This window comes from Andrographis paniculata, unplaced genomic scaffold (genome assembly GCF_009805555.1).
Source record: "Andrographis paniculata isolate CXL003 unplaced genomic scaffold, ASM980555v1 Contig18END, whole genome shotgun sequence".
In the NCBI taxonomy this organism is placed as follows: Eukaryota; Viridiplantae; Streptophyta; class Magnoliopsida; order Lamiales; family Acanthaceae; genus Andrographis; species Andrographis paniculata.
The window spans coordinates 35,907-302,420 of NW_026137468.1; the positions used below are offsets into that span (position 1 = coordinate 35,907).

Genomic DNA, 266,514 nt, shown 5'->3' on the forward strand with positions numbered 1-266,514 from the left:
CCATTGAACCAATCTGCAAAAACAGTGCAGTAAATGTACAGGATACTCATGATTGAGAATAATGTAGTGCTGAAAGGTTGAAACAAGATCCATACATAAGGTACAAAGCTCCATAAAACCATGCATTTTTTTTTATAGACCATAATATCCTGTTAGCCAACTTCAATTTAACATACTTATGCAATCATAAATTCATATTTTATTTTAGTACTCAACTACTAGTACAAGAGTTGCCATCTCCTAGGCAAGGTGTTAAGATTTGAATTTCAAGTTAGCCAACTTCAATTTAACATACTTATGCAATCATAAATTCATATTTTATGCAATCATTACAAATTCAAATTTTCAGCTGTAATACTTTTCCTTTTCACCCTCACCGAAGAGACAGTAGCAGAAATAAGCTTAAGCAGAAAAATTTCCTCAACATGCAGATAAAAGCTTAAAGACAATAGTCAAAATTTACATCACGGATGAACTCATGTCCTTCACCTTCCATGAAGATAGTGTGTTTGTTTGGGGGTTTATATTTTTGGTTGGAATTTGAATAATACAAATTTTGAATTAGAATAGGTATATGGTGTGATGTTTTGAATATTAAATTGTTTTTAGTATAATAAAAAAAATAAAAAATAAATGTTTGAACACAAAATGCCTTAAAAATTAATCTACAGATTAGTTAGAGGATTCTCAGTCCGCTAATCCACACTCATGAAGTATGTCAGAAAAATTGAAGACAATATTTCAAGCAGTTACTGTAATATTGGGGTTACTTATCACTGTGCAGAAAAGCTATTCATATTTGTTAGAGAATAGAGTACAACAACAGTCAAAGGTCAAAGATAAATTGAATTACCTCATAAGCAGATCCAGTGCCTGGATAAAACTTTCCACCCTCATGTCTGTGCAAAGATATATACAAAACCTAAAAATGTGTTGAAAATCAAACTTAACATTTAGTACAAGATATCAACTGAAAAAGCAACAAAAAGAAAGCAGGTAAAAACATTTGAAATGACATTGTTGGCGATATGATTCTTGTCAATGTCCTAGAGTCAGATGTTTGTCAAGCATCAACATATGAGATTTTGAGTTCAATGCCTCAAGGCTTCAGATACTGATATAATCAATAAATTTAGAATTTCAATAAGAAATCTTGAAAATCCATAGTCAGTTATGACATATTGCTCACTGATTTATTTTTCTCGAATATCTCCTGCGTGCCATTTCCGTGATGTACATCCTGTAGTAAAATGGAAACTTGAGGAAAGCTCAATTGCGAGGAAATATTGCGAAGGCAGAGTTAACATAATTACCCAGTCAATGATTAGAACCTTCTTAGCACCAGCAATCTGCGCTGCAGATGCAGCAAGGGCTGCATTGTTATGAAGGCAAAAACCCATGGCATGTTTTACACCAGCATGGTGACCAGGAGGACGAACCTGATTCAATGGAAATGAAGACAATTATAAGTTCAAAAATATTACTCATCCAATTATCATAAGTTTGTCTTCTCAACAATCCACAGAAGGGGATCCTTCACAGTTTCAGGATTTCCTTACCAAAGCAAAACCATTTTTGGCACTTCCAGAATATATAGCCGCAGCAAGATCAAAACATAAACCAGCGGCAAGCCTCGCAGAGTGTGCTGAATACTGGTTTGCGTAGGTATCAGGGGTGAAATAGCTGCATAAGAAAAGGGACAAGAGAACTAAACAAAATAAATTTCATTGTCAATCAACAAACTTAGAAATAGTGCTGCTGATTTTTGTTATTTATATTAGCAAAATCAAATTCACCCGATGGGACTCAAAAAGTTTAATGTTCCAGCTAATAAGAGATAATTTTAGCAAAGTGTAAATTAAGTTTTCGGTGCTACTTGGTATACATTAATTGAGACTCTAGAACATAATTGGATATTGAAATAAGTTTAGCAAAGTGTAAACTAAGTTTTGAGGATAGTTGATGGTGATGAAAAGCCAGCCATGCCTGTGCTTTCTTCGGCTATGAATCATGCAAAGAAGAAAATAACTTAATCTTTTATGAGCAATAGCAAAGCAAAGTTTTTGGCCAAGTTGATGGAAATAATTGAGGATCGATGGAGCGATCAAATGGAGGTGATGTTATATGGGGCTGCACTATTCCTAAATCCTTCAAAATATTTTGAATTGAAGATGAGCGATCTCGTATTTGCTCGTAAGCAACGTCAGCTGTTTAATGATGTTTTAGAAAAGATGGTTAAAGATGAAAAGTTGATGGATAAAATTAATGGTCAAGCCGATGATTACGATAAAATGCGATAAAGCTTTGGCCGTCAATTGTCAATCAAGCATCAAATGCAAAAGAGTCCTCGTAATTTTTTTTAATATATATATATATATTTTATTTTCTATGAAACTTAATTTCAAATATTGAATATATTCTTTTTTATATATATCTTTTTTAGTTGATTGGTGAAATGCATACAGTGGTGACAACGAAGAACTTCATTCACTTGCTGTACAGACTATTAGTCTATGTTGTTCTTCTGCCGGTTGTGAGCGCAATTGGAGCATATTTGAATTTGTAAGTAAATTTATTCGAAATTTATTTATATTAATATTTTAATAATAATTTTCAAATTTTTATATAAAGTTTTATTTCTAAATTCATACCAAGAAAAGAAATAGACTAGAGCACCAAAAGCTAAATAATTTGGTGTATGTTCAATATAATCGGAGGATTGCACAACGCTTTCAAAAGCGGCAGAAGAAGGAAGCAATTTTAATCCTTTAATTCTTGAAGAATTTCAATGGGACAATGAACGGGGTGATGATTCTAGAGATTTGGTTTATGAAGATGGAGATCTTAAGTGGCATCATGCTGATAAAGCAATTTTAATCCTCTATCCCAAGCCGTTGCCGGTCCACCACCAAATAGGTTTTCAAAATTGTACTCCCTCCGTCGCAAACAAGGTGCAACATTTGCTTTTGGCACAGGTTTTTAGGTGGATAGTATTAAGTACGATAATTTAGAAATTATGTGATGTGATGAAGAGAGAAATATATATATATTTTTTTTTTATTTGGATGATGTGAGGGGATAAAGTGTGGTGTGGGGTAGAGATTAAATATAATTAATTATTTTATATTTTGGAAATGTTGTAGGGTGTTTGGGACATACCAAAAAGAAAATGTTGCAGGATGTTTGAGACGGAGGGAGTACTTGTTTACTTATTCTCGCCCATAAATGGAAAGAAAAATACTTAGAAGACTAATTGGGAATAGAAATGGCCAGAAGGACTACAAACGAAGAACTCTAGTAAATTAAGTAAAATAACTTATAGGCATAGACATCATTAAGCCTAAGTAATCCCCCGCCCCACTTCTTGAATAGGCCAAAAACAGACCGCTGGATCACAACAAGCTTCACAAAACCAGACTTGGAAGTCCTCCATGAGGTCTTTCATCAGAATTTTGTTCTTTTTACGATCCTAATATCGATAAATCCGCGAGTCTATGGTAAATGCCCAATATGTGATTTGTCCGAGGCAAGATCTTGTGTTTCTTGTCAGACAACCACTATCTCTATAGCATTTCCACTGCCATTGGGGAGACAGCATCAGCTAGTCAACAAGAGTAACGTATGCTACTCATAAAACATCTTTTCATGAAAAGATGGAAGTCTATGCACACTAGCTATTTCTTGTCCCATTTTATGAGGTATCAAGTGATGAATCCAAACTTCAGATTACAGCAATCCCATACATACGAATTTGGATGAAAGGGCTTGATTTGTTCAATCACATCACAAGGGTTTCATGTGTTAAATAAAGTCAAGTACTGCCATATTATTGAGAAACTGTCTACAAGAGTGCCAAAATACTTATGCCAATAATATGCAGAACTAGAATCTCAAATATCATAATTGACCCATGCAAAGTGCACACAAACCGGATTATTGACCTGCTTAGAAGATGACGTAAGAGATTGGTTGCTAAGCTGACAGGACTCGCAATCACAGAACAAAAAACAAGACAAACTTCAATCCGCACATCTAATTTTTGACAGACTGACTGACTAAAATGTTGGTGAAGTAGATCTGGAGGCAGTGGAAACACAAATAGTAAAAGTGGTAGGAGTAATATAGTAAAGCAAATGAGACTCACGTCCTATGCCAATCATCTGTTTCATACTGCATCCTGAAAAAAGAAGGAATCCGCAATATATATATGATAGAGCAAATTCAAAGACTTAAATCAACTTACTAATAGAAACACTAGTACATAGGCACTCAAGAATAAAGTACAAAATAAAGCAAAGCGTGAGGAATAACGTAGGTAGTACCAATAGCTATGCTCTGCATTCATTAGATAGTGTAATAGAACACAAAGATTCAGGTTTCTGAGGAAAAACATAAGAAGGCTCACAAATACATGATCAAACTCGTGTGAGTTTTGAGGAGCGAGAACTACCAGGTGTCGTCTGGTAGACAAGAAACAAAATTACCAGAGTGAAAAAGGGTATGAGTGGATCAAGCTACTTGGGAGCCTGGTATTAGTGAAGCTGTATATTCAATGTCATTGATAGTCACTGAAAACAGCAAATTTTTTTTTTCCATGAAGGTTAATATGAGCTACACTTGCACAGGGAGGGAATCCAGTTCATGATATTTTTTTGTTGGTTTGACGCACAAGTTAACAAAAGTTACACTTCGGATAACTACCACCGCCCAGAGTAGCCTGATAGGTGTTCAGAACAGCATGGAAAATTAAGGAAATATCAAGGTAGGCTGTTCACCATCCATAGTGGTACCCAAGACAAAACATGTAGTAGAAGAGCACAAACATCATAGAACAATGAAAAAAGTCAGAACTAGATAATATTTAATCAGAAATGTGTAATTTGAGAATTGAGAGTAATACTAACACAAATCATAAAACAAATTTCTTAGCCTTCATAGATGACATTTTACCCACAAAAGGTTTGGCATAGAGCACTCATCTTGAAAAGGAGGCAATAAATTAGAGGCCATGGTGTAGAGACATCAACTATCATTGCATATAGCAGAGAAGCTTGTGTTCATAATGAATGGCAGTTTGTGAATGGTGAAAATAGGACGTAAAGATGTATCGACCGCATGATAAAGAAAATTACTCAATAAAGCATCCATCTGCAACCAAGCTTCTCTAGAAGTCTGTCAATTGCATGTTGGTAAACGTGGTCCAAGAGAAATTGTCTATACACCATATTTAGATTGCCTTTGCACAAGAAGAATAATTTGAGCCACAGTTGATATGGAAAGTGTCAAAGTGTGAAAACAAGTGTCAGGGAATGACAAAGTAAACAAGAAGGTTGGCACATTTGGCGTGAAGGGAGCTCAAAAATAAATCAAAATTGTAAGAGAAGACACATTACAGAGCAGTTGCTTATGTTGACAGAAGGTGACACAAGAGAGCAGTGTCAGTGGACAAGCAGAATGTAGAAATTTGAGAAGTTTTTATGGTAGGGCCAAGAAGAGCAATGCTGGAAACAAGCCAATGGCGGCCAAAACCAAGGTCTGTAGCAGTGCCACGCTTAGCAAAGAGCTCCATGTAAACTTAGCAAATAGTATTTCTTATCACAAATTGTATCATAATATTAATACTAGAATATGTGTTTAGAAGAAATCCCATAATCACAGGGATCCCTAGAATTAGCTGTCCATATGTGACAGCCTCATGTATATCTATAGGTCAAATGACCTCATGATGAGATAAGATATAATTTTCATTCTAAATTTGAGATAGATGAACAAAACCATATATACATATTATCAAAATTGGGCTAAGAGCTAATTGTTATAACAGGTAATCGAGATCAACCCTTCTACAAATTCACACATCAAAATCAACGAATAGTTTGACATACCTAGATAGCATTTGACTTGTCAGCTCAACAGCTTCAATATTCTCAAGGGAGTGGACCTAAACTTGTTAGAAAAATTATATTACTTGAAGGGCCATGTACAAACAAAGACACGGTCACTTTTAATTTCAATTCCAAAATAAACATGAAAAGAGTAATCCTAGAGCAGTTCCAATATCAAAATAGCTTGATGAATTTTATTCTACAATTGTAGAAAATTGGGATCAAGATTTTTAGAAGCATGGTATCCATAATCTGGAAAAATAAAATAATGCAGAATATATCAAGTTCGCTGATGTGGTTTCAGCACTTTATCTTACCATGAGGAGTTCTTCTCGCGTAATTTCTCTTGCAGGGATAGGAGCGCATCTTCCAGGAAATATACCTACCAGATTTTATGAAGAAGAGCCAGTTCGTTGATATTAGACAAAAGAAACTACTAGAGATGCATGACATTACAGGAACTGTAATGCTTTCTTGTGTTAAAGTAGGTGATTGTGTATATATAAATAGGAGAAACTGTCACCCAAACCTGCAGCTGAAAAGCTGGCAGCAATGGCTCGAAGACGATCGGGTCTTTCTGGATGGGGATGTGATTTCATTATAACCTTTTTTGGTCAGCAAAAAATAAATATATAAAAATAAATTAGCAAATGATAAAGGTAGCCAAAGAACTTCAACACTATCTGATTAACTGTGCCACATGGCATCTGAATACTAAATAAAATGAAACCATCTTCTATCCTTGGGATTAGATCTCACATTTAATTGAAAGACACAAAAAATTGGAAAAACTTCACTTCACTGATTGATCAGTATGAAGAAATAACAGTACAGAAAACTGGGATGATATGGAAAAAAAAAAAATAAATAAAACAATGCGAAGGCTGGTCAACCAACCATACCTCTTCATGAAGCAGCATCCTTTCATCAAATCCTATGGCAGTAGGGTTATGTGATGCAATACTTTGTAAATGGGGATCTACACACGTCAACAAAGACAGAAAAAACACTACTCAGCCACTTCAGATCATAATTTAAAACAATAAGGCATGGTGTCTAATTTGGGATTTGGGAAAACTTTTACTCAAAACAATGGAATGCACAAACTTATGGAAATTCAACTAAGTGATCCTGATAGATTATAACAAACTAATGTTAACTAAACAACAACACAGGAGTGCGTGTAGGAGATTGGGTAGAGGTGTAAAAACTGAAGATTTAGGAGCATTTTGATCAGATAGGGCTTTACTTTTGTCGCTTTATGTTTCAATTAGATTTTTTAACAAGGATGCTGGCAAATTCATGAGCATTTAAGAGCTTTTTTGTTTCTTTTATGACGTCATTTAGGATCAGATAGGGTTTTACTTTTGTATCTTTAGGTTTCTAATAAATATTGAAGAAGGATTCTGGAAAATTCGGGAGCATTTAGAAGCATTTTGATCAGGTATGTAATTCATTAAATTTCATTTCTTCCGACAACAGAATATCTTTGGTAAATGACTTGAATGATATACATTTGGTAGCAAATAAGGAAAATTATTGGTCTAGATATTGGGAGTTTCGAATGTGAAATAAGGCTAGATTATGTTTTCAAACTTGCTTCTTTATACTATAATATATTTTTTTCTTACTAAGAAACAATACATCCAACACCTATTTTTGTTCAAAACATCACATCCCAAACCGATTTTCCGTTCAAGACATCACATGCTCAACTATTGTCAATTTAAAACATTACATCCAAAACATATTTCCATTAAAAAAATTTCAAGTCCAAAACACAAACAAACCAAACCCTAGATGCCTTTGCCTGAATTCCATGCAGTATCAAATTCTCAAGCATAAATCTCAAACTCTCATTCCATTAAAGAATGTTCAAGCATAAATTTATGTTCTTATTTGTGCTCTTTTTTCATCCTCCTCCTACCCGCCCCTCTTTCCCCTTCAAAGGACTCATTCTCTAACCTGAGTGGGTGAAATAACACTGTGACAATAGCAACTTCATTACGTTAGTTTCACAACAATCAAACCTCGGAGTTCGTTAGCTGCAACAGAATCATTGTCAGCGAGACTTTCTGCTTTACAAAATGGAGAAGCCAAAAACCCACGCTTTAGGATTCCTGATTCTCTATGCTCGCCACATACCTGGGACGGATAAATTTCAGGGTATAGTTGCGGAAACTTAATGTGAAGTTTTTTAGACAAGAAGTAACTATTTAGAAGTAAAGTTAAACCCTACATCACAGTGAAAAGCACCCCCAGTATTGACCATGGTACAGTTGAGACAAAACCACTTGGAAATTTCGACGACATTATGGTTGGAAAGAGCGGAAGGCTCCCAATCGCTGTCATCGTCTTCGGAATCATACTGGCTGTTGTACAATTCTTCGAGTGTCAAGTCCATGGTTTTGTCGGACCACAAATAGAGAGCGCGGCGGCGACGAAACTATCAAGAGAATTTTGAATTTTCCCTGTAACAGCCAGCTCATCAACTGCGGCCGAAGCGACTGTCGGGGGGTGAGGGCAAGGAGAAGACGGAAATAACTGGAGAAACTAGGTCCGGTTTTGTTTTTTTGAGTTTTGTCGCGTTGGATCCGACGTTTTGAAAAAAAACGTGGTTGGACAATTCGTCGTGTCTTTAAAAAAAAATAGTATATCCGATAAAAACTAAAAATAAAAATAAAATAAAAATAAAAATAAAAATTAATAGTAATATATTATATGTATTTATTGTTTTTACACTATTATTTACCAAGATTTTTATATTTTAAGTAGAAAAAATTAAAATTAAAATACAAAATAATAATATAATAATAATAATTTCTTTTATATAATAAATGAATATTTAATTAAATCTTGGTATTTAAAATGATAATATTTAATTAATTAATAATAGTAAATTATGTTGCTTTTTAGGTAAAAAGTATTATTACTTTTTTTTTATGTTATACTGCATGTTACATTTAAAACATCACATCAATTTTTATTTATATCACATCAAATAACTATTCAAATTTAATTTTTAACGATTCAAAAATTCGAAATCAAAAACTAAAATCCTGAACAAACACACCTTTACTCTCTTTCTCCCTTTTTATTTGGACTATTGCGGAAGAAATATGTAAGTTTCTCTGACTTCTCCACATTATCATCTCTTTCTTCCGCTTCAATAAAAAATACATATATATTTATATTTATATTAAAATTATTATTTTTAAAACAAAATTAAAAATATATATTAATATATATTATTGTGTAAAAAATAAAATTTAATATAATATAAAAATATAATAATAAATAAATAATATACTATATTATAAAAATATATAAAATAAATATAACACCGGATTATTGTAGTTGTTGTAAAAAGCACCTACAAAACTTTTTTGTATTTTGTTTTTAAATAAAATAATGACATGGCGTGTGTACGGTTTCTCTAGAAAAGAGAAACGGCAGATGCTTATGGTCTAAAAGATTTTGATATTATTACTGTTTAATTTTACGTAAAAAGTAAGTGTATGTATAATTGTATATTTGTTATTTAAATAAAAATTAAAAGTATTTTAGTATTAGTATATGATTATTTTTACTTGAAATAAAATAGAGACTTTGAAATTGAACGGACAAAAATTATAAAAATGATACAAGGGAATATTTTTTTCAACTTTTATAATTATGAAAAACACTTAAATATCCATATCATGTTAAATTATTTATATGTTCTTAGAATTTAAAATTAAAACAAACATAAAAAACAAATTGTTCCACCAATCTCACTAATAATAATTGCACGCGTTTGGTCGCCGGTTCGCATAAAATTTTTGCTAGAAATATGTAGTTCAATTTTCCTCTCATCAAGCGAATACTCTTTACACTTAGATTGTAAATTATTAGTAAATTTTATTTTATCTATTTGTGTTTATAACATTTTCAAAGTTAGCGTATTTTAATATATTGTTGATATTTTTTTCCTATAATATAATAATATACAAAGAATGATAATAAGAAAACCATTTTAATTCCAATAAAAGAATGAAAAAAATGTGTAATTCAAAACTATTATTTTCCACGCCAAAAAAATCTTCTTCTCACCGAAAATCAGGTTATTTTCGCGAATACGCAGAAACATCCTTAATTTCCGTTGAAAAAATACGTATTTTTTTTTACTTGAGATGAACTATTCTCGCGGAAACGTCGCTGAAATACATTTTATTTCTGCTAGAAATAGTTAATTTTGAAAACAGTTGTACCTACAATAAAATTATACCTATATAAGCTTAAATTGTATTTACATAAAAATCAGGTTGCACTTGGCCCTTGCCAGGCTTGTATCTGTACTAGAAGGAACTTATATGTCGATATCAGAGTTGAGGTTTTCGAATTTTGTTATTGTATTCAAATGCAACCGTGCGTATACTTTAAGAAATAATATATATCCTATAAATTACAAGAAAACTTTTCAATAATACAATGTTATTTTTCATGTCAAATGTAAATATATATGTAAATGTTGTAATTGTATATATAAATGTACATGTAATTGTTGTTTATAAATGTTAGTCAAATATAAATTAGAAAATGAAATGTCTAATATTTTTCACCCAGAGAAATAATTGGATTGTTGTGAGTGGATATAAATATATATTTAGATATATATCTATTCATAATTTTTATATAAGTGTTGTATATATTATTATATATATTAATGTATATGTATGTTGTAACCGCCTCGAAAAATAGTACGTTGAAGTATTTATACCTACACAAACTCAAAGTTATAAATTTGTATGAATCAGATTGTACTTGACCCTCCTTAAGCTTGTACTTGTACTTTGAAATCAAAATCTATATTTTTGTGTTTTTCCACCGTATTCAAATGAAACCGTATATATTTCAGTAAGGAGCACATATCCTATATATTATAAGACAAATTCCCGACATAACAACGTCATTTTTCATGCAACGTGTAAATCTATATGTAAATATAAAATTTGTAATTTAATATATAAGTGTATATATAATTATTGTTTATAAATATTAGTTAATTATAGATATATGTATATGTAATTGTAAAAGTTGTTTATAAGTATTGTATATACAATTATATATGTTAATGTATACGTAAATATACATACATGTTGTAACCACCTTAAAAAAATGGTATACGGAATATTGAGCCTACAATAGAATAAGTTGTACTTACAAAAATTCAAAATTATACCTACATATGTATCAGGTTACACTTAACCTTAGTTAGGTTTGTACCTAGAAGAAACTTGTACTTCGATATCAAAGTCGATATTTTTAAATTTTTCCACCATATTTGAATGCAATCGTACATCTACTTCAACAATGAACACTTTTATCCTACAAATTATGAGAATAATTCTTGACAATACAATGTCACTTTTTCATTCCAAATGTAAATGTATATGTAACTATAAAGTTGTAATTGTATATATAGATGTATATAGAAGTGTTTTTTATTTATATTAGTCAAGTATAAATGTAAATGTAAATGTAAATAAATATCTATTCGTAAAAGTTATTTATAAGTATTGTATATACAATTATATATTAATATATACATAAATGTATATATATTGTAACCACTTCGAATAAATGATACGTTGAAAATTGTACCTACAATATAAGACAGTTGTATCTACACAAGCTCAAAATTGTAACTTCATAAGAATCATATTGCACTTGGCCCTTACTAAGTCTGTACCTGTAATAGGAGAAACTTGTACTTCGAGATTAAAGTCGATATATTTGGATTGTTCCATCATATTTGGATGCAATCATACGTATACTTTAACAATGAGCATATATCTCATAAATTACAGAAAAAAATCCCCGGCAATACGTCCTTTCTTTCATGAAAAATAGATCTTCACAATCCAAAAACTCACTTTCATCATAATCTTTCATGTGGGATGCAAGAAGAAACTATATTCAACATGTACTATTGGTCAGGCGCAATAAGACAGTGTAACCATCTGGATGAAATAATACGTGGAAGGCTATACCTATAATAAAAAAATTGTACTTACACAAGATCAAAGTTGTATCTATATAGAAATCACGTTGCACTTGGCTCATGCTAATCATGTGTCTATACCGGAAGAAACGTGTCAAGATCAAAATAGATATTTTTTTTTATTTTATCACTATATTTCGATGCAACCGTAAATATATTTCAATAAAGAACATGTACTCTTGAAATTATAAGAAAATTGATAATACAACATCCTTTTTATGTCAAGTGTGCCTTAACAATCTCAAAACTCACTTCTATCGCCACCGTTTATGTGGGACATGAGGAAAAATTATTTTGAATATGTAGTATTAGTCGAACACGATAAGACAACGAATATGCCTTGAAAAATGATATCCATAAGGTTTTACCTACATACACGCAAAATTGTAGCTATATAGGAATCTAAGTTGTACTAGGTTGTTTCTAATATTGTATTTGCACTACAAAAAAAATATCAATTTTGTAATAAGATTTTTCCGTTGTTAAATCTACTTTTTCCGTTACTAATGATATTAGAGACGAAATTTGAGATGGAATTACGTTAACTACGTGAACTTTAGTAACGGAATTCCGTTACAAATATACTATTTTTTTTTGTAGTGTTGTACTTGAAAGATACCTGTTTTGGTGGAAGTACAACATATTTTCGTGAGTTATACATGTCACTGCCGATACATTGAATTGGAACGGAATAATATATTTTTATCGGATACCGTACATATTAATACTATTAATTTGTGTTTGAAATCCAAACTAAACACATCCCTTGTTTTGGGAAAGAATAAAATGTATATATATATAAAAGCGTTGTATTATAAAAAATAAAATAAAAAAAATCTGAAATCAAATCACAAAAACATAACTAAAATTAAGTATACGGTCGTTTGTCAAAAGAGAATCAACTTGCAATTGTATTTCATTGCAGCGTCCAACTCAAACCTTCTCATCGTCCGGCCGATGACTGTCACAGTCTCGGATGATCCTCCGTCTTCGTACCAAAATCAGGAGCGTTAGAGCCGAACCTTTGACTAGCCTAATCATTCCAATAGAGGCCGTCAGATAATACAACCACCACCCCATAAAGTCCGCCGCGCATATTGGCATCTCAAGCTCACGCTTCAGCTCTGGCACCATTACCAGGGACTCCACCTCATCCCTCAGCCGCCGCCACCAGAACCCGCCGTAGCTCAGCCCCACAGCCACCTTACCTGCCATCCCAGCCTCTTTCCTCGACCTCGAGTAGCCAAAGATTGTGTCATCCACCACCGGCTTCAACACTGACTCCCCCCAAAACATCATAGTCTCGTGCAGGCCGAAAAAGAATGTAATCCGGCCAAGGAAACTATTCTGTTGTCCAAAACCCGAGCCATCAATCCCGGAGGCTATGCTTCCTTCGACTCCCAAGCCGACGCAAAGTTGAAATAGGCAGAGAAGAACCCAGGCACCGCATAAGCGCGATCGTGTTACGGGCGGCTGGTGATGCGAATTATGGCCGATGAATATTGTGGTTTTACCTGTCAAGGCGTGGATTAAAGACGATACAGTAACTAGAGAAACTAGTATGTGGAGAATTGTGGGAGTCTTAGTGTATAAGAAGAGCGAGCACAAGAGATTAGGGGCGGCGGCCTGCGCTGTAGGGTGACTGTCGGAGACGGAAAGAAGGTAATGAGACGTGGAGAGGCGGGCGAGGAGGAGGAACGAGAGAGGGAGGAGGAGGCTGAGGAGAGTGGTGGTGAGAAGTTGGAATGAGTTGCGAACAGCAGCGGCACAGCTGTATTTGCAGCTTGTTATGGGACCGGCCGGAACCAAATTCAACTCCATGCATGAATTGAACGGCCGGATCGAAATTAATGTGCAGAGTGATAGTTATAGATAGAGAGATAGATGTGGAACAATTCAAGCTCAGGCTCAGGTATAAATAAACAAATAAGATGTAACAGCGTATACACGTCGTCGCGAGAAAATGAGCATGGAAGGAATCAAAAATATAGTTGTGGCCACGACCAGCACCGCTGCTGCGCTGGGTTGACATCGATTAATTATTAATTAGGAAGCGTACGTATTTTAATGTCTAAACAATGATTGATGTTTTATCTTAGTGCTTGGGTGGAGCTTTTTTTTTTAACGCAAAGTTATACCAAGGGAATCATATCTAAGTAGTTGATAATATTTGGAAGCTTGCGCTTCCTTTTATTGTATCGAACTACTTGGCTGTCATTATTTTTAATATTAAAAATATTTTTATATTTATATATATTTTTTATAAATATTATTATGTTAGTATTATAAAATATTAATATAAATATTTTTTATTATTTTTTTAATTTATATTATATTTTAATATAATTATTATTATTTAAATATTTATAAAAAGATAAATAATTTTTTTTTTTTTTTTCAATTCTAATATCTCCACAAGTGAAGCAAGAGCAATCGTTTTTTTAATGCCTTATAGTGTAATCCATTAGGGGACAAAAAAAAATTTCATTTAGAGGGTATTTGGCAAATAGTTTTTTTTTAAGAGTGTTGCTTATTGAACAGTTTTAGCTGTTTCACTGATAAAAAAGTTAATTTAGGTGTTTATAAATTAACTTTTTGGAACAGACCCAAAAAGTTAATTTTTGAAAAGCTAACTTACCAGTTTTTTTAAATAACTTTTTCTGTAAAATATTTTTTATTCTTATATGCCCTTAAAAATTTATTATGCATTTAACACAAATAAATATATTTTGATTATTTATTAATTATATTAGAATATTTTATTATATTATAGTTTTACTTTTATTTATTTAAAATAATTAATTTTTATATAAAAAATATTTTAATTGTAAAATATATAAATTTATTGAAATCAACATAAAATAAAAAATATAAATATTAATAACTTATTTTTATTAAAATTACATTATATAAATTTTATACTAAAGATAAATTAAGTAAATTAAATTTATTAAAAATTATAAATATAATAAATTAATCGATAACTAACATAATAAATATATACACAAAAAATTTATTATTTTATATTTTAAAAACTATTTATATATTTCAATAAAAATATATTATTTTTAAAATTTAACTATAATAAAATAAATACTTTTATAACACTTTTACAATTTTCAATAACTAATAACGAAAAATTTCAAACATTCTAAACTCAAAAGAACATAATTGAAATGTTTTGAAAAAAATAAAATAGAAATGTCCTTAATTGTCATTTTACGTATAAATAGCTAATATCAAACATTTGTTTTACCAAATATTTTAATACAAACAACTAATTGAATCAGCTAGTCAAATCAGTTAATTGAATCAGCTAATCAGCTAATAGCTACCAGCTAATTGTCAAAGACGCCATTAGTCTTTTCTCTTCGGCAATGAGCATCTTGGGTGGATGGGTTTAATTTGAATTTGTGTAGAGTAATAATGATATTATATTTTATTAAAAAAAAAAGTATTTTTACGAGTATTTTTTTAATTAAAAATGATAAAAATCTAAATCAAACGGTGTGTTTCTTTATTTAAAAAAATTTCAATTTTTTTTATTTAAATTTTGTATTTTTCGAATAAAATATCACAAAATATTTATCAAATACTCTCTCCGTTCAGAAAAAATATCTGATTTGGTGGAGATACATAAGTGGATATAAAGTAGAATGTAAAATACTAAAATACCTTTATTTTTTGAATGATTTTTAAAAAGTACTCCCTCCGTCCTATCGGAGTTGAACCCTTTGATTAGGGACACTGTATTTAAGGCGAGGATGTTTAATTAGTTAATAATAATTAGTTATGATATTATTATATTATTTTTTTTAATAATTAATAATATTTATATTTTAAAGTAAATTTAATATATATGATTAAAAATAATTAAAATATATGTTTAAATATTTAAAAATTATATAGCAATTAAAAAATATATGGATATTATTTTGTAGAGAATAAAATTTTCTATAATACAAGTAAATAAAAAAAAATTTGTTTATTTATAATTAACATAAATCAATTTTATAAAAATTTGTAGTTTTAAATATAGATAAAAATAATTATTTTTTTTAGGAGAGATGTAGAAATAAATGGGTTTTAAGTGGGTCCTACGATCATTTATGATGTTGTATGTTATGTAGTTAATTAAGTTGATTTATATTTGTTAAATATGTTTTGATTTAATAATTTTACTAAAAATAGAAATGTGTCAATTGTTATGTGACAGACAAAAATGGAAATAGTGTCAAAGTGTGGTGGGACGGAGGGAGTATGTTAGAGTAATAATTAGAGGTAGTTAAAAAAAAATAAATAATTTTGTTATAAAGTGAGAACGCAATTACTAAATAAAAGAAATAAAACAATTATTTTAGGACGAACAAAAATGAAAAAAATTAAAACAACTCTTGTGCGTGCGTCTGTCTCTATATATTTATGCATAAACCACATGTTATAGGCATATGAAATGAACTTAAAATGCAAAAGAATATCCATCGAAACAACTTTGGAGGGGTTTTTTCCCAGGTGCAGGTAATCTAATTACTGGTTCGTGCATGTCTACTAAATAAATATATTGAAAATAGTACGTCTGTTTTTATTAGCAATCTCTAAGATTTACCCCAACATCAACCATCATCAACCGTGGTACACATACACGGATCACGCGGCACATGCATGTACGACCACTGAGCTCAAACTCTTTATTCATCTACCACCTGGGCAATACATATTATTATATGTTATGGGCATGGTTTTCACCCACGCTGTGATCCGCTCCCCCTACAGCTTCTAATTTCGGGATTACTGCTACTACTATTACTCTCTCTCTCTCTCTCTCTCTCTCGGTACCACTCCTTAATTGGGTAATTAGGTATAATAGTCCTCGCATCCTGCAGCTAAATTAATTATTGCGTTGAGTCTGAGTCTGCATCTGCATCCAAGCTACTCACGTTCTTTTCTATATTCTTGTTTGGCTCCAGCTCGAGGTTCGTCTCAGCACCTTCCTTTGCATTTTTGTAAACGAAGTACAAGATCATTTGAGCAATTCCGAATAGGAACCCCAACACATTGGGCAACTGGATCATCCATCAACCACGCTTGAGTTTAATAATTAGTTAACAAATGAATCCAAAGAGAAGACAGACAGGCAGGCAGGATGAAAAAAAATTATTTCTTTGGATATTAATGAATCATTTTGGTACTTACTGCAATGTAGTAATCCCGGACGAAAAATCCATAGAAGAACCACGCTGTCGCACAAAGGGTGAGAAACAATGATAGAGTGAATGGCATGAACTCCACGCTTTTAGTCCTTATGACCCGTCTCTGTTCCAAGTCAACAATTTTAATGGTGGAGGAAAAAAAAAAAGTTCAAGTCAAGAAACATTACATATGGGAGTTCTAACGACAAGGAACCATTAATCGGCTTCGGCAGGACATAACAGAACTGAACAAAACCGATGTATTTCAATTGTTATTGAGGTCCAAATTTGAGGACAATCCTAATCAAGTCGAAACTCATTATCTTGAAATTATAGAATATACCTTATACTTTCTAAAAAGGTTTTAAATTGAATATCTTATTAGGAGTGGCAATCAAAGAATGGATAGGTCTTGCACTCTCGTTTGTGCTATAAGATTAATTACCACAATATATATATATATACACATATATGTATACGTATTAACATTATTCTCAATTATCTAACTCCATCCTATTATATATCCACGGGGCACGGTGTAGAAATTTGGAACGTTGTGACAAAGTCATTACTAATTCCAACAATAGTAGTAGTAACTAATTAATTCTGTCAAAGTATATATAATAATGAAAAATTAAAAATAATACTCTTTCCGTCTCATAGGTTTGGGCACGGGAAGATATATTGATATTATATTGGTAGTCAGTAAAAAGTATGGATAAAAATTTTTTTTGCCCATGTGAGTATATTAGTGTAAAAAATAGTGGCAATTGTGTAATAAAAATGAAAAATTAGATAGTTTTATGGTGATATGATTATTTATGAAAATAAAACTATTGTTTTGGGAATGATAAAAATGGTAAACAACATTATTGTAATAATAATGTAAAAAAGATTTTACCATGATGCTCAGAGGAGAAGCAAATACAGCTAGGTTGACAATAGCACACGCCCATCCCACCACAGAGACCCTTCTGGCACCTCTGCAAACTAGTAAGGAAACTACCATAATCATCCCTAAGCCTCCAACGTTGAATAAGAGAAACAATTTCACCGTGAAAATCTGCAGCCAAGCAAGGCAAGGCAGCTGATGAGAGAGAATGTGTGTGTGCAGTGCGTGAGGTGAGTATGTATGTGTGTATGAGAGAGAACTTGATCATTAATAATTACTTGGATCGGAGCAAATTAATTAAATTATTAATTAATACACGAGATACTTTACCCTAGCCTTCCTGGGGGCATATATCGTGTAGATCAAGATGTAAGTTACTTCTATGACGCATCCAATAGCGTTGATGATGACGATCATATAGGCATTCGTCTTAAGCACAGCATAGTATAATAATAAAGAAGCGCTGAAGAAGGCCACTGAATAAGGTATGGACTGAAACCCTTCGGACGTTCGCTTCTTGCAAATTGTGTAAAAAGTTGGCCTGCAGTTGCAGTATATGCGTGCATAAGTGAATTGATACATAATCAATCACTAGTAGGTACATACATACATACATGCCGGGAACCGCCATAAAACTCTGGGGGGGGCAAAATATTTCATTTTTATCCAACAAAACCATGTAAAATTTAAAGATTTTTACACTAAAAAATAAAAAATTAGAATGAAAAAATTAATAATAATAATAATAAAAATATTCCTCCTTCCCTCTTGAATCGAAACGTTTCATTAGTGATATGGTAAATTATGATACTTCCTCCGTCCTCTACATGATGACTCCTTAAGTAAATAAAATAATTTATTTATTTATTTATAATTAACATAAACTAATTTTATAAGACATATGGAAGTTTTAAATATATATAAAAATATTTATTTATTGAGAAAATAAATAGAAATAAATAAATTTTGAGTGAATTGTTAAATTAATTTAGATTTATTAAATATATTTTATATAGTAAGTATTAACCAAAATAAAAATTGTAAATTATTATAAAATAGAAAAAAAATGTCGATTAAAATGTGACAGAAAAAATGCACTATAATATTATTAGTTTTACACTAAAATATATTCATATATTGGGGTAGAGGATCAGCTGCCCCTAGCAACCATATAGTTCCATTCGTGCATACATACATATATAGACATTTATTCCGGTATGTTTTATGCATACAGCTGCATACTATATACATACATAAATATATATATATATATAGTTTTCTTGATTGATTGTGTGTCTTACATTGGCGCCAAAAATACCAGGAATGATATGACGTTACCTGAGCACATGCATAACAAATGTGCAAGTTAATAATAGAAATAATTAAAACTTGATCACATTGAATTAATATTATCATTGCAACTAGGTAGCTAGCTAGGTAGTAAGCCTAGCCAATGTAAAAACGGCTTATCATGCATGGTCAGGTGAGTTAAGCTTTAAAGATTACTCATGAGCGCTAGCTATATTAATTAGAACTTACCCAAAAGGCCGAAGATGAATGCCAAGTAATTTTGAACACCTGATAATGCCATTGCTGGTGAAGTTCTTTGAATACCTGACTTGAAGCAAATATTTCAAAGAAACTTGGAATGGGACACAGAGATGGCAATCTTTATTTATAGATAAAACAATAAAAGTTGGGTAGAAGCAATTGCATGTAATGGAATAATGTTTGGTAGGAAGTATACCTGTAAAATATTGCCATGTTTGTGTGTAGGAATGTGATGGATGGATGTTACATGGTCTCGTGTCATCAAATCAAATTATATATTATATATATATATATTTATATATCTGATTGACTTATCAGTTTTCTACAGTAGGTCTGGTCGGGTCAACTGATGGAACAGACGTACGTGTGTTACACTTTTTTCACCTTCTCGTCTTAATCTTGTTGGGTTCATGAACTAAAGCTAGAGTCTTTTAGCCGAATTCAATATTAGCCAGTCGAGATTCAACTTACAACGATTTTTGAATGTTTTGAATTTTCTGAGGTAATGGTGATTTTGTTAATTATACATGACTAATTAGTATTTGTATTATAATATTAGTCCCAGGGAAAAGGACATTAGCGTGGATTCATGAATCCTCTTTGAACTTTGGGTCTTGTCCTCATTTTGTATTTTATTTTTTTGGTTTGCAGTGTCAACTTGTACTTGATATATAAGAGATCAGGGGTAACCCACACTGCACAGATTATTATATAAATGTTTTTTGTAAACATAATTCCTGGCTGGCTGTACTGTACTCTTCCGAATGTGGAAAATTGGCACACATGTAATTAGAAATGAAGTTGAACAGAAAGATCACCTACTTGGATTCTCATCAGGGCTTATATCAAGATAGTTCGTCGAGTACTTACGGAATGGACATAACCTGGAAAATATCCATGTACCGTACGCATTGGAATTATTTGATGATGTAATTGATTATTGAGTATAGGCATATCATAAATCGACGATTCACAACCAAGTCTGACACACAACTAATAGATACTACACAAACCTGAAGCATATATGCGTGTCCGTGCTCTAAGAGATGATAAGTTTTGACAAATTTAAAAATATATTTTTTGAGATAAAATAGTAATAATAATAATGGTATAAAATGAAAATAATATAATTGTGTGTTCGTATAGTAACTTCGAAAATTTTATCCAAAAAAATAAATAAAATAACTGGTGAGTGTTCAAGTCAAACACACAAACTATTATCGTATGTTTAATTCTAAAAAAAGTGTAATATATTGATGCAATAAAAATAGAAAAGTAACCTGACAAATTTTAATATAATTAAATGACCATAAAATATATATATAACGAGGAGGATGAAAAGATGTGTTTGTGTATAATTTTTTACTTTTCTAAATGGCTAGATCACCTTCAAAGAAATGAGCGAAATGATAATAGTATTTTAGAGAATAATATATGTATAATTGTGGGGTGATTTTGATGAATGAGTGTGATCACACTAGTTTGCTTAAGTTTGAATTTTTACATTAGATGATGTACAACCAGACTTCAGTGACACCCAGCTAAAAATATTATTTAAAAGAAAAGTTACTGTCATTGGACATTTTCGCAACCCAACAGACAAACATCTATGTCTAATGAACTATTACATAAACTGTTTCGCTAGTGACTCCATTTTTTTAATACTACTCTTTAATTGGTATTAGATTAAACTCACGATTAAACAGGTTGACAAGGTTTTAAACGTACTTAAATGTTACCAACTAACTAATATTCATTGGTTACGCAATCTTAGATTTGGGTAGTTAACCCTTCACTTCCGCAACCTTATTAAAAATCTAATTTAAACAATTCAAATGCATTTCACTAATAACTATCTATCTCTAAAATGTTATAAAATAAAAAAACTACCTAAAACAATCAAAATTTGACTAAGTGCATGAGTAATAAATACAACACAGGGAGAATAACGGCGGTTACCGTGCTGAATTTAACTATGCTGAACAATACATTGTGTATTATTTGACAGCACATAATATTATTACATACAATACACTGTATACGCTAATATAATACAAATACAACACATTAACAAAAACACATGATATAGTTTCAACAACACATCATGTGTTGTCTGGCAGTACACAATATTATTACAGACGACACACAATATTACTACAAACAACACATTGTATATGTTAATATAATACAAATATAACACATGAACTAACAGCACAGACTATAGTCTCATACATCACACAGAACAGTTAATTTGAACACATAACGTATTTTTATACAACACACTTGTTATTATTAAAAAATAGCACAAACATTTATTATACACAACATATGTTGTGTGTAATACTAATGTGTGTGGTTTGTATATATAACACATGCTAATGTGAAACGGAAAATGAGGGCGGATTTAATGTTGCAGTAGGAAGTTTCTGTGCAAAATTAATGCAGTCATTTCCCTCGTTAATATTTTCGCTTATAAATGCTCCACGTTCACTTCTATACCCACTCACTTCGGTGCATAATTGATGATCACTCTATTTAATTTTTTTTCATTACGTTGACCGTTGACTTTTGTTTATTGATTGTTGACTTTCGTTAACTTTTCGTTGCGGTCACATTTTTGCTTAAAAGACCAATTTTTTTGCTTCACAAGTCAATTTTTCACTACAATTTTGACTTTTTTTTTATAACAATTGATTAATTTTGAACCGGCAATTTGACATTCGTAACAATAAGCATCCAACAAATAATTATTTAAATAAAAATATTCATTTGTAAATATTAACTAACCAACTTAACTAAAATTAAAATTAAATACTTAAATAACACATAATTTAAAATAAAAATATTCATTTTTTTTTAATTCTTAGTAAGCAAAATATATGAAAAATTGAAATATATATAATTTTAAAAATTAATGTCTATCAATTTTATTATTTTTATTTATTTATTTTATTTATTATTTTTTTTTTTATGATGATAGTTGAAAACTTTATAAAGTTAAAAAAACAAAAATATTAGTATATATATATATTTAAAAAATAGAATTGAACAACAATATATTTATTCATCGAAATTACAAAGAATGATATGATACCCCTCTATTACATAATAATTGTTTTTTTTTCTTTTTATGTAAATTATTTAATTTGTACATATTAAAATTTGTTAAAATAAAGGAAAAATAAAAATAAAAATATTATTAAACTTATATATATTTAAAAGAATAATTTATTAATCTAATAAAAAATATATATTTACAAATAATTTATTTTTTTACATTTTATACTATTTTTAATGAAAAAAATATTTATATTTTTTTAAATTTAACTTTGATACGAGAATTTAAATGAATAATATTAATTAACATAATTTGGGAATCAAGTGATATAATGAAATAAAAATATATATATTATTTAAATTATATGATAGATAAAATTTGAAATATAAATTAAATATATTTAATTATTTTCTTTATTTTAGAAATATTACCGATATTTGGAACAAACAAAAAGAATCTAAAGAAAACACTTGGAACAAAGTATTAGTTTTCTTTTAATTTTTTTTTTTAATTTTAGTAAATTTTTCATAATTTTCAATAAATAATAATAAAATTTTGAAAAATTTCTAAACATCCAAAAAAATATAATTAAATATTTTTTATAAATATTTAAAATATACTTAATTATCATTTGAAGTATAATCACCTAATATCAAACAATTATTTTACTAAAAATTTTAGCTAAATAGTTAATATATTGCGTTAATGAAATCAATTAATAGAATTAACTAACAATTAATTGTATTAGTTATCAATTAATTGTCAAATATACTACTACCTCCGTCCGGCTCTATGGTTTCGTTTACTTTTTTGTATTGATTTTTAAATATTAATTATTATATCACGTAGTACAAATCAGAAAAAATGACAAAATTATAATACTATTATAATAAAATTTATGTAAAAAATTATACAAATATAAAAATATTTTTATTGTTAAATATAATAACTAAATGAGACCCTTCGAGTAGAAAAGAAAAAAAAAAATATAACTTCAATTTTTGAATTTAATATTAAAATAATACTTCCTCCGTCCCAGAATAATAGTCCGATTTGTGTTTGACACGAGATTTAAAAAAATATTGATATTATATTGGTAGTGAGTAAAAAGTACGAGTAAAAGACTTTTTTATCCTTGTGAGTGTATTAGCTTAAAAAGTAGTGGCAATTATGTAATAATATGAAAAAATAACGATAATTTTACAGTGATATAGTTATTTATGAAAATGAGAGATTATTGTATAGGGACGGAAAGTATATAATAAAATATTTTGTGAATGAAATATATATATTTTTTTTTAGAAAAAAATAGAATCCAAATAATAAAAACTTTTCAGATTGGGATTAAAAAAACAAACTCTAAGTAAAGTTGTGATAATTTTATCAGCACCCAATAGGGTGTGTTTTTTTTTTTTTTTTTTAATAAAAAAAGAGCAAATGATAAAATTTTGAAAAAATTGACTAAAGAAACATAAAAATCTCTATTTTTCAAATGCAGACTGCTGTAGCAAGGATCGATCCCAATCCCCATTTCCGAGCGAAACCCCACATTTTACTCTCCTCGTAATTGGAAAACAGAACTACCAAAGGAGGATATTCTTGCTTTAAAGCAAAAATGGCGGATGCGAAATCCATCTCTCAATCCATCGCCGCTCCTTCCCCTACCACAAGAGCCGATGGATTTGGCGGATTCCTCCAAATTCGTCGGCCAAAGCTTCGAGTGACTTCAGAGTTCGACAGCGTGACGTCCGTTTTCCTTCACAAGGTGTCGTGCAAATTATTGGATAAGTTACCTAAATTGAAGTTGACGTTTCACAACGACAGCAAAGGGCAAGTGTCCGTGCCCCAAGTATCTTTTGTTTCCAAGTTCTTTTCGATGCACTACGATGTCGAAGAGAGCGATGCTCTGCTCAAGACGTCCTTTGAAGTCGCGTCTGGATTTCAAGTCAGAGCTGCCCATCAAGTCAAGGTATTCTTTAACCGGTGGTTCAATATCATATTCGGTGCTGACCCTTTCTATCCATATGCTCTGATATAGACTTTTACTAATGCCGATGAAACTGCTAACATTTTCTTGTGACTATCTCATTTCTGGATTTTCTTTCCATGGACTCGATATTTGCACTTTGTATGGGTCTAAAAAACCTTCTTAAGTAGCTAAACAGATAATAATAGTTTTTAATGGTATCATATATAGTGTAAAATTCGTATGTTGAGCCTAAGATTCATTGTGGCTGTCATCAAGAACAAACATAAAATTACCTGAATCCGTGGCCAGCTTTAAATAAATTGTTAATTCTCACCGCCAATTGACTGTTGAAAGCTCGGAAATTTTCCTCTTTCCTTCGATGTTCTGTCCCTAGAATTATTATTATTATTATTATTTTGATCGGAAAACTAGAATTATTATTTTTTAATTACATATATAATGGAAAGAGAAAGGGATTCAATTTCACAGCCCCAAGGCTATAAATCTTCTGTGGTCTAACAATTATTGTGGGGGTCCCTTTTTCATGTTACTTCAGTCTGATAAGTAGCACGATTAACAGCTTGTAAAAAATGGCTTATGCAATCCTCCATATGAATTGAAGCTAATTGGATCTTGGATGTCACAGGATCTGACATGATTAAAAAATCTTCAATCTTAATTTAATGATAAACTGTTATTATCACTGGAATTTGCTGTTTTGTTTACCCAAAACACTGAATACAGCATTAGAGTAGTAAGAAGCAAATAAGCAAACCATGTCTCCATGTTATCCATCCTATTAGAACTCATAGATTGTACACACACACACATATATATATATATATATATAGGTTACAGTATTATGCTAACAAGGATTCATTCATAATTCTTTCAGCATGGTCAATTACAGTTTAGGGCATTAGTACCAAAATGATTGATAGATGCTTTGAGTTTTGACATTTGAATCTATGAGCATGCTTTGTATATTTGTCATTTATACAGAAGAAAATGGCTAAACCTAACATGATGTCACGCAACCGCAACCAATGAACTATGGTTTCAAGCATGCCACAAATTCTACCTTTAGAGTGGAAGTTGAAAAGATGGACTATTTTTGTAATACCTCGTAAAAATACTCGCCGGAAGTTCGCCGGAGTCGGACAATATTATTTTGGGGCTAATTTATTTTGGGATTTTGGTATAAGAAATTAAGGAATTGACTTTAAATTAAGAGTAACATTGAATTTAGGGTAAAATAAATAATAAATTAGATTTAGTTTATCAGTATCTCTTAATTTAGGTATCTTTATCATAATTTGTTAAGATATATCATATCCGAGTGTGGATTTGATAAGATATAACGTATCCATAGTTGGTTAAGATATAGCATATCCAGGTTAGAGTGCCTCTGTAATAAAGCATAAAATAAAATAAAAGAAAAAAAGAAAATAATTAATTATGATAATTCTTTTGGTCTATTCTCTTAAGGTAAATGGGATTAATTATGATACGTTCTAATCCCTATGCTTCTTCTATTGATATTATTTTTCAAAATTATTGTCAAATGGGTTTGCCCTAAAAGGATTAGGTTTTGCCAATTTCTTCTAAAAGGTTGATTATAATGTCACCTAAAGCTTATGTGAAGGTTATTATTGGATTTTAAATTAAAAATCGTAGAATTTATGGGATGTGTTTGAAACCCTAGCTTTGCCCTAACGTAATTATAGTTTTTGGAAAGAGATTTACGATTATATTTAAATATTATGATTTTTGAAATTAGACCATGCCTATTGTGGTTGACATATTTTTCGAGTGTTTATTTGGCGAAATAAAGTGAGATTATAACGAACTTGTTGGGTCTAATATCCTACTTTTGATTGATTAAATGTTGCCAATTAGAATATTTTGAGTTTAGAATACTCTTTTTTAAATTTGCCTAAGAGCATGTTGAGTATTTGGTCAATGAAAGCATGTTGAGTATTTGGTCAAATTGGTAATTGAAACTACCCATCGAATCCGATCAACTCGTCGATTGTTTGGATGATAAGGTATAGCCTTCCACCTATGTGCCTTGCAAACACGTGAGGGTATACCGGTATTTTAGGATAACTAGCTAACCTTGAACTAGATCCCGAATGGGCTAGGTCGAGGGATCGAGATGACGGGTTCCCTTTTGGGTGATTCCGAGGTGTCCGTCATTCATGATAAAAAGGTTTTTAGACCGTCATCCGTGATGGAAGGATGGATTGCGTACAACCCCCTCTTGGTATGTTATATTGGAGACTAGAGGGTTGTGGGCCGCTTGGCGCCCCTCGCAAACTAATAATAAATTGATTTACGTGTACTTTGGGTTTCGAACCCTTATGTACACATTGTGGGAGTTTCCTTTGAGGGTTGTGACCCTATGCTTGTTATGTGAAACTATGTGACGTGTCATACGAAGTAATAAGGTTGGAAAATCGGGTCGAGCCGGTCCTGATTAAGGCCTAGTGGAGTTTTCTTCGTGATGTGCTTATCACTGTTATTTGAGAATGAAAAGGAGATATAAGGGAGGCGCTAAAAAAGTCGTGTGTGTGAGTTATCCTTATTTGTTATCTTATTCAAATTATGTTCTTCAAATGATTTTGTGGCATTATACCGTATTAATTTATCTCTGATTAATTGCGACCGTTGTGTTGACCCTCTTCTTGTAACCTTTTTGTAGGTGATCATGTTTCTGTTATACCTAAATGATACATCCACGTCATATGATCCATCGTGGAGAACTATAATTACTTTGTCTTCTAAAATATTTTTGAAATCCATTATTAATGTTTAAGAACTATTTACAACTTATGCTTTTGACTCGAACTTTATTTATTTAAATGATAAGCCGGTGCGCTGTAAATTTTAAATCCTTATCTAGTTGTTCGTATTTATTGTTTTAGCCTTAGCGCCACAACGTAGGGCTTGTTGATTGATGAACGAGCCTTCCGGTGTGGCGTGGCGGTGACGCTCCGGTTTGAGCCGGCCGGGGTGTTACAATTTTCCATTTCCCCATGAAAATGCTCTTTCAATTAATAAGTCTATGTGAAGACTCTCACTTTTATCTTGTTGATAGAAACTTCTTAATAGGACTCATCTTCAACAAAAATCCTTTTGTTGATTGATTCCCAAATGTGATGTGGCCCTGTACATGTTTGAGCGTATGTTAAGTGCCCAACTACTATAGCATAGGGAATGGATTCCATTGCCTTTTACTTTGAAGTTAGTAAAAAGGAATTTCTCTATTTTATGTATGGGGGCAAGATTGCAAGAAAGATATCATTCTACAGGACTAATAAATTTACCCCCATTGATCTATCACTTGCTCATCGGTGTATTGTTCAATGGTAATTAGTTCATTGTCAATATTTTCACATTGTGAGACACGGCCATGAACATTTTTTATATGAGTTATACTAAGTTGTTCAAATAGATTGGTTTGCATGTTTTTCCATAATGTGTTTTTAATCTAGCTGTTACGTCAGGTCTTTATCATTTAATGGAGTGTTTTATACTACCAACGCACTCAGCCCTAATGAATTATTAAGTTGAGCTATTTTTCACCATCAAATCATTAAGTCACTAGTTGTGCTACGAATCAAAGTCCAAGTTAGTGAGGGCAAAGAACTGTTTAACTGCTGCTTTACATACATGGGTGTTCCATACTTAATAGTCAACCGCTTAATCTACCTCAACTAACTTTTAGGCTCAACAAGGAGAGGTTTCCATGGTGGCAGATCTTGCTGGCCCTGCATACACAGTTGAACTGTCGTCTGCTGTTCCATCAGTTGGTTTGGTGAGTGTTGCTTGGCTTGGAATTTCTTAAATTTTCATTTTATGAAATGTGGCTAACTGAAGGTAACTTCAAACTGTGATTTGTAGTAATATGAAGTTAGACGCAATTCAGCTTTCACCATAAAACCGTAAACTGTTTTAATTTGAAATCTAATGCAGAAAACCTTAAATGGTTATATGGAATATTTAATTTTTTCTCTGCAGCCAAGAGCAACTTTTAAAGTTCCTATAGGTGAAATTTCATTGGAGGAGAAAGATGATGATGAAGCTGAGGAACAGAAGAAAACTTTAGGAGTGAGTGGAATCCTTAAAGGTCACATTCTGAATGGAGTGTGCACTGCCCAATACAATGAGGATACTATGAATTTAAGATATGCATACAAGGTAGTTTCTGTTTGGCATCTTTGAGTGAATGGTATTTTTGTTTTTGGTAATGCCTTTAGCTGAAAGTTCGTTACAATGTTTTAGAAACTACTAAAGATTGTAGCCTTTCTTTTAACTATATTACGTCATGACGATTCTCTTTAAAAACGTACTACCCCCTTTTAAAATCTGTATTCAAATTTTTGGGCACAGGTTTTAATGTGTTACTTTTGTTACCTTTTTGTTTTTTTATAATTAAAAATGACAAAAAATAATTTTCATTTTTTACTAAAAAAAAGTAATAACATTTTTTAGGACAGTCCAAACAAAAAAGTAAACATAAATTTGAATGATGAAATAAGTACCAAATTTCCGTAGAAAACATCACAAAAACAACTATTTCACCCAAACGTGCGGTGCTGCATTATTCATAAAATTTTACTTGCAGGATGAGCAAATGACATTCATTCCAAGTCTTTCTCTGCCTTCAAATGCATTATCGTGCGTATTTAAGCGAAGATTCAGCTCTTCAGACAAATTGAGGTGCTCCACTCCTTTCCTCTTGCCAAGCAAAATAAATATGAATTGGCTAGATATTAAGCCTAGGCTTTATCACTCTGAAATTAGTTTGTATAGTCCAGTATATATTTAAATATCTCTGTGTAGAATCTGACTTGCTTAGTTTCTGTTCTCAGCTATTCATACTACTTTGACACGGACAATTGGAATGCTGTCTACAAACATACTGTTGGGAAGGATTATAAGTTCAAAGCTGGTTATGATTCTGAAGTTCGACTGGGTTGGGCATCCATCTGGGTTAGTCTTATTATGTTTCCTCTTCCATTTGATTACAAGACAATTTGATTACAAGACAATAATAGTGATCTCACCACGATAATTTGCTGTGCTGGGCTTGTTCTGCTAATAGTTCAAAAGGCTTGATGTGCAGGAGAAAGCTACGATCTTTTGGTCTCAAACTGTTGAACTTCTCTGAATCCCTGTTATTCTTTGATAATTGCTTTCTGACTTGGCCTATGAAATTGCTTACGAAAAAAATGTTATAAGGAAGGAAGGATGCAATTAATAAAGAAAAGATAAAAAAGGATCAGTAAGTTTGCTAAGCTGACTCCCCCATTTGGTATGGTAGGTTTGGTGGGATGAGTGATCTATATGTGCTTGTAGAAGTGAAGTTTTATGTCAGGTTGGTTGACAACTATATAAATAAATAAATAATGTGAATCCATTAAAGCTCATGCTTTTAGGTGAGAAGGTAATTAATATATCATAATCCAAAAGTTGTTTTTATCACGTACTTTTACACTCCTGACTTCTGTTGACAATTGTGTAAGGCTGATGCCTCTTGATTATATTTCTGTGATGAATCTTGTTGCATGATATTGAGCAGAGTTTCGCCTGAAATAATGAATTCAGTCAGACATTGGAAACTAATGTGCAACAACATATGATTCAGGTTGGAGATGAAGAAGGCAAGGCGAAAACAGCTCCCATGAAGATGAAGGTGCAGTTGATGCTCCAAGTTCCCCAAGATAACATCAAATCGTCAGCTTTGATGTTCCGCGTGAAGAAGAGGTGGGATATATAAGGGCCCATTTGATTGTCGGCTGTTGTTGTGGTGATGAAGCTTGCGTCTTCCTGATAAGGCTCTTTCTTCAAGATACACATTTCTTCTCCTATAGTAAAATATTATTGTGCTTGAACGACTGCCTGTCTGTTGGGAAGGATCTACGAAATGTACGTAGCAACTGTAGCCAAGCAAAACAAATTAGCCCAACATCCATCATCATATTGGCAGGTTTACTACCTCATTCGCCCATGGGAAGGTTTGTACTGTTTATCTAGGTTTAGGGTCAGTTACTCTCTCTCTCACGCACACACAGCCCTTCTTAACTCAAGGGCATCAGTTACTTACTATCTATGTTTCCCTCTCTCTGAAGTTTGGTGTTAGAGCAATCCAACGGCCCGATTGTGGAGGCCCTTGTTTTTTTATTTTTTCATTTTAAGAGGCTTTTTAGTTGGCCTCTGAAAAACAATATACATTGATGGGTGTATAGAGGCCAAAATTTTGACGCCAACTTGATGGTGCTTCGTGCATGAGGCAATGTTGATTTATACAATTTAATGTAGTTTTTTTTTTAATAAAAATATTAATTATGACTATTAAATACTTTAATCCAAAAAGCTATAAATTCACTTAATTTTTTTAATCACTTTATCTTATTATTAAAAAATAAATTAGTATTTAACTATTATTATTTTAACTTTTAAGTAAGTTATTAAAATTAATTTTGTGTATTTCTTTTGATTAGTTGGTAAAAGAATTTGATTTAAGTTTAAAATTAAAATAATATTATATTTTTATAAATATATATGTATATATATTATTAAAAAATATAAAGAATAAATAATAAAAAATAAACATTTTGAATAAAATATATTTATTATTATTATTATTATTTTTTAATATTTATAACTAGGGCGAAATGTGTGTGCCCCACCCTTTGTTTTTTCGGCAGACGATATACTGCGGTTTCACCTTTTTCCGCCTGGCTTCTAATTTTCTTCCTCCTTTCTCGCTAGCGGCCTGCTCCTGTTTCTCTGTCATCCCTTCTACCAAAATGACTACACCGGCTTCCAATTCCGTCGCAGATTCTTCAGACATCAAACGCCCGAGTGAATTCTATGATTCCGATTCCTTATTTAAGAAAAGAATCAAGACTGGGGAGGAATCGGAGAACCAGGTCAATACCGCCAAAGCTTCGAATGCAAACAGCTCTGCTCGCGAGGGCTTCTTTGAGATAGAGGCCGATGCCGCCGAAGATAAAGGGTCGAGGCATACTATGGAGGATGCTTGGGTCGTGCTTCATGACGCTGCCTTTAATTTCCCTGGAATTTTGAGGTCCCTTTATCATTACCTAATCTAGTTCTCTTTTGCTGCGTTGTACTTTTATCCTTTTAAGCTAAATGTAAAAATTAAAATACCAGTCATGGAGGCTCTGCTCCTGTTTTGGCCATTATATATAAACCACAAGAGTTTATCCAATTTTCATCATGTTTTATCATTGCTTAATCTCAAGATTAATTATTATCTTATATTTTGAAACAGTTTGTTTATCTCTAAGGTATGGGTTTCGTTGAATTTAATTCCATAGGAATGCCCCATTTCTTATTGCCTTATTCTTTATAGATGTGCACATTTTGCTATTTACGATGGGCATGGAGGTCGGTTGGCTGCGGATTATGCACAGAAGCACTTAAATGAAAATGTGCTTTCAGCTGGGTTACCACGTGAGTTGGTCTGTTTGTCTAGACATTTAGTGGATTTTTTTTTTTTTTTTTAATGTGATTGCTTTAAAACTGCGAAAATGTTCTATCTCATTCTTACCAATTGAAACTTTGCATCCTGATGAAACTTTCAGTTGGATGTCAAGTCTGCAAAGAAGGCCATACTTAATGGTATGCCTGTGGTCTCACTTTGTCCGTAAAATATTTTAAAAGCCTATCATAGTTATCATTTCCTCTTCATGATTTAGTTATCATTTGGCTCTTTATTTTTTCTTTTCTTTTCTTTATTTTTTATTTTATTTTTTATTTTTCTTGAATAGGATTTCGGAAAACAGATGAGGCTCTTCTTCTGGAAAGTGCTGCAGGTTGTTCATAGTGTGCTCTAAGATATAGAGATAATATGATGAAAATATTTGCTACTCAAATCCAAAATTTTATTATGGGTGTTTTTTACTTGTGAGATTTGTTTTTCCGTTATACTATTCCAACTTCTTTTTTCCCCCAAAAACATCAAATCAAACATCTATCTTTTATTTATTATATTATACTAAAATTAAATTTTACATTCAAAACATCACATCAATACGTATTTATATCACGTCAAACAACTATTTCAATTCAAAATTTTACTATTCAAAACCAAAACCAAAAACCAAAATCTCACAAGTAAACACACCCTATCTTTCTAAACATCTCACTGTATACAACATTTTCTCACCCTCAATGGTTCAGCTCTCTCTCTCTCTCTCTATATATATATATATATATATATTTGTGTGGTTGTATTCATTTTTGGTTTAACAATTAATGCATTGGAATTCGGAAACTCTTGCGAAACCCAAAAGGGCTTACTTGACTGTGGTAGTCTCCTGTTGCTTTCTGAACTATTTTCATGTATCAAATTACTTTACTTTCAAAAGAAAACATTTGAGAAATGACCTGTTTATCTGATTGGTCCATGGTTAATAACCTCAAAGTGCTAAATTACAAGCTGAATTGTTGAATCATTTTGCACCAGATTGAATGTCCATTGTTTTTCATGTATCCTATATAGGCTACAAGAACACAACTTTTGGCCTAGTCTCTCCTTTACCCTTCATTTGCATCTGTATTTTATAAAGTGTTTGGTGCAATCCTAATTCTGCATTGTTCTTTAATTTATCATTTGAACATATGAACATGCTGATATTTGTTTCATCTCCACAGTTTCTTCGAAGTATTATATTGCATGTCTAGATATTATGTATATATAGTAGTGTCCTTTTTAACTTTGGTTTCTTGGTAGGAGGATGGCAGGATGGTGCTACAGCTGTATGTGTGTGGATATTGGATCAAACGGTAAGTTTAATGTAATTCAAATATTCAATATGCTCCCCTATGGTTTGTGGGTACGAATAATTGTGTTGATTAATGACTTATGCTGGGAAAGATGGTAGTGGCATTGGGTTGTTCTTGGTTGCAAAAATAATAAGTATGAATGCTTTGAATTGCATATGCATTTAAAGGCAGCAAAGCAATATAGTTAGAGCCATTTCGATAAGATTCCATAGTTAGTTCTTCATGCATAAATACACTTGAAGTTGATCATTTGTTTATTATTGAATTTTATTGCGTGCATAAAATTTTCGGCATCACTATTCAAATGAAAATTGAAACAAAGGCAGTTTCTTGGGACCTATATTTAGCAGTATCATGAAAGGTCTGATGAAGACAGTGAGTGACACTACTCATGGATTGCTAGTAATTATTCCGGGTCTCTATTATATTATTGAAATGCATTGTTGTAAAGTTATCTTCAGGTATTTAGGACCACAGCAAGATCTGTAGACAATTAGACATAGAAAAGCATATCCAGTGAGAATTTACAATTGCTCCACTTTTACCTGCTACTCAGGTGTTTGTAGCTAATATTGGTGATGCAAAAGCTGTTGTAGCAAGATCATCTGCAGCAGATGGGTCCAATCCACTTAAGGCCATTGTTTTAACAAGAGAACACAAAGCCATTTATCCACAAGAACGTGCACGAATTCAGAAGGTGAATTTATTCAAACATCAAAAACAAATGCTCAGTGATGCCTTAGTCCTCATCCATCGAGTGATGTTAGGAGTTGATGAAGAAAGTTATACTAGTATCTTTTCACACCTGCTTTTATTTTTTCAACTGCCCATGTTGCAAACTGAAAACATTATGAATATTAGAGAAGCAAAAGAAACTTTAGTTGGTGCAACTCGCATGGCTTGTCAAAAGATGGGTATTTTTATTTGATTGGTTGTAATTTCTATGTATGTTCAGTTTGAATGTGGAGTTAAGTAAGTGCAGTTGACACTTATCTTATTTTCAGGCTGGTGGTTCTGTAAGTACAAATGGGCGGTTGCAGGGACGACTTGAAGTTTCCAGAGCATTCGGAGACCGACAATTCAAGAAGGTTATATATTTCTTATTGTGAATGCCATGTGTCCTTTCAATTATGTTATAGCATCTTCATATGCATGTTCACTAGCATAATTTAATTTTTCCAATCTTTTTTTTCCTTATTAAGAAATGGAGAGGATACTCAAGCGACCTTATATATTTCACATTCTGATGCTAGGGTCTCTATATATTCTTATATATATATATATATATGTATACCTTCTTGTCTATTGGTGGGGGTATGTGTGCTCTAAATCTGGCAGGTGTGCTGGAGAATAACACACACACACACACACTCCTTTGTACATCACATGCTATTCTTTTCTATGATTCTTCAGGTGGGCGTGGTTGCAATTCCTGATGTCAGTTCCTTTGATTTGACTGGCAGAGATCATTTCATAATCCTTGGTTGTGATGGCTTGTGGGGCGTAAATCTCTCTCTGAAAACTATTTCTCAACTTGTTATGACTTGAAAGGGATCTCTACATCCTTGCCTTTAGTTTTTCAATCTTTGCCTATATTAACAAAAGACAACTCTAATGTTTAGGTGTTTGGACCAAGTGATGCTGTTGCTTTTGTTCACAGACTACTACAGGTTTGTAAAAGTTTTCATGCTTTATGATTTCTCTGTTTTTCTGCTCAGCATTCGGATACCTGAAGCCTAGAGGGGAGAAAGTAGAAGTGTATGTGGTGGCCCAGTTGCTCTCATGATATTTTGATGTCTATGGCAGGAGGGCCAGCCAGTCACGACAATCAGTCGACGCCTTGTGCGCGAAGCTATACGGGAAAGGCAATGCAAGGATAATTGCACTGCAATTGTCATTGTTTTCAGGCAACAGTAACAGAAAGGGTCCAGATTCTACTGATGAGTGGATTTATGGTCTGGGGGTGGCACGGTGCTAGGCTTACATGCGAGGTCTGAGGGTTTATTTAGGACTCCATTGTAGCTCCAGAAGAGATTATGTGGAACCAAAGATTGAGATGTTATTTTGATGTGATGAGGTTGGAATTCGACATAAAAGAGCGGGTAGTACAGGTTTCCCAAGCAGCTGGGAGGGGGATAAAACAATTTAAACCTCCATGAAAAACTGATCCGATCTTAATTTGATTTGATTGATAACATGACAGACACCTGAATTTTGTGGGCCGGTGCATTGGATTCTCTCATGTGCGCACTCGATGGCTCATTGCTCGACGCTAGAGAGGTTCCTAGTAGTATTCAGCAGCAGCAGCAGCTAGTCAGCTTGGCTGGCTGGCTTTATTGTGTGTGTGTTGTGTGTCTCTAACTACATGCATTGTCGGATCTTCTAAAATGAAAAGATGCCCAAGTCATTATGGCCACATGCTCTCCAATCATTGCAGTGATCTTCTTCTTCTTCTTCTTCTTCAGTTGTCTGTTACACATACAATTTGGTTCTTATGTGCAAAAAGCAGTGATGTCCTAACCTCTGTATGATTGACGATCATTACTCAATGTTTTTAGTTACCGTGTGCTGACTAGTAAATCAATATCAATATCAATTTTAAGACATGTTTATAAATGAAGTAGTATATCTCCGACACTCCACATCTTAACTGCGGTCCATTAATATTAATCAACATAGTAGGATCACTACTACTTGCTATAATGGAATAGTGAAGTTGAGTAGGACTTGGAAATGGCCGAAAGATTGACGCACCAGCTTCTCTGCTATGACTTAGCAGCAGCAGCATTAAACAACAACATGAAAATAAAATACCAACAAATCTGACAAGGCGTTGAATTGCTAGCAAATGATTGATCGACCAATTGGTTATTGAAAATGATCATTGCAGACCCTAAAGAAAATGGTTAAAATAAGAGACGGACAGCAATGAATTGAGAGTGGATCGGAGAAGGTTGCTGCTGCATCTGCATGCATGTTTGCACTACCTGCCCCAACATGCACAACTGATGCTTTGTCTCCCCGCCCCAACAATGTTCAACTACAAGTCAACATACATACATGACAACGATATGAGATGTAGCATAATGAGAGAGAGTGGTGGGACTGAATGATTGTGCTTGATACGCACCGTTATAATTAAATCAATTGCTCTACTCGCAGCCAGTAAATATATATAGTCACACACACACACACACGAGACATGCATATAAATATATACACATATGTATATGCATTGCTCGGCGATTATCTGAAGTACCGCCCTGCATTCAATCTGAAGAAAGACTCATTCACATCACATGGCCCGCGTCATTTCTGAGAAAGTGAAGCTTCTGATTTCCTTGATCCTACTGCAGTTCTGCTTCGCAGGTTTTCACATCGTCTCCAGAGTCGCCCTGAACATTGGCGTTAGCAAAGTGGTCTATCCTGTTTACAGAAACGTCATCGCATTGCTACTGTTGGGTCCCTTTGCCTACTTCATCGAAAAGTGAGAGATTCAGTTAGATCCATCTTCTCCTCCCCTCCTCCTCTTCTTGCATAAATAAATAATAAAGTGACAAGATACCTATCCATCTTTGAACATTGTCGTGCATTTATTATTTTCCATGTTATGTGTTAGATCTGAACTGACTAACTCATCACGATGAGTCCTTCTCGTGGTCTGATCACTTGCTTACTCACAGGAAGGAGAGACCACCACTCACGTTCTCTTTATTGGCTCAGTTCTTTCTTTTAGCACTCGTGGGGTAAGTAGAAGTAGTAGTAGTAGACGACTAGTCTAAGCAGAGCAGCCTCAAATTCAATTGTCCATTTCGATTCCCCCTCGTTAGACTGCAGCTGGCTATCTGTTGTCTCTGTCTTCCCAGGATCACAGCAAACCAGGGCTTCTACATCCTCGGCCTATATTATGCATCTCCGACCTTTGCATCTGCAATGCAGAACTCAGTTCCTGCGATCACTTTCATCATGGCATCTGCTCTGAGGTATCTATTATATCTATCTATCAGAATAACTACCTCCTTCCTTGCACTTGTACGTACGTCCCCCCGACTGCTCTGGTCATATCCTTCCTTAATTGTCGTTCTTTCTCCCATTCAATTAATTCCCCCCTAGGCTGGAGCAAGTTCAGATCACAAGGATAGATGGAGTAGCAAAGGTTGTAGGGACTTTAGCAAGTTTGGGAGGTGCAACAATTATCACCTTGTACAAGGGCCCTGCTATTTTGAACCAGCAGCAGGAGTCAAAACCACATGGAGCGACGACGACTACTGATTCGCTTCCTCCGCTCACCTCAACAAATTACGTGCAGAGCTGGACATGGGGATGCATATTTCTAGTTGGGCACTGCTTATCCTGGGCCAGCTGGATGGTCCTTCAGGTAATTAATTACCCCGCTTGTTTAGTGATTTAATTACTCAATCAATCAATTACTGCAGTCAGTCAGAACAGAATTGAACTCCCTCCCTCCATCTGTATTCTGTAATGTAACTGTAACTCCGCTGATCGATCATCCATCTCTATTTATTTATTACTCGTGCGATGCAGGCCCCCGTCGTGAAGAAGTACCCGGCCAAACTCTCCCTCACGTCATTCACATTTTTCTTTGGATTAATTCAGTTCTTATTCATAGCAGCTTTTGTGGAAAGGGACCCAACGCATTGGCAAATTCAGTCCGGAGAAGAGATCTTTACAATCTTATATGCTGTAAAAAAAAATCAACCCAACTTGGTCCCGTTTTTTGTTTTGTTTTGTTTTGTTTTGTTTTTAGAATGATTCTCATGCGGGGCCTGCAGGTAGCTTAACTTGACTTGACTTGAAACTGGGTGCAGGGAGTAATATCTTCAGGTATAGTGATCTCTCTGCAGACCTGGTGCATCCAGAAAGGAGGTCCAGTGTTTGTGGCGAGCTTCCAGCCCCTCCAAACAGTATTAGTTGCTGGAATGGCGTTCGTCATCCTGGGCGATCAGTTATACTCTGGAGGGTGGGTACCACCTATTCGTGTATGCATGCCTACATATGACATTAAAACATGACATCCACAACTGCATCTGATAGAGTACATAATACATTGGTTGTCTCCAATGCTAAAAAAAAATGCGTTGCTCTTTATTTTATTTAATTTTTTAATTTATTTTTAATTTTTTTAAATTTTTAAAAAAATTATTTTAAATTATATGTTTAAAATAATTAAAAAAATTAAATATTTGAAGAATAATAGTGAAAAATAAAGTTATAATTAAAATAAAATTTTGTAGCAAATGCATATTTAAAATTAAAACTAGATAAATGGAATTTTTCTAAGTGGCACGTCACACATATATGTTCTGAATAGCTGCTCTCCTTCTTTTGCAGTGTCATTGGTGCTGTTCTAATTATGATTGGCCTCTATCTAATCCTATGGGGTAAAACAGCCGAGACAAGAAGAAACCTAAGCCAAGATTCCACTGCCAAAGAAGAGTCGTTGACAAAACATTTACTACACCGAGATCAAGATGATGATGATGAGCACCATGGAAATGATATTCCGTAATAACTAATCTATCTATCTATCTCCAGAGAAGCTCACCTCACCTCACCTCAGCACAGCAACCAACATCTTAACATATATATGTATCTACACATCACATCACATCACTGAATCTCTACTTTGAATTTCTGTTCATCTTTTTCTTTTTATTCAGCTCGCTGGCATCTAGGATTGAGATTGGGAATGGGAATGGGTTTCGTGGCAGCGCGGACGAGGGTAAAATCATAGTTATTTGTGGTGCAGCTGAGCAAATCCTAGCACCTAAATCAATAATAAACGTACTACATGTTGGGGGCTAAAGAATAGAATTGAGAAAATAGGGAGAAAAATGGAAATTTTCAAAAGGTACTAATCATCTTGAATATATTTTGTATCGCATAAGATCGTTTTTATTATACAATATTTGAATTCGGGTTACTTGAAAGCAACACTCAAATTCGAGCAAGTAAAACGTAATTGTGCATGTAGCGAAAGCTAAACCTACCTATTCTCATATTGTTCAATATGTGACCTAGTGTTAAAAGCTTATTTTACTTTCTATAAAATTTGTAAAGACAAAAATCATATTATGAATTAAAAAATATCTTTTAAAAAGAAAATAATAATAAAATTATCATAATATTTTAAAAAATACATGAGAATTGTATTACAGTAATATTTGGAAAGTGAAAGAAAAAAAATTATAGTATATTTTCCTATAATTAGTTGGTTATACAATTTCATATATTATCTTTTTAGCTTTTATTTTTCTCAAGCGTAAACCCAATGCGACTTTGTTGGTAATTTCAGAATTTATTCGAGATCAATAAATGTTCATATTAAGTGAACTTCAGAATGTGATGCGTGGAGTACATACTCGAATAAGCTAATTTCGACAAATAACACAAATTTTATAAAATCTGCGAACCAATCTTGTCACACAAATCTCCTACCAAGTAAAGTTGAAAGTAAGGACCAAAAGATTTATGTTTTATAGTCCTTTTGTTTCTAGGAATTCAATGGATCGAGTGTTATATTCACTAACTTAATTCTTCTATAAATATTCTTCTAATGCGATATCTTCAAACTATAGGCGGAAATTTGAGCAAGTAAAAATTAGGAAAATATTTGTGTATAAAGATATTTTTCAGAATTCTGGATAAAAGATATTTTTAAAGTATTTTTAAGTATTTCATATAGAATTTGTGGCATTCTATCAATATATGTATTTCACTATTTAATTTCTATTTATGTGAGGACAGATATATTTATATAATTTGGAAGTGTCTTTTATGAAAATATGTGATTTAAAATTTGAATTCAAAAAGCAATTTTCATTGAAAAGATGCAACTCAAATTTTCAAAGAAAGAAGTAAAATTTCTTCATGTCAACTCAAATTTAAATAAATTTGAATTTAGAATATTTATATTGGGATTAATTCAATTCCTAACTTTGACAATTGAAAATAATAATTAAGACATCAAAATATTTTTGGGCAAATACATAATGTTTATAGAATCGTTTATTTAGTCATAATCACGATTAAAGAAGTATAATATTCTTAGAATTCTAAAAAATCGGGAGATATTTACAGTATATTCCCCTCCGATTGATTGATCATGACAAAGCTATTGTCCCATTTAAAATTCAACTATGGCCTCTTTCCCCATTTCATTTGTTATTTTACATTTCATTTAATTTCATATAGACATCTTCGAGCGTGCACCCTAGGTAGAGCTGTTAATGATCCAAGTCGAGCCGAGTCAAGTCAAATTTTAAGTGTTCGTTAATGTTTGCGAACAAGACTCGTGTTTGTTCGTTAAACTTTCGAGCTCGTTCGTAGTGTTCGAAAGGGATCAAAGCTTACATGGATCGGATCGGATCGGATCGCAGGAGACTTAACTATTTAATCATCATATATATTTTGCATCGTATATAAATTAACACTTGAAGATTAATAATTATTAGTTCTCCATAGTTCTTCCTATACATACACCAAACGCAAGCATATATGCACGACTCAAATTAACTAAAATCCAAACAATTAATGTGAGATATGCTAGGGCAGCTAGTTACTAGTGACTAACCGCCGCCGCCACAAACATGCTCCAAGGCCCTGGATAGTACTGTTTCCCTAAACCTGGCCGCGTCAAGGCGTATGTCTTGGGCATCCAGGTAAATGGCACGAAAGCCGTGCCATCCACCAGCACCAGCACCAGCACCGGCAGCACCATCGCCGCCATCCAATTTGCTGCGGCTTTGCTCAGATGATGGCGCTGGCAGCGAGCTCTCGCTGGGCCGCACCCGGTACTCCATATACCTCAACCCCATGTCCTCGGCAGGGCCCCGGAAGTAATGCCTGGCCAGGATCTCCACCCGGATGGGCACGATCTGAATCACGACCGCGTTCGCGGGGAGGAAGAGCATGTTGGTGAGGCCGGCTCCGTGCACCCCCACCATCACATCGAACGCGTTCACCAGCCGCGCAACCCCCGACACCCGCCCCTCCATTTCGCTCACCACCGCCTCAAACCCCAACCTCCGCGCCTGCTCCGCGACTTCGCCCGCGTTCATCAGGCGCCGGGTCTTCTTCCTGGACACGATCAGCAAGCGCGGTCTCCTCGTGCACCCTCCGGGCCCCGGAGGCACCACCAGCTCCTGCCTGTGCAGGGAGTAGGTGCTCCGCAGGAAATCCGTTAGGTCTCTGGCCGAATAATGCGGGGGTTCGGAGGGATCGAGGCTCAGCTCCTTGTGCGCTCTGAGGCCAACGATCATTCGTGGGAAACACATCACTTCTTCTGCTGCTGCTGCTGCTGCCATGTCTACCACGTCGTATGCGGAGAGCTTCTCCAGGATGAGTTTGTACTTGTTAGTCCACCACGGACGCCTATCAGCCACCAGAAAGACCACCTCCCGATTGAATTGTTGAGCAGTCAAGAAGAGTGGGATGAGGACGTCGGAGAAATCATGAAAGGGGTTGCCCGCGTAGCCGCCGGAGGAGAAGACTATGGCAGGGAGGCTGAAATTGCGGGAGCAGCGAAGCTCTGCGGCATCAGGACCGGATTGAGCATGGATTATTAGTTTGAGCCCAGTGACTTTTCGCATCGCGATCGGATCAGGATTGCGTGCGTAAGGCTTAGTAGTGATCCACCCGGCGGTGGCAGTAGTCGCCATGTCGCCCGAAAATAGGAAAATGGTGGATGGACGGCGGCCATGGATTCTGACGTCACCGTTTAATTCGTATACTTGTGATCTCCTGCTGCTCAAATTCCGAATGATTGCCGGCTGCAGCTTGTCATTCAAGCCACCAGCTGCTGCACATTAATTAATCAATCCATATTATTATTATTATTATCAGTATAGACACACAACAACCACCACCACGAGGCCACAACAACCCCACAAAAGTCAATGATGTATTAACCTCACCACCTCAGTCATATATATATACTTATATATGACTTGGGTTAAGTATGAGATCTCTAATAATGTAATGCAAATTCATAACTTGATTATTGTTTTGAAGGAAATTGGTATAATTACAATAATTGACAAGTTAAAATGACTGAAGATATAATTATAAACCTGCCCTTGATCGCCTTATATACTATCAGAAAAACTAAAATTAATAGTATTATATATATATATATATCTGTGTGTGCGAATAGTCCAGTTATCAGTATCTCTCTCGCTCAAGTAAGCAAGCTAGCTTAATTACGTACGCCAGATATTTGGTTGGCTTATTTCTTCCCTGCTCTGCAAAATTTTGAGATCTGCTGCCGGGATTGATTGCACCAATTTCACTGCACAGAAATGCAAGATATGTTAAGCTAGGTTGGCTCAAGTGTAGGGAGCTAGGGATCCATCTAAGACAATTTATCAATTAACTTAATGCAGCTACATGCATCTTTAATTAAATTATATATATTATGTATCTATATTCCAGGGCGGAGTTGGGCGTGGGCGTACCTGCAGCAGGAGAAGCAGCAGGTAAGGGGCCGTAGACGAGCGTGCAAAGGGTGAATGCAATGACGCAGCAGCAGGCGACCAGTGCTCCGCGTCCCATCCTTTTCTGATCATTCCCACTGAAACTCCTCGCAAATATTATCGCTGTCTTCATGATCAATGATCGATGATATATCGTCAATGATCTATGATCGATGATCCTCTCTCTCTCTCTCTCTCTCTCTCTCTCTCAGGACCGAGACAGAGGCAACAACACCAGCACAACAATATTGATTCTTGCAATGTAGTAATATGAATAGGCTATGCTGCGGGCACTAATAGAACTTATAATTGGATTATTGGGTGTGTACTAATTACTAATATGTGTAGGTGCTCCTCACGATACGCAGGCAGATTGTTATTCTTATATTCTAATTAATTAATTTGTCGTCGGTTGAGATGAAAAGGACGTTGACTCTCCCTCCTTCCACACACACACACACACACACACACTCGCACAGGCAGGCGGCAGGGACATTGACATTACATTGGTTGAATAAATATGTTAAAATAATTTCCATGAATTTAATTTACGAAAAATTAAAAAAAATTCTCAAAACTAATCTTTGGGTGATGACTAGAACGAATTTGGGCCAAATATATAAAAAAAATTTGAGATTTTCTCAATAATTTTGGATTTGAAATTAATTGAGTTTTGGGCTAATTAAGATAGTCCAAGCTTGTGAGTGCCGGTGAACCACATGATCATGTCATGGGTTGAGGATCGTAGGTTTTGGGTCTTGAGCCTTGGCAGTTGTAACAACTTGACTTGGCAAGATTAAATATTGCCCGGAAGTTCAATATCTATACCAAAATTATTTATTTAAATAGTCGGGACACGAATACAAGTTGAAGTACAAAATATAATCCAAGTTTATCCAAAAACGAATTTATTGGGGTAAAAGTATATTTGTTGGCATAATTAATGGTAATTAAAATTATTATTAATAGCAATAATTATACCTATAAAAGAGATCATTCCCTTTCATTTGATACAATCCAAAACTGAAACCCAAAAAAGATACACCGTCATTGAGAAAGACTTTTTCTTTATTGTTTATACTGGTGAAAAATTGAGACCTTATTTAATTAGGTCAAAAACAATTATTTTCACTTACCATACTATTGTGAGGTATTTGTTCTCAAAGAAGATGCAAAAGCATGTTTAATTCGTTGGACTTATTATTACAATAGTTCAACTTGGAAGTAACATACGTACCATCTCTCAAGATGGACAGCAACCGATGATAATGAATTAGAAATTTCAAATTATTTTATGAATGAAATGTTATATTCTATAGATTATTTAAAACAAGATCCATAGTATGCTTATTTAGTTAATTACTTAAAACGTGCATAATGCCTACACATTTGAAATAAAATTAGCAAAAGAAAAAATTTAAACATGATGCTAAATATATTATATTTGGGGTGCATAATTTTTTTTAAGAATATACACAAGCCAGGCTAGGTAAATAGATGGTATATCTTGGATCATAAGGTTTTGAAGGTATTAGAAACATGTCATGAAAACTTAGAGAGGCCATGGAACCGAACCGCTCATAAAGTACTTGAATGGGGATTTAGTGGACTTTGGTTTATAAAGATGCTCATAACTTTTAGCAAAAGTGTAATGTTTGCCAACGTACGAGTAATATTTCTCGTAGAAATAAGATTCTCCTAAAAGGCATACTTGAGGTTGAATTATTCGATCTATGGGGCATCGATTTTATAGAACATTTTCCACCATCAAGTGACAAGCAATATATGTTGGTTGCCATTGAATATGTATCAAATAAGTTGAGGCGGATGCTTGTTATTCCAATGACTCATAAAATTCTTATAAAAAAATATTTTTACTCATTCCCGAACCATTACTACTAATGCTGGTTCATAATTCTATAACCAATCATGTAACCAGTTGCTTGCAAGATTTAATGTAGAACACAGGATCACGACACCTTATCACCCCCAAGTGAACGGTCAAGTTGAGGTGGCAAATAGAGAGTTAAAAAAAATTCTTGAAGCCATTTTTCGTAAGCTTAGGAAAGAGGGTTGTAAAAGTTTTGTAGACTTATTGAACATACTTTAAAATTTCTATCGTTATGTCTTATTTGAAATTAGTTTTATGGTAAGACATGTCATTTACCTTTCGAGCTTAAGCATTGGTCCGAGCCATTTAATGTATCACATATACTTGATTTAGGAATATTTTTTCTCCAAGCAGACGATGGCATGGAGTTTACAATATATGGACAACGGTTTAAGCACTATTTTGGTTTTGAAGTTCGAAGGATCAACTTGATATCGATGAGACAGCCTCTAGATTGAGTTTGATCAATCAAAACACTAAATATTTCATTTCAAGTTGTTTTTTTTGTAAATATTGTGTATATGTAAATTTATATTTGATATTCTTCTTTGTAGGTTTTATCGGTGTTGGCAAGTGCAAGCAGAATAGAAGTTTCCATACACCTTTGGTGACGGTCAGATTGAAAATATACAGTCGGATTCACTATGGACTTATAAGAAACCCTAAACCCCAAAATGATCTTCCACCGGCAATAAGAAACTGCATACACCCTGAGGACATATGCATCTTGCCGAACCTTGTAAATCTTGTCTTGTTCGTTCTCTTTCTTGTTTGATTGATCATCGTGTGATGTCTAGCAATCGATTCTTCAATTGGTGCAGCAGCAGACTTTACAGAATCTTCCCTGAAGCCATTTTCTTCAACATCAACAAAATATCACAATTAGGAAATACTCCAGACATAAAATATTACCAATAATGTAATGAAGACCTTAGTATAAGCATTCCATAGCCAGTCATCCGTACTGTTCTTGTAAAATCATGCTGCTCACCGAAAATTGTCTGTAAAAGAACTTAATTGAGATGATATACCCAAAGAAAAAAAAAAAAAAAAACATATTATAAAGAGGGGGATTTTGTAGTTTTTCAATATTTCACCACTAATAGCAAATTAAATGGCTGAAAAAACAGGTACATGAGAGGACATATAAGCCGCAGAGTAAATTAGAATATTTATTATATATTAAGTTTATATATAGCTTGGCGGAGTTGAGATTCTGAATTTTTATGATTCAATTTCAATTTTAACATATTTTAATTCGCAAGTCGGATGACTTTTCTGTTTAAACGGATGATTCGAAATTTTAATTTTGTTATAAAATTTTATAAAAATATGTCCATTGAGTTTTTTTTATGTACCACTTCAATTCTATTTATTTCGATTTTTCTTGATGATATGAGATGATGAAAATAAAAAATTAAAAGATAATGCAATGAGACACTTGTAATAATATTTAATGTAAAAAAATTTATATTTTTATTTAAATAAAATATATTAAAATTATTATATTAATATAAATTAAAATAAAAAATAATAATAAAATATATAATAAATTTAAATTTTAAGAGGCAAAATGATAAATTTTACTCCATCCGTCTTGTTTATCATTTTTTTCCGTTCCAAAATAATAGTTTTATTTTCATAAATACTAATCTCACCATCAAATTATTCATACATTTTCATTATTATTACACAAATGCTACTACTTTTTACACTAATATAAAAAAATCTTTTACTTCGTACTTTTACCGACTATCAATATAATATCAATATTTAAGACAATAGTTTTGAGGATGAAGGGAGTAAATTTTAAGGGGTAATAATATGTTTATATAAATTTTATTTATTTAAACTAAAAAATATATTTTGGGGGGAAGGCTTGGGTGCGTCCGTCTATGTGTATAATATAATTTCGAAAATTCTGAACCATTTACGTGGACTCAAAAATACCAAAATTATTTTGATATTCAGTTTAAAATTATTTTTTCAAAAAAAAAAGGAAAAATTTTGATTTCTTATTTACTTAAATAAAAAATCTATTAGTAGACATATAATATATATATATAACATGGCTTCAAAAATTCCGAAGCCATTTGAAAGGCTCGAAATGTTTTAACCTTCTCAAAACAACAAAATATAATTGTTGATGTAATTTTTCAACAAAAATAAAGTAAAATTCAAAGATATAGAAAATATCCTTAAACTTGATTAATTAGTGCCTGAGATTAGGAATCTCTAAACACTATACGGTACAGAAAATAAACTGGAAAATAAAAGACTGAAATTTAAAGTGGTGATCCCCAAATCTGACTTTGCTTTGTTGAAGTTGATTGAAGATATCTTGCCAAATGATGATTCAAACCTTTAAATATTCTCAGGGGAACCGTACTGAAAACCGTCACCCGAACGGTTACAACGTCTCCTTCCCAACCGTCTTCCAACCCTTTTCATGCTGACACGTGTCCTCAGCAGATCAAAATTATCCTTATATTTCACTCTTTGAGCCGACCACAGACCTTCCGCTCTTTTGGCCCGACTTCTCATCCTTCACCCGACCTGCTTCTTCGCCCGACCTCACTTGGGCCGACCTCCGCATCAGCCGCCCTCCGTCTTTGACCGAAGACCTCCGCATCTGTCCGTACCTCTTCCTTGCCCGACCTTCCTCTTAACAGACCTCTGCGTCTGCCCGACTTCGGTCTGGATTTGGATCAATTCTTGAGATCTTACCTTTCTTCCTTTTCCCGACCTGAAAGCCTCCCGACCTGCGGATTTCCCGTCCTAATGACTTTCCGTCTTGAGGCCTTACCGACCTGATGACTTTCCGTCTTGAGGACCTCCCGACCTGAAGACCTTCCGACTTGAGGTCTTTCCATCTTGAGGACCTCCCGACCTGAAGACCTTCCGACTTGAGGTCTTTCCGTCTTGAGGACCTACCGACCTGAAATCCTTCCGACCTGATGACCGTCCGACCTGAGGTCTTTCCGCCCTGAGGACCTTCCGCCTTGTATTTTCCTTAGAAATAAATCTATTTTCCTTGATTTCCTCACGGTGTCCTTCAGCCAGTTCAATCAACCCCATTGTTAGGCCCATTCTTCTTTTTACCTTGGGCTTTTAACCTAATTCTAAATTTCGTACGTAACAACTTGCCCGCCGCCAAGGGACTTTCAAACGCCATTTAACAATCAATGTTTGGAAGTTCATAAATCACCACCCTCGTGAAAAACTCCTTTAGCAACTGCACCAGTTACTGCAACACTCCTGATTAACTTCCTTCTCCGCACTACAAGCTTTTGCGAATCACAATCCCAAAACACTCTAACCATGTCGAATCAATACATTCCTGCCCTTCCCTTCGACGGAACCCTCCCGGAGGGCCCATTTTCAGCCTCGAAAGTACTGACTCCGACGATCCGTCCATATTGCACTACTCCTGAAGATTCAAATCGGATGAGGGAAATCTTGGAATCCCGAAATTCCTTGGCTATCAACAGCCCTAACTACCAAGCAGTTCGCATCCGAGACAACATCAAAACCCATCTCACAGACCCAAAAGATCCTTACCGCGCTTGGTATCGACGGGTAGCAGAACACTTCCAGACCCAATGGCGTTCCCAAAAGATCGACCAAGCAATATTATTGTCCACCATGCCTATCAACCTGCATGAGAAGGTGTTGTTGGCCATGTCTGCCTTCTGGAATGCGGAAAATGGGACTTTCCTCTTCCCATCAGGCCCCTTTGGCCCAACTCTTATGGACGTTGCAATGATTGCGCATTTCCCAGTCGTGGGTGAAGACCCTGTAATGGGAACCCTAGATGGGCAGGAGCCATCAGAAGACCATCCAGGGTGGTCTTTACAAGGTGTGAAGGAATAGGGTTGGACAAAGTTCGCAACCGACCAGCAAGGGGCTCCAGGGACCCCTGTAACCGACCGGGAGCATACTGCCTTTATCCTTTTTTGGCTTTGTAGGTACGTCATTGTTTCCCCTTCCAAATGTGTTCTTCCTTCTCATCTTGACCTAGCCATTCATATCGCGTCAGGTCGTTTTTTCTCTCTTGGCACCCTGTTTTTAGCCAATCTGTTTGAAGGACTCACTAGAGTTAGCCTTCGCTTAACAGATAATGATAATAGGAAATTAGACACTGCCGCGTCGGGTCCTTTTTGGTTTTTAGAACTTTGGTTCCGACTCTACTTCTCCAACGCGTTTAACTTAGGATCTCCACCCACTATGCCAACAGCTGAAAAACATTTGGGACTAGCCCTTAACCGACTCTGCTCAGGACGCAATAACCTCCAATCTTCCGATCCAATAATAATTGCAGTTTTAACAGATACCCGCAGTAACTCTCGCTTTTCTATGTATAAAAAATATGCGGGCTATGCTCCCGACCATTTTTGGCCTTTTCCAGTACCAAATCCGCTTCCGACTCCTGAGCCTTGTCCTCATTCCACTTATCCTTTTGCCTGGGACGTTGCCCTCAAACCCAGGTCTCTTTTCAGTAGCAAAAAACTTGATAAAAAAGGGCAGAAAACTTTTTACACCTTTAATTATGAACCTCAATTCCTGGCGCGCCAGTTCGGCTGTTGCCAAGGTATCCCTGGACCCGTCGCGTGTCCGCAAATAATTTTTCAAAGCCCTGACCGACGAGTCCTACCTAATTCAATCCCTTCTTATATATCCCAGCTCACCATGTACATAATTTCCAATTCTTATATTCCTTTCCGCTCCAACCCTGAGACTGTAGATACTTTCAATGAATGGTGGTCGGTTGTATGGCCCCTGATTTCCCCTGATGAGGGTCGGTTGCTGAACATACTCCTTCCACCCCAAGGATTGGTTCTAGGGGCGGCTAGACATACTAGCACCCAGCCACAAACAGCCGCCCCGGGGACCGGATCTAGTGTTCCAAAACGAAAAAGGAAAGCTTCCCAGCTGCAAACACCCCCGACCTCTGGGGCCGACCAGCAAGCTCAAGCGGACCTAGGAACTACTAGGACGTCAGCAAGGACCCGACCCCGACTAGGTAATTTTTCTTAAAACCGTGAACCAATTCACTATATCTTAACCTTGATTTCACTTATCATTCACCAGAACCGACCTTGGCAGCACCGACCACACAACCGACGCCAGCCCCAGCTGACCAACCTTTGGTCCCGACTGAGGCAGTTCCTCTTCAAACCCCTACTCCACTTCTCACTTTGCCAATGAGCAGTCGGGCAGAGGACCCGACGAGGAGGCAAATTCTTCCTCCTGCACCGAGGAGCGGTCGGGCCAGGCACCCGACCAGGAGGCAATCTCTACCAGCAGTGCCTACAGAACCAGTAAGTTCTCTCATCAGCACTCCTTAGTATTCTAATGATCAACCTTGATATAGTTAACAACAAACATTTTCATGATTTTCCACAGACACCTTCACCCATCGGATCAGCAGCAGGGGTCTCTTCTGACAGCGAAGGAACTACTTCCCAGATGGGTCGACCGCCATACATGGCATCAAACTCATCCATTTTGAAGGAAGGACCAACTGCCCTCGCCGAAGCTGACCCTCAAAACGACATCCTTGATGTTGCTGATCCCGAAATCGGAGGTGCTGCAGAGATCCCGGCTGCAGTGGCTCTAGATGCAGCCGCCCAACCTGCAGCCGCCCAACCAGCAGCGGCGCTCCCTCTAGCCATCGAGTGGCAGGCAGAAGAACCACCTGCGGCAATCCAACCTCCAGAAATGGAAGAAATGTCTTCGTCCGAATCGGAGACTTCTGTAAATTTGGTAAGATTCCACCAATCCATGCCATAATGTTTCCCTCGGAAAACACTAACTGTTTTATATGCCACGTTCCAAAGGGACCCAGGTCGGCACCTCAGCGACCATTCGCAGCAGCCGACGAGTCGGCTGCTATTATACCAGCTGTCTGCCCTACTCGACCGACCTCATTGCTGCCCCCCTCATTGACAGCAGTCCGCCCAGAGGTAACACATATCTTATATGAATAAATTTGCACCTCCTTTGGAATACTTATTGACATTGTAGGACTTGCAGGGGCCTTCGGACTTAGCTGTCCTATCGACTGTTCCGGTTCCGGCGGAGGCCCGAACCATATTCACCGAGGCCATTAACCATCCCCTGTCAGAATTGAGATCCGACTTATTGGACAAACTCATCCAGACGGTTGGTGGCCTTCTCTTTTACACTCCGACGGAATCGCCAGCTGTCCCCATTCTGCATCGGCTGATGGAGAGACTTACAGAGCTCAAGACTGAAGTGGTAGTCATTGGCCTTCTGTCAGCCGAAACCCCCCAGCCCGACTTCGATCAAACAACGCTGGAGAATTCTTTGGCTAAGACTCGAGAATCCCTTCAGCAGACTACTGGAAGACTGGGTGGTCTCCTTAGTACGAAAGCTCTGGTTGATGATGCCATTCAGAAAAAGGAGGCAGAATTACGGGAGCTGAGGAAAGAACAGTCTACCCTGGATACGCAAATTACCAATGAACAGCATCTGCTGGAGAAGTATACCAAAAATGAGGCTGAATTGGATCAAGAGCTGAAAACCCAAGCCCGATCCCAATTCATCAGAAGATATCAGACGGCTGCCAATACCAGAAGGCTATCCAGGGATGAAAACAAATGGACACAGATAAAAACTGCCCTAGGGGCACTGTTGTAATATTTCCCTCTTTGTAACAATACTTGACTTAGTAATCCATTTTTTTCCTTTTGTCTCTCAAAACAAGGATCACCTTTCAATTTCCAACTTTGTAGGAATAGAAACAAACTCCTTCTTTAAAAGAACATTGTTTCTCACATTTTAAGAAACACATTCCAAGGCATATTTTGAAAATCACAACACTTGAAGTGTTAACAAACATGGCGAATGACCGACCTTATGTTCCATCAGACAACTGGCAGGGTGTTCTTCAACCCTTCTTTGTGGGTAATCACCCTATTGGAGGCCATGCAGAAGACTTGTTACATATACTCAAGCAACTAGACTTCAAATTCCGATTCTCCCAACGAGGAAGAAGAACCATTCATCGCGTCATCCGCCTAATGGAAAAAGTCATTGAAGGGTATGAACCACTTCGTGACATCCTTAGTCGCATTCCTGATCTCCATCACCACATGGAAATGATAGAAAATCACGCAGCAACTATACTTCCAGATCTTGGTTGGGATAACATCTTTTCCAATCAACGAAAAGTCTTCTCAAGATTACGGACCATTGTTGATCGTGAACATCAAGCCCTAACAGACATGCAAGCGCGTACCCATCAAGATCTTGACGACATGCAAAGCCAATGGGAAAGGTACCGACCAGATTTGGAAGATCTTATTGAAGAAGAACCAGAATTAATATCCACTCACTGGGATGAAAAGTCTGATTCAGAGGCAGAAAATTTCTCACAAATACATGATGACTAACAGAAATGAACCTTTAAATAGGTTCGAATCCGAACCCCATAAATGGGTTCTGAATAACATTTTGCTTCAGGCAGTTTTGTTATCTGAAAAGGCAGGATAATACCTCTTCAGATATTTAGCATTAATACAATCATGTACTCTTCTACCTTCATGATTTACAATAATGAAAGCACCATTCCCAATATCTTTTTGAACAATGTATGGTCCTTCCCAATTCGGTGACCACTTTCCCAATTGATCAGTTTTCTTATATGTAGGAAGAATGGTCTTCCAGACTAGGTCTCCTTTTTGGAATGTCCTGTGAAGAACTTTCTTTCCATAACTCCTTGCTCTGATTTCACTCTGTTTCAAACTTCGACTTATCGCATGAAGTCGGTTAACATCCAAATCTTCTAACTGTTGCATCATAAGTTGTTGGTATTCTTCTGTAAGACCACCATCAGTAAATTCTGTCCGACCAGATGATACTCGGATTTCTGCTGGTAAAACAGCATCTTGGCCAAACGTGAGTTGATAAGGTGAGAACCCTGTGGCCGTATTTCTGGTATTCCTATGTGCCCATAAAGCCTGAGACAATAACAAATGCCACTTTCTTGGGTTCCCTTCCACCATCTTCTTTACGATCCCAATAATAATCTTATTTGCTGCTTCCGCCTGTCCATTGGCTTGGGGATAATAAGGTGACGAATGATGTAAACGAACACCGAATTCGGCCAAGAAACTAGAGAACTTTTCCCCTGTGAAGACCAAACCTTGGTCGGTTGTTATAGACTGAGGAATACCATATCTGTAAATAATTTGATTCAAAACGAAGTCTATCACTTCTTTCTGATCCACATTTTTTAAAGCAACTGCTTCTACCCATTTGGTGAAGTAATCAGTCGCGACCAATATGAAACAATGATGTTTCGATGAAGCAGGATGTATCTTACCAATAATATCCATAGCCCATGATTTAAAAGGCCATGGTTTTGCCAAGAATTGCAATTCGGTTACTGGCAAATGGTTTAAATTTCCATATCTCTGACATTCCTGGCAGCCTTTGGCAAATTGTATGCAATCTTCAAAAATCTTTGGCCAGAAAAAACCCAAACGATGAATGGCCCATCTCATATTGAGACCTGCCCGATGAGCTCCGCATATCCCCCCATGTACTTCTGTCATTACCTCTAGAGCTTCTGTAGACCCCAAACATTTCAAAAGCAGACCTTCAAATGATCTCTTATACAAAATTCCATTAATCAATTGAAAACGTAAAGCTTTCAATCGTGTCGCAATTGAAACACTTGCACCTGGATTCTGTAAATACGTGATAAGCTCTGTTCTCCAATCGGGCACTATTTCGCCATCGGACTCCTGCCTGACATCTACTTCGCAGTCGGGCTCCTGTCCGACCGTCTCCTGCCCGACCATGACTTCACAGCCGGGCTCCTGACCAACAACTTCGTAGTCGGGGTCCTGTCCGACAGTCTCTTGCCCGACCATTCGGTCACCTATTGGGTCTGTCTTTCCTTCTATGCCCGACTTGACCTCCGACCACATATCCTCCAGAATTCCTTTACATGCCCTTTGAGCCAATTCATCAGCACGTTGGTTTTCTTTCCTCGGAATGAACTCAATTATTACTTCTGAAATTTTTGTCAGTAACCGACCCACAATGTCCCTGTATCTGCGAAGATGAGGGTAATTGCAAACATATTGATTGTTTACCTGGTTGACTACCAATTGAGAATCCCCCCTTATGATTACAGACTGGACCTTCCTGGCTATTAAAGCCTCCAAACCCAAAATTAAAGCTTCATATTCTGCCGAATTATGGGTCATGGCTTCCAATCGTAGTTGCAAATTGATCTTTTGACCATCAGGTCCTTGCAAAAAGACCCCTGCCCCTGATTTGCTTCCAGAGGTAGAGCCATCAAAGAACATCAACCATGTTCTGGTACTTATATAAGGTACACATCCGACCTGTAGACTATTCAAATATGATGAACAAACAAGTGGTCGGACGCTATCACAATGAGAGTACCCGACTTGTGAAAATTCTGCTAAGAAGTCGGCTACTGCTTGTCCCTTGACTGCCCTCAAAGGGGAATGTTGAAGATCAAAATGAGCCAATTTAATGGCCCACTTCATGAGTCTGCCCTTCATAGTAGGTCTCTGTAAAATCAATCTGATGAGATCCACCTTTGATATGACCTCAATTTTTCTGGGTAGCAAATAATGCTCGAGTTTAGTACAAGCGAAGACCAATGAATAACACATTTTCTCTGGCATAGTGTAATTCAGTTCTGGTCCTGTAAGGGTTTTACTGAGATAATAGATTGCCCTTTCCTTCCCGTCATCACCATCCTGTGCCAATAAACAGCTAACCACTTCACATGTATTTGCCAAATAAAGTTTGAGTGGCCGACCTTGTTTAGGAGGCAGCAAGACTGGAGGGTGAACCAATGCCTGCTTGATAGCATCTAAAGCCGTCTGTTGGTCGGGACCCCATTCAAAGGCATTTTTCCCAGCTTGCAATAATTTAGTAATGGGTCTGACCTTGCCAGCAGCATTAGAAATGAAACGCCTCAAATAGTTCACCTTACCCAAAAGACTTTGGATTTCTTTAACCGTCTTGGGTGGCCGACTGTTAAGAATGGCTTTAGCTTTATTGGCATCGATTTCAATTCCCCTCTCATGAACTAAAAATCCTAAAAAGCTCCCGGCTGATATTCCGAAAGCACATTTGGTTGGATTCATCTTCAGCTTGTACTTCTTCATTCTTTCAAATGCCTCTTCAAGATCTCTTAAATGTTCAACAAAACTGGCAGACTTAACAATAACATCATCAATGTAAACTTCCATAGATTTGCCAATTAAATCATGAAAAATTGAATTCATGGCTCTTTGGTAAGTTGCCCCTGCATTCTTTAACCCGAATGGCATGACTGTCCATTCATAAATACCTAAAGCCCCTGGGCATCTAAATGCTGTCTTAGGAATGTCTTCTTCTGCCAAGAATATTTGGTTATAACCTGCATAACCATCCATCAGACTAAGGATTTTATGCCCTGCTGCTGCATCTATCAACATGTCGGCCATAGGCATCACATATTCGTCCTTAGGGGTAGCTAGATTCAAATCCCTGAAGTCGATGCATATCCTTATCTTACCATTTTTCTTGACCACTGGCACAATGTTAGCTAGCCACTCCGCATAACGGCAAGGTTGAATAAAACCCACTTTGAGGAGTTTTTGGATTTCTTCCTTGATTTGAGGCATCAGATCCGGGCTCATTCGCCTTGGAGGTTGTTTGTAAGGTTTACAACCTTCTTTGATAGGCAATCGATGCTCTATTAGACCTCTTGTCAAACCAGGCATCTCTGAATAATCCCATGCTAAACAATCAATGTTGTTTCTAATAACTTCGAGCATCATTGTTTGTTGCTCTTTAGACAAATAACCACTTAACCTGATCACTTTTGGAACCAATTCGGTTCCTAAATTAAACTCCAACAACGGGTCTTGTGATGAAGCTGTTGGTTCTGTTTTTTCTAATAAGTCGGGCCAACGAAATTGTTCATCTTCTTGGAGGTGAACATCCAGAATCTCTTTACTATTTTCTGCTTTATGTAATAATTGCTTTAAATAGAACTTATTAATAAGAGAACTACATACTTCTAAGCTTGTATCTTCCATTACAAACAAATTATACGGGAATGGGTGTGGCTTTATCATGAGCCATACAATAAAGGTGTTCTTTTAATAGAACATCGAGTTCTGGCCAGTGACTTTATAACCCTTGATTGGGTATTCCCTGGCCATGTATAACTGAGACATCGGAGCCACCTGACTGGAATAAAACACTGACTCTTCAACTTGTTCTGTTACATCGAATGGATTATCATTCGCTTCCATTTTGAAGACCTGATTTCCTTCCCAGAACATTAATTGTTGGTGCAAGGTTGATGGCACACATTGAGAGGCATGAATCCAGTCTCTTCCCAGCAAAAGAGAATATGTAGTATCTGCGTCCACAATAAAGAAAACAGTGGAGATCTTTTTTGGTCCGACTTCAATTGTGGCAACCATCATGCCTTCAGGCTTGGTCGGCTGCCCTGTAAAACTTGTCATTTCGAATTCCACAGGAGATAAATCATGTATTCCTTTTCCTAACTTCTTGAGAGTCTTCAATGGCATAACATTAAAAACTGCTCCATTATCCACGAAAACCTTTGTGATTGGTTTCCCACAAATATGAGCATTAACATACAGAGGCTTCAAATGGGAGATCGCACCCTCTGGAATAGGAGGAAACACAATCGAGGGTGGCTCTGGTTGAGGCTCAGAGTCTGAAGTCTTTGCCCACTCTGTTTCCTCTAATTCATCATCTGCCAAGAATGCCCATAAAGGTTCGTCCATAGTATCATCTACCAGACTCGCCCATATCGGTTCATCTCTCATCTGATTAATCTCTGTCATTCGACAAGGGATTCGTGACCCCAGACGAGATTTAACAGATCTTGAATTCTCCTCTGTAGTTACAACTTCTTCCTTCGTTTTGTTCTGAGATTGAACCGTCAAAGATTCTATACGGAATTCTTCAAAAGATGGATTGATGTTGATCCGTTCACAATATTGACATCTAAAACCTTTAATTATTTCATCTGCCACTCCTTTACCTTTCCCCTGTCCCGACGAACTTCTTTTGGTATGGTCGGAAGCGCCTAATCCGTCATTCGGTTGCTTTCCTGACCAGACCCGACTGGACCGACCAACTGGAGACTGAATGGCTACTTTCTGCTGGTTGGTCGTTTGTTCTGTAAAGACCCGAATGGACTGATCTCCTGCCAAGTGGTCGGCTGCTTTTTGTTCGTCGGTTAGTTGTTTTACTGAAGGACCTCGTTTCCCATACTTTGCAGCATACCTGCGTTTGGCATTGCGAATCTGTGTACGATTCATGCCCGGGAAACGAGGATCTATATCAACTGGTAAAGGTTTTTTATTCCGAGCCCAATCGTTCCCAACTGAACCTGTTTTTCTGGTCGGGTGGTCTCGCACTAAAACCTTTTCCTTCACCTCCACATTAAAAGAACCGTCTGGACGGTCCCATTTTTCAGCGACTGGCCTTTCAACAACTTTGAGTCGTTCTTCCGGTCGGCTGCTGTTTGACTGATTCCCTTTCTTTGTTCCGGGACTTGCCTGAGTTCGCTCTCCTGTTTCTCCACTATTGGCCGAACTTTTCCCTGTTTCCGAACTTGGTTGGATGTCAACCATTTCTGTTGTTACTTTCGGAAACGGTTGCTGGTCTACACCTAGAGTGATGTATTTGAGCCGACCTGTCTTGATGGCCTTTTGAATTTCCTTCCTGAAATGAGTACACTGACTTGTATTGTGTGTGAAAGAATTATGCCACTTACAATATGGTCTCCCCTTGATTTCTTCTTTAGTGGCCAATCTTTGCCCCTTTGGAATACGGATCTGCCCATCAGTTAGTAGGATATCAAAGATTTCATCAGCTTTCGAACTATCAAAGGTCGGTTGCTCCTTTCCTTCAGATCCTGGAACTGGCTTCAATTTAGGGCATACATAAGGTTTTCCAGAAAGGATTTCGGCTGCCATCTCTTCTGATTGATTAAAATCAAAGTCACATGTTTCCGTTCCCATACTCGCCATATGTTGGCCTCTATTACGCCTGTTATGTTGATCTTCCTCTCTGAACAAAGACTCTAAACGTCCTGCCTTGGATGCAAGACTTGCCAAATCCTCAACATCCAGGGCAGTGAGTGCCTTTCTTAAACGAGTATGCATATTACGGACCACTAAATTGGTCATCTCTTTCTCACTGATTACCGTAGGACATCGTCCCTTCATCAGTCGCACCCTTTCTATAAACTGTGAAGCAGATTCTTCTGGATACTGCCTCAATTCCAGTAAATCTGTTAAAGAAACAGTTGGTAAAGGATTGAAGAATCTAGCATGAAATGCCGTCTCCAGTCCTTCCCACGTCTGAATTTGTCCAGGAGGCAGACTTGCAAACCACGAGAATGCTGTTCTAGTAAGAGATAAACCAAACAGCTGCAACTTATAAAAAGGGTTATTACCAACTTCTCCCAATTGTGCTGTGAACCGACCAACATGTTCTATGGTGGAAGATCCGTCCTCCCCTGAGAATGCATGAAAATCGGGTGGTCGATAATTCCTTGGGAGAGGGTGTTCATTAATGATTCTTTCTGGGAACGGTCTCTGATACGCAGGGCGGTTAGCCATCTGAGGAGTTAATCCATACTGATCCCTTAATATATGTGCAATCTCATCAGGATCTACACGCAAGCGTTGATGATCAGGAACATGGAACGGATCCTGCACAGGAATATGAATAGGATCATGTATATATCCTTCAGGCCTGTCCTCCCTTATATTATTCGGCTGCGGATTGGTAACCCTTGGTCCCAATGGAACAGTGTTGGGAAAAGTCAGAGGAGACTTTCCCCTATCCATTCGGTTGGGATTTGTGGCACTTGGAAACGTACTGTCCACGAATGATGGCCCTGCGAAATTTGCCTGTGGTCTGGATGGTGATATTCCTGGTGGAGTTTGAGTGGGTTGAAGACTAACCCTTGACAGTGCTTGATCTATCATGTTCTGCATCAGATTCTGTTGCTCACGCAACATGTTCGTTTGTTGCTCACGCAACATTTGTTGAACAAAAGACCACCATTCGGCTGGTGGTTGTGGGATTTCCCCGGCAGTTGGCACAATAGGTGGTGGAACGGATTCTCCCACCGGTGCCGAAGATGATTGAGGTTGTGAACCTGCCATATGGACCCTTCCGATGATACGGCCGGATCTAAGACGTATGAAATTGTCGCCGGAATTGGAATGAGCAATTTTGTCTTGCTCCCACTGTGGTCGCCAATTTGTTGATGTAATTTTTCAACAAAAATAAAGTAAAATTCAAAGATATAGAAAATATCCTTAAACTTGATTAATTAGTGCCTGAGATTAGGAATCTCTAAACACTGTACGGTACAGAAAATAAACTGGAAAATAAAAGACTGAAATTTAAAGTGGTGATCCCCAAATCTGACTTTGCTTTGTTGAAGTTGATTGAAGATATCTTGCCAAATGATGATTCAAACCTTTAAATATTCTCAGGGGAACCGTACTGAAAACCGTCACCCGAACGGTTACAACGTCTCCTTCCCAACCGTCTTCCAACCCTTTTCATGCTGACACGTGTCCTCAGCAGACCAAAATTATCCTTATATTTCACTCTTTGAGCCGACCACAGACCTTCCGCTCTTTTGGCCCGACTTCTCATCCTTCACCCGACCTGCTTCTTCGCCCGACCTCACTTGGGCCGACCTCCGCATCAGCCGCCCTCCGTCTTTGACCGAAGACCTCCGCATCTGTCCGTACCTCTTCCTTGCCCGACCTTCCTCTTAACAGACCTCTGCGTCTGCCCGACTTCGGTCTGGATTTGGATCAATTCTTGAGATCTTACCTTTCTTCCTTTTCCCGACCTGAAAGCCTCCCGACCTGCGGATTTCCCGTCCTAATGACTTTCCGTCTTGAGGCCTTACCGACCTGATGACTTTCCGTCTTGAGGACCTCCCGACCTGAAGACCTTCCGACTTGAGGTCTTTCCATCTTGAGGACCTCCCGACCTGAAGACCTTCCGACTTGAGGTCTTTCCGTCTTGAGGACCTACCGACCTGAAATCCTTCCGACCTGATGACCGTCCGACCTGAGGTCTTTCCGCCCTGAGGACCTTCCGCCTTGTATTTTCCTTAGAAATAAATCTATTTTCCTTGATTTCCTCACGGTGTCCTTCAGCCAGTTCAATCAACCCCATTGTTAGGCTCATTCTTCTTTTTACCTTGGGCTTTTAACCTAATTCTAAATTTCGTACGTAACAATAATATATATATAATATAGCTTCGAAAAATTTGAGATAATTGAAATAGGTTCAAAAAAATCCAATCTTCTCTGTACAATAAAATAATATTCCCTCAATCCTATTATCAAGTCCATGTTGCTGTTTCTATTCGTCTCATATCTCATCTTCCTGGCGTCACTTTCTTCTTTTTTTAAATGATTACATACTTTTATTTCTAATTTATAATTTTTTAAATTATCTTATCATTCAATCAATAATTATTTATATTATACGATAATTAGTTTACTTATATATTTTTAATTATTTATTAATTATATTTATTTAAAATTTTAATGTGGGAATGAAGTGGAATTAAAAGAGTATATAATATAGATTTGAACATTTCGAAGTCATTCAATTAATAAAATTTATAGGTGTGTTTACTCGTAAGATTATGATTGTTTATTTTGGTTTTGAATAATAAAATTTTGAATTTTAATAGTTGTTTGATGTGATATAAATATGTTTTGATGTGATGTTTTGAATGTAAAATTAAATTTTAGTTAAATGAAATAAATAAAAATGTCTGTTTGATCTGATATTTTAAAAGAAAAAAAAAAATCGAAATAGTAAGTCAAAGATAAAAAATCACACAAGTATGCAAAAGGCTTCCTTCAAAAATTGTAGATAAATTCTGAATTTTTTAAGCAAAAAAAATATATATATATATATATATATATAATCTCATTTTTATCTACAACATAAGGCATGTATTATGTTGTATAGTCTGGTGTGTTGAAATTCCTATTTAATTAACAAGGAGCAACATATTGCCATTGGGCCCCGGAGATTTCTTTTCCTCTCCTCTCATCGCCTCGCTGAAGATGAAGATATCTGCAGTGGAAAATGATGGATCCTCTCTCGGCCTCGTCAGACCACTGCTTCAAAATCCGGAGGACAACCTCAGAAGTACCTCGTCTGCTTGTGATGGAAACAACCAAGTATTCCTTGAGGAGTTGAAGAAGCAATTGTGGCTGGGGGGCCCCTTGATTTTGGTGTCTCTTTTGCAGTTCGCTTTGCAGCTGATTTCGGTAATGTTTGTGGGCCATTTGGGGGAATTAGCCCTCTCTGCTGCTTCAGTGGCAACATCCTTTGGGTCCGTCACTGGTTTGAGCCTGTTGGTGAGCACTTCAATTTCAATTTGATTCAACCACCACGTTACCCCCACCCCGCTGATTAATTTATTTTTAACTGCTTGTTTGTTTGTTCTCTCTATACGGAGGCTGATCCTCCCACTTCATGGCATGCTTGTATCCTCGTCTCGTCTCTGTGCATCTTTCTTAATTATCTTGTGGAGGAATAATGGTATAAATAGTCACATAGATGATAATTTTAGCCCTTGGGGATCTTTTTACACGGGAAAGTGAGAGCCGCCCTTAATTTGTTTCTTTTTACACGGGGATTAGTGTAGTGAGGGGCCTTAATTAATTGTTGTTTGCCTTGTTGTATCCAACTATATATGCAAATGGGTATCCACAGCTGCAATGTGTGGAGTCTTGAAACTTATTGCTTGATATATTATTGTTATTGTTATTATTCATTAGCATCCATCCCGATCATCCAGTTTCTTGGTCGTTATCATGCCCATCTTATTGATTCACTTTCAGTTTTGCCTTTTTAGGAAGTAGGGTAAGCCCCGCCCCCTGCCCCCACCCAAAAATACATAAATTGCCTGGGATTGCATGGTTCTATTATCTTGTTATATGGTCACAACATGAAGTAATACTATCTATCACTTGGTTTAGTTAAAGCGAGAATTTGATATCCTCAAACTTGGTATTAAAGTGGAGGAGATGTAGTAGTACATACTATGTGTTATTTTGAATGGAATAGTATTGAGCTGTAAACTGATAGAAGGGATATTATCCTGCAATTGAATCTGATCTTAATTTTGAGATGTCCCACCGAGTGGTGAACCTAGATGGGCATGGCAAGCGCATTAGACACATTGTGCGGCCAATCCTATGGAGCTAAGCAGTATGGTATGCTCGGCGTGCACATGCAGAGAGCAATGTTTGTTCTTCTTTGTTTTTCCATACCTCTTGCCATTGTATGGGCAAACACAAGTCCCATCCTAGCGGCATTCGGCCAAGATCCTGACATCTCCAAAGAGGCTGGACACTATGCTCGCTTTATGATTCCCAGCATTTTTGGTTACGCCATACTGCAATGCCAAGTTAGGTTCCTGCAAGCACAAAATATTGTCATCCCAATGATGATGATTTCTGGGATCACCACTTTCTTGCACTTCATCTTCTGCTGGACTCTTGTTTTCAAGTCTGGCCTCGGTGGCAGAGGAGCTGCAGTGGCAAATTCGCTCTCTTACTGGATAAATGCCTTGTTGTTATCTCTTTACATCAAGTTTTCTTCATCCTGTTTGAAAACTTGGGCTGGGTTTTCTAAAGAAGCACTGCACGATATTTTTAATTTTATTAGACTTGCTATCCCTTCAGCAGTTATGGTCTGGTGAGTCTGCCTGCCTCCCTGCTCCTAGTAGAAAAGAATGAACGGCTTTGTTTACGTGTTTTTAATTTGTGAAGTTGTAAACAGTTTGGAGGCGTGGTCCTTTGAAATGATGGTTCTACTCTCTGGGCTTCTTCCCAACCCTGAGTTAGAAACCTCTGTACTGTCTATCTGGTAAGCTATTATATTTCTATTAGATTATATTATATTATATTTCATGCTGTACTAATGGCCACCAACTGGATGCTGTACCTCCAGCCTTAACACAGGTGCAACAGTTTGGACGATCCCATTTGGGCTAAGTGGTGCTGTGAGGTTGGTCTGTCATCTACCGGTTTACTTACTTACTTGATTCTGCAGCAGTGCAGTGCAATCCAATGCAATGCCATGCTGTTTGTTATCTTGCTTGCTTTCACTATGTGCCAGACAGATGATATGATGATACACCTTGTGCAATTATTAATTAGGTAACTCTCTCCATGCCATGCAGCACAAGAGTATCAAATGAGGTGGGAGCCGGGCATCCCCGAGCGGCAGAGTTAGCTGTGGGTGTAGTCCTAGTGATGGCCATCAGCGAGGGCCTCTTGGTGGGACTGCTGCTGTGCTTAATCCGAAACATATGGGGATATGCCTATAGTAATGAGAAACAAGTCGTGGACTACGTGGCAGCAATGATGCCTATCCTGGCCATCTCGAACTTCATGGACGGGCTTCAGTGTGTTCTTTCAGGTACGCCAAACCATCTAAATGCAGTGTGTGAATCATTCACTATTTATTTCATCTGGTGACTGACAAATGACATTAGTTGTGTAGGAATCATCAGAGGGTGTGGGTGGCAGAAGATTGGAGCATTTATCAACCTTGGATCGTATTATCTTGTGGGCATGCCAATGGCTGCACTGTTAGCTTTTGTGTTGGGCATAGGAGGAAAGGTAAATATATTTTGTTTCCATTAAATGTTTATCATCGAGCTTTGAACCTCACGTCGAGTTTGAACCCATGACCTCACGGTCACGAGGCCATCTCCACACCATCAGGCCATATCCTTACGGGACTAAAATTGCATATATTTTGTTTCCATTAAATGTTGTGTAAGCTTTGGTTTAAAAATCAAGGAGGAAAAATGTTTCTTCCAATATCCTTGTCTCTCAGTTTTTCTTTCCAGTTTTTTAGTTTTATTCTCCTAACATTTGATGTCTTCAAATTTGCCAATAATGAATGAGTTAGAAGCGTGCAATGCAGGGTCTCTGGTTGGGAATTGTGAGTGCTTTGCTGGTGCAAGTGGTGAGCCTTTTTGCCATGATATCACGCACCAACTGGGAACACGAGGTTAGTGTTGCTGCTGCTGCTACACAACACTGCACTACAGCAGAGCATTAAATTTTTTCATCCTCCCTCCCTCCTGTATTTTGCTTCTCTGTATATGGGCTATGGCTACATCAAATTTCAACTGCTGCCCATTTTTTCCAGGCGCAGAGGGCCAGAGAAAGATCCAACGAGATACCATCGTAAAGTGAGTGATTCATCATTCATATAATAGTGTCCATCTGACTCCAAGACCACAACAAAGTATCAGCTTCCTTTCTTTACAATACTTGCGACGCCAAAGAGTAATCAATTTAAATATGCAGTTTCTGTTAGAGAGTTAGGAGAAAAGTGAATGGTTGAAATCGAACAAACAATCTTGGATATACTTTAAGCTTTTTATATCATATTTGACCCTAATGTGTTGGGTTTCACAAAATTTCTACTAAAATAAAACAAAACAACACTAAAATGTTAGACAAAAAATATTTGTATATGATGAATATGTTTTCTAGAATTATTGAAAAATATTCTCTTGTATCTATCCTACTTATTACTTTTTAAGGAATTTTTCTTCCCGTGTGTATTACAGTGTATTTCATATTGTGCTTGTGACTACAGTAGCGGTAAATGAAGATAAGTAATATTTTATAGGATATGGATTATTTTTTCTTTAAAAGATGCAATTAAATTTGAAATATAAGTACCATCTTTTCATTGAAAACGTGTGCAATTCCTTAATTGTAGTTGCCACATTAAATAAATTTGAATTAAAAAAAAAAAAATTGCGCAAAAATTATTTAAATTTGCTTTCTGGATTTAAAAATTACTATAATTTTTAAATTAAACTCAAGCGGTAACAATATATGATCTAATAAAGAGCTATTACCTTAAGCATGACTAAGACTAAAATTTATATTAGTTCAGTAACGGCTATGTTATTTTTTCATGTATTATTACTATTTTGTTTCATTTTTCATCTTTGTTATTTCATCATATTTCATATAATGTAGTATAGTCATAGCTATGTTTGAGCGTGTGATCTTTCCTAAAGATAGCTTAATACACTAGTCTTCAATCTTTCCTGAAGATAGCTTAATACAATATTCTTTATTTTCGAATAAATTCAGTAACACCAAAGTAACTAAATAAATTGCAGTTTGTTACCAAGAATTCTCTGCGGAATCCATGACTTAAAAAGAAATCAATTACATACATATAAAACTAGGAAAGAAAAGAAAGAGCTTGTTTGTTATAGATACTCCTCCCAATATTGGAGGCTGCCCTCATATCATTTACTGATCCAAGGTGCATTTATCAACTAATCAAAGGAAATGACATCCATTACAGTCTATCTGTTCTATACGAACACCACGAATCCGTCCACTTGTGCGTACAAAGAATCTATTGTGTGCAAGAAAGACTGCACTGAAGTGAACATTAAAAAAGCTGGAGGCTAACGTAACAATGGACACAGAATGAGAGGACCAGACCTAAGAAGAGGAGGCAACTCGGTGACAGCGGACCCAGAATGCAGTCCCCCCGCTTCTACCACGTGCTACAGCAATTTCCTCGTCAACATAGAACCATGTGAAGAATGGATCCCTGTTGCCTGGCTCCCTTTCGTCGTCTTTCCCTTTGAAACAATACTCAAATGGGCCAAGGGGCCCTGCCTTCACCCGGATCCGCTCAAATATGAAAGCAAGGATTCTTTTATTCCATGAAAACCTGCCTTCAAAGGTCAAGCTCCCAAGAGGCCCAAGATAAACCCCATTCTCGATCCTCTTACCCTAAAATATCAGTTCAGAGTGCATTTAGACACAGACGCGCGTGTGGGGAAAGGACAGCAGAAGACAAATTGCATTCTCTCACTAGGCAAACGCAAGTGAAGGAAACAAGCTTAGCTTATGAGGAGCCCATGAGGAAACAAGATTAGAAGATACGATACACACACACAATGATGCCGCCAAATGTGAAAAACATTCACATGCTTGATACTTCTCATGACACAACCGGTGTAAAACTAGCAATAATCCAAGTAGACCCTCACCCAATACCCACCCGACTCTTTCAGTTATTCAACAGTCGGATTGGTCAGGTTCTCAGTTTGAAAAACCAGGGCAGGGCTGGGTTGAATTAGTTCAAATGCCGCTACACAATGCCAGCCAAATGATTTCGGTTGATCAAATTCAAACACATATCCCAAACGCATCAGACAATCTCCTCCCCTCCTTACGTGTTCAGAGGATTAAAGAGCACAACAATGACCCTGGCCTTGGCCTAGGTTTAGGTAGGGCAAGCCAGCATGTTTTAGTAGAGAGTAAGTAAGTAGTAAGCTTACAGCTGCGTCAAACCTCTGAACGGCTGTAACTGGGAAATAGTTGCCATCATCCAATTTTTTCTGCCAAATTAACTCGTCAACTGAAAGAAAGAAAGAAAAGGAAAAAGAAGCTGGAAACGCAGCATAACGACGATCGGGAAACACTAACCTTTGCAGTGAAAATAAGCATCCAAGTTCTGCCAGGTGATTTGGTTCCTCCAAGAGTCCGAAGAAATCCAGAGGGGTCCGCCTTGGCCTTCTCAATCACGGAAAATGCTCGCAGAATATCACCTGGGGGAACCTTTCTTGTCTTCGCGGCGTCCTTGAGAAGCCTCACACACTCGTCAACTCCCTAAATAATAATAATATACATAAGAAGAATTCGGGTAGCCCAGTATATTAATTATTATGAGTAGCGCGCCTTAAATCTTGATTTGTAGCCTGCCAGATAGTAAAAACTGTCCTGTCGTCCCCAACCCACGTTTGTTTGATTTTTCGAAGAAAGGCAGGCAATGAAGCATTAAAGCAAGACCAAAACTATAATACAGGAGTAGTAGTACTTTATTATTCTGAAATTTGGACAGGTTCGTGACCCACTTACTTGCTTGCTTACTTAAATGGGATGGATAGATAGATATGAACGAACGCAAAGCGGCAATACCTGGTTGGGTCCTCGATTAGGTCCCTGAACAAGAAGAGAAGGGCCGGCGGCGGGGATCGGATCAAGAGTGGCTCGGGTTCTACTTGTTATTGTCGAAATCGGATAAGTCTCGAAGACAAGGAGGGGTTTAGGAGGAAGAAATAAAGGTTGGAAGAGAGGGGCAGAAGAAGGTGGGCAGGGGAAAGGGACGCAAGGCGGAGCGGCGCGGGCGTGGGCGTGGGCGTGGGGGAGGCAGCCAGATGAAACCATTGCAACCTAGTATAGTATTATTAGTTTTGTTTAGAATGGGAAGGGAATGGAATGGATAGGGTGATAGACCCTGGCTGCTATGGTTGGTGGGGTTGTGTTTGGGTGGTTGGGCAGGCAGACAGGCATCTCGACTAATGGGTGGTGATGATAATGACGATGACGATGATGATGGTGATGGTGAAGAAAAGAAAAAGGAGAGAGAATGGAGTAAGTACAGCTTAAAATGCCATCGAATTGAAGTCTGTCTGTCTGTCCATTCCAATGCGAGGCGGGCTCCCAAGTTATAACATTGACTTGACACCACGCACCTTCTTGCTGGCTTCAGCACGAAAAGAGAGAAGAGATCAACACATACAAATATAAATACAAATACAAATAGAGACAGTCAAGTGAGTAGCAACTAGCAAAGCAGCCTGAGCCTGAGCCTGCCTGTTTATTGGCTGATGAATGGGGGGTGGCTCATCATCATCATCATTATCATTATCATTCATATATATATATATATATTTCTTCCTCGTGATCTTATCTTCTCTCCTGGAACTTCTTGAACCAGTATGCGGCCATCTTGGGGTACCTGCGGAGGGTCTTGAAATCCACGTAGACGATGCCGAACCTGGACGTGTAGCCCAGCCTCCACTCGAAGTTGTCCACGAATGTCCACTGGAAGTAGCCGACCACATTGGCCCCCTCGTCTATGCCCTTCTTCAGCCAACCCAAGTAGCTCCGGTAGTACTTGATCCTTGTATCGTCGTGCAGCGACTCATGTAGTGAGAGATTGCCTGCCTGGTCCATTCCTGCACTCCCCATCACCATCACCGTCACTCACTTCAATTTAATGACCAAGGGAGGGAAGGACCATACACACACAGTAACAGTAACAGTAGTACCATTCTCCGCCAAAATCACTGTAGGATTCCCGTAGCGTTCTTTTATGTAGTTCACGGATTTGTATATCCCCCATGGCACAATGTAAAGCCAGTATGAGTTGGCCTGCATTGCATTAATTACACGCAACTAATTGTGTATCCAACTGGAGAATTCATTTTCAATATTTTGTACAAAAGCTAAAAGTGAGAACTGAAGATAAAATTTGGAATATTTCTTATTTTTTCATTAGGTAATATTCAGGGTTTAAATACTAAAACCCTGTGTACTTAACATGCCAAGCAGCTGGGCCAATCAAGCAAAATAAATCAAATTAAGTACTAAGGGGGTAAGCCCTTTACAATATGAAATGAAATTAGTACTAATGGGTGTAGGCCCATTACCTTATAATAAAGATATAGAATTTAGGCATCAATTAGATGCTTAATACAATTCTCTTATACCCAATTGTGTGCAACTCCACAAGTCTAGATCCTCCCTTCTCCATCCAACTAATCCACCAACACAGCTTCACTCTCTTCTCCCTGTTCTCCCATATCTACCACAACCTTAAACACCTCATCTCCCCCGTATGAGAGACTCGACCCCATGATCATAACATTTCCCCCTCCTCGACAAGATCCTTGTCCCCGAGCATCAAACCCCTTATAGACTCGCCGCATATACTTACTATCTTCCCAAGAACACAACCCAGAATTTTCATCGCCCCACTGAACCAGAACCTGATCCACCTCTAAATTCCCTATTTTTATGGTTATATTTTGTAGAACCCCCACTGGTCGCAGCACAAAAATTCCATCTTCGTCTACTTCAGGTAAAGTATCCATCGGTATAGGATGCCCTTCTACTGCCTTTTTCAAAAGGAAAACGTGGAAAGTAGGGTGAATCTGAGAACCAAACGGTAAATCAAGTTTGTAGGCCACCGCACCTATTCTCTCTAAAATCTGATACGGTCCATAGTATTTAGAGCTTAGCTTTAGGTGTTGCCTCAAAGCCACTGAATTTGGGAGAAATGGTTGAAGCTTGAGGTAAACCCAGTCACCCACTTGAAACTCTCTTTCAGATCTGGAACGATCTACCTGAATCTTTATACGATTCTGGGCCCTCTGCAGGTTGTCTTTAAAGGTCCTCATTATTGTGTGTCTGTCAAGTAAATAATCTTTCACATCCCCTTCTGTAGTGTCCAAATAGGCGGTGACCGACAGATAAGGTGGTTTGTTACCATACAAAGCCTGAAAAGGTATCATCTTGGAGGAACAATGGTAGTTAGTATTGTACCAGTGTTCCGCATAAGCCAACCAATGATGCCACCTCTTGGGAGTATCTGAGACCATACACTGAAGGTAGGTTTTGATACATTAGTTAACCCGTTCTGTCTGCCCGTAACTCTGGGGATGATAGGTAGTCGAAAATTCAAAACCACCCCTAATAGCCGGAATAGTTCCTTCCAAAATCCACTGGTAAAAATCTTATCTCTGTCGGTCACCATACTAGCGGGTAGCCCGTGTAGTTTATACACCTGACCAATGAATACCCTCGCCACATCTTGAGAGCCGAAAGGATGAGTGAGCCCAATAAAGTGGCCATATTTGGTGAGCCTATCCACCACTACCAAGATCACATTTTTACCCTGGGATTTTGGTAGACCTTCAATGAAATCCATAGTAATATGGGTCCATGGCTGGTCAGGAATGGGTAAGGGTTGTAGCAAACCCGGAGACGCCGCCAAATCAGCTTTGTTTCGAGCGCACACATCACATTGCCATACTAGTTTTTCAACCTCTGTTTTCATTCTAGGCCAGAAGAAAACAAATTTCAATCGCATATAAGTACCCTGTATGCCTGAGTGCCCACCATAGGAAGAACAATGCATTTCTTTCAATAGTTTGCCCCTATAGCCGTGCAAACTCCCAACATAAACTCTTCCCTTGTATCTTACCAATCCCTCGTCCAGTTGATACTTTGAGTAAGATTGATTAAGTGTCTCATTGGCCTTGATGATAGCATTAGTCAATTCATCCCCTTGATAGCTTGCAATAACATCTTTAATCCAGTCTGGTATTAAGATGGAAATTGCCAGAACATCTGAACTGTTAACCCGAGATAAAGCATCAACTGCTTTATTCTCAACCCCCTTTTTATAATGGATTTCAAAATTAAAACCCATCAACTTGTTTATCCATTTTTGTTGCAATGGTGAAACCGGCCGTTGCTCAAACAAATATTTAAGTGATTATTGATTTGTTTTAATGATAAACTTGCTTCCTCCTAAGTAGTGTTTCCACCTTTGGATAGCCATAAGGACTGCCATAAATTCTTTTTCATATATAAATAGATTCTGGTTGCGCAAACTAAGTGCTTTACTCATGAAAGCAATAGGTTTACCATTCTGCATCAATACAATCCCTAACCCGCTATTGCTTGCATCAGTTTACACCACAAATGGTTGAGAGAAGTCGGGTAATGCTAGAACTGGTGCTGTAGCCATGGCTGTCTTCAGTTGCATAAATATCATCTCTGCACTTTCACTCCAAAGAAACTGATTTTTCCTTAGCAGATTAGTAAGTGGTTTAGCTAACTTACCGTAATCTCGCACAAACTTCCTGTAATAGCCTGTTAGGCCCAGAAACCCCCTCAATTCTTTGATAGTTTTAGGGCTCAGCCAATCCACCATAGCAGAAATCTTATGAGGATCAGTGGCTATTCATTGGCCTCACATTACGTGTCCTAGATATTCTACGCTTGACTGTCCAAATTGGCACTTGCTTTTCTTAGCAAATAGGTTATTAGCGCGCAATAACCCAAAGACTACTCTTAAATGTTGTAGATGTTCCTTCCATGACTTACTATATATGAGTATATCATCAAAGAAAACCAAAACATATTTCCTGAATTGTTCTTGAAATACTCGATTCATTAAGAACTGGAATGTGTCTGGGGCATTGCATAGCCCAAACGGCATAACATTGAACTCGTAATGCCCTTGATGTGTATTGAATGCAGTGAGGTAGGTGTGATTGGGATTCACCAAAATCTGAAAATATCCCACCCTTAGGTCGATTTTCGAGAAAATTTGGTATCCGTACAGCTCATCCAACAACTCATCTATAACCGGTATAGGATAATCATGCTTAATGGTAAGACTATTCAAATACCGATAGTCCACACATAACCTCCACGAGCCGTCCTTCTTCTTAACCAGCAAAACAGGGGATGCAAAAGGACTTTTGTTGTGCCTGATAACCCCAACCTCCAACAGTTCTTTAATTATTTTTTCAACTTCGGTTTTCTGGTTATGTGAAATCCTGTAGGGATGTTGCCTCCGTGGTTCGCTTCCAGTCTTCAATTGAATATGGTGTTCAACACCACGGCTTGGGGGTAAGCCTATGGGTTCTTCAAAGATATCTTTATATTCTTCTAACAACTGATCTAACTCTGGATGAGCAGGTACGACAACTTCAGGTGGAGTTATCAGATACACCTCTTCTACTTCAGAATCCCGAGGGTAGCTTAAGAGCTTGTATAGGGATTGTTGTGTGATCATGTGACACCTTGAATGATTACCCTGAGCATGCAATCTAACCTTCTTACCTTGTATATTGGCAGTTACAATCATTTTCCAGTAGTCGATCTTGATTGGGGAGTGAGCTTCCACCCAATCGCAGCCTAAAATCATGTCGAAGCCCTCCATATGCAAAAGACTCAAAGGGTGAGTGAACTTTTTCCCTTGAATTTCCCATTTAAAGTCAGAAGTGGCTTTATCACTTCTAACTTCTGTCCATTTGCAACCACCACAATGGTAGTTGGAATCTTCTCTGTCTTGGGCTGAAGAACCTCCGCGGTGGATTCCTTAATAAAGCTCAAAGAACTTCCCGTGTCAATTAGTATCTGAAGTGAATGACCAAGGTAATTTCCCATGAATTTCATTGTTCCCTTACCGGCCCTTCCATTTAGAGTATTCAGTGAAATCTGAACCTCTTCCATTTCTTCTTCTTCAAACTGTTGTATTGGTGTTGTTAGGACTATTGTCTGATACACCTTATCTTCTTCGACATTCATCATAATATATATCCTATGTTTGCACTTGTGGCCGGGGGTAAACCTCTCATCACAATTGAAGCATAGGCTCTTCTTTCTCCTTGCTGCTATCTCAACTGCAGATAATAACTTGATGTTCGGTCTGCGATTATTTATCTTTGCAGGAGCAGTTGTAGCTTGAGGTTTTCCAACAGGGGATGAGTGAAAACCAGCCTGGTAAGGCTTCTGCATCCCCTTTAACCTCTTGGTGATTGCTTATATTGTCTCATGTTGATTTCGGCCTAATTCAATCGCGTGCTCCAGGTTAACAGGATTCATCATTCTCACGGAAGCTTTGAGCTCGGGAGTTAGCCCACCAATGAAACATGCAATGAAGTATTCCTCTGAAATAGGTGGACCACTCAAGGTATTCATATAGTCTCGTAGCTCTTCGAATTTATCCACATAGTCTGTGTAATCCCCTGTGAACCTCAAGTGTTTGAAATCCTCGATCACCTGATTCATCTTTAGTTCTTCAAATCTGAAGCTAAGAGCCTGTATGAATTGCTACCATGTTGCATGCGGCCTATGTTTAATGAATGATTGGTACCAAATTGCAGCTCTCCCATAAAAAAACATAGATGCATACATGATTTTCTAGTCTTCCGGCATCTCTTGAGTCATCCGGAAATAGTTGTTGCACCATAGCATCCATGATCTAGCGTTAGTTCCATCGAACCGGGGAAATTCCATTCTAGGAGTTGCTTGTATAGATAAATGACTGCCCATACTAGATCTAGTTCTTCCAAAATAATTACCACGCATCGGGTCAGTTTCAGATCTATATGTATTATGGAATTCCACTGGGCTTGTATCATCTATAATATCTTTCCCTCTGTTTGTGTGTTGTGCTGATTTCTGTGGTGCGGTTGAAGAACTGCAAAGCTTTTTGAACATACCTTGTACGTATTCTCTGAATTCATCCTCGGATTTGATTAGATCTGTGTGCAATCTCGCTATTTCTGCTTGCGATTTGTTTATTCCTGCTTGCATTTGGTCCAATTGCTCCTGTATTCTGATTTCCCTCTCTGCCCTCTTTTCACTTTCTAATTCCAGCTTTTTGTGTGCATCTACCAAGTCCTTGAATCTGGTGCCTTATGCCATTACAGAAACAACCAGGCTCTAATTACCCAGTGTAACCAACTGGAGAATTGATTTTCGATATTTTGTGCATCTATTCAGGGTTTAAATACTAAAAACCTACATACTTAAGCATGCCAAGCCGCTGGGCAAATCAAGCAAAATAAATCAAATTAGTACTAAGGGTGTAAGCCTTTGCAATATAAAATGAAATTGGTACTAATGGGTGTAGCCCACTACCTTATAATAAAAACATAGAATCTAAGCCTCAATTAGATGCTTAAAACAATTCTCTTATACCCAATTGTGTGCAACTTCACAAGTCTAGATCCTCCATTCTCATCCAACTGATCCACCAACGCAGCTTCACTCTCTTCTCTTTGTTCTCCCATATCTACCACAACTTTAAACATCTCATCTCCCCCGTATGAGAGACTCGACCCCATGATCATAACAAATTGATAATATCAAGTCATGCCAATATGCGATCCGATCATCCACCTATATACGATTATATATATATATATATATTTGCCAATTGGCTGGCTGGCTGGCCCTCGTTAACTCTCCAGTGGACTGGCAGCGGTACTCTACTCTACTCTACTCATCATATATAAATCCCCCAGGCACACACACACACATAATACATTATGCATCATACATACCCTTGGCCCAATTGGCACTCCACGCCGTTCATCTGCACGCCAAAAAGAATATATTTAATTAATGATAGTTGTTATTTAACCAAGCCATACATAGTGATACAGGTCAAGCAGATAAAGAGATAGATGGATATCAATACGGATCGATGACAAATTAATATATATAGTGATGGAGTTGCAGCACGGACCGGAGCACACGTACGTAAGTGATGAATTAATAAGACAATAGAAACTATTTACTCACACGCAATTCCAACATTCGAATCCTTCTGGTAGCTTAACGAGTGGGCAGCAGCAGCAGCAGCAGCAGTATTTGCTTGTCTTGGATCATATATGTAGAATGAGGTGTATTGATTTAAGCCCACAAAGTCAGCAGATCCCTTAACCATCCCGACCTCTTCCTTTGTGAACTTGGGCAGCCTTTCCCCAACAATGTTCTGCATTGTTTTCGGATACTCTCCATACACCAAAGGATGCAGAAACCTACACAGGCAGGCAGGCAGTTCGAAGATGTACGGGAATGAGTGAAAACAAGGGCTGAATTTCAGTCTGCATATATTACAAAGCATTCTTACGTACATAAAAACCAACTCGATATTAGTACTACTCCATTATTTACCAGCCAAGATGGAAATCTCTTGCCCTTTGAGCGGCGTAGTTGTCGGCTTTGGATCTTGTGAGAGGCTCGTACCAAGTAAAATCCAACAGAATCCCAATCCTCCCCTTTTGTGTTTGCTGCAAGAGCAGGAGCAGGAGCAGGAGCAGGGACACAGGTTCAACAGCATCATACAAATTAAGATTAAAGCAACGCAAATCAAACATATCAATTAGAAGCAAATTAATTATAGCAACATGCGTGTGTGTGTGTGTGTGACTGTGATGTGAATCGAATTGGTACGGTGCTGGGGCGTGCCTGGTATTTCTGACGGTATCTCTGAGCAGCGGACGCGTGGCAGAGAATGAGATTATGAGCAACGATGTAGGGCTCGGTGCCGGAATTGCCCTCCTCCGTACAATTCCCAAATGCTTTGGAGCATCTTCCCGGTGCAAAAAGCCCATTATCGTAACCAAGGGCGGCTACCACTCTAGGCTCATTAAATGTTTGCCAGTTCTTCACTCTGTCTCCAAAAGTCTTGAAGCAGAAGTCGGCATAATCCGCAAAATCCTTGCTGATCCATCCATCAGTCGAACAGGCGAGATCATATTTATATATGTGATAATATATAATAGCGCATGAATTATATATATATATATATATGTATGATATGGTATGCAGTGGACTCACACAACATGACGGTTGAGCCAGCCACCGTACCTATCCTGAAGCGCTTGAGGAAGATCGTAGTGATTGAGATTTGGATACGGGGTGATGCCTGCACGCACCAACCAACCAACCGAAGCAGGCATTATTAATGATCTATACATGTAGTATGTATGTCGATGTCAATGTACGTGTGTTTATTATGATGCGTTACGTCGTACCCTTTTCAAGCATGTAGTTGATCAGCCTGTTATAGTAGTCAACTCCCTTCCAATTTACCTCTCCCGTCCCATCTACAACATTCATTCAGGAATGATTACCGTAATACTTCCTCGCTCATTCAAATTTATATTCATTTTTTTTTTTGAATTATCATCGAAAAATATTTTTATTTTTTTTAAATAAAAAATTATTCTATTTTTATATTATTTTTTATTATAAAAAAATTAATAACTATTATTCATTTTTATTAAAATTCATACCTAGTCAAATAAGCACACGTTTGTGTCACCAGCAGAGGAAGTAACGTACGAGTAAGTAGTACTTGATCATATGAAAAGCTAGCTAGCTATCTGCTACCAATATTCAATCTAATTAATTAAGCCAGAGCCCACTGGAAAGAATATATATGTTAGGTTAAATATTAGTAATTACTTGGAAATATTCTGGACCATGAAATTGAGAATCTGTAGGCATCAAAATTGAAGTCCGCCATCAGATCAAGGTCTTCCTGCACAAGTACCAGTCAGCTAGCTAGGCAGTGAAGTTAACTCAATCAAGTGTGAAGTGTTTATAATAAGATATATATATATATATAGTACTTTATATCTGTGGTACTGGTCCGCCGTCACATCCGCCGTCCCATTGTTTGGCTGAAGTCCTGAAGATAAGATCAGATCAGCGGGAGGAGGCAGGAGCAGATTAAATTCAAGATTGAACGTAACTGGGGTGGGGGTGGCTCCTCGATCGGGCGAATGAATGAGGTAGCTCGATCGCCTAGGCGTGCGTACCTGGTTGGCGGAGGAAAGTATCCCAAATACTGGGGCCCCGGCCGTCCTGGTTGGCGGCGCCCTCGACCTGGTAGGCCGAGGAGGCTGTTCCGAATATGAAGCTCTTGGGGAAGCTGCTCCTCTTGAGCTGCTCATCTCCTTCTGCTTCTGCTTCTGTACTAGTAATAGTAGTAGTAGAAGGAGCTGCTTCTGCTGCTGCATAGGAGGGGCAGCTGCTGCAGTCAGACAACGGCAATGCCAGAAGAGAAAGGGGAAGAATCACCATCGTGATAGCGAAGAAGAAGAAGACCAAGACCAAGACCAAGAGGCTGGATGGTGCGGAGGGAGCCATCGGCCGGAGTGACTGTAACAGCTGCTCAGGTTCGATCGGTCCGTCAAAAGGTGGCGTCGGCGAGCGGCCGAGCGGAGGGGCGCTATCCCTCCCTCTATTTAACGACAAATTTCTTCGCACCATAATACGACATGACTGACTGACATGTGAGCCACCCCTGTTTGTTTATTTATTTATTTATTTTTATTCATTAAATCTTTTTTACATTATAGCAATATCTTCTCACCATACAACAATTATACGTACATACATACTGCAGCATCTTCGTAGATTTAAGGGACCAATTGACTTGGTCTACGTATGGTATTCATTAGTGTATTTTTTAATTTTGAAAAAGTATCCTGCCCCACGGTAAAAAAATAAATAAATAATTCTAATCAGTTGCAGTTCAAAAATACTAGTACCAATGTGCCCAAAAATCACCATAAGATTTTTCCTTTAGACTTTTTTATATTTTATTAATTATCTTATTTTTAAATATTGAATTTTTATTTATATTATAATATCAATATTTATATATATTAAATTCAATCACAACCTTCGAGATCTCCCGGATTCAACGCATATCACAATATGACCATCTCTGCACCTATACTGCTATACTTCTACGCTTTTAAATTAGACATGTCTGAGACCAAATATTTTACTATATGTCTAAGGGTGTGTTTGTTTGGGGGTTTGGATTTTGGATTGGGATTTGAATAGTAAAAATTTTGAATTTGAATAGTTGTATGATGTGATATAAATAGGGTTTGATGTGATGTTTTGAATGTAAAATTGATTTTTAGTATAATATAAAAAATGAAAAATAGGTGTTTGATTTGATGTTTTTGGGGGGAAAAAAATTGGATGAATAGTGGAAATCCTCCAAAATCCTTCAAACAAACACACCCTAAATTTCACGTTCCCGATTCGACAACAAATCCTTTATTCCAAGATTCTTTGTTTTTTTTAATAATTTTAAATTAAATTATTTATTTTATAAGTTTTTTAATAAAGACATATTACTTTATGTTAAAAAATATCACATGGAATTATTAACTAAGCAGAAATTCAAACTAATACTATTTTATGACAAGTAACAATTAACAATTCTTCTTTTGATTCCAAAATCTCCTGTTTTATTCTATTCTCGCTATTTTTGTGGGCACCCTGTGTTGATAAGAATGAGGGATCATAAATATAAAATTTAGGGTATATCTTTTAGATGAATTCGAAAAAATTTTGATTTTAGTATGATATTAAAATAATGTACGATGGATGAGATGTTTTGTATTTTTTTTGAGTCCAAATAATATAAATTTGAGATTTTGAACAAAAGAAAAATACCTTAATCAAATTAAATTAGTTTTCTAACTCTTATCTTTAATTATTCAATTAGTTTACTATTTAAGAAAAATAAAAATAAAATTGTACAGTATTAAACTTAATTTTTATTTATTTTTAAATTATTGTACAATTTCTATTAAAATATAACTTTTTTTTTTTTTGTAAAATATTATATCTAAAATTAAATAGAATAGTATAAAATCTACTTGTGCACGTTGATATTTGCGCGGACACGGGTTTGGAGCCGTTTAATAGAACACAAGCGGAGAAAATGTAATCTTCTGATCTAGGTGATTTTCGTGCTAAGTTGGAAAACTTTAGGCAAATCTATACTATTTTGCCTTTAAAAATTTTACAATTGAATTGCACTTACAATCTCAAAACCCATCCTTTTATGTTATTTTCCAGTCGGTTGCATTTTATGGAAACAAAACTTGCTTGCGTTTCTGAACTGAAGTGAACAGAACAGAACGGATGCGATCCCCGTTGCGTCTGCTACACAGCACCACTGTCACCGGCATCCTCTCGTCCCCCACCACCAGAATAAGAACCTACGCTCCACCGCCTCCCCGCCCCCCGACTACCCATCGCAATGGCCCCCCTCCCACACCCACCCACAACCATTTGTTTACCGACTCGGACATTGTCAAATGCAATATTGCCATCACCAATCACATGCGCAATGCCCGGTGCGACTCCGCGCTGCGCTTGTTTAACTCCATGCCTCGCAGGACTTCCATCTCCTACAATGCTATGATCTCCGGCTATCTAGCCAATGGCAGATTTCAGCTGGCCCACCAGCTGTTTGATGAAATGCCTCAAAAGGACTTGGTCAGTTGGAATGTCATGATCAGCGGCCACATCAAGAACAAGGACCTTGGAGCCGCCAGGCGCTTGTTCGATGAAATGCCTGTCAGGGACGTTGTTTCTTGGAACGCCATGTTGTCCGGGTATGCACAGAATGGATTCGTGGATGAGGCCCGGATACTGTTTGATGAGATGCCGCACAAGAACGAGATATCTTGGAATGGTATTCTGGCCGCCTACGTGCAGAATGGGAAGCTTGAGCAGGCAAGAAGGTTGTTTGAGAGCAAGCAGCAATGGACGGTGGTGTCTTGGAACTGTTTGATGGGTGGGTACCTGAAGAAGAAGAGGCTGGTGGAGGCCAGGCAGATTTTTGACCACATGCCCGTGAAGGATGAGGTATCTTGGAACACTTTGATCTCCTGCTATGCTCAAAATGGAAGGATGGAAGAAGCAAGAAAGCTGTTTGAGGATTCCCCTAGTCGGGATGTGTTTACCTGGACTGCAATGGTGTCTGGTTACATACAAAATGGGCAGCTGGATGAGGCTAGGAGGGCTTTTGATGAGATGCCGGAGAAGAACGTTATCTCTTGGAATGCAATGATTTCAGGATATGTGCAGAGCAAGAACATAGGATTAGCTGGAGAGCTGTTTGAAGCAATGCCTCGTAGAAATACTAGTTCTTGGAACACAATGATTACTGGTTATGCGCAAAATGGAGATATTGTCCGTGCTAGAAATTTATTTGATCAGATGCCTCACCGAGATTGTATCTCATGGGCGGCAATCATATCTGGCTATTCTCAGAGCGGTGATAGCCTGGGGGCATTTCAAATGTTCATTGAAATGAAGAGGGATGGGGAGAGATTAAACAGATCGGCCTTCACTTGCATTTTGAGTACTTGCGCCGATGTTGCTGCTTTTGAACTTGGCAAGCAGATACATGGATGTGTTATCAAAGCAGGATATGAGTTCGGCTGCTATGTGGGCAATGCACTTCTTGCCATGTATTGCAGGTGTGGAAGCATCGATGAGGCATACCAAGTGTTTGATGGAGTAGATGATAAGGATGTGGTATCATGGAACACAATCATTATCGGTTATGCAAGACATGGTTTTGGCAAAGAAGCTCTCCGAATTTTTGAGTCCATGAAGCGGACCTGTATTCAGCCTGATGATGTTACCATGGTAAGTTTTGATTTCTTAATGAGCTTCTTTCTTGCTTGAGAATGCCAGTGTGCAGTCGTTCTCTATGGAGCTTTTCATAGAATACATACCCATCTCTTGTTCGTACTCACTCCTTGTTTTCTTGTTTCCACCTCATAGGTTGGTGTCCTCTCTGCGTGCAGTCACACCGGCTTGGTAGGAAGAGGCCAACATTACTTTGAGTCCATGAGCCAAGACTACGGAATAGTGCCAAATTCGAAGCACTACACTTGCATGATCGATCTCCTGGGTCGAGCTGGGCGTCTGGATGATGCTGAGAAGCTGATGAGACGCATGCCTTTTGAAGCGGATGCAGCCACTTGGGGGGCGCTTCTTGGTGCCAGCAGGATCCACGGAGACACCGCACTGGGAGAAAAGGCAGCAGAGAGAATCTTTGCAATGGAGCCTTGGAACTCGGGGATGTATGTTCTCCTGTCAAACCTGTATGCGGCGTCGGGGAGATGGGGGGATGTCAACAAGATGCGCCTCAAGATGAGGAACACGGGGGTTGACAAGGCGCGTGGCTACAGCTGGGTCGAAGTTGAAAACAAGATCCACACATTCTCGGTGGGGGACTCCAACCACGCAGAGGTTGGGAGAATACATGCGTTCCTGGAAGGACTAGACCTGCGGATGAGACGGGATGGATATGTGGCGGCCACCAAGCTGGTGCTGCATGACGTGGAGGAGGAGGAGAAGCAGCACATGCTGAAGCATCACAGCGAGAAGCTGGCTGTGGCGTACGGGATGATGAAGACGCCGGCAGGGAGGCCTGTGCGTGTCTTCAAGAACCTCCGGGTGTGCGAGGACTGCCACACCGCAATCAAGCACATGGCCAGGATGGAGGGGAGGCTCATAATCCTGCGGGATCCCAATCGTTTCCACCACTTCCAGGGGGGCGCCTGTAACTGCGGGGACTACTGGTGAAGTGGGTGATGATGCCATGCCACCCATATTGCCATTTGCCATTTGTCATTTGCCATGCCAGCCAACACCAATGCTTGCACTTGCTCTTGCTCTTGCCATTGCCGGTGATGTATGCAATGCAATCTATTGGGCAGCTAGCTGCCTGCCTGCCTGCAAGAGACACGACATTCTCTCATACAGTCGTCTCTCCCCCTTGCTTTCCCTTCCCTTGCCTCAGTCGCCTCTTCCCCATCTCATATAAATAGCTGAACATGTGTGTTGTGCAATGAAACGACCAAATTATTTATGACGGGCATGGCGATCAAACAAGTCCAAAGCAAGAGTGTGAATTCCGATGATTGACCACGATCAAATTGGCCCGTTCCAGTTCCGCCGTACACCATAACAACAAACACCATTACCTTAAATTAAATTTATGATACAACTACTTTGTTCGGCGAGAGCGTGCATCGATATAGGTTAGATAGATACTCAGGCATGCAGAGCAGCAACTTTCTCTGACAGCCCCCCATCGGCATCAGCCTCCTCCGTAACTGCTTCTTCCTGTCAAATCAAAATCAAGCAATATTATTAGTTGAGAAGGAGATAAGCTTATAACTACTGACTGTCCTGTCCTCCCTCCCTTCTTTTGATTGCCCCGGACGTACAGACAGACAGACAGACGCACAGATAGCTACCCATTGCATGGTTGACTATATTCATTCAATCATCTCATCCCATGCTCTACGCAACAAGGAAAACTATTGCCCCCATCTACACTTTAATCTTATTGCTTTACGCTTGAAGACTAAATTTACCCCTGGCAAAGGAGGAAAGCAAGGATGAGAAATAGAAAGCAGCAAAATTACTTCTGTATCGTCCTTCGCTTCGACGCCTACACATCTAGAACCACTGATGCTAGCACTTTTTAGCAAGCTACGTGCACTGTTTGCCTCATTCTGCCCATCCTGTGCTTTCCTGTTTGCATTTTCTGATCCTTCAGGAGGAATATCGAGAGTTGAAGCAACAGAAGCTGTGGTTGGCTTTTCAAAATCATTATCTTTGGTGCCGTCATCTTTAGGTGCAGGGACCCGTTGCCTGAAGCATTAACAAGTGTTAAATAAAATTTAATGTGTACTGCAGGCAAAATGTAGAAACACTAATTCAACGCTCAAACTCATCTGTACACAGCCGGCAAGACAGGCTATTTGAGCATCAGAATAAGGTAACACAAATTACAACTACAAGGTTGAGCAACCAACCATTCCTGCTCCCATATTTCATAACAGAACATAGAAAGCCATTTGTTGTGCAGCTGAGCACACGGACGCTAAGAAACTCACATCAATTTCATAGAAGAAAATGGCAACCAAAAGTTTAATGACAATTCTAACAAGCAACAAAAAATTCGACAACCATACAAAAAAGAAGAATATGGGTGATCCACTTCAGACCAATTATGACAGGATTCAGGAATCATAAACATAGATTATTAATTTATTTAAGAAACAGAATGCTGGATTCACTATTTCATCTATAAAACAGTTACATAAAACATGGCTCATGCAGGTATTTTAAAACATGCCATTTCTCACAAAATAAAATAAAATAATTTGAAAATCCCAGAGGAATGATGAATGCAGGCTTGTTAATGATTTCTGAACAAGCATCTCACAGTAAGTTTTCAGTCATTTGACAACTAATAATGCCTGCAGCTCGACTTTTTATAAAAGAGCAAAAACAAAGGGGACTAATCAAGGTAGTTTTACATAAAGAGCAATGACTAACTACAATTAAATATCTCTGACCGTTCATGCAAAGTCTTTTGATAGAAAGTATATTTTAAACAATGAAATACCATGTTGAAATTAACAAGCTAGGGGGTATTTATCCACTTATGAACAGACTCACAAGCAGACATGGTCAAAAAGAGCAAGAATTAGTTTATGATTTTCCTATTAAATAAATAATTCCACTTCATGTGATCGATATTAGGAACTATACTGTTAGACATGCTACAGTAAGTTAAAAATTGACAATAATATCTGTAAAACCCACATACCTAGGCAATGAAACATGTTGCCTCTGTAGAGGAGTGCTTCTTTCACCTCTACCGTAGTGCTCTTCAAGATGGGCAAACTGTCTTTTAAACCGATCGACACCACTACATTGTATAAATAGCACTATCATACCTCAATGTATTGAATAGAACAAGTACAAATCCAAGTTATGGCAACTCAACAAAGCAATTTGTTATAATATACATTTTAAACAATCAAAATAACACAAGAAGAACGCCAACTATATCTAGGTGGCAACAAGCATTCATTTTGACAAAATAGAAGAAAAGGACAAAACTGAACGAGCAAGACACAACATGATATTTCCCACATATTTTTACTTTTGAATGAACTGCATTCAATATTGTGTCCTCTTGGAAAACTAATACAGGGGATTTGATTCGTAAAAAAATTGGATATCATTGTTAGGAATTCATAGCAGGGGCTAAAAGAGATTGTTATATATATTAATGAGATTCTCAAGTAACAGAAAGCTGAACATGTAATAACCGGAAAATGAAAAACACAGTGCTGGAACAAATGACAAGATCAAATATCATGGAATTACAGATATATGCAAGCAATAAAAGTTATAGATCTAAATAGCTTTGGGTTCATAGCAAGCAAAATAGATTAGTTACGTTCCAGGTTGGCCTAACCTTGGATACATAAAGCTGCTAGCCTGATCTCCACTGCGGAGATATTCCTGAAGCATCTGAGGGTGATACTCTAGAATCTGTTTGCTTGGAGAAAATTAGTGTTTAGAGTAAGGGTACACAACTAAAACTAAGCAAATATCGTGCCCTACCTCTCTATAAATTAACTCTCTAACATCATCTTTAGCCAGCTTTTTCCTCTCAAACTCAAACTCAAGCTTTGATATGGGTTGAGTTGATGGTTCATGCTCCACATTTGCTAAACCATGAAAGTAGGGATCAGCTAATGCCTGCAAACATCACAATTCCAAAAACATTCTTGCTAGATAACATAATTAGAAATGAACAATCCAAAGCCTTTAATAAATTACTTCTTCAGCAGTTGGCCTATCCTTGGGATCAAAGGCAAGGAGTCGCTCCAGCAAGCGAAGAGCCAGAGGATCTGCATTGCGAAATCTCTGTGCAAATGGAACAGGTGGTTTCCTCCGCATATTGAGGAGATATCTCCTCGCCTTTTCATTTCTAATCTGCCATTATAATGACAATAAAGCTCAAAAACTGTTCTTTCTTAGTCTTCAAAATGAAGGAAGCATTTAAAATCTCTTTATCAGCCTCTGATATACTAATCTATTTTGTTATAATATGTTAATAATTACAAACAAATGAAACCAATGGGATTATTTAACCAACCCTCGTAATTGCTTCAGGAGGAGGAGTCCCAAGCAAATCAGTAATTAAATCTAATTGGTGCACCACATTTTTCCCAGGAAACAATGGTTTTCCAGAAAGCAACTCCGCAAATATGCAGCCAATGCTCCAAATATCGATGGCAGGGGTGTACTGCAAAATCATAATTTGATTGAAACTTCAGATATCATAGAGAAATATTCTTAAGTATTGTTATAAGCACAGATATGCATCAAATAGCCTATATCATAAGTTCCAGACAGTAATGACTGTCAATTAAAAATAGACAGCACGCATGCATGAGCCAGTAGGATTCTATGCTCCTGAATTTTTAGGAAAACTGAAAAGAATACTCTTACCAGATGGCCTAAAACTAATGTTAGATTAGATTTTTATTCAAGCCCTTTAAGAACAAAAATCCAAGGCAGGCTGATGAAGACATTCTATAAATATCTACAATATCAGCAAAAGGTCACAAAATCCTAACAAGGAGGGTGTACAATTAGCAGATGAAATATAAACTTACTTTAGAGAAAAAGGAACCACACAGCTCAGGGGCACGATACCACCTGGTTGCAACATAATCCTTCAAAAAAAGTAGATCAAACCATAAAGCTTAGGAAATAAACACCACATGGAGTTGGAAAAAAAAAAGGAAAAAAAGAAATCAAAGAGAAATCTCCTTTACAGTCCAAAATATTGCTGATGGGGCATCATTAAACGAGACACGGGCCAGACCAAAGTCGCAAATCTTCAACTTGCAGTCAGCATTAGCTAGTATATTCTTGGGCTTTAAATCACGGTGAAAAACATTTGCTGAAGAGAACAAATTACACATATCAGTAAGAGGGGGGTTGGGGGGAGAAACTGAAATAATTAAGAATGTTGACGCCAAAAGAACATGACAACCTGTGTGGATATATTTTAAGCCACGAAGAAGTTGGTATAGAAAAAACTGAAAATGCTCAGGTGTAAGGTCATCATTTGCCTTAATCACTTGATGAAGGTCGGACTCCATCAATTCAAAGACAACATATATATCCCTAAATTCTCTTCGAGAAGGAGGAAGCATTATGTGCTTTATTTCAACAACATCTGGATGGTGGAGCAGCCGAAGAAGCTTGATTTCTCTGAGGATGCGGGTGGCATCAGAGACATGTTCGAACACATCATTGATCTTCTTAATTGCAACTCTCTCTCCGGTATATGCATCGATTGCAGAACAGACAACACCATAACTTCCTTTGCCAACCACTTCTTGAACGTGATACCGGCTGGACTCCCCATACTCCGTGAAGAATTCAGCCTCCACATCTTTCTGCTAAAAGGGCAATCCAATTAGAAACATTGAGTCTACAAACAACTGCAAGAATTTGTTGATATTAGTGAACTTCCCAACCCAACCCTATATTCACTTGCATAGACTGAGAGTGGGAAATGAGCAGCTAAAAGAAAATTATAATGTAGCTCCAAGCAGATACTGTCTTAAAGGCACAAAAGCCACAATTGACGAAAATGTATCTCAGAAGCACGAAAGTAAAAGTCAGCAAGCGTCAAGCCACTTGAACAGTCATCTGCACATAATGTCATATTTCCCAATAACTCTCTACTTATCCTGATTCTATTCAAGGAGAACGTCAAAAAAATGCGAATAGTAAATTATTGTTTGAACTCCGCAACCAGAAGAGCTACAATATTCTAATACGCTATAAATCAAATGAACTACCTAGAAAAAAACGGCTTCCACGAAAATAACTTAAATCAGAAATTTTAGAACATGTGAATATACCATGCCGACCGTAAAAAGCTTTTTTGAAGACAGGGAACAACGAATAAGAAATGGAACTTGAGATCATTTCCCTGCGATCAATTAATTGAAGGAAACACAGATCTAACCGATCCCCATTATCAAAAAACAAAAATGTTCTGAGAGAGGGAAAGGAGGAGGAGGAGAGAAGAACCGGAAGTAATGATGGAAAAGGGCAATAAAAATGCAACCTTTTTGTGGGGATCCATGGAGGGGGCGGAGATAGGGAAATTAACCCGCTTAGGGACTTTGATTAACTTGAGTCCAGAAATGTCAAAGTCTACCAAAATCGTAAGATCGTTGTGCTGTGCTTCGCCTTCCTGTTTCTCCTGTTGCGAGTTTTGCTCATCGCTGCTGTGGCTGGTACTGTAACTGGAAGGAGTGAAAGAAGAGGTGGAGACAGATGTTGAGCGACGTTGAAACAAGCGACGAACGCCATCCACGAACGTCCCTCCCCCCATACGGTATAACAAACACCACCACAGCACTCACTAACTAGAGTTACAAAAAAACCGCTCCTTTGTTGCTGGTGTTCTTTCTGTCGAGTTTTTGTTTGCTCCACGATGACTCTGCTCGGCAAACTCTAAACAAATTCAATGCTCGCTCTCTCTCTGTCTCTCTCTGTCTCTCTCTCTGTATCGATTGTTTGGACTTTATGCGTGTATCTGACTTTGGACCATTGGCTTTATATGCTCCAGCAGCCTGCCAGGCAAAATTAAAAGCTGTTCAAAGGCATTGAAGTTCACACGCACGCCGGGTTGGGTGCTTTTGGTTGCTTGCTTGCATATGCTTAACGAAAAATGATCTTTTTACTTGTGAACTCGTCAGTCATTTTTCATCTCTCATATCATCTGATTTTACTTCCGCACATCCCAGACGTCCAAGTAATTAACTACGGTAATAAATAAATATCTCTTTCCGCTTAGAATGAGACCTGCCTTTCTTTTGATTTTCTCCTAACTTGGCCATTAAAGTAATAGAAGAGTGTTTCTAGAGAAAAATAAGAAGTTGTAAGACGAGTAATTTAAGGAAGTCAAATAAATTAAAAGAATCAAGAAGCAGAGGGAAGGAAAGAAGGGAGAGGGGAGATCTAGCCGAGGTGATGATACTGCTTGATAGAGAAATAGATAGTCGAAGGAGCCGAAGTAGAGTGTTTCTAGTCTTCTCTCGTCTCGTCTCGTCTGATCTGAGCAAAGCAGAGTAGACGAGAGAAAAAGTCAAGCTGTTGATCAGATCACATCTGGGAATGGGAATGGGAATGGGCTGGCACATCTGTATCTATATGGGGTTTTTGGATGTCATGTAATCCCATCTCCCCCGGCTAAGCTATGTACAACTGTATGGTCAAAACTGGCTACATTGAATCTACTTTTCTCCTACCACCGCTGTGCTGCTGTATATGATTTTGAGTATTTTATTGAGTTCTCATTTCAAATTATATACTCCATAATGTGTTATGTTGTTTAAAGTTGTGTGTAGATTTTTTTTTAGAAAAAAATGAAAAAAGTAATAGTAGGTTCTTTTACTATTTTTTTTTTAGTTATAAAAATATTATGATAAGATACAATATATACTGTATTATTTGTTAGCATAGAAATTTTGGTTGATTATGTCAGTAATTCATTGAGAATGCATATAACTGATATGGGTCTGTGCGACAATTTTACTATTTAAGTTGTTTGTTGCACTAGATTGTTTTGAAGAACTTAAAATTTACCAAAGTGAGACAAAATAGAATTTTCAAAATATAGTAAAATATTATATTTCAAATTTTGAATTGGTTTAAATTTAAGTATGTTGATTTGAAATGTATAAAATAGTTAATTTAAACTAATTTGAAATTATGAAAAATTCAAATCAAATTTTTTATTTTGATTTTGGATAGTTTAATAAAATGCTATTTTGTAGACTTTCAAAAAATAAATTAACATACACAATCAACGATGAAATTTAAATTTGTAGTCTCAGTGACGGCCGATAAAAAAGCAAAATAATTGCACAATCTGACTCATGAGAATTCATTGTGCTTGAAACCGATTACACCTATCTTGAACTATTGTGATAGTGCAACATATTTGGCAAAAGCCTATAGTCAAATATACAATGAAAAATTGAAACATTTGAGTATTATACATAATATGGTTTGAGAGTTAATTATGCACGGACTAATATCAATTGACATTGCTCATTTCCAACCAAAACTTGTGACACTTAAAAGGAATTGGTACAAAACTTAGGGCACGAGTTTCATTTATGCATAAAATTCTTAGCTTCATTTATCTGCGGTGAAAGAAAAATTAATTAAATTTGAAGAATTATACCAATTCTTAAAAAAATCGAAGAATTGCATTATGAAAAATTACATGCTAGTTTGAAATCTATAAATGATATTTAATATCTTTAATGAGATCAATTTAAATTCAATATTGCTAGCAAGAGTATGTAGAATGGAAATATGATTAATAAATTAAGAAATAGAATTTTAAGTTTTGTTTACATAATACATTTCACTCATTTGATACTTTTATTTTTAAAAAATATCATATCACATATACTTTTTTTTTCTCACAAAATATCTAATAAAATATTAACTTTTTATTTTTTTAAAAATTTTTAAAATTTCAAATACCTTCAAAAATCTCTACCTAAACAAAACTCTTATTTTTTTACAAAATAAAATGAAAAAAAAAATAATTATACTTAACGAAAAACATTATATATATATATATATATCGCAATACTTCAAACTAAGGCGATCCCCTGAGAGCAAAGCAATAGATAGAAGGGTTCTCTCGCTTAAAGAGGCTATTTTATTCAGATTAAAAAAAATTGCATTCACAATGATCAACTTCTTGATGCCATATTTACAGCCAAGCTTGGACGCAGTCTGGTGCAGTAGAAGGCGTGAAGAAGTGGTTTGAGAAGGCAAAAACTTTTAGGGTGTGTTTGTTAGGGGTTTGGATTTTGAGTGAGATTTGAATAGTAAATTTTTTTAATTTAAATAGTTGTATGATATGATATAAACAGAGGTATAATATAAAAAATAAAAAATAAATATTTAATTTAATTTTTTTTAAAAAAAATAGTAAAAATTAAATTCAATCCCCCAATCAAACACCATGTAAGACAAGATTTAAGAGAACCACTGTGCGACTTTTTCTGCCAAATTTTGAATAAATCTGAATACGTCAGTTAAGCCATGTAAATTTCATTCTTGAACAAAAATTTATTTTTTTATTTATTTCACTTTTTCCATGACCAGAACAGGGGAGGATACACGTTACACCACCATTGGGACGATGGATTTTTACACATAAACCATTGCATTTGCTCCAAGTGTGTTTGTTTGGGTGATTCTCCATTAAATACACTATATATATATTTTTTTCAAAAATATTAAATCAAAACACTTATTTTTTATTTTTTATATTATACTAAAAATCAATTTTACATTAAAAATATAATATCAACACCTATTTATATCACATCATAATTATTCAAATTTAAAATTTTTACTATTCAAATTCCAACTATAAATACAAACCCCTTAAACAAACACACCCTAAAAATACCCAGCTCTCTTTTGAGTGGCTGGCTTCTCCAACGGTCCAATCCACCCCAGTCACACCTAAATCCTTGCACCCTTCTCCATCTCCACCTCTCTCTCTTACAGGCTCTCGTCTTTCTGATTTCTCTCTCTCTCCACTAGGATTGAAAAATAAAATAAAACAAAATTGCGGGCATGGACCCACTGTCGGATCTGCCACCGCCACCGCCACCGGCCCCCGTCCCCGTTGCAGCTACTAGTTACCCCACCCCGGCGCCGCCTCCCCTTCAGACCCACCCTTCGTATGCCGAGGTAAGTACTTCGTTCCAGCAAACCCCCGACCCGGAAATTGAAGGCTTAGGCGAAACCCTATTACAGCTCTCAAGTGTGTAGTCTCTTTTGATTTGTAGTAGAAAAAAAAAGTAATTTTGTTGGTGTGCGGGCAGATGATAACGACGGCTGTATCGGCCTTGGACGAGCCAGGCGGGTCCAGCAGGAGGGCTATAGCTAGCTACATAGAGGCTCGCTACGCTAACCTCCCACCGATGCACTCCGCTCTCCTGACCCACACCCTTAAGCAGTTGAAGGTCAATGGCCACCTTGTCATGGTCAAAAACTCGTACAAGCTGCCCAGTCCTGGATCTGCCCTTAACGGCTCTCTCACCGCTGTTTCTTCTGAATCTGGCCCTGTTTCTGTTTCCAAGAGGCGGCCGGGACGCCCCCCCAAGCCCAAGGTCGGCGCGGGTGAAGCAGCAGCCCTTCCTGTATTTGCCCCTCGCGGCGACGTGAATTCGATGCCGCATGTTGCTCCAGCAGCCGGCGGGTCTCCTGCAGGCCCGATTAATGGGCCTGTGCGAGGCCGTGGGCGTCCGCGGAGGCAGGGAGATGCATCTAAGCCTACTCCTGCTCCTGCTCCAAAGCCGAGTGGTGGCAGAGGAAGGGGGAGGCCCAAGAAGAATGGCCCCGGCCCCGCCGTAGTTGGGAGAGCGAAGAAGGGGCGAGGGAGGCCACCCAAATCTGTTAATTTAGCTCCTGTCTTGGGGGGAGGGGTTGCCCCGACATCTAGCGCTGGTGCATATCCTGTAGTTGGTGGTGGAAATGGAGTCGCAAGTGTGGCTGGGAAACGCCGAGGTCGGCCACCAAAGGCTGCTACTGATGCAAAGAGACCCAGGATCCTTACCAGTGGGCAGCCAAAGACGCCTAGGAAGCTTTCTGGCAAGCCTTTGGGCCGCCCTAGAAAGGTAAAGGAACTTGCTTTTGTGAACTGAAAATTTCTACATTCATATGATTAATTGCTGCTCTAACCATTATTTTTTCTTCTTCTGTTCATTCATCAAATATGTTGCCGCTAAGCATTATATCTAGGGGCTTCAGAAATCATGAAATTAGGCAGTATGTAGCTGTTCAACTTTAGTCTAGCATTCTTCAGAATTGGTTTTCCATAGAGCAAGATGATAAGATTTTAACTGATGATTAATACATGTATGTCTGATACTCCAAGTTATCCCACACTTAGAAAAATGCCTAGGATTTGTTTCTTTAGTGTTCTGTTTTGATCTTTTTTATATGAAGTATAAGAAATTATGTCGCTAATATAACAAATAATAGTTTATGTTTATCTTTGACTTTTGCAAGAGGATATAATATATATATTGGATATTGTGTCAGAAAAAAAAAAGTTTGAAAGAACAAACCCCTACTAGCTTGGCAGAGTATTTTTTTTTTAATTTAATATTTTTTTATGCAACCTCACGGTTCCTTACAAAAATATACTCCCTTTGTTCTAATTCAAATAATTTTTTTTACTATTTTCATATATTCCACTCAAAAGTACACTTCATGCGCGCGAGAACTTTAGGGTTTGTTTGGTCATTGTTTCAAATTGTGTTTAGAAGTTCGCTTTTACTATTTGAAATGAGATGTTGTCTGGCTAATGTTGATTTATGATGCTATTTTATATATATATTTGATTAAAAATAAATTTAAGATATGGATTGAACTATTTTAATTTTTATGTCATTAAATATATTAAATATGAATGCTATTTTGTAGGGAATAGAATTATATAATAAAAATCAATAACAATTATGTATTTATATATAATTAACATAAGTCATTTATACAATTTTATTTGTGTGATTTTAAAATGATTTTAATATTCTAATTTTTACCACCAAAATATCGAATCGAAATATTTATTTTGCATTTATTATATTACGCTAAAATTTAATTTTATATTCAAAATATCATATTAATACATATTTATATACATTAAACAACTATTTCAATTCAAAATATTACTATTCAAAACCAAAACTCCGATCTCACAAGTAAACACATCCAAAGAGTTTTGAATGCATATAAATATATTTGTTTATTCTATAGACATATAAATAGAAGATTATACATGAGTCCCACCATGAAAAATTTTAGAAGATAGTTGAGATTAAAAATATTAGGAGCAGTGCCAATTGAACTCCAACTTACAACCAAACACAGCCCTAGATGCCAGTTAATATAGATATCAACCTCTTAAATCAACAACAAAGTAATATTACTACTTTTGGTATGTACAAGTAACTCTATATTTTCCAATTCCCACATGGGTGGGATTCACCCAGTCACCCTGAGAGGTGGGGTATTCATAGGCTAAAATTGTACTCCCTCCATTCTGGGTATTATGTCTGTTTTACTATAGATATGAGAATTTAGGAGCGGTATAATTAGTAAATAATTAAGAATATATTAGTGAAAATAATTATTATATAATAAAAATAATTATAGATTAAGATTAAATAACTAATTAGTCTAATTAAAATTTTAAAAAAATTATAAATTAAAAAATTTAAAATAAGATTAAAGTATATAAATTTTTTTTCAAGAAAAGAAAGTGACAAAATAAGTGGGACGAAATGAAAGGATGGGCATGATAAGTGGGACGTAGGGAGTAATTTAGGTTTCCTTCGAATATGCATAAACCAAGCATAGGGATCTGTTATCATTGGAACTTAAAAATGCCTTCCTAGCTTCAAAGAGGAAAAAAAAAAAAAAAAAATTCCACAATCTCACACCTCAATTTGTAGCAATGGTTATGGTGACATACAGTGTTATGATTGTATTACTTGGTAAACTATATTTGAACCCATATCATGTCAAGTTATGGAATTTAGAAGTGGCTATGAATTATTTAAACCATAAGTATTAATAGTGTTGAACATAATGGAGAATCGGATGAACATAATTTAGATAGTGCATCATGCATACTTTGTGATCGTAAAGTCTCTCAAAATGAGCAGACCAATATTGCAAGAACAATTATAAAAATGATATTGTTAACTGAATTTGAGATGTTGGGGGGTATGTGTGCATGAACCAAAAAGAATGTCCTATGAATGAAAATTTTATGTGCTTGCGGACATGCTAAATTTGATAGAATGATAATGATATATTAGAATATGTGTATAATCACAATAGATATTGAATTTCAGTAGATGTAAATCATTTGGTGTTATAATTTTTTGTATTCGTTTGTAAAGTTTTGATAAGCTTTCTTTTGTTTTGTAACCTTTTTCTAGAGTGTGTGCACAAACAAGTGCTTGGGCTTGAAACTTGAAATGTTGCAATAATGGAAACAAATGTAGCCATATAATCCAATTACAGGTTGCTGATGGACATGGTTATATTGGAAACATGTTAGCATTTCAGAATGGTATTTATGGGTTGTTTAGGAAAAATGTAAAACATTATCAGGAAAGATTATGTGTTCTATTAATTGATAGAAGAAGATACTATATACTCCCTCAGTCAGCCAAATTTATTCTCACTTTCCTTTTTATTCTATCTACTAAATTTATCTCATTACTAATTTTAGCAAAGTCAACAAATCAATATTTGATTATTACCTTCCATTCAACACTTATTTTCAACAAATATCACTAAATTTATTACATTATCTCTCTTCATTTATTTACTTTTTAACTAAATTTCCAAAAATACCTCAACTACTTATCATTTTTTCAATAAAATATTTATTTTTTTTAATTCCCATGTCAGGCCTAAATAATTTTAATGGATGGAGGGGATAGTATATACTACTGAGTCAGCTAACCACAATGAGATTTGATTGAAGCAATGGAACTTTGAGTTGGTAATCATCATTTTTTTTTTCTTCCAAAGCTTCACCTACTCATTGCAATGTCATAATCACAACCAACCCATAACTCATGCATAACCTTCTTCATGCAACACCTTCTGCAGCATACTACTGTAATGCGTTTTCAGAAATCTTTAATGTGATGTGATTACTAATGACATGATGCTAGTTCTGACATAATCTTCTAAATAACCTATCATCTCTTTATCATTGAATCTTGCTTCTGGTATAGATTACCAATTTTTAACCTTCAGGAGCATCTCCCACTATGCAATGTGTTTTTATACTTGGTATCATAATTTACTAGCTTGTCCTATTTTTACTTTTGATTTTGAACACATTGGGGGGCCATATAATCTGGTGGAGGAAGTGCAGTGTGTTCTTATCTCAGTAGCTGTAGACCCCCTTATTTCTTTGCATCTCTTCGGTCATGATCATGTATAGAAAATAAAAGCTTTTGCTAACTATTTTAACTATTGCCAGACGTCAATACAATCTCGAGACTCCCAGCTGCTAGTTGCCTATCTTGATCTCAAAGCAAAACTCGAAAATCTGGTAACAACCATATGGTGTTATATACATATATATATATATTTTTTTGTTTTGATCTGGTACATATACCTCTGATGGTTTTCATGTTGTTACTTTTACATAATAAACTTGCTGCCAGCAATCAAGAGTCAAGCAAACAGCATCGTTCGTAAAACCATACTTGAGCAATGAAGATGCAGTTAGTGCCGTACAAGAGCTTGAAATGTTTGCATTAAGTGTAAGTGGATCATCAAATTCTCCAATGCCACATCCACAGCATCCAGCCCACAATTGAAGAATTGCTAACCGGCAAAGAGAAGTAAACTATGAGCGCTGACTATTTGGAGGATGAGGGATTGGTGTTGTGAACAGTTAGGATGGTTTGCCTAGAGAGCAGAATTCACACTTTATGGAAGAAGAAAACAGGTGGCTGGTGAACTATTGGAATATGTAAGATGGTTTATACCATGGCTTAACCAAACGCATAATCTTTGTTCCCTCTCTTTATGTTTATTTAGGTTTTGTATTGAAGCAAATATGTCAAACAGGAATTGACTGTTGTGGATGTGATGTGGCATTCTCCTCCTTGTATGTGGTTTCTAGGGGGAGTAGTGCATTACCCTTAGACGTAGTAGATCTTGTGTAGTGTTGCAGATGCCTATCTTGTGTAGTGTTGCAGATGCCTCACCATTGGGTCTGTGACACATCTCGACGAGCATTTGTTTAACTTGACTTGACTAGAGGGCTGCCAGGGCATCGATATTGAAACTAGTGTGGGTTAAGTGAGAGCTTGTTGTGGTAATATTTTGGAATATACCTCCTTTACACATCTTGTACTGATATTATTGATACAGCTCCTTAGTCACTGACAACCAGGAGGATCTAGGTTCATTGTGATATGTGTCCTATTGGATTGTATTGTTTCGATGTCTATGAATAGCCCTGCAAGAGATTGGCCGAGTTGGTGTTGTCCCTGCCTTGGTTGGTGACTCACTGAAGCCTTTTTGATCGATCTAGTCTAATCTGTCATCCAAGGTTCGTTTAGGGTGGGGTTTGGTTTTCATTCTATTAAATTCGTCAGCCAAATGTAGACTCACCAACAACATTATAAGAAAAACACATAGAGTAGAAAGAATATTTGTAGGTTATTTCTGCCGATTGGATTTTTAGTGTGTATGGTATTATAGTATGGTCGGCATAGGCACAACACAACACCAGACCATGACATTGATAGATGGATAGCACTAACACCTCCCATCCCACCCTTCTCTCTCTCTCTCTGTGTGGAGCCTATCTTACAATCGAATCTATCCGCCTATCTATCTTCCAATTGCGTGTGTGGTGTGTATCAGAAACATACATACATCCATGATGGCTTCCCTGTTTGCATCAGCGCCACCATTTGTGTCTCCGTCTCGCCCCGCCGCAGCAAGAAGCAACTACTACGCCTTCTTATCTTCACAGGCTCCGCCGCCACCAAATCAGACCGCCGCCACTCCACCAGCTCAACATGAGCTTAGTGCTGCTGCTGCTGCAGCTGCAAATCATTCAGCACAGCCTCCAAATGTGGTCGCGGGGGGCCAAAGTTGTTCTACTTCTGTAGAGCCCAAACCAACAATAACTACTGCTGTGGATTCTACCGACTGGATCGCATCCACATTAACGAGGCGGTTTGGGATTGGAGCTGGTCTGGCATGGGTTGCCTTTCTTGCCGTCGGTGTCGTGTCTGAACAAATCAAGACCCGACTCGAAGTTTCACAGCAAGCCGCCAACACCAGGTATCAATTAATTAATTAGTTAATAACCGTTGGTATCGATTAATGCTAACCTGTTATTAGTACTACTACTAATCCTTTCATTCATTACTTGCTTATGCATGAACCATTGTTATTATTACGACCCTACACTGACTCATGAACAACTAACTCGATCCCCCATAATTCTTCATGAATGATTTCATCATTCATCCATTCATTCCCTCAGGGTAGTTGAGGAGCAAGAAGAGGTCATTTTGCCCAGTGGGATCAGGTACGTATGTATGAATGTCACCAATCTACACAGCACAGGACAAGACAACACTAGTGCCTGTCTCCCCTCCCTGTATATCAATCATCATCTCATCAGATACACGCTCACTCACGCTATGGCTGGCTGGGTTTGAATATGATATGATCAGATACACCGATCTGAGAGTAGGCGGGGGTGCGTCTCCGAGGAGCGGGGACTTGGTGGTGATGAAACTGAAGGGCAGCGTGCAGGGGAGCGGAGAAACATTTGTGGACACATTTGAGGAGGGGGAGAGGAGGAGGGCGTTGGCTCTGGTGATGGGGTCAAGGCCCTACAGCAAGGGTGTGTGTGAAGGCATAGAGTATGTGCTGGGCAGCATGAAGGCCGGCGGGATACGGAGGGCCGTCATTCCCCCCTCTTTGGCCTTCGGGGAAGAAGGCGCTGATTTTGGTTACGGTGATGCCGGCATCCACCACATTCCTCCCTTTGCCACCCTCGAATACCTCGTCCAGATAGACACCGTCTCCACTGCACCTTCATGAATGATCCATCATCAAATGGACGGACGGACGGAGGGACACGCTGACATACTCTCCTCTCCTCTCCTCCCCTCCCCCCTCCCCTCCACCGAGTAGGAGGAGAAAGAACCCTAAATGGATAGAAATAGTCGTCTAGAATTGGGGGCTGCTGCTGCTGCTTATCTGCACACACCTCCCTCCTCCTTCTGTCATCAATACATACATACATGCATATCTGCATGTCCTATTGTTATACTATTAATTATTATTGCCTTGTTATGAAATGACCTACACATACACACCAAGTGATTAAGTTCGAGGGCAGCTAGCTATGCGAACCAGAGAGTAGTGAGCCTCTGATTAATTGTTGCATTGCATTGACTACCCAAATCGAATCTGGATTCAGGAGCGAGTATGCTGTCTGTCTGTCTACAACACGCATGCATGCATGCATCAAAACCCGACGGACAGATTAGATGGGATTGAATAATACTAATATAATTGAATCCATAATCATCTTCTTCAATCAATCAGTCAGGAATATTATTATGAGGAGGGGCAGCAATAAGGGCCTGGTGGTTTAGTGGCAGAAACTTGTCTTTGATCATCCTCCTCAAAACATATAATCTCTTCCTTCTTCTTCATCTTCATCTTCATCTGTGCCCCCCGTGTGTTGGGCGCTGCTGCTGCTGCCTCACAGTAACAGTCGCAGTGGTCGCCGCCAAGTTTAGGCTCCAGCAGGGCTTTGTTGCATGTGAGTTCGTATATCCTGGTGATCATCTGCAGAAAGGCCTCCTCCACATTGAGATTGTCCTTGGCCGAAGTCTCCAGGAAAGACAGGGATTCCAGCTGCGCCAGACTCCGCCCATCCTCCAGGTTCACCTCCCTCGAGTGGCCCCCTAAATCCGACTTGTTCCCCAGCAGGACCACCACCATGTCGCGGCCCCCAAACTCACGCAGCTCTTTCAACCACTTTCTCAGGCTCTCGAAGGATGATCGCCTGGTGATGTCGTATACCAGCAGAGCGCCCAGTGCTCCCCGGTAGTAGGAGCTGGTGATGGCTCTAAATCTGCACCACCTTCCTTAGCTTAGCTTAGATGATAGTACTACTACTATATATATGTTCATTCAACACTCAACACTATTATGTGATGCAATTATATTTGCAAGGGAGAAGCAAGTACTGCAATCTCATCAAATCACATCACATCCCATCACACTCAAACCAGATTAACAAGCAAATTCGATCAAAGAAGTGCATTCAAGTGGGGTGTGTGTGTGTGTGCGCGCGTGTGTATACTGTAAATTATAATAGGAGGGAGGGAGGCAGGCAGCCAGAATAGAATAGAATTGTACCGACCGCTCTTGGCCGGCAGTGTCCCAAATCTGAACCTTGACGAGCTTGTCGCGGACCTTGATGTTCCGATAAGCAAATTCAACGCCTATGGTGGGCTTGGAGTCCACACAAAACTCGCCCCTCGCAAACCTGGAGAGCAGGTTGGACTTCCCCACGGCCGAGTCCCCAATCAGAACAGCCTTGAACAGATAGTCGCACTCCTCGTCCAACGAGTAACCACTGCTACTACTATTACTATTATTTTCATTCTTCCTCTTGTTATTCGCCATCATATATAATATACCATCAGTGAACACACCTGTCCAATCTCAGACAGATCATGTGCCAACCAAGCTCAAGCTCAAGCTCAAGGTGGGGATGGGATGGGATGGGAGAAGCAGGATCCGGATCAGTGATCTAATTGGCAACAAGCTGATGGAGGAAGACTGTGCATGATGATGATGACTGCAAGACATAATAAATTCACTCATACATAGCTATAGCTATATATATATATGTGTGTGTGTGTGTGAGAATGATGGTAATGAAATGACTTGGATTTGTGAGTACAGAGAAAAAGTTCCCAAGTAATTGAACTCACAAGGAGCTAGGCAGGGCAGTTGAGGGGCATGTCCGTACGAGGGCTGTTGATCCGGTTCCGGGGAGGGGATACACGACGTGAGGTGATGATGGTGATGGTGGGCGGGGTCAGATGATCCTCCTCATGTTAGTTTACTGATGCCTTTGCCCTCGCCTCGCTCCTTCCTTCCTTCCTTAATGATTAGTGTCTCACCACCACCGTTCCATTTCATTAAGCAGCTCAGCTGAGCTAGCAATGTGCCAAACTCTGTAATTATGAAAGATCATTACAAAGACAAAGTTCAAAAATTGAAAACAGAGTGTTGATTGCCAAACCTACTACTCGCGCTTGGATTGGCTGACTTTACAGAGGGGAGTGATGGGGGCCCCGCGTTTGTTTTTGCACTTTTGTTTTAAAGTCTTTACATTTCTGTCTTTCTATCACGACCGGCCGGCCCATTAATATTTGGACACGTGAGAGAGAAACTTGGGGAGCAGTAGAAACAGATGGAGGGTGTGTTTGTTTGAACGGTTTGATTTTAAATTAAGATTTTCAATAATAAAAATTTTGAACGTGAACAGTTATATATATATATATAAGTGTTATGATATTTTTAGAACGTGTTTGTTCGAGAAATTGGATTGGATTTATACTTTTCATCCAATTTTTTTTTTCAAAAAACATCAATCAAACACTTATTTTTTATTTTTTATATTATACTAAAAATCAATTTTACATTCAAAACATTACATTATACAACTATTCAAATTCAAAATTTTTACTACTCAAATCCCAACTCAAAATTCAAACCCTAAACTCTAAAATTAATTTTAATATAATATAAAAATAAAAAAAAATATATTTAATTTGAAATTCTTTTAAAAAATTGAGTGAATAGTAAAGATGGACAGAAAATTCCCAAACAAGGCACACCCGCAATGGTGGATGATGGTAGGGACCATCATTCGGTCCGGTCAGTTCTAAACTTTGAATTATGATTGATTTTCGTTTTGTAAAAATCAGAATCAAATTCGAATAAAAAATTTACAAACCATATTAAACCTTTGATTTAAAAATTAACAAATCAATTTTTTTGAAACTTTTATAATGATGTTCGAGTTCATTCATTCAATTTATTTTTGATCATCAAGTCAGACTTAAGCACCATGCATTCTGAGATAGGTGATAGATCCCATCCCTCCATCAAGCATCAACAATAATAATGATGTTGAATAAAGAGCGAATGGAAGTAGGAGAGGGAAGGCGGTAGCTTTGCTTAAGACCAAAGTTAGAACAAAAAATAAAAAAGAAACTCTTAACCACAAATTATTGAGAGAAAGCAGGCCCACGGCCATGCCCAATGCCTTGCCGCATTTACAAGCAAATATGATAGATGACGATCATTTGCCAACACTCCCTCGCTCTCACTCCCTTTAGACTTTTCTAGTTTTGAAGAATTACCGATTTGTATAAAAAAAAATTGGTATCTTATTTAATATTTTTATAGAAACATATATAATCTTCTGCAATCTGCACTTAGTTGTTAATTTATTGTGATTGCACGCCACAAAATAACATGACCCAACCCAAGAAGATGTCTTCGGCCTGCCTGCCTGGTTTGGTGGGCTTGGGCTTGGACTTGGACTTGGGTTTCAATAAGGATCCTGAACCGACGACAATGGCCGGCCGGTCGGGTCGCTTGCTTTTAATGCATTAGCATCCTCGCCACGACAGCGCGCGTATGCGTCCACACACGAAACAAACATTAAATAAATAAATAAATAAATAATACTACTGGTATTAATGAACTAATTAATTAATTGAACAACTCCCTTCCTACCGCCAATCCTATCCTAATTATATAATATAATAGGAGGGGAGTAGCTGTAATATATCTACACAGCAGCACACGCGTCCCAATTGCGGAGCACCACCGCAACGATGCTCTTCTTGTATCGTATCCACGCGGACTGTTGTCATGAGATGAGATGAGATGAGTTGGCATCTGTGTCCAGATTCCAATCCCAATCCTTTGCCCTTCCTACCCCTCTCTTTCGTATCGTCTATGGAGGGGACGGACACAAATCACAATCAATCTCTACCACTGGCTCTGTAGTATTTATATTCATAGCAGGTCAGCAGCAGCAGCAGTGTATGCCTGTATGTATATAACAAACACACACACACACGAGCAGGCACAGGAACAGCGAGTTGAGTTGAGCTGAGCTGACAAGTATAATTAATTATGTCGTCGGTCTCCGGCAGCGGCAGCGGCAGCGGCAGGCCTTCGCTCTACCTCCAGAACATGGACCAAGTCCGACAAGTGTTCCATCGGTTCGATGCCGACGGAGATGGCAGGATCTCCTCCCAGGAGCTCATCGGAGTGCTCAAGGCCCTCGGATCCTCCTCCGAGTCCGACACCTCCCCGGAGGACGTCGCCAAGATGATGGAGGCCATAGACACCGCCGAGGCCGGCCACATTAACCTCCAGGAATTCGCCGCCTTCTGCAGCCCCGATTCCGACCCCTACAAACCCAAATCAGCCGACGCCGGCGGCGAGAAGGAGCTGAGGGAGGCCTTCGAGCTCTACGACCGCGACCAGGACGGTAAGATCTCCGCCGACGAGCTCCACCAGATACTCACGCGCCTCGGCGAGACCTGCTCCCTGCAGGATTGCGCCGGGATGATCCAGGCGGTGGACTCCAGCGGCGATGGCTTCGTCAGCTTCGACGAGTTCAGGAAGATGATGACCACCAACAAGAAGTAGCAGCAGCAGTAGCAGTGAAGACTTAATAACTTGCTACTCCACTTAGTAAGAGTTGATCAAGAAGTTACAGTTACTTCAAGTTATTTTTCTTTCTTCCAACTAAAGACTCAAGGTTGACTTTTTTTTTTTTTTTTTTTTTTTTTTACACACGATTGATCGACTTCCGTTTTAAATAATATTGTATCTTAACACCCTTAACGTTTACGTGAATCCGTCATTTATTTTATTTATTATCGTATCAAATAGATATAATTTTCGAAATTATTATATTGTGATAAAAAACTTTTTCACTTATCACTAATTTTTTAAATTGTAAATCATTTTTAAGTGAGTGAGATTATTTACATCATTTATATGGTATCAATACCTTAGGGAATTCGAGTTTCACCGTCTCCTATTTGTCATAGTTTACGAATTTAGTTTGATGGCGTTTATTCTGTCATTCTATCCCAAGAGGAGCGTGGTTAATGACTTCCCTTTATAAATAAATATTTAAATGATGTTGTATCTTACTAATTTAAACGGTCATTTATTTAATATAACCTGCGCGATCGAACTCCCTAACCTCAATCCTATCTTGCCAAAGAAGAGCTCAACTACACACGCTCGCTTGGCCCACTCACTCGCTCACTCACTCACTCTTGAGTGATTGATCGAATGAATAATGTTGCAGCAGCACAATATCAAGGAGGGGAGGAGCAGGCAAAATATAATGAATTGAGTCGGTGAGTGTGAGTGAATCACGGCTGCATTGTGCTGGATCTATCGAATTGAGTTGAGGTGAATTAGCAGCAGCAGCTAGGGGCAGAAGGTGAGGAGGTAGGTTGCCGGGCCCGGGGGGCGGGTGCAGATGGCGATGCTGGTGGGGTCGTCGTAGGCGTAGGAGTAGGCCCTGGGGCAGGCGGCCTTGACAATCCAGGAGTAGAGGGTGGGCTTGCATGACTGCGGGGTGCCGAAGCTGCCGGTGCAGCAGTACCTGGGGCTCTTGAAGGCCAGGCACGCGCTCTTGCACCCCACCACTGCCCTCCCCGACCTCACCTGCAGCCCCGCCGGGCATATCCTGTTCAGGTCCCGCATGCATCCCGCCACCCCGCACTTGCCGCCTAATGGATGGACGGACGGATGAATGAATGAATACTGCAAACGAGTCGATCAATTAAATACTGTGTACAATACCATACCTGATCCCCATATGGGCACTATGGCAATGCCCAGGTTGAAGCCATCCACCAGGCTCACATCGTAGAAGTCCCGGTCGCCACCCAGCGTAATCTCGGCCAGCGTTGCGGGTGGGGTGCCCCCAAGGCCATTGCAGAGAAGGGCACCCCCGCAGTCGCCGGTGGCGCAGCGCCCTCTCCCGGCCGCGTCGAAGGTGCAGCCCCGGCGTCCCCAGATGCGGCCCGACCAGCCTGGGGGGAGTTCCAGTGTGTACCATTTGTTGGGGAGCAGATTGAACCCACCCCCGGCCAGGACCGGCTTTCCCGCAGTTGGCTGGATGCCTGGCCACACCGGGTATCTGCAATGGTTGTACACGGTCATCGTGGATCCTGACGCCGCCGCATCCACTACTGCAGCACATATATATATATAAATAGCCAGATAAAAAGCTAACAACATCATTCCATTCCATTCATACCTGGTGAGATAAGGAGGAGGGTAGGGATGGAAAGAAGCAGCGAATGGAGGAGGCGGCTCAGATGATGAAGACGAGGAGGAATCAGCATGTATGTATCTATGTATGTATGTACGTTTGATGGCAGGGCAAATGGCAAATACAGAATAAGAGAATTAGAAGAGGGGGAATTAAAGGAGTGACTTGAGTACAGTTGAGTCATGAGGAATCCCTCTCCCTTATATAATTGCCTTGATTAAGAAGAAGATTAAGTAGCACCTGCAGCACCAGCACCAGCACCTGCACCTGGTGGAATGGAAATGCTGGGAGTGGGATCAATGCAGACATGTATAATAAAGACGTATTATTTGTTAATAATTACAACGTGTGCTAAAATTAAGCATTGTATATGCTGTATGAGACTAAATCATGTGATGTTAAGTTATGTATTGTATTTGTATTATATTAATATACACTCTTGTTATCATGATATCTATGTAAATTACCCACAGCCCTTATGAAGCAAATTAAGTGTTTATTTCTTCTATGAACTTATGAAAATAACATCAACGAAAATATGCGTTATTATATGCTAAGAAAAACAGATGAATCTATTCTTAAAGCAAATTTGTGTTACTCATTCAACAATAGGATCAAAATTTATAGGTTTGGTTGGGACGGGCAAGGAAGCATAATGATTTTACCATTTGATTTACAGAATTTCATTATGGAGGAAATCGATATCACTCATCTCTATTTTGTATGTCATAGTGCAGTAACTATGACTAAGATATATAGCGGAATCTATAATGTGAAATCTAGACATAAAGGTGTTCGACACGGAACGAAAGACACAGCATGATTTGTGAGTTGATCAAGAATGGAGTGCCGATTCCAACGCACCGTGGCGATGAGATTGAAAAGCGCGGCAAGCAGACCACACCACAATTAATTAAGCGGCATGCCATTGTCAGGTGGGGTTCGGGAGCAAAAGCTACTAATTAATTGGTATGCACGTATGTACGTATATATAAACTGATCAGCTTGAGTGAGTTAGTGAGTGGGTGGGCGGTACTGCAGCTCAGCATCAGCATCAGCATCAGAATAATATCAATCATCTACACATATATGTATGTATAATCGTATCCTCAACCATCATCTGATCCAATACCTAATTATCTTATAGGAATTATTTAATTCCTCCTGCTGGGTCGGTGGAAGGGATTAATAGTCAGTGTTTACAGCATCCAATTACTCATTGCTCTCACCACATATAGACATATATATATCACCATCTATATTGATTGATTATAGTAATAATGTCACTCTTATTAGCTTCTGCTGATGCAACACAAAGAATAATAATTCAATCAATCAATCATCATCATCATCATCGTCAAATTATATATGCAATAGTGTTTCCATTACACTTCATTGTGTAGCAAGCCTACCTTGGCTACACTAGTCATACCCTGATGGATCCTGGAAGAGATGATGCAGCGATCCCACAAATCAGCATCCATGCAGGCATATTTTTAACTGATTAATTAATTGTGAGATACATACTACAAATTAATTATTGATGATGATAGCTAGCTCGTGCATCCACCTCTTCAAATGAATTGATTATTCATGAAGCTAGCTAGCTTGAATCCTCCCTCCCTGCTCCAACTTTCTTTGATCGATATCTTCATGATGCAATGGATCTATGCATGTCAGGTGTGTTCACTGACCTTAACTTGCTTTCTTAATTCATAAACTTGAGATGGATGGATGGATGGATGGATCTAGATAGGCTGATCGGATCAGATTCATACCCCCAACACAATGTAGTAAACAAGCGTAATAGGCAGCGCAATCAGCATCCCAAATATCACACTGCATGCAAATACATACATACATACATACATACATATATAGATGCAGTCGTCAAAAGTATAAAGGATCGTCATGCAATTTATAAAATATAGAAAAAATTTTCGCTGGATTTGAAAACCACGTAAGAATTATGAACAATTTTGCTTTATAAATAAAAAGGAGGGAGGGAGGGGTACTTACGCAGTGCTGAGAATATCAGGATGGAGGCTGTACTCCTTGGCAAACACGAAGGGGACAATCCCTTGAGGTAGAGCAGCCTGCAACGACGTGCATGAGTCTATCTCTCTCTCTCTCTATATATATATGTTGTACGCACGCAGTGCACTGGTAATGTACGATGTCATAGTATAGTATAGTATGCAATGTACAATTAATTGATTAAGTTAGTTAATAATGGCAATATTGGCATGCACCTGAACAATGGCAACTCGCAAGAGAACACCGCGCAGGCCAACGACAGTGGAAGCAGCAGCCATCACAGCAGGACCTGCCACGAACCTCACACCCATTGCAAGACCTGCCACTGAGTTCCCACATGATATGATCCTCGGCTGCAGCGCCATGAACAGCCCCAGGCTGAACATGGCCATGCCTAACCCCGCATCCGACACTATGGAGATGGACTTTGAGAGAATGGCAGGCATTGCGATGTGCCACCTAACATAATAGTATAATATATATAATTTGATGAAGGAGTTCTGTTCAATATAGTATATACTAGTTCATATCGATTTCATCTCATGATTGATATGTCTGGGACCGACCTGAATGAAAGCAGAGCCCAGGCTATCCCAATTAAGCTGGAGTAAGTGTTGGGGTTTCTGATGAGTTTTCTCCACACCATCACCAAAATAAGCCTTGTCATTACACTTGCAGGCACTGCCAACCCACCCCCTTTCACTTTGCTCACTGCTGCTTTTTCTTCTTCTTCTTCTACTTCTTCTACTCTAAACCTCATCGCATCTGCATCTGCATCACCATCTCCATCTCTCCCGGAGTATTCCTCTCCATTTTCCCTTTGCCCCTCTACCTCCTCTAGTACTTCTACCAAAGTCGTATTCATTTAGGGTGTTGTTTGTTAATTAGCTGGCTAGAATCAGAAAAATAACATCGCTGGATAAGATTTGATTAAATAAAGGTCGTTGTACTTGTACGTACCTTTTCCAGGAGGAGACGCATGAGGAGCTGCTGCTGCAACTCTAACTTCTTTTCCATTAATATCATCATGCCCTTCAAATGCTCCATAACCGTGCCCTCCTCCGAACACGTCAGAAACTGAAACTGCTGGAGAGGCACAGGCACTTTGCCTGGAGCTCCAAACAAACATGTGTAGGTCTTTCCCACAATATTCTTCCCTACTCTGCTGCTGCTGCCTCTTGGCTCCAATATTGGCTTCTTTACCTACAGTAGTATTTGGTGGGGGATAATGTGTATGTGTATGTGCATTGTTACTCGTTCCCTGATGGGTGTAGAACCAGCTTAGCTTATGTGCAGTACTTTCCTCTTCCAGGTTTGAATTAGCCCTTGGAGTTGGAGTTGGAGTTGGCGGCCCTGCAGGGAGACCATAAGCATCATCATGTGCCCCAAAATTGGAGCTCCTGCCGACGGGGTAGAAATGATCCGAGTGATTAAAACTAGACCCTCTTGGGGTCGGGTTTCTGGAGGACCCCAGAGAGTAAATCTCAGCATTGGTAAGATTGGAAGGCCTGCAGGGAGCGGTGGAGGAGGAAGAGAATCCAATAGACGACGGCGACCTTCTGGAATAAATATCGGATCTTGAGGCATTGGACCTCCTGACAGTGACGTGGAGTTTCCCGTCCTCCTTGATCTCGGCCTCCGTCTCCAAAGGGTGGCGCCTCCCGTCCAAGGACGTGACCTCAGAATCAACGCGGATGGCGGCGATGGAGGCTCCAGCTGGCCCCGGGAACTGCTCAGAGATGAGGATCCTGGCAGCCCTGTACTCGAAGAGGAAGAGCATCAGAGTGTACCAGATAATGCACTGCAGCACGACAATCTGCACCATCAGGCCAGCCGAGAAGTCTCCGTACATGCCCCTGAGCAGAGGGATTCCCATGACCAGGGTGTTGGGGAGGGTTGAAAGGGAGAAGAGCGTGATTGCCCAATCCAAGCAGCCCCCGCTCCTCCTCCCGGACTTGCTCAGGTGACACCAGGCGGCGAGCAGCCCCAGGACCATGAGTTTTTGGAGCGTGTCGGCGCCCACGAACCTCAGGTTCATCGCATACGGATCATTCGTGGCTATGAAATGAAAAGAGAGGAGAGGGACTGCAAATAGCGCCACGAAGCGGTTGATCCCGGAGCACTGGTCAGGCGTGAAGATTTTCCACCACTTGACAGAGCCGTAGGCTAAGATCATGGCTACATACAGCGGCACCACTGCGGTCATGACGTGGTAAAAATCAGATGCAGTGATCATATCTTGGGTGGTTCTCTGGACAGGACAGATGAAAGCAGCAGTTAGTTAGTTAATTAGTTAATTCACTCTTGGAGCCTGAGAAAAGAAATGGATCGGATTCGAAGAGAAGAGAAGTAGAGAAGAGGGTGGGTTCATGTGTCTTGGTTGATAAGAGAAGTATAATTGTGTGGAAAGCAGAGCAGAGAAGAGAAAGAGAAGAGAAGAGAAGAGTATAATCATAATGTGCTGGCTGGGGTATGCTCTATATATATGTATGTACGTATGTCAAGTCAAGTCACTCAGTGAATTCCCTCCCCTTCTAACAAGTGTAGTGTAGTGTAGTAGCAGCAGCAGTAATAGTAGTGTTAGCATTAAAAGTATAGAGAGACAACCACCACCACCTCCAAACCCGATTACAAGCAGCACCTTCAGCTTCATTTTTACCCCGTCTTGAGTTAAGATGACATTTTCATGGACCACACATGTATGTATGTATTTTCCCAGAAAAAGATTACTCGTCCAAGTCCTGTTTAACCAAGAAAAATATGCTTGCTACTAGTACTATTATTTATCATGCTCCGCTTCAAAATGCAATTGGGAGAATTGTATTCTATTCTATTCTCTATCATATCATATCCTATCCTATTTTATTCTCTTCCTAAAAAGTTGTAATCGTGTATGTGGGGTGTGTTGTCTGTGTTTGATCTCTGTACTAAGTCTCTCCTGTTGTTAGAGCATGTGTAATAGAGTTTAGCAAAAAAGTGCAGTGTTGACTGATTTAGGGCTGATCTGTCCATTTTTATTTTGTGATACAATCCATTCCAAGAAACAAAACAAAACAAAAATGAATGAGATCTCATGAGCTTTAACATGGCCTCATCTGCCCCAAGTAGCTTCCAAATTATCTCATGTCTCCCCCTACAAAAATGAAGCAATTGTGTAATTTAGTTATTTTTTCTTTATAGAAAAAGTGAACAATGCCTATGAGATTGATTACCAACCAGCCATCCCAAGTCGAAGCATATGCAGTAATAGCTTTATCAAAGGCCTTCTCCATTCAAGAAGGCTAAAATAAAAAATATCTATGCAATAATACAGTTTTCAAAACTATTTTGATAGACAAACTTGGCTGCAATAAATGGATCAAATTTTAGGGCTGAACGTATCATAATTTCAAACTTTGGAAGTCTCAATTTACTTATCACATGTCTTGGTATATTAGCAACTACGGATTGTCCCTATTTTCTATTTTCGTCCGTTCCACATAACTTCTCCATTCTATTTTTAAAAATATAATTATGCATTTTAATTGTCATTTTAAATTTTAAATTTTATAATTTACTTATGTTAATTTTAATCTATAATTATTTTTACTAAATAATAATTATTTTTACTAATACATTTCTTTGATTACTTACTGATTATACTTTCCCTAAATTCTCGTATCTACGCTAATAGTCCCATATTTTCTGGGAGGGAGGAAGTAATAATAATAATAATAATACATGTACAATAAAAATAGTTTAACTCAAAAAAAAAGAAAAACAAACACACACCACCACCTGGCGGCTGGCTGGAAAAAATCGGGGCGGGTGTGGGGCGGGCGGGGTCAAATGCTTAAATTTCTTGTTTTGGAAGGACTACAACCCCCGATACCTCTCTCTCTCTCTCTCTCTCTCTCTCTCTACCAAGCTCCGGCACGCGATAAGCATAAGCACCGGCCATTATCATGTCAATCGAGATCAAACTCAGCCGTTCCAACCGTATCTATCGCCCCAATGTTTGCTTCTCTCTCTTCTTCTGTTTGGCTACATGTTTCTACTGATTTTTTTATAATTTGCTGTCTATGATAACAAATCGATCTTGTTTGTGTATGCCTGAGCTGAATATTTGTTAAAAATGTAGGAACCTCTGCAAGGCAAGGTGATCACGAAATTAAGCTCACCAATCTCCCATCAGTTTATTCGCCTTACAATTAGTGCATCTGTCAATTTGCAGGTCATTTCTCCCTTCGCCCCCTCTCCCCTCCTTTCCCTTATTAGATGTTTTCTACTTGTTTCATTATTCTCGCGTTTAGAAAATTATCGTTCTTAGATAGACCAAAATTTGGCTTCTTCTAAATATTTATGTCGCAATTACCTCAACTCCTCTCTCCTAGGTTCGCGGGGGATCCGCTGGAGTTATTGAGTCTCTGTATGGTGTCATTAAGCCAATCCCCATTGCGTAAGTTTCCCCTTTTTTCTGAATGTATAGAAAGTCCTATACGATTTTCATTCTGCCAATGTTTGGATCGTTTAATTTGTTTGTTTTGGTGTATGTTCATTTTTGTTTCTCCTGTTCATAGCCTCCTGCTCTACATCTATTTTTAGTGTATTTGTCACCAGTATGTGACTTTCATTTGTTTATTTACGCTGAAAATAAGAGGTTCTATTAGATGCAGAAATATATGTCACAAACATAACATAAAAATAAAATAAAATTCACTTACAATCAGTGATCAAGACGATGATATTATTATTGTTGTTATTTTTTTGAACAAACAGGAAGAAGGTTTTTGATATTCAATCATCAGGAAAGAGTCAATCCGGTACAACGGAGGTATGGTTAAACCGCTCATAAAGATACTATGAAATGTCTGCACATACGACTAACAAGTTGTCAAACATGTTTTAAATAAAGGAATAATTTTCTTTTCAAAATTGTCTCCCTAATTTCTTGAGCAGTTTAAGCTAGCTACACTTGTAATCTGTAGAAGAGTATATTAGTTTATCTAGCTATGAGGAGCCTAGTAAATATGGACAAAAGAAGCCTCTCGAACTTTCTCGTCATTTTCTCTTATATATTTCTCTTTATTTATTTATTTAGAGAATATACTTAGTTAAGTGTTAACCTTATCTAAGATTGTTCAAGTACATGACTAGCATCATTTTTTTAAAGGTAAAAGGGGAAAACAATGAGAATACAAACTATCCTGATGAGGAATTCAGAGTTCTAGATACTTGGGTTTTTGCCTATCACTGATCTTTTGGGATATGCTTGTTCAAAACTGACTGAGTATAGATGATGTAGAAGGGGATCTGGATTTGCCTATATACCAAACTACACAGCTGTGTACCATTGAAATTGTATAAAATGATTCAAACGTGCAGGTTCTGCAATTTTGGTGTGGGAAATTGAAAAGTAGAAGATGCTTCTCTTTTTTTTTGATCGGAAGTAGAAGTTGATTCTTTCAAGCTAGAATGTAGTTTTAGAGCAGCTTGAATTTATTGTAGCGTTATGATGAAATAATTATGGTTCTCTTACAAGCTTGAAGCATCATCAGATTATTATATTTAATGCAGTGTTCTATTTTTCATTTCTTGATTGGTGAATTTAGATGGCCCATCTGTTTTTTAGATACCTTTTTCTGTAATTCTGAAAGATCCAAAACAAGAGAATCAGGAAAAGTTTTATGAAACCTTCCACGGAGGCAATATCAACATCCAGGTAATTTTGCTGTATGCACACTTTTTCCCTTTTGTATTTTCGGATTTAGGTTGCTTTCAGTTGGTTTCTAGAAATATCCTGTTTTTAATAAATGGCATCATAGTATCTGGTAACTGTAGACATAGTGAGAGGATACTTGCACAAGCCTTTGTCGGCAACAATCGAATTCATTGTTGAAAGTGAAAAAGGTACAACTTTACTCATTTATGTATTTGAATTTGTCATATGCTTGTTGTTCTGTACTTGTTGACTTTTTCTCTCTAATAATCATCTCAGACAATCTTCCAGAGAAACCAGTTCCTCCAGAACTGATCATCTTTTATATTACCCAGGACACCCAAAGGCATACATTACTTTCTGAACTAAGAAAAGGTTGGGGGTTGTTGCTATTTTCCTTGTATATTTTTGTTCAATTTCATAGTTATGTTTTTGAAGAAGCTGAATGTGAAAGGTGAACTAAGAAATATTGAAAACAATGATCCCAAGATTGAGTGAGAATAAGCCATTTATATATCTACTTGAGGATTCGTGCATATGAAAATGCCCCTGACTCGATGGAAGATGTTTTGATAGCATATCTACATATACGATACATTGGAGTTTGTTTAGTCAGACCCTTTTTTTTAAGAAATTTACTCCTGCACATAACTGAATTTTAATACAGGCTGTTTATAGAGGACTCTCTTTTGAATATTATGCATTTCACTTTTAATAGTTGAATTGATGTATCTTGTAGTTGAGATATATTTTCATCCATGCATCTGTGAACCATACGATGCACCTGGATGTTGAATATTCTGAGAACTTAAGTCACTGCCCTACCGTGAATAGGTGGTTTCCGAGTGACGGGGAGAATCTGTACTCAATGTTCATTGTCAGATCCTGTTGGTGGGGAGTTGACTGTTGAAGCATCTTCCTTTCCTATTCAATCCATAGATATGCATTTGCTTCGAGTGGAATCAATTTTGATTGGAGATAAGATAGCAACTGAAACATCTCTGATACAAACAACTCAGGCATTCAACTTGCTCCTAGCCCATCTATTCTGTGTTTGATATGTTGATATACAACCACCCCCACCCCCCCCCCCCCCACCCCTTCCCCTCTCTTTTAATTAATGTTTCATTCTCTTGTTAGATAGCAGACGGGGACGTGTCTTGTGGCTTGACTCTGCCTATTTATATCATTCTTCCACGACTATTGACTTGTCCGACAATTTTTGCTGGGTAAGTATTTGATTGCGCAATTTCACTTCTTGGTTTATACTCCCGCAGTCCGCTAAAATTAACCCATTTTTGGCTCGGCACGGGAATTAAGAAAAGTGAATATTTTATTGAAAAAGTGATAGGTAGTTGAGGGTATTTTTGAAATTTTAGTTAAAAAGTAAAGTAAATGAAGATAGATAATGTAATAAAGTTAGTGGTATTTGTTATAAATAAGTGTTGAATTGAGGGTAATAATTAAATGTTGATTTGTTTACTTTGTCAAAATTAATAATGGGATAAATTTAGTGGACTAAAAAGAAAAATGAGAATAAATTTGGCTGACGGAGTGAGCATTTGATTTCTTAGTTTTATGAAAAAATTGATGGTTTGCACGCATAAGAGCAATAACAATGACCTATTTGTAGAGGCCATCTTAGATGTTTTAGAAACTTTTATTCTGACACTGGCAAAATACACTACACAGTGGCTCAATTTTGGAGGCAAAATCTTTTATGGCATCGACGATGCCTCGTGAAGTCAAGGCAGCATTGACGGATTTTTTCACTCCATTTTCTCTTCTTCTCTTCATTCTCTCCAATCTTTCTGGAATGAATCTTTCTGCAATTGTCCACAAAATGAAAAACTTACCTACTACATACACATATATGTATACATAGAGAGGTAAAAACAGACCTTTAATAATTTTACCAGTGCGCGAGAGGGAGAAGGGAGGGAGAGGGAGGAGAAAAAACCCATCTACTACATATATGTATATATAGAGAGAGAGAGAGACAGAGAGAGAAAGTAAAAACAAACTTTCAAATAATTTTGGGAAAAAGTCATTTTGCTACACACACAGGGGCACACACACATATATATATATATACACACGTAGAGGGAGAGTAAAACAGACTTTCAAATAGGTGCGATTCACTGGCTGAATTTTGGAAAAAAGTTGTAGGGAGAATTTGACGAGGAAGAAGAGGGAGATGTGAAAGCCATTGTACAATTTTTATTTATCCTTCCCTTGAGATCCCTGTAGATTAAAACAAAGCTTTGACACGTAATATTTTAGAGGCATTTTTTCACTTAAATCCATTGTCATTGCTCTAAGCTGTGAGTTGACTTGGAGCAAGAAATGAGAAATAGGAACCTAAAAAATTGAATAGGGAAGCCGTAAAATGGACTTTCTCAAATGATTTGTCTTCCCTATTCTGTTGGATTTGGAGATATGATAATTACATAATTCTTATGGGAATTTACATTGAACGCAATTAAGGCAGTGAAACAATTAAGGGTCCTATTCTTTAATGGCATATTTTGTGTTGTTGCACTTTTTATATGTTGAGGAGTTAGCGGCTGTTTATAAATACTTACGAAGTGTTTGGATATCTTTCGATTTGAATTTGTTTTAATAGAGATAATAGGTTATGAACTTAATGGGTTAAATGAAAATTAGATTTGTAAATATGATGTGCTTTTTACTTTTTTTGGGTGGAAACAGCTATCATGTTCCAGTTACTGGTACCTAATTCAAGTCTTTCGTTTTTCTCAGTCCATTTTCTGTCGAATTCAAGATCATTGTCATGATAACATTCCAGACAGACATATCCAAGAAGCGGTCGAAGTCTGATCCCAAATCTCCTACGCCATGGGTATGTATGATTCTATGATTCTCTAAGGTGTAAGTGCATGCCAGTGGTAGCACTTATATTTTGTTTAGAATTACATGATTCTGTTTTTCCTTGGTTAAGTGGTGGCATCCTTTTGGCTCTGAGTTCAGATGGCAATGGAAAGTGTGCCGTTGGAACTGGTCCGCACAATCTGAGATCATAGGGAGAAGGTGTATAAGTTCACCCTCGTTTGGATTGGATGTAGTCAATTTCAATGGTACATACTGAAGTAGGTCGGTGGCAGTGTGTTACCTCTCTCACTCCCGCTCTCTCTCATTCATTCATTTATATAAACATGATTTTCATTTCTATAGAAAAGCTGGGGTGCATTCTTTGTAAGCAGATCTCACATGGGAGTGAAGTTGATGATGTGGTGTGGCGGTGAAGAACAAGTGAACAACACGTCTTGAACTATTTAGCAGTTTGATCTGTAGGGACTTTCTCTAATGCTCAGGCAACTCCTCCAAATCTCGTACTGTTTTGTTTGTGGTGTGCTAATGAGCTTATTGGAATTGTGGAAGACTAGACAAGCACCTGAAGGAAGGAAGGTTGGCTGGCTAAGCTGAAAATGCAAATACCAGGCATGCATGTATGCATACATCTCTAGTTGGCAAGAACGATATAAGCAAGCAGCATCCAATTTGGTTGGTTAGTTATACTTCCTCTCCAATTTTCATCAGTGGGCAATGCTGGTTTATAATAATAATAATAATAATAATAGTCAACTCACAACTCTAGCGTATGAACACGGGTCAGGAAAGAGGGTACCGAGAGATTATTAATAGACCCAAGAAAATGATTGGGATTTGTTCTCGTAAACCCTATGAGAGTAGTAGTAAGCACTAAGTAAGGTAAGGGGGGGGGGGGGGGGGGGTGGGAATTGAACGGACGAAACAGAGAGGGAAGTAGCGCTGTTTGGAACAGCCAGCTGCCTGCCCACCACCATGTACTTTAAGAGGTTTATATAGAGGTTGGTTGTTTAATTATTTCTCTACTAGTAAAGGCAAAAGCAAAAGGTCCAAAAAGAGCATAGCTGCAGCAGCAGCTCGTGGAGAAAAAAGCTGAAGACCCCCAAAACAAAATAAAGGTGCTTGGCCACTGATCTTGGTCTGGTCTGGTCTGGTTTGGTTTGGTTTGGTTTGGTTTCTGTACTAGTGCTAGAGCACAAGACTGCAACAGCGCTCCACCGCCGAGAACCGGCAGAGTACCGCCGGAGAGGATTCCTCGTGGTCCGCCGGGGGTAGAACCCTGCCGTCAGCGAACAATGCACGCCCATTTGTGTGCGCCTCCTGAACCAGCAGCTCCTGATCGAGTTCCACGGCCGAGCCGCCCCCGAATCTCCTCTCGACCTCCAAATACTCTCCGAGAGAAGCCCTTCTGGCGTCGGCGTCGTCCCTGCATAGCCTCCACCATCTCCGCCTCTGCCGCGCCGCCGCCGCTGCCGCTGCCGCTGCTCGGGTCTTCCTGGGGTTATTACCATTCTTGCTTCTCCGGGAAGAGGCCGATGGGTGGCTGAGGTTCTCCTGCTGCTGCTGCTGCTGCTGGTGGCGGTGCTGGGAGGAAGCCCTGAAGGTAATTGCTTGGAGGGTGACGCCCATCAGCGTCCCTAATGTGGTGCTCCTGTCGTGGAAGAAGGACCCCGTCGACTGCACACACATAACATAATATCCAAGCTTGTTCTTTACCCAGAAAGAAAGAAATGGAATTGAAATTGAAACTGAAAGGGGGGCAGGCGAGAGAGAGAGAGAGAGGAAGTAGAAAGAGTAGTACCTCGGTATCAAGATCAGAAGAGGACAGGGAAGAAACAGTCGGCGAAGAAGGCGGAGGCGCCAGATCATTCGCAGGATCAAACATGCTGCCAGATCAGATCAGATCTACTCTATACTTGTATTCGACGGATATGCGTTTCCTCTGATCTGTGTATCACGGCTAGAGAGGAAGAGGGGGAGAGAGGAGTTAAAAAATGATGTGCTGGAGCAGGAGGAGGAGGAGGAGGCAGCATATAGCTTCTAATTTGGGGCTCTGCTGGCTGGCACACTGCCCCATCGCAATCATACTTCTAGTTTTCTTTCTTTCTATCTATCTACAATTAATTAATTTATTAAAGGAAGTAATGATCACATGTTCTTCTTTTGCGGGCAGACCACCACGATTAGATTTAGGGGGCAGAAGAAGAGATCTCTGGTCCTTGGTGTTATTATTATCATCAACAACAAATACAACACTACGACTTAGGTGTTCAATTATGACTAAGAGAGGGAGCATTGATTTCCATTTCCATTTTCATATGGAGAAGAGATTAGAGAGCAAGTAGGCTTGCCCACCCTCACCATTTTCATGATATATACGTCTGAGGCGAGGCAGGGTGATGCAAAGAGCAAGTGCAAGCAGGCCTCATTCAGACTATTATATATTGTGCTGCTGGACCAGTATTTCTCTATTCTATTCTATTCTAAGTTTGCTTGCTGGCTGGTTGGGAAGAAGAAATCCATTCCTCCACAAGGAAAAGGGAGTAAATAAGATGCTGTTGCAATGGAAGAGTGAGGGAAGAATGTCGGTCATATCATGTCATATATATCTATATATGCACATGTGTGTGTGTGTGGACAACAATGGACTCTACTAGGCTAAACTAAGCTAATCAGTTATCAGTGTCCACTGTCCCAGCAACCTTCCTTCCTTCCCTCCCTCCCTCCTCCCAATTATGTCATCATTATCTACTCTCACTGAGCTGCCTACTGCTGCTGCTTCTACTACTACTACTACATGAATCAATCAAATGTTTCCACTTCCTCTTGTAAAGAAGTTGTCTTAATTTTGTGCTTCACTGGTACTCTCAAATGAGTTGATGATGCTAGTGTACCTTTGCGTGTTATGTGTTTCCACTCCACTTCCTCTTGTTCCTGCTTTCATGGCATTGAAAATTGTCCCTCGTGTTGTTTTTGTGAGCTGCATGCAACTTTAATTGGTGAAGTGACCTATCAAGACATCTTCTGCTGTTTTTATCCTTGTTTGTTTGTTCCTCCCCCTTAATTAAGACTGTATTTTATCCAACATAAAAAAAGAGCTCGCCAATCCCTCAAGCATTTGCCATGAGCCATCAAGTAACCGAGGTCCACTTTCCCGTAGTAGTCGAAGAATATCCGCAAAGCCTGTGCAGTTTCTTCATGAGAAACTGGAGACTGTGAATTCAAGTCTAATTGCAAGCTTCATCTTCCCAAAGTATCACTGCTCACTGCTCATACATCATGCCCTTCTTAATATGGATGCAGTGACTGGTTACAGGAAATAAAAATCTCGGGACAATGAATGAAGTTCTAAATGGACCTCCATCCGCTTAGCCGAGCCTTTATTAGTTTCACAGAGGAGGAGGAGGAGTCCTTGCAGTCATCTTCATGGCCCAGTCCTACCAAGTTGTCTGAAGTCGCAACTATGGATGGATCACAAGTGGAGCTGAAGGATTTACTTGAGAGCATCTCTTTCCTCGTGAGGGCACTTGTTGTTGCTCTTCTTCTTCTATGCATCTGCATCTGCTCCGCTATAGATGCAAGTTGCTGTGCTACGCCGAGGAGCTCAATGTATAACCTCTGCCAGTTGTAACTTTTGTTTGTCACCGGCCAGCCAGTTTGATGGTGGCGTAGAGCAGTTTTGAGGGACAGATACACTTGCGTGATGCAGGATGAGATGATCAGCATGGCATCGGGACATCGGAATCCTGCTGAATGATGATGATCATCAGCATCCCTGTGCAGATGATACTGGCGGCGGATGATATCTTCTGCTCGACCTGCTGCCTGCTTGATCTGCCCCTCCCACTTGCTGGATTCTCTTGGAAATTCTTCGAGGAAGGCCAACAAGAAAATGGCGTTGCCGTGTAGAGATCTGATCTGTTGTCTCTCATGGAGAGAAAAGGAAACCTGACGACGGTCATGGAACAGAAGGATCTGCTCGAGTGCTCGTGCAAGTGAGCCAAGAGCAACGTAAGCCATGATCTGATCTGATCTCTCTCTCGTGTGATCAAATGGAGGGAGGGAGAAGGCCTTGGCATTGGAATGATACTTACAAACAGGGTTGAACCAATGTTGATAGGCAGGCAGACAGGTGGTAGTAGCTGGTAGGGAGTAGAGATTATTTTGTTGACTGACTTTATGATTATGATTATTTTAACCTATCGCCTGATGATCACATCCGTGGGATGGATATGTATGCATGTACCTAAAATTTGTTGGAGGGGATAGCAGAGGAGATGAGATGAGACGAGACGAGACGAGACGAGGGATGTTGTCCTATTAGAGAAGAGAAGCTGTTGGGCAAATGATCTTGGACTAAAATATTTATTTATAATAAGCTAGCTAGTAGTATGATAATTCGATTCTGGAGTGGATCAGTTATGGATTGAGTCTCTTGGGCCAATTATGGAATGAATCCAAATCAAATTTATTATATCGATAGATAGAGTCTTCAAGCCAAGTTCAAGTTATCTGATTAAGACCAGCCCGGCCCACTAAACAGCTTCACCTTCTTAACTTACACCAACCTCAATAATCAATCTTTCATCCCTCCTATCATAAGATTCGCCTATAATTAATTTTAAATATTTTGTTAAATTGAATAAAATAATATACAACATATTGATTAATTCTATAGATAATTTTACTATCAGAATCAGACTCTCTTTCCCTCTCTCTCTCTCTCTCTCTCTCTCTCTCCGTATCTTTCTCGTCCCTCCCTCCTCCGTTTCGTAGAGATATTTTTAATTCTCGTAACCCCACCCTCCTCATTCTCTCTCACTTGAAAATTTCGACTTGCACCCACCGAGACCCTTTACTCCTCCCTTCCGATTAACACCAACCGTTGGATGCCATGCTCATACCCCACAAGTAAAATTTTTGTTTTCCCGTCTGCTCTGCCACTTCATCTTCCTGTGTTCTTCTGTTGCTTAAATATCAAATGCCTCCGCTTCTGCATGTACGCTTATCGAGTTTAAAGATCATGACTTGCACTGTAGGGTTTATTGGCAACCCTTCTTTTCAATGGGTTGGAAATTTGGTTTTGAGTTTCGATTTAAATAATTTGATATAATGTTCTGCGTATTTTTTAGTTTACTGGACACGAGCGTTGATACTAAGAAAAACCGATGATTTTTTCTTTTTCTTTTTGGGTTTCTTTTCCGGACCACATACCTTTAATGGTTCTCAGTTCTGTCTTCTGATGGCTTGCTTCGCTCTTCGAATTGAAAACCCCTCACAAGTTACCATACTGTACATATGTTGTGCCTTTCCTTTGAACCCAAGCTGCGTTAATGTGGCATTGAAGTTATTCTACATTTTGAATTCTGCTAGAAAACTAGTGTTCAAGTGTCTTTATAAGCTGGTTTTGGTATTTAAAAGAAGAAACAAACTAGCTAGAGGGCATCTTGATTAGGTCTGCTTCGTCATTAGTTGTCAACTGGAAATGACGCGCCATGGTGCGAAAGCTCCCGAGGACTGCGACATATGGCACATAGCCATAACAAAGCATAGTGCAAAATGGAAACAAAAGAGTTTGTGACTGTTAGTGTTGGCACTTTAGATTAATGCTATAATAATATGAGTCTCAATTCTTTATTAGTACTAATACACGCTCTAAAAATAAAGGAAACAGAGATGATTTCTTGGTCAGTGTTTTGTATGGTTCTGTATTGCAGCTTGCATGAGTTTTCCACCATTACATTTTCACATATATATTATTTTTTTTTTTCTGATTTGAGGAAGATTCCTGCTTGAGAAACGTTTACTTCTTCTTCTTTTTTTTTTTTTTTTTTTTCTTATCTTTGATTTATTTATTGTATGCATGTAGATCGTAAGCTCGTATAAATTGCTGCTGGGGAATCAAGATGGCTTGTAGAGGCGTAGCATGTGAAGAGTGCACAAGAAATTGTAAGACATATCACAAAAACCAAAATGGTCAACCGCCCGTGGTTGCTCGATTTTTTAAAGTTATTTATGGGAAGGATTGCTCACGAGTTCTGGTACTGTGAACTCACTCTCTATCTCTGTTGGTGCTTACCTTAACTGTTATTTGTTTCTAATGTTCTGTGAGATATTTTTAATGTTTCTCTGTTGGATGGGATGGCTCATGTAATTTCATGCTTCTTGTGTGATCTTGTGTGCTGCTCATGACCCTCATTTATTATGTGGGCTAATAAACAAGTTTATTTATTTATTTTTTGGGACCTAAGGAAATGAGCTTGAACTTTTCTAACATGGAAATTATCTTCATATTACCATTGTGATCTTTGGCGCATATTGATAAATTATGATGATTGGTACTGCTTTTATTATCACCTTAATAGCTTCGACTTTGGGTGTAATTCTGAAGTCGTGAGTTTTTGTTGAAATTATAGGACTGTCATGAAATTAGTTATTTTCCTGCAGTATGTGCCTCCCGAGTTTACTTCTAAAGTGAAGCATTTGGTCAACCAAAAAATTCAACTTGAAGATTCATGCGAGCAGCATTGGTCTGTTACATTGTACAAAGATGCTGATGATTCACTGGTTTTCCGGAAGGGATGGAAAGAATTTTTTCAACACCATAATCTGAAGGAAGGGGAATTCTTGGTATTTAACTATATGAGAGGGAACCATTTTATAGTTCAAATATTTGGAAAAAGTGCTTGTGAAAGATTCAATTTCAAAAATGAAAAGCCCCAGCAGAACAAAAGACCTAGAAGAGTCAGTGAAACAGATGGCCCACATGAACTGTTTGAACAAACTAATATAAATTTGAGGGATAAATCTAGCTTAGAAACTTCAGTTGCTTCTGGAAGGGAAGCACATAACTCTAATAAGCAACTGGTGGTGAACAATGCTAACTTTGAAGGACCGCAATTTCCGTTCAGCGCTAATTGCATGGAGGATCTCAATTGCATGATCAACCGAACTGAAGGGTATCAAGGAGAAGAAATGGGCATTTTGTTCGATTTGTCAGCTTTTGAGATGGGGAACACAACTAAACAAGCAAATATGCTTGATGAAGCTTTAGAAACAGATGTAAGCCAATCACTTCCGAAAATTTTGGAGTATGCTGACAAATTTGGGAAAGCAATAGACATGAAGGTTGCCTCTACTCATCCTGGAGGTGCAGAACAATCTAATATACACAGTAACAACACTCAAAACCCTGTAGTCCACACAAATATGGTTGATAGAAATTCTTGCACTTTGTCTGGCATGTTTAATCAAGGGTTAAACACAAAAATTGTCGAAGAGATTGTAGAGCAGCAAAAAAGAACGGGGCATGACAATCAAATTGCTGTGGACCTTAAAGATGGTAATGGTGCCTTTTCTGGCGATATTTTCACTAAAAAGTTTGAGAATGATTCGCACTATAAGGTTCCCCCCTGTGCTGAAATTTCTGGGAAAAGTAAGACAAAGAATGATTCTACTGAAACAGCTACTGTCCGTACATATTCTGTTATTGGCCAATCTGGCGGCATTTTGAGTGATAAGCTCCATACCAAACAGTCCGAGCTTAGTAAACTGAGCAAGGATGGGTCAGATATTACTCCAAAATTTCTCCATGGTTAGTGAGGTTAATCCCATTCTACATGTTTCTCATACATACATACATATATATATATATGTGTGTGGGTGTGTGTGTTTTTACTAAAAACAATCAAATGCCCCTTCTTAATCTATGTTAGTAAACAATGATAATTTTATGCCTTAGGCAATGACAGTATCCTGGATTCCAATGATGAATCTGATCTTGCAGGCTGTGCGACTGCTTCAAAAGAAAATACTGCAAATCAGTCTTTATCCTTCAGTGCAATGTTCAAGAATTCCCTTGGTTTGTGTTCTTATTCTTTTCCCTGCTTCATTTTCCATATGGTGTCTTAAGTTCCATTGTTTTATTTTTTTTTGGTTAGAAACAGGGAAGCATTGTATCAAGAAAGAGCTGGTGGAGTTGAAACAGGAACCTGTTGGTTTCCCAGTGTCATATTGTGGTGTGTTTACTTTCCTTTTTCAGCTGTCTTGTGGAAATTTTACGACTTATAAGTAGTGGAATTATGTTTATGCTAGCAGCAAGTAAGCCCATAGATTTTGGATTTTCAAATGATGCAGGAAAAGAGCCTAATACAGATAGGAGACACGATCAGGTGTTATCCACCTTTGTAAAAATTGAACCCGATACATTGCCTTCTTTGGGTTCCTTTTCAGTTGAAGTGAAAACCCTATCTTACCTGGTATGCTGTTTATTGATTTTATGTTTTTGTTTTCTTCTTTGTAAGTTGTACATGAATGTGGCATTGTTCTCTATTAACTGAATTTGTGGCTCATACGACTCTCAATGTTTATGCTGTAGTTGCTTACACCTTGCCCTTTCATTATGCTATGCTTGCTAATGTTGACTGTATCTGATAGAAAATGGCATAAATTTCATTTGTGGGTTATAAAGGTACTTGTATGACGTTATCATATGATGGTGAAGGTGCTTATAGGAATAATCTTCTTCAATAATTAGCATGTAGAATGTATTAGTTTATCATTGAAGCTTGGAAAGGAATCTTGGTGGCAAGTGAGGGAGTGAAATTTGAGTTGAGGGTGGCCAATCCTGTGTAGTTGGTAGTTGATAGCTATTCTTGGTGGGGATGAATGCAATGGGTAGTTTAAAGTAAGGGGATATTGGCTAGGCGGGGTTTTTTTGATCTTCAATTTGCAATGTTGACTAGGGGAACAGACTTGTATATGCATTTGTAAAAGGGTGGGCAAAGTGACTTGTATATAGAGATTATAGAGTTAATGGGGGATGTATGATTCATTCGATCTCCCAACATACCGTGTAGCCTGCCTCCTAGAAATGGTTGTTGCTGCCTGTAATATGTTGTTTGAATATATATATATATATATATAGATAGATAGATAGATAGATAGATAGATGGATAGATATCTCTGTGTTGGTAGCAAGTAGTACAAACTTGTGAAGGAAGGAGGCATCAATGCTATTATTGTTACGGCATTCAATTTCAAGTTAGTGGGAAGATGTTTGTTTTAATAAGTTTGAATTGATTGATAAAAAAGCAGCATTGCATTTGGTGTAGGAGTTGCCGGTGCAGATCCCATCAGGCCTGTGGCCCGGACGCAGAGAGAGGGGGGCTCAGACGAAGGCTGTATATGTGAAAGACCCGCAGGGGAGGGTGTTCCCGGTGCTCTACCTTGATGAAAGTCCTAAGTGGGTTCTAGCGGATAACTGGAGCAGCTTTTGTGAATGGAACAACATCAAGGTTGGCGACAAATGCTCAGTGGAGTTTGGAAATGACATGGTTAGCATTTGCAAAATTGATTATGCAGACGACCAGATTTAGATCCAGCTCCTTCTCAGCTGGAATGAATGAACGAACTAGAGAACAGAAAGAAAGAAAGAAAGAAGAGTAGTTGTCGTGATCTGACTGGCTGACCCACCCCTGCCATTCTCCTTCCTATGTGGCTGCCTATATCCACTCTACTCTGAATTTTCTCTAATGCTTGCTTTGTAGTGCATTATGCATGCATGCATCTTGTTGGTTCCATCTATCTATCTGTCTATCTATCTATCTATTTATCTATGGCTGTCTGGCTGTGCTTGATTATCCATCCGCTGGACCTAAAGTTGAATCTATTTACAAAAGATATTTAATAAATTGCTATATATGTACAATTTTACTATGTATAAATAAAATAGTAACATTTATATTTGAATTCATTTGATTAAAGTAAAGAGTATGGTTTAAAATTGAACAACAGTTGTAACTAACTTACTAACCAGAGTTGGACTGAGCTCGCAACCACACGTACCTAACCTATGTTACTAGTATCAGCATTGGGTCGGGGTTGGGCTTGTCTAAGCCCGTCCACAATTCATCAGACAGAACAGAAGAGGCGAAAATACGGGCTCGGGCTGGGGCTGGGGATGGGGCCGGGCCGCCTCTACAGTGAGACAGGACAGGCCGAGCTCGCTCTCATGCTCATGCTCATGTTGTACTTGTGCTGGGTCGGTCGGGTCGGGTTGGAACTTGGATATGTTCCGATGTGATCCTCTTCTCGTCTCGTCTCTCTCGAACTCTCCTCCTTCTCATCCCTCTTCTTCCCACAGACACAAACAAAAGAAGCAGTAGCAGGAGCTTCCATGGTCAAAATCAATGGCTGCCATCTCCAAGCTTAATATCCTCTCCCTCTCCTCCTCCTCCTTCCCGCCTCAAACCCTACTCCCTGTCCCAAAATCCCACTTACCACACCTCTCTTTTGCCTCCGTCAAAAACAAAAGCCCGTTAAATCTCCATCTCGGGATCCAACCCATCACTCCTATCAAAATCAGCACCGAAGAAGAAGAGGAAGGCGGAACCCTACAATTTCAGCGCTACGGCTACGAGGAATCTGATCCTTTATCTGTGGCGTTTCCGTCAGTTGCGTTTTCAAACAGGCTCTTGTTTAGTTCGAGGACATACAATGTTGAGGTGACCGTGGGCGAGAGGGAGGCAGAAGATAAGTTGATTGGCAGGTTCCGGCGGGAGGTGCTGAAGGCTGGCGTCATTCAGGAGTGTAAGCGTAGGAGGCACTTCGAAACCTCGCAGGAGCAGAGGAAGAGGAAGGTACGGGAGGCTGCCAAGCGGAATCGGATCCGGAGAAGGTTAGGCGTTTTTTCTTAATCTTGGCAAAGTGAAGCCGTCGTCGTTAATTGTTATGGATCACACACACACACGATTCAATTTCAGTTGCAATTGACTGACTGACTGACTGAGATAGCATGCGGTAGTGTAGTGGGCTCTGATGTCCAGGCATGTGAATGTGATCTATCCCTTTTCATTATAGTGGTGAGAATTGAATGAGCATTGGTGGTTAGTTGGCAGATGATAGAGAATTCTCTTCTTCTCTGACCCACAAACACCAAGCATCAGGAACATGAATAATGAATGATGCATCAGCATTGGTGGGGTAGGGGTAGGGGTAGGGTGGATGCCTCCAAATCCAATCCATGGAGGTGTTTTTTTCTTTCTTTCTTTCTTTGTTTCTTTCTATCAAGTGATTGAGGGGGAGGAAAAGGAAGAGGAAGAGGAAGAGGAGAGGAGCTTTGATTTCGATTTTGCTGGTCATGCCAAGCCATGTCCTTCCTCCAGTTCATTGCATTCCATTCCTCCTCTCTGCTTTCAAATAGTTAGTGGAGTGAGTATGTTGTAATGACTAGTCAAGTAGCAGTAGTAGTTTTATTTGTATATAAATAAAAGAAAGAGAGAGCATTGATATGATCATTCTGATTCATCGTCCATTGTTTGTGTGGAAGCAAGCAGGCGGCCGCCAGCATCATCAACAAATCATCACCGGACTACTAAGGAGCACAGTGGTGGTAGTCCTCCTCGTTCAAAGGAGGAGAAGGAAGACGATGATAACTGGGAGGTGTATGATGTGGATTTGCCTTATCATCGTGCTGCCAGTGCCGGCTGATATCGAACAAATGACTCACTCATGATACTGAATGAATGATTGATTACCTGGTAGTTGCTCATCTATGTATCCATGTATGTATCTATCGTATGTATGTATCATCGCTCACTCGCACTCACAGTAGTGCTTTTCAACTGAGATTCACTCATGATAGTTGGCTGGCAATGGCAAAATTAAGGTCAATTAGTCCATTGCCGCCATTTGCAAGGATCAGCAGCAGCACATCATTTTAGGTTTTTTTTTAATTCTTCATACACCAGCTCCTTATGAAATATATAGGCCCAGGCCCAGGCCCAATCCCAGTTCTTCTCTGCCTCCCTCCACAAGACTAAAAAGATGATGCCCAACCCACCCAGCTGGAACCAACCAATTTACAAATGTGCCACTCTCACTCTCACTCTCACTCGCTGTTTAATCTGTAATCGACGTCTCCCCGTTCCAGACATTGATCAGCTTCCCAATCGCCAGCCGAAACTATAACTGATATTGCTCTCTCTGCTTCTTTCTTCGGAATTCTTCATGGCTAAGCAGCAGGCGAATTGGTCTCCTTACGACAATAATGGAGGGTGCGCACCCCTAACCCTAATTCATCTTTCAATTTGAATGCTCATGTATGGGTGCTTGTTGCAGGACGTGCGTCGCCATTGCTGGAGCTGATTACTGTGTGATTGCGGCCGATACTCGGATGTCCACTGGCTACAATATTCTCACTCGCGATTACTCCAAAATTACTCAGCTGTAAATATATCTCTCCTCTTCTTGTTTCGGTTTTATTCTTCTAATTCAGTATTTTAATAATGTGTTTATATATCTAAGATTCAGCAGCAAACTTCTGCTATAGAAACGATGGATAAATGTAGCCTTAAGTTCTCTTTTTGTCTTTTTGAGAAAAAAAGATCAAGTGCGCATTAGCGTATTTTTAGAGGATTAGTGCTTGATGATTTAGTCCTGCCTGTCTATGATTACTCATTTCACGAAAGTTGTGCGAAGGTGGAATTTAATGTCCACAAGTTTAAGGGTTTTGGTGGTTATCTTGAGAAAGTTTGCAATTCATCCTTAAAAATTTGAAAGCTAGGAGAAAATGAAATCAATTTGTGTCCAGATTCTAGGTTACTCTCAGCTGCAGCTGCATCCGAATTATTCAGCTTTGAAAATATTCACATGTTTGAGTTCTTTCCTCATTTTCAGATTGGTGCTTAAATATTTTTGTTTGGTAATTTGGTGATGTGCTATATCAGTGGTGTTGAATGGTTATCATTTCTAAGAAATAAACAAAGGACGAAAAGGGAAAGAAGAGTGCGTGGGTAGAATAAGTTAACTGAGGATTCTTATCAGTGTCCATTATATTTGTTATAAGCTGCATAGGTATATGGCTGCCCATTTTCTGGTTACCATTACTGATGTTGCTTCAAAATACTCTGCATGGGATCATCATTCTAGTATAATTTTGTAATGAGTTGTCTGTTTGCCTATGTAGAACTGGTAAAGCTCTGATGGCCTCTTCAGGATTTCAGGCTGACATGAGAGCTCTGCAAAAGGTCTTGGCAGCAAGACACTTGGTAAGCCACTCAAACGTTCCCCTTCTGCTGCTTCCTCTCTCGCTCTGGTATATATATATATACATGACATGATAATCCCATCTATCCCAAGTAGTTGAATTGTTTTGTCCAACATATTTTGTGAAATTTGATGGTTGTTTCTTATTTCTAGATATATCAGCACCAACATAACAAACAAATGAGCTGTCCTGCAATGGCTCAATTGCTATCTAACACCTTGTACTACAAACGCTTCTTCCCGTATTATGCTTTCAATGTATTGGGTGGCCTTGACAATGACGGTGAGACCACTGGTTTATATCTGTTTCATATTAGTGCTCAACTTTCTGCAACTTCTTCTTTTAACCCTAACCTTTGCATTTTCAACGCTGAAGGTAAGGGCTGTGTCTTCACATATGATGCTGTGGGATCTTATGAAAGGGTCGGTTATAGCTCCCAAGGTTCAGGTTCTACGCTCATTACACCCTTCTTGGACAACCAACTGAAGTCTCCGAGTCCTCTCTTATTACCTGCAAAGGTATGGTCGTGACAGGGCTTATTTTGGACATATCTTGTGCCTTTATTTTATTGGCAGAATATCTAGATAATAATTCGTTCATGCAGGATGCAGTGACTCCACTTTCAGAGTCGGAAGCAATTGACTTGGTGAAAACTTGCTTTGCATCGGCTACAGAAAGAGACATATACACTGTAGGTTTTCTCATTTTTGTGTATATTCCTGTGTGCAGAAAATAAGTCTGTTATGATCTGTTTGCATGATACAAGAAGCAAGAGCTATGGGGGTTAGACTGCTTGTGGAGTTGATACTCTTAATGTAATACATTAAAAAGTTTAGTTAGTTTATTTGTACATTCACGCACATTAAGTGATGCAGTGCAGATTTATTTAATAATTTATTTACTTGTATGTAGGTATCAATTTTTTTTATCTTCACCGTGTAATCCTGCCACTCTGTTTTGATTCTTACATACTTGGATGACTTGTTTTACAGGGAGACAAGCTGGAGATAGTTGTACTGGATGCTGGTGGTATACGGCGTGAGTATATTGAACTCAGGAAAGACTAGACCCCCATGAATTTCATGTTTTCTTGAAGCAGGAGATCAGTTAGACAAGGTATTGTTCAAGATGCCCACTGTGAGATTCTTCACCTTCTCAGAGGACTCTTGGGATGTGGCTGTTCAGCTATTTACATCAGGTGACATTTTACTTGTGTTTGAATCTAAAGTCTTATCTTAGTTTCTGCTCTAAATTTATTACTACTTCACTCTAGGTTTATATCATGTCCCTTAAGACATTTCAGAGATTTAATGAACAGAAGGTTCTCTCATATAACGTAAAAACAGAAAGATGTTTTGATTTTCTTTGCCTACATTATGTGATGGTATATTTCGACACAGCACAGTGTTTTGTTGTAATCAGCACCATATCCGCACCCTTACCCTTATATAATACTATTAATAATCAGCTATGGGCGTATGTGCTTGCGGTGTTTTCATATAAATATTGGGTAGTATGTACAATGAAGGACATCATATAACAACTATTAGTAGTATGTACAATGAATAATACATCACTCGCATAAATGCAAAAGTGACAAATTACAACACTATGCTCACCGGTACGCCTTGTCATAATTTTGTGCCATCAATATCTCGCTCTGGCTTAATAAATTAGACCCGATGGAAAAAAATCTTGAAAAGAACAAAAGAGAAATTAAAGATGCAAAAGTCAATGTTTCAATCACAGGAAATTTTCGAAGGTGACCACTTGTGATACATACATAATGATAATAATATATCCAAGAAACTGAAGACACCTATCAAGCCATCAATGCTAAAACCAAGATGCATGTACATACGTGTGTGTGTGTGGGAACGAAGAGGGGTTTCAGACATCAATATCATCAATGGATATCTCCTCGTTTCCCGACAAACGCTGAAGCTTCTGCAGAGCGGACAATACACAAAGTTAGCAGACAATGCATACATCATCGTGCACATGGCCTCACACCCCAACTTGGGTACAAAGTACCAACCAACTACCATACTCTCAAAGCTCAATCAAATGATTACTTAAGCTCCAACACAGACTTAATTGATGTTTAATCACATCTATAACAGGATTGATGGGTGTGTAAAGAAGTTAGTAAAAGACATCTTTGAACGAGGCTCCTGCACTGTGCCAGCATATGAGAGAGATGCAATCTTTTACCTTTATATAGTTATCCGGATTGTCAATGCTAGTTGTCCCCAAGACCACTTCCCTCCTTAATTTTGATGTAAGTTTATGGCATACCCTAAGCTGATTATGAGACCAAAAACATTTGATTGATGAGTTGCACAACTTTAGATTGTGTATTTAAAGGCAACAAATTAAGAAAAATAAATCTTTTACCTCGGATCTAGTTGCACCACCAATGATGAATATGAAAATCCGTTGTCCCATCTTTTTGAAATCACTGGATTCAGACTTGAGTGACGAATCACTGGAAAGCCACAACAAGATAGATGTAGAACTTAGGCATCATTTAAGTTTGCTAGGAAATACATGTATGAATTCACAATTTATAAAATTACCAAATTAAATTTATCTATGTATAAAACAAAAATAAAAATTATAATCAATATGGCTACTAAAATATTTCTAACAGTTTAATGATCAAGTGAATTTGAAAGAATTGTACGAGAATGTATGTAAACGTTAGTGGACTATACACCAAAATTGGTATTTTAGACATGCATGCAATATTTCATGATAAGAAACTCAAAATATGAGATAGTATTCAATGAAATGGTAGTGGATGACTTTTGTAATACCTTAAATAACCCCCATCTGAACTGCGAGATCTTGCCCATGAGGGAGTTCGTCTAGATCTCATGGAATGTGGACCAGTGGATTGAACTGCTTGGACTGACGTAGCACTTGAGGCTTCAGTCTTTGCTTGGGACCCATGACTTGAAGTGCTCGGACCGTTCATGCATTGGTATTCATCTTTTGGCAGCTCCCGTGTACTCAACTTCTCAATCAACTCCTAATGAAACACCAAACATTGTGAACCTCCAAGCAAAGCCAGACAAAATACAAACATATGATCATGTGGTGATGTCAATAGGCTGACTGGAGAAGTTGCTCTGCACATTAAACCTTTACCCAATCCCATTGAGTTTTTGACATTCCATCCCAATGCACATACTGTAAAATTTTGGTATGATATTTCCGAACAACAATCACAAGAATGGAATATTATTATCAGCATTAGTCGATGAATATAAAAAGTTTAATCTTATAGTTCAAGTTCAATTAGAAAAGAAACTTGCATTGCTAAATCAAACCTCTATCATGGGGTAAAACCGAAGTAGTGCCCATGTCTCTTCCTCTCCAGGGCGATCCTTTCTTGTTGAATGCTTCCTCTGAATAATCAAATAAAACCAGCAACTGTCGGCCCTCAGCATTATCCATTCATTGACTCCATGTATCTATAATGAAACTGTCATATGGGAATATGCATACCTTTCCTGAACTAAAGAATAGTGAGAAAGCTCCTTTTAAATCTTTTTTCGAGTTATACCCCTCAATAAATTTCATATTTTTCACAACTTTCATCTCTGCATCTGACAATTTCGCTAGCTGAAAAATCAAATTAACAACCATGCTATTATTAGCCGGAGTTAGTTTGCATCTTCTATTACTTTGACACATGTTTTTAATTACTATCCAAAATAAGATCTTATTGAAAAGAACAATCTGAGAATTGCAAATAATTGAAATGCAAAACTTTGCATCACAGAACTTTTCCATGTTGTTAACATCCATTAAAAGATGAGCAAAGGCCTACATGATTCCAAGCTAGGGTGAAGATTGAAGGTTTGAGAAATGACCATAACATGATTCTTAAATGTCAAATAGTTCTGTATAAGGCAAGGATTAACTGAAGATATATATTAACTTTTAACTTCAAAAGAAACTAACGAGTCATACTATATTTCAAGTGCATAACCATCAACATCCTTTGCATATTCCATTAAGTTACAAATCAAAAACTCCTTCCTATTTAGTCTTGTACACATTAAATGATGCACAAGAGCATGCGATTGTGATTTTTAGAGAGAGATAATTTAGAATGCATGTGCACACTCAAAGCAGTGAGAAAGGGCAGAAGGGAATTTGGCAACCTGCATGAGTTTTGATGCTTTATCACCCTCAAACTTTTCAGGATAGACAGCAGCATATATCATCATAAGCCGCAGATTATTCTCACTTTTGTCCTGCAGGCTTAAATATACTTATTAGAACATAAAAAAGAACCAAGTCTGTAAATGTTAGTAGCATCTCTCAATAAAATTATGATATCGATACCTCTTTTCTTCTCAGGTAATTGATCATTTCTTTTGTTCCTGCATCACCAAATACAAGGTCCTGCTCAAGTTGTCCAAGTTCTTGAAGACCCTCATCTTTGATAATTTTATTAAGCTTTCCAGCGATCTGATTGAAGAAGAGGCAAAATCAGTAATTTTTGAGGTTCCAGCTATCATGCATCATATTGTCATCGTGATTATTCAAGATATTCCCATTTTGACTGATCCTCAACTGCTCATTTGGTAATACGAAGAACATCAGATATCTGTCCAACATCATTGGAAACGTTAGAACTCCAATTAAATTAGGTAACCTTGTTAAGTGTGCACACAAGTTTTACAGGCTTGATTAGTTTCTCAGGTCAATTTGTAATGCTTCACATTATGACTGCACTAATGAGAAAAGAATAGGTACACATTGTGAATGAAGAATAACCTCGACATGAAGAGAGAGTTTCTCCATCTGAGCATTGTACTCTGGCAAAGACTGAACCAATTTCTGAAGGTCCCTTGTGGAAAGAGCACTACCATCTCTACATCGAGAAAAAGAAAAAAACAAAAGCTTGAAATCATATATTGTCAATGAGAGCACACTTGCAAATATTACAGTCCAACTTGTTCACTTGCCAAGTGTTGATCAAGCTGGTTTAATGTCTTCATCTTTACATTATATGACAAGTTTTAGAAATTTAATCTCTAAAACTGAAATTACGTTTGTTCTAGATATGCACACAGCACAGAGATGTAGATTACCATGCAGTGGCTCATCTAAGGTCCAGCCACTGCAGTGAGTAGGCAGAAAGCTCCTGACCCTGCTGGGTCAGAAGCTGGACGATGACCCACCATCCTCATACACTACATATTGGTATTTGTAGTATACTAGTGAAGATTTTCCAATCAAGGTGAAAAGGAAATGCATGAAATTCTATTTACCGTTGAGAGACTCTGTACGCTTTATAAAAGAAAAATAAATGAGCATTTAAAAAAAAAATCCACCTTTGTTGCAATTGCGCTGCCTTGTTTTTGGAAGCAAAACTCATCATCTTCTCGTGCAACCGTTCACTGGCCTGAAATTAGAAAACACATTGCATAGGTCATTTTCAATTAATCGAACATGAAAGGAAGTGCGTGCATAAGCAAGTACCTCTGCTATGTGAGTGTGCCGGAGCTGAAGCCAGATTGGATCATGATCTTCCAAAAGAACTTCCTTTCTGTCAGGCTGACCACCAGATTTGCTAGGAACCTATGATCAATGTTGTATGCAATTGGGAGTGTGTAGATGAAAACAAACAGTGGTTCAATGCAAACACTTACCTCATGCACATATTTAGTTCCTTCCAATTCAAGTAGATCGTGACACATAGCATCATAGGTCCACTCATGAATGATGGGGGCAATCTACAACAGAAAATAAAGCAAAATTATGGAAAGCAATAATCATGAAGGAAATATATCAGACAAATTCATGACACCTGATCAACTGATCTGTCCACTATCAGTAGTAATTCACAGGTTTCTGTTTGGGGAAAGTTACGAATGGAAGATTTATATGATGAAATGTTGTCCCAAACTGCTGCAGCAAGCTTTGTAGGAATTAGTTCACGAAATGTAACTGTTGTAGCATCTTCAAGTCCCCTGGCTGTTCTATACCACACATACGGAAATTCCTGTGGTAGAAAATCAATATGGAACTCTAATAAATGATATGGAGACATCAAATTCACTCTTTGCAATTTACTACCCCAAGATTCACAAGAAACCTAATTCATTAACTTAAGAAGAAATTGTCACTTGTCAGTGGCACAATATGTACTCCATGAACCTTCCATCATTTACACATTAAATAGATCTGTAGAAAATTTCAAATGTTCCCAGACCCCCTAAATGCAAGATCAATCTCACTACTGCATCTAATCTTCCTGCTCTTGAGGAGGAATATGTAAAATTGGATTGAAGGATGGGGACAGAAACAGATATCATTAGATACCTTTAAGGAAGCAAAAACAGTAGCAATTCTTTTGGCCATTGTGTTCAAGCACATATCAACTCTATGAGAAGTTTCTGCATCCTGGCCAAAGAGTTCCTCGAGTGCGTTTACATGATCGGTTATGAATCCCTGGAAGCTGATAAAGATTCAGGATACTAGGACAAGAACCTTACGGTGCTGACAATTAAATTTGAAAGGTAGTATTATGTAATGAGAGTTACATGAATGAACAAATAATGGATTACCTGACTGTCTATGGAGAAATACTCCAAATTCATCTGTAATTTGCATAATCAAGGGGGAAAAAAAATTCATTAGATACAGACAAATTGTGTGTATGTGTAGTTCCTAATAATGAGCAATTGCGAACCTCTCTTAATGCGCCAATACGACGTAAAACCGAAGAATCCCGTTTTATCCGTGAAACAAGGTCTTTTGATATTGATGAACTGAAGTATACATATGCTCTGCAGTTGTGGGATAACCGAGAGAAAACAGGAAGCACTCAGACTCGAAATATAACATAAGCACATACAGTTATTTTTGTAATGAAAAATCTTTGTAGCGTACTTTCTGTATAATGGTTCTCTTCCTGACATGTCGGACAAAAGCAAAATCACACTGAAAAGGATAATAAGCATAGGATTCAGTGCCTTTGTTTTTCCTAACCCCTTTAGACTAAATTTACTGGCTCCTGACAAAAGTAATATAGATCAAGGACTCAAGTGCAAACATGATTTAAAAAGGATGCAATCTTTTCATTTTGGGTGAAAAGTGCATAAATGGTATCACAGAAGCTGCACTAAAGCTTCAAACAAATTTATAGAAAAAAGATAAAGAACACAGATTTACTTGCATTTAAGTAAACGTTAAATAAGAATTGCAGGAAAAGACATGAGCTGATTGTTTTTCTACTATATTAATTCCTACAAATCAAGATGAAGACTGAAGGATGATCATACTTCTCTTTGGTAGGTTTAATGAAATATATGGCATCCAATGAAGGTAAAGGTTGTCTTCTTCTATAGAGGTCTTCGTCCACTGATAAAAATGGCAACAACATAACTATGAATATATAATTAGAAGGTCCAATAATAAGTACCTCTACAGATTGCTGGAAACTTATACAATAACTTCAGGCCACACCAAAACAAATACTACTGTTGTAACTTAAGTTAGGAATATAATGAGAAGCTCTCTGAAATTCAAGAAATCCTATGTCCAGTAAACCAGGAAAAATGGGATACAGAATATATCTGGTCATTAATCCCTATATACAGACAATGATAATAGGATAGAATGTAATACCCTGACTTTGTAAACGACAAAAAGAACAGAAGTTAAATTTTGAAATTAATTTTGGAACAACTTAAGGAATTATTTGAATATTTTAATCCAGAGAAATTGGATAAAGAAAAAGGGAAGATGAAATTTCTCATTTTTCAAAGACAAAGAGTGGCTGGAACTGGAAAAGTCGCTGAAAAGCCTGGACGTAGAAAAGAGCAAAATTGGCCTAGTGTTAACATTGAATTGTTGTAAGGTCTTGGGTTAAGGTTTTCAAATTAAATAAATCTCGCCTGCTTCAGATATTATGGCTTGGTTTCTTATGTGTGTTTGTTTGACAACCATGATTATAGAAAAGCTTACATGAAACTCCTTGGTCTGTTATATCTGCCATTTTGCATGAGTGTGACATCACTTTTACTGTAACTTTATCCATGATAAGCACCTGAATAGAAAAACTAGGAATTTGTGAATGTAAGAAAGCATGGCCAGAAAAATGAGACAAGACAATGACAAGAAGGCAAAACCGATAAAAACAAAGAATAAAACAGCACTGTATAAGAAACACAAAGCATACAACAAACATCATCTAAAAAAACGCTTCACAAAGTTTCTAATCCCTACTAAGGGTATTTCTTTTCATTTCCAATCCCTATAAATGCCCACCAAATTTAAACACTAATAATAACATATGTATGCAATACATGATTGAACATGGAACCCCTATTATGATCAATGCCAAGCCGATGTCACCATCAAGGAAGGGTTCCTTGCCATTATTGCCTCATCAAATAGTTACTTTCATTCTATGCTTCCGAGTACAGACAATTTTTTTTTGTCCATAACGAATTCACCATCAATAAAAATGCATACAAGGATTTTATAGTTTTACAAGAGTATATACTTTATGAATGTACATATCCAAACCATATTGTTCTTAACTTGTTTTAAGGATAAACAAACCAACAATACAAATCTTACTTGTTAGTAAATTATAATGCAATCAAATGGTTTGTCCATTAACTTTGAAAATAGAAGTATAGCCAAATGAACAAATATAGTCTATATACGAGGACTTTGAGATTGTAAAGCCTGAAAGCCTCACTTCATGATGGTAACTGTAATTCATATGCAGTGCTGCAGTGAGATAAAGTACACCTTCCATGATGATCTTGAGTCTCCTGGTTTTGAAGTTTGAAGCATTTCGTATAATAATCCTGAAAGACCAAAGAAACAATAAATTTAGATCTCATGTGAAAATTTCAACCAACATTAGCCAACTTAATTAAATAATTTTAGAGAGAAAATGCATTGAAAAAGAAGTAGACAAGTGCAAAATAGCATGAAACCATTTTAGGTATCCAAAAGAAAATATATCAACAGAAGACATTCCTTTCACATAAACCTGTATGTTTTCTCCATTGGCTAATTTAACATTAGCTAGCGACATTGTTTTGGTGACTGTAATATTAGTGATGAAATACGTGTTTTTAACTCAAAGTACTAATGGCTAAAAAATGCCGACTTATTGTACTCCTCCTAAGGGCCATAAAAGAAAGTCAAACGTAGAAAATTATCAACTAGCCCTGAAAACAACAAGCAAACGTACGAAAGACAATAACCGTTCAACGATCTCACAAATAGTAATAATAAGAAGAATAATAACACTTTGATCAACGCTCGATGATCCAAATTAAAAGAGCGAGCATTCCCTAACGGAGAGATGCTGAAAGGTCACATTGCAAAACACAGTATTTTTAATAATATATATAGATATAGCTAGTGTTAATTATTGTTTGCGTACGATCGCGACTGGCTTGGCGAAAGTTGTTGTACTCTCCTCCTCCCGCTCCCCCGTGGGAGGATGCATCTGAATCCGAACACGACATGCTCTGCGACGATATTTTATTCTGACGCCGGCGGTGATCTGATTGAGGGTTTAATCAATGATTCGGAAATGGAAACGGCAATCTGGACTGTACGAGAGAGGGGAAGGGAGGATCGCATTTATTTGTAGGTAGCGGTTTTTAAGGGGCCGGGGCCGGTCGTTAATGGTTATGGTTATGTTTATGTTTGTGGCAGGCAGCGCATAATTTAGCCACGACAGTACTGTACTGTACTGTACTGTACGCACGCCCTGCCCTGCCCTGCCCACTTAACATATATAAATAAAGTAAATAAATAAAATGTTCTTGCACTTTCCCCTGGCCTGATCTGATCTGTTTGGATGTCATGTGGCACTGACTGTGGCTGGCAGGTACTCGTTACGTAGTAGTGGGATGGGATACTATACTCCCTCTCCCTCCCTAGTCCCTACATCACATTCTGACTGCTGACTGCCACCCACAGTCATTGCCAAAATCCCATGTTTGTCAGACTTCAGCTGAAGCTGCTGCTATTCTTATCCATCTCCCTACCAACGTTTAAGTTTAAGTTTAAGTTTGTTTGTTTAGATGGGTGGGGTGTAAGTAAGCAAGTAAATTAAGGAGGAGGCCAACAGATTGATTTGTATGAGAAGGAAGATAAGATACGTACGCTCTTTCAATGGACTCTGCTGGGGCTGATGCCCCTGAATAAAAATAACAAAAAGAGCCCAGTCGCAGTACCACGAATGTGGATTGTTATCCACGCTTAACTAGGGCAAGTTGAATACAAATTATTGTTGCAGCTCTCATAACTACTCTTAAGACTTTGATGTCCGATGCTCATATGCCGCCAGTTATATGCATTAACCATTACCAATTAAGTACTTCAATAAGGTAATGAAAATTATTTACGGGAGGGTTCTAGTGATGGAATTTATAGGTGGAATCCCTATTCTAAAGCTTGGTGATGAGATAGAAAAAAGAGGCATAAATCCTGTTGAGAAAGTAGCAATGGCAGCTAAGAGTAAGCTCTACATCATCTTTATGTAGTCTGAAATTAATTTCCTTCTTACCCATATGTATGTCATTAATCTATGCACTATTTTTCTTGCTGCACCTGTTACCCACAGTTATGCCCATATTTGAAGTTCTTACCTGTGTTTTCCATTTTGTTTCCTGAATAAATAATCCTTGAAACGATCTGCTGTTGTAACATACTAGTTTTAAGACTCACCCTTTCGTTCTCTCCTCAAAGGTTCTATGAACCATTAAACGAATGCAAACTCTCCAGGGAAGCTCATTACATTTCAAAAATCCTTCTAAAGTTCAGTTTTATTATCTTCTTGATGTGACCACAACTCCATGATTATTTTGTGACAACTACTGGATGAATTTATGCATGATAGCTATGAGTGTTCATAAAATCACCCATTATAAGATTATCTGATTCTGCATGTAAAAACTACAAGAACATTCTTAGAAGCTTGACACTTGCTTAGGGTCAAATGGTACTCAAGAGTGGATTTTTTCACGCAGATCCTCACCCCGGGAACATTTCGATCTGTAAAGGTTCTGAGGCAAGTTTTCTGAAACAATTGTATGTTCTCTCATAAAAATCAGTATCTTTGTCTCACTAATAGGTTGCATTGCTCAACTATGGCCAAGTGAAGGATCTTCCTGAAAATTTGAGGTTAGGATATGCTAGTCTGGCGCTTGCTATTGCAGATGGTGATCCCACAAAGACAGCTGTAAGCTCCAGGTGCTACAAAGATTGTGCGGTAGATTTTCTTCTGGAACTAATTATAATTCTCATAATCCTAGCCCACATATAATCTGCCATCTAATCAAAATGAAGTTCTGCAATCTTTCTCATTATGTTAGTTCAACTACAATATTTGAAATCCTAGATACTTATTTTTAAACCACCTGATCCCTCTAGAATTTCCTCCCATCCGACACAACTTTCTGAGGACTATTGAAAGACTTGTGTCCAAAAAAGCTATATGTGCTTCTCCATTCGATGGAAATAGACAAATGTAAGATATTGAATCGTCCCATTACAGACGAATCCACAGCTGCCGTAGTATTTCTAGAAGAATACCTGCAAGGTAGGCTGTGTTGGTATTGGATATGAGTGACAGGGTCTCAATGCCGGACAGATCCTTGTATTGTGTAAGTTCACTTTCCGAATACAATAACTCAACTCTCTTTTGCCAAAATTTGTATTAGAATAATACAAATATTTGATTCTTGATTTCAGACAATAAGATGTATTGAAAGAAACGAGATGAAGAGACTGTCAAGTGCATGGAGGAGTTTTGATGTGTTTTGATAAAATGAAAGGCGGACTTAAATCTTTTCCATACACATCTTGTCCCATTGTCATTTTATTTTAGACTTACATAATAAATTATAGTTAAATATACAAAGCACACGCTAAAATTCCAACAAACTGCAACTGGTAAAGCCCAACCCCATGGAACATTTTCCATTCTATTGTTATTCATCCTTACTCTTGGCTATAGTTTGATTCATGCTCATGCTCATGAGTCATAAATCTTCTCTCTGCCCTTGGCATACTCCAAAACCTCGCATAAACATGCTTTTAAGGGTCTTTGTTACTAGAATATTTCGGTGTCTCCTCATCATTACACCCATTCTTGTTGGGTTTTGCTCATAATACCTTGGCAGGATCTGAGGATTGACAAATTCACTGCAGATTCCATCTGTATGCATACTGCCAAAAGGCCCAATATAAGAGTCAAAAATAGTTGTACAAAATTGTAGAATGACAGAAAGTATGCTTGCTCTTGTTTGGCTGGATGGATGTATTGTACATTAGAATATGCTAAGACAAATACAAAGCATAAAAGCTTCGTTGTGATTAGAATAATCCACTCAGAAAAAGGTTGAAATCTGCATCACTGTCAATGGCATTAACTTATAAGTATTCTCGTACTGCTTTTATTTATATACTATTTCATGAGCTTCTTTTTACTGTCCCTAGTTACAATTTGCTGCCTGAGTATTACCTAGCCAAATATCAAAGAGATGCCAATAATTTCTGCTTGATGTTGATGTAGACAATGACAACATGACTTTGTTCCCTATTTAGATATTATTTCTGCCATTATCATTAAAGTTATAATTTAGGGGAATTTTGCATTGGCACAGAAAATGCGCAAAACAGGTCATTGGCGTTTAGGAAAATTGAAACAACACTTGAAGCCATAGATAAGTAGATGAGTTCATGTTTTTTGATGTTTCATGGTGATATTGTATTGTTGAAATATATTTTAGTTGATATAGCGTTGTTAATTTCATTACTAATATATCTCAAAACTTTCTAAGAGAGAATGAATGAGTTCGCATATGACGCAATACACAATAATGAACAATGAATTGGGAAGTCGTTCAACGCATAGGGAAGTTTACAAGGAAACATTTCTTTAAGGTTTCAAGCTATACATAAAAGGGTAGCCTCGCCTCGTAAGTGGGAGGGTGAGCTTTGTGGCAAAGATGCTAATTGCCTGCTCCAAAGAGCAAGGAATATAGAGCAATTTAATTGATCTATGTCCAAATTTTCTAATATCTCCTTATTTAGATTATTATTTCGGCTTGTCCTGACCTGCTAGTATGTGACAAAAACATTGGTTCATCCGGAAAACAAGAAATATACACAAAGAGATATTCTATTTAAGTTGTTTCCTCCTTTAAGTGGTTCTTTCAAGAGCTTTGATTCATATCACGAGTAACAAAGATTTTGGGAGCAGGACTAGTTGTTTTTGCCATATGGCCTATAGCTTCCTGCCCTATGATTCTTTGAATGAACGAAGAAACTTCCTGGTTCCCCTTTCTGGCCTCCCTATTTTGGAGGATGCAGGCGCCGCTGCCGCTCTCTGGTTCCCTAACTTGTATGATGAAACCGGTGGCTTCAAAAGGCTGAAGAGAACCACAAGTTCTGGTGAATTTGTGGATAGCAGCTCCAGCAGCATTTTCAGCCGCAACGACAGCAGCATTCCTCGCAATAGCAGCACAAACAGCTTGGGCAGTGTGACAAAGCTTCAATTCCGGGATCATATTTCTATTCTGAACCAACGCTACTTAGCAGCGGAGGCAGTGGAAGAGGCAGCAATAGCTATCATCGGGAGTGAGGATGGAGGAGCCACCAAAGAAGAGGGCAATGGGGATGAAATGAAACTGCTCCAGCAGCTCATTTCCTGTGCTGAGGCTGTGGCTTGCCGTGACAAGTCCCATGCATCCCTCCTGCTGTCTGAACTCCGGGCCAATGCCTTGGTCTTTGGCACTTCTTTCCAACGGGTCGCATCCTGTTTCGTGCAGGGGCTTGCTGATAGGCTGGCTCTGGTTCAGCCACTAGGTACCGTTGGCTATATTGCTCCTAAGATGCACCTAATGGATTTTGCCTCTGAGAAGAAGGAGGAAGCCTTGCGCCTTGTCTACGAAATCTGCCCGTATATTAAGTTCGGTCACTTTGTGGCCAACGTCTCAATACTGGAAGCCTTTGAGGGAGAGAGTTTAGTCCATGTGGTGGACTTGGGCATGACCCTTGGACTGCCGCACGGCAGCCAATGGCACAGCCTTATTGAGAGCCTGGCCAAGCGTCCGGGGCCAGCTGCTCGCCTCCGCATCACTGCTGTTGGGCTATGCACAGATCAGTTTCTTGCCATAGGGGAAGAACTGGAGAGGTATGCAGCAGGGGTGGGATTGAGTTTGGAGTTCTCGGCTGTCGAGAGCAGCCTGGAAAACCTCAAACCGGAGGACATCACAGTGCTTCCTGGGGAGGTGCTTGCAGTGAACAGCATCCTGCATCTCCACAGTGTGGTGAAGGAAAGCAGGGGCGCCCTCAACTCTGTCCTGCAGGTCATTCATGAGCTCTCACCCAAGGCTCTCGTCCTGGTGGAGCAGGACTCCAGCCACAACGGCCCCTTCTTTTTGGGGCGGTTCATGGAGGCGCTGCACTACTATGCTGCTATATTTGATTCACTGGACGCTGTGCTGCCAAAGTACGACACCAAGCGTGCAAAGATGGAGCAGTTTTATTTTGCGGAGGAAATCAAGAACATCGTGAGCTGCGAGGGGCCTGCAAGGGTTGAGAGGCATGAGAGGGTGGACCAGTGGCGAAGGAGAATGAGCCGGGCAGGATTCCAGCCTGCGCCACTGAAGCTATTGGCTCAGGCTAAGCAGTGGCTGAGTCTGAGCAGCAGCAATGCGTGTGAGGGGCACACCATTGTGGAGGAGAAAGGCTGCCTGGTGCTGGGATGGAAATCTAAGCCCATAGTGGCTGCTTCATGCTGGAAATGCTGAAAACCAACCAAGACACTGAATGAATTACCCTGCTGCTTTTCGCTTCGCTTCACTTCACTTCACTTCCTGGTAATAAAGCAAACGCTCATCTGCTCTTTGCTCGCAGAAAACAACAATAATAAGACAAGACTCCTCCTTCCTGCCTGAAGCCAGTGTGACCTTACATGAAATAAAAAACAAGTGATTCCTGTTTTGTGTGTTTGATCGTTTGTTTTGCCTGATATTGCTAAAGGCAGGAAGGAGGGGTGCATGGGTGGACAGTAGTTAGTAAGTAGTATAAGGAGATGACAAACACTTCTTTGATTCTTTCATATTCTGGTGATTGACTGACTGACTGACTTTTCATTCAGATTCCATAACTGTAAATTACACATATGAATGTGACATGATTGATTGATACGATCAAACCTCAACTCACTGCTGATTTTCCTTTTGATCTCTTTCTGTTTTTTTGTTTTCTTTCTATGTCATATCCAATATTTCCACATCGCATCTAAACATTCAATTCTGCTCTTCTCCACCCCAACCAAATCATTTCCTCCCTTCTCCCTCTCCCTTTTGCAATCTTAAGGCTGTTGTGCCGTGTCCAGTCCTAGCCCCAGGAAGTGGGAGAGCAAATCAAGTTGCTTGCCGTTGCAACTTGTTATTGTCGTTGATCCCAAATCCCAATTGGAAGAGCCTGGGAATGTGCTTCTAGAGACCCATTGGTTCTAAATTAGATGGGCTACTCTTTCTTTCAAATAGCAAACATGCCGTGAGCGACCACACAACACCTTACTCAGATGAAGAAAGCAACTTGCGTGAGATGGAGGACGAGGGCTCAGCTATGCTATTTCTGCCGTCTTCCGGTTTTTGCGTGATTATGTTTATGTATCATATGCTTGTAATCCAATCTAAGACTGACGGCTAATGATAATGATAACACAAAACAAAAACGATTCAGTATGCGCATCGGTGTTTGTATTCCCATTTCTAAGTCCATAAAGATTTCAACAAACCAAATAATGAAACAAGATATCAAAGACTGACATGGCAGCACTAACAGCTTCACAATCCTATTCCTGTTCCTGAAGAAAAGAAGAAGACAGACAAGATCATCAGAAAGGAACAACGGCTGCCTGCCAATAAAGGCGCCAAGCTTCAAATCCTATCTCATTCACACCTCTGCTCCAAAATCCTTTCTAAAGAGAAGCAGAAAAAAGTGAGCATCAGATTCTTGTATATCTTGATAGCCATGCATCAGGGCACTAATTACAGACCACGTGGAAGATGGCAATAGCTTGATTTCTAGAACAGGAAAAGCTCCTTTCTTGCAAGATTACGCGGACAGAGATCCAACATCTTCCAGGTTTGCTTCTTTTCAATCAATCTCTCCTTCTTCGGGATCATCAGTAGTGTCCCTTAATCTTTCGGGTTCAAGCTCGTCCTCCTCTTCATCGTTCTTCATGTAAAGCCCAAGTTGTTCAAGTGGATTGCTGCTTGCTTGAAACTTGAAACTACCAAGACCCATCTGACAACTTTCTGGGCTTGCATCATCTTCAAGGCCCTGTATTTTCTCAACGGTGCCAGATTTAAGCATCTCCAAATCTTCCATAAATTGACTATTCTCATTGATATCAACGGTCTTTTCCATCTGTTCAGATTGCAATTCTTAAGAATCAAAAGATAACAAGTGACAAAAATAATGCATATACTTTTTGGCTATTCAGATCAACAGTCTTTACATGAATCTACTTTCTGAAAATAATCCAGATGATCCATAAATTGAATATTCTCATTAATATCAACAGTCTTTTCCATCTTACACTTTTGGCATTGAATTTAAATACTATAAAGTACCTGCTGCAGAGCTTGACGAGCAGCCTCCCGCTCACGTTCTATTTTCCTTTTGGCTTCTGCAGCAGCTTCTGCTTCAGATTTTATCCTAGCCTCCTCTGCAGCTTTAGCTTCTGCCAGCAACCGAGCTTCCTCAAATTACACATAAGCATATTGTTATCATGCATAGAAATTGGATTGTTTCTCAAATTAGCCAATATGAAACAATTTCATTTAGGCAAAACCTTCTTTTCTTCGCCTTTCAACTTCCTCTCTTTCAAGCTTAAGTTTCTCTAAATCTGGGTTTTCCCCCTAAAAGAAATTCAGATATCAACCAACACGTTAGTAGAAATAAATCGTAATAGACTAGGCATAGTTTTTTAGACATATCAGAGTTGCATACTTTTTCAAGAGCATTCCTTTTAGCTTTGTTTATAATATCAGCAAACCTTCTTCTCAATATAGCTGCTCGGTTATCAGGGGAGACTTGCCCTTCGGCCCTATCACTCTCCCCTATAATGGTAGGGCATGTTGGTGAGATTATGCTGCACATTCAATAGCATGCATTCCTTCATTAGCTAATGCTGCTTACCCTGTTGATGATGATTAAGCTCACTAGAGGAAGGGTTAGGCACTGAATTTTGCTCAGCATACCCATTCCGAAATTCTGCAAATCGTGTAAGATGTTATAACCTCGAAGTGCCATGACCATTAGAACAAAGACATTCTTGCAAAATGTACAAGGCCATCTCAACCTCCATTGACTGGATCATGAGACTCACTTTGCTTCTGCTCAGCTCTTGTATCTAATGTACCCTGCTTGACACAGAGAAAGCAAGCTATGTTAATAGTACATATTTTGTTCTGAAAGCTATGCTAATATTCCAGGTTAATGAGTCAAATGATATTGGTTCTTCCTGGCCATCAGAAGAATAATCAATCAACCCAAAAAAAGAGAGAGTAAAATAGAAAAAGAGAATAGAGAAAGAGGCCTAAACAACAGCATACATTCACAGTAGTAGGCTCTGAATTCTTATCACCATCTATTTCACTGGCAGAAGAACTTTCAGAATCCGTATCTGGGTGAAGTAGAAACAAAATAACAACTATAAGATTTCATCTTCGTTTTCTCCTCTTAGAGAATGCATAACGTGTACAAAACAAAAAAGATTTAACAATGTCAGAATGAGAACAAAAAAATTAAGCAGCAATAGTAAAACCACCATGCCAAACCTACTGCAACAGTTAAGGCAGAAGACCACAATATACAGAGTTCAATCGCTGCAGGCACAATCAAAACATCCGATGGGTAATGGTCAAACCAATGAAATTTGACTGAACTGCTAGGAAGCAAAAACAGAGACCGCTAACACAACACTGAAATTCCGTAAAATAAAGCCTTAAAGCAAAAATATAATCCCCAATCCAAAAAACATTGAGGTTGTTTTCTTTTGTGGTTTTTATCACAAATTTTTACAATCCAAAATCTTTTTCTCTCTAAAAATATCAAATCAAACAAAATTACTCTTTCTTTTTTATATTATATTATAAATTTATTTTACATTCAAAACGTCACATCAAACAACTATTTAAATTCAACCTTTTATTATTCAAAAATCCAAACTAAAAAACTCAAACCCACAAACAAACACGCCCCTTGAAACGTTCTGATAAACAATAACAACTAGAAAAAGTACATGTATGGTAAGCTTAAGAGTACAAAATAATTCACGAAAACCAACTACAAAGTATTATTTAAAAACCTTCAATGCAGCAGGCATTAGTTAATAGCAACATGTGAGATATTCTAGTATCTTAAGACATTTAACAAATACCATATTGCCGTTAGATAAGGATAGACAAAGCCATAACAGCCTTTCAAATGATCATAAAATTAAAGGGTCTGTTTAATTGTGTGTTTATACATGTTTTTTTACTACTCAATATCCCAAGTTCCCTCTAAAAACATCATATCCAACACAAACAGAAAACATTATATCCAACTACTATCTCACCTCAAAAACACAAAACCAAAACCAAAACAAACAAAAAAAATCAAAAAAAGAACTTATGGACATCACCACTAGTTGGAATTTGAACACATTCTGATTTCCTAATTATTCTGCACAATTTTAGTTTTTTCTAAAATCAAGACATTGTGTGATGTCTTCAACATAAATATGACACAAACAGCAACTTCACAATTATTAAATCAATAGATTGTTAGATTTTTCCACAAGACTGGATCCCAACACCAACAATATCGATTAACATCTTTAAGTCACAAATAACCATGCCATTGCAAGACCTCATAAAAATTAGCAGTCTAATTCTCACTGGTTCTTTTCAGTTTCTGCACATTTAAGTCAGATATTTATTTTCAGAAAAAAAATAATCTGCAAGGCTAAAATTCTCTCAATCTTCTACTAGGAGACATTATGGCTTTGTTTAGATAGAGGTTTTTGAAATTTTGGAAGTTTGGAAAAAGTAAAGAATTAGTATTTGATTTGATGTTTTGTGAGAGAAAAAGTGTATTTGAAGAGATGTTTTTTGAAAAATAAATAGTGCCAAATGAGTGAAAGTATGTTGTGTAAACAAAGCCTATGTTTAATTTAAGATGACCATATCATAATAATGAGTGATGAGGAAAAGAATATTCGTGAATGATCTTAACTCTGCAAAAATCAAAGTGACGAAGTTTTTGTCTAACAAAGTAACATAGGTGACTCTTAGCCCCAAATTAGAAACAATAACAAACAGGGTTGTGAGTCTTGTGACATATGATAGCCATCAACAAAAACTCCAGAGACCCCACAATTTTACCGATCATGTGTGGCCTATGATAGCATATAAATACTGACCAGGACCACATATATCTTTCCAAGCGCTGTAAAGGCAATCAATAGCAGAGAAATATTTCAGATACATATTAAGCACAAACCAGATGATGATGAGCCTGAATCACTGCTGGAGGTCTGACTGGCACTGATGTTTTTTTGTGCAGCATCGACCGTATTATTATTGATAGGAGAGGAACTGGATGCAGGTGGTGGATCATTTCCACCAATATCTACATACTCATCCGCTGCTTCATTCCCTAGTTAGGGTTTTGCACTAAGTCATGCGGCAAAGAAAAGGGATACAAATGAAACTTAATCAGCAGAAAAGTATTTACCTTGGCAATGCTTGTTGGATAAGCTGCAAACACCGGATTCTTTTTGCCTCTAGATAAGATACAAATACACAAGAAAGAGACAGTTATGCACCTGAGCCTAAAGTCAGTGCAGATACATGAAAGCTTTTGCATGGATATACCTCAATTGCTGATTGCTGAGACATTTCTTGTTTTCTCTTCTTCTCCAGTAGAAAATCATCCAGAAGTTTGCGCAATGTGAATAGAGTGTTATCACTAAGAGAATCAATATCAATTTCAATCTCATCCTCGCTCACCAGAGTTCCATTTGAACTGCTTTCTTTCAAAAAATTAATTATACCGTCGGGGAGTTCAACCAATAAATCCTCCAACTCTGCACCCAGCTTTTGTTTTTCAACATCAGTCATCACCTGTTTATCTCTATCCCTCTTGGTTTTATTTTCCGAAGATGAAGTCCTTTGCTTCTTAGCAGGAGAAACATATGAGCGTTCAGGTTCTACAACAACACTTGATTTTGAAGCTCTGGGTTCAGTTGTTGTAGTGGAAATTTTTTTCTCAATTGGTTTCCATCTCATTTCAAAGTGTTTACTCATTACCTCAGCCATAACATGGACATCATGTCCAGGTGGGTTATAAGTCGTTGCATTCTTGAAGGTGAGTCTCACATCAGCAGCAAATTCCATCAGATTGGAGTACTGATTAGAAAGCAACTTACCTTTAACTGTTCCTAAGTCCATCGGATGCTTAATAACATTGAAGTAATCTGGGATGTTATGTTTCACAATATCAACTGGCTCGTTAAAAATCCAAGCATGTTGATGTTGCATCAACCTAGTTAAAAGTGTCTCACACTGTTTCATTAGCATAACAAAATTGGTGCTCTTTGGAGGATTCGGCTTGGTTGACTCACTTTTCCTAGCTGTCACAGAACCACCTTTAGATCGATGCCCATTTTTTTCCGGAAGGATTTGTTTCTTCATAGGCTCATTTTGACAACCATGGACATCAGTACTGGACCGTACCACTGCATCAAAACTAAAAGAGGCTATTTTCCTCTGAAGCTTCCTAACTTTTCCAAGTTCAATCTTTAATCTAGCCTCTAAGTCCCTCCTCTCCAAGGGTGACAGCTTAGACAGAGACAGCGTCTCAACTGGTACAACAGAACCACCATGAGCATCCGCATTCAAGCTTATATATTTCACATTGGGAGTATATGTATCCTGTGAAGCGTTCAGCAGTGCGTCACCATGATCTGATTTAAATAAACCTTCTGATTCAGCCACTATTTCTGCTGCACGGGGGTAACCTGGTAGAATCCCAGAATAGCCTTTTGAAGATTTGCGTGCTTTCCCCATCATATCACCCAAAACCATCTTTGAGAACTTCTTAGACTCCCTTAGGTCCGTGCAATCTATAGGAACAGTGGGTGCCATAAATTTAGAAGGAAAAATCGGCACATATCAACTCTCTTCATTCAAAAGCCTTTCCACATGTCATATCCAAAGACACCTCAACTAAAACTCAATCCTTACATGTATTCAAGGCCTCGTACTGAATAATCCAGCCCTTTATATGCATAATTTTACATTCAACTTCAATTTTCGATTCGTTTCACTTTTTTGTTTCAAAAATACTAAATTCGATTAAGAGAACGCAAAAGGCGGGTCAGAAAAATCTCAATCCCGAAAAAAGCTCTAACTTTCGAGTGCATTCAACACCAAAACTCGATAACGAACTTAAGAGTTCCCGCTCGATTAAAGAAAGCAACGACACAACGGGACCGAAACCCTAGAGACGAAATTACAAACACATCGCCCAAAAAAACCTTTGTTTGGATCCAGAAAAGGGAAAGAGTGCAAGATGTACAACAGAGTCCAACTCAATTGGATTGAACCCTAAATAGAAAATTTTCTAGAAATAGAAGCGCATCTACATACGCGCATACAAAATTTTGAATGGAAAAATCAGAGAGAGAGAGAGAGAAGACTTACGCGCTTGGGAGATTGATGAGGTGCTAGGGCTGCGAGGGTTGCCCTGAATTTAAAGGCGAGAGTTGCCTTCGATCTGACCGTCCATATTGGTGCCGCAAAATCGAACGGTCCAAAACAAAACAACAGCCAAGATTAGATCGCGCATAATGATACGGATACCTTCCTTCCTGCCTACGTAAGTAACATGCCGGATCCTTGGCGTTGACTTCACAGCATCCATATTCACGTGCTTTTAATGTAATTTGGGCTGAACCTATTCCTCCAAGCCCGGCCCAGGACATTAAGAATTGCCAATTCTTCAATCTATCTTACTTTTACTTTTTATGTTTTTTCACTACCTTCAAACTATTACTCCGTGTCCGGTCCGCCTTCGAAGACGTCGACAACTGGTGGGACCCAAAAAATCCAGAAATCAAGAAGAAATAATAAAATTGTTAAAACATTATTGGGCCTAAAATCATGGCCCAATCTATTAAAACGGACTCGTTGGCCCAAAGCTACAAATAAACAGAATGGAGAGAGAACAGAACAGAACAGATAGAAGAACCTCCATTATTTAGACAAAGACGGTCACATGTGGCCAATCTCAATCTCAATCTCAACCTCAATCCTTCCTTCCGCTAATTGGACCATCTCTCTCTATTTTGTTTTCTTTATCACTAAAATGCAGCTTTATTCTTGATCATCTTATGTTTTATAAAAACAAAAAGTGGGGACTAACACACCGGTAATCATTTGTCATCCACGCATATAAATTCTTGATTTATGTATTTATATGCTCCTCACCTACACTCTGGTACACAGCCATAAATATACCCTCAATACTTGGGGGATGAAGATGAAGATGCAGTCAAGTCAGCCAAGGTGGGGTGGGGGCTGTGTGTCCAGTGTTCCTCACCTCTGGTTTCTCCAACTCCAGGCAGGCCTACATATTTATTATCAATGTGTCCTCTTGCAGACCTCAATTTCTTGCATTTGAAAAGTATACAGCAGTAAAATGACAGTGATGCATGAGCTGCTTGTCACTCACTCTAATGATAAAAATGGATTATAAGTGCAATGGAGGAGAAGGATTCACAGTTTTTTAAATTCAGTTCTCAATATCATGAAACTTCAAACTAATGCTTGCTAGATAAATAGAAATCGAGAATCATTCTTTCGAGCTTCATTCATGTCCCTCAATCTGCTCTGCAGTGCTCGTCAAGAAAAGCATGCATGGCTGTCTGTGGCAATGAATTACAACATCCTAGCTCCCAAATAGAAAATATGATGTGTTCCCACCCTATGTTGACCTCAGCTTCATCCAACTTGATTAAAAACAGCAGTTGACCACTGCACTTTTAATTTCATCATCCCTTTCTTCATTCTATTCTTGCAACAGCCACAGTTGTGGATTTTGCCAAAATTAGCTTGTGCATTTCAAAGTGCTTTTATTCGCCCCTCCCTTTCAGGTTGTGGTGCTTTAGGAAATGCATGTGGGCTTTCACACTTTCAAGAATCCATGGATCATTCAAGGGTCCTTGTGCTTCTCTCTCTCTCATGGAGTTTCTTGATTTTGAGCACAGATCAGCTGCAGCCATCCCAAACCCAAGTGCTGCTGCAGTTAAGAAAGCAGTTGGAGTATCCAAAAGAGTTGGACTATTGGCCCATCCATGGAATTGATCTCTGCTACTTGCCATCTCCCCAAGTGAACATCACCTGCCAAGGTGATTCTGTCACTGAGATCAGAATAGTTGGATACAACAGGACCAGAAATATTGCCAGGTTTGATGGATATCCTAGTCCGGATCAAACCCTGTCTCAGAATTTCTCAGTGGACTCCCTGGTGACAACCCTGTCAAGAATAAACTCCCTCAGAGTCCTCAGTTTAGTTTCATTAGGCATCTGGGGTCCAATCCCCGACAAAATCCACAGACTAGAGTCCCTTGAATATCTGGATTTCAGCTGGAATTTCCTGTACGGCTCTGTTCCACAGGCATTTACAAGACTTGGGAGGCTTCAACTTCTTAAGCTGGACGGTAACTTCTTGAATGGCACTTTACCAGACTGGTTTGATTCATTTGCTAACCTCACGAGCTTGAGTTTGAGCAACAACAGGCTTAGCGGCTCATTGCCACCTTCATTGCAAAAAACCACTTCGCTGACAGAAATCAATCTGTCAAACAATGTTATGTCTGGCAAGTTGTTGGACCTGAGCAGCTTGGCTGGATTAAAGTCTCTTGATTTGAGCAACAATTCCTTCTCTGGAAGTATCTCCAATCAATTCGACCACATGAATCAGCTGCAACAACTTAACCTGTCTTTCAATGCTTTCGATGGGACAGTTTCCGCAGCACTTTTTGCCTTGCCTAATATTACTTCCCTGAATTTGTCATCAAATATGCTGACAGGACCCCTTCCAGTGGATTTGAGCTGTGGCAGAAATCTTGAATTGGTAGATATCTCAAACAACAGGTTGAGAGGTTCCTTGCCTCCATGTTTGAGCTCCTTGAATGAACACCGTGTCGTCAACTTTGGAGGAAATTGTTTTTCAGGTGATCTTGGACACGATCAGCATCCAGAAACATACTGTGCAGCCAATCCCAAAGAAGAGAAGAAACTGAAACGGAAGAATAAGAAGATATTAGGAGCCATCATTGGTGGAACTGCCGCAATTTTGGCATTGCTAGCCTTAAGCTTTCTCATGTTGTCTCGACAGTATTGTCCACGAGGAACGCAAGAGCAGCACTTACAGCAAGAAAACTCCATCACAGGGGCTACTAATGCTGAGATAGTAAAGCTGAGCTCACAACATTTGCCGCCTCACCGGCTCTTTACTATAGATGAGCTAAAGGCATCTACTTGCAGCTTTGACAAATCCACATTGATGGGAGAAAACTCAACTGGAAAGGTAGAAACTCTAATGTAATCAAGCTGAACACAAAATCATGGATAACAGACACTGAATTCTTGCTTTAATAGGTTGGTTTTCTACTTTTTATCTATGTCTCAGATGTACAAAGGCAGATTGGAAAATGGGAGCAGCATCGCCATCAGGGCACTGACAGTTTCCAAACGCTATACGGTCCGAAACTTGAAACTCAGATTGGAATTTCTGTCTAAGCTTCGGCATCCACATCTAGTCTGCCTGTTGGGGCACTGCATTGACAGTCTAGGGGAAGATGGATCCGGTGCTAACAAGGTCTATCTCATATACGAATACATCCCACAAGGCAACTACCGCGACTATCTTTCCGGTGAGAGTAACATCAGCTGTCGAAGTTTGCATCGCAACGAGATCTAACACTGATTACTAACTGTGCAGAAGGCAATCCAGAGAAGGCATTCAAGTGGGCTGATAGATTGGCCATTCTTATAGGCATTGCCCAAGCTGTGCATTTTCTGCACACTACAATCATTCCTGGAATTTTCAGAAATAGACTGAAAGCAAACAACATACTGCTAAATGAGCATGGGATAGGAAAGCTGAGCGACTATGGGTTGTCTGTTATAGCTCAAGACATCGACAAGGACAAGGTATGCATGTATGGTCTAGTTGGTTGAAAGTTTTAAACTACCATTGTCCACCAACCGGTTTGTTCTTGCATTGTCTAGCGAGAAGATGGGCATGAGAGCTTGGAGGATGATATTTACAGCTTTGGGCTGATAATGCAAGAATCAATTATGGGACAGGTGAACACTCATTCAATACATAATGCACATTTCTATAAACTAGTAGATATAACTCCCTGGGAAATGTTGCAACCCTCAGGCTTACTCCAGCATCTCAAATCGCAAGATCGAGCCTGACCCTGTCGTGCGTGCATCAAGTTCTCCAGAATCACTTGTAATCAGCACATCCCTAACTACCAACTGCATTTCACCTGAATCGTCCACCCGTCCTTCTCTTGAGGAGATCATCTCCTGCTTGCAGCACGCGGCCCGTGTTCAAGCAACATATGTTGCCTAATGTCACAAAACGAGCCATTATGTCGTTCTCCAAATGTACTAGCACACAATTGTTCGGAAGAATATTGTGCCTACCAACCGTCTTAAAAACTATTCTTCAGAGGAGTGAAACATTGCTCTCACCCTGCAACTATCTCAGGCACAGGGCTGGCTGAGCCATGGTGGGAGCCAGTTATATATTTATGTTATATATGTATAATTTTTATATATAAAACTTATTTGATATATATAATTATGAAAGATTATAATTTGATGGTGTATTCACAAATTTTTAATATTGAAGTCTAGTTCAAATTATATATATTTAAAGTTCATATTCTCGTTTTAGCCCACATTCTTCAATAGTAGAGTTAATAAAAAAATTTTACAATATTTACAAATAATTTGAATTGAGTTGAAATTAAAAAATAATTAAAATTCTAATTAAATAAGTATAAATAGAAATTTTAAAATTGAAATCGAAGAGAAATTAAAAAAATTATATATATTAAAAGATAATTAAAATTTTAACTAAATAAAAATATTTATAAATATTTCAAATACCATCTTAAAAAATATGAAACTGAATTCGATCGAACAAATGTAAAATATGCTATATTTGTATTTAAGACAAATTTACTCGATTAAAAGAATATATATATATATTTAATTCGATTCAAAAGTTTGGCGGTTCGGTTCGGACTTTTTCCCCGCCCCTGCCTGCCCGTGCCCTCAATCATTGAATTCCTTTTGACTACTTTTTTAGCAAAGTAAACGCACCACCCAACCAAATATATAGAATGGATGGTGGCTACGACACGCCGTCGCCGTCCGATATGGCCTTCGTTCCGGCATGCCCCGATGGCGAAGCTTCTAAATTCCTTGCCAACCTGCCCTCTCGGGGCCACCTCTCATCCACCGTCGTCTCCACTAACCAGGTATTTCCACATTCCCCTAAAGCCCTATTTTTTTTTTTTGGTGTGTGTGTGTGTGTTCAGCTTTCTTGTTCTTAGAGGGAGATGATGTTAACTGTTTCTTGATGTAAAGGACGACTTTTTTATTGGGACGGTGAAAAAGTTTCTGTCTTGATTGGGAGAATTTGAGGCTTACTGTTGTCACTTCGACTTCGAGTGATAAATTGTTTTACGGAATCGAGTTTAGTTTCATCGATAGTGGATACTAATGTTTTTGTCTAATTCTTTTCCGGTGAATGTTTAACGTAAGGACTGTTCGTGAAATAGACGTCATGGAGACAGACTTGAGACTTCCTATAGACTAATGTTTTATGAGATTAATATAATTCCACTTGGAAGCTGGAAGGCCGAAGTTACTATGCTTTAGAAACAAAAATCAGGGGGGGGGGGGGGGGGAGTTGTGGGGTTATAGAGAGGTTTGAATGGCAAGTTCAGTAGATTAAAATAATTCCATTGTTGATTCAACAGTTATGCCTATCCTTCTGAGTTTGCCACATCTTTCATATTCATGATTATATATTGATTCATGTTTGAACTTTACCTCGCCGGCCTGTTTCTGCATCCCATTTGTTCATACGCACTCCTGATAAAATTTGAAATCATCTTCTCTAACTGTGAAATATTTGAGTAACTAGACATCCACTGGCTATCAATAGATCTGTCATTTGTGATAGGAAACATGTTTCTGAATATGCATTGAAATCACCTGGTGAGTGAATATTGTTAAGAAAGGATCCGGACTTCCAACCTAAACTCAATTGGTATTTAGTGGAGTAACCCTTCACTTTTATAAGCTAAGAGAATTCTCACATTTTCTCCAATGTGGGACATTCAACACTTCCTTTCGAGATAATAATCTCGAAAATCCAAATAGTATCAATACCCAATACGGGCACCATAGCTCTGATACTATGTTATTCGGGCTTTCAACCTAAAAATATTTGGTATTAGGTGGACTGCCCTTCATCCTTACAAGCGAAGGGAATTTCCACATTTTTTTCATTGTGAGACATATTCAACAAATATAAATCTCCAGTGCGCGGGTAGACCATTTTCTTTTAAGATCGATTATTATGTTGACTCCTGAACTGTTAATTCTGATTTCTGTCATCTTGCATCCGCTTACCTTGGCTCATTGAAAATTGAAATACTATGAGGTCCATTAATGTGGAGAAGATAATTTCTTCTTCTTCACATAGGTAAGAGCTATATTGAATGAATGCAGTTATAAACATCGTTTTCTAAACTGTCTGAAATATATGTATATAGCCTTATTTTTTCGCCATCTCATAACTTCTAAATTATTTACAATTTATGCAGGGAGGGATGCGGGTTTACATTTGTGACCATGATACATCACCTCCAGGTTCTTCATGCAGCATGTACAGTACTGTTTTCTTTAGTATGTTTCTTGTCATTGTAGATAATGAAGACGCTACCTTGACTATCTTGTCCCAGAGGACCAGGTTATAAGGACAAACCAAACGAATATTTTGATAAGGTCTCTTCTGCTTAAGAATCCAAAGGGTGAGTCCAATTCAAAAGATGGAAAAGGTACCGCTGCGATTCATGGTTCCAGAAAAAGGTGATTAATCTATTTTCCCATTGTTTATGTTACCGATCTGTGTGATTTATTTGCTTACATGCTTAAAACTGTCACTTCTCAGAGCTGCTGAAAAGCCCTTGGAAAATAAAGCTGCACTGAAGAAGACCAATTCCAGCAATCAGCTTAGTTCTTCTCTAGGTGAGTATGCTCTCTCACACTTGACACATTCAACTGATGTAAAAGTTTTTTATGCAACACTTGAACATGTACAATTTGTGTGATATCACCATAATCTACCAGTTAGCCTGAATCCTCTTTAAAGTTTTCTATCTTACAGTTTAATGAGTTTCTTCTACTTGTCAATGATCCCTATTCCTCACTCCTTACGCTGAACTAGCTTTCATCAGAATGTCCGTGCTAAAGTTGGGTTTGAAATGAAAAATAGAGTAAAATACGTTGAACATCTTTAAGCTGTGCCATGTGTTCTTCAGTTTTGTGATTAAGAAAGATGATGAATTACTGTGAGAAATGCACCTTTGGTGCCAGGTGAGAAATGCAATGCAATTGTGTATGTCATCCGTTATTTTCGTATATCATATGATCTGAATGTGATCCTCTTTGCAGATCTGCAGAGTTTGACAGTAGAGAAACTCCGTGCTGCACTTAGGGAGAAGGGGCTTTCAGCAAAGGGGAGAAAGGCAAGCTCCCCCCACCCTACCCTCCATTATTTTATGCTATAGTAATTGAGTAGAGTAGCGACATAAATGAAATTGTGTGAAATTCTCTATTGTGTTCATGTGTATGGGATAATCAATATAATGTATTTATGCAACGGGTGTTGTGAACAACAGGATGAGTTAATTGCTCGATTGCGAGGTGCAAGATGATGATGATGATACGAGTGTGGGAGTGAGGGGAAAGACGTAGCTTAAGCAGTGGTGATGGTTCGCATCAAGTGGTCGGTACGAGCAGTCCTCCAGCTCATCAACTCAGGCAATTAAGCATTAAAATGGTGGTTAGTTTGTTTGTTTGTTGTAGATATGTATGTGTAGTAAGTAATAATACTCCATGGTTTGGAAGCAATGAATTAGTTTTGAAGTATAGTTGGGGTGTGATAATTGGTCTGGTCTGGTCTGGTCTGGTCTGGTGATAATGTTTAAGACAATTGAATTGAAGTGAAGTGTGTGAATGCACGTGTTTGTCCCTTGTAGCCCGCAAGTAGAAACAGTCCACGGAGTTGGGGGTGGTCTTTCTCTATCTAATCTACCCGCCCCGCCCCGCCACCAACACCACAGATAGACGACTGTGACAGTAGTTGCGGCTATTGATGATGATACCAGCAGCAGCAATTGCATTATATTGTGGGCGGGGTGGGATGGGATGGCTACTGGTATTATTGTTATTGGATAAAAGGGAAGGGTGGGGTGGGGTAGGGTAGGGCAGGAAAGGGAAGATAGAAAAGTCTCGTGCGGTGGTATTACCCTATACAGGGTGGGTGGGTGTCGAATGAAAGGAAGCTAAGATGGAGTAATATACTAGTATAATATGGATGGATGGGAGAAAAGATGGCATGAAATCCAACCAAATGAAGGAAAAAGGAGTAAGTCGGCAATGGCAATGAAAATGGAGAGAGAGAAATGGAGAGAGAAGAGATGAGAAAAGAAAAGAAAGAAAGAAAGAAAGGTGGAGGATAGAGATAGACAGCGAGATATATGTCACGTCGACAAACAGACAGCAACGGCTCGTGCCTAAGTTTGGTGCCGCAATTCTGAAAATCGCATCCATTAAATTAAATGAATTAGTAGTACTATGAGACGTGGTCAGAATGGAAATCTATCGACATCATCTTTTAAAATTTAATTATTAATTAATACTAATAATAAAGAGAAGAAGAAGAAGATGGATATCTGTGCATGTGCGTCCTTGCGTGTCGTTTTCAAAGCGCAAGCAAAAGGTGAATAATGATGATGGCGATGTACATACATACGGATCCAAAATTAATCAATTAGAGGATTGATTGTTGTAGTACTGGGGGGGGGGGGGGGGGGGGGGGGGGGAGAGAGAGAGAGAGAGAGAGAGAGAGAGAGAGAGAGAATGCTGCAGCAGCAGCAGCATCTATAACACGGTTTCCGCATTTTACTTTTCTTCGCCGCGCCGCCTTACTAGTACGTGCCACATGCAACTGCAATTGTCTAAACTGAAACTGCATTATATCATATATGCATATGCTGCCCTGCCCTGCTGTCTTATGGAGTAGTTTATGCATGTGTCTATCACTACACTACTGACTACTGACTAGTGTATCTCCACCACCCATTAACATTAACTTCTTCTTCTTCTTCTTCTTCTTCTTCTCCTGTATACTGATTGGTTTCATTTTATTATTATAGCTGGAGACGGGGAAAGGAGACTTGGCTGACTCACATATATATTACTAATATATCTCCTCTATTAACATAATTAAGTTGACCAATTATTGGAACAGAAATTCATGTCGGCATGGAGACTTATTTTGCATTTGCAAGTCAAATGATGTATAGATATAAAATATGCAGGCAATACTTTTGACCAACTTATGATTCGTGTGTTGTTGTTGACTTGTTGCCGTATTCATGCACATTGCAATACTTCCTTTCTATAATAATACACATATATAAATAAAAGACGTAGAGAAGAAAAAACAAAAGTGTCATGTGCACGCATGCATATATTGAATTCGACTCCTTTCATTTCTAGATATATGTGCATTTCAATTCAAAGTTGGTTAATCGGTATTGAAGTTAAACTTGGGAGCAGATGTTTTATTATTATTATTATTATTATCATCATCATTTCACCTACAAAATTGACGTGTTAGTCGATGATTACCATGAAATATAAATAAATATGAAATAGTCATATTTAACATCATGCACATAATATGATATCAAAGCTATTAATTTTCTTTTAGAGTAACTACAACATATTAACCACATTTCTCTAAACACAGAATTCATTTGAAAATCATGCATGTCTGTCGTTGCCACTCTAATTTCTAATTCGATCGGATTCCATTTAAACTCCTAGTATTTAATTTGTCTGTCTTTGAATATATATGATAATCATTCTATATCTCTTTGTCATATTTTTTCAAAGTCATATTTCCGATTATATCAAAGTGTCATTTTCAATTTAATTGAGAGTATCCTTGTTTTCGATTCTAATAGTGAGTCCTATCTTTGATTATGTTGAATTTGAGTAAGTTAAGATATTTTAATTAATTAGTAGTTTTAAATTTAATTTTACCTATTAAGGTATATGTTGTAATGAATTGAGGCAATGTTATATCTATTTATTTATGAAGGAAAGAAGGGAAGGAGTGAGTCGAAATTAAGCAGCAATTTGGTTGTGGAGTGGAAGGTAAATTATAATAGCTAAGAAATTAAAGTCCGTCCGTACTCTGCGTGATTATTAATGACTAATGAATTAAGACACGTGCATGGACGAGGTCGTTCGTTGATCGATATATGCTGAGGTCTCTCTCTCTCTCTCTCTCTCTCTCTCTCTCTCTCTCTCTCTCTCTCTCTCTCTCTCTCTCTTCTCTAATGTCGACTACAAAACAATACCCCCGCCCCACACACGCATACATACATACATATATATAATAATAAAATACTATATGTGGGCTTCTTTTATAGTTTATTATCTGATTTGTATTTGACCTATTCTGTCGTATTATCTGTCACACTCTATAGACTTTTTATAGAAAGTCATACGGAGGAGGAAGATGACTTTTACTTGCATTAATTTTGTTACTTCATCCTTATTTATTACAAAATGCTTTTATTAATATATTATACTTCATCCTGTAAATTCTATTTTTTATCATAATAATAATATTAGTTATAAAATAATACCAATTCTTTTTAATTTAAATTTAAATTATAAATATATTATTACACGTAATTATTTTATACATAAAAAGGAGGTTTGAACTCATGAGATAGCAAGTTCATCTTCATACTCTTAGACCATTTTTTTTACTGGATGACATGTTTGTTTTTAATGCTATATAATGTCAACTATGTATTGAATTTTTAAAATCAATAGTAGCCATTTAATGTGTTGAATTTTTAAAATAAGCGCAACAATGTCATTTATGAAATATATTTATTAATTGTAAATTCATTTACTATATTAATTTTGATATAGTAATTATGATTAATTAATATTTTTATATTTATTATTACTATTATTATTATTATTATTATTTTTTTAAAAAAAAACATATGTTAGGCCTCTTGCCTTTAATTAAGGGGTATGTAGACCATGACAGGACCTACTGATTATAAATGAACAATAAGAGTAATTGTGCAAATTATTGTAGTAGTAGTAGTAGTAGTAGTTTATTATAATTAGCAAGCATGGAAAGACTTTTATAAAATTGTAGTAGTTTTGTTAGTATTATTATTATTAAAGTATATATATATATATATATATGATGGAATATGGATTGCCAATTATGTGCTACTACTATAATCAAAATTCATATATAGATTATCTAATTAATTAAATTAAATTGAAGAAAAGAAATTAGAAAGTGGACAAGTGTAGTGAATTACTAGTAGTAATTAATGAGAGGTAAGAGGGATGGGTGGGACGGGTGAGGGACACAGACACAGACACAGACACATCCGTCCGTCCCGCCGCAAACTGAAATCGAAGCACATATCATTGATCGATCATTCATTCATTCAGCCACTGAGCCTGAGCCTGAGCCTGATGCGATGGAGAGTCAGACCGCACACTGAAATTCCGATTTTACCCCCGCCCCACATTCTCTTCTACTACTACTACTACTCAATTCGTTTTTCTTTTTTGTTCTGGAAGAGGCAGCACGTGCATCAAAACTCCGCCCGCATTTATTACTCCCACTTCCACTTCTCCTCCAATTCCCAATTCCCAACTGCCATGTATGTAACACTGTACTACTACTACTACTACTATATCTATATCTATATCAACATCATATCACATATCTTATATATATATATAGCATATTTCTATCCATCCATCTTTCTATCTATAGCCACCAGAGCAGCATCAGCAGCAGCGGCGGTGGTATCGGTGTATTGTATTGTATTGTATGTACACACACAACATCTCAAACCCTCTACAGTAGCTAGCTTATCATCATCATCTTCTCCGATTCGATTGGATTATGGATTATTTGTGCGTTGTTGCAGCAGGGGGGGTCGGGGTTGGAGTTCTTCTATTGATCTTTTCTCCCCTCCTTCTTGCATCCCTTATCAAGAACACAACGACGACACTAAACCGGCTCCTCCTCAGATCCAGAAAGCTATTACAGCTTGCCTATCTTGCCCGCAGCAGCAGCAGCTTCTTCCTCCCCACCAGCATTGCCTGCCTCTTCGCCTTCTACAAGAACCGCCGCCGCCTCCTCCATTGGTACACCGACCTCCTCGTCCGCTCCCCCACCCACACCATCGTCCTCCACCGCCTCGGCGCCCCCCGGACCATCGTCACCGCCAATCCGTCCAATGTCGAGTACATTCTCAAGTCCAATTTCCCCAACTACCCCAAGGGAAAGCCCTTCACCGATCTGCTCGGAGATTTCCTAGGGTTTGGAATCTTCAACGTCGACGGCGAGATGTGGACCATCCAGCGCAAGCTCGCCAGCCACGAGTTCACCACCAAATCCCTCCGCGAGTTCGTCGTCAAGATCCTCGAGGACGAGGTCCACAGCCGCCTCATCCCGATTCTCCGCGACGCCGCCGACAACGGCCTGATTCTGGACATGCAGGAGGTGCTCAGGAGCTTCGCCTTCGATACCATCTGCAGGGTGTCGATCGGGATGGATCCCGGCTGCCTCAACCTCTCCAGCCCCCCGCCGCCGCTTGCGCTGGCCTTCGACGCCGCGTCGGGAATCTCCGCCATGCGCGGCGCGGCGCCGATCTTCGCAGTTTGGAAATTGAAGCGGGCGCTCAACCTGGGGATGGAGAAAGAACTGAAGGATGCGGTGAAGCTGGTCCACGGCTGTGTCGATGAGATGATCCGGTCGAAGAGAGAATCGATGGATGGGAAATTAGAGAGCGGAAGAGATCTGCTGTCGAGGTTTCTGGAAGCTGGAATGGACGATGAGGTGGTGCGGGATATGGTGATAAGCTTTCTGATGGCTGGGAGGGACACCACTTCCGCCGCCGTGACGTGGCTGCTGTGGCTGCTGACCGGGCACCGGGAGGCGGAGCAGCAGGTTGTGGAGGAGGTGAGCTCGATCATCACGGCAGGAGGAGGAGGAGGGACGATGGGGTTCGACAACCTGAAAGAGATGAACTACGTAACGGCGTGCCTGAACGAATCGATGAGGCTGTACCCTCCGGTGGTGTGGGACTCCAAGCACGCCGCCAACGACGACGTTTTGCCGGACGGGACTCGGGTTCGGAGGGGCAACCGGGTGACGTATTTCCCCTACGGAATGGGGAGAATGGAGGCGCTGTGGGGGAAGGACTGCCTGGAGTTCCGGCCGGAGCGGTGGCTGGACGGCGGCGGGGGGGTGGCGAGGGTGAGCCCGTTCAAGTTTCCGGTGTTCCAGGCGGGGCCGAGAGTGTGCCTGGGGAAGGAGATGGCTTTCATCCAAATGAAGTACTTGGTGGCCTCGGTCCTGACCCGGTTCGAGCTGCTGCCGGTGCGCCACGACCCGCCGGTTTTTGTTCCGTTGCTGACGGCGCACATGGCCGGTGGGTTCAATGTCAGGGTTCGCCGGAGAACAAGTAGCTAGCTAGCTTGCTACTTAATTATGATCACAGATCATCATCAATTCAGATATATGCCTGTCTGCCGCCGTCTATGTATACTAGTATAAACTTATATTGATTTGCTGCGATCTGTGTCGTCGTCGTCTTCAATTTTTATTTTTTATTTAAAGTATAATAACTGATAGAGAATTACTCCATTTATTTATTATACTGTATGTTGCTTACTTTTAAACTGGATGAAGTAATGGTATACATAGTACAAACAAGCATACAGTTGTGGAAGTGCATTTGGGATGGTGATATACAGCTAGGAGGGATATTTCATTTAATTAATTAATTAATTAATTATTGTATAACATAAATAGACAGTAGTGGTAGCATATATAGTAATGCGAAATCGCAAGGGACACGCGCTGCTGCTGCTGCTGCTGCTGCTGTGTTCGTTGTAGGTTTTTGTCGTTTTGTATATTAATTAAAGCAATGAATGGATGGATGGATGGATGGATGGCATCATTTCTTTGATTCTTCATTTGTCGTCACTCAAACAGGCACAGAGAGGGAGAGAGAGATGGTAATTAGGCCCGTTCACTCCATTCCAATCATGGTTAATTAATAGAAGTAATTACTTGTTTATTACCGTAGCCCGATGGACACGATAAGACAAGGCAAGACAACCCGGAAAATCATTTAATTTAATAAAAGGACCAATGTCAAGCAAAGCTTCTCCAAATCTGCCACTAATAAAATACTCATCACTTCCACTTCACTACCGAACTCCAAGTAGAGTGGGTTAGGCAAAATTCATCAGCCAATATTTTATCATCCATTCACTTTACCTATATATATATATTATGTAGTAAGTAGTATTAGATATATGTGTGTGAGCGCGCCACACCATTTCCAACACTTGCTACCTTTCTGCTACTTTTAACACCTAAACACAACAAAGAATAATAATAATAATACTAATAAAATAGTATCCAGATATCAAAAAACGTCTTCAACTCCGAAACAATACAAATACAATACTAATTTGTGGTTTCCAAGCACACCACGTACCAATCTCGATTAACATATATGCCCCATCCATCGTCTATTCCAATAGAGAAATCACACCACACAAGACAAGACCAAAATCAAGATCAACATCCAAAATCCAAGGAAACAGGATAAGAAGGATAATACTGTCAGACAGTCAGCTAGGCTAGGATGGCGGTGGGGGTGATGCATGCATGCATCTCAAACTAAATCTTAGCTGGTGGTTGTTTGTGCCCTGGAATTATGAAATCAAATAAACCAATATTGATTGCCACAGCACATTAAGGTCCCAAGCAAATGTATGTATGTATGTATGTATGTATATCATCATCGCCGTATGCCATGCCAGCTCAAGGTTGTGCTGCTTCCAGCAGCTTCTCGTACACCTGTCTCGCTGTCATGTCCTCCACCTGCACCACCCACCCACATTCATAGAATGAATCGTAAACAAAACAAGAGAACACACACATGGGCTTTCCTTTCAGGCAGCCAACAATTACATGCCCTACTTCTTGTACTATATATGGTTCGACAATGAACATGCCACTACAGTAGCAACACACTGATTGGTTCGGTTCATTCATGTTTCTCTCAACTTAAAAAATCCTAAAACACAGACCAACAAAAACATTCCAAACACATCCTACTCTCATCTCTATGTAAGTTGCCCAGACACACAATCAACACCATCTCCTACCCAGATTGCCCCCACCCTTTAGGCACCTCTTTGATTTCTTATTTGCCCTTTCTCTTTTGCTTTAGGGGGAGCTTGGTTCTCTCTATTCATTTCAATTTTATTTTTCGGCTAACTAATACATGCAAAAGTAATGCATATCATTGTTTCTGCTATTGCATAGTTTGATCTTAAGATACAATGACCACTAACCTTTACCGCCAAATGTTGTATATAAAGCATATAGAAATTTCATGTTGGCTTCAACTCAAAGATAACATAGAGAAAATAGACCGCTCAAACACATTAGGAACACACAATATATGCATATGAACAAAACACACACTGTCAAACTTACAACGAGGAGCTTGGATTTGTTATTCCATCCTCTTTGGAGAGTCATCTGGCTCAACTTCAGACCCAAGACCTGTTTCAATAAATCCAGCTTGTTCAATTTATAAACTGAAAGGTAACCCCTGAACAGAACTTAGAATAGACCATTGACATACTTTTCCCATAAATTCTAAAAGTTCATTGTTAGCTTCTCCTCGTGCAGCAGGTGCAGCTACAGTAACTCGAACATCATCAGCATTTACTCCTGAAGTTAAAGTAAAAAAAAAAAAATATGATGACTTATCAAGGGAAACTATCATGTAATATAACATGTAATAGAGTTAACCTTAATCCATCATATTGGTAACCCAAAACTGGCAAAATCTGTTACAAAAGAGCCACTAACATGATGATTGAACTTTTTTTTTTTTCCCCACATATCTTAAAAACCCCTCAATAGGGTACCTCTCCCATGAGTGGTATCAAAAATACAATTAATTATACGGTGAACTTTGCAAATATCAAACATCTTATCACCTCATAACCAGTTCAGAGTAATTGAGAGAACAGGATGATGTTAAATATCTGAAAAATTTGTGATTACAAGATAACAGAATTAACCAAAACAAGGATCTAAATAGTTAAAACATAATATGGCAAGAATACAAGCCACAGAAAATAATAAGAAGATTCATGTCTATCAATAATTATGATATCATGCTTTTAATTATCACATAGCCAGTTCATATTAGTAGACAGAGCAAGATAATGGTAATATTATGAACATTCATACAGATAGATTCTAAAATTCACCCAATGACCTAAATGATAATAAGAGAAGATATAAACTTACAAACCACACAAGATCATAAGCATGTTCATGTCTATCTGTAATTGAGACATCAAACTTCTATTACACAAGAGAGAAAGATAATGTTGATAATCTGAAACATCTATAAGCAATAGATGCAGGGATTCACCTAATACAGATGACCCAAATGACAAAAACAAAAGATAACAAGTTATTAACCATGCAAGACCATATGATAAGTGTCTTCATATCTCTCAGTAATGAAATAGAGGTAGATTATCCAACAACTAAGAGGGAAACAAGGAAAATGAGTTACTTATAATTGCCGATCGTTGTGCACGGTCTTCCACTTCTATGGCCACTTGAACAAGGCCACCCTCCAATTGTGATATGCAAGGTGGAACAGGCGCATCCTATAGCATACAGTAAAGTTAGAAATACAGTTTAAAGAAGATAACTATTGATGATGGAAAGAGGACTTTAAATGAATAAGTACTGTAAGATATCAATAATTGCTACCTGTGGATTTGTTTCGGCAGCAATTGTACTGAGTGCACCATCAACAACATAGATCAAAGAAGAAGATTCCAACTCCTCTTCGGCACGGTAGCAAACTAAAAGCTCACAACCAACACAATTCATTCGATACTGCCTCTCGAATTTTCCTTCACCACTGAAAAAAGAGCACCACAATAACAGGAAAAAAGGTAGAGTAAGATAAATCAATATACCATCTCCATTTTGTCATTAATCAGAAGTAATTACACAATCCTGAGAGAAACACGATTCAACATCAAGCATATTTTCTACATAGCTGAATGAAACCATAAAAGTCAACTCCTAAAAAGTGTACGGAAACAATTTTTTCTTTCAAATATCATTTATTTCATCAAAGAATTTTCAGTATTAAAGTAGTCAAACAGGTTTGGAGAGATTAGGGTCTTTAAATTACACACAGAGGAGAACTCACCCATTAAATCGTCCCTTTTTACAAGGTTGACAAAATTTATTAAGGAATTAAACCTGATTTGGTAACACAGAGAAATAAGTCCCAACAGGAAAATTATTCAATCCAGGAAATCCTTCTATAGTCTGGAAGAGTAAAAACAAAAGTTTGTTCGATGCAAGATCAAGAAAGCAGCTTTTGAATGCTATTCTTTCAATTTCCAGCATCATCAGGTGAATGTTAAAGAAAATGAGCAAGCAGTTAGACCAGCTCTGCGATAGATCAATTCCTTTCTAAATAAATATTTTCAACTATAAGTCTGTTGTCGTTGGGTTAGCAACCAAAAATTATGACTTATTGTAAATTGCACAAGAGCATTACCGCAAAAAATTTGAAAGGACAAAGCTTTGAAGCCTTACTTAAAAGAGCATATGTCAACAAAAGCTCACCGCTTTAAGAGAACCTTTCCCGCTTCGCTAGTGTTCAGTCGTGCTAGATGTTTCTTTCTATCCAAAACATACGATTTGTCTGTTTTTCTCTTGGGCATTTTCTGCAATTGTGTATCTAAACGAATACTTTAGTGCGCTGAAACTTAACTTGGGTAGTAATCAACGCAACAGGATTGAAACTAGAACTGTTTGGGATAATGAGTAGAAATCACACTAAAGGCGTCAAAGTAATTTGTCTTTTCAGAAGAACGCAAGAAAACAACTTCACAGAGGGAATCAATACGGTGAAGCAGACGAGTATGAAAGAAGAAGAAACTGATGAAAAAAGAATTTACCGGTGATGAGGACATGGGCGCCGCAATGCTTGCAGTAGTAAACGAATAGATCGGAGTCAGGACCATCAGGCAAAGCATCCTCGCTGGAATACGTATGCGTGGTTCTCTTCGGCATGTGTCCTGTGAGCGTTGATCCCGGCTGCAGCCTCCCGCAAGTATAGAAATTTGGGAGAAAACCACCAGAGCAAAGCAGCGCGGCAGGATTATTTTTATTTTTAACAGTTTGGTTGAGCGAGAGGGATTCTACAAAAAGCATAATAGCAGTCACCTCCTCGGACATACGACGTCGTTTCCTCTTTCGAGTTAATAAACGCATGTACAAAATGCTACTATATCCTCTCTTTTTTTTAAATGATGGAGGTACTAATAATAATAAATCAAATGACATGTATACTAAATTTTTTTCGGGGAAAAAATTAATTTTGCTTTTAATATAATCATAATATAAAAAATTCATCGATTTTAGTCCCAATATAAACAATTTTAATCAATTTTGGTCCAATTATAAACAATTTTAATTAATTTTTGTCTCACCGTTAAAAAAACTAACAGAAATTGCTGACGTGGATATGACAGTTGACCTATAAAGTACAAGGCCATATACAATTATACACGGTCATGTTGTTACATGGTCATGTATATTTCAGTATATAATTATATATGGTCATGTTGTTACACGGTCATGTACAATTATACACGGTCATGTTGTCACATGACCATGTATATTTTAGTGTATAATTATACATAGCTATGTACATTTCTGATTTAGTTTAAAATTTTATTTTCTTATTATATTTTTTATAAAAAAGAAAATTATTTTGAATTTAAAATAATTGATACAGTTAAAATGGACAAAATCTTAAAATTTTAGACAAAATTTTTCAAAAAAACATACTCTATAAATACTTATTTGAACTAAAATTGATATATTTTAATTATATTATAATTATTATTGATATTTTTTTTTTATTTTAACTATATCAACTATTCTAAATTAAAAAAATTAAAAATATAACAAAAATTTAAATTTATTGTAATGGTCAAGCTTGAGACCAAAATTGATAAATTTTATATTGAGATTGGAACCAAAATTGATGAAATTTTTATATTGGGACCAAAATTGATTTTTCCCCCTGTTTTTCTTACAAAAGCATAATGTATTACTTACTTTTAAAATTTCAAAACTTCAATAAATCTATATCTATATCCAGACGAAGTCTTTGATAAGAACAAGAACAAATTCGTTCACTCATTCCCACAGCTGACAGCAGCAAGCACGCAAATCATACCCATCTAACTCAAAAAGTTTAACCTTGCACTGGATGCTCATACATATAATATATAATAACAACATATTAATACTATATAATCATCCTCACCATTCGCAAAGCAGTAAGTTAACAACACCACACCACACTCTAAATAATGCATATTCCACTTTCCCTTCATTTCTTCATGTAACATTCATTCATTCCATCACAAAAAGACACCATGACTACTCTACTTGGATGATAGGCGTTGGGTATTGACCCCCCAGAACCGCTCTAATCCCATGGTCTCACAGACTCACGCAAATAACCCACATCATAATTTAGCAGTTCCGACTCTTTAAAAATGACAATTTAGATAGCATAGACTCCGCAGCAACTCCATCCGGTAGATCTCTTCTGCAACGATAAAAGTTACAGGTGAGGGACAATAAAATAAATATGATAACTATCATCATGCACCTGCACACCTCTTAATAAACACTATGAGGTCATAAAATGCCAGAATTGTTCCAAGATAGATGCAAAAGATTGAATTGAATGGTTCTCTAGAAAGGAGGGAACCAGCATGAGAATCACAAAGAATATGGAGGCAGAAATTTCCTGGCAGCTCTTACCCCGCAATGTGACTTGAGTTTATAAAATTACACAAGAAAACAGAAATTTCAAGGCTTTTTGTTGTGATGAGAAATGATAGCAGCTTACAAAATTTTTAGTGTGTTTTTATGTAAAATCTATGCAGGAGATAATAATTTTTTGATGTAATGGTTTGTGCAGTTAGGTGTTAAAATGTCATTTTGGGGTGAAATTGATGTCGGGTTTTTAAATATTTCACCGCTGCTGGAAAATTCAAACAAACTCTCCTAGTTTCAGTTAAACTGGACATTGTAAGCAAGTTTCTCTGTGAACTGAGAACAAATCAGTGAGAATAACTGAATAAAAACAGTACAATAAGACACTTACAAATCTTGTTGAAGGCCACAATGTCAACACTCTGAACATGCTCATTAATTGGCTCAGCTGTAAGATAATCCTCGATGAGGTTGTCCACAGAAACTAAATCATCCACAATGGTCATCATAATCTGCAGCTTCTTAATGCCATACCCAACAGGGACAAGTTTAGCTGAAAACAACCCATTCCCATTGTGCTTTTAGTTGTCATTCTTGCAAGGTTATTACACCATAAATAAATACGAATTAAAACAGCAATGCCTCCTCAAAGGATTCCTCTTCCATGTCAAGCACCCTTACAGAGTAATGTAAATAAAGGTGAAAAACTTACACGCTCCCCAAAGAAGGCCATCCATCTGCACACTTCTAACAGCTTCTTCAAGCTTTTTCATGTCAGTTTCATCATCCCATGGTTTCACATCCAAGAGCACCGATGACTTCCCCGCTGAAAGGAACATTGCATTGAAGACAGGTATGGTGGTCAGAAGATGAATAAATATATGGGAGCTCAAAATATGGCATCCTACAGATTCATGTTCTATGTCCTATCAGGGAACCTAAATTTGAATAGGAGTAAAATTAAACTAACTAATATTTTCAAATAATGAATGGAAAATTCATGACAAAGCAAAGGAGGAAAAGCATTTCTTATACATTCTTTCTTCTTTGAGGCAGCCTTGACCGCAGCAGCACGTTCTTGAGCAGCCTTCTTTTCTTCCTCAGTCTCCTCACCAAACAAATCTACATCATCATCATCATCGTCGTCAGCAGCTGTGGCCTGTAATTCACATTTCATCACATAAATATGGTTGTTAAGCTTCGGGAGATTCAATCAGACTCTAAAGAGATGAGTCTAAGGCACCATCACTCTATAAGTGAAAAATGGCATGACAACTATCTACATATTGAACAGAGGCATTTCAAGGGGATTGCCATTGTCAGAAAATTTAAGATACTATATAACAGTAAAATGTATTCATATATCTTGCCTTACTGTCTGCTGCTGGGGGAGTTGCAACAGCTTCAGTGACTGGAGCTGATCCCTCAATAGTTACACCGCTTCCTTCACCAGAAACTCCTCTGCAAAGGATCAAACAACCAAATAAGCAAGCCTATATAATTCTAGTTTATAAGAATATGATATAAACTTTGAAGAACATACGAGATCCTCAGCAAAGCTTCTATGTGGTTGTACCACCGCGAAACATTTATGTAGCTAGATGGTGGAGGCTTTGAAAGGGCACTATGAACTGTGAGATCATCTTTGGAGGCCTGATACCTGGACCAAGGAATGGAAGCTTTTAAAAAAAGCATTTATTCATAATGACTAAACAAATTGGCAAATAAAATATGCATTATTGATAATTCAGATATCCCACTGAACCAAGATGTGTCATTTTTATTCTCTTGCCAAATATATTGCAGCATCTGGAACAAAATTGCTCAAAGTCCTTCCGGAGCCAATTAAGCATAAGATACTCATATAAGAAATAGCCGTGTAGCCTCTTTGATTTTGTAAGAAATAGATCAACCAACAAATTACTGATTGCTTCATTGCTCATACATTATTAGTATAAAATAACTATTCAATACATACATCAGTGCATCTAGTATTGGTTCGGAATGCAAACTAATCCGAATCTAGTCAGGTACAGCTTTCTCATGCATGTTCCAAAGTTTAGGTCATCAGCGCACAGTGAAATATCCCAAGAACTATCCTTTAATACCAACAGCACAATCAAATGAAAGAGGCCAAGCAGCGCTCACCCAGTAATGTAACTGCGGATTAAAAGGTACTCATCAAGCTTTTTGAGCCCAGTCTCTGTGTTGAGGGCGTGAAAAACAACTGCCATTGCTTAATGACAAAGATTTAAATGTCACCTGTTAACCACGCCCAAAAACACAAGATTGAGTTTTTTTCCAGGAGAAAAACGAAACGGCACAGCCAGATTCACATCAGATTAACGTAACAAGAACAAATAAACAGATCCAATATAGATATATTGCTGCGGTCGTGTAAGACTCACAGAGGCTTTTCTGCGCCCGAGGTGTCGAGTCACTGGGAATGAAGAAGAGACACAAATTTTGTTCTCTAGGGTTTTATACGGGCGGTTCCCTAGAGGGTTTGGTTGTTTCATTTAAACCCCTATATTTGTTCGTAATCCATAAGTACTCCCTAGTTTTTGGATATCATCATCGGGGCCCCAACTGGCAGCTGAGAAATATACAAGTACATATTTTTTAAGACATCTGCAGCATTTGCCAAATGAATGTAACAGCAACAACAAAGTAAGAGGTAAATTCCTTCCCACGTGAAATGAAACAAGACAAGAAAGTGGTGAAGAATTTGTTCGTTCAATCAATCAATCAATCAAATCTACTCGGCAACTGTATCCAAGTGCTTCTCCTTCTCCTTTTCTTCTTCTTCATCAGCATCCATGAAAGCGGTGATCGGAAAAGACTTCCCCACCCCCATTGGAGTCTTGAAGTAAATCCTGTCCACCCCCCCACTACTTTCCTCAATGCTCATCTCAACAATGGGCACCCACAGAAACAGCTGCTTGCTCTTCACACCTGTCATCTTCTTCATCTTCCCCTTCTCCACGTACGCAGTCACCTCGGTGTCGTACCTCACCAGGGTGTTCGTGCCCGCAAAGAAATGCTCGTAGGGGGCCTTCTGCTTCATCCACACAAACCGTGTTCCGCGCACCAAGCCGCACTCTTCCAGGTCCTTGAGGGGCAGCACGCCTTTGGGGAATCCGAGGTCATTGAGGAGTGTCAGCGAGTGGTTGTAGCACTCCTCGGCGCCGTGGATGATCTCTGCACCGGCACGTTGATCTTCCTGTGGTTTCTTGCTGGCCATTTTCGCTGGCTGAAGGAGGAAGGGGATTGGTGTGGACTTTTAAATATGGAGATGGGTAGGAAGTTGTTGCATGGAAGTTGAGCTAGAAATGATGGTGTTGATAGAGTTGCTCACCAAACACTTTTCACTTAATTTCATTTGATCTCGACAGACTACCAAGCGCTGACCTCAATGATTTAAATCTCACCAGCACCAGCATTCAAGATCAAAACAAGTTCCCTGGTCATCAAAAGCAGTGACAGTCCGACCTGGCAAGTGGGAATTCATCAATCCAGTTTTGTTGATGAATTCCGACTGACCATGTTGATTATAAAAAAGAAGCTATGAACAGAAAATCACATCTCATTTAATTATATATTCCAAATAGAAAAAGAGGAAGGGAAAGAACAATCCGATCATCTTCATACTCAGTAAGTCACTGATACATACATACATGAACACAAACTACACTTTGAGCTTAAAAGAACTCTTTTTGTTTTCATTTTTTCCTCTACAACCCAAGTCTTCCTTCACTCACTCACTCACTACTCAGCATTAGCCAAAACTAAAATTGATGGATGGGTGGATGGATCTAGGTTCTAGTTGTGGAAGGATGATCAGATTTTGATCTAGTGGTCAAAGAGGACCTCATGTCCACAATGGTCGACTCATCCGCACCCAACTTGATCGCTTCTTTGCTAGCTCTAATGAACCTCGAAACGGTGCCCCTTACATATTCATATCCTTCCTTCACGTTCATCTTCTTCCCCATCTCATCCTGGAAGCTGCTCAAAAAATGGTCCCCGTTAAGAACGGCAGCCAACTGGACAACCTCCCCTTGAAACTCCGATAGTCCCCTGTTTTCGTCTGCCTCACCTCTTCGTAGAGGTGCCACATCAGGTAATACCTCTGCAAACATACACACACACATTGTAATGAGATCATTTTCTTCTACTGTTGTCGCTTGCTTCTTCCTCTGCTCGTTGCAACCAAATATACGTACATATATATGTAATGGAGCTGCAAGGAGAAATAGAGTGTAATGTAGCTACCGGGGCAATCAGTTCTTGGAGATGTTAATTCACTAACAACTTGCTCGAACGTGCCAGCCCAAGCATCGCGGTGAGTCAAGAAATTGGATGAAAGATTGAACATCTTCTTGATGGTGGCGGGGATAGAAGAATGCTCGTACTCAGATTCGGGTGTCGGCCCATTAGGCTTGCTTATCACTACAGCAAACCAGAACAAGAAAAGTATCACAATCAAGCAATGTATGCTCGAATGATGTAAACATTATATTAATTACCAGTCCCTTTCTTGATCCAAGGTGACACCATGATCGTAGGCACTCGAACTCCGAGCCTATCAAACTTAAAGAAATAAGGGGAAGGGCCGGTGTTCCCATCCGGATTAGGGACATTGTCATAAGGGGTTTGGACATGATCATAGAACCCACCATGTTCGTCGTATGTAATGATCAGAAGCGTCTGATTCCATTGAGGGCTAGCCCTCAAAGCCTCGTAGACCTCCTTCACTAACTTCTGTCCATTGGCAACATCGTGGGATGGATGATCGTCGTTCCCGGGCATGCCCTTCAAATCAAAGTACCTAGGCTCAATCACAGACAAGCTGGGCAGCTTCCCATTCCTAGCATCTTTCTTGAACTTCAAATCATAAGGATGGAGCTTGAATATGTACTTGAGCTTCCTCAGATTCCTATAGAACAATGTGGTGGGAATGTTCTGGAAATAAACCCCAAAATCCAACCCATTTTCATGGAGGGAATCAAAGATGGTCTTCTGCGGGTACCCTTTAGCCAATTGCTTCTTCACATGGCTTGTGGAGCCATGGGAAGTGGCGGAGTACACAAACAACCTGTTGGGCTGGGTTGGGCCAGGAATCGATGAAAACCACCTGTCGAACACAGCAAATTCACTGACTAAAGAGGCATAGATGGGGAGATTTTGAGGCCTGAATCCCTTCATAACGGTGCGGGATAGGTTAGCGGACATGGTGAATGCTTGCTCCACGAAGCCAGACATTGAAGGGATTGTTGAGGTGGACCCGAAGACCTGGCGCTCAACAGCTTCGAAGGAGTGGCCTGGATCTGGATCCACGTACTCAGCATCGTCGGAAAAGCAGATTCTTTCGGTTGAAGAAGAGGAGTTGGGGTTCGTTGACAGTGTGTTGCACTCTTTTCCGGTGACCCCATTGATGGAGGGATTCACGGACGACTTCATCCATCCCAGCATGTGATCGAAAGACCTGTTCTCCAGGACCAAAACCACCACAGTCTTGATGGGCGACTGCTGCTGCTGCTGGTGGGTGTGTCGACACATAGTTGAAAGTAGGAGAAGCACGAAGACAGCAGTAGTTGCCATTTTCTTGATTTGGAACTGCAAACTCAACGCCATTGCCATTTGCCAATGGGGGGATGGATGGCTTGGCTTCCGCAGCCAAATTCTTTTACCAGTCAGTCAGTCGGTCAGTCCAGTGGATGATTGTCCTCAACACAGCAAAGCGCTTCTTGTTTTTATTTAATTTGTGGAGGGAGGGAGGGGGTGGTCACTTTAGTTGTCAGTAGTGGCATCAAAGAGGGCTGGGTGGCCGGCTACTTTTATTTATTCTATCCACTTTTACTTTGGGGGCACAAATCACAATGAACATGAAAGAAATGATGGATCAATTAAATTAGGAGGGCCAGCATGGGGTAGATAGTAGTAAGAGAAGCAATGATGTAATGATTTGAAACGTACGTGTCCAATTTGCACTACACTGCTTACTGTTGTTTTATGTAGTCTGCATATGCTCCCCTCCCCTCCCTGGATCGTGCGTATTGCCACTTACTACATTAGTAGTGGTCATATAGATATTTATTAGTGTTTTTTCCTTTGCTTTCAAAAGTTTGTCCAAATGTATAAAGATTAATATAATATATATATATATATATATTCATTCACTCACCACCGACAGCATATATATAGATTTGTGGCCCATCCAATCTTAAATCACGGATACACACCACAACTTTATTTAAATATTCATTACTAATTATTATTATTAGATCTCCACTTTACTAAATGGACCCATAACTTTTGTTTTTGTTCCTTCCCATCAGATTACTCAACTCAATCCAAAATCATGAACATACAATTGTTGCTACATAAGATGATGATGATGATACACTAGTAATAAATTTCGGGCATGCTGTTACAGTACTATAGTAGTGTCTGTCAATGTCTTAGTAATCAACATACGCGCTTGTCTCCTACAACGTGGTATCATCCTAATTACTTACTACTAGATCTCAACTTCGTTTTTGATCATAATCAAATCAACAATTCCATCCACACACAGTACATACATATATGTAACTGATCATCATCATCAATTCTGCAGAATTAATGCATCTCTGGGTATGGGTATGGGTCTGGGTCTGGGTCTGGGTCTGGCCTGGCTGAGTGACTCTTTAATGGTAGATATGTATATAAAATGGATGAATATTCATCAACCAGCAGCAGCCCTCTTCATGAATGCATAGACGCTTAAACCAGCAAGAAGTGCAGCTCCAGCTGCAACAGCGCTGTATACTGATGTTGACGATGATGACGATGACGTTGGGGATGGCGAGGACGACGATGATGCATATCTCAGCCTGCTGCTGCTGTCTCCTGAGCTCGAGCCTCCTCCTGCAGCCTTTCTATGATTCTGATGGCGGCCAGATCCCGGAAACTCTATATATAGTCTCAATCCCTGTTGCGTTGCGTTGCGTTGCATTATTTAATTATTGGATATATAAATAAAAAAGATATAGATATAGTCACCCTGCCTGACTGACTGACTCTCGAATTATAAATTAAGAAAGATAACCTGGTCGATGATCTAGTAAGAAGAAGAAGAAGAAGAAGAAGGAATAAATTAGGCAGGCAGGCAGGCACCTTCAGACCAATAAGCCTTGCATGGTGTACGGCGGCTTGAAGATCACTGTCCGATGCAAGTATCACTCTGTCCTTGTCTTCATCTTCGTACTGCAATGCCATTGCCACCCTTATATATAATTAATAACTACTCTCCTCTCTAGTCATTAATAATTATATATGATCAATTCATGACTCTCAAATTAAATAAACAATTGAGGGAGGGAGGGAGGGATATATACCATAATTTGAGGAACATTTCTGTAGTCCATGTCCGTTCCTATCCTCTGAAGGATGGCTGCTACAAGGTCAGTTAAGCTCTGTGTCTCTGCGCACCACAATAATAGTAATATTATGAATTCTTCAAACTACATTTCTTAGATAGGTAGTACTTTTCTCTATATGGGACATACATACCGCATATAAACCTATGCATTCTGCCATTCCTGTCTTGAATCTTGAAGATGAAACTAGTAGAAGAATACTGTGAAAGAGCAACTGTCTCTCCTCCATCAGACCGTATGTCACTGCAGCACGCCCATCATCCCAACAAAAATACACATACATGTCAATAAATGAAAAACATACAAATACAATATAGTGTAGAAGATATTAATGAATTGAATGTGTCGAGCACAATAATCACAATGCCTGCCACAACCTCATAGTGTCATCCCCATCATCTGGGCTTAATGCCATTGCAGAGTCCCAAAAGTTTTGCATCATGGTGCTTGCAGTCTCGTTACTAATCCCAGTAGTAGTAATGCCAACCTGCAGTACAAGTAATTCAAAATTGGGTGGTAATAACATTTTAGAGATCTTTTTAATTAAGCACATGAGGTTCAGGACTATATAAGAAAATAATGGATGCAACTACTTACTTTGGACACAGCAGCATTGGTAATTTGAAGCACATCAACAACAGTCACAAGCAGTCCATCTGAATGAATAATATATGACACCTGAGTTCAGCTTATCAGGCAAAAAAATAAAGATAAATAATAAAAAATATTGTATACTTATTATGATCGAGGAAGGTAGTGGAAGCATATATATTAACCTCTATCAACAATCGGAAGGTGTAAAAATTTCCCAGAATGCATGATATGGAGAGCATCAAGTATTGGCGAATCAATTCTTGCACAAACTGGATTTGAAGTCATCACCTGGATTTTATTATTAATTGAGGGATTGGAGAGAGAAAAATGCTACAAGTCAAATTACTCCTCAATTTGTGCAATGTAATGGCTAAAAGACACACACACATACACACATATATATAGATTACCAAATGATAGATTATCAAGATAAACTAACACTTAAAACATTGAAGTAGAAGGACCAGCATAAGATGAATATATATTTTTGTGAAGTTTATAGGCAATGGTAGAGAAATACCTTCTCTACTGGAGTGGAATCTGGTGGAAGATTCTGAGCTATGACTCTCATTAGCATATCTTTTGAACTAATTATACATAGAGAGAGAGAGAATAATAAGGTTAAAATTCAGACAGTTGCTATATATATATATATATATTTTATTAGTTTTGTCCACAGCATGCTAAGGTGACAATTCTTTTAACTCACGTGAGTATTCCTCGAGGTTTGTTCTCTGTTGTCACAATAGCACAACTTGCTTCAAGTTCACAAATCTTTTTTGCTGCAGTTAGCACTGTTTCACTGGGATCAAGTTCAACCATCCTAAAGAAAAAAAACATGGAAGAACTTCAATTATATACCAGCGGACAAATATATTCATAATACTAATTATAGCACAAGTAAATGTATTACCTACTTTGAATTCTCAGGAATTATTGTAGACAAAGAGGGACCAAATATCTGGTCTCTAAGTGTCTCAATGAATGTGTTGGGGCCTGCATATGAAAAAGTTGAATATGTATGTATCCATTAATATGACTGGTAAAGTGATGTTAACAACAACTTGGTACAAAGCAACCTTAACAAAACTGAATGTATATAGAGTATGTCACTAATTGTTTACTTGATGAATACCCATTCTTGCAAGATTTGATCAAAAATATTTGTTCAAAATTTGGGGAAAAAGGTAAAGTTTCTCTTATTCTATAGAAAGAACAGTATATGATTACAGAAAGGGCTCCAAACATATATAGCTAGAGTTTGTAAAAGCATATATAGGATAGGATGATCAGATAATATGGCCTTCTACAAAAACATATGAGGGCCGTAAAAATGGCCATTCGATATAAGTTTACAGAGTTTGGATGTAAATTACTAATAGAATATGAAACATAATCTGCTGACCAGATCCTGATGATCCCCATTGTTTCTCAACACCTACAAGAGCAGCTACGATCGCCTTTCCCTTCTCAGCTGCCCTCTCCATACGAGCAATGACATCATACAAACATTTTATAATGTCAAGCAGAGCAACAACTTCTCCATTCTGGACAACAGGTAAATGCCTAAACTTTCCTGCAGACAATTGTATACAACTTAGAAAGACCAAAACAAAAGAAAGATAAAGGTTGATGAAGTGCTACATAGATTGAGCATCATGAATTTAAAACCTACCATGAACCATCTTTTGCAAGGCTTCAACAGCAAGAGCATCAGGAAGCACAAACACAGGGTTCCTTGTCATAACCTTGGAAACGGGTGTTTCCTCAGGATTAACCTCGCAAGCAATCACTCTAGTAGCTATATCCTTTATTCGTAACAACGCCACATTACCCAACATATTCATCATTTTAAGTCAGTCAAATTGTAAGGAACCCCAAGGTGGGGGGGGGGGGGGGGGGGGGGGGGGAATCGTTCCATCGTTATTCAGACCATACCTTGTCTGTCAGGATTCCACATAGCAATGCATTTGAATCTGTAAGCAACACAGCATCAACTTTATGTGCAGCCATTCGACGACACACTTCCTTGATGTTTGTACTATCAGGTAATGTCAAGGCTCTTAACAGCCGCAATCTCTTCACTGTCCGATCGCCTTTGAGTCCCCTGTTGCAAGTAGATATATATATATATATATATATATATGAGTGAAGTGATTGATCATTCAAATCACAATGTAGTTACATGAGAGATTATTGTGTTGCCCACATCCCCTTGCATCACCGAGGAGCCAATAAAAGATGAAACACAAATTTTTGTGCTCTGCTCATCCTTAAAATTAATGAAACAGGTTTACACAAAAATGTATGTCTGCTCAAGGTGATATGTTATGTGAATATGTAGTTGTGGTCCTTTTTCATGTACATGTTGAACAAGGAAGCTAATGCTTTTTCACTTCTATTTTTCATGATAAACGGATTCAGTTGTGCTTCAAAAAAACAATGGTGGATACGATTCCATTGCATAACATTATATATACAAACTAAACAGCATTACATTAGGCACGAACATTGTTCTATATGGCAAGGAATATTAATAAGCATCTCAGATCAAATCAATGCTTAAAATAAAAGGGGGCAGAACATACATGGAGCGGGAAGCGGTTAAAGATTTTCGGCTACGAGGGGAATCTCCAACTGCCCCACCGGCGGCACCGTTTATGCTAGCGGCGCCTTTTTTCCTGCCCTGAGACAATGAGCTCCCCAACAATGAGCATCTTCGCGACGATGAACCCCCTTGACTCCCGGGCATTGTGCTCGATCAATTGCAACAGCTCGCCTCCTAAAAATCATTCATCGCATCTATCAAAAAATGCATCCGATCACCTCAGAAAGTACTCAAAATCAAACAAATCTTCGGCCATCTCAATCCAACAGTCACCAGGAAACCATAAAAAATACACACAGACACGTATTTACCTAACGAAATGAAAGCTTTACCATTAACCGGGAAAATGAATGACGATTAGCCAACGAGGAATCCGTTTTCCTTATTTATGTTACTCTCTCTCCTTCCTCTTCTTCTTCTTCCAGCCTTGGAAAAAAAAAAAAAAAAAAAGCACCTCAATTCCCTAATCCTGGTTCTGGATGAATATTCTGGGAATTGAATTGGTTTCCGGGGCGCGCGGAGGAGAGGGGATGTGATTGTGATTGAGATTGAGAAGAGACAATGCAACGGTACAGAAACGGATGAGATGAGGTGCCAGATAGGTTGCTTCCTTACGTTCATCCATCCATTAATATGTAAGGTTGCATGCCCCCGTCGGAATCAGCAATGGCGCCTCAACACGTAGCACCGCCCACCCCGCCCCGGTTGTTCTTATTTTGATTTGATCACTATCAACCCAAACAAACAAACAAACGGACAAGGAATATTTACAGTAGTGGGCTGGGTTAGGGTAATGTCGGCCGGTTCCTATTTCCCTATCTCATTACCCAAACGTTCCAATTTCAAAGCCCACTCTGCTCTGACTGATAATAATAATAAAATTGAGTTATTTATTTTGAGCTACTGACTAATATTGTATTATTATTTATTAATGAATTGGAGTGTAATCAATGGTATGTATGTTGGCCCTTGTGATTCATTGAAGCTAAGGCACGGAATTTTCATAGTGAAAAGTGGAAAGGTAAAAAAAGAAAAAGGTCAGAATGGGATAGGATAAGTCCAACCACATTTACGACTCAAGAGATGGATCGATCAAAGTGGACCACCAATGTCAATGTCAATGTCCCTTCACTTTTCTTTTTATTTATAAGTAAGTTTGTTGGTAAATATCCTCATGGCTTCAGTTTTCATCACCCATCAATTCTCACTGAGAAAAAAATAAATTAAAGAGAAAAGTGGTCTCAAAATAAAAGATTTTCCAAATGAAAATCACTACACACTCTATAATATATATATATATATATATATATATAGGTATGTGTGTTTGAATTAATTAAAATTGAATAGAATAGAATTTTATAATAAGTTGGTCAAAAAACGAATGATATGATGTTGTGGCGAGTCCACAAAGACAAAACTAGTGCGGACTGATTGATTACTGTAAAGTAAATTAGCATAGAATAAGAATTTTATCATTATTATTCATATGTGTCCATCCAACTATTTTTTTACTCAATTCTCTTTTAATATTATTAAAAGACAACATATATATATATATCACAAAAATTTCAAAATTTAATAAAAAATATTATTTTTTATGTTACTTATATAAATTTATATTTAAAAAAAAGAAAGAAAAGACATTCATCCCAACATCCAAAACAAACAAATCTTTATTTATTTTAATGACATGATCCCTATCAGATAAGAAAACATATACAAATTAAAGCACCTTCATTAACATATATATATATATATATGTATAAATTAAATAAAAATTCCAGCCAAGAAGGTGATAACACAAAATTATAACAAAAATCCCAAATCATCCATCCAAAATTAATCTAAATGTGTGTATATATTTATAAAGTAGGAACAGCAGAGTCGTAGTAGTGATAGTAGTATTTAGTAGCGGTAGTACCCGTACCCGTACCCGTTAATTTGTCTTTGGCGGTGAGTGTTGTGTGGTGTAGTGTAGTGTTGTGTGTTGTGCACAATAGATATACGTACATACATACATATTCCCACAGTCCACATTGATGAAATATTCACCATCAATCAATCAATTCAATCAAAATCTCAAATCTCAATCAACATAATATATAAATATAATTAATAGACTTAAAGATTGGCGGGGGCACGTGTCGACTCCATGTTCGCCTCTTCCTACACTCGCTTTGTATTACGTTTCGTTTCGCCATTGCCGCGCGCCAAGACATGCATCATCATCCTCGTCATTTCTCTATTTTATAAATGGGAGCAATTCATATTCATCTTATTCAATTCAAATTCTTGAAATAAAAAATACTAGTATTAAAAAGTAGTATAAGAACACACACTGCTAGCTATTGGTTTACTTTCCCAATTTTGCACTCCACTTAATTAATTTACTCATCACAAAATGTATTATTGTATTAGCAAGTCTTCATAAAGTCTTGCTATATACATACATATATATATATATATCTATGTAGATTATGCTTACTTTCCCTGCTGCTGCTGCTCTCAAATTGGCAAAAATAAGGATTATATTTACAAGGATTATTATATAATTGATTGCTTCAACAAGTTAAATTAAATGAATATGGGATTGAGAGAGAGGGAGAGAGACAGCTGCTAGCTTGCTGCTACTTACACTATACTTCACTAGACTACACATGCATCTAGGACATATTCCCTTAAATTAATGGATATATTCATTTATTTTTGGTAATGTTAATTAGAGGTACTGCATAGTAATAATAGTATAATACTGTAAGATAGATGATCTATGCACACGAAACGACTGTTTCTACCACAATAATGCTTACGTCAACGACTTACATAATTATGGGCCATATATAAAAAATATCTACGTATTATTTATTTATTTACACACATGAGTCAAATAACAATAATAATAATAATAATAATAATAAAACTGAGTACACCTTTGGACGGCATATCGAGTAAATAAAGGGTGGATGTGTGTGTAGGTGTTTTTGTGTGTATCTATATGTATATGTATATATATAACACAAAGGTGGTCGGCTTATTCCTGTTCCTGTTCCTGTTTGATTAGATCTGTTCTCCAGATCACTTGAGTAATTAATTGGTGTAGTTTAGTGTTGTCTTGTTTCTTAAGGCAGGGCAGGTGGATGTGAATTACAAGTGGATGTGCAGGAGCAGGAGCAGGAGCAGATCATATCTATCCATTCCAATGGGGAGAGGGAAAGTGGAGCTGAAGAGGATAGAGAACCCGACCAACAGGCAGGTGACATTCTCCAAGAGAAGGAATGGGTTGCTCAAGAAAGCCTTCGAGCTCTCCGTCCTCTGCGATGCTGAGGTCGCCATCCTCATCTTCTCCCCCTCCGGCAAGCACTACCAGTTCTCCAGCCACCAGTAAATATTCTCATTCATCGATCGTTCTTATTTCTTTATTCATTTCATTACTAGCTACTAATTACCTTTGCTTTGCTTTGCTGCTTAATTAATTATATATTGGCTATCGGTGCTGGTCTGCTGCAGCATGAACAGAACTATTACCAGATACAAAATTCAACTCGGGATCAACAAGCCTCCTCCTCCTCCCCCTGCAGATAATATTAATGATTATCATCACCACCAATCTGCTTATGCTTCTGCTTCTAATTCTGCTCCTGCACCCATTACTGCCTTTGAGGTACAAATTAAAACACAACATAATTAACCTCATAATTTATATTACTACTACCTAGCTAATCACTCTATTATTTAATTGAGTAATTAAAACATTTGTACGACAGGCTTGGCGAAATGAAATTGAGGAGTTGAGAATACAGGTGGAGGCACTAGAAGCAAAAGACAGGTAAGTACATATCTTTAATACTAGTATTATTATTATTATTATTATTATTATTATTGATTCAATTTATTTCATTTTTCATCATCACATAATTATATATCATATATCCACTCTAAATAATTATTAAGAATTGAATTGAATTGAATGTATAATAACAAATTAATTAACGTACAGGCATTTAGCTGGGGAAAATCTAAGCGGGTTAGGGATGAAAGAGCTGAAGCAATTGGAGCGCCAACTACGAGTCGGGGTTGACCGCATTCGATCTAAGAAAGTAATTCATTTATTTATTAATACATACCTAGGTAATTAAACAAATAGTTAATTAATTGCTACTTTTGCAGAGAAGCATTCTCACTGACCACATAAATTATCTCAAGAGGACGGTACGTACAGTGTATATATGCATGAGCATGATCTCCACTCCGAGTGTCCTAGCTCATTCTCATTGATAATCAAGGGAAATGATTTCTATTAATAAGTTAAGTTAATTAATATATATATATATATATATGCATGCAGCATAAAGAGCTCCAAGAAGAGAACAACTGTCTCCAGAAGAAGGTATATATATGCCATGCATGCATGCATTTAATTAATTTAAGTTGTTCTCTTCTTGGAGTTTAAGTTGAGTAGATTTGGTCAATTAATTAATTTCCTGTGTGTTGTTTAATTTAACAATATAATTAATTAGTTACACGGGCTTGAAGAGGGCGGCAACACAAACTTAGCCACATTGGTAGAATCTTCGTCAGTTGAAATTACCTGCAGCAGGGTAGGGTTTTCCCAAGGTAACAATTTTATAATTAACTGTATGCATGCATATATGAATGATAGGATGCTACTAATTCATTTACCTAAGCTAGACTCATAATTAAAGAATGAATCAAGTGTAATTATATATATAATTAGTAATGTGATGAGGTGCTAGCTGCAGTATGAGCTGGGAGCAGAGAATTGAAGACTGCCATGCAACCTGAATAAGCCAGCCAGCCAGCCAGCCAGCCCGCCCTATCGAGCTAGCTAATGTATGAAGGTGGCGGCAACTTAAGTTGGTTGTGGACACAAACTGTACTGACTTCCAACCGTTTAATTTAATTTGATCTTATATATACTATTAATTAGCACGTATTGTTACTTTCTGTTTGATATATATATATATATATATATATATGTGCCAATTGAACTCAACTTCGAATGTGTGTAGTGTAGTGTAGCACTGTAGCTATTATAGGTTCATTTACGTACTGTTAGAAATTAACCTGTACTAAATACGTGCTCATTCTCATGGAACTGTCTTGAACCATATAACATAATTTATTTATCTACTGTGAATGTCAAGTTAGCACAGCACACTTTGTCTAAATTTTTGTCATGCTCAAGAATATTTTTTTCATACTAATATATATATAGTTGTGCTGAATTTCGCATTTCAGTAATTGGGCCGTGAAGATGGCCCGAAATCCGTCTTAATTATTCTGCCAATAAACACGCTTTAAGCTTGACGCTTCAAATAATATTTTTATCAATTAATTATGAGATGCAGATGCAGGGCCGGGTGATTGGTGGCGTTATATGCTGCATAGACAAACAATATAATTAATTAATTAATTAAAAACCACTCTTGTACGTGGGTCGGGTCTCCCCAGCTAGATAGCTACCTGCCTACCTCTCCCACCCTACCCACTCTTTCATTTCTATTACACAAAACAAAATCCATTATATATAGTATTATATCCCATTAATTTAATTTAATTTAATTATTAGAATGCATCCGTGTGCATACCCAAATATTATTCGATTCCACATACACATACACACGCACACATTTTATTATTTTATTTTAACTATAGAACATCGTTAGCTACCACAACTAATATACGATCGATTTAATTAATCTGCAATGATCAGTATCTATATGCATATGTATATGTATATGAATGTATATATACATATATTTTTTTTTTCCTTCTTTCCTGCAAAATAGAAAAGGCCTACCACTAAGATGGAGCACCCCACCCTAACTAATACCACAATTATAAGTAGTATTTCCCAGAACTATACTATTTTGTTAAGTAAAAGGGTAAAGATTTTATTAATTCAAGACATCATTTTATTGGAAATTCATTGGCTTAACGTACGTTTGTGTAGACATGAATTTCTTTTAAGGGAAGCGATCGCAGTGATGTAATATCATCATACCAAACTTTTAGATCCCAAGACTTATATAATTATACGTACCAATCAAGATTAATTGGGGATTATATTATCATTTGTATGTGTGTGTGATACAGACAGGTAATTAATGAGCATGATTGAGAGGGGTGGATTAAATAATTATATATAATTAATTTGGGTGACATATGATGGTGGCAATGGTTAGTAACATTTGGTATCAAAATTAGGTTTTCCAAGCTGGCAAATCACCTAAAATATTACTATTTGTTCTTCAATAATAATAATAATTTGGGGCGGGATCGGAGAAAGTGACGTGTTGCAAAAATGTCATTAACAACCACTTCGTCTGCACACCTAATTATCAAAAACACGTCTCTTTCTCTCTCTCTCTCTCTCTCTCTCTACGTTAATTTAATTTTGGGTCCCTATTTATTTGATGGCCTCTTTTCTCTTTCTCCTGTCCTCTCCGTCTCTCTCTCTCTCTCTCTCTCTCTCTCTCTCTAACAGAGATCAAGAAACCCTGGTTGCTGTTGATCATCAGAATTGAAGAGTGCAATGAGTTTTAAGGTAATTACATATATAGATACATGTAAGAAATTAAATGTACAGTCGTGTGTAGATAATTTGGAGAATGATATATGGATATGATGTTGGAACTGCTCAATCAAATCAAATCTCCTAAGAATCAGGACTTTTAGTTTGATTGAGCCGTGCCAATATCATCACCCCCATTCCTACATACACACACACACATATATATATATATATAATCGATCAACCATTTCAGAAATTAGAGAATTCAATCTTGAATTAAATCACTTATTGACCATATTCACAAACATGAATATGAACACAAATAGGAACATGATGAATACATGAATCTATATGAATATGCAGTAGTGTGATGTTGAGACTCAGATAAATATATATATATATATATACACATACAAACAAATTAATGTTGACTTGTTTTCCTTCAATTTTATTATCTATCTTTGAATTTGTATACACAGATTAATTTTCTTGGCTGCTATATTGATCACCTTTCTTGCTCCATTATTTATTTTCTCTTTGTCACATTCCATAAAGCTAATACAACTTTATCTCAACTTTCTACCATATCAATGCTTTTATGCATATATAAATAAGATATTTTTAATCTTTTTTATTTAATTAAATTTCTCCACATACATATATATGGGTTTAATTTATCTCTGATACTACGTGTGGGGAATTTCCATTGTTTCTTGGCCCCATAAAATCGAACATACATGAAAACTCTACAATACAAACACGTATATACATATATTAATCTATAGAGATGAGGGTTCAAAAAATAATAGTGCCACATTAAGTAAAAATATGATCATAACTAATTAGTTTATGCCATAAAAATCAGATATTGTATATTTAGTTGCATCCCGGAAATAGATATAAAGTACAATTAATAATAAGGTTCAAGCTCGTACATAATAGAACAACTTATAACGATAAAAAAAGAATCACGTATTTATATTTATTTGCATCCCGGAAATAGATATAAAATACAACAACTTATAAAGATAAAACAATGTTACTCTCGTTAATTAATTTAATTGATTGTTGATAATTTAATTAATGTAAAGTTACATTTGCATTTGTCAATTAGCAGGTGAGTGAAAAAAAAAAAAAAAAAATAATAATAATAGTTAAATGATTGTATTATTAATTGATTAGGGTTTGATTAACAAGTAGGCTAATTGGGTTAGATTATACATGTCTATAAAATGTTTGAGAAGAAAAATAAATGCAGGCTCATTCATCTTAATTATTAGAATGAATTTGGACCTAGACGACCTGCATGGACTATTAGTTAGTTTGGTCTTAGACACGTACGGAATTGTGGTCATGTATTTGAAAATTGAAGCTTGAAATTAATTTGATTTTGTCATCGAGATTGATCTTTACTATATTGATTATATATGCTCTATAGTTCAATTACTTATATTAAGTCCAATTATATATGCTCTATAGTTCAATTACTTATATTAAGTCCAAACATGTGTAATTAACTTCAACTTTGAATTAACGGCCGGTTTAGATGGTGTTCGAGTATCATTTTATTTTTTTCTTTTTGGAAAAAAATGCAACTTTACAAAACTTAAAATTCATAACACAAATTCACAACATATATGTTGCATACTAAAGCAATATCTCTATTGACAATGGTGATAATGAATTTGGTTATACTAGTAATATTGACATTCAAGTGAAAAGATAGTGTTGTTCGTTGTGAAACAAGAAAATTGAGATCAGCCAAATTCAAATAACACAAGAAGATTTGTCGGTGAGTCTAATATTTAATTTAGGGAAGAAGATTAAATTTAAAGTGCCATAAAATTAGTAATTATATCCAAGGCCCAATTTTGATTACATATAAGACCAAGCTAAGCCCATACTCTATTGAGCTCAATCCAATCAATTGTTTAATAGTAAAAGAGACACCACATTGCATGTGGGACCAAAATTTTCACATTCCTCTTCTACCTTCACCCTCCAACAAATGGCAAGATCTTGATCTTAAAAAGAAAATTATAATATTATGAAGCAACCCAAAATTTTTGTGATAAAATGGAAAGAATACAATTTATATAAATTGAACAATGTAAATGTATAGTTTATAAAATTTCCTATATACAAATACAAGAGGTTTTGGATTCATCAAGATTAAAAAAAGGGTGCAAGAAACTTATTATAATTAACCATATTGTTTAATTTCTTTGTGCAATTATTCTCATCAAATAATTTAATCTTGCCATCGTTGATATGATTATATATAATATAGATTATTGTACTTGAAGAATCTACACCAAAAACAAACAAGTTAAATCATAATACTTTTCTAAATGACTTCAAGCCAATAATTGGATATATTTTTGCATTCGAAGTTGCATTTGCATCATACATACATATATATATATATATATATCTAGCCGAGAAACAATTTGCATATAAATAAGTGCAACTTAGCTAAATTGATCTACGTTATATATTGCATGTATGTATGTAATTTGGAAGTTGGAATCCAAATTAAAAGAGACCATATATGCAATTAATATTCAATGTAAATTAAAGTATATATATGTATGTATATAAAACTAAGGCTAACTCACTCGGACTGAGTGACTAATTAAATAAAAAGTACAAGACAATTGGCATCACATCCACATGAATAATGATCATTGGTGGTTTGAAATAATCAATTGCTTTCAATCCAATTTATTCACTCATTTTTGTTCCCACACACCTTTTAGGTCAGAGCATATTTTTAATCATTTAACTTTGTTCTGATTTTATAAAGATATATTTTTATTAATGAAGTATATATAAAATACATAAAGCTGCAAATATTTTACAATCTCGACCTCAAAATAAATATATTAGAAAAAATGATAAATTGTAAGTGATGAAGTAGTTGATAAGACGTTAGAAAAGTGTGATGGATGGAACAAGATGAGATGAGATGAGATGCATTTTGAGCCATATATATACAAAACATGGAATTAGTGGTAGTGGAGGTGAAGCATTCTATTATATATATATATATATATATATATTATTACACTTACACTTTGTGGGGCATAATTTCAATTCCTACTAGATATCTATATATATATACATATTCTCATTGCAATCTCATCTATAATTATATAGAGACTATAGTGTACGTACGTAGTCGATGCATGTCTGCCTTTTCTCATGCATCTCTCCTACTATACCATGCATCATATACATAAACATATATATATATATATATTACTTTTCCTTTTTCTCTCCAGCCGCTAAATTCGCGTCACGTTTGCAATAATAACACATTACATTATTACATTAGAATTCAATGGATAATATCGGATGCTGCTGCTATTTAAATTCAATTCACAATAAGTAAGCGTATTCGAATTTAATCCAAAATTAATACTAGTGATGATGGATTTATCACAAATTAAATAACTCTTGTGGAATTAATGTCTAAGAAGAATATATAAATAGACAAATAACTTTGGATTCATTGAGGATAACAAGTATAATAATAATATTAATAATACAAATAACTTTATTATTATTATTATTGTTGTTGTTGTTGTTGTTACTACATGGGAATTTGTAACCACGTGCGCCTTTACATAGATGTCTCCTTACACGTTTTTGCCTTCAAGTTGTGGGGCCTGCCCTCGCTGCCACGTCGCCATGCGGTGGACAGGACACATCCCAAACCTGTTGGAAATTTTTTGAAAAAGAGAAATTTGAAAGAAATCTAATAAACTTTTAATAATTTGATTCTATATTGCAGGTAATACTTTTTAAAAGTTACTATAATTTATTTATATTATTATCTAATTATCATAAAATAGTTGAAGACTAAAAATTTTGTTGCTTAATTTAATCTTGTTTGATTAAATCCATACCAAATAATTACAAGGATTATTAGTGACTTTTGGTAGAAAACATGCTTTTTATAATAATGTATTAATTGGTCATTTGATTGGTGAATAAATTCCATATTAGTTGGATTTCAAGGTATTGGTATGAGTTCCTCATCTCCCCTCAAGATCAAGAGCATCTACCATGGGACTCTTGATCATTTCCACTGTTTACTGTTATAGGCATAGCCCTGCAAATTACCAACAAACCTCGTATATACAAATTATATTAACAACAGGTTGATTACTACTCATCTCTAATTCTTTTACTTTTAAAATTTCAAAGTGTCCTTGAAAAAAAATAAAATTAAAACACGTTGTTTTTTATTTTGTAATAATATTGTTGATGTATTTTTTCAACAAAAATAAAGTAAAATTCAAAGATATAGAAAATATCCTTAAACTTGATTATTTAGTGCCTGAGATTAGGAATCTCTAAACACTGTATGGTACAGAAAATAAACTGGAAAATAAAAGACTGAAATTTAAAGTGGTGATCCCCAAATCTGACTTTGCTTTGTTGAAGTTGATTGAAGATATCTTGCCAAATGATGATCCAAATCCTTAAATATTCCCTGGGAAACCGTACTGAAAACCGTCACCCGAACGGTTACAACGTCTCCTTCTCAACCGTCTTCCAACCTTTCTTATGCTGACACGTGTCCCCAGCAGACCAAAATTCCCTATATTTCACTCCTTGAGCCGACCACAGACCTTCCGCTCTTTTGGCCCGACTTCGTCCTTCGTCCGACCTACTTCTTCGCCCGACTCCACTTGGGCCGACCTCCATATCAACCGCCCCCTGTCTTTGATCAAAGGCCTCCGTGTTTGTCCGACTCCTCCTTCTATCCGACCTACAGTTTACCCGACCTGCGGATATCCCATCTCAACGACTTTCCGTCTTGCGGACCTCCCGACCGGAAGACCTTCCGACTTGAGGTCTTTCCGTCTTGCGGATCTCCCGACCTGAAGACCGTCCGACTTGAGGTCTTTCATCTTGAGGGCCTCCCGACCTGAAGACCTTCCGACTTGAGGTCTTTCCGTCTTGCGGACCTCCCGACCGGAAGACCTTCCGACTTGAGGTCTTTCCGTCTTGCGGATCTCCCGACCTGAAGACCGTCCGACTTGAGGTCTTTCATCTTGAGGGCCTCCCGACCTGAAGACCTTCCGACTTGAGGTCTTTCCGTCTTGCGGACCTCTCGACCTGAAGACCTTCCGACTTGAGGTCTTTCCGTCTTGCAGACCTCTCGACCTGAAGACCTTCCGACTTGAGGTCTTTCCGTCTTGCGGACCTCCCGACCTGAAGACCGTCCGACTTGAGGTCTTTCAGTCTTGCGGATCTCCCGACCTGAAGACCGTCCGACTTGAGGTCTTTCATCTTGAGGGCCTCCCGACCTGAAGACCTTCCGACTTGAGGTCTTTCCGTCTTGCGGACCTCTCGACCTGAAGACCTTCCGTCCTGAATTTTTCTTAGAAATAAATAAATAAATTTATTTTCCTTGATTTCCTCACGGTGTCCTTCAGCCAGTTCAATCAACCCTATTGCCAGGCCCATTCCTCGTTTTACCTTGGGCTTTTAACCTAATTCTAAATTTCGTACGTAACAACTTGCCCGCCGCCAAGGGACTTTCAAACGCCAATAAATGTTTGGAAGTTCATAAAGCACTACCTTCTCGAGAAACTCCCTTAGCAACTATACCAGTTACTGCAACACTCCTGGTTTATTCCTTCTTTAAAAGCACACTGTTTCTCACATTTTAAGAAACATATTCCCAGGCATATTTTAAAAATCAAAACACTGAAAGTGTGAACAAACATGGCGAATGACCGACCTCATGTTCCATCAAGCAACTGGGAGGGTGTTCTTCAACCCTTCTTTGTAGGTAATCACCCTATTGGAGGCCATGCAGAAGACTTGTTATATATACTCAAGCAACTAGACTTCAAATTCCGACTCTCCCAACGAGGTAGAAGAACTATTCATCGCGTCATCCGCCTGATGGAAAAAGTCATTGAGGGGTATGAACCTCTTCGTGACATCCTCAGCCGCATCCCTGATCTCCATCATCACATGGAAATGATTGAAAATCATGCAGCAACCATACTTCCAGACCTTGGTTGGGATAACATATTTTCCAATCAACGAAAAGTCTTTTCAAGATTGCGTACCATTGTTGACCGTGAACATCACGCCCTAACAGACATGCAAGCACGTACCCACCAAGATCTAGATGACATGCAAAGCCAATGGGAAAGGTCCCGACCAGACTTGGAAGATCTTATTGAAGAAGAACCAGAGCTAATATCCACTCACTGGGATGAAAAGTCTGATTCAGAGACAGAAAATTTCTCACAACTACACGATGACTAACAGAAATGAACCTTCCAGTAGGTTCGAACCCCCATAAATGGGTTCTGAATAATATGTGGTTTCAGGCAGTTTTGTTATCTGAAAAGGCAGGATAATACCTCTTCAGATATTTAGCATTAATACAATCATGTACTCTTCTACCTTCATGATTTACAATAATGAACGCGCCATTTCCAATATCTTTTTGAACAATGTATGGTCCTTCCCAATTCGGTGACCACTTTCCCAATTGATCAGTTTTCTTATATGTAGGAAGAATGGTCTTCCAGACTAGGTCTCCTTTTTGGAATGTCCTGTGAAGAACTTTCTTTCCGTAACTCCTTGCTCTGATTTCACTCTGTTTCACACTTCGATCTATTGCATGGAGACGGTTAACATCCAAATCTTCTAACTGCTGCAACATAAGTTGTTGGTATTCCTTTGTAAGATCACTATCAGTAAATTCTGTTCGGCCGGATGATACTCGAATTTCGGCTGGTAAAACAGCATCTTGGCCAAACGTAAGTTGGTACGGTGAGAACCCTGTGGCCGTATTTCTGGTATTTCTATGTGCCCATAAAGCCTGAGACAATAACAAATGCCACTTTCTTGGGTTCCCTTCAATCATCTTCTTTATAATCCCAATGATAATCTTATTTGCTGCTTCCGCCTGTCCATTGGCTTGGGGATAATAAGGTGAAGAATGATGTAACCGAACACCGAATTCTGCCAAGAAATTAGAGAACCTTTCCCCTGTAAAGACCAAGCCTTGGTCGGTTGTTATAGACTGAGGAATACCATATCTGTAAATAATTTGGTGCAAAACGAAGTCTATCACTTCTTTCTGATCCACATTTTTCAAAGCAACCGCTTCCACCCATTTGGTAAAGTAATCAGTCGCGACCAATATGAAACAGTGATGTTTCGATGAAGCAGGATGTATCTTACCAATAATATCCATAGCCCACGATTTAAAAGGCCATGGTTTTGCCAAGAATTGTAATTCGGTTACTGGCAAATGATTTAAGTTTCCATGTCTCTGACATTCCTGGCAGCCTTTTGCAAATTGTATGCAATCCTCAAAAATCTTAGGCCAGAAAAAACCCAAGCGATGAATGGCCCATCTCATATTGAGACCTGCCCGATGAGCTCCACATATCCCACCATGTACTTCTGTCATCACTTCTAGAGCTTCTTCAGATCCCAAGCATTTCAAAAGTAAACCTTCAAATGATCTCTTGTACAAAATTCCATTTATCAATTGAAAACGTAAAGCCTTCAATCGTATCGCAATTGAAACACTCGCACCAGGATTCTGTAAATACAGGATAAGCTCCGTTCTCCAATCGGACACTGTTTCGCCATCGGACTTCTGTCCGATAAAAACTTCGCAATCGGGCTCCTGACCGACCGTCTCCTGCCCGACAGGCTCGCAGTCGGGCTCCTGTCCGACACTCTCCTGCCCGATCATAACTTCACAATCGGGCTCCTGACCGACAGCCTCTTGCTCGACCGTAACTTCACAGTCGGGCTCCTGTCCAATATCCTCTTGCCCGTTCGTAACTTCGCAGTCGGGCTCCTGTCCAATATCCTCTTGCCCGTTCGTAACTTCGCAGTCGGGGTCCTGTCCGATAGTCTCCTGCCCGACCGTAACTTCGCAGATCGGGTCTGTCTTTCCTTCTATGCCCGACTTGACCTCCGACCACATATCCTCCAGAATTCCTTTACATGCCCTTTGAGCCAATTCATCAGCACGTTGGTTTTCTTCCCTCGGAATGAACTCAATTATTACTTCTGAGATTTTTGTCAGTAACCGACTCACAATGTCCCTATATCTGCGAAGATGAGGGTAATTGCATACATATTGATTGTTTACCTGGTTGACTACTAATTGAGAATCCCCCCTTATGATTACAGACTGGACCTTCCTGGCAATTAAAGCCTCCAAACCCAAAATTAAAGCTTCATATTCTGCCGAATTATGGGTCATGGATTCCAATCGTAGTTGTAAGTTGATCTTTTGACCATCAGGTCCTTGCAAAAAGACCCCTGCCCCCGATTTGTTTCCAGAGGTAGAACCATCAAAGAACATCAACCATGTTCTGGTACTTATATAAGGCACACATCCGACCTGTAGATTATCCAGATATGATGCACAACTAAATGGTCGGACACTATCACAAAGAGAATACCCGACTTGTGAGAATTCTGCCAAGAAGTCGGCTACTGCTTGTCCCTTAATTGCCCTCAGTGGGGAATGGTGAAGATCGAAAGGAGCCAATTTGATGGCCCATTTCATGAGTCTGCCCTTCATAGTAGGTCTCTGTAAAATCAATTTGATGAGATCCACCTTTGATATGACCTCAATTCTTCTGGGCAGCAAATAATGCTCGAGTTTAGTGCAAGCGAAGACCAATGAATAACACATTTTTTCTGGGATAGTGTAATTCAGTTCTGGTCCTGTAAGGGTTTTACTGAGATAGTAAATTGCCCTTTCCTTCCCGTCATCACCATCCTGCGCCAATAAACAACTAACCACTTCATATGTATTTGCCAAATAAAGTTTGAGTGGCCGACCTTGTTTGGGAGGCATCAAGACTGGAGGGTGAACCAATGCCTGCTTGATAGCATCTAAAGCCGTTTGTTGGTCGGGACCCCATTCAAAGGCAATTTTTCCAGCTTTCAACAATTTAGTAATGGGTCTGACCTTGCCAGCAGCATTAGAAATGAAACGCCTCAAATAATTCACCTTACCCAACAGACTTTGGATTTCTGTAACCGTCTTGGGTGGCCGACTATCAAGAATGGCTTTAGCCTTGTTGGCATCAATTTCAATTCCTCTCTCATGAACTAAGAATCCTAGAAAGCTCCCGGCTGATATTCCAAAAGCACATTTGGTTGGATTCATCTTCAACTTGTACTTCTTCATTCTTTCAAATGCCTCTTCAAGATCTCTCAAATGTTCGTCAAAACTGGCAGATTTAACTATAACATCATCAATATACACTTCCATAGATCTGCCAATTAAATCATGAAAGATTGAATTCATGGCTCTTTGGTAAGTTGCCCCTGCATTCTTTAACCCGAATGGCATGACTGTCCATTCATAAATACCCAAAGCCCCTGGGCATCTGAATGCTGTCTTAGGAATGTCTTCTTCTGCCAAGAATATTTGGTTATAACCTGCATAGCCATCCATCAGACTAAGGATTTTATGCCCTGCTGCTGCATCTATCAGCATGTCGGCCATAGGCATCACGTATTCGTCCTTAGGGGTAGCTAGATTCAAATCCCTGAAGTCGATGCATATCCTTATCTTACCATTTTTCTTGACCACTGGCACAATATTAGCCAGCCACTCCGCATAACGGCAAGGTTGAATGAAACCCACTTTGAGAAGTTTTTGGATTTCTTCCTTGATTTGAGGCATCAGATCTGGACTCATTCGCCTTGGAGGTTGTTTGTAAGGTTTACAACCTTCTTTGATGGGCAATCGATGCTCTATTAGACTTCTTGTCAAACCAGGCATCTCTGAATAATCCCACGCTAAACAATCAATGTTGTTTCTAATAACTTCAAGCATCATTGTTTGTTGCTCTTTAGACAAATAACCACTTAACCTGATCACTTTTGGAACCAATTCGGTTCCTAAATTAAACTCCAATAACGGGTCTTGTGATGAAGCTGTTGGTTCTGTTTTTTCTAATAAGTCGGGCCAACGAAATTGTTCATCTTCTTGGAGGTGAACATCCAGAATCTCTTTATTATTTTCTACTTTATGTAATAACTGTTTTAAATAGAACTTATTAATAAGAGAACTACATACTTCTAAAGTTGTATCTTCCATAACAAACAACTTATACAGAAATGGGTGTGGCTTTATCATGAGCCATACAATAAAGGTGTTCTTTTAATAGAACATCGAGTTCTGGCCAGTGACTTTATAACCCTTGTTTGGGTATTCCCTGGCCATATACAACTGAGACATCGGAGCCAAATGACTAGAATAAAACACTGACTCTTCCACTTGTTCTGTTACGTCGAATGGGTTGTCATTCGCTTCCATTTTAAAGACCTGATTTCCTTCCCAGAACATTAACTGTTGGTGCAAGGTTGATGGCACACATTGAGAGGCATGAATCCAATCTCGTCCCAGCAAAAGAGAGTATGTAGTATCTGCGTCCACAATAAAGAAAACAGTGGAAATTTTCTTTGGTCCGACCTCAATTGTGGCAACCATCATACCTTCAGGCTTGGTCGGCTGCCCTGTAAAACTTGTCATTTCGAATTCCACAGGGGACAGATCATGAATTCCTTTCCCTAGCTTCTTGAGAGTCTTCAATGGCATAACATTAAAGACTGCTCCATTATCCACGAAAACCTTTGTGATTGGTTTCCCACAAATGTGAGCATTAACATACAGGGGTTTCAAATGGGAGTTCGCACCCTCTGGAATAGGAGGAAACACAATTGAAGGTGCTTCCGACTGAGGCTCAGAATCTGTAATCTTTGCCCACTCTGTTTCCTCTAATTCGCCATCTGCCAAGAATGCCCATAAAGGTTCGTCCATAGTATCATCTACCAGACTCGCCCACGTCGGTTCATCACTCATCTGATTAACCTCTGTCATTCGACAAGGGATTCGTGGTCCCAGACGAGATTTAACAGATCTTGAATTTTCCTCTGTAGGCACCACTTCTTCCTTCGTCTCATTTCGAGATTGAACCGTCAAGGATTCAATACGAAATTCTTCCAGAGATGGATTGATGTTGATCCGTTCACAATGTTGGCATCTAAAACCTTTAATTATTTCATCTGCCATTCCTTTACCTTTCCCCTGTCCCGACGAACTTCTTTTGGTATAGTCGGAAGCTCCTAATCCGTCCTTCGGTTGCTTTCCTGACCAGACCCGACTGGACCGACTTATTGGAGACTGAATGGCCGCTCCCTGCTCGTCGGTCGTTTGTTCTGTAAAGACTCTAATGGACTGATCTCCTGTCAAGTGGTCGGCCGCATTTTGTTCGTCGGTTCTTTGTTGCACTGCAGGAACTCGTTTCCCATACTTTGCAGCATACCTGCGTTTGGCATTGCGAATCTGTGTACGATTCATACCTGGGAAACGAGGATCTATATCAACGGGTAAAGGCTTTTTATTTCGAGCCCAATCGTTCCCGACTGAACCCGTTTTTCTGGTCGGGTGGTCTCTCACTAAAACCTTTTCCTTCACTTCCACGTTAAAAGAACCGTCTGGACGGTCCCATTTTTCAGCGACTGGCCTTTCAACAACCTTGAGTCGTTCTTCCGGTCGGCTGCTATTTGGCTGATTCCCTTTCTTTTTTCCGGGACTTGCCTGAGTTTGCTCCCCTGTTTGTCCACTATTGACCGAACTTTTCCTTGTTTCCGAACTTGGTTGGATGTCAACCATTGCAGTTGTTACTTTCGGAAATGGTTGCTGGTCTACACCTAAAGTGATGTATTTGAGCCGACCTGTCTTGATGGCTTTTTGAATTTCCTTCCTAAAATGAGTACACTGACTTGTAGTGTGTGTGAAAGAATTATGCCACTTACAATATGGTCTCCCTTTGATTTCTTCTTTAGTGGCAAGTCTTTGGCCCTTTGGAATACGGATCTGCCCATCAGTCAGTAGGATATCAAAGATTTCATCAGCTTTCGAACTATCAAAGGTCGGTTGCTCCTTTCCTTCAGATCCTGGTACTGGCTTCAATTTAGGACATACATACGGTTTTCCAGAAAGGATTTCGGCTGCCATCTCTTCTGACTGATTAAAATCAAAGTCGCATGTTTCTGTTCCCATACTCGCCATATGTTGGCCTCTATTACGCCTGTTATGCTGATCTTCCTCTCTGAACAAAGACTCTAGACGTCCTGCCTTGGATGCAAGATTTGCCAAATCCTCAACATCCAGGGCAGTGAGTGCCTTTCTTAAACGATTATGCATATTCCGGACCACTAAATTGGTCATCTCTTTCTCACTGATTACCGTAGGACATCGTCCCTTCATCAATCGCACCCTTTCTATAAACTGTGAAGCAGTTTCTTCTGGATACTGTCTCAATTCAAGTAAATCAGTTAAAGAAACAACTGGTAAAGGATTAAAGAATCTAGCGTGAAATGCCATCTCCAATCCTTCCCATGTCTGAATTTGTCCAGGAGGTAGACTTACAAACCATGAAAACGCCGTTCTGGTAAGAGACAAACCAAACAGCTGTAACTTATAAAAAGGGTTATTGCCAACCTCTCCTAATTGTGCTGTGAACCGACCAACATGTTCTATGGTGGAAGATCCGTCCTCCCCTGAGAATGCATGAAAGTCGGGTGGTCGAAAATTCCTTGGGAGAGGGTGTTCATGAATGATCCTTTCTGGGAAAGGTCTTTGATATGCAGGGCGGTTAGCCATCTGAGGAGTTAATCCATACTGATCCCTTAATATATGTGCAATCTCATCAGGATCTACATGAAAGCGTTGATGATCAGGAACCTGGAACGGATCCTGCACAGGAATATGAATCGGATCATGTATATATCCTTCAGGCCTGTCCTCCCTTGTATTGTTCGGCTGCGAACTGGTAACCCTTGGTCCCAGTGGAACATTGTTGGGAAAAGTCAAAGGAGTTTTTCCCCGATCCATTCGGTTGGGATTTGTGGCACTTGGGAATGTACTATCCACGAATGATGGCCCTGCGAAATTTGCCTGTGGTCTGGACGGTGACACTCCTGGTGGCGTTTGAGTGGGTTGAAGACTAACCCTTGACAATGCTTGATCTATCATGTTCTGCAACTGACTCTGTTGCTCACGCAACATGTTCGTTTGTTGCTCACGCAACATATTCTGCATAACCAAGGTATGCTGGTTGTTCATTTGTTGAACATAAGACCACCAATCAGTTGGTGGTTGTGGGTTTTCCCCGGCATTTGGCACAATAGGTGGTGGAACGGATTCTCCCGCCGGTGCCGAAGATGATTGCGGTTGTGAACCTGCCATATGGACCCTTCCGATGATTCGGCCGGATCTAAGACGTATGAAATTATCGCCGGAATTGGAATGAGCAATTGTGTCTTGCTCCCACTGTGGTCGCCAATTTGTTGATGTATTTTTTCAACAAAAATAAAGTAAAATTCAAAGATATAGAAAATATCCTTAAACTTGATTATTTAGTGCCTGAGATTAGGAATCTCTAAACACTGTATGGTACAGAAAATAAACTGGAAAATAAAAGACTGAAATTTAAAGTGGTGATCCCCAAATCTGACTTTGCTTTGTTGAAGTTGATTGAAGATATCTTGCCAAATGATGATCCAAATCCTTAAATATTCCCTGGGAAACCGTACTGAAAACCGTCACCCGAACGGTTACAACGTCTCCTTCTCAACCGTCTTCCAACCTTTCTTATGCTGACACGTGTCCCCAGCAGACCAAAATTCCCTATATTTCACTCCTTGAGCCGACCACAGACCTTCCGCTCTTTTGGCCCGACTTCGTCCTTCGTCCGACCTACTTCTTCGCCCGACTCCACTTGGGCCGACCTCCATATCAACCGCCCCCTGTCTTTGATCAAAGGCCTCCGTGTTTGTCCGACTCCTCCTTCTATCCGACCTACAGTTTACCCGACCTGCGGATATCCCATCTCAACGACTTTCCGTCTCGAGGACCTCCCGACTTGAAAACCTTCCGACTCATCGTCTTTCCGTCTTGCGGACCTCCCGACCTGAAGACCTTCCGACTTGAGGTCTTTCCGTCTTGCGGACCTCCCGACCGGAAGACCTTCCGACTTGAGGTCTTTCCGTCTTGCGGATCTCCCGACCTGAAGACCGTCCGACTTGAGGTCTTTCATCTTGAGGGCCTCCCGACCTGAAGACCTTCCGACTTGAGGTCTTTCCGTCTTGCGGACCTCTCGACCTGAAGACCTTCCGACTTGAGGTCTTTCCGTCTTGCGGACCTCTCGACCTGAAGACCTTCCGACTTGAGGTCTTTCCGTCTTGCGGACCTCCCGACCTGAAGACCGTCCGACTTGAGGTCTTTCAGTCTTGCGGATCTCCCGACCTGAAGACCGTCCGACTTGAGGTCTTTCATCTTGAGGGCCTCCCGACCTGAAGACCTTCCGACTTGAGGTCTTTCCGTCTTGCGGACCTCTCGACCTGAAGACCTTCCGTCCTGAATTTTTCTTAGAAATAAATAAATAAATTTATTTTCCTTGATTTCCTCACGGTGTCCTTCAGCCAGTTCAATCAACCCTATTGCCAGGCCCATTCCTCGTTTTACCTTGGGCTTTTAACCTAATTCTAAATTTCGTACGTAACAATAATGCATCAATTTTATCCACGTTGGTTAGTTGTGTACACATCCACCACCAATATCAATTTATAGTTAACCATAATGAGGTTTGTGTTGGCACCTACTTCAAAATTTCTACAACGAGCATTGAAATGAAAATTGGAATTGGGATCGGGATCTGATTAAATGAATTGTATTTTCTTTATATTGACCTAAAAAACATCACTAAACTTAATTATAAAGTTTGAGCCATCCATCACTAGTGCATATAATTATCTTATCTCATTTTTCACTACTCAATGGAGGAGCTTAGTATATATTCAGCGGGTTATTGATTTTCAGCACGCCATGGTTGTCGACTCACAAAATAATTAATAATAATAATAATAATTAATGGAGTGTGTGCTTTTGGGGCATGTTTCTGCCAAATAGAATAATCCCATTCATTAATTAATTAACTAAACTGTATTCTTATTTGGGCAATGAAGGAAGTTTTGTCCTCTGCTGCATCATCTCACCTCACCTCACATGGGTGATGGGTGATGGGCTCAAATTCAATGGCTTTAATTATTTTATTTTATTTTATTTTTCAATGGCTTTAATTTGTACCCCTTCAAACTACACCTTACCTTTTCTTTTTAAATAATAACAATAAAGGTACTAAAAATTATAGCTCAAAAAGGAGCACCGGATGTGACTTTTCACAAATGTAATTTAACATCCAATCTTGAAGCTTATTTATATCTAAATATCTTTTAAAGCTCCTGCCATCTAAAGTTTTATTTTTTTTGTCATAAAATATATAAAACAGTATCTAATTTTATTTGTATCCGGACAAATTATCATACACGTATGGAGTGTTGAGTAGAGATAAATAAGAAATCATAGAACCAATAAGAAATGTCAACCAAACAACTTGTAGATTACCTAACTCAAGAAGATCTTGTAATGTTAGTACATATAGCTTAATAACAATCAAATGTGAATTAGCCGTGCAAATTTTACAAGAAAACTATATATGAGAGCTAGAGCTAGAGCTAGGGATTACAAGTTTCAGGATGACTTTGCGTCTTTAACTGTAATTTGGACTGGTAATATATAATTGACTAGATTATTTTAATCAAAGAGTACTTTGTGTCATTAATTTTATTGCTTTGGTGTAATATTGACACTAGGCAATTATGGATGCAAGTTTATCATTCATTAGTGATTTTACCATGATGTATTTATTATAGTGTTTGAGAGGATTTTGGACAAAATATTTTTCAACATGCTTTGATTTGTTAAACACCTTGCAGCTCGTTTAGTTTAATGTTTTCACTAATTTTACTAGCAGTATCTTCAATCTGATTCATTCTGTTGATGTATTTTTTCAACAAAAATAAAGTAAAATTCAAAGATATAGAAAATATCCTTAAACTTGATTATTTAGTGCCTGAGATTAGGAATCTCTAAACACTGTAACGTACAGAAACTAAACTGGAAAATAAAAGACTGAAATTTAAAGTGGTGATCCCCAAATCTGACTTTGCTTTGTTGAAGTTGATTGAAGATATCTTGCCAAATGATGATCCAAATCCTTAAATATTCCCTGGGAAACCGTACTGAAAACCGTCACCCGAACGGTTACAACGTCTCCTTCTCAACCGTCTTCCAACCTTTCTTATGCTGACACGTGTCCCCAGCAGACCAAAATTCCCTATATTTCACTCCTTGAGCCGACCACAGACCTTCCGCTCTTTTGGCCCGACTTCGTCCTTCGTCCGACCTACTTCTTCGCCCGACTCCACTTGGGCCGACCTCCATATCAACCGCCCCCTGTCTTTGATCAAAGGCCTCCGTGTTTGTCCGACTCCTCCTTCTATCCGACCTACAGTTTACCCGACCTGCGGATATCCCATCTCAACGACTTTCCGTCTCGAGGACCTCCCGACTTGAAAACCTTCCGACTCATCGTCTTTCCGTCTTGCGGACCTCCCGACCTGAAAACCTTCCGACTTGAGGTCTTTCCGTCTTGCGGACCTCCCGACCGGAAGACCTTCCGACTTGAGGTCTTTCCGTCTTGCGGATCTCCCGACCTGAAGACCGTCCGACTTGAGGTCTTTCATCTTGAGGGCCTCCCGACCTGAAGACCTTCCGACTTGAGGTCTTTCCGTCTTGCGGACCTCTCGACCTGAAGACCTTCCGACTTGAGGTCTTTCCGTCTTGCGGACCTCCCAACCTGAAGACCGTCCGACTTGAGGTCTTTCAGTCTTGCGGATCTCCCGACCTGAAGACCGTCCGACTTGAGGTCTTTCATCTTGAGGGCCTCCCGACCTGAAGACCTTCCGACTTGAGGTCTTTCCGTCTTGCGGACCTCTCGACCTGAAGACCTTCCGTCCTGAATTTTTCTTAGAAATAAATAAATAAATTTATTTTCCTTGATTTCCTCACGGTGTCCTTCAGCCAGTTCAATCAACCCTATTGCCAGGCCCATTCCTCGTTTTACCTTGGGCTTTTAACCTAATTCTAAATTTCGTACGTAACAACTTGCCCGCCGCCAAGGGACTTTCAAACGCCAATAAATGTTTGGAAGTTCATAAAGCACTACCTTCTCGAGAAACTCCCTTAGCAACTATACCAGTTACTGCAACACTCCTGGTTTATTCCTTCTTTAAAAGCACACTGTTTCTCACATTTTAAGAAACATATTCCCAGGCATATTTTAAAAATCAAAACACTGAAAGTGTGACCAAACATGGCGAATGACCGACCTCATGTTCCATCAAGCAACTGGGAGGGTGTTCTTCAACCCTTCTTTGTAGGTAATCACCCTATTGGAGGCCATGCAGAAGACTTGTTATATATACTCAAGCAACTAGACTTCAAATTCCGACTCTCCCAACGAGGTAGAAGAACTATTCATCGCGTCATCCGCCTGATGGAAAAAGTCATTGAGGGGTATGAACCTCTTCGTGACATCCTCAGCCGCATCCCTGATCTCCATCATCACATGGAAATGATTGAAAATCATGCAGCAACCATACTTCCAGACCTTGGTTGGGATAACATATTTTCCAATCAACGAAAAGTCTTTTCAAGATTGCGTACCATTGTTGACCGTGAACATCAAGCCCTAACAGACATGCAAGCACGTACCCACCAAGATCTAGATGACATGCAAAGCCAATGGGAAAGGTCCCGACCAGACTTGGAAGATCTTATTGAAGAAGAACCAGAGCTAATATCCACTCACTGGGATGAAAAGTCTGATTCAGAGACAGAAAATTTCTCACAACTACACGATGACTAACAGAAATGAACCTTCCAGTAGGTTCGAACCCCCATAAATGGGTTCTGAATAATATGTGGTTTCAGGCAGTTTTGTTATCTGAAAAGGCAGGATAATACCTCTTCAGATATTTAGCATTAATACAATCATGTACTCTTCTACCTTCATGATTTACAATAATGAACGCGCCATTTCCAATATCTTTTTGAACAATATATGGTCCTTCCCAATTCGGTGACCACTTTCCCAATTGATCAGTTTTCTTATATGTAGGAAGAATGGTCTTCCAGACTAGGTCTCCTTTTTGGAATGTCCTGTGAAGAACTTTCTTTCCGTAACTCCTTGCTCTGATTTCACTCTGTTTCACACTTCGATCTATTGCATGGAGACGGTCAACATCCAAATCTTCTAACTGCTGCAACATAAGTTGTTGGTATTCCTTTGTAAGATCACTATCAGTAAATTCTGTTCGGCCGGATGATACTCGAATTTCGGCTGGTAAAACAGCATCTTGGCCAAACGTAAGTTGGTACGGTGAGAACCCTGTGGCCGTATTTCTGGTATTTCTATGTGCCCATAAAGCCTGAGACAATAACAAATGCCACTTTCTTGGGTTCCCTTCAATCATCTTCTTTATAATCCCAATGATAATCTTATTTGCTGCTTCTGCCTGTCCATTGGCTTGGGGATAATAAGGTGAAGAATGATGTAACCGAACACCGAATTCTGCCAAGAAATTAGAGAACCTTTCCCCTGTAAAGACCAAGCCTTGGTCGGTTGTTATAGACTGAGGAATACCATATCTGTAAATAATTTGGTGCAAAACGAAGTCTATCACTTCTTTCTGATCCACATTTTTCAAAGCAACCGCTTCCACCCATTTGGTAAAGTAATCAGTCGCGACCAATATGAAACAGTGATGTTTCGATGAAGCAGGATGTATCTTACCAATAATATCCATAGCCCACGATTTAAAAGGCCATGGTTTTGCCAAGAATTGTAATTCGGTTACTGGCAAATGATTTAAGTTTCCATGTCTCTGACATTCCTGGCAGCCTTTTGCAAATTGTATGCAATCCTCAAAAATCTTAGGCCAGAAAAAACCCAAGCGATGAATGGCCCATCTCATATTGAGACCTGCCCGATGAGCTCCACATATCCCACCATGTACTTCTGTCATCACTTCTAGAGCTTCTTCAGATCCCAAGCATTTCAAAAGTAAACCTTCAAATGATCTCTTGTACAAAATTCCATTTATCAATTGAAAACGTAAAGCCTTCAATCGTATCGCAATTGAAACACTCGCACCAGGATTCTGTAAATACAGGATAAGCTCCGTTCTCCAATCGGACACTGTTTCGCCATCGGACTTCTGTCCGATAAAAACTTCGCAATCGGGCTCCTGACCGACCGTCTCCTGCCCGACAGGCTCGCAGTCGGGCTCCTGTCCGACACTCTCCTGCCCGATCATAACTTCACAATCGGGCTCCTGACCGACCGTCTCCTGCCCGACAGGCTCGCAGTCGGGCTCCTGTCCGACACTCTCCTGCCCGATCATAACTTCACAATCGGGCTCCTGACCGACAGCCTCTTGCTCGACCGTAACTTCACAGTCGGGCTCCTGTCCAATATCCTCTTGCCCGTTCGTAACTTCGCAGTCGGGCTCCTGTCCAATATCCTCTTGCCCGTTCGTAACTTCGCAGTCGGGGTCCTGTCCGATAGTCTCCTGCCCGACCGTAACTTCGCAGATCGGGTCTGTCTTTCCTTCTATGCCCGACTTGACCTCCGACCACATATCCTCCAGAATTCCTTTACATGCCCTTTGAGCCAATTCATCAGCACGTTGGTTTTCTTCCCTCGGAATGAACTCAATTATTACTTCTGAGATTTTTGTCAGTAACCGACTCACAATATCCCTATATCTGCGAAGATGAGGGTAATTGCATACATATTGATTGTTTACCTGGTTGACTACTAATTGAGAATCCCCCCTTATGATTACAGACTGGACCTTCCTGGCAATTAAAGCCTCCAAACCCAAAATTAAAGCTTCATATTCTGCCGAATTATGGGTCATGGATTCCAATCGTAGTTGTAAGTTGATCTTTTGACCATCAGGTCCTTGCAAAAAGACCCCTGCCCCCGATTTGTTTCCAGAGGTAGAACCATCAAAGAACATCAACCATGTTCTGGTACTTATATAAGGCACACATCCGACCTGTAGATTATCCAGATATGATGCACAACTAAATGGTCGGACACTATCACAAAGAGAATACCCGACTTGTGAGAATTCTGCCAAGAAGTCGGCTACTGCTTGTCCCTTAATTGCCCTCAGTGGGGAATGGTGAAGATCGAAAGGAGCCAATTTGATGGCCCATTTCATGAGTCTGCCCTTCATAGTAGGTCTCTGTAAAATCAATTTGATGAGATCCACCTTTGATATGACCTCAATTCTTCTGGGCAGCAAATAATGCTCGAGTTTAGTGCAAGCGAAGACCAATGAATAACACATTTTTTCTGGGATAGTGTAATTCAGTTCTGGTCCTGTAAGGGTTTTACTGAGATAGTAAATTGCCCTTTCCTTCCCGTCATCACCATCCTGCGCCAATAAACAACTAACCACTTCATATGTATTTGCCAAATAAAGTTTGAGTGGCCGACCTTGTTTGGGAGGCATCAAGACTGGAGGGTGAACCAATGCCTGCTTGATAGCATCTAAAGCCGTTTGTTGGTCGGGACCCCATTCAAAGGCAATTTTTCCAGCTTTCAACAATTTAGTAATGGGTCTGACCTTGCCAGCAGCATTAGAAATGAAACGCCTCAAATAATTCACCTTACCCAACAGACTTTGGATTTCTGTAACCGTCTTGGGTGGCCGACTATCAAGAATGGCTTTAGCCTTGTTGGCATCAATTTCAATTCCTCTCTCATGAACTAAGAATCCTAGAAAGCTCCCGGCTGATATTCCAAAAGCACATTTGGTTGGATTCATCTTCAACTTGTACTTCTTCATTCTTTCAAATGCCTCTTCAAGATCTCTCAAATGTTCGTCAAAACTGGCAGATTTAACTATAACATCATCAATATACACTTCCATAGATCTGCCAATTAAATCATGAAAGATTGAATTCATGGCTCTTTGGTAAGTTGCCCCTGCATTCTTTAACCCGAATGGCATGACTGTCCATTCATAAATACCCAAAGCCCCTGGGCATCTGAATGCTGTCTTAGGAATGTCTTCTTCTGCCAAGAATATTTGGTTATAACCTGCATAGCCATCCATCAGACTAAGGATTTTATGCCCTGCTGCTGCATCTATCAGCATGTCGGCCATAGGCATCACGTATTCGTCCTTAGGGGTAGCTAGATTCAAATCCCTGAAGTCGATGCATATCCTTATCTTACCATTTTTCTTGACCACTGGCACAATATTAGCCAGCCACTCCGCATAACGGCAAGGTTGAATGAAACCCACTTTGAGAAGTTTTTGGATTTCTTCCTTGATTTGAGGCATCAGATCTGGACTCATTCGCCTTGGAGGTTGTTTGTAAGGTTTACAACCTTCTTTGATGGGCAATCGATGCTCTATTAGACTTCTTGTCAAACCAGGCATCTCTGAATAATCCCACGCTAAACAATCAATGTTGTTTCTAATAACTTCAAGCATCATTGTTTGTTGCTCTTTAGACAAATAACCACTTAACCTGATCACTTTTGGAACCAATTCGGTTCCTAAATTAAACTCCAATAACGGGTCTTGTGATGAAGCTGTTGGTTCTGTTTTTTCTAATAAGTCGGGCCAACGAAATTGTTCATCTTCTTGGAGGTGAACATCCAGAATCTCTTTATTATTTTCTACTTTATGTAATAACTGTTTTAAATAGAACTTATTAATAAGAGAACTACATACTTCTAAAGTTGTATCTTCCATAACAAACAACTTATACAGAAATGGGTGTGGCTTTATCATGAGCCATACAATAAAGGTGTTCTTTTAATAGAACATCGAGTTCTGGCCAGTGACTTTATAACCCTTGTTTGGGTATTCCCTGGCCATATACAACTGAGACATCGGAGCCAAATGACTAGAATAAAACACTGACTCTTCCACTTGTTCTGTTACGTCGAATGGGTTGTCATTCGCTTCCATTTTAAAGACCTGATTTCCTTCCCAGAACATTAACTGTTGGTGCAAGGTTGATGGCACACATTGAGAGGCATGAATCCAATCTCGTCCCAGCAAAAGAGAGTATGTAGTATCTGCGTCCACAATAAAGAAAACAGTGGAAATTTTCTTTGGTCCGACCTCAATTGTGGCAACCATCATACCTTCAGGCTTGGTCGGCTGCCCTGTAAAACTTGTCATTTCGAATTCCACAGGGGACAGATCATGAATTCCTTTCCCTAGCTTCTTGAGAGTCTTCAATGGCATAACATTAAAGACTGCTCCATTATCCACGAAAACCTTTGTGATTGGTTTCCCACAAATGTGAGCATTAACATACAGGGGTTTCAAATGGGAGTTCGCACCCTCTGGAATAGGAGGAAACACAATTGAAGGTGCTTCCGACTGAGGCTCAGAATCTGTAATCTTTGCCCACTCTGTTTCCTCTAATTCGCCATCTGCCAAGAATGCCCATAAAGGTTCGTCCATAGTATCATCTACCAGACTCGCCCACGTCGGTTCATCACTCATCTGATTAACCTCTGTCATTCGACAAGGGATTCGTGGTCCCAGACGAGATTTAACAGATCTTGAATTTTCCTCTGTAGGCACCACTTCTTCCTTCGTCTCATTCCGAGATTGAACCGTCAAGGATTCAATACGAAATTCTTCCAGAGATGGATTGATGTTGATCCGTTCACAATGTTGGCATCTAAAACCTTTAATTATTTCATCTGCCATTCCTTTACCTTTCCCCTGTCCCGACGAACTTCTTTTGGTATAGTCGGAAGCTCCTAATCCGTCCTTCGGTTGCTTTCCTGACCAGACCCGACTGGACCAACTTATTGGAGACTGAATGGCCGCTCCCTGCTCGTCGGTCGTTTGTTCTGTAAAGACTCTAATGGACTGATCTCCTGTCAAGTGGTCGGCCGCATTTTGTTCGTCGGTTCTTTGTTGCACTGCAGGAACTCGTTTCCCATACTTTGCAGCATACCTGCGTTTGGCATTGCGAATCTGTGTACGATTCATACCTGGGAAACGAGGATCTATATCAACGGGTAAAGGCTTTTTATTTCGAGCCCAATCGTTCCCGACTGAACCCGTTTTTCTGGTCGGGTGGTCTCTCACTAAAACCTTTTCCTTCACTTCCACGTTAAAAGAACCGTCTGGACGGTCCCATTTTTCAGCGACTGGCCTTTCAACAACCTTGAGTCGTTCTTCCGGTCGGCTGCTATTTGGCTGATTCCCTTTCTTTTTTCCGGGACTTGCCTGAGTTTGCTCCCCTGTTTGTCCACTATTGACCGAACTTTTCCTTGTTTCCGAACTTGGTTGGATGTCAACCATTGCAGTTGTTACTTTCGGAAATGGTTGCTGGTCTACACCTAAAGTGATGTATTTGAGCCGACCTGTCTTGATGGCTTTTTGAATTTCCTTCCTAAAATGAGTACACTGACTTGTAGTGTGTGTGAAAGAATTATGCCACTTACAATATGGTCTCCCTTTGATTTCTTCTTTAGTGGCAAGTCTTTGGCCCTTTGGAATACGGATCTGCCCATCAGTCAGTAGGATATCAAAGATTTCATCAGCTTTCGAACTATCAAAGGTCGGTTGCTCCTTTCCTTCAGATCCTGGTACTGGCTTCAATTTAGGACATACATACGGTTTTCCAGAAAGGATTTCGGCTGCCATCTCTTCTGACTGATTAAAATCAAAGTCGCATGTTTCTGTTCCCATACTCGCCATATGTTGGCCTCTATTACGCCTGTTATGCTGATCTTCCTCTCTGAACAAAGACTCTAGACGTCCTGCCTTGGATGCAAGATTTGCCAAATCCTCAACATCCAGGGCAGTGAGTGCCTTTCTTAAACGATTATGCATATTCCGGACCACTAAATTGGTCATCTCTTTCTCACTGATTACCGTAGGACATCGTCCCTTCATCAATCGCACCCTTTCTATAAACTGTGAAGCAGTTTCTTCTGGATACTGTCTCAATTCAAGTAAATCAGTTAAAGAAACAACTGGTAAAGGATTAAAGAATCTAGCGTGAAATGCCATCTCCAATCCTTCCCATGTCTGAATTTGTCCAGGAGGTAGACTTACAAACCATGAAAACGCCGTTCTGGTAAGAGACAAACCAAACAGCTGTAACTTATAAAAAGGGTTATTGCCAACCTCTCCTAATTGTGCTGTGAACCGACCAACATGTTCTACGGTGGAAGATCCGTCCTCCCCTGAGAATGCATGAAAGTCGGGTGGTCGAAAATTCCTTGGGAGAGGGTGTTCATGAATGATCCTTTCTGGGAAAGGTCTTTGATATGCAGGGCGGTTAGCCATCTGAGGAGTTAATCCATACTGATCCCTTAATATATGTGCAATCTCATCAGGATCTACATGAAAGCGTTGATGATCAGGAACCTGGAACGGATCCTGCACAGGAATATGAATCGGATCATGTATATATCCTTCAGGCCTGTCCTCCCTTGTATTGTTCGGCTGCGAACTGGTAACCCTTGGTCCCAGTGGAACATTGTTGGGAAAAGTCAAAGGAGTTTTTCCCCGATCCATTCGGTTGGGATTTGTGGCACTTGGGAATGTACTATCCACGAATGATGGCCCTGCGAAATTTGCCTGTGGTCTGGACGGTGACACTCCTGGTGGCGTTTGAGTGGGTTGAAGACTAACCCTTGACAATGCTTGATCTATCATGTTCTGCAACTGACTCTGTTGCTCACGCAACATGTTCGTTTGTTGCTCACGCAACATATTCTGCATAACCAAGGTATGCTGGTTGTTCATTTGTTGAACATAAGACCACCAATCAGTTGGTGGTTGTGGGATTTCCCCGGCATTTGGCACAATGGGTGGTGGAACGGATTCTCCCACCGGTGTCGAAGATGCTTGCGGTTGTGACCCTGCCATATGGACCCTTCCGATGATTCGGCCGGATCTAAGACGTATGAAATTATCGCCGGAATTGGAATGAGCAATTTTGTCTTGCTCCCACTGTGGTCGCCAATTTGTTGATGTATTTTTTCAACAAAAATAAAGTAAAATTCAAAGATATAGAAAATATCCTTAAACTTGATTATTTAGTGCCTGAGATTAGGAATCTCTAAACACTGTAACGTACAGAAACTAAACTGGAAAATAAAAGACTGAAATTTAAAGTGGTGATCCCCAAATCTGACTTTGCTTTGTTGAAGTTGATTGAAGATATCTTGCCAAATGATGATCCAAATCCTTAAATATTCCCTGGGAAACCGTACTGAAAACCGTCACCCGAACGGTTACAACGTCTCCTTCTCAACCGTCTTCCAACCTTTCTTATGCTGACACGTGTCCCCAGCAGACCAAAATTCCCTATATTTCACTCCTTGAGCCGACCACAGACCTTCCGCTCTTTTGGCCCGACTTCGTCCTTCGTCCGACCTACTTCTTCGCCCGACTCCACTTGGGCCGACCTCCATATCAACCGCCCCCTGTCTTTGATCAAAGGCCTCCGTGTTTGTCCGACTCCTCCTTCTATCCGACCTACAGTTTACCCGACCTGCGGATATCCCATCTCAACGACTTTCCGTCTCGAGGACCTCCCGACTTGAAAACCTTCCGACTCATCGTCTTTCCGTCTTGCGGACCTCCCGACCTGAAAACCTTCCGACTTGAGGTCTTTCCGTCTTGCGGACCTCCCGACCGGAAGACCTTCCGACTTGAGGTCTTTCCGTCTTGCGGATCTCCCGACCTGAAGACCGTCCGACTTGAGGTCTTTCATCTTGAGGGCCTCCCGACCTGAAGACCTTCCGACTTGAGGTCTTTCCGTCTTGCGGACCTCTCGACCTGAAGACCTTCCGACTTGAGGTCTTTCCGTCTTGCGGACCTCCCGACCTGAAGACCGTCCGACTTGAGGTCTTTCAGTCTTGCGGATCTCCCGACCTGAAGACCGTCCGACTTGAGGTCTTTCATCTTGAGGGCCTCCCGACCTGAAGACCTTCCGACTTGAGGTCTTTCCGTCTTGCGGACCTCTCGACCTGAAGACCTTCCGTCCTGAATTTTTCTTAGAAATAAATAAATAAATTTATTTTCCTTGATTTCCTCACGGTGTCCTTCAGCCAGTTCAATCAACCCTATTGCCAGGCCCATTCCTCGTTTTACCTTGGGCTTTTAACCTAATTCTAAATTTCGTACGTAACACATTCATTTAAACTACTTTGCGTTTAATTACAAATTTTGTCAAATCGTTCAAATTGATTACTTAACATGCATGGATTCATTTGAGTTTTCAATCCCTAAAACTAAAATTCACTACATTTGGGATGAGTTGGACCTCCTCGTTATCATATCATATCAACACAACAAAATACTCTCACATACAAAAAATAAATTAATTAAATTAACAAGGGAGGGATCGGAACAAAAGAAATGTAAAAAGAAATATAATCATAGTGAATCTCACATTTGCCCCTCTCTAATTTTACTTCTTTATTATTCTTTTCTTTCTGTAATATTCTAAAATATTTGTTTTCTTTACATATATTTTCATTTTTATTTTTTTACTGTAAAATAATAATTATTTATTTTTATTAAATTTCTACCCAACCAAATAGACGTCATTTTCGATTAGGGAAGAAGTGTATATTAATACGTGTTGTGTTCTAAGTAAATGCATATGAGGGAGAATTAGACAAAAGTAATTATCTAATAAGTATATATTATTAAAAAAGATCATGTGATTACAAAAATATGAAATAATAATAATAATAATAGTATTATAACTCTGTGCATTCATTAATAAAGTTTTGATTGAGGCTGGTTAAAAATGCTGAACAGAATCCATGCTTGTTTTAACTTAAGTAGCGCCTACAACATATAACTTTTAAATTTAAATTCACATAAATGTTAAATAACCACAAAGTCAAATACCATTCACCATTGTTGTTTTGTCCCTATCCCTATCTACTTTACTCTGTAAGGTTAAGATAAAAGTAAAAGTGAAAAATAGTAAAATGTATATTCCCAAAATGGGAATTAAAAGGAAGAAACGGCGTCGTCCTCTATGACTCATCACACTATTTTATAGCGTCCACGTCGTCCCCCGGGTTATAAACTAAACTCATCTCGCCACTTCTCTTCTCTCACTGCCCTGCAGACGCACAAGCCTAAACAAGGAAAAGCTCCATGGGAGAGGTACGCTTCATCTTCCTAATACCTCACATTCTACGCGATTCAGTTGTCCTGCTTTCTTAATTTGTATCTGCGCTTGAGCAGGAGGAGAAGAGGCCGGAGGAGGAGGAGCAGGAGAAGAAGAAAACAGAGCAATCCGACGTCAAGGCGGAGGATGGGAAGAAGGAAGCAGAGGCGAAACTCGAAGAGTGCAAGGAGACTAAAGAGCCACCGCCAGAAATTGTTCTGAAAGTTTACATGCATTGCGAAGGCTGCGCTAGGAAAGTTCGTCGACACCTCAAAGGCTTCCAAGGTAATTAATTCATTTGCTCGTTCGTTTTCTCTGTGGTTAGTTTTTTTTTTTTTTTTTTTTTTGTTAATTTGCCTGAACGTGAATCAATTAACGGTTCTGTTCTTCAATTTGGGGGAGTGCAGGAGTCGAAGATGTGATAACGGATTGCAAGGAAAGTAAGGTGGTTGTGAAAGGGGAAAAAGCAGATCCGCTCAAGGTTTTGGAGCGAATTCAGAGGAAGAGCCACCGCCAAGTGGAGCTCATATCTCCAATCCCTAAACCTCCGACTGAAGATCCGCCGCCTGCTGAAGAAAAACCAATTGCCAAAGTAGAAGACAAAAAAGTTGAGGTTTGAGTTAATTCGATCATGAGTGGTTCATTACCTTTCCGCTCCTCTTTAATTCTATCTTCTCTAGATCTTCGAGCACTGGTAACTTTGAGCTCCAAATTTCTGCAGCTTCCAGTGATAACAGTGGTTTTGAGAATATACATGCATTGTGAAGCTTGTGCACTGGGAATCAAAAAACGCATTCAGAGAATGAAAGGTTTGATTTAATGATTCTGCATTGCTTTGCGAGTAAATTAATCATATATCAGTTCCATTGCCTTGTGATCTTTTCTACAGTCTTGATTGTTTTTTCCTCTTTAACTCAAGTCGAATGATCTTGCATTGCTGTGTTTTGAAATCTATCTACTTTTATTTGCTATGGAATATTCTATCGTTCAAATTTATGAATTGTTCTGTTTGGATTCCTTCGAACTGAGGTCAATTCAAGATCTCCCCTTTTCCCACCAATTATAAATTCCATATAAGCTTAAAATAGTTTTTGGTCGGAAACTCCGATTCAGTGTAGTAAATAAAAAACTAAAATTTCTGTCGGTGGAAAGAAATATACAAAGAAGGGAATTTTTAATGCTGAGCTTTTGGGTCAGGGGTTGAAAACGCAGAGCCGGAGCTGAAGAGTTCAGAGGTGACTGTAAAAGGCGCCTTCGAAGCCGAGAAACTCGCCGATTACGTTTACCGGAGAACGGGAAAGCACGCGACGATCGTCAAGGTTGAGCCGGAGAAGAAAGAGGAGGAGGAGGAGGAGAAAGGGAAAGAGGAGAAGAAAGCAGTTGCAGAAGGGGAAGGGGCAGGAGAAGGAGAACAAAAATCAGAAGCAGGGAATAAAAGTGAAGATTCCGGCGGCGATAAAGAAAACAAGGAATCCGGCGGCGGCGACCCTCCTCCGGCGGAGATGAAGCTGGAAATCAAAAGAAACGATTATTATTACCCGGCTTACTTCTACCCACAGAACCACCTCCAGATGAATAATTATCCTCCGCAGGGATTTGTCCAAGAACATTATTATTATGCAGCAGATCCACGGATCGTGAGCCCTCAGATCTTCAGCGATGAGAATCCAAATGCATGTTCCGTAATGTAAATGTGGAGGAATCTGAGGGCAGAGTCGGGAAGAACTTGGAAGGACAACTCGGTAATTTCAACTCCTACTGTATCAGTATGTATCCTGTACTGTAGCATGTTCGTGTTTGCGTGCGAGTGTAAAAAACAAAAGGGAAAAGAAAAAGGAAAGTTATCTGGAATTTTGTGAGCCCTTTTGGATCCTTTTGTTTATTGTACTAATATCTATCTCACTCACTCACTGTGGATTGGATGAATAAAATATTTTTCACAATTTACCCCCAACCACTTGCCGTTGAATTCACCTGTAATAGTAACAGACCCACACACAAACGCACTTATTAATTTGTGAATATATGTCTGGTTGAGTGTCATGTCAAGCTAGCCTAGGTAGTCGACTGCCTTGCCTTAGCTTAGCTTAGCTTGCCTTGCCTTCCGCTCCCCTCCCCTCCCCTCATTATTATGTAATTGCAACAGAAAACCGACTACAGTTGATTTGGATTTTGGTAGCTAGCTAGGTAAGTGGGAGGTGGGGCATCAGCATCACATTTATAGAGAGAGCACACCTTTACTTAGAGCTTCATTGCAAGCTGCAGGACAGCAGTCAGCAGCAGCAGTAGATTTGTGATTTCAACCATATTGCATTATCACATTCACCTCAGGTGGTATTTAAATAGCTAGTTGGTAATCAGCATGCATCATCATTACTTTAATTAATTCATCTCCTGCACACTTGTCCTCCTCCTCCTCATCAGTTAACTAATGGAGTACATATATCTTGTAGTAGTAGCTAGGGAAAGTATTGCAGTTTTAACCTTACGTGGTGGACTTTTAAAGTTTTCACATGGCGGCCACTCATATACCGTAGTACTGTAGTACTGGCTTTTTTCATAGTTAAGTGAGGCTAGCTAGCTAGCTACCTTGCTTTGAGAGCATGGGACATCTGATGCCAAAGCAGCTCTTGCTCCTGCTAGTGCTACTGCTTACTCTCTCTCTCTCTTTATCACTACACCTTTTCTTTATTTTTTATTACTCCATCTGAGATTTAATATCAATTCGGACCATACCCTTTGTCTGCTGGCCTGGACTGATATTCATAAAAAGGTGCACAGCCACATGGCCAGTTTGAACAAAAATGATACATCGAGGAGCTTTGTAACAGTAATAATATGCATAATAATAATAATAATAAGAGTATATAATGCAAGTGAAGTAGTAGTATGTCTTAATTAGTTCAAACTATTATTGTGGATGCATTATTGGATTCTGTGATGCATGTATGTATGTATGTTGTACTCACAAAGTGTGTATCTGACCTAGACTTAGGTCGGCTTAGATTTGATTCAAATGGATAGTATATTGTTATTGAAATATGAGGGTTTAATTTGGAAATCCCAAAACTAGTGTTTCCAATGTGCTGCTTTACACGTCGGCTAGCTAGCTATTTGTATCTAACCTCTTAACTCATTTTTACTTTGTTCTCTTCTCACATTGGGATCCCAATCCCAATCCCAATCCCAATCCCAAGATTTGTACAAAATACATATGCATTTTGAGATATTAATAAAGCAACAGAGAACAAGAATGAATAGAATAGATTGTACACTATAATTAATTGGCTGTTTGGCTGTATATTGATTGCAAATTCATGTGGAAGGAAGGCCATGCAATATGGAGCAAGTAATATTATACATGGAAGTGGGAAATTAAGTTGACTGGTGGAGAAAAGCACTGGACTGGGCTAACCCCATGTGCCTCCACCCCGAGTCCATGTTCCACATATACTTATAATAATTTAATCACATACATATATACCGTTTTTCTACACGTACGCAGCTGCGCAGCTACGTTATATATGTACAACATACATACTATGTAAAAGCTAATTAAGTTACAAAAGGACGTAGAAAAGATACATGTATAATTGTCTATAACACGTATATGTATATCTCAAAACGATACAAAGTTACTAGTTACCTACAGGAAATGAGAGCCTGATTAATGGAGTATATAGAGAAACAATATATTAATTAATTAAGAGAGGCCTGGTTGGGTTGGTTCGTTGAGTATTTATTTTGGTTTGCCAGATGGACCTTCCGCGAACAATCTCGGCATTATTGTCTTCCATTTGAAGCAGATGCGTGCACTCCCATTCTTGTTGTTGTTGATGATGGTCGGGTGGGATATTGGCAGGTTTGGTCTTGGTTAAGGATTGGAGCTGATTGCTCTGGCGGCATTCGCGGCGGTACTCCAGTGTCATGCTTCTCATGTAGTAATTTTCCAGGATGTTTATAGGCACACTCTGCACCCATTCATTCATTATCATCGATCCATTATATTATTGACATAAATAGTATTTACAGTAGTGGCCAGTTTTGTATGTATGTACCTCCAAAATCCAGCCAATGTACTTGACGTTGTTGACGTGCTGATTGGCGTCCATGTCGCTCCACCGTGGCTGCACGCATAGTAATAATAATAATAATTAAGAGCTAAGAAGAGTAGAGAAAGAGATGATAGTATGCATGTATTATGTATATACTTACAGCGAGGCCTGTCTTAATGGCGTCTGCAGTTTGGTCAGTGAGCTTGTCGATGTTGTCCCTCGTCGTGTCTTCTTCGCCCTCCACTATCGCTCTCCTGTTGAAGAAGAACGGAAGAAGCTCGCTTTTCACATCGTCCGGCATTTTGCTCAGCCTTCTGGTCTCTCGGTTCATGATCACCCACGTACTGCATATATATATATCTTTATTTATATCGATTCTATTTGTAGCTGCCTAATTAATTAACCTAACCTGGTGGCTCTGGTAATGACTTTCTGGGTGTTGTACTCCCGAATGATCCAGTCTCGCCGCATCCCATTCTTCCCCGCCGCGTCTACCCACGTGTCGATCTCCACCACATCTCCCCTGTCCCACCCACCATTATATACATATCATCAATCCACTAATTAATTGATTGATTAATTGTTGGTGTAAGAATGGGTACGCCTACCAGGAACTGTATTTTTGGACTTGGACATGTATTCTGGTGACCACCCATATCAGCTTCCTGATGCTCATCTGACGGGTGGCGCCGAACCCGTCTCCGGCCAACCCCGACATCGCCACATGATTCAACGCCGTCTCCTACACGCACGCACCTCCAATTATATTACTCTCAATCAATTTTCAATTATCAAACACACAGATCGATTAAGATAATTATATCATTACCTGGAGGAGGTTCATGAGGGTCTCCATGGTAGCCGTTTTGTCGGGCCCAATTTCATACGACCTTATTACAAACGACTGTCTGAACACGAACCGATCCTCCACGAATCTCCCCAGCAGGTACTCATTATCCACCAGGTTCCCATCCCCCCCACCTATCACCAACTCATTGCTCCTTTGCTCCAGAAACAGATCACCCCGATTCACCCCGTTCACTTTCTTCCCCGCCACACCACCACCGCTACTACTACTGCTGCTGCTGCTGCAACCCTCCATGTTCCCCTTAATAATAACTCTCACGCCGCCTCCACGCCGTCCGTACATCTTCCGACCACCCCACGACATCCCGACCACCTGCAGATTCTTGCCCCCCGCCCTGCTGCTGCAGTAACCCCCCTCATTTTTGCACCAATCTTGCCTTACAACCAGGCCTGCTGGATTTCTTGTTAAAGCCGCCGCCATTCCATCCATCGATTTATATATATATATATATATATATATGATCTCCTCCCTGGAATGATTAATTTAATTTGTTCTCTTTCTCTTTCTCCCCAAATGAGAAAATCGAATTAGATTATATTCTTGCAAGTTTGATAACAGGCATTAGTAACAATATAACTTAGTTATCGGCAAGCCTCAGCTGAAAACCAGGGAAAAAACTAATTTACTTAAATTCTCTGATGGATTGGAGAGGAGATCCACACCACACCATGCCCACAGTCAAGGGCTGCCCACAAATTTAGGACCCTATTTAATTAATGATCATATCCTCCTAAATATGTGTTTTAACAAATCATTCAATACTTAATTAATCTAGATAATTTTTTTACATAAAATATCATATGCACCGTACCCATGCGTGCGTGTGAAATATAAATAAATTGAAAGAATAAGGCTTGGTGGGTGGTGTGATGATGTCACAAGAAGCCAATAGCATAGCTGAAATCTAGCTACCGCAAATACGATGACAACACAGACCTCTTTTAAGGTACTTAATAATTAATCATAATGCTCCATAGACTGCATTACATTATAAATTATTGTGCTATTAATTATAATAATATATATAATATTCCATCTATCTAACTATATATATATATATATATATGCTCCATTACTCACTCACTGCTTCCATCCTATCCCATGGTTATATACTACCATTAATACATAAATAAAAACTATTATATATATATATATATATGTATACACATTATTGATGATTCTTGAAATAAATCCCTAGTGCCCGACACTCATATCTGAACAACCCTCACCGTAAACAATCAGCAGAATTGAAGTCCTACGCGTGGAAAGCTCAGCCCGCACATCCAATCATTAATTAGTTAAATTAATTATATATTTAATTAAACTAATATCAACACAAAGATTGTGAAGAAGATCGATCCCTTTAATTAATTTGGGTGAAGGGCTTTATATATAGAATTTCCTTTTTACATATATACGCGATGACATTTTATATTAATTGTGATTAGCATATCTTGATCAATATTTTAATTAATTACAATGTTTCTGTTTATAAGAATATATATATATGTACGTGGCGCTGCATTGTTAGCTAGCTAGCTGCTAGTTGCTGCTGACAACATATGTGGGATCGATCAAATTTTCTTAAAACCTCGGATATTGTGATTGTTGAGTTTGAACCATACACGATCGTGCACTAATTACACTCAATCAATTTTCAAATAATTCATTTAATTAAAGAAAAATTAAAAAGTTGTAACCAAACTTTGCATGACTCATCCATCATTGGACATCTATAAATACCCGCGGGACTTGGCTCCCAATCTCATCAACAAAAACACTTAAAAAACTCCAACTTACTTTTCTTGTACTTCAAGAAGATAATGGCAAAAAAATGTGGTTTTGGTGTAGTGGTGATGGCTGCAATAATAACAATTGGGGTTTTAGCGACGGCTCCAAAAGCCGTGGAGTGTGCTATTGGGATCAATTTGAGCCCTTGCACGCTCCCGGCATGCATCTCCGCTTGTAAAAGAGTGTTGGAGGGTAAGTATATGAGCGCTACTTGTGCTTCCGGCCCCAATGGGAAGTATTGCATTTGTCTAGGTTAATATTCAATATGTTAACAAATTTGGCGCAGAAGCTTGCATAGTGATGTTATCCTTATCGAGCGTGTAACTATTAATTAACTAGTGTGTTATTCGAGGGTTTTTCCCTTGAAGAAGAGCATATATATATATGTGTGTGTGTTTGTGGGTACTATGTATATGCGCGCAAATGTTGGTGCGCGGCTAGCTAATAAAAGGATGAAGAAGTCTAGCTTGCTACTATGTAATATAGTTGAGTTCCCTCTAGGGTTCTATGTGTAACTTAAATTTGCATTTCCATGTTATAATTTTTCTTCTCTCTTTCTATATATATATCTCAATTCCACGAAGATCGTATATAATGGGAAACTATTGCAGATTTACATGTTGTATAATAGGAAAAGTTACACAATCACAAGTCCTTTTGATTATTTTTGTCACAAACATACAATAATTTTGAATTATATATTTCATCTAGTGAAGGTGGGAATATAAACACATGCAAGCACAATTTATTCTATTTTTTATAATATAAAAAAATTAATCATACAACGCTTCATGTGATTATCAATAAAAAAAAAAAAAATATTTTCTTCACATAATATAATATTCAAATCTCTATTTTTTAAAAAATAAATTAAAATTAAAATCAACCCTAAAAAACAATCACCAAGTAAGTACACCAAACTAGTAAAAATACTGGAATGTGGGGAATGTAATTTATTATAAAAATACAGGAAACACTATAAGGATTTTATTTTATTTTATTTTTTCTTTAAAAAAGGCCACTTCAATTATTCGAGATCTACACATTAGTTTTATATAAATATTATTCAAAAAATAGTTTATGGATATTTTATAATACCATTTTAAGCTTATATTCACTTGATAGCTTCTACATGAAGGAGCAATATTTACAGTGCAAAGTTACAATAATTGTTTATCAAATCAGTGCAATCGAAAAAATGTGAAGTTGTATATTTATTCCACTATTTTTATTCAACAATTATCTTAATTTCTTGTTGTATAATTAATATCTTTTGCGCATGAGGATTTCTTTCAACTTCTAATATTAACCATCAAAACTGATTGCATACAATTCCAACAAAATCAACATTCACTGCATATATATTGGTTCTATTGGAGTTTGGGTTTTTAAATAATAAGATTTTAAATTTGAATAAGTATTTGATGGTATATAAATAAATACTATTAACTTAATATTTTGAGTTTAAAATTAATTTTTTAGTATAATAAAAAATAAATATCTAAATGTTCGATTTGATATATTTTTTTTTTCATGAATATAAAAATTCCTTAAACAAAGGCAGTCAACTTGATCTCATCTCAAGAGTTTACAAGCCAAATTAAAGTTTGAATTGCAACAATTTTAACTTAAAATCATATATACTAACTATTATTTAAATTTCAGATTAAAATGTAAAATGTGATAGTCCCAAAATTGGTTTATAGGTAGGTGTTAGGCAAGCAGATTTCACCTGCAAAGTTGCATTACATACAAGAATTGAAGGCTTATTGAATACAAGTTACATACACTCTACTCTACTCTACTAAAGGTGATACCAATCTATTAAGTTAGCTCATATTTCATTGAGTATATAATTAAATATTTAGATGGTCTTTTTTAATTAATTTTCTCGATAGATAGATGCACCTATATTAAGCCATGCCAAATTAAATTACAATACTGCATTGGTACCACTATATATAGTTTTAATGATATTTGGTGACCGGATTTGTGCGTGAATAATTGATTAAATAATGGTAATTAGAATTGATGCAGTCGCCATCAAAATTTATTGCCTAATTAATTAATTAATGTATATGTATTAGCTGAATTGTGCATTCACAAAACTATATTAATAATTATTTATAGTATAATAATATTTTAATTATCAGTTTTTATTATTTTTGAAAAAATAAAATTTCAACTCTGAACCCAATAAATAAATTCATTCGAGGCCCTTTATATTCTGCTCTGCTGCGCTGCGATCAGAGGTCTCACTGAGCTCATCTATCTATCGTCAAATTCTTCTCATGGCGTTTTCCGGCGAGGTTTTGGCCTCCAAATTGCACGTCGAAGCACTGCAAAGCGTGGTTCCCAAAACCCCAACAGACCCCAGAATTTCCTCCATCCGCCGAAACGCCGCCGCCATTCTCCACCGCCGCTTCCACGCACTCCTCCTCTACCACAACAACAACGCCGACCATACCTCCGGCAGCCACGTGGCCGCCGGAATTAAGGCCTCTCTCCAAATGGCCTTGCAGGATCACCCACTGCTGGCCGGCCGCCTCCGCCCGGCGCCCGACGGCGGACAAAATCTCGAGATAGTTTCCAATGATTCCGGCGCCAGGATAGTGGAGGCCCGCGCTGATTTCAACCTCCACGAATTTCTCGACTTCAACAACAATGGCGGCGCCGCCGATCATCATCTCGTCTTCTGGGAGGATGTTGATCACGACAACCCTCAATTCTGCCCACTCTTTTACGTCCAGGTAAGATTTTCTTATCAATTAATCAATCAGTAATCAGCTACCCAAGTAATCAATCAATCAATCAATTAGGTCACCAAATTTGGGTGCGGAGGGTATTCCATTGGGATCAGCTGCAGCCTTCTGGTTATGGATCCTTTCGTCCTTACAGCCTTCATCAAGAAATGGGCCGACATCCATAACCGCATGCTGCAGGAGGATGCCCAAACTCCCATGTTATTCTACCTTCCTAGTATGGCAAAGCCCCTGTCCTATCAGCCTCTGCAAACCGGATCCAATGCAACCAAGAATTCCCCTGCTGCCAGTGTCATTTTCAAGACTCCTACAAAGGCTGCAAAAGATTCAGAGAGTCTTGCCTTAATGTGCATCGAGAGGGCCGAGAGTGAGATTGGCGCGAAAATGCCCTCGGAGGTCTGTCTCTTTGCGGCGCAGGGAGACCCCGCCGAGGTTGAGGTAATTAGTCAGAGTCAAGGGGTTTTGGAAAGTTTGCCATCCGACAATATTGGTGGATCGAAGTGTGTAAGAACTTGGTGGGACGAGGAATTCGGATTGGGCGGCGTATGCTTCGTTGGGAAGAATAAACCTGCCTATGCATCGAGTTGGATGAACTCAATTGTCGAACAAGGTTGTGTGATGATTGTCGGGGCATCGGATCATGAAACCAAAGTTGTCGTGACATTCACCTGAAAGCATATTTATGAATTAATGTGTGGTTATGTGTTGTGTGTTTCGACGTTCCTGAGGATCGGTTGTAAGTTCATTTCAAGACCACAGCATATGGTCAATGAGGACAGCGAAGGCTATGCTATAATCTTCGAATGTAAAAGGATGTACTCTCTTTGGTCTTTTCTTCCAATCAACAAGACTTTGAGAACATTATGAATATAAGTGGTTAAGGATGTAAGATTATAAGATTCGATACTTCCATTGCTCATTGTAAAATTATTTTACAGAAATTGAACAATTGATTTATTATTCGATACTCCAATTGGTCACTGTGGTTCAGTGTGTCATATAGCTTATCGATATAGAATAAAAAATTAAAATAATATACATAAATGAAGAAAACTAAAGCTGAGGGCAAGATTATCGGTTCATAGATTGAGCAATCGTCACAAAGATGATGTGAAGCAGACAAACATTGCAACTTGAAGTTGAACCATAGATTGCTTGCAGGCCCCACCAACCGCCCACATTACATTGATTCTCTACTACCAATTTATACACGAGTGATCACGACAGGATACCTCACACATTACACATACACACACACACATATATATATATATAAGTTATTTATGTGTGTATCGGTATTAAATAATAATAATGACAATATATCACGAGCTGAACAGACACAGTTCATGCCTGCATGCAAGGATTCGGACACCAAACACTAAAACACAAAGTCAAACCCAAAACAAAAACGACAAACATAAAACGTAAAAATAAAACAAGACTTGTCCGTTCCACGGCGTTATTAAAACTGATTGATTTTGAGCATCCGCGGCGGCGTGAGCAGACCGTACGAGCCGCAGCCCCCGCCGCCGACCCTGCTATGGCGGCGACCCGGAGTAAAGGGGCTGCACCCGCCCGACCCGAACCCGTAACCACCACCGAGGATCTCTCTCTCCTTACCGTCGTGGTCCATCTCGGCGAGGACTCTGTAAAAAAGATCGACGTCGCAGGGGAGCAGCAGCGGGCCGTCGCTGGTGAAGCCGTATTCGAGCTCGGCGTCCTCCAGCAGCATCCTGAACAGCGGGTGGTTCGCCAACTCCGTCTTTATCACGAACCTTTGTTTCTCCGGGCCCACGTAGACGCAGAAACACCCGCTCGGGGCCACCTGGTGCTGCTGCTGATGATGGCCCGGCCACGACTTGCTCTTCGTGAAAACGCTTCGGGTCCGGGTCCTTTTCGGGCCTTTGATCGACAGGTACCGTTCGAGCTTCTTCAGTACGGACGACCCTGAACTAGCCTTCTTCTCGCCCTTGCCGCCGGTAAACTCCATTCAAATTAAACCACCAGATTTCAAAGGATCTAATAATTAAACGGACCTGTACGTAGTTATATGGAACTGTATGTACGTATGTATGTATATATATATCAACCCCTGTCATAAGCCAAGCCAGACAAGGACTTGTTCATTCTGGGCTCTAGATCTCTTGTGTTGCTCATTATCTGAATATATATGTATATAATTGCAACAGCTTGAATTCCAACAGTACGGATCAGGATGTAACCTGGAGATTTATCATCTCATCTCCTCACATCGATCAGTGCTTTCCACAATGAAACTCGTAGCGTATGTATGTATGTATGTGGGTGTTTATGTAAGAGAGCTAGGTAGAGAGAAGGTGAGGTAGGGAAGTTGTGATTTTTCCTACCAGGCAATCTATGATTGATTGAATGAATTGCTTAGAGGTTAGCAATATATATATATATATATATATATAAATCAAGACACTTACACCCACCCACACCCCATATGCACACACATACATACAAATTACAAAGCTAGATTCCCAAACAGGGACTATAAAACACCAAATGGGACCTACATTATGAAATGTCAAACTGCTATCATAATAAACATATATATATATATATATATATACATACTCCTTTCTTTAATCTCTTGGTCATTGAATTATATGTTTAAACATAAGTTTTATTTAAGCAGTATTTTTTATACAGTAGAAAAAATGTATAAATAATATAACATAAATATGATTTTTTTCAATAAAAATTAAAATAAGAATATTTTTATGATGATTCAAAAAAGAAAGTAAATACTACTAGTATCATTTTAGATGACATATAGAGAGTATCAATATCGATTAAAATGTCCTAGTAAATAATAAGATATTAATAGTATTATTAATTTTGAATGAAATATAACTGTAACATTGTTCCAGACTAAATAAGAAGATGAATATAGTAACGGTAGATTGATGTGTTATGGGATTTCAATTTTCAACGCCTGCTAAAGCTGAAATAATAATGTATATTAATATAGATAGATGGATGCGTGTACAGTTTATATTTATTTGTTGACATTCTTGCCATTTTAATACGTTAGCTTATAGATTAAATATTAGTAATCTTTACTTGAAGTATGTCAATTAATTAATAGGTTAAGTTAAATCAATCATTTCATAGTGTATTATTATTATTATTAATTAACCTGCGGGCTGCAGCAGCAGTTTTCAAACCTGCAAATATAATTTTTTATCAGTTGAAATAGTCCAATACCATTTTATAACTTGCTTAGTTTAATTAAAGCTTAGAGTAGAATCAATAATGCCGTTGTTTATGTTTTTTTGTTGCTATCCAAACAGGTTTGACTTGCGAATGGTAGGCAATCTATCGACCATTAAAGACGTGGGCCATGTAAAAGAGGATGTCACTTTCCTTCAATCCTTGCATCATATGTGACCTCATCCTACCATTTTTTAGATTGGATATTTTAAGAGAATAAATCATCTATGAAATGAAATGAAATGGTGACTCTTAAATTATATTTAAACTACGGTAGTAAACTTGGCCTTTCAGTGTCACCAGTTTTAACGTTAGAGGGTTGCCATTAATGTAGTTGGGGAGGAGCTGTGACTCTGGGGTACTGAAAAAGTCTCCAATAGTATTGAGCTACGTGGACCAATCAAATATCTACCATTATTTTGATATATTAATAATAATAATAATAGTAGTAGTATTAAATATAATAAAAATCATTCTTAAGTAAATACGTGAATAAAAGTCTTTCCAATTAATTTAGTGCGAATAATTTGTTAAATTAGTAGTTGAGACGACTCATTTATCGCGAAACCACCACCGCCACTACCATCACCACGTCCGCCTGCAAATTTGAGAAGCATTCAAACTCCAATTATGCTGCTAAGATTAATATATTGTAGCATTTGAATACGACCTCTTCATCTCCATCTCTCCCGAATCTGCTGCGATCGGACCACCAAAACACGAATTCTCTCTCTGCGCCGCAGTTTTCTACCTCTTCGAGTCTCGCTCGACCAAGTTTCATTTTTGGAGGTGAAGTTATTGAGTTCTAAACCTGCATGAGTATTTGCAGTTGCATCATATCCGCTTCAATCTCTCGGATCAGGCTTGGTTTTTGTTATTGAAGTTTGTGATTGTTGTTTTTTAATATGTTCTGTTTCTGTGTTTTTGAGATATACAGTCCGTGGGTGAATTTTGGAATATTACGAATCTAATTATTATCATTCTGATTTCAATTTCAAAGCTGCTGCATTAAATGGGAAATAAATATGCATTGAAGAAAATGGGCGCTATGTCGGCAACGCGTGGTTGCTCACTTCCAGCTTTATGCATAAATTTACGAAACTAACTGGTGAATTGTGTTTACTTGAACATCCACTCTTGTCTCTTGCTTGATTTTGTATGCTGAATTCAAAGTATAGATTCCCCTTTCTTACTCGAATTCGCCCTAGCCTGTTTCTCTTCAATTCATTAAATCTGAATCTATCTATGTACGCGAGTTTATTGATGATTTGATGATGTTGTGCTACAGAGAATCGGTTAACACTGGTGAAATTGAAGCTTCCACGTCACTCCGAACGCATTGTTTGGACTTCTCCTTCTCCACTCTCCAAGTAGAAAAAAAGTAGCTACCGGAAGCAAAAATCGATAAGGCTACGTACGTCTCTTCAGTTAGAAGATTTTCCAATCGTCCGGATCCAACGTGATTCAGTTCGCCTAAAGCTGATAATAAGAACATGTGTTCTGAATCACCGTCACCAACAAGGATGCGGCGGAGAATCGGTTCACTATCCGTGGTGCTCGCAGTCGCTTTCTCGCTGCTAATAATTGGAACCTTTGCAGGTCAGTATTCACTCGAATCTCAAACCGCGCATATGCATACATTCAATGTGAGTTCTATTCGCGTGCATTATAATTAATCAATTAGGTCCGTTGGGGTTTGCAAATAGCTTTAAATTAGAACTGGCCCTTTCATCCAGTCTATGTGAGATTAAGCCTCACGTTTTCCACTGGACAATAATTTCAAGTTTCCATCATCTCCTCCTTAATTGCTCCGCCTGAATTCAACATTACCATGCGTTCTTCAATAAACTACTTACTTCTCTTCCTTCTTTCATATCTATGTGCTACAATTGTTGAATTTGAATATATCCATCACACCATTGATCATGCAGTTAAATCTGATCAGAAGGCAAGCTCCATGAATGCCAGGAAGAGTACTACCGCAACTCCCCATGCTCGCAAGTTGCTGAATAACCACGGTAACTAAAACTTCCCTAATTAAAATCTAATCTATTCAACACACATATATACACGATTCCTTCCTTATATCCAAATCCAGAGTGATTTTTTGCATGTTTGGTGATACTACTGAAGGCGCGGTGGTGGTGCCAAGCCGGATATGGAGCGAAAAGTGTTCGAAATCGGACATAATGATAAGCCAGGGGGCGACGCAGCCGCTGCCCAACGGAATTCCGACGTACACGGTGGAGATCATTAACGTCTGCGTCCGTGGCTGCTACATCTCCGCCATCCATCTCAACTGCGGCTGGTTCAGCTCCGCTCGGATCATTAACCCCCGAGTCTTCAAGCGCCTTCGATTTAACGACTGCCTCGTTAACGACGGCAAGCCGCTGGCGTACGGACGCACCTTAACCTTCCAGTACGCCAACACCTTCCGTTATCCTCTCTCCGTCGCCTCCGTTAATTGCTGACTCACACTGCTGCTACCACGCGCCGCCGTGCGTGCCCGCTCGATGAAGATGATTCGGTGAACTACATACAGTTTGTGCAGTACAATAAGTTAGAATTTAGACTCAGAGTGAGAGGAAAAGAAGAAGAAGAAGACGTATACGTTCTTAGGGAAAATACACGTATCAAAATGAAGATGAAAAAAAATAAATAAATACGTACAGAAATTTTGGCATCATTTATATTGGAATATTGGATATGTGGGGAGTTTTGAGTAGGTGTGTTTATTCTGACTTGTGGTCCAGTGCTAGCTGTATTCTTTTTTAAATATCTGAATTGTTGAATGTGAGTTTTCTTGGGCTTTAAAATACCCAATCTACCCGATTACTGTACCCATAATGGGAGGCTCAACCCAATTCTAATATATTCTGTTATTATATTCTCTGAAAATGGGTTTTTAAGATGGAGAGGGAATTGAAGTAATAAAGATAGAAATTTTGTGAGAAGAAGAATTCTTATATACACAAAAATCGAATTCTTATTTTAATATTTGTATATAGATTAATTTTACTTTAACTATCTAATAAAAATTTTATAAAATTAAAAAATATAAATATATTGTACAAAATTAATTATATTACTATAATTTTTATTTTGTAAATACAAAATACTATTTTTATGAATTTTAAGTTATTACCCTAATAATTTCATACCTTAGCCGCCGCCACACAAGTTTTCCCCTATTTTTTTCCTCTTCTGTTGTTCTTTTTGTTCTTTTCTTCTTCATCCAACTGGCTTCTGCTCCGCAGGTGACCGGTAAAGACTGCTCCTACATTTTTTCCTTAAAAAAAAATAAATATACTTAATCGAACGTTTCGAGCAGGCGGTTTAGTGTTCAATATATACTGAAACCTAAAAATAGATTTTGATTTCGGTCCGAAACCGATTGGGTAAGTCTAGTCCAGTGCTGAATTACACTTCACCGCTGAAAATTTACTACAAAACTGTTAAACCCTAATATACGTCGCCGGTGAAAAGGGGAGTTCAAATCACATGTCGAAAAGGAAGAGAAACGAGTCCGAAGAAACCATGGAGATTTTATGGCAAACCCCTGCCAACCCTCCCCAGCGCCAAGACTACATTTTTCGAGACGGTAAGCAGGTTTGGAATCTGGCACGCAAGCACCAATTCAGGGAAATGGCCCAAACTTTCTTATCTTTTTTTTTGGCAGGAATAAGGTACGTGAGACCTTACTATTTCGAGTTCATCTCACATGTAAGTATTTTCATCTCTGCACAATCTTATTTTCCGTTGTTTAATTTGGTTTGAGGTTTGTAACTGGACGTGGAATTATGGATTCTGGGCGCAGGCTAAGAATCGATGGGCAGGGAAAACCATTGTGGATTTATTTGCTGATGAATTCAAAGGGCGGCCGCGTGATTATTATGTAAGTAGCTTGTTTATCTTATGTTCTGTCTTTCTCCCATTTTCTATTGCCTCGACTCTGTTAACATTCTCTTATAAACAACATATTGCAAAGGGGCAAATCGTGCTTTATTGTTAGGTTTCTAAATCTTTGTGTTTGGTTTGGCTAATGGAATATTGCCCTGGTCAATCCGGTTAGTATTATTCTGAATTTAGAAAGAAATCGATATGGCAACAAACAGATACTAATGAAAAGAAATTGATCATGATGAACTAAACAATTGTGTGAATTTGATTGTTATGAATGAGGTCTATTGTCGAGTAAACTGGATTTGTAGTAACCTCTGATATATCGTCAAGCATCACACATAGCAATTAAGTAATCTGAACTATATATTTACATTAAGTATATGATGGCTTAAGCAAATATAGGTATCTGCAGTGAAGGCTGGGCGTATACAAGTTGATGGACAGACTGTGCCTGTATCATATGTAATTAAGTCGTCACAGAAAATAAGCCATTTTGTGCACAGGTCTGCGTTTTTTTCATCCATGCCCTCTATCACATTTAGTAATTTTGATTTATTTAATTTTCTTAATGCTGTAAACCACTTCTTTTGTCTTTGTTATGACAAAATTATAGTTAACTGACACACTAAAGGATGTAGGCATGAACCGCCAGTAAGGGCAAAGGATATCCAGATTCTCCATTCTGAGCCTGATGTCTTGACTATTTGTAAGCCTGCATCAGTTCCTGTAAGTTATTTCATCTGAGTAAGGATATGTTAGCTAGTTGCATTGGTTTTGCATTACATTATATGTTTCTATTCATTAAAAACTGAAGACTCCAAGTCTCCAATCTTATTTCTCTTTTGTAGAGTAAGCAGCAATGCTCTATGCACAGTTCCTTTCATACTGTTGTCTTATTTTATATTTAAGCCAGTATGGATTAGCGATTGCCATTCAGGAGTGAATGCAGTAATTATCTTATTTGTTTCTCAGTTCCTGAAAGTTGTTGTTACATTCCATAATGCTATGAAAACCATACACACAGTTGATTACACTATGACCTATTGAAATTTTTACAATCGGGGTATCTCTTTTGGTGAGTCGAATCCCTTCTCTAACATTAGGTACATCCCTGTGGGCAATATCGGAAGAACACAGTCATTAGTATACTGCAAGCAGAGCATGATATGGAACCCTTGTTTCGTATCCTATTTTTTCTTGGCTTGAACCACACTCTTTCTCATTATCTGATACACCTTTAGCTTTATATCCTTAGCTTGTAAATATCAGCAATACATAGGTTAGACCGCTTGGTCTCTGGACTTCTTATCCTAGCCAGAAGTGCTTCTAAAGCTGACATTTTTCGGCAGCAGGTAGTTTATACATTAAAGGAATATTTACACGTGTGTTATGTGCAAAGATTCTAATCATTTTTTAAACCTCTTTTATGCAGCAAATAGACTTGGATGATAAATATACTGATTTTTATCATATCATGGCTTAATGTTTTAGATTGAATCAGGAGAGATTAAGAAACAGTATATTGCAAGGGTGAGGGGAGTATTTCCTGAAACAGAGGTACTTCAATTTGTCTGTTTTGCAGATTCCCATTCGCATCTGGTTTTGGATATGTATACCCCTTTCCTTCCATTGAGTATTCATGCTTTCCTTAGTTTTATTTTTAAAATCTTTGATGTACAGCAAGTTGCCAATGCAAGCATTGACTATAATCCTCGAGAAGGAAAGAGCACAGTAGAGGTAAATATCTTCTCACAATCTCTTTAAAATGCTATTGTGGAGTGTTATTTTCTTTTCATCTGTCCCATTATTTAATCAAACTGTGTTCCATATGTTGCTAGTCTTTTGATGATGTAGTGTGGTCCACTGTTTGAATTTTTATCCTGATATTGATATTATAGATAGCATATTTATTCTAGTGGTTTTTCACCAATGTCATGGATTTTGCTTGGGATAACACATCCTGCCATTTCATGCTTAGAAATTTAGGATCAACCAATGTCATTGATTGGGACACATATTTACAGTTATCAAATAATCCAAATGGGAAAAATCCTTCCAAAGGCAAGGCCGCCTGCACAAAGTTCACTAGAATTAGCACTAACGGAACACAAAGCCTTGTCTTGTGTGAACCAATCACCGGAAGGACACATCAGGTAAAATATGACAGTATTAGAGATATATGCTTATGTTTACATTAAGAGTATATCTTCACAGTCCACATCTTTTATGAGAATCGAAATTGCCTTTGTCTTAGATACGCGTCCACTTGCAATTTTTGGGGCATCCTATAGCAAATGACATGCTTTACCTATCAGAATCCGCTCCCCTTCGTTCTATTGAAGGATTAAGTGCGGATAGAGCTGCTTCTAACTCAAGGCCTCTTAAAGAAGCAAGTTTTAACGAGATCCAAGTGCCTCAACCTTCCTATGAGCTCACTGAAGATTTCCACATTGATCCTATGTGTACCAACTGTCCAAATCTAGAACCTAAAGGGTAAGTATTATCATTACTATTATATTTGTTAGACTCGATGATAACCTAATTCCCTCCAGATTTCTTGCAATGCCATACTGCTTGAATCAGAAACCTGTGTCTGTCAATGATGATTTACCAGGCAGCATGTTACCTGATTGTTTTTATTACCAATTTCTTGAGAAGCCTGCATCAGGCTGTTTACAATGTGGTATTGAATGTGTTTGCAGATATGATGGGCATGAAGAGGGACTATGGCTGCACTGTGTTAAGTATTCAGGGCCTGACTGGACTTATGAGTGCCCATACCCTTCCTGGGCATCTCTTTGTTAACACACTTGTCTTCTGTAAGTTGTCCTGTATATGCATCCATAACCCATTATTTATACTCAGTTCTTTCTCTAATTCTTGGGCTCCAGAGGGTTTAGGAATACATGTCAAGAACCTAAAAGCCTCATCTTGTTTGTCAAGATTATTACATTTTAGTCTCTCTTTTTGGTCGAAAGTAGTCATGATCCTAAATTCAGATCTAAAACTCACCATTCTAACATGAGGTGAGTGCTGGTGGGCTGGGATGGGATAATATGTTATGTCTTCTTTCTCATAAAATATTGAATCTAAAGTACTTTTAAATCAGAATTCAAGATGTGAATTAGAATTATTTCTAGAAAGCTCATCAATATTGGATTTGGAGTATATTCAAACAATACAATTCATATTATTCAGTGATATGTTGTATATGTTAAACGACTTCAATCATCAATGGAATTTATCACGACCAGTAATAACAAAAATATTTACAAATAATTCAATAAATCAATCAATTGCAACAGTAGTCCAATTATCTCATCATAGCATGTTATTCAAAGTTCACACCACTTTTCATTTCACACCACTTTTCATACACTAATGATAATATATGTGCGTGTATATATATATATATATATATATCATAAAACATAAGCACAGCCCTTTATATAAGTCTCAGTAATTACTTAATTAATTATAAGTAATATATAAATCTAGCTAGCTACACAGCTAATCCACTTAGCTTCACTGCATCCATAATTGTGGGGTCCTTAAGCTCCTCGTCTTCTACTGTTATTATATCATTATCATCCGCAGGCTCTTTCTTCTTGACATTCCTGTAAATTATATACACCACCATTTGCACCACTCCAAAGCTGAATCCCAACACATTAGGGATCTGTCATCAAAACTCACACATTCAATAACATTAATCAGTGCTCAAAGAGTTTTTTTTTTTTTTTTTTTCAAGATATGTGTGTTCTTGATCATGATATACAACAAATCAAAATGAACTCACAGCAATGTTATAGTCCTTGAGCAGTAATCCATAAAAGAGCCACATAACAGCACTTAGTGTTAGAAAAAATGATGGGAGAAAAGGCATGTATTCTACACTTTTGCTTCTTATCACTTTCCTCTGCATAAATTGAATTCAAACTATTAATTCCTTTAACAAATTACTTAGGAAGGCAATAAATCATAAAAATTATAAAATAAAAGAAATCATTTACCAGAATGCATAGGGGTGCAACAAACACACAGAGAGAAAAAATCAGGCAAATCCACCCCACTGTATTAACACGGCGCAAACCTTCTTCTAAGAGATAGGTTAGCAACACAATAAGGCCAAATCCAATGACGTTTAGCAGGAGAAACAACTTGACAGTATTGGCCTGAACATTGATCATACCAAGAAATTAAATTCCATGCATGTATATGCATAGATCATAGTGAATTAATACTTGTGTCGAACACAAACATACCCTCTCATGTTTGTGTGCAAAAAATATGAAGAAGCAAATGTATGCAGAATAAATGAAACAAGCAATTGAGTTGATGGTCATGAGAAGAATCATGTTCCCTTTGAGGAGCGAATAATAAATCCAAAGCATTGCGCTGAATAGCCCTACAACGTATAGCACAGATTGGAACCCTTCTGTAGATTTCTTCTTGAATATTTCATAGAATGTTGGCCTGCAAGTGGATTATAATCAAATCAAATGATAACATATATACTCATAAGGAATGAAAGATGAAATTTAATATGAGAGAAACTCACAATGGAGAAAGAAGAACCATGAAGGAGACTATATTGCCTGCCAAAGAAAAGCCAATAATATTATCATATTCAACACTATAATATAATTAGATTATTAGCCTTGTGTTATATGTGAATTCCTTAAAATTGTACCCAGAAGACCAAAGACAAAGGCCAAGTGAGTCATCATCTTCTCCAAATTTGGAGCAATGAATTATAAACTGAAGCAGATGAAATCCATTTATCTCTCTCTCTCTCTCTATATATATATACATAGCTGAGAGCATTGACAGAGGTATGCCAAATTTTCATGTAAAAAAGGTACAATAGCTGTATCAAAATTGGGGGGTGGTGGAGGCTTGAATTGAATTAAATTAATTTCATTACCTCTCACATATATTTCATCTTAAGATCAGTTAGTTGCTCCAGACTCATCAAATCTGCAGTGCTCATTTTGTCACTATGCCCTAATTTTGCCCTTCCCTCTCCACCTCCATCTTACCCTAATTAGTTTGGATATATAATAGTTTAATTCTAGACACACACGGACACAAACACACACACACACACACATATATATATATATGTATATACACACACATGTATATGTACAACTTTTTTGTTAGGTTCAGCTACAGCCTTCAGAAAGAAACCCTAAATTAACATGGATGTGTCACCCACTCATAGACGAACCCAAGCTCAAGAATTACAACTGGAAAATTTTAATAAATACATTTTCTTTGGTTTATCATTTTTATCATGTCTATTATTTTAGCCATATTTTGGTTTGTGCATAAATTTGCAGAACAAAATTCTTCAACTATTATACTGCAATTTAATTAGATGACTGGTTGTGCAAAATAACATAGAATTATAAGCACACATACATATGTGCATGGACTAAAAAAATGAGGGTTTGTGTGTGTGTGGGTGTGTTTTATTGAATAAATAATTTTGTATGAAAAAAAAAAAAGTATATGATGTGATGTTTTACGGTGAAAAATGACTTATTGTGTAAATAAAATTAGAGTATAGAAAAGGAAAAAAATATTTCCATCACATCATCTGCAGTTTCAGGTATATTTTTGGTGCTTCAATGGCTGCTTTAATAAATTGAATGGGATAGAATGCATTTTTCAACTTTGCTAAATCAATTCAGCAACTTTCAATAATTATTATTTCAACAATATATATGTAGATTGAATGAGGATAGAATAAATGATATATTTTTATATCAATGACTTCATTGTGTAGACCAATAAAATTTTATTAACAATCACATTATTTCATCAACCCAACGTTATTCTTATACGCAAACTGTTAGTTGGCCAAGAAAATTGTTAGTTACTAATTAATTTTTGTGTCCTTTGTCAACAATATTGTATGTATAAATGGTATTTATATTTTCCAATTAAGAATAAAATAAAACGAAATTAAATAATATAAACTGATAATGTATACGACCCATGAAATCAAAATTTCTAGCTAGTCAATGACTTAATATTATCCAATATCTTGAGAACTTATATAGTACTTTGTTTCATTAAATAATATTTCCATTATACATAACTTATGAGATAAATATAGATTTATTTGTCCAATTTTTTTTCCACATGATTATATATATATAAATATATCATAGCATAAAGAGCTAACATTCAACATAAAATATTATATTTTATATTATCGACACGATAATATATTCTTCTTATAAAAAAAATACATAAAATCAAAACACTAAACAATTGTTTAATAAAGTATAATATATAATAGTTTATTTTCAGGCAAAATGTGTATATATTAATTACTACCAAAAAAATAAGCTCATTAAGACAAACTTGAAGCTCACAACACATTGGGCTACCTTACCCTACCAATTAATATATAATATATATTCATATAGATAACATTTTTAGGTTGCATCCATTCCACAAAGAAACCAAATCATTAATATATCACCAAAAAATCAAGAAAAAGGACAAACAATATTAGTAATGATAACTTCATTCCTTTGCCTTTGCCTGTACCTATTAATTAGCTTAGAGTTCATTAGAGATTAAGTTTCAATACCATTATATTAATTTCATCCACCCATAAACTAATGCACAATTTTCATGTTTCAAAAATTATAGAGAAAGTTGTAGCAGTTTGCAAATAATAATAATAATAATAATCTAAAGCAATTTTTCACAAGAGTGTTAAATATCGATTTACATAGTACTTACAAAATAATATTTGTGGGATATAGAAATTGAAGAATAAGGACTAACATGATCAAGAAAAACCCGTCATGTAGCCAATACAACCGCCCGTAGATCTTTAAAATATACCCGGTTAGGGTATAGGGTTCGCATACCCCAAGAGTTTACGGGCAAGTCATTCTTGGCTATTAGACATGGTTCCTCTCTTCATGTAAGCCCTATCTTCATCACATATAGTGGCATGCCTATTGAATTGGTGGTGATGAGTTATTTTGGTATTGGATTGTATGTTGTGTATTTATAGGCGACGAGGCTTAGGCTCAAGGCGATATCGAGCAGACATTGTCATGTCCATAATATTCTCATATTCTTACATGCTATTTGACCCTTGGGAGCCAAGTTGGGCTTATCCACAACATTCTTGAATTTTTTGCCCCATACACTAGAATATATCCTCAAATCTCGAATGGAATGTCAACGTTGAATCTTGATCGCATCCTTGATTGAAAACCTTTTTTTCATTTCTAATAATAATGTCAACTGCATTATTATTGGAACCATATATATCAACTTACATCTGCAATCTCTTCTCAATATAATATTGAGTTCATTAGCATACAAAATTGCCATCAATGCCAAATAGATTATTTTGATAATTTCACACACACACACACACACACACATATATATATATATATGTATATATAGCTACAATAATACTTTTGCCCATGCCTATTCTTACAAGGAAAGGTGAAAGTGGGGATAAAATCGAATCTTTGCTATTCTCACTAGGAAGTGAATCATTGGCTGTCTTGTTAAATACAGATTTTATGCATATCTAATAATAATAATTTTTAAACTCCGACGCCACCAGGTTTACCTGTCACGCACAGTTCGCCTAAGGTGACTTATCTTGTCGGATCTAATTTGCAGGGTATTAATTTGGTTGTAGGTTTATTTAATGCACACGTTCGGATAGCGATTAACGATTGCAGATTCCTATGTTATAAAATAATAATAAAAATAAAAACTTCATTATTATTGACATTGTTTTTGGATCAACCATATTTATATATGAAAAAATTTCTTCTCTAAATAGTGGCTGCGGTTTCACGATATGAAAAAAAAAAAAAAAAAAAAAAAAAAAAAAAAAAAGTAAGTGATATATATACAGTATATGACTAATAATCCCATAAAAAGGAAAAATTAAAGAAGCGATTTTATTAATTAACTGGATATAAATTAGGGGCATTGAAGTCATTTCACCATGTTTAAAGACCACTTTTTCATCTGACCTGTTTATTTGTACAGATGAGATCGAAAGGATAGGATGTACGAATTGTGCATGATCAGGATCGCGAGTAATGCTTTGATTTATCATTATTCAAAATGTCATGGAATGGACCATTTCTCTTTTTAGACACATACTCAAAATTGTTGTGTTTAATACTAATACGAATAATAATAATAATAATAATAATAATAAAAGCATAAAGATATATCTGCATTGCATGCATGGGTTGTTTGATTGTAAATTTGATTTTTTAGTTTAGATTTTCGAGTAGTAAAAGTTTGAATTTAAATAATTATTTAATGTAATATAAATAATAATAAAAATAATTATTAATTTAATATAATTTTTTTATAAAAAAAAAATTAAATAGTAAAATCTTATTAGAAATTTACAATAGAAAACTGGGCATTCATAAATTTTACAAAAGGGTTCCATATATCCATCCGCGCCTTTCCACACGATCATTACACAAATTAAAAAGATGAATAATAGTAATTAATAACACGATATTAATTATTTATGCACACACATATGCTAATTATTTAATTTCATTTCATTTGATCCATCCCTCGTTACTATCACTTGGTCACTGACCTCGTCCTGTGTGACCATATCACCATCACCATCACCACTGTAATTAGTATTTTTGTTGTTGCCATTAACATTAATATCCAAATTATTATTATTATTATTATTATTATTATTATTATTATTATTATTATTAAATGGCAGAGAACAAACTGGATGTATCTCACAGTTGGGCTTCACAGCAGTCACTGGTAACTTGTCTTCTGAATTGGCCTTGCCATTTCTGTATATCAAATACAGTATAATTTGGACCACCCCAAATATCACTCCAACAACGTTTGGAACCTGCGAATGTAATAATTATTTACAACACAAATAATTGACTATATAATTGATTGATTGATTATTCACTACACTTCAATTATAGACAAACAGTATCATACTATTTGATATAATATTTTGTGAGCAAATAATTAAATTATCTAGCAATAGTTACATACCGCAACAAAAAAATCTTTGAGGAGCAAACCATAGAAAAACCACATAACCGCGTTGAACAAGAGGGCGATCGATAAGGCGACTGGCATGAACTCCACGCTCTTTGTGCGAATAACTCGACTCTACATGTACACGGACACACCATACAACATTAAAATTCACAAATTAATTAATATGAAAATGATTAAATTCGAAATACTTACCATTATGCTCAAAGGCGCAATATACACACTTATAGACAATACCACGGATATCCATCCAAGAACTTGAACTTGTTGCGAGCCCTTTACAAAATAGTGCGTGAAGACAAGAATCAATCCGAATCCGACAAAATTAATAAGAAAAAGCATCTTCAAAGCCACCATCTGCAATAAAAAAGACTAATTAATCAAAATAAACACGGAAAATTTGTATATATATTTTTTGCAGGGAATTAGAACAAGATTATGCGTCGCATTCGTACCCGGGCTAATTTGGGGGCGTAAGAAATGTAAATGAAGATATAAATGGCCTCAATGAAGCATCCAAAGGAGTTTATGGTAATAAGAAGTATTTCATTCGATTTGAGAGTCGCGTAATATATCCAAAGCATGCTACTCAACAAAGCTACGATGTATGGCACCGAATGGAACCCTCCTGTCGTTTTTTTCTTGTAAATGCTATAAAATGTCGGCCTGTATTATTGTAATAAGCAAATTTATTAATTGGCATGAATGCTTAGGAGTTGATAAGTGATTGTTAATTGACAAATGAACAAAACTTACACAGGGGCAAGATACACCATGAAGGCCACCAGATTTCCTGCATAATTAATATATATATATATATATATATTATTAATAGATTTATCGTTTATATATTACAGCTAGCACATGACTAGAATATGGGAATCTAATGAAAGTAAAATCATGTCCTTATTTTTGTCGAAACATTCGATTGTATCATCAAGATTATTTCATTTACCTAAAATCCCAAAGATGAATACCAGTGAGCTGTGAGTGATGATATGTGCCATTCTCTCTCTCTCTCTCTCTCTCTCTCTCTCTCTCTAGATATATATATATATATGTATTAAAACCTTCCAAATTTGATGAATTTGAAGTGGGGGAAACGGGTATATATAGAAGTATTGAGCTAGCTGTTGACACATTTTCCTATAATATATTTAAAAATATTATCAGATTGAGTAAAAAAAAAACATGCTACACTTAGACACCTTCGAGCACAACCTTTTTTTAAAAAAAAAAAAATTAATTTAACTTGCCCACCCAACATTATTACTTAATTAATTGAAAACAATTAACTTCACCTTAATCTCCTCAGCATTATTGTCTGTTTTATACATTTTATAGTTGCATATATAATATGACCTCACTAATTTGTTACTCAAACGATCACGTAGCTAATTATTAAAATTAAGATGTATGTACATATGCTTCTCATTTTCATTCTATAAATGGAAACCTTACAATTATTGGACATGGGATTTTAATTAACTTTATGTTGAAGACAATATAGGTTATATTGATTACTGATTCTTATGTTTCTAGGCAATATATATATATATATATATATATAGTGCAATTTCTAATTGATAAATTTGAGGCCTATTTTTAATTATGCTAATTACCTTGCAATAAATTAAATTATAAATGGTTAATTAGTCCATATCTAGAAAATCATAACTACTTCAAAATTTGGATGTTACCTACTTAATTTGCAGAAACAAATATATACATATTATCTATATTAAAAATTGATCAAAAAACTAATGGTACATAGAATTTTTATATACATATGTATGCAATGGATGTATATTTATAATCGATCAGTTTGTATTCAATTCCACTGAGGTTACGTATGTGCACTCCATAAAACTAACACCTGGCCAGCATCATCATATTTTGTACGTTTGTACTGATTTATTTATATATTTAACTATTCTAAATTAATCTAAAGGTAAAGCTTCATGATCAATAATATAAATTAATCTAAATTCTATGCCATACCTTCCTAGCTCCCACTTATTATTATTATTTCATCCATCTATGTAAATACGTGTTTAAAAATATATCCCATTAATTAAATGTGTAGTTAAAAAAAAAAAAAAAAGCCTAGTTAGTAATACTATTTATTAACAATATATATATTTAAAAATATCTATTTATTTTTTATTTAAAATATTAAAAAACATCTACCAATTTAACAAGTACTTAATTAAAGGCTGTCATGATAGGAAGATCGTGCATGTTTATGTAATATGATGTGAGGTGTTAAGTGATAATGCGTTCTATCTCCATTCACTTTAATTTTTTGACTCGACTAATCTTTCAAACTAATTAAGGTTTCATCAAAATATCTTCAATTCGACATATATACATCAATTTAATTGGATGATGATCGTGATGATCATGTTCCAATAAGATATATTTTTATATATAAAATTAAGAATGTAGACACAAAGAAAGTTTTTAATTTGGTTTATCGTTTTCTTTTAGAAATGTTTTGAGCCTAATCAAATAACATGCAATCATTTATATTAATGATAAAAATAATTAATAAAAGACTATGATCTTTAAGCTGTCATCGTTTCTGGACAGCATTATGTTGTCTTCTTGCATGTCATTTTCCTCTGTACGGAAATCAAATTTGTTGCTTCTGATATTATGCCATTTCCATTTTCCATGCATCATATCTAGCTCAATGAAATAATTTTAACCAATAATATGCCAAGAGTCATTTCTTTTTTTCTTTTCTATTTTCATCCCTTTATTTCCCTTTACAAGGCACAAAGATAATTCAGCTATCACAATTATATATGTTGAATATTGCAATTATAATTTTTTATCATTATTAACACGGTTCTATTATGATTCAACAGCTTTCTTTCAACAAATTATGCACTAGTTAAGTAGTATTTTTTATGTCATGAAGCATTTAACAAATTTATGGAGTAACTCAACATAAATAAGTAATCATTTAACATATTTATATTAGTACAATTTCAATAATTCAATACAATATGATGTAAACCCTTAGTGTAAAGAGACCTACTAATGGCCTGCTCTTTCATTATTACATGTGTACAGGTATTCCCTTTAATTTAACTTCATTATATAAAAATGGCATGATGTAAACTCAAAGCACTATATATATTAAATCACATTATTTAGCAATGTTGATTTTTTTTCCCTTCCTAAATTGATATCTATAGAAAATTGCTGCAAACTATTTGTGACATCTGTTGTTTTAAAAAGCTATGTTCATATAAATATGGTTCATTTTACCAATTATTAGGCAGAAAGGTAATTAGAAAGTGGTTAATTAATTGGCAGGATAAGATTGCCTTTATTAGTGTAAATCTCCAATGATTAATTACAATATTACTTGCTACCAGGATTAATTAATTAATAACCAATTATGTATCAAAGCCACTTTCAGCATATAAGTATATTTTATAGACCAATGCACCTAATTTTGGCCCAAGAGTGTTTCTTACTACTTAAACTTTTCGAAAAATGTATATATATATATAGTTAAAAAATATTGCATCCAACATTATTTACTAAAGACCCAATTAAACTTAATTCCAAACTCAATTTCAGACAAAAAAGAAACACATTTGGGTTTGTTTATTTGTGGGTGTGTACATTACTTATAAGTAGTGATTAAATGTACTGTTTTAAATTATTATTTTTTTTAAATATGGTATTTTTTAATGTCAAATTAATTGAAGAAACTCGAGATGTTTAATAATTTATAACAAAATAAAAAAGCCAGATATTACTAGAAAATTTTACAAATTATATTAATATTAATTTTCTCTATCTTTAAGTACGCCCAAGGTTCTATGGTGTAGTGGTTAGCACTCTGGACTTTGAATCCAGCGACCTGGGTTCGACTCCCGGTAGGACCTTTTTTTATCAACTGTTTCAACCAGACAGACGTATCTGGGCTGCCTACTGACTCACCCATATTTTGAAGAAAATTGGGTTAAAGCCCAATAGTTGTTGGGCCTATTGTTTAAGGCCCAGTTAATTAACAATTTTAGTACGATTGCACATAACCCATAAACAAACCACTAGAGCTTTTTGTTTTATTTTTTTAATAATGATTTAGATATAATTAAAATAAATGGACGTAACCCCTATTATAAAGGTTGTGTAGTTGATATTTTGGGGAATCGTAAAGACTTCTTAGTAAAAAAACATAAAAAGAAAATGTAAATGAACACAATCTTCTTTACCAAATACTCCTATTTTTGATGCTATGAATAATACACATACATTTACAGTTTAGTCAACTTTTAGAAGCTACATTCAGTTTCAGACATGTAACATAATTATTTGTATATTCTATCGAGAGAGCCATCAAATCATTCTTTTCTTCTTCACTGTTGAGGCCAAAACACAGCTCAGATTTGCTGTTGCTCCAAGTAATAGGTATAGCCTACCTGCCAACCAATCGCCGTCGCCCACCGTCGCCGGAAACTTTGGGTAATTCCTAATCTCATTGAATGCTCCAACCATCAATTGTTCTTATTAAATCCTGTGATTAATTCTATACATGATTGGGAAAAACAAAAAAAAAACGAAGGAATTCTGATTCCTCTCCGTCCGCCAGGCAACGGCGAGCTAGTTGCCGGAAGTCGTCGCCGGTGGTGATACCCCATACCCCTGGTCAAGGTCAAAGCCGACACGCAGAAATTCAAGCGACTTTTCTAGCAACTGGTTATTCACAAAATTAATGCTCTGCTTCCCAATCTTTCGTATCTGCTAAATTGCCCGCGTCATACGATTAATTCGCACCTACCATTTCATTTTCCATCATTTGCAGAGACAGAGAGTAAAGGAGAAAAGCTTGTTAAGAGGAATTAGGGATAGAGGCGATGGATGCACTGGCGCCGCCTGATTCCCAGGAAAGATCCGTCGGTGGTGCGGCGAGGATGATCCGAACTTATCAGGCGTGGGAAGGCAGTAATGTAACCCCACTTATCCTCTTTACATGCTCATTAATGGATTCCTGTCATCAAATTAGGGTTTGGGATTGCTAAATGAAGGTTTTTGAATGAGCTTCATCTTCTATGATCTCTTCATGGTTTAATTTGATGAATTGAATTGTATGCTTCTGATAAATGCTTGTTTCCGTGATTGAGTTTATGCAAATGTCTGATTAGGGTTTCCTGTATTAATTTTGGGCAAAAACTGCTGATACTACCTGTTACATCTGTTCATTGTCTATCTAACTTGATTAGTATGGCATAGAGCTACATCACTGCCATTCTAAATTTCGTCATTTTTCTATCTTTGCTGCAGAAATTTTGTCTTGGGGGAAGGTTGATATTTGGGCCTGATGTACAGTCGATACTTTTTACGATATTTCTTATAGTTGCTCCAGTAGCTGTTTTCTGCGTGTTTGTTGCAAGAAAGCTGAGAAATCATTTTCCTGGCAATTCGGGGATCGCAATTATGGCTGCATGTATTGCTTTCACACTATATGTGAGTATTAATTACTACTTTTAAGGTTTGATGTCGGCTTCCCATGTTTCGGCAACCAACTAATAACTACTAAATCTGACGTTGTGATTATCAATGCGGAAAGACTGTCATCTTATTTGCCATTTGCAATGGACATTTGGCATATAGTTTTCTAGTTTGATTCTAGTGATATTATCGGGAGTCGATCTCTCTACCGGTTAGCGATTTTGGCAATATTCTCCACAACAACCTGGATTATAATATTGATCTCCTTAATACTTATGATTCATCCCTTATTTAGTAACCCCTTTTGTCAAGGAAATACTTTTCAAAACCTTTCGACACCAATTTTAACTCCACTAATGGATCGAGCTTACTGAAGTGAAAGCATCTATTTCTAATCTATATTAGACTTAGTTACATCATATCATTTATTCAGTTCCGTTTTGTGGCATATCTCAATAGGCTCATAAGTTGTGAAGTCCTATTAAGAGTGGTGAAAATGCTTATAACATTTCCTATTATTGGCATATATTTATCTTGAAGAGATTGTTGTCACAAAGTAGGAATTTCCAAGAAAGTAAAAAACCGGAGAAAAGTTGGATGAATTAGGCTACTCTTGAACTAGAAAATAGTTGTTCTACTGGTGTGGAGAAGACATTTCTTTGTTATGTATTTCGAATTAAATTTTGATATTTGATTCTTTGATCTTCTGATCGTTGTTGCAACTGCAAAGATAAGTTGTAGGGAAATCATTCATTAAGCCAAGGCTCATCATGTGCCGTGCATAACATAATGTTCGGGTTACATTAAGTGAGTAAAATTTCTAATTTGTGGATAATATTTAAGGATTACTAAGAAGCTACATAATGCCTGGATTGACAAAAAGATGACTTGTGAAACAGTCCATACCCTGCTTCAGCGTAACAACAATCAACTACAATATTAGGATTTGTTCGGATAAGAAAAAATCATGAATCCTTTTTTGCATTCTGTGAAAATTGATTTCAGGATATGGTCATAATCAACATGGCTATTCTTGTTGTTTCCAGGTGCTAGTTCTTCTTCTGATGACTTCTGGAAGGGATCCCGGTATTATTCCTCGCAGCGCTAACCCTCCAGAGCCAGAAACTAATGAAAACAGTCTTGATTTTGGGCAAGGTTCAGCCCCCCGCCTTCCTCGGACAAAAGATGTTGTAATTAATGGGACAACTGTGAAAGTCAAATACTGTGACACGTGCATGCATTACAGGCCTCCACGTTGTTCGCATTGTTCAATTTGCGACAACTGTGTTGAGCAATTTGATCATCACTGTCCGTGGGTTGGACAATGCATCGGATTGGTAAGTAGAGATTTTTTATGCATTACTGTTCATGGGTCTAAATTCATGTAGGACTAGGCTATTATATTCTGCATCTAAATTTCATTTTTTTGATTCTGGGTGCAGAGGAACTACCGATTCTTTTTCATGTTTATCTTTTCGACCACATTGCTCTGCTTATATGTTCATGGGTTTTGCTGGGTCTACATTAAGATGATAATGAACAGTGAGAAGACTACAATATGGAAAGCAATGATCAAAACACCTGCCTCCATTGCACTTATTATCTATACTTTTCTTGCACTCTGGTTTGTGGGCGGGCTGTCGGTCTTCCATCTCTACCTCATCAGCACAAACCAGGTAAATGAGCTGTGATCAATGATCAATTCCATTATAACAATTATCTGGCAAATTTATGTACCTTTAAGAACTTGTATTGCGACAGTAGTTTCCAAACTCACTGATATTTTGGGTCAATTTTCCAACATGAAATTTTGTTCTCTGTTGCAGTCCACATATGAAAACTTTAGGTATCGATACAGTATGCGATCCAACCCCTACAATAAAGGAATAATTGCAAACTTCATGGAGATATTCTGCAGTAGCATCCCTCCGTCAAAGAACAAATTCCGGGCAAAAGTGCTGAAGAAACCTGCTGTGCAGACTCCTTCTGTGAGTAATGCTTTTGGCAGCCGACAATCATCGAGCTCCAAATATGATCAACAAGAGAAGACGATTTGGGGCGAGACTGCAGATAGAGTCCTGACAATAGGATCCAATCGGATACCTCGTGTGAGCAGTGATTATATTACAGAAAATCAACAATAGCAATTGGTTTTGAGATAGCATTTGATCTTGCTATTACTACAGTCTGTCACTTAAATCAAGATTGCAGATTATTTGATGTAGCTATTGTTCAAGTGCTGGGAGCGTATACTTTTAAGGGTCCCGCTGTTGCATGTATAAATAATTGGGGTTTTTTTTTTGGGAGTTTATATTCAAATCTGAGAAGAGTATTGCATGTAGTAGGTTTAGCTTCTTTTGGCTGACCTTTATGACTTTGAACAGCACAAGTAAGGAGTAAGAAAAGCTACTTCTTCTCCATGAAGGAAAGAACAATGCGAAAGCCAAAACCAATTCAAGACACACACCTTCTATCTATCATCTTTTGAGGGATCTTGCTTTTCCTAAAAGGGAGAAACTTTCTTCATTGTCTTTTGCTTTCAGCCCATAATAACCAGGAAAAAGAAGGTATCTGATTTCACTCTTTATATGAATCTCTCCTGATCAAATGTGTGGAACACTGAACTTTAGATGTCAGATTTCCATAACTTAAAGCAACTAATTACAAGATTTATACATGTATACTGAATCATGATTATAATAATAAGAGCATGTAATGAGCTGATCAGACAGAAAATCCTCAAGTCTAAGCTTCTACTATTAAGCAAACTCCTTTACTTGCAGTGGTTAGATCTTTATGGAGACACTTTAAAGAAAGAGACTGAGCCTTTAGTCAGAACGCAAATATATGTCAATAAGTAAGAAATAGGGTGGACTAAGGAACCTGTGATTCCATCTATATAAAGAACTCCAAGAGCAAAAGCCTTCCTGTGCACGTTCAAACTCTAACTGTCGTGTGCACTGCAGCATTCTTACTTGCAGGGAAAATCTGAGGTACTTTCCGGTGCTATCAGATCAGGAATGGACAAGTGGAATTTTGTTAAAGATGGAGGCAGCAAGTTACCTCTTGGATTCCGGTTCCAGCCTACTGATGAAGAGATCGTTTTCCAGTATCTGGCGCGTAAAATATTTTGTCATCCTTTGCCTGCTCTAGTTATTCCAGAAATTAACGTTTTCAGCTTTGATCCGTGGGAACTTCCAGGTTTGCTATTCTTCAAGGTTTTCAGCATCGTCTGAATGCTTGAACTCTGCATGAAAAGATTTGGCTAATCAAAGAATTATATGAATAGGCGATTTGGATCAGGACAAGTACTTCTTTAACAACCAGGAAAGCAATCACAGGCATGGAATCAGAACTGGGAGGGCCACTTGTTCCGGTTACTGGAAAGCCACTGGTTCAGCCAAACGGATAGTAAGTTCAAAAGGGGCACCAATAGTCGGAATCAGAAACTCGCTGGTGTTCTACAAGGCGAAGCACCCCCGCCCTGTTAGAACTGATTGGATTATGCACGAGTACTGCATTGCCCTTTCAGGAAATACAGACTGTAATATCCAACAAAGAAGGAACTCTCAGGTAGAAACAAATCTCTCTTTCTTTCTAGTAACAAAAATCATGTTTAACATACAAATTTCTGCTAAGCAGCTTGGCAACTAAGCATTTTCTTGATGCTGATAAAATGCTCATATTGGGCTTTCTCAGGGTTCTTTGATTCGAATCGGAAACTGGACTCTATGCCATATAATTTTGAGGAAAAGAAGCTGCACATCAGAAGTAAATCAAGAATATGATCACACTAATAGTTATGGCTATACAGCAGGTGAAGTGAGTGATACAGATTCTAGCTCTGCATCATCCTCATCACCATATTTTGATTCTACTGCTCTCACTGAGGTTACTTCAAGTAGTGCTAATTGTGATGAATCTAGCTCTCAGAACAGCGCATAATTTCAAACTCAATAATTTGTTGCCTCATGTACTATCTCTCGATTTCTTAAGCACAATCCTACTCTTGATGAAGAATAGCGGCTGTAAATCACATGCATTCATTCTTCGTCGACATTCAAGACCAGAGCAATATATGTTCAAGGGGTTTTTGCTATTTGCCTTATGGGTTCTATAGGATAATCATAGAAAGTAACAAATTAAACAATGGTTTATCTTATTTCCTTATCTAATAAAGCCACAAATATAACGAGTGGCGATCATCCTTCCACCCTCTAGAAATGATTGATCACTCATATCAGCTAAAGTTTATAATGAAAATTACCAAAATTAACATATAATCCACCTTTCTTACCTGCAAACATTTTGCAGCTGTTGATCCTCCTGAAGTATAACACATACCTACAACCCATAGGTACTTCCTGAATACTTTCCCTCTTATCCACTTATTGCAATCCCCAATTCTAGACCTAATTTCAACAATTCTTCCATGCTTCCATCATTTGCGCAATTGCATTTTACCCGATCGATAATGGGTTGCACCGGTTCGCGATTTGATGGCAATGAAAAAACTCAGTCGTCCGCCGGCGGACACACCAACCGTCCGATCAAGCATTTCCGTCCCATCCATTCTAGAAAATATCGGCTTCGGCGTGAAAACAAGGACGTCGATCACCAGAATTTTACTTCACCAAAATTGGCGCAAACTCTGAGGAAGACAAACCGCATGGAAAACCGAACAAGGAGGCCTCGAACGATGAGGAAAGAAAGATCAGGCGTCTCCCTGGCTCCCCGAGCTTTCGAGTTTATTTCAACGAGAATGGCGGAGATTCTCGTCAACCATTCCAGCATGTACATTTCTCAATCAAAACTCGTCTCTTTAATGCATACACTAGCTATTTCGCCATTTTCATGTCTTCTGTGCTCACGAGATCTTGAAATAATATATACATAAATATATGTAGTGCTGCAAATGCGGGTTCCCTTGCACCAAATATTAATATTATTAGTATTATTATTATTTACGTAGAAACGGTCATCTTCTTCACCATCAACGCCTCGCCATGATAGTTCAGAATTAACTGCTTATTGGCGGAGATAAACAAACCCTTTTTTAATTTCACATTTTTTAAAATTAAATTAATCTAATAAAATTCGATAATTCCTAACTAAGAGGCTGTTTGATGTCTGATGATCATAGCGATTGACACAGCTTTGGACGGGTGTCAAAATCAAGATTAATTTAACAACAATTAATTACGAAAGTAATACTATAATTTAACTCCGCAAGAAGTTAGTTTAACGTATCATCTTTTATATAAAATTAAAAAATAAATAAACACTCTGAACCTAACGGGCCTGATCTGTTTGTTTTGATTCAGATCAGGCCTGGCCTATGTGGCCCAAATGACCATCAGTAATAATGGGCCTACTTATATGCGTCCGAGTTTTTGGTCATTAATACTCCGAATGAGCCTTTTCTGGACAGCCCAATTTTATGGGCCTGTTTGCCCATGATACCCAATTATATGGGCCTGATGTGTACTTTGTAGCTGTAATAAAATGACTTGCTGGATATTATTGGATATTATTGTATATTGACTTATAAAAAATATTAATATATCAGTAAACGACGGGAACGCCGGTTCGATTTCAAACCCAACGAAGCTCTCATTTCATTTGTTTTGGGCCCAAATCGTTCGTCGTCGATAGTGAATTGAATGAATATCAGTATCACATTCACGACGGGGATTTATAAGCATCAGCCTCACAAGAGTTCCACTGGTGTTGTGGCGGACTGGATGGCGCTCTCCAATTCCCCCTCCCTCTTATCGTCTTCTTGCTCGGTATGCTACTACAGGCTCAACCCACTGCTCTTCTCCATCCAACGGCGTCGCCATGTCTCTCTCTCACGCCCTCATTTCATTTGTTCGAGAAGCACCCGTCTTGCTACTGGTAAGCATTTGGTTGAGTTGAGAAATGGGTGGAGACTCTTGCTTTTTGGAGAAAAGAATAGAGAGTCTTTTGCAAGATTTCTTTTATGTCCAAGCTAAAGAAAAATGAATCTTTTCCATTTTGTATCGTTCCTGATTTTTGAAAGTTGAAAATCTACGTGTTTCTTGATGTAACTTTTAGTGGCTGGGATGAAGGATAGTGGTGCGTTTACTTCTCCCGAAGTAGCAAAATCTTTTGACTTCACAGCCGAAGAAAGGATATACAAATGGTAAGTTGATTGTGATAAGATTTTATCTATTTTCACTTTCAGTTATATATGTGAAATGTCCAAGCAAAATGCCTTAGTGTTTTAAAATTCAGTGTTTGAACAGCGTTCGTGATTTTCATTTTGTTAGATCAAGTGACAATCTTCTATTGATACGCTTTTAAAAAGCGGTTCTTTTGAAAGCATCTTTCTTGTATAAACTAGTATATAATCTTAACAAGTTTATGATGGATATTAGGTGGGAGTCGCAGGGGTATTTCAAACCAAATTCTGAGAGAGGAAGTGAACCATTTGTAATTTCGATGCCCCCTCCCAACGTTACAGGCTCATTACATATGGGGCATGCCATGTTTGTAACACTTGAGGTTAGAAATGGTGATCATTTTCTTGGATTGTTTTCAATCTTTTAATTTCTATTCTAGTTTCCATTTTTCAGGTATAGCTGCGGGTGTGTTTACTTTGTGTTTTTAGATGTATGTATTTTTTTATGTGGAGTATGGAAAATTGTGTTATTAAAATAAAAATATAATTTTTTATATTGCATTGTTGGTTTTTTTTTTTTTTTTGTGAGTGAATAGAGTATAATTATATATATTAAATTATTATATTTTTTTGGTAATATTCATGGTGAATTGTCTCACCAAAAAATGTTGGGTGAACTCACCCATGGATTCTCCTTAGATTTATTTTGCATGCACAAGCATTTTCTATTTTATTCTGTTTCAAAACATAGCTGAAAGAATATCACTTGTCAAGCAATCATTTGTTTGTCCCGTCCAAATAATCAATTTACAACTCTTGTATTCTTTATTAGCCCTTCTACTTGTTTATAATTATTGATCTTATTGATTTCATGCAATTGTAGGATATTATGATTAGATACCATAGAATGAGAGGAAGACCTACGCTCTGGCTTCCTGGGACTGATCATGCTGGTATTGCAACCCAGGTTGACATTGCATCTACACTTGTTGTTTTGCATTTACTTGGATCTGTTTGGTTGCACAATATCTTCTGGTATCTTAGATACCGAACTTTAAATTGTGATGAATCGAACACCCTATCATCTTTGATGTACTAGCTAACTTTCAAAGACTGCTGCAATGTTGGTTGTGATTGTCTTGTTGTTCAGTGATCCTTTTAGATTTTTAGAAAACTATTTTATTTTGTCATGAATGCACTCTCATTTTCAGCTGGTGGTGGAAAGAATGCTGGCTGCAGAAGGAGTAAAAAGAGTTGATTTGGGCAGAGAAGAATTTACCAAAAGAGTATGGGAATGGAAAGAAAAGTATTGTACTCATTCTGATTCCATTTTATCTTTGCTTATGTTTTCCCAACATGCTTTATCCATATTTTGCTTTCTTTTGATATTGGATGAAATTTGAAACATGTAGAATTAGTAAATATGTTTGAATGCTAATTCATCCTTGTATTAGGCATAGTTCTCATGATCATAATGAATTGATCATGTGATACCCTTTATAAGTTGGGGGCCAGTTATCTTAAGTTGTTTGGAAGAATCTTGCTTGAACTTTCAAGTCTTGATGTAAGTTATCTCTTTGGTTTTGTTTTACTAATGTGCCTCTTTCAATATGTTACCTGTAGATATGGTGGAACAATCACAAATCAAATTAAGAGACTTGGTGCTTCTTGTGATTGGACCAGAGAACGTTTTACCCTTGATGCCCAGCTGAGTCGTAAGGAAGTTTCTCCAGTAAATCCCTCATCAATCATGCATCACTCGTAGCATAATATTGCAAAGTTTCTACAATATGCAAAGTTTGGTGCCAAGTTATCACAATCTGTTACATATGGTTTAAGTGTAAAGCTTTACAAGTTAAGATAATTGTATTCCTCTTCTGCTTCAAGCCTTCAAGTTAAAATGTTTCAAGCAACCAGTCATGCTATTTAATTTTTGGTGAATCAAAGGTGCATATGGCAATACAATTATCTGGTACTGCTTGCACTAATATTTATTTTCTTACTGTCTGCAGGAGCAGTAGTTGAAGCATTTGTCAGGCTGCATGAGAAAGGTCTCATTTATCAAGGTATAGATTATGACTTTGTAAGAATTTTCCTATTTTGTAGTGAATCTCTAATTGAAAGCTGAAGCAATTCCTTCCTCACAAACTAAAATAATCTAATGGAATTGCAACATCGAAACTTTGTATAACTGTATTACCTTATAGCTTATATTTAGCATTGGGTATCTTTGTCAAGTTTTAGTGTGAATGTCCAATAAAAAGAAATTCAAGAAACGGACTATCTATTTTGATCAATTTTTTTTCAACTTTCTCAAGAGATAAGCATGACTTGAATTGGTGGTCCCTTTTTTTTTTTGTACTTCTTACTACTCGTGGTAATGATTTGAAATTTTGAATACATGTGGATTGAAAGGTTCATCATACCATACTGCAAAACATTTATTTCCAAATATCCACTGAGCTGTGAATGTCAAGACTTCCATGTTGTGCTCTGATATATGTATTAACAAAAGTTTCTTGCAGGTTCTTATCTGGTCAATTGGTCCCCCAATTTGCAGACTGCAGTTTCTGACCTTGTATGTAGTTTATGACTAGTTTTCCACTATCATAGGTTTGCCTTCTTATATATGATTCAATGATTGTGAGGAGGATAGGAGTATAATAAAATTGCAAATGCAATAAAAAGATGCAATGTCTCATATAAGAAATTCATAAAGTAAATTATTATTGTTGTGGAAAAGCAACAGGTGGAAGACTTGAAAGTTTGGGTTTTGAAAAAAAGACAATCAACTGTAATTTTTGGGATTATAATGATTTTTCCTTCCATAAAGTACATTTTCCTTACTATAACATTTTCATTAACAACCTTATAACTTTAATTGTTTTGCCAACTATTTGTCTTTCCTTTTTTCTCTCGTAAATTTTCAGCCAAGCACAGGGTTAATGATACCATTCTTCACTTTTCAATGTGATGTTTTTCATTTTAGGAAGTGGAGTACTCAGAAGAACCAGGTGCACTGTACTACATCAAGTATCGTGTTGCTGGTGGTTCGAGGTATTATGATATTAAATGGTGAAAGATCATATTTACATATTCATGCAATTCGTATGATAATCATGTTATTTGTCATTCCACCGTCATGTGTCCTTTCCTGTTGTTTTTGACAGCGTGGGCTTTGCATTTAGCCATTTACTTACACTTCCTTAATAACATTGCATTTACTTACACTTTCTTAATAACATTGCAAACATGCGATAAGTAAATGTAAGTAAATGCAAAGCCCAAGCTATCAGCAGCAACAGGAAAGGATACATGATGGTGGAACTTGGAATGAATACAAATAACATGACTTATCATATGAATGAGCAGTTAAATAGAGCACCCACCATAAGACTTTAAACTTGTCTGTGCTTGTGCACAATCAGATTCTGAAAGATATGTACATGTTCATTTGCTTTTATAATAAAGTTAGTCCTCCACATAACAGGAGTGACTTCTTGACAATTGCAACAACAAGGCCCGAGACTTTATTTGGTGATACAGCTGTAGCAGTGAATCCAGCGGTTAGTGTCTGTTTTAACATATCAGGAAAGAATTTCATGAACAATGTGTCTTGTGAAATGGCATCGAAGGAAAGCTAATGTGTCTTGTGAATGCCCACAATTAATCAGCTTCTTTATGGAACTACTTCTTTAGTGAAGCTTAGTTGCTACTTGAGTGTGCTTTGTTGTTGTCTATTGGTTTGAAAATATGCTTTATTCCAACTATCTATGACTACTTCACAATTCTCTCTCTCGTTATATATGCTTTATTCCAACTATCTATATATATATATATATTATTTTGGGTTATGCTTCAACCTTTTATCCAATCGAAAGTTTCATTACTATGGGTGTTATTCTCACAATCAGTTCCACTGATAACATTTCTGCTAGTAATTCCATAGGATGAGCGATATTCGAAGTACATTGGGAAAATGGCTATTGTTCCTATGACATACGGCAGGCACGTGCCCATTATCTCCGATAAGGTGAATGATTTTCCTCCATATTTATTACTTTTAATTTGTAAAGAATTTAAGTGCCTCGTGGATTTTTATTTTTATTTTTAGTATAGAAAAGATGACGATATATGTAGATTATGTAAAACATGTCTGTTGTAGGATGCCTTATGGATTAAGAGGATGTTGAGGCTTGTAGCCATCAAAATTCATAGTATCAAACTAAAATATGTTGTCATGCATTTCAAGGCTTTGTTTGATCATATGCACCATACATTTTGGATTTTGTTAAAGAGTGATGCATGCTGATTGCCTTTTTTTGTTCCTACGAAAATATGTGGGGAAAATTTTTCGTTCTTCAACGTTAAAAGGAAATGTTGGAATGTAAATGAACATGGAATTGGACTTACCATGAGATTTTACATGTCTACTGTTAACTGTTTTATTCCCATCTTGAGAATGAAAGTGATGTTTTTTTGAAATTTCGGAACCTTTCAGTTACCCTCCATTGCCTCTACTCACATTCGACATGCTTTATTTATTCAGGCAGGTGTCTATTTCTGAAATTACTTTCTTTTTGAGATGCAGTATGTGGATAAAGACTTTGGGACTGGTGTCTTGAAGATAAGCCCTGGTCATGATCACAATGACTATCTTCTTGCTCGGAAACTTGGTCTCCCCATCCTTAATGTCATGAATAAAGATGGAACTTTAAATGAAGTTGCTGGATTATACTGGTAATTGTTGCAATTTGGGATGCCAAACTGTTTTTATAGGTGGTGAAGAAATTCATTTGTGACCTGATTTTATGTGATTCCTCCAATATGCTAGTGGTCTTGATCGGTTTGAGGCAAGGAAGAAACTTTGGTCAGATCTTGAGGAGACGGGGCTAGCAGTAAAAAAGGAGGCTCACACTCTACGGGTTCCAAGATCACAGCGTGGTGGAGAGGTGTGCAAACATTATTTAGCATTTGTGCTAGTAGTCATTATACTCATTTAATCCCTTCTTCTAATGAAATATCCTTATCAGATAATCGAACCCCTGGTAAGCAAGCAGTGGTTTGTGACAATGGAGCCCTTGGCAGAGAAGGCCTTCGAAGCAGTAGAAAAAGAAGAATTAACTATAGTGCCTGAAAGATTTGAGAAGGTGTGATTACAATTGTAGCTTATGTGCGCTGCATTTGTCTTGGGGCTCATTTTTATATTTTCACATGTCCCAGCTTTGCTCACTTTTGAAGCTACTAGAGTCCTAAACTTGCATCTACATTTATCCCCAGCTTCATGTTAATTATGTGAATATAGAGTTCTAAAGCCAGAAAATCAATTCCCATAAAATCACATATTTTAATTGGTATAGTCTTATTGTTAAATGGCAACCACTTGTTTTGTCTAGCCATATATTCTGACATGGGTACATGTCTATTCTAGATATATAATCACTGGCTGTCGAATATCAAAGACTGGTGTATAAGCAGGCAGCTGTGGTGGGGACACCGGATACCTGTTTGGTACATAGTGGGTAAAGATTGTGAAGAGGAGTATATTGTTGCTAGAAACACAGAAGAAGCTTTCAATAAAGCTCGTGAAAAGTATGGGGAAAGTGTTGAAATATACCAGGATCCAGATGTTCTTGACACTTGGTTTTCCAGGTTTGTCGGTATCATACATGTTTGTGTGTGTGACTGTGTGTTACCTTACTTCTTTATATATTAATTTTTGTCAATATCATTGCCCTTCAGCAGTTTTTTTCAGGGTATGAAACCCAAATTCAATTTTTTAATGGTGGTTTGGTAGTTGTGGATTATTCTTGTTGGCCTTAGTCTAACTAGAGTAAGATATTATGCCTTCTATGCCATATTCTTTTGCAGATTGTTGTTACTTATTTAAGTTACACTACTGTATATTGATTGGCTACAAACCAATTTCTCTACCTACTTTATTTTATTCATACTCTCTTAACTTAGTTGTTGTTCAAATATCGGTTGAATCCGGAATGTTATATTGATGATTGTAGATTATTTAAAAAACTAATTGTGGGATTCATCTTTCTTGTCTCTTAGTTCATTGTGGCCATTCAGCACTCTCGGTTGGCCAGACACATCCGCAAAGGATTTTAAGGCATTTTATCCTACTTCACTTCTTGAGACTGGGTATTTTCCTATCTAGTTTTGGTTTACACTTAATCTTTTTGCATAGCACAATGTGATTGTACATGTAGACACTTTGTATAGACCAGACTATTCTTGGTGGCATTATTTTATTATTATTTTTTTTAAAAAAAAAAACATTAAGTATGGATTGTACTAGACATATCTGATGTGTTGTGTTACTTAAGATTTATTTCTCTCTTCCTCAAAATATATTCTCTCTTGCTGAAATTAATTAGAACTTAAATTTATTTTATCTTCTATCTAAATAGTTGTGCATGAGAATTTAGATCGTATCGGTTATCCTTGCGACCTTGCGCCACTCTGCATGATGCATTGTTGACATCAGTTGCATTCATACTCTATTATATTATGGTTAACAGAAAGATATTTGCTTATCTTATACTCAAAAAAAGAACATAAGAGTAGATGTCTGTTGCTCCATCTAGGCATCTCTTTACTTCAAGCGAGATTCCATTTCTTATAATGCAAAAAGTTAATACAGTTTCTCCATTGAACAGGCATGACATTTTATTCTTTTGGGTGGCAAGAATGGTTATGATGGGAATAGAGTTAACTGGGACCATTCCATTTTCAAATGTTTATCTCCATGGACTTATACGAGATTCTCAAGTGAGTATCTTGTGAAACCAGAACCGTGGTCTTTAATATAATATACATCTCTAATGAGCATCAATCTGCTTGTCTCATATTTTTGGCATTATTATTGGTCATGGACTCATGATCTTAGTTTTGATGGAAAGTTTCATTTTGCTGTTGTCTCTGCTGAGAAGTTAACTACTTTACCACTGATGAGTTCCTCTCAAGAAGTACAACTTAACATTTCCTGATTTTAAATGGTGAAAAAGTAGAGATGCATAACATACACTCTAAATTTCACCATTATTAGGTGCATTCTGAATCTGATATCATTTCTAACTTATTTACATTCTTTCAGGGCCGGAAAATGTCAAAAACACTGGGAAATGTTATTGATCCACTTGATTCAATCAAAGAGTATGGCACTGATGCTCTACGCTTCACACTTTCCTTAGGAACGGCTGGACAGGTTTGTTCACTAGACATTTTCTTTGTTCAAGAATACTTGGTCCCAAGAAATCTTGTGAGGATGCTCTGTTGTGGTTGGCACACTGATATCACAGTGGATGTGTCCCATCCTAAATTCAAAGGTTGAATATCTATTGTTTTTCCTCATTCTGGTATAGGATCTAAATTTATCAACTGAGAGATTGAACTCTAACAAAGCACTCACAAACAAACTCTGGAATGCTGGAAAGTTTGTGTTACAGAATTTGCCGCGTCAAGATGATAAATTGGCTTGGGAAGCTGTACAGGACTTTAAGGTATATATGCCTATTAATATTTGGATAATGAACAGGTTTTATCAATTGATCCGAATGTATATTTTAATTCACGTTGTAGATAGCTAAGTGATTGGACGGCTATTTAAAAAGCTGCAATGATAACAAAGTAGGATTATACATATATATGATGTTTACTGGAAAAATAATTTCATCTACACTATCCGATATGATATTGTTCCTATATGTGGCCATGTTCTTGGTCTTGGGCAGTGATTTATTCCATTGTATCAACCATACATCCATTGATAGCTCAGCGATTTTGCAGTTTGATGCTGAAGATTATCTATTAAAGCTACCTCTGCCAGAATGTTGGGTGGTAAGTTATATGTTGATATTGCTATTATTTCGAGTATTTTTCTACTTTCCAATTAACATGGCTTTATGTGCAGGTATCAAAACTTCATATGTTGATAGATGCGGTCACTGCTAGTTATGACAAGTTTTTCTTTGGAGATGTTGCCAGAGAAATATATGATTTCTTTTGGTTTGATTTTGCTGATTGGTATGCCTCTCGTTGCTTTTGTCACTGTATTGTTACAATTGTTTTTTTTTTATTATTATTTTTTTATTTCAACATAGAAACAAGCCATAATTCATATTGGCATTTGGAATCTGCCTCATGAATCCCCTCTCCAGTCGATATGGATGTCATATTTAATGCATATGACACATATCTCAAATCCTGTTGCGATACAAAAATTCTTGCTCCCGCTCCCTAATGCCTCATTGTCGTGTTGGTACTCAAGACATTGGGCAGCGTGAGTGGGTGTCTCAGAACGCAACCTCAATCCCTTATCTCCTTACTTTCTCGCTTGCATTGTTTGCTTGACACAATCATTGATATATGTGATCAATGTTAGTTCCTTTAATTTTAAGCTCTCTCCTCACATAGGTTCTGGTTGTTCTGGAATACCCAGAAAGGAATGAAGGTTTCATATCCAAAACTACGTTTTGCAACAAGACAGCTTTTCAAGCACTGAAATCTGACATGATATGGTGCCAAATCAATTTTTTCCTTAAATAGTAGCAATGTCTTGATCATGTTCTTTAAGAGTTTCAGTACCTTGCACCTCGTTGTGACCAATGCTCGTTCTCAAACTATAACCAGCTTTCTTATAGTTTAATGGTCATAAAACCTTTCTTTTTGCTTGTCTTTGCTGCTCAATTATTTATTATCATTACTACTCGGTTATTTGTGTTGAGACACTTGCTATCTGTTCTCTTTAGGTATATTGAAGCAAGTAAAGCCAGGCTGTATCACTCTGGTGGTGACTCAGTTGCTTCTGTGGCGCAAGCAGTTCTCTTGTATGTCTTCGAAAACATACTGAAATTACTTCACCCATTTATGCCTTTTGTAAGCGAAGCACTTTGGCAGGTATACACATCTGAGATTTCTATGGTCATACATATGATACATCTTCATCTGTTTTAAGAATTAGCCTCTTCTAGTTCAGCTCTATTGACATTCACAAATATATTAACATGTGGATATATAACTTAGTGCTTATATATTGTCTGAAAGTGTCGCATTTATTATTTGACCCTATAAAAATGTTCAACTGACAGTCACTACCCAACCGAGAAGAAGCTTTGATAGTGTCAGCTTGGCCTCCCACTTCTCTTCCAAGGCATGCTGAATCAGTGAAGAAATTTGAGAACTTACAAGCCTTGGTAGCTCTTTTCTTTTCCTTTTGCTTTTCCCATACTTTCTTGGTCTAATGCAAATATGCGTGTGGGTTTAAATAGTGGTTTTGCGTATTGTGTATAACCCCAGACAAGAGCTATCCGCAATGCACGGGCAGAGTACTTGGTTGAGCCAGCAAGACGAATATCTGTTTGTGTTGTTGCAAGTTCAGAAGTCCTGCAATATATTTCTGTAAGTTGGCAATGCATCATACACTCATTCCTTCTAGAGCATTTGAAGAACTTATGGCAGATCCATTTTGTTTGCCTGATTCGATATTAAAGTTAAGATCTTGAGTTGGTTGTCTTTTTAAGCTTAATACTTCATGGTGCAGAACGAAAAAGAAGTCTTGGCTCTTCTCTCTAGACTAGATCTGCAAAATGTCACGTTTACAGGAACTCCCCCAGGTATCTCAACAATTACACCTCTTTTGAAAAATTGGGCATTTTGAGTGTCATTTCTAGGTTCTACAATGCTTTTTGTTGCCCTGAGTTTTTGTTAATGCTGCACTGGATATGTTTGCTTGTAATAAAAAGAATTTCCTCAGCGAAGGCTTTTTACTAATACAAGATGATCGGCAGGAGATGCCAATCAATCAGTCCATCTTGTTGCCAGTGAAGGTTTGGAGGCTTACCTTCCTCTTGCTGACATGGTAGATATTTCTGCTGAAGTTCAAAGACTTACAAAGCGCATTGCAAAAATGCAAACCGAGTATGATGCACTCATGACACGCCTAAGCTCTCCAAGTGTAAGTATATTATGTTTGTTTTAATATCATAGACAAATGTTTTAATAACTTAATTTTTTATTAGAGAAGTGTCAAGAGAGTGGACACACACATATATATACGCATATGTATACATCCTTTGGTGTGTTAACTGATTGATCAATCCACCCTATACAGTTTGTAGAGAAAGCTCCTGAGAATGTTGTCTCTGGGGTTCGAGAAAAAGCAGCAGAAGCAGAAGAAAAACTAGCTTTAACAAGAAAACGCCTTGCATTTCTCCAGTCCACAGTTTTGGTATCTAACTGAAGTCGCTAAGAGTCCTCGGCTTCCAATTAGCAACTGGGGTGCAGTCTTCAAGTTGTAGCGCGACAATGATATATTCTTTTTTGTGCTGAATCCTATCCATTGAGGTTAGTTTCTTGGGTGTAAAAGGCAGTACATATATCCAAACTAGCGTTCTTATCATTTCAAAATCACTATTATCATCTTATTAAAATCTTTTTGACAGCTCTGAATTTGAAGAAGATACATTTGTTGTGATTAGAAAGACCATAAGTTACATAGAGAAAGAAAGGTGAGCTTTGAAGAACAAGTTGTACTTCCTGCTGATTGTAATAAAATCCTCAGAATATTCTACATGTTTCGATTTCCTTGTGCTTTTGTAACTGAAAATCATATCCAAATGAATGCTTATGGCAGGAAAGGAGTTCATGAACTACACAGCACAAGCGAGGGCTATCTATAAACCATGTCTTCTATTTTTTGAAAGATAACAAAAAATTGCTATGTTCTTGATTATACACAATACACAACGTAGATTGAATGCACTTGATTATGAGCTGTTTGCAGCAAAAATCGGTAACTTGTAAAATCTGTCTACACTGACCTCTACCTTCTTTCCCCGAAATTTTCTGAAACTGCTCTTCTTCGGCCAAACCTAAAGTCCCAGCCAACAGAAGATGGATACAGAGCATTGATGAAGCTCCGGGAAGGAGCCCTTTGAGGTTCTTCTTTGAGTTTCCTCCTTGAAGCTCCACTTTTTGAGGTAGTCAACCTTAAAGATCTTGAAGACTTTGGATCAAAGATTGAGGAAGTGAATGAAGCGCCGGGGGCGCCAAATGACACGGGGCCTTGAGATGGATCGAGAGGATGGCCAACAGCTGCATCTTGATGTGGTGGTGGGAATTTGTCGCTTTTGCTTCTGATTTTAGCATCAGACATCATTCTTAGCCTCTGCACCAAAACATGCATTAGTTTTGCCATCTTGTCTCAGTACTTTACAGATAGGTACTATATGGAAAAAAGACATACATCTAAGTTGATTTGAAGCTCTGCATTAGCTTCTGGAGCAGGAACTGCATGACCAACCCTTTCGCGAGACCTCATTCGTCTAGTGCCATTGCCATTGCCAGCTAAGATCTGAGGTTTTGTGGCAATTCCTTGTTGCCTACGCAGACAATAAGGGACTCAGATTTTTTTATAACAGAGGGTGCTATATAGAAATGATGCAAAGTAGTACCTTCTGCCTGCTTCATCTCTCAGTTTTATGTCCATTTCCTTACTTGGGGGGAACTTTGGTAAGCTCGATGGCTCACAAGCAAATGGCTCAGTTGTAAAAAACTGAAATAAACAGATAGATAAACAAAAAGCACACCAACAAATTAAAGAACAAAGCTTCCAAATACAAGATCAACTATAAGAATGCAAAAACTGCTTACCTCACTACTCAAGGCAGCGGCAGCAGTGCCGCGTGCATCGGCATCAACGGCTAGGAGAGTTTCTAATAGGGAAACAGCAGTTGGTGGAAAATCTCTGAAGGCTTCTGCTATACAGCATTTATAAGGTTGCTGAGGTTTATATAGAGTTGCATTTGGTAATCGCGATTTCTTCCAGTATTCCTCCGATGGCGAACCACAGAGTTTGAATATCTTGTGCAGCTGTTCAACCTATGAACACATTGAGTGAGTAAAGCTTTGACAAAAAGAAAACTAAAAAGCTGTTACTAAACAAGGCAGGAATCAAGAAATCCTGAAGGTGTGTACCTCTGTTCGACCGCGCAATATTGGCCTCCCGGCAAACAATTCTGCCAGAATACAGCCAGCGCTCCACAAATCAACCCCTGCATCATAATAATTGGCTCCAAGCAGAAGTTCAGGGGGACGGTACCAAAGGGTGATCACACGGCTTGTCATTGGTTTCTTGCATTCTGGGTCGAAGAAAGAAGCTAGACCAAAGTCAGCTATTCTTAAGTTCCCATCATTGTCGACAAGCAAATTAGAACACTTAATATCACGGTGTAGGACGCCATTGTTGTGGCAGTGCTCTAGACCGGAAAGCAATTGTTTCATGTAGCATTTGACCTGAACAGGGTAACATAAATCTTACAACACATACAGAGCATATATAACCAACCTTGTACATACATCTAGAAAGCAATCATCCAGACAAACATATTCTTTCTCAACCATAAAAATTCTTCTCAGAATTTCAAGGATGTCTGCATTCAGAACACAAAAGGAATCCCATCCCAACAAGGCCACTAGACACTAATAACTTGATTAGAAAACAATAGCGTCACATGATCATAAGAAGTCAGAGCAAGGTGTATTCACACTTCTGATCAACAACCTAAATCGACAACTAGAAAAGGTTATGAAGTTGTACCACAGTGGCATAATGCACTACATCCAATCGTCCTAGTTTGTCACAGCTCACGGACATGTTCTAACCTATAATCAGGGAGATAGATTTTGGCACTAACCAAAGAACCTGCAGGTTCTCTTTTCAGTGATGAAGGTAAAAGAATTCCTCAGTGAACCACAAGGTGTTGTCCTAATATAAACTGAAGAAAACTTTACTTCAAAATGGCACTTTCCCTGAATCTTATTCACTAACACGAAAGTAAATTAAAAGCAAAAGGTAGAACACAAAATGCCAATAATACTTTTTAACAGCACAATGAATGTAGACTAGATACTTATCTTCTAGAAAAGGAAATTAGAGTTTTCATTCAAACAACTAAGATGTTTCAATCATGTATTAACGCCAACAGCAACCACTATAGTAAAAAACAATAGCAGTTCACTTTTAGAGAGGGAAACAAACAACTTGATAACTGTCTGAAATGGCTTGATCACGATGTCACAGCAATGTCATGTCCCTTATAGACTCTCCAATTACCACTAGAAGAAACAGCCCCGGGCACCCAATTCCCATGTCAGGATACCAATGACAAAGAAATGTCTATCAGTAGCAGCCAAAAAGCACATGATCTTAAATTTCACGAAGACAACAAACCTATCTATACACCCAAATGCAACATAAAGGAACCTCTGTCCACAACCAGTGCTTCACCGACAGAGGCAAATACACAATCTGGAAAAACAGGTAAGATTTCCTAACTGACATTTATGTAGAAAACTTCACTATCTACCCTCAAACTGAAACATAAGATCATCATTTTGCAAAGCTAACAAGACAATGAATAATCCACAAACATGCATATTCAGCGGACATAGCCAAGCATTTGAAACACTGAGCAATGATTAAACACATGAAGAAAATTGCAGACAGTTTTTTATTTTTTACCTGAGGTTCTGTGAACTTGACCGTTTGAATGGCGATAAGACCGGCGAGGTCATGCTCCATATACTCAAAAACAAGGTAGAGACTGCTAGACATTCGGGAAATAACCAGACCTTCAAGTTTAATCACATTGGGATGATCCAGCCTCCTCAGAACCAGTATTTCTCTTGCCATGAATCTTACAGTCTCCGGCTCTAAATTATCAAACCTCACTTTCTTCAGAGCTACTACCTTCCCAGTTATCAAATCCCTAGCTTTATACACATTGCTATACGTCCCTTGCCCAATCTGCACACAATTTGGATTGGATTTCATTCATAGACAGCAGTAGTATTCCTTCTTGTTTTCTTCCTCTATTACATATTTAGCAAGCCTAAGTGCAATTAGGGCAACAAAATTAAGGAAGAAGAGAGCTTAATTAGGGCAAAGAGAATGATTCTTTGTGGGGCTTGCAGAAATGGCAGCCAGTTAATTACTCAATGATCTGATGCACTTATAAGAAACGCATGCATTGCAGTATTGTACCTTTCGAATCAACAATGGTACTTCCTATTCACCGACCTTCAAAGCTATAAATAGCCTACACATTCATACATACATACGTGGATTTCAGAACCGCCGGCCGACGGAGACGGCGACGGCGACATCAATTACCTTATCCAGTTTCTCGAAGGAGTTCGCACGGCGAGGCTTCCAGTCTTTGATGGCGTCCCCGGCGACGTCGTGTAGCCACGACGGCCATCCCTCGCAGCTGGAGATTCCCCTCTTCAGCCGGAACTCCAGCAGCGTCACCGGCGCGGCCGCCGCAGGAACTTCTTCGATCTTCTTCTCCACGACAGCGTTGTCCTGCACAGCAGCGGCGGGATGCTGCACAACCTCCCGCTCGCCATTTTTTTCCTTCCGGCGAGCGTCTTTTTTCCCTCTCCGGCGGGCTTCTCTCTCCCCGGCGGTGGCTCTCTTCCCAAGAACGCACCCCATAACCAATAATTCCCTCAGATTACAACAAAATTCTCAGCCCCCCATTCCACTCCAAAATGCAGAAACTCAAAAACAATAAAAACAATCGAAACCCAATCGAGCTACCTAGAAATAACTGCTCCGCATTAATTGCTCGCTCACGAGAGAGAGAGAGGCCACAGAGTTCGTGCGCGCGCGCGTGTGAGCGCGCTGCAAATGAACCACCGAAAACAAGAAAGCTTAATCATTTTTGAAAGAATGAAAACAACACAAGAAAGAGTAGTCAATTCGAGGATTAAGAAAAACCAGAGATGGATGACAAAATCAATAAAGAAATAGAAAAAGAACCAATTGTATTATACTGCGTTGCTCAGTGACTGCATTTATTGCTCTGTGCCTACATTTATTTGTCTGAATTCCTGGGTAAGTGTTCTTTTATCCGTCAGGTAAAAAAAAAAAATACTACACACGTATGTATGTGTATCATCGGAGAGAAGCACAGGAAAAAAAAAAAGGCTCAGGTCTTTCCACATTGCAAGCTTCTGGGAAAAAGGAAACTCGGGTGGAAAGAAAAGAATTTCCCCTTTTTATCTACTTTTTCGTTCCAAGAAAGTGGAAATTGTGAAATTGCTCGAAATTGGTGAAATAGTGAATCACAGGAAGGAACAGTTGTTGAGGCTGTTTTTTTTTTTTTTTTGGTTCAGTAAAAAATTGATCTTGATTTCCGGGCATGGATCAATTAGAGAATGATGTAAATGTTAAAAGGAATATTAAATATTGCATAAACCGACAATCCAATATATATCTTGCTGGATAGTTGCTCTAGATTTCTTTGGATCTCTGAGTGAGCTGACACATGAATATGAAGAAAGGAAACTGGCCTGTCCCTTGTTTAATAAAGCTCAGAAGTTTGTCTGCTTCTTCATGTCTGAAAACTGAATCAGAGATGGAGTGGGGCAATCCAATACCTTCATTCACACCTGTATATATCTATTAAGTAGTATATTTAAACATTTTTATCTAATGCTAATCTTTTGTTTAGTCCAAATTTACAGCTGGTCGGAACTCAACCGGGTCCACTTCATTTGATTAACATGTCCAAATCAAACATGGGCTTTGTCAAACGTCAAGATCAGCCTCAATTCCCATTTCTCAAAAAGAAAAAAACCCATTTCAAAATATTTGAATTTGATGGAGTTTCTGGCTTCCAACTCTCTTCGAAATGTCATTAGATGAACGGAGGACAGTGGCAAGAAGTAGCTCAGAAATCAATTACTGGTATGTCTGCTGATTTCCTCGAAGCCATTTTCTTTGTCTTAAGAAACAAATAAAACAGCTGAAGGAATCCAAGAATATACATATATATATATAGTAATTACCAAGTGGTCCTGTCCTGGTTTGATTAGCCCTCACCCCCACGTGGTGATAATAATAACAATAAGCCCAAACTGTGTATCCTTCTCATCACTAACCCCACTTGATTATGGAATCTTTATTTCCTTTTGCTCGCTTTCGTTTAATTAATACAGTAGATAACAAAGAATTCAATTAATGCCCTGTGCAAGATTAATCACCATTCCTATTTACGACAAAAACTTTAGGATTGATATAATTGGACCCTTCTTGGCCGTTCATGTCCTGAGATGATCCCCACCATTGATGCTCTGTGACAGCAGTAAACTTTCAACTGATTAAAAAAAAAAAAAAAATCTTTGGTGGAAGGCTAGTCCAGAAGTCATCATCACCATCTTAATAATCAAGAGGGGTACAGAAAACAAATCTTGACCTTAAGAAAATTTAATTGAAACCAACTACACCCATAGTATGATTTGTAAGAAGGTAATGTGTCCCTTTATGGTTGGAGGAAGAGACTGACTAAAGCCATAATAAATCTCTTTTACAACACAACACAATCGTGTTTTACAAGATCATTTATATTTGTTGTATATTTTCAAGAAAAATGGGGAAGACAGTGTGCTGTGACGCCGGGGATGACAACGGCGGCGGCTCCACGGCTCTGCTGGGGTTTGTGGCGGCGGCGGTTATGGCGATCGTGCTGTTCATCCTCTCTCAACCTCGTCCTGTTAGAGGATACAAAGTCTACAAACCTTGTCCATGTTATAAGTTCTAATCACCTCTTCCATTTACAATTTACACGCAGACACACACATACACGTATATATAGATATATATATGTATATTGATGTTATCTACATAATATAATGTGATCATTTATTTAACGTTTATGTTCTTGATTAATCTGTGCCTCTTTCTCTCATGATGTATATTCTTTCTTCTTCTGCTTTATTTTTTTTCCATAAGTGAAACAAGATTACCGA

At 38.0% G+C, this 266,514-nt stretch overlaps 47 protein-coding genes, 1 long non-coding RNA gene and 1 other non-coding gene across 122 annotated transcripts in view; 26 read left to right on the forward strand and 23 right to left on the reverse strand.

Moving 5' to 3' along the window:
* The window catches only part of LOC127241067 (histone deacetylase 15), an 11,735-nt gene extending 3,262 nt beyond the window's left edge, over window positions 1–8,473 (reverse strand). Inside the window, exons 1-12 of one of the 2 annotated variants that reach the window (XM_051259958.1) lie at window positions 8,125–8,473; window positions 7,916–8,030; window positions 6,788–6,864; window positions 6,415–6,490; window positions 6,203–6,267; window positions 5,886–5,941; window positions 4,145–4,177; window positions 1,560–1,683; window positions 1,314–1,439; window positions 1,190–1,240; window positions 854–922; window positions 1–13 (exon numbers count right to left, since the gene is read on the reverse strand). The exon at window positions 1–13 is cut by the window's left edge and continues 96 nt beyond it. In XM_051259958.1, coding sequence (XP_051115915.1) covers window positions 1–13; window positions 854–922; window positions 1,190–1,240; window positions 1,314–1,439; window positions 1,560–1,683; window positions 4,145–4,177; window positions 5,886–5,941; window positions 6,203–6,267; window positions 6,415–6,490; window positions 6,788–6,864; window positions 7,916–8,030; window positions 8,125–8,289 — 970 coding nt within the window. In that variant the 5' untranslated portion in view covers window positions 8,290–8,473. The remainder of the gene's footprint in view (window positions 14–853; window positions 923–1,189; window positions 1,241–1,313; window positions 1,440–1,559; window positions 1,684–4,144; window positions 4,178–5,885; window positions 5,942–6,202; window positions 6,268–6,414; window positions 6,491–6,787; window positions 6,865–7,915; window positions 8,031–8,124) is intronic. The other variant, XM_051259964.1, reaches the window with a different exon arrangement.
* A 4,388-nt stretch (window positions 8,474–12,861) lies between these two features.
* On the reverse strand, window positions 12,862–13,749 carry LOC127266727 (uncharacterized). The gene has a single exon (XM_051297090.1). It carries the CDS (start codon window positions 13,747–13,749, stop codon window positions 12,862–12,864), a length of 888 nt encoding a protein of 295 aa, XP_051153047.1.
* A 3,056-nt stretch (window positions 13,750–16,805) lies between these two features.
* LOC127241018 (bidirectional sugar transporter NEC1-like) lies at window positions 16,806–19,600 on the reverse strand. The gene is made up of 6 exons (XM_051259895.1): window positions 19,549–19,600; window positions 19,311–19,347; window positions 18,340–18,550; window positions 18,019–18,180; window positions 17,122–17,241; window positions 16,806–16,991 (listed from the first exon to the last, which is right to left on the reverse strand). The coding sequence occupies exons 1-6, from the start codon at window positions 19,598–19,600 to the stop codon at window positions 16,821–16,823; spliced, it is 753 nt and encodes a 250-aa protein (XP_051115852.1). The 3' UTR covers window positions 16,806–16,820.
* Window positions 19,601–24,123: 4,523 nt separating this feature from the next.
* Window positions 24,124–30,776, forward strand: LOC127241196 (outer envelope pore protein 37, chloroplastic). Its single transcript, XM_051260129.1, has 6 exons — window positions 24,124–24,587; window positions 28,318–28,407; window positions 28,611–28,790; window positions 29,218–29,312; window positions 29,465–29,585; window positions 30,241–30,776. Exons 1-6 carry the CDS (start codon window positions 24,234–24,236, stop codon window positions 30,370–30,372), a joined length of 972 nt encoding a protein of 323 aa, XP_051116086.1. The 5' UTR covers window positions 24,124–24,233; the 3' UTR covers window positions 30,373–30,776.
* Window positions 30,777–31,300: 524 nt separating this feature from the next.
* LOC127240194 (probable protein phosphatase 2C 8) lies at window positions 31,301–35,951 on the forward strand. Of its 6 annotated transcripts, XM_051258727.1 has the most exons (10): window positions 31,303–31,686; window positions 31,975–32,083; window positions 32,207–32,243; window positions 32,393–32,437; window positions 33,358–33,410; window positions 33,967–34,107; window positions 34,415–34,498; window positions 34,824–34,913; window positions 35,033–35,080; window positions 35,217–35,951. In XM_051258727.1, the coding sequence occupies exons 1-10, from the start codon at window positions 31,406–31,408 to the stop codon at window positions 35,325–35,327; spliced, it is 999 nt and encodes a 332-aa protein (XP_051114684.1). In that variant the 5' UTR covers window positions 31,303–31,405; the 3' UTR covers window positions 35,328–35,951. The 6 variants fall into 6 exon arrangements, with proteins under 6 accessions (XP_051114719.1, XP_051114728.1, XP_051114684.1 ...); XM_051258762.1 differs by lacking the exon at window positions 33,967–34,107 and having other exon boundaries at window positions 31,301–31,686; XM_051258753.1 differs by lacking the exon at window positions 34,824–34,913.
* A 441-nt stretch (window positions 35,952–36,392) lies between these two features.
* Window positions 36,393–39,345, forward strand: LOC127240923 (WAT1-related protein At3g18200). Its single transcript, XM_051259782.1, has 8 exons — window positions 36,393–36,897; window positions 37,094–37,156; window positions 37,277–37,393; window positions 37,524–37,788; window positions 37,956–38,114; window positions 38,240–38,391; window positions 38,763–38,936; window positions 39,092–39,345. Exons 1-8 carry the CDS (start codon window positions 36,710–36,712, stop codon window positions 39,234–39,236), a joined length of 1,263 nt encoding a protein of 420 aa, XP_051115739.1. The 5' UTR covers window positions 36,393–36,709; the 3' UTR covers window positions 39,237–39,345.
* Window positions 39,346–40,825: 1,480 nt separating this feature from the next.
* LOC127240904 (alpha-1,3-arabinosyltransferase XAT2-like) lies at window positions 40,826–43,189 on the reverse strand. Of its 2 annotated transcripts, none has more exons than XM_051259759.1 (3): window positions 42,887–43,189; window positions 42,640–42,720; window positions 40,826–42,228 (listed from the first exon to the last, which is right to left on the reverse strand). In XM_051259759.1, the coding sequence occupies exons 1-3, from the start codon at window positions 43,035–43,037 to the stop codon at window positions 41,000–41,002; spliced, it is 1,461 nt and encodes a 486-aa protein (XP_051115716.1). In that variant the 5' UTR covers window positions 43,038–43,189; the 3' UTR covers window positions 40,826–40,999. The 2 variants fall into 2 exon arrangements, with proteins under 2 accessions (XP_051115716.1, XP_051115713.1); XM_051259756.1 differs by having other exon boundaries at window positions 40,826–42,231.
* A 17,690-nt stretch (window positions 43,190–60,879) lies between these two features.
* LOC127240356 (protein DETOXIFICATION 16) lies at window positions 60,880–64,445 on the forward strand. Of its 7 annotated transcripts, none has more exons than XM_051259012.1 (8): window positions 60,880–61,258; window positions 62,059–62,603; window positions 62,688–62,774; window positions 62,859–62,915; window positions 63,091–63,329; window positions 63,414–63,471; window positions 63,515–63,532; window positions 63,843–63,924. In XM_051259012.1, exons 1-7 carry the CDS (start codon window positions 60,962–60,964, stop codon window positions 63,522–63,524), a joined length of 1,293 nt encoding a protein of 430 aa, XP_051114969.1. In that variant the 5' UTR covers window positions 60,880–60,961; the 3' UTR covers window positions 63,525–63,532; window positions 63,843–63,924. The 7 variants fall into 7 exon arrangements, 6 of the variants coding, with proteins under 6 accessions (XP_051114969.1, XP_051114977.1, XP_051114986.1 ...); XM_051259020.1 differs by lacking the exon at window positions 63,843–63,924 and adding an exon at window positions 63,828–63,842; XM_051258993.1 differs by adding an exon at window positions 64,071–64,445 and having other exon boundaries at window positions 60,881–61,258; window positions 63,414–63,532; window positions 63,828–63,929.
* A 653-nt stretch (window positions 64,446–65,098) lies between these two features.
* On the reverse strand, window positions 65,099–67,345 carry LOC127240507 (uncharacterized). The gene is made up of 4 exons (XM_051259229.1): window positions 66,887–67,345; window positions 66,395–66,577; window positions 66,247–66,306; window positions 65,099–65,695 (listed from the first exon to the last, which is right to left on the reverse strand). Exons 1-4 carry the CDS (start codon window positions 67,133–67,135, stop codon window positions 65,399–65,401), a joined length of 789 nt encoding a protein of 262 aa, XP_051115186.1. The 5' UTR covers window positions 67,136–67,345; the 3' UTR covers window positions 65,099–65,398.
* Window positions 67,346–67,466: 121 nt separating this feature from the next.
* Window positions 67,467–76,585, reverse strand: LOC127240499 (beta-glucosidase 44-like). Its single transcript, XM_051259218.1, has 11 exons — window positions 76,111–76,585; window positions 75,922–75,980; window positions 75,755–75,830; window positions 75,322–75,393; window positions 75,125–75,212; window positions 74,753–75,008; window positions 74,459–74,574; window positions 74,084–74,322; window positions 73,843–73,874; window positions 68,023–68,125; window positions 67,467–67,929 (listed from the first exon to the last, which is right to left on the reverse strand). Exons 1-11 carry the CDS (start codon window positions 76,562–76,564, stop codon window positions 67,658–67,660), a joined length of 1,767 nt encoding a protein of 588 aa, XP_051115175.1. The 5' UTR covers window positions 76,565–76,585; the 3' UTR covers window positions 67,467–67,657.
* Window positions 76,471–80,760, forward strand: LOC127240460 (pentatricopeptide repeat-containing protein At4g02750). 3 transcript variants are annotated; one of them, XM_051259171.1, is made up of 3 exons: window positions 76,471–76,587; window positions 78,179–79,762; window positions 79,901–80,760. In XM_051259171.1, exons 2-3 carry the CDS (start codon window positions 78,245–78,247, stop codon window positions 80,705–80,707), a joined length of 2,325 nt encoding a protein of 774 aa, XP_051115128.1. In that variant the 5' UTR covers window positions 76,471–76,587; window positions 78,179–78,244; the 3' UTR covers window positions 80,708–80,760. The 3 variants fall into 3 exon arrangements, with proteins under 3 accessions (XP_051115128.1, XP_051115120.1, XP_051115136.1); XM_051259179.1 differs by lacking the exon at window positions 76,471–76,587 and adding an exon at window positions 78,013–78,060; XM_051259163.1 differs by lacking the exon at window positions 76,471–76,587 and having other exon boundaries at window positions 78,010–79,762.
* Window positions 80,761–81,015: 255 nt separating this feature from the next.
* On the reverse strand, window positions 81,016–87,163 carry LOC127240480 (mitogen-activated protein kinase 9-like). Of its 3 annotated transcripts, XM_051259190.1 has the most exons (12): window positions 86,710–87,163; window positions 86,088–86,598; window positions 84,999–85,410; window positions 84,778–84,905; window positions 84,616–84,675; window positions 84,093–84,242; window positions 83,774–83,929; window positions 83,555–83,692; window positions 83,406–83,482; window positions 82,749–82,850; window positions 81,556–81,784; window positions 81,016–81,250 (listed from the first exon to the last, which is right to left on the reverse strand). In XM_051259190.1, the coding sequence occupies exons 2-12, from the start codon at window positions 86,355–86,357 to the stop codon at window positions 81,179–81,181; spliced, it is 1,794 nt and encodes a 597-aa protein (XP_051115147.1). In that variant the 5' UTR covers window positions 86,358–86,598; window positions 86,710–87,163; the 3' UTR covers window positions 81,016–81,178. The 3 variants fall into 3 exon arrangements, with proteins under 3 accessions (XP_051115147.1, XP_051115156.1, XP_051115163.1); XM_051259199.1 differs by having other exon boundaries at window positions 84,999–85,407; window positions 86,088–87,157; XM_051259206.1 differs by lacking the exons at window positions 86,088–86,598; window positions 86,710–87,163 and adding an exon at window positions 85,879–85,896.
* A 2,324-nt stretch (window positions 87,164–89,487) lies between these two features.
* On the forward strand, window positions 89,488–95,018 carry LOC127266535 (uncharacterized). The gene is made up of 4 exons (XM_051296803.1): window positions 89,488–89,755; window positions 89,890–90,684; window positions 94,080–94,151; window positions 94,267–95,018. The coding sequence occupies exons 1-4, from the start codon at window positions 89,639–89,641 to the stop codon at window positions 94,420–94,422; spliced, it is 1,140 nt and encodes a 379-aa protein (XP_051152760.1). The 5' UTR covers window positions 89,488–89,638; the 3' UTR covers window positions 94,423–95,018.
* Window positions 95,019–95,343: 325 nt separating this feature from the next.
* LOC127266542 (peptidyl-prolyl cis-trans isomerase FKBP17-2, chloroplastic) lies at window positions 95,344–96,957 on the forward strand. The gene is made up of 3 exons (XM_051296813.1): window positions 95,344–95,905; window positions 96,111–96,155; window positions 96,304–96,957. Exons 1-3 carry the CDS (start codon window positions 95,496–95,498, stop codon window positions 96,674–96,676), a joined length of 828 nt encoding a protein of 275 aa, XP_051152770.1. The 5' UTR covers window positions 95,344–95,495; the 3' UTR covers window positions 96,677–96,957.
* Window positions 96,958–97,001: 44 nt separating this feature from the next.
* LOC127266550 (ras-related protein RABA6b-like) lies at window positions 97,002–98,890 on the reverse strand. Its single transcript, XM_051296825.1, has 3 exons — window positions 98,590–98,890; window positions 98,013–98,453; window positions 97,002–97,721 (listed from the first exon to the last, which is right to left on the reverse strand). Exons 2-3 carry the CDS (start codon window positions 98,279–98,281, stop codon window positions 97,199–97,201), a joined length of 792 nt encoding a protein of 263 aa, XP_051152782.1. The 5' UTR covers window positions 98,282–98,453; window positions 98,590–98,890; the 3' UTR covers window positions 97,002–97,198.
* A 1,696-nt stretch (window positions 98,891–100,586) lies between these two features.
* Window positions 100,587–103,437, forward strand: LOC127239722 (calcium-binding allergen Ole e 8-like). Its single transcript, XM_051258001.1, has one exon. The coding sequence runs from the start codon at window positions 100,814–100,816 to the stop codon at window positions 101,333–101,335; it is 522 nt and encodes a 173-aa protein (XP_051113958.1). The 5' UTR covers window positions 100,587–100,813; the 3' UTR covers window positions 101,336–103,437.
* LOC127239158 (thaumatin-like protein) lies at window positions 102,134–102,874 on the reverse strand. The gene is made up of 2 exons (XM_051257193.1): window positions 102,517–102,874; window positions 102,134–102,438 (listed from the first exon to the last, which is right to left on the reverse strand). The coding sequence occupies exons 1-2, from the start codon at window positions 102,872–102,874 to the stop codon at window positions 102,134–102,136; spliced, it is 663 nt and encodes a 220-aa protein (XP_051113150.1).
* An 870-nt stretch (window positions 103,438–104,307) lies between the features above and the next one.
* Window positions 104,308–107,686, reverse strand: LOC127239600 (probable auxin efflux carrier component 1c). The gene is made up of 5 exons (XM_051257834.1): window positions 105,984–107,686; window positions 105,590–105,869; window positions 105,239–105,482; window positions 105,006–105,082; window positions 104,308–104,825 (listed from the first exon to the last, which is right to left on the reverse strand). The coding sequence occupies exons 1-5, from the start codon at window positions 107,257–107,259 to the stop codon at window positions 104,759–104,761; spliced, it is 1,944 nt and encodes a 647-aa protein (XP_051113791.1). The 5' UTR covers window positions 107,260–107,686; the 3' UTR covers window positions 104,308–104,758.
* Window positions 107,687–108,869: 1,183 nt separating this feature from the next.
* Window positions 108,870–114,276, forward strand: LOC127239650 (uncharacterized). 12 transcript variants are annotated; one of them, XR_007836195.1, is made up of 13 exons: window positions 108,870–109,018; window positions 109,144–109,236; window positions 109,397–109,461; window positions 109,782–109,836; window positions 110,635–110,724; window positions 110,828–110,912; window positions 111,001–111,096; window positions 111,556–111,740; window positions 111,862–111,950; window positions 113,485–113,584; window positions 113,684–113,835; window positions 113,917–114,032; window positions 114,129–114,276. XR_007836195.1 is itself a non-coding variant. In XM_051257906.1 (12 exons), exons 1-11 carry the CDS (start codon window positions 108,968–108,970, stop codon window positions 113,828–113,830), a joined length of 1,056 nt encoding a protein of 351 aa, XP_051113863.1. In that variant the 5' UTR covers window positions 108,870–108,967; the 3' UTR covers window positions 113,831–113,835; window positions 113,917–114,276. The 12 variants fall into 12 exon arrangements, 6 of the variants coding, with proteins under 6 accessions (XP_051113863.1, XP_051113881.1, XP_051113872.1 ...); XR_007836196.1 differs by having other exon boundaries at window positions 113,946–114,032; XR_007836198.1 differs by having other exon boundaries at window positions 113,713–113,835; window positions 113,917–114,276.
* A 210-nt stretch (window positions 114,277–114,486) lies between these two features.
* On the reverse strand, window positions 114,487–115,748 carry LOC127239690 (uncharacterized protein At3g17950). The gene is made up of 2 exons (XM_051257954.1): window positions 115,373–115,748; window positions 114,487–115,248 (listed from the first exon to the last, which is right to left on the reverse strand). Exons 1-2 carry the CDS (start codon window positions 115,454–115,456, stop codon window positions 114,760–114,762), a joined length of 573 nt encoding a protein of 190 aa, XP_051113911.1. The 5' UTR covers window positions 115,457–115,748; the 3' UTR covers window positions 114,487–114,759.
* A 2,173-nt stretch (window positions 115,749–117,921) lies between these two features.
* On the forward strand, window positions 117,922–123,152 carry LOC127239607 (B3 domain-containing protein Os01g0905400-like). Of its 7 annotated transcripts, none has more exons than XM_051257863.1 (7): window positions 117,922–118,639; window positions 119,441–119,612; window positions 120,019–121,165; window positions 121,313–121,432; window positions 121,512–121,589; window positions 121,708–121,829; window positions 122,685–123,152. In XM_051257863.1, the coding sequence occupies exons 2-7, from the start codon at window positions 119,478–119,480 to the stop codon at window positions 122,946–122,948; spliced, it is 1,866 nt and encodes a 621-aa protein (XP_051113820.1). In that variant the 5' UTR covers window positions 117,922–118,639; window positions 119,441–119,477; the 3' UTR covers window positions 122,949–123,152. The 7 variants fall into 7 exon arrangements, with proteins under 7 accessions (XP_051113820.1, XP_051113817.1, XP_051113809.1 ...); XM_051257860.1 differs by having other exon boundaries at window positions 118,254–118,606; XM_051257852.1 differs by having other exon boundaries at window positions 118,254–118,570.
* Window positions 123,153–123,478: 326 nt separating this feature from the next.
* Window positions 123,479–125,199, forward strand: LOC127239703 (30S ribosomal protein S21, chloroplastic-like). 3 transcript variants are annotated; one of them, XM_051257994.1, is made up of 2 exons: window positions 123,479–124,249; window positions 124,901–125,199. In XM_051257994.1, exons 1-2 carry the CDS (start codon window positions 123,762–123,764, stop codon window positions 124,947–124,949), a joined length of 537 nt encoding a protein of 178 aa, XP_051113951.1. In that variant the 5' UTR covers window positions 123,479–123,761; the 3' UTR covers window positions 124,950–125,199. The 3 variants fall into 3 exon arrangements, with proteins under 3 accessions (XP_051113951.1, XP_051113936.1, XP_051113944.1); XM_051257979.1 differs by having other exon boundaries at window positions 124,905–125,199; XM_051257987.1 differs by having other exon boundaries at window positions 123,483–124,249; window positions 124,908–125,199.
* A 128-nt stretch (window positions 125,200–125,327) lies between these two features.
* LOC127239698 (proteasome subunit beta type-1-like) lies at window positions 125,328–127,989 on the forward strand. Its single transcript, XM_051257966.1, has 7 exons — window positions 125,328–125,627; window positions 125,692–125,799; window positions 126,539–126,620; window positions 126,772–126,901; window positions 126,995–127,137; window positions 127,224–127,310; window positions 127,612–127,989. Exons 1-7 carry the CDS (start codon window positions 125,581–125,583, stop codon window positions 127,684–127,686), a joined length of 672 nt encoding a protein of 223 aa, XP_051113923.1. The 5' UTR covers window positions 125,328–125,580; the 3' UTR covers window positions 127,687–127,989.
* Window positions 127,990–128,335: 346 nt separating this feature from the next.
* LOC127239548 (SNARE-interacting protein KEULE-like) lies at window positions 128,336–136,308 on the reverse strand. 12 transcript variants are annotated; one of them, XM_051257759.1, is made up of 21 exons: window positions 136,053–136,308; window positions 135,407–135,465; window positions 134,612–134,693; window positions 133,927–134,005; window positions 133,535–133,585; window positions 133,335–133,431; window positions 133,210–133,242; window positions 132,965–133,093; window positions 132,450–132,644; window positions 132,292–132,375; window positions 132,122–132,220; window positions 131,974–132,044; window positions 131,414–131,510; window positions 130,979–131,104; window positions 130,795–130,887; window positions 130,133–130,249; window positions 129,955–130,032; window positions 129,439–129,653; window positions 129,017–129,107; window positions 128,834–128,923; window positions 128,336–128,566 (listed from the first exon to the last, which is right to left on the reverse strand). In XM_051257759.1, the coding sequence occupies exons 1-21, from the start codon at window positions 136,135–136,137 to the stop codon at window positions 128,510–128,512; spliced, it is 2,028 nt and encodes a 675-aa protein (XP_051113716.1). In that variant the 5' UTR covers window positions 136,138–136,308; the 3' UTR covers window positions 128,336–128,509. The 12 variants fall into 12 exon arrangements, with proteins under 12 accessions (XP_051113716.1, XP_051113708.1, XP_051113713.1 ...); XM_051257751.1 differs by having other exon boundaries at window positions 128,336–128,923; XM_051257756.1 differs by having other exon boundaries at window positions 128,336–128,923; window positions 134,612–134,706.
* Window positions 136,309–136,583: 275 nt separating this feature from the next.
* LOC127239728 (uncharacterized) lies at window positions 136,584–139,027 on the forward strand. The gene is made up of 4 exons (XR_007836225.1): window positions 136,584–137,137; window positions 137,650–137,891; window positions 138,053–138,285; window positions 138,374–139,027. It is a non-coding gene; the product is annotated as an uncharacterized LOC127239728 (long non-coding RNA).
* A 565-nt stretch (window positions 139,028–139,592) lies between these two features.
* On the forward strand, window positions 139,593–142,451 carry LOC127241553 (GRAS family protein RAD1-like). The gene has a single exon (XM_051260675.1). The coding sequence runs from the start codon at window positions 139,906–139,908 to the stop codon at window positions 141,436–141,438; it is 1,533 nt and encodes a 510-aa protein (XP_051116632.1). The 5' UTR covers window positions 139,593–139,905; the 3' UTR covers window positions 141,439–142,451.
* LOC127241499 (transcription factor GTE10-like) lies at window positions 142,377–148,534 on the reverse strand. 8 transcript variants are annotated; one of them, XM_051260628.1, is made up of 11 exons: window positions 148,399–148,534; window positions 146,569–147,818; window positions 146,429–146,477; window positions 146,195–146,350; window positions 144,262–144,332; window positions 144,009–144,069; window positions 143,846–143,920; window positions 143,657–143,766; window positions 143,499–143,565; window positions 143,278–143,402; window positions 142,377–143,071 (listed from the first exon to the last, which is right to left on the reverse strand). In XM_051260628.1, exons 2-11 carry the CDS (start codon window positions 147,778–147,780, stop codon window positions 142,799–142,801), a joined length of 2,199 nt encoding a protein of 732 aa, XP_051116585.1. In that variant the 5' UTR covers window positions 147,781–147,818; window positions 148,399–148,534; the 3' UTR covers window positions 142,377–142,798. The 8 variants fall into 8 exon arrangements, with proteins under 8 accessions (XP_051116585.1, XP_051116565.1, XP_051116575.1 ...); XM_051260608.1 differs by having other exon boundaries at window positions 144,036–144,069; window positions 146,569–148,422; XM_051260618.1 differs by having other exon boundaries at window positions 143,657–143,798; window positions 143,908–143,920; window positions 146,569–148,422.
* A 914-nt stretch (window positions 148,535–149,448) lies between these two features.
* Window positions 149,449–152,606, forward strand: LOC127241542 (probable inactive leucine-rich repeat receptor-like protein kinase At3g03770). Its single transcript, XM_051260666.1, has 5 exons — window positions 149,449–151,288; window positions 151,391–151,634; window positions 151,703–151,914; window positions 151,993–152,070; window positions 152,150–152,606. Exons 1-5 carry the CDS (start codon window positions 149,900–149,902, stop codon window positions 152,345–152,347), a joined length of 2,121 nt encoding a protein of 706 aa, XP_051116623.1. The 5' UTR covers window positions 149,449–149,899; the 3' UTR covers window positions 152,348–152,606.
* A 464-nt stretch (window positions 152,607–153,070) lies between these two features.
* On the forward strand, window positions 153,071–156,048 carry LOC127241568 (uncharacterized). The gene is made up of 6 exons (XM_051260680.1): window positions 153,071–153,263; window positions 154,620–154,665; window positions 154,758–154,884; window positions 154,967–155,043; window positions 155,470–155,543; window positions 155,697–156,048. The coding sequence occupies exons 1-6, from the start codon at window positions 153,126–153,128 to the stop codon at window positions 155,730–155,732; spliced, it is 498 nt and encodes a 165-aa protein (XP_051116637.1). The 5' UTR covers window positions 153,071–153,125; the 3' UTR covers window positions 155,733–156,048.
* Window positions 156,049–159,722: 3,674 nt separating this feature from the next.
* On the forward strand, window positions 159,723–161,926 carry LOC127241267 (cytochrome P450 94B3). Its single transcript, XM_051260201.1, has one exon. The coding sequence runs from the start codon at window positions 160,046–160,048 to the stop codon at window positions 161,618–161,620; it is 1,575 nt and encodes a 524-aa protein (XP_051116158.1). The 5' UTR covers window positions 159,723–160,045; the 3' UTR covers window positions 161,621–161,926.
* Window positions 161,927–162,584: 658 nt separating this feature from the next.
* LOC127241575 (UPF0235 protein At5g63440) lies at window positions 162,585–166,426 on the reverse strand. Of its 2 annotated transcripts, none has more exons than XM_051260693.1 (7): window positions 166,183–166,426; window positions 165,848–165,962; window positions 164,972–165,125; window positions 164,769–164,865; window positions 163,818–163,906; window positions 163,667–163,735; window positions 162,585–163,045 (listed from the first exon to the last, which is right to left on the reverse strand). In XM_051260693.1, exons 1-7 carry the CDS (start codon window positions 166,295–166,297, stop codon window positions 162,986–162,988), a joined length of 699 nt encoding a protein of 232 aa, XP_051116650.1. In that variant the 5' UTR covers window positions 166,298–166,426; the 3' UTR covers window positions 162,585–162,985. The 2 variants fall into 2 exon arrangements, with proteins under 2 accessions (XP_051116650.1, XP_051116659.1); XM_051260702.1 differs by having other exon boundaries at window positions 165,848–165,948; window positions 166,183–166,405.
* A 1,050-nt stretch (window positions 166,427–167,476) lies between these two features.
* Window positions 167,477–170,531, reverse strand: LOC127239872 (elongation factor 1-delta-like). 2 transcript variants are annotated; one of them, XM_051258225.1, is made up of 8 exons: window positions 170,431–170,531; window positions 170,171–170,284; window positions 169,566–169,682; window positions 169,393–169,483; window positions 169,058–169,181; window positions 168,735–168,848; window positions 168,414–168,575; window positions 167,477–167,849 (listed from the first exon to the last, which is right to left on the reverse strand). In XM_051258225.1, coding segments are annotated over exons 2-8 (696 nt in total). In that variant the 5' UTR covers window positions 170,257–170,284; window positions 170,431–170,531; the 3' UTR covers window positions 167,477–167,847. The 2 variants fall into 2 exon arrangements, with proteins under 2 accessions (XP_051114182.1, XP_051114190.1); XM_051258233.1 differs by lacking the exon at window positions 170,431–170,531 and having other exon boundaries at window positions 170,171–170,418.
* Window positions 170,532–170,577: 46 nt separating this feature from the next.
* LOC127239884 (uncharacterized) lies at window positions 170,578–171,464 on the reverse strand. The gene has a single exon (XM_051258245.1). It carries the CDS (start codon window positions 171,264–171,266, stop codon window positions 170,781–170,783), a length of 486 nt encoding a protein of 161 aa, XP_051114202.1. The 5' UTR covers window positions 171,267–171,464; the 3' UTR covers window positions 170,578–170,780.
* Window positions 171,465–171,646: 182 nt separating this feature from the next.
* LOC127239865 (non-specific phospholipase C6) lies at window positions 171,647–173,832 on the reverse strand. The gene is made up of 3 exons (XM_051258216.1): window positions 172,552–173,832; window positions 172,298–172,474; window positions 171,647–172,154 (listed from the first exon to the last, which is right to left on the reverse strand). The coding sequence occupies exons 1-3, from the start codon at window positions 173,663–173,665 to the stop codon at window positions 171,838–171,840; spliced, it is 1,608 nt and encodes a 535-aa protein (XP_051114173.1). The 5' UTR covers window positions 173,666–173,832; the 3' UTR covers window positions 171,647–171,837.
* A 582-nt stretch (window positions 173,833–174,414) lies between these two features.
* LOC127266261 (CBS domain-containing protein CBSCBSPB5-like) lies at window positions 174,415–179,335 on the reverse strand. Of its 4 annotated transcripts, none has more exons than XM_051296457.1 (15): window positions 178,981–179,335; window positions 178,629–178,822; window positions 177,979–178,147; window positions 177,716–177,848; window positions 177,446–177,616; window positions 176,958–177,036; window positions 176,750–176,863; window positions 176,561–176,627; window positions 176,223–176,328; window positions 176,044–176,102; window positions 175,824–175,933; window positions 175,580–175,689; window positions 175,405–175,490; window positions 175,184–175,273; window positions 174,415–174,998 (listed from the first exon to the last, which is right to left on the reverse strand). In XM_051296457.1, the coding sequence occupies exons 2-15, from the start codon at window positions 178,790–178,792 to the stop codon at window positions 174,753–174,755; spliced, it is 1,704 nt and encodes a 567-aa protein (XP_051152414.1). In that variant the 5' UTR covers window positions 178,793–178,822; window positions 178,981–179,335; the 3' UTR covers window positions 174,415–174,752. The 4 variants fall into 4 exon arrangements, with proteins under 4 accessions (XP_051152414.1, XP_051152424.1, XP_051152407.1 ...); XM_051296467.1 differs by having other exon boundaries at window positions 178,629–178,842; XM_051296450.1 differs by having other exon boundaries at window positions 178,960–179,335.
* Window positions 179,336–181,627: 2,292 nt separating this feature from the next.
* Window positions 181,628–183,801, forward strand: LOC127240968 (truncated transcription factor CAULIFLOWER A-like). 2 transcript variants are annotated; one of them, XM_051259842.1, is made up of 8 exons: window positions 181,628–182,029; window positions 182,156–182,309; window positions 182,413–182,474; window positions 182,646–182,745; window positions 182,816–182,857; window positions 182,994–183,035; window positions 183,166–183,262; window positions 183,403–183,801. In XM_051259842.1, the coding sequence occupies exons 1-8, from the start codon at window positions 181,803–181,805 to the stop codon at window positions 183,411–183,413; spliced, it is 735 nt and encodes a 244-aa protein (XP_051115799.1). In that variant the 5' UTR covers window positions 181,628–181,802; the 3' UTR covers window positions 183,414–183,801. The 2 variants fall into 2 exon arrangements, with proteins under 2 accessions (XP_051115799.1, XP_051115802.1); XM_051259845.1 differs by having other exon boundaries at window positions 183,409–183,801.
* Window positions 183,802–212,272: 28,471 nt separating this feature from the next.
* LOC127265997 (heavy metal-associated isoprenylated plant protein 7-like) lies at window positions 212,273–214,324 on the forward strand. Its single transcript, XM_051296061.1, has 5 exons — window positions 212,273–212,375; window positions 212,457–212,664; window positions 212,787–212,992; window positions 213,101–213,188; window positions 213,577–214,324. Exons 1-5 carry the CDS (start codon window positions 212,367–212,369, stop codon window positions 214,068–214,070), a joined length of 1,005 nt encoding a protein of 334 aa, XP_051152018.1. The 5' UTR covers window positions 212,273–212,366; the 3' UTR covers window positions 214,071–214,324.
* Window positions 214,325–216,074: 1,750 nt separating this feature from the next.
* LOC127239166 (palmitoyl-acyl carrier protein thioesterase, chloroplastic-like) lies at window positions 216,075–217,731 on the reverse strand. The gene is made up of 6 exons (XM_051257199.1): window positions 217,264–217,731; window positions 217,043–217,176; window positions 216,844–216,957; window positions 216,595–216,778; window positions 216,438–216,506; window positions 216,075–216,350 (listed from the first exon to the last, which is right to left on the reverse strand). Exons 1-6 carry the CDS (start codon window positions 217,729–217,731, stop codon window positions 216,075–216,077), a joined length of 1,245 nt encoding a protein of 414 aa, XP_051113156.1.
* Window positions 217,732–221,367: 3,636 nt separating this feature from the next.
* Window positions 221,368–222,732, forward strand: LOC127241240 (hydroxycinnamoyltransferase). The gene is made up of 2 exons (XM_051260172.1): window positions 221,368–221,843; window positions 221,913–222,732. Exons 1-2 carry the CDS (start codon window positions 221,385–221,387, stop codon window positions 222,525–222,527), a joined length of 1,074 nt encoding a protein of 357 aa, XP_051116129.1. The 5' UTR covers window positions 221,368–221,384; the 3' UTR covers window positions 222,528–222,732.
* A 183-nt stretch (window positions 222,733–222,915) lies between these two features.
* LOC127240650 (uncharacterized) lies at window positions 222,916–224,260 on the reverse strand. Its single transcript, XM_051259448.1, has one exon. It carries the CDS (start codon window positions 223,843–223,845, stop codon window positions 223,318–223,320), a length of 528 nt encoding a protein of 175 aa, XP_051115405.1. The 5' UTR covers window positions 223,846–224,260; the 3' UTR covers window positions 222,916–223,317.
* A 1,389-nt stretch (window positions 224,261–225,649) lies between these two features.
* Window positions 225,650–227,974, forward strand: LOC127266242 (protein TAPETUM DETERMINANT 1). Of its 3 annotated transcripts, none has more exons than XM_051296427.1 (4): window positions 225,650–225,884; window positions 226,384–226,694; window positions 227,027–227,113; window positions 227,229–227,974. In XM_051296427.1, exons 2-4 carry the CDS (start codon window positions 226,589–226,591, stop codon window positions 227,564–227,566), a joined length of 531 nt encoding a protein of 176 aa, XP_051152384.1. In that variant the 5' UTR covers window positions 225,650–225,884; window positions 226,384–226,588; the 3' UTR covers window positions 227,567–227,974. The 3 variants fall into 3 exon arrangements, with proteins under 3 accessions (XP_051152384.1, XP_051152398.1, XP_051152392.1); XM_051296441.1 differs by lacking the exon at window positions 225,650–225,884 and adding an exon at window positions 225,903–226,267; XM_051296435.1 differs by lacking the exon at window positions 225,650–225,884 and adding an exon at window positions 225,903–226,203.
* Window positions 227,975–228,308: 334 nt separating this feature from the next.
* LOC127241281 (RNA pseudouridine synthase 7) lies at window positions 228,309–232,109 on the forward strand. 5 transcript variants are annotated; one of them, XM_051260233.1, is made up of 12 exons: window positions 228,309–228,493; window positions 228,582–228,818; window positions 228,913–228,990; window positions 229,401–229,501; window positions 229,637–229,724; window positions 230,102–230,180; window positions 230,268–230,350; window positions 230,490–230,555; window positions 230,679–230,735; window positions 231,023–231,151; window positions 231,253–231,491; window positions 231,701–232,109. In XM_051260233.1, exons 2-12 carry the CDS (start codon window positions 228,597–228,599, stop codon window positions 231,801–231,803), a joined length of 1,245 nt encoding a protein of 414 aa, XP_051116190.1. In that variant the 5' UTR covers window positions 228,309–228,493; window positions 228,582–228,596; the 3' UTR covers window positions 231,804–232,109. The 5 variants fall into 5 exon arrangements, with proteins under 5 accessions (XP_051116190.1, XP_051116182.1, XP_051116211.1 ...); XM_051260244.1 differs by having other exon boundaries at window positions 228,312–228,696; window positions 228,775–228,818; XM_051260225.1 differs by having other exon boundaries at window positions 228,309–228,818.
* A 391-nt stretch (window positions 232,110–232,500) lies between these two features.
* Window positions 232,501–233,728, reverse strand: LOC127239175 (bidirectional sugar transporter SWEET14-like). The gene is made up of 6 exons (XM_051257205.1): window positions 233,692–233,728; window positions 233,560–233,596; window positions 233,264–233,474; window positions 233,012–233,173; window positions 232,798–232,917; window positions 232,501–232,677 (listed from the first exon to the last, which is right to left on the reverse strand). The coding sequence occupies exons 1-6, from the start codon at window positions 233,726–233,728 to the stop codon at window positions 232,501–232,503; spliced, it is 744 nt and encodes a 247-aa protein (XP_051113162.1).
* A 3,930-nt stretch (window positions 233,729–237,658) lies between these two features.
* LOC127239180 (bidirectional sugar transporter N3-like) lies at window positions 237,659–239,094 on the reverse strand. The gene is made up of 7 exons (XM_051257211.1): window positions 239,023–239,094; window positions 238,824–238,860; window positions 238,523–238,733; window positions 238,263–238,424; window positions 238,062–238,181; window positions 237,775–237,906; window positions 237,659–237,664 (listed from the first exon to the last, which is right to left on the reverse strand). Exons 1-7 carry the CDS (start codon window positions 239,072–239,074, stop codon window positions 237,659–237,661), a joined length of 720 nt encoding a protein of 239 aa, XP_051113168.1. The 5' UTR covers window positions 239,075–239,094.
* Window positions 239,095–241,903: 2,809 nt separating this feature from the next.
* Window positions 241,904–241,975, forward strand: TRNAQ-UUG (transfer RNA glutamine (anticodon UUG)). Its single transcript has one exon. It is a non-coding gene; the product is annotated as a tRNA-Gln (tRNA).
* A 354-nt stretch (window positions 241,976–242,329) lies between these two features.
* LOC127241416 (probable protein S-acyltransferase 7) lies at window positions 242,330–245,778 on the forward strand. 4 transcript variants are annotated; one of them, XM_051260463.1, is made up of 7 exons: window positions 242,342–242,555; window positions 242,656–242,789; window positions 242,896–243,040; window positions 243,375–243,557; window positions 244,589–244,879; window positions 244,985–245,218; window positions 245,369–245,778. In XM_051260463.1, exons 3-7 carry the CDS (start codon window positions 242,948–242,950, stop codon window positions 245,684–245,686), a joined length of 1,119 nt encoding a protein of 372 aa, XP_051116420.1. In that variant the 5' UTR covers window positions 242,342–242,555; window positions 242,656–242,789; window positions 242,896–242,947; the 3' UTR covers window positions 245,687–245,778. The 4 variants fall into 4 exon arrangements, with proteins under 4 accessions (XP_051116437.1, XP_051116428.1, XP_051116420.1 ...); XM_051260455.1 differs by having other exon boundaries at window positions 242,683–242,789; XM_051260480.1 differs by lacking the exon at window positions 243,375–243,557 and having other exon boundaries at window positions 242,330–242,555; window positions 242,683–242,789.
* Window positions 245,779–245,962: 184 nt separating this feature from the next.
* Window positions 245,963–248,454, forward strand: LOC127241437 (NAC domain-containing protein 83-like). Of its 3 annotated transcripts, XM_051260499.1 has the most exons (5): window positions 245,963–246,109; window positions 246,326–246,399; window positions 246,509–246,743; window positions 246,832–247,115; window positions 247,242–248,454. In XM_051260499.1, the coding sequence occupies exons 3-5, from the start codon at window positions 246,563–246,565 to the stop codon at window positions 247,485–247,487; spliced, it is 711 nt and encodes a 236-aa protein (XP_051116456.1). In that variant the 5' UTR covers window positions 245,963–246,109; window positions 246,326–246,399; window positions 246,509–246,562; the 3' UTR covers window positions 247,488–248,454. The 3 variants fall into 3 exon arrangements, with proteins under 3 accessions (XP_051116456.1, XP_051116464.1, XP_051116448.1); XM_051260507.1 differs by lacking the exon at window positions 246,326–246,399 and having other exon boundaries at window positions 245,964–246,109; XM_051260491.1 differs by lacking the exons at window positions 245,963–246,109; window positions 246,326–246,399 and having other exon boundaries at window positions 246,406–246,743; window positions 247,242–248,453.
* A 723-nt stretch (window positions 248,455–249,177) lies between these two features.
* On the forward strand, window positions 249,178–260,504 carry LOC127241398 (valine--tRNA ligase, chloroplastic/mitochondrial 2). Of its 3 annotated transcripts, XR_007836518.1 has the most exons (29): window positions 249,178–249,440; window positions 249,621–249,708; window positions 249,944–250,070; window positions 250,571–250,654; window positions 250,899–250,993; window positions 251,311–251,402; window positions 251,700–251,753; window positions 252,213–252,265; window positions 252,677–252,744; window positions 253,178–253,253; window positions 253,637–253,720; window positions 254,279–254,427; window positions 254,522–254,639; window positions 254,721–254,837; window positions 255,119–255,339; window positions 255,751–255,840; window positions 256,359–256,470; window positions 256,796–256,906; window positions 257,064–257,201; window positions 257,488–257,538; window positions 257,612–257,724; window positions 258,450–258,597; window positions 258,789–258,893; window positions 258,997–259,098; window positions 259,241–259,313; window positions 259,488–259,654; window positions 259,811–260,043; window positions 260,142–260,207; window positions 260,333–260,504. XR_007836518.1 is itself a non-coding variant. In XM_051260435.1 (27 exons), exons 1-27 carry the CDS (start codon window positions 249,206–249,208, stop codon window positions 259,937–259,939), a joined length of 3,000 nt encoding a protein of 999 aa, XP_051116392.1. In that variant the 5' UTR covers window positions 249,178–249,205; the 3' UTR covers window positions 259,940–260,279. The 3 variants fall into 3 exon arrangements, 1 of the variants encoding a protein (XP_051116392.1); XR_007836517.1 differs by lacking the exon at window positions 260,333–260,504 and having other exon boundaries at window positions 260,142–260,279; XM_051260435.1 differs by lacking the exon at window positions 260,333–260,504 and having other exon boundaries at window positions 259,811–260,279.
* On the reverse strand, window positions 260,370–264,506 carry LOC127241409 (probable serine/threonine-protein kinase At1g54610). The gene is made up of 7 exons (XM_051260446.1): window positions 263,873–264,506; window positions 263,222–263,506; window positions 261,676–261,993; window positions 261,352–261,579; window positions 261,153–261,253; window positions 260,945–261,080; window positions 260,370–260,866 (listed from the first exon to the last, which is right to left on the reverse strand). The coding sequence occupies exons 1-7, from the start codon at window positions 264,194–264,196 to the stop codon at window positions 260,522–260,524; spliced, it is 1,737 nt and encodes a 578-aa protein (XP_051116403.1). The 5' UTR covers window positions 264,197–264,506; the 3' UTR covers window positions 260,370–260,521.
* Between the last annotated feature and the right edge of the window lie 2,008 nt (window positions 264,507–266,514).

Coding starts and splice junctions, on each gene's coding strand:
- LOC127266727 (XM_051297090.1), bottom strand. CDS start 13,749: ATGGAGTTGAATTTGGTTCCGGCCGGTCCCATAACAAGCTGCAAATAC.
- LOC127241018 (XM_051259895.1), bottom strand. CDS start 19,600: ATGGCATTATCAGGTGTTCAAAATTACTTGGCATTCATCTTCGGCCTT. Junction 18,551..19,310: donor CTGGTATTTTTGGCGCCAAT/GTAAGACACACA, acceptor CTGCAACTGCAG/GCCAACTTTTTACACAATTT. Junction 18,181..18,339: donor ATGCCCCCAGGAAGGCTAGG/GTAAAGTATCTC, acceptor GCTTGGCTGCAG/ATTTTCACGGTGAAATTGTT.
- LOC127241196 (XM_051260129.1), top strand. CDS start 24,234: ATGGCGGATGCGAAATCCATCTCTCAATCCATCGCCGCTCCTTCCCCT. Junction 28,408..28,610: donor CTGTTCCATCAGTTGGTTTG/GTGAGTGTTGCT, acceptor TTTTCTCTGCAG/CCAAGAGCAACTTTTAAAGT. Junction 28,791..29,217: donor ATTTAAGATATGCATACAAG/GTAGTTTCTGTT, acceptor TTTTACTTGCAG/GATGAGCAAATGACATTCAT.
- LOC127240194 (XM_051258727.1), top strand. CDS start 31,406: ATGACTACACCGGCTTCCAATTCCGTCGCAGATTCTTCAGACATCAAA. Junction 31,687..31,974: donor AATTTCCCTGGAATTTTGAG/GTCCCTTTATCA, acceptor TATTCTTTATAG/ATGTGCACATTTTGCTATTT. Junction 33,411..33,966: donor TGTGGATATTGGATCAAACG/GTAAGTTTAATG, acceptor CCTGCTACTCAG/GTGTTTGTAGCTAATATTGG.
- LOC127240923 (XM_051259782.1), top strand. CDS start 36,710: ATGGCCCGCGTCATTTCTGAGAAAGTGAAGCTTCTGATTTCCTTGATC. Junction 38,115..38,239: donor TCTTTACAATCTTATATGCT/GTAAAAAAAAAT, acceptor AACTGGGTGCAG/GGAGTAATATCTTCAGGTAT. Junction 38,937..39,091: donor CACCATGGAAATGATATTCC/GTAATAACTAAT, acceptor CTTTTTATTCAG/CTCGCTGGCATCTAGGATTG.
- LOC127240904 (XM_051259756.1), bottom strand. CDS start 43,037: ATGAAGACAGCGATAATATTTGCGAGGAGTTTCAGTGGGAATGATCAG. Junction 42,721..42,886: donor TGCTGCTTCTCCTGCTGCAG/GTACGCCCACGC, acceptor ATTTCTGTGCAG/TGAAATTGGTGCAATCAATC. Junction 42,232..42,639: donor AAGCCAACCAAATATCTGGC/GTACGTAATTAA, acceptor ATTAATGTGCAG/CAGCTGGTGGCTTGAATGAC.
- LOC127240356 (XM_051258993.1), top strand. CDS start 60,962: ATGAAGATATCTGCAGTGGAAAATGATGGATCCTCTCTCGGCCTCGTC. Junction 63,330..63,413: donor GCTTCAGTGTGTTCTTTCAG/GTACGCCAAACC, acceptor TTAGTTGTGTAG/GAATCATCAGAGGGTGTGGG. Junction 63,533..63,827: donor TGTTGGGCATAGGAGGAAAG/GTAAATATATTT, acceptor TGAATGAGTTAG/AAGCGTGCAATGCAGGGTCT.
- LOC127240507 (XM_051259229.1), bottom strand. CDS start 67,135: ATGGTTTCATCTGGCTGCCTCCCCCACGCCCACGCCCACGCCCGCGCC. Junction 66,578..66,886: donor CTAATCGAGGACCCAACCAG/GTATTGCCGCTT, acceptor ATTATTATTTAG/GGAGTTGACGAGTGTGTGAG. Junction 66,307..66,394: donor TGCTTATTTTCACTGCAAAG/GTTAGTGTTTCC, acceptor TTAATTTGGCAG/AAAAAATTGGATGATGGCAA.
- LOC127240499 (XM_051259218.1), bottom strand. CDS start 76,564: ATGGTGCGAAGAAATTTGTCGTTAAATAGAGGGAGGGATAGCGCCCCT. Junction 75,213..75,321: donor CAACTACATGCTTGAAAAGG/GTACGACGTAAC, acceptor TGGTGCGTGCAG/GCATCACCCCGTATCCAAAT. Junction 68,126..73,842: donor GAGTGCCAATTGGGCCAAGG/GTATGTATGATG, acceptor AATGCAATGCAG/GCCAACTCATACTGGCTTTA.
- LOC127240460 (XM_051259171.1), top strand. CDS start 78,245: ATGCGATCCCCGTTGCGTCTGCTACACAGCACCACTGTCACCGGCATC. Junction 79,763..79,900: donor AGCCTGATGATGTTACCATG/GTAAGTTTTGAT, acceptor TCCACCTCATAG/GTTGGTGTCCTCTCTGCGTG.
- LOC127240480 (XM_051259190.1), bottom strand. CDS start 86,357: ATGGGGGGAGGGACGTTCGTGGATGGCGTTCGTCGCTTGTTTCAACGT. Junction 84,906..84,998: donor CTTAAAATATATCCACACAG/GTTGTCATGTTC, acceptor TGTTCTCTTCAG/CAAATGTTTTTCACCGTGAT. Junction 83,930..84,092: donor CTCCTGAAGCAATTACGAGG/GTTGGTTAAATA, acceptor TTATAATGGCAG/ATTAGAAATGAAAAGGCGAG.
- LOC127266535 (XM_051296803.1), top strand. CDS start 89,639: ATGGACCCACTGTCGGATCTGCCACCGCCACCGCCACCGGCCCCCGTC. Junction 89,756..89,889: donor CCCACCCTTCGTATGCCGAG/GTAAGTACTTCG, acceptor GTGTGCGGGCAG/ATGATAACGACGGCTGTATC. Junction 90,685..94,079: donor CTTTGGGCCGCCCTAGAAAG/GTAAAGGAACTT, acceptor AACTATTGCCAG/ACGTCAATACAATCTCGAGA.
- LOC127266542 (XM_051296813.1), top strand. CDS start 95,496: ATGATGGCTTCCCTGTTTGCATCAGCGCCACCATTTGTGTCTCCGTCT. Junction 95,906..96,110: donor CAGCAAGCCGCCAACACCAG/GTATCAATTAAT, acceptor TCATTCCCTCAG/GGTAGTTGAGGAGCAAGAAG. Junction 96,156..96,303: donor ATTTTGCCCAGTGGGATCAG/GTACGTATGTAT, acceptor TGATATGATCAG/ATACACCGATCTGAGAGTAG.
- LOC127266550 (XM_051296825.1), bottom strand. CDS start 98,281: ATGATGGCGAATAACAAGAGGAAGAATGAAAATAATAGTAATAGTAGT. Junction 97,722..98,012: donor GACACTGCCGGCCAAGAGCG/GTCGGTACAATT, acceptor AAGGTGGTGCAG/ATTTAGAGCCATCACCAGCT.
- LOC127239722 (XM_051258001.1), top strand. CDS start 100,814: ATGTCGTCGGTCTCCGGCAGCGGCAGCGGCAGCGGCAGGCCTTCGCTC.
- LOC127239158 (XM_051257193.1), bottom strand. CDS start 102,874: ATGACCGTGTACAACCATTGCAGATACCCGGTGTGGCCAGGCATCCAG. Junction 102,439..102,516: donor AGTGCCCATATGGGGATCAG/GTATGGTATTGT, acceptor TCCATCCATTAG/GCGGCAAGTGCGGGGTGGCG.
- LOC127239600 (XM_051257834.1), bottom strand. CDS start 107,259: ATGATCACTGCATCTGATTTTTACCACGTCATGACCGCAGTGGTGCCG. Junction 105,870..105,983: donor TGCGTCTCCTCCTGGAAAAG/GTACGTACAAGT, acceptor CGACTTTGGTAG/AAGTACTAGAGGAGGTAGAG. Junction 105,483..105,589: donor TGGGCTCTGCTTTCATTCAG/GTCGGTCCCAGA, acceptor CTATTATGTTAG/GTGGCACATCGCAATGCCTG.
- LOC127239650 (XM_051257899.1), top strand. CDS start 108,968: ATGTCAATCGAGATCAAACTCAGCCGTTCCAACCGTATCTATCGCCCC. Junction 109,237..109,396: donor GTGCATCTGTCAATTTGCAG/GTCATTTCTCCC, acceptor CCTCTCTCCTAG/GTTCGCGGGGGATCCGCTGG. Junction 109,837..110,634: donor GTCAATCCGGTACAACGGAG/GTATGGTTAAAC, acceptor TCTGTTTTTTAG/ATACCTTTTTCTGTAATTCT.
- LOC127239690 (XM_051257954.1), bottom strand. CDS start 115,456: ATGTTTGATCCTGCGAATGATCTGGCGCCTCCGCCTTCTTCGCCGACT. Junction 115,249..115,372: donor CTTCTGATCTTGATACCGAG/GTACTACTCTTT, acceptor ATGTGTGTGCAG/TCGACGGGGTCCTTCTTCCA.
- LOC127239607 (XM_051257863.1), top strand. CDS start 119,478: ATGGCTTGTAGAGGCGTAGCATGTGAAGAGTGCACAAGAAATTGTAAG. Junction 121,433..121,511: donor AATGTTCAAGAATTCCCTTG/GTTTGTGTTCTT, acceptor TTTTTTGGTTAG/AAACAGGGAAGCATTGTATC. Junction 121,590..121,707: donor TTTCCCAGTGTCATATTGTG/GTGTGTTTACTT, acceptor CAAATGATGCAG/GAAAAGAGCCTAATACAGAT.
- LOC127239703 (XM_051257979.1), top strand. CDS start 123,762: ATGGCTGCCATCTCCAAGCTTAATATCCTCTCCCTCTCCTCCTCCTCC. Junction 124,250..124,904: donor CGGAATCGGATCCGGAGAAG/GTTAGGCGTTTT, acceptor TGTGGAAGCAAG/CAGGCGGCCGCCAGCATCAT.
- LOC127239698 (XM_051257966.1), top strand. CDS start 125,581: ATGGCTAAGCAGCAGGCGAATTGGTCTCCTTACGACAATAATGGAGG. Junction 125,628..125,691: donor CCTTACGACAATAATGGAGG/GTGCGCACCCCT, acceptor TGCTTGTTGCAG/GACGTGCGTCGCCATTGCTG. Junction 126,902..126,994: donor GGGTGGCCTTGACAATGACG/GTGAGACCACTG, acceptor TCAACGCTGAAG/GTAAGGGCTGTGTCTTCACA.
- LOC127239548 (XM_051257751.1), bottom strand. CDS start 136,137: ATGTCGTGTTCGGATTCAGATGCATCCTCCCACGGGGGAGCGGGAGGA. Junction 134,694..135,406: donor ACTCAAGATCATCATGGAAG/GTGTACTTTATC, acceptor TTTTCTATTCAG/GTGCTTATCATGGATAAAGT. Junction 129,654..129,954: donor GGTTTTACCCCATGATAGAG/GTTTGATTTAGC, acceptor GTGTTTCATTAG/GAGTTGATTGAGAAGTTGAG.
- LOC127241553 (XM_051260675.1), top strand. CDS start 139,906: ATGGCCTATAGCTTCCTGCCCTATGATTCTTTGAATGAACGAAGAAAC.
- LOC127241499 (XM_051260595.1), bottom strand. CDS start 147,840: ATGGCACCCACTGTTCCTATAGATTGCACGGACCTAAGGGAGTCTAAG. Junction 144,333..146,194: donor TTCAGGCTCATCATCATCTG/GTTTGTGCTTAA, acceptor TACTTCACCCAG/ATACGGATTCTGAAAGTTCT. Junction 144,070..144,261: donor CAGAGCCTACTACTGTGAAT/GTATGCTGTTGT, acceptor TGTGTCAAGCAG/GGTACATTAGATACAAGAGC.
- LOC127241542 (XM_051260666.1), top strand. CDS start 149,900: ATGGATCATTCAAGGGTCCTTGTGCTTCTCTCTCTCTCATGGAGTTTC. Junction 151,289..151,390: donor GAGAAAACTCAACTGGAAAG/GTAGAAACTCTA, acceptor TCTATGTCTCAG/ATGTACAAAGGCAGATTGGA. Junction 151,635..151,702: donor CTACCGCGACTATCTTTCCG/GTGAGAGTAACA, acceptor CTAACTGTGCAG/AAGGCAATCCAGAGAAGGCA.
- LOC127241568 (XM_051260680.1), top strand. CDS start 153,126: ATGGATGGTGGCTACGACACGCCGTCGCCGTCCGATATGGCCTTCGTT. Junction 153,264..154,619: donor CCGTCGTCTCCACTAACCAG/GTATTTCCACAT, acceptor CAATTTATGCAG/GGAGGGATGCGGGTTTACAT. Junction 154,666..154,757: donor CCATGATACATCACCTCCAG/GTTCTTCATGCA, acceptor ATCTTGTCCCAG/AGGACCAGGTTATAAGGACA.
- LOC127241267 (XM_051260201.1), top strand. CDS start 160,046: ATGGATTATTTGTGCGTTGTTGCAGCAGGGGGGGTCGGGGTTGGAGTT.
- LOC127241575 (XM_051260693.1), bottom strand. CDS start 166,297: ATGCCGAAGAGAACCACGCATACGTATTCCAGCGAGGATGCTTTGCCT. Junction 163,907..164,768: donor ACAACGATCGGCAATTATAA/GTAACTCATTTT, acceptor CTTTAACTTCAG/GAGTAAATGCTGATGATGTT. Junction 163,736..163,817: donor TTTTAGAATTTATGGGAAAA/GTATGTCAATGG, acceptor TTATTGAAACAG/GTCTTGGGTCTGAAGTTGAG.
- LOC127239872 (XM_051258225.1), bottom strand. CDS start 170,256: ATGGCAGTTGTTTTTCACGCCCTCAACACAGAGACTGGGCTCAAAAAG. Junction 169,182..169,392: donor CCCCAGCAGCAGACAGTAAG/GCAAGATATATG, acceptor TGTGAATTACAG/GCCACAGCTGCTGACGACGA. Junction 168,576..168,734: donor TGGCCTTCTTTGGGGAGCGT/GTAAGTTTTTCA, acceptor GGTTGTTTTCAG/CTAAACTTGTCCCTGTTGGG.
- LOC127239884 (XM_051258245.1), bottom strand. CDS start 171,266: ATGGCCAGCAAGAAACCACAGGAAGATCAACGTGCCGGTGCAGAGATC.
- LOC127239865 (XM_051258216.1), bottom strand. CDS start 173,665: ATGGCAATGGCGTTGAGTTTGCAGTTCCAAATCAAGAAAATGGCAACT. Junction 172,475..172,551: donor TTGGATCAAGAAAGGGACTG/GTAATTAATATA, acceptor GGTTTGCTGTAG/TGATAAGCAAGCCTAATGGG. Junction 172,155..172,297: donor TCCAAGAACTGATTGCCCCG/GTAGCTACATTA, acceptor GTATGTTTGCAG/AGGTATTACCTGATGTGGCA.
- LOC127266261 (XM_051296457.1), bottom strand. CDS start 178,792: ATGCCCGGGAGTCAAGGGGGTTCATCGTCGCGAAGATGCTCATTGTTG. Junction 176,103..176,222: donor CCTTCCGATTGTTGATAGAG/GTTAATATATAT, acceptor TTATTCATTCAG/ATGGACTGCTTGTGACTGTT. Junction 174,999..175,183: donor CAAGGCTTATTGGTCTGAAG/GTGCCTGCCTGC, acceptor GCAACGCAACAG/GGATTGAGACTATATATAGA.
- LOC127240968 (XM_051259842.1), top strand. CDS start 181,803: ATGTGCAGGAGCAGGAGCAGGAGCAGATCATATCTATCCATTCCAATG. Junction 182,030..182,155: donor TACCAGTTCTCCAGCCACCA/GTAAATATTCTC, acceptor GGTCTGCTGCAG/CATGAACAGAACTATTACCA. Junction 182,746..182,815: donor ACCGCATTCGATCTAAGAAA/GTAATTCATTTA, acceptor CTACTTTTGCAG/AGAAGCATTCTCACTGACCA.
- LOC127265997 (XM_051296061.1), top strand. Junction 212,993..213,100: donor TAGAAGACAAAAAAGTTGAG/GTTTGAGTTAAT, acceptor AAATTTCTGCAG/CTTCCAGTGATAACAGTGGT. Junction 213,189..213,576: donor ACGCATTCAGAGAATGAAAG/GTTTGATTTAAT, acceptor CTTTTGGGTCAG/GGGTTGAAAACGCAGAGCCG.
- LOC127239166 (XM_051257199.1), bottom strand. CDS start 217,731: ATGGATGGAATGGCGGCGGCTTTAACAAGAAATCCAGCAGGCCTGGTT. Junction 216,779..216,843: donor GTCATTACCAGAGCCACCAG/GTTAGGTTAATT, acceptor ATATATATGCAG/TACGTGGGTGATCATGAACC. Junction 216,351..216,437: donor ACATTGGCTGGATTTTGGAG/GTACATACATAC, acceptor GAATGGGTGCAG/AGTGTGCCTATAAACATCCT.
- LOC127241240 (XM_051260172.1), top strand. CDS start 221,385: ATGGCGTTTTCCGGCGAGGTTTTGGCCTCCAAATTGCACGTCGAAGCA. Junction 221,844..221,912: donor GCCCACTCTTTTACGTCCAG/GTAAGATTTTCT, acceptor TCAATCAATTAG/GTCACCAAATTTGGGTGCGG.
- LOC127240650 (XM_051259448.1), bottom strand. CDS start 223,845: ATGGAGTTTACCGGCGGCAAGGGCGAGAAGAAGGCTAGTTCAGGGTCG.
- LOC127266242 (XM_051296427.1), top strand. CDS start 226,589: ATGTGTTCTGAATCACCGTCACCAACAAGGATGCGGCGGAGAATCGGT. Junction 226,695..227,026: donor AATAATTGGAACCTTTGCAG/GTCAGTATTCAC, acceptor TTGATCATGCAG/TTAAATCTGATCAGAAGGCA. Junction 227,114..227,228: donor CAAGTTGCTGAATAACCACG/GTAACTAAAACT, acceptor ATACTACTGAAG/GCGCGGTGGTGGTGCCAAGC.
- LOC127241281 (XM_051260225.1), top strand. CDS start 228,597: ATGTCGAAAAGGAAGAGAAACGAGTCCGAAGAAACCATGGAGATTTTA. Junction 228,819..228,912: donor ATTTCGAGTTCATCTCACAT/GTAAGTATTTTC, acceptor TTCTGGGCGCAG/GCTAAGAATCGATGGGCAGG. Junction 228,991..229,400: donor GGCGGCCGCGTGATTATTAT/GTAAGTAGCTTG, acceptor AAGCAAATATAG/GTATCTGCAGTGAAGGCTGG.
- LOC127239175 (XM_051257205.1), bottom strand. CDS start 233,728: ATGATGACTCACTTGGCCTTTGTCTTTGGTCTTCTGG. Junction 233,597..233,691: donor CTTTGTCTTTGGTCTTCTGG/GTACAATTTTAA, acceptor TTTCTTTGGCAG/GCAATATAGTCTCCTTCATG. Junction 232,678..232,797: donor TCAAGGACTATAACATTGCT/GTGAGTTCATTT, acceptor TTTTGATGACAG/ATCCCTAATGTGTTGGGATT.
- LOC127239180 (XM_051257211.1), bottom strand. CDS start 239,074: ATGGCACATATCATCACTCACAGCTCACTGGTATTCATCTTTGGGATT. Junction 238,425..238,522: donor ACGCCCCCAAATTAGCCCGG/GTACGAATGCGA, acceptor TTTTTATTGCAG/ATGGTGGCTTTGAAGATGCT. Junction 237,907..238,061: donor TCAAAGATTTTTTTGTTGCG/GTATGTAACTAT, acceptor TTACATTCGCAG/GTTCCAAACGTTGTTGGAGT.
- LOC127241416 (XM_051260471.1), top strand. CDS start 242,948: ATGGATGCACTGGCGCCGCCTGATTCCCAGGAAAGATCCGTCGGTGGT. Junction 243,041..243,374: donor AGGCGTGGGAAGGCAGTAAT/GTAACCCCACTT, acceptor TCTTTGCTGCAG/AAATTTTGTCTTGGGGGAAG. Junction 244,880..244,984: donor TTGGACAATGCATCGGATTG/GTAAGTAGAGAT, acceptor TTCTGGGTGCAG/AGGAACTACCGATTCTTTTT.
- LOC127241437 (XM_051260499.1), top strand. CDS start 246,563: ATGGACAAGTGGAATTTTGTTAAAGATGGAGGCAGCAAGTTACCTCTT. Junction 246,744..246,831: donor TGATCCGTGGGAACTTCCAG/GTTTGCTATTCT, acceptor TTATATGAATAG/GCGATTTGGATCAGGACAAG. Junction 247,116..247,241: donor AACAAAGAAGGAACTCTCAG/GTAGAAACAAAT, acceptor GGGCTTTCTCAG/GGTTCTTTGATTCGAATCGG.
- LOC127241398 (XM_051260435.1), top strand. CDS start 249,206: ATGAATATCAGTATCACATTCACGACGGGGATTTATAAGCATCAGCCT. Junction 254,640..254,720: donor GATCACAGCGTGGTGGAGAG/GTGTGCAAACAT, acceptor TATCCTTATCAG/ATAATCGAACCCCTGGTAAG. Junction 259,099..259,240: donor AAGTCCTGCAATATATTTCT/GTAAGTTGGCAA, acceptor TTCATGGTGCAG/AACGAAAAAGAAGTCTTGGC.
- LOC127241409 (XM_051260446.1), bottom strand. CDS start 264,196: ATGGGGTGCGTTCTTGGGAAGAGAGCCACCGCCGGGGAGAGAGAAGCC. Junction 261,580..261,675: donor TATTGCGCGGTCGAACAGAG/GTACACACCTTC, acceptor ATGTGTTCATAG/GTTGAACAGCTGCACAAGAT. Junction 260,867..260,944: donor AGCTTCAAATCAACTTAGAT/GTATGTCTTTTT, acceptor GTTTTGGTGCAG/AGGCTAAGAATGATGTCTGA.